This window comes from Natrix helvetica, assembly GCF_964273705.1.
Source record: "Natrix helvetica genome assembly, chromosome: 2".
Classification (NCBI taxonomy): domain Eukaryota; kingdom Metazoa; phylum Chordata; class Lepidosauria; order Squamata; family Natricidae; genus Natrix; species Natrix helvetica.
In genome coordinates, this window is record NC_138552.1 from 184659146 (window position 1) to 184919426 (window position 260281).

The following is a 260281-nucleotide window of genomic DNA, read 5'->3' on the forward strand; positions in this document are numbered from 1 at the left end:
ATACAAGAATTTTCATACAGGGCAAAGCCAGGCTGCTGTATTAAAGTGATTTTCTCCAGTCCATGAGCCAGCAGAAAAGTAAAAGAAAAATAAAGCCTATTCTGACTCAGTACTTAAACCAGTCAATGCCCACATCCTTGCAATCTAAGGAAAGCATTTGGTGAATTCCCCTAGCTTTGTTTCCCTTTCCTCCAAGTATTTTATGTTGGCAGGAAAACCAGCTACAGCTGCTCCTTGATTTACAACTATTTGTTTAGTAACTGTTCAAAGTTACAATGGCATTGGAAAAAAAAGACTCATGACTTGCCCTTATAACTATCGTGGCATTGCCATGGTCACATCATCAAATTCAGAAGCTGGGCAGCTGGCATTTATTTACGATAGTTGCAATGAATGTCCTGGAGTTGTGTGATCACCATTTGTGACTTTCCCTCTGGCTTCTGACAAGCAAAGCCCATGGGCAATGGATTTGCTTAACAACTGGATGATTTACTTAACAACTGGATCCGCTTAACAACTGTGGCATAAAAGGTCGTAAAATCGGGCCATTTCACTTAAAAACTGCCTTGCTTACCAATGGAAATTCTGATCTCACTTATTGTTATAAGTCAAGGGATATCTTTGAATAGTGGGTTTGATTGATTGATTTACTAAATGCCATCAAGTCATTTGCAACCCCATTGTGACCACATAGATAGATTTCCTCCTTGATGTTATATCCCTAACTAACCTGTTGTTTCAAGTCTCCCAATGGTGCACTCATCATCACTGTAACTGAATCCATTCATCTTGCGACTGGTTGTTCTCTTCTTCCCTTCCATCTTTCCCAGCATTAGAGTCTTTTACAGAGAGTTGGGACTTCACATGAGGTGGGTACAAAGTAGGATAGCAAAAATAGTAGAACCATAGTGCATCACAGAAGGAGATACCTGTTCGTTCAAAAAGGTATTCTGACAGGGGAGATGTTCTATTGCTAACTATATCTGGAATGCATCAGCTTCAAAGAAGTTACTCTCTTGAATACTGGGGAAGGCTTTAAATGAAGTGAGATTGGACGCGTCCTCCATCAGAAAAGACAAGCCAACTTCATTCTTATCTCACTTTTCAGTCAGCGTGTCTTGAGACAACCAACCATGTTTTAAAACCACGAAACAAAACAAAATCAGATGAAAACATTAAAAGATAAAAGTCCGGAGGCAATAAAAACAAGACAAGTTAGCAGCAGCACAATAAATATCAGGTCCTACTAAAACCCAGAGAAAATAAAAATGCATTTAATGCACTCTGAACACCATCAAGATGAAAATAAACAGAAGTAGGGAATTACAAAAGCATCATAAATGTGTTTTAGAAAAATGGTTTGCAACCTGATCCATCTCCCCTTTTTTGTTTTGTTTTTGAAAAATCTGAGTACATATGTCTAAGCCTCTAGACCAGGTGTTGAAAACAAGTTACACTCCAGATGTTATACTCCAACTTAATAATTGCGCCAACAGTCAGGAACAAGAGATATGTATTTCAGCACCATCTCACAAGTCTGTGGTCAATCAATACAACACCCCCCCCCCCAAAAAAAACATATTTTGAATGTTGAACATTAAAAAAAATGAATACCTCAACAAAATATGCTGACTATCCAAGAGTGCACATCTAACTGGCTATGAAAAACACTACAGTAACTTCAATAACGTATTCTTTTATCATTGGAAGGGGAAATGTGTATATATTGATTTTATTAATTTATTATTTTCTTTTATTATTTTTATTTTTATATGATGTTTTTATATCCGTGTAAGCCGCCTTGAGTTGCCATGGGCAAGTAGGTAGGAATATGGAATTTCTAAAATAAATAAATATTATAAATAAACCAGTATGCTTAAAGTTCACAAACCAGGTAGTTCTGTAATTGTGATTAATCCTTTATATGACACTATTAAGGAGTTGAGTGTGCCAGTGCAGGGACAACCTTAGCTGTTCACAGCTGAAATCAACAGAATGGATATGATTTCACTTCTTCAGCAATCTTTTTATCAATTGCCATTACCCATCTCTTCTGGCTAAAGGTCATATCCTTCCAATATCAGATGAAGAAACAGAACAGGAAGAATATTGACGCTTTTGAACTTTTATGTTGGAGAAAACCATGGGTAGCCCCCCAAAAATGAACAAATTAATCACTGAATAAATCAACTTAAGAGTCCTCACTGAATCACAAATGACCAGGCTCAAACTATTCTATTTCAGATACTTTAGCTTTCTGGAGAAGGACCTCACAGTGAAGAGGAAAAAAAAAGAAGAAAACCAGCGTTGTTGTAGTGTAATCAATTCACCATTAGAAGCCTGAAGGGCCACCTTAGGAGTAGATTGTCCTGGAGGAAATCTACCTATATGATCACTAAAATAGCCACTGATTTGATGTCACATAATCAACCAATCTTAAAGAGGCAGATACCTTTGGCCTTCCAGATGTTCCCTCATCATATAGGGATGCTGGTTGAGAGCAGAGGTGAGTTCCTGCCAGTTCTAACCTCTTCTATAGAAGAGGTTCCATAAATCTACCGTGCCGTTTAGAACTGTTTCCAGCTCCCTCCCCCCGCACGCCCGCACGCTTGCCCCGTCTGCTGCTCACTGATTGGCTGGCTCACCAATCACCCCACCTGCCTCTAAGAGTCCTATCTAAACCTTAAAGTCTTAAAGCTGTCAAGTTTGAACATCCCTGGAGTTTTTTTCTAAAGGGTTTGAGGTGCAAGGGTCTTGTAACTTGACAGCTTTAAGACTTGCACACTTCAATGCCAGAGTTCCTGAGCCAACATGACTGGAGGAGGAATTCTGGGAGTTGAAGTCCACAAGTCTTAAAGCTGCCAAGTTTGAACACCCTTGGGGTTTTTTTTCCTAAAGGGTTAGGGGTGCAAGGGTCTTGTAACTTGACAGCTTTAAGACTTGCGTGCTTCAAATGCCAGAGTTTCTGAACCAACATTTTGGTTGCTAAGCAAGAGTGTTGTTAAGTGAGTTTCACCACATTTTACAAATTGGCCACGCCCATCCAGTCACATGACTGCCAAGCCACTACCACTCAGTCACATGGCTGGCAAGCCACTCCCACCCAATCACATGGCTGGCAAACCACTCCCACAAAGCAGGCCACACCTACAGAAGAGGTTCTAAAAAAATTTGAAACCCACCACTGGTTGAGAGTGATGGAAGTTGGGGGTCAAGTGTATCTGGAAGACCACAAATTCTCCAAACCTATTAACTTTGATGGTCTATTAAATTGACCTTTGTTCAGCTCTTCCTGTTCCCTCATAAGCCCTCCACTTGATGATTATGTGCTCAATCAATGAATGACTAGTTCCTATATAGACTGTGATTTACATCCGGCAACCATCAATTTAGATATGGTAACAGCCAGCCTTCCTAAATAGAAACTGGCTTTCTAGCCTGAAATAAAGTATGTTGATGAACTGACAGAGACATGTTGCCAAACATGATTCACGGTGATGTAATTATCAGTCTTATTATTCTCTGATGCAAGGTGTTCCTGCCAATGTTCAAGGACATGACAATTGCAAGAAAAACACTTTCATTCACTCCAGTGAATAAAGTTGCAGTCAGTTGCCAAACCCATTCTGAAGGAAGTTAATTAGCATGAGGCAGATTGTTTTCATCCTTAATAATACATTTGTATGCAGGTAAGGAAGGGTGTGGATATTTACAACAGCCACTGTTGTGCTAGAGTAATCACCTCATGGGTTTCACTATAAGTGCAGGTAATTTCCAGAATGTCTATTATTAGGTTCACAATGACCTAGTCATGGGTCTAATTGCACAATCTCAGAAGGCAGGCAGGCTATGACAAAGATCCTGGGCATGCTGTAAACAGAGGGAGCCTGGGCTCTCTTGTCCCAACAGGAGACAAGGCAGGCACCGTCTTCTGTGAACTTCTTTGTTGATGTTGCTCCATCTGTCTGGAGCAACTTTCCCTAACCTGCTGTGTTCCAGGTGTGTTGAATTTTCTTTCAGAATTCTCAGCTAACCTGGTCCTTGAATACTAAACCTTTCCCCTTGAGGGGTGGTCATAAGAGTAAGGATTATAACAGATGGAAACAAGGCTAACTTTTTCTATATGAGTCTATGTGATTCATAAATAAAGGCAAATATAGGTGTCCCAGGATAACGTTGCAGGATCCAATCAGGGTCATTCACCTGCACCAGAGGTTTAGTCTTCTGAGTTTTCAGAGTAGTTCTGGAGCCCATCCTCAGGAAACGTCTCTCACCAGAATGTGATTCCTATGTGATCCCTGTAATTATCTTATCCTTTTCATTGTTAAACTGGAGACAAAAGCTTTCAAAGTAGTTAGAAAGTTTGGAGGGGGGGGGGGAGACAGCTTTTCATCAGAAGCCCCAAAGGGGAAAACTTAATCTCCCCTGTAGCTGTAATCCTAATGGGACAATAAGTATTTTTCTTTCAAAATAAAAACAATGAAACACAATGTTTCACAATGTTTTGAATGTTAGTTGTTGGATCTTGTGCAATTCACAAACTGGACCAGATGGAGAATTTGTCATGTATATATTAAACAAAGAGATATTAAACCAAAGACATTCATTTGCTTTGTTGTTTCAGGTATTATTATCTTTCACCTAGTTACCACATGGAAAATGTTCCAAAGCTAATAGACAAGGTCAAAGCTACATCATCCCTTCCATTTTACACCTATACAAACAAACAAACACACACACACACACACACAATGGGTTTTTAAAGAAGAGTCTTTATACAATTCATCAGTACTAAAACCATAACCTCTTAGATAATTGTTTGGTTTAAAATGCAATAACATAATGGCATTTTACTTAATTTTATTATTATTTATAAAAATTATTGCCTGCCCATCTTACTATAGGTGAGTGGCTTACAGTCATAAAATATGTCTATGCCTATACAATTAAAACATAAATAATTAAAATGAAACATGAAAACCTAAAGACAGATGGGGTGAGCGGGGAGGGGGTGTGGGGGGAGGTGGGAACTGGTGTTACTCGATCAACCACCTCCACTGTGCTGATCCCACATTGAGGCACCAAGCCAACTGGTAGAGTGATGTCTTTAGGCCCTTACGAAAGGATAGAAGGCCAACCCTCCAATTCTTTATTGTTAAAAAATGGAGCTACTTGATTTCTTTCTCCACTTCACATCCCATACTGTGATGATCAGGTTGCTGTGACCTTAATGGAAGACAAAGGATGCAATTTTGACCTACTTTTTCATTTTTATGGGGGAGGGTTGTTTGTTTAACTAAGGAGATATATGAAATTTAGGCTTAAAAGACTTTTTTTCCTATAACTATTTTTCAAGAAATGGAAAAAGTCCTACAACCATAATTTAAAAGTTTGCTCCCAATTTTAACTGTATGGTTTGAGGGGGAGGGGGATCTGGGAAGGGCCCAAAGAGGGCTAAGAGCTGTGGAGGAAGAGATCCATTCAAGGCCACCTGAACGAAATGTGCATTGTGACTTCATAATGCAAGCTCCACCCAGCAGTTCAACCTAGCAGTTTCATATTTGTGTTCCAAATTGAACATAAGTGAGGTAGGGGGTTGTGTAGAGATACTGTGATTCAAACCTTGCCACTCTCCTCTCCCAGAGGACTTTCCTGAAATCCTACAGTGACCAATAAGATGGTTGCATCTTTCTGCGGACACTACCGATACCTTTTTGGCCTTTCTTTTTCTGCTTGTATTGCTATAGTGAAGAATAAAAAGCTGAGTTTTGCACACTCTGGCCTTAGGTAAGCAGTTTCTTTTTCTTTTGGCATCTCTCTTTTGTGACCCATGTTCTATTCCAGTTGACGAGGCTCTACTATATGCAAATGTATAACTTACACTAGAATGAGCAAGATTGCTGGCAATTTCCAATGTTGTTCCTTAAGTTGTTGTGCTGCCATTTCAACATAGTGTAATGAATGCTATCTGTCAATACTTAAAAGCAAAATTTCCCCCATTCTGCTATCAAGGTGTGTCGAGAATTGGAGTATCTCTTGCTTAAAAAGGGGGGGGAGATACTTTTGCAATCTTGCTCTACAGATGTGCAAATGGGATTGGGAAAACGAAAAGTGGAATAACAAAATCCTCAGAGAATGATTGTAGAAAAATATCCTTCAGCTTCCTTCATTCCTATCCACTGGATTCATGGAACTGAAGAGGAACGTTTTGTTGTTATGATGAAGGCTGGAACACCATACATAAAATACATTCTACTAAAAGTTGTTCACATCCGCATTCATCTACTTTGTTCATTGGTTACACTGAAGTCTCTGGGAATGACTAATGAAACTGCAAGAGTCAAGAATATCTGTCCTGCACCCTGTGCATACTTCCTGCTTAAATAATTATAAAAACAACCATATTAGCTTGGCAATTCCCATCTTCCTCAAGTTTCCTATGCTGGGGTATCCGATCAGAGCTGCCAAAGTCCGGATGACCATTAGATAGTAGCAAAGATATAACAACCATCTTAACTCTTGTCAGTCATCTAGCAATTGCCTGGATTTTTGTAAAAAAAACCAACCTCACTCATCTCCCATTTGCTGAAATCAAATGCAGCATAAATATGGTTCAGGAATCTCATTAAATGTTGCAAAAAAAATTAGGGAAGAGATGGGTGTGCAGACTCAGTGGATCTTTGAGGCTAGAAAAGCAAAAAGAATGCTTCAAAACATTCAAATTTCCTTAATGTTTGAAAAAAACAGATGAGTGGAAACTGGAGGCTAGCAAGTTAGATGCAGCCCATGTGTTCTGCCTGACCAGTTTGTACCATCCCTGAATCCCTTCCCAGTAACTAGTTTACAGGTTTTTCAGACTCTTTGCTGCATGCAATTGAAATAATAAATTTAGAGCTCTCCGGGCTGCAAACATTCAGAGAACCACTAGAAAGCAGCAGACAGATACAGAAACCTGGAATCACTTTCTGCAGCCCAAATTTAGTACCTGTCCTTTTACACTCCCATTTGTTACAACTCATCCTATATTCGAACAGTTAGAATTATAAGAAAAACAGTTTCCTGTGTGCACCACTATCTTTTTTCAAGTCTGTTTACTGAAAAGGGTCATCATTGTGCTGATGTATGCATGAAAATGTGTGACAATGTGGAAGCTTACTTCCTAATGAAATGAAGCAGCCTACAGAGTGGGATTTTTTTCCCTAGCCAGGGTTTTAGCTAGGATTTTTGCATCCCAAATTGAATAGTTCTACTTTGCCAGAATCCTCACTCCAGAGCCATCAGCATCGCTGCCCAGCACAAGTCCTGCCCTCATTTCTGTTATTGAACAGAAGCGTGCTTAGATGATTCTAGAAAATGGTATAAATCAGTGTAAGAACCCTGGTGGTGCAGTGGTTAGAATGCAGTATTGCAGGCTAATTCTGCTGATTGCCAGGAGTTCGATCCTCACTGGCTCAAGGTTGACTCAGCCTTCCATCCTTCAGAGGCTGGTAACAAGAGGATCTAGATTGTTGTGGCCAATATGCTGACTCTGTAAACAGCTCAGAGAGGTATGTAAAACACTATGGAGCAATATATAAGTGCTATTGCTATTGGTGATGAAACAGCTAATTATGGATACCACAGAATGTGGAATTTCCTGCTTTCTGTCATCTGCCCTTTTATTAATGGTTTTCTATTGCCAATTGATACTTCTTTGTTGAAGGGAACATTTGGCTTAATCTTGGCTTCCTCCTTGCTTTTAGATTTGGAGTGAAGTAAATGTGCCTATTTTCTTGCAATTCAAACTGATTGTCAGCATTCCAAATATCATGCAGAATTAAATCAAAGTCCAAGGCAGAGCTATCCTTAAAACTCCAATTTAATAAGACAGACATGTTGGCATTGTGCTATGAAATCCCAAATCTGATTTGCTTCCTGGGATTCCACCCAGTTGAAAGTTCATCTTTTTATCCCCACACCCATAATCCATCACATGGTCCAATCTCCTTCTTCCACACTGGCATCTACACCACTCTGCTTCCGGTCAGGTGTCGAGGTGCAGAGACAAAAGATGACCTTGAGCTTCTAGAAAGGAATGACAACAACACATTCCACAATTCTACTCCTTTCTATCCCCCCTCCCAACTACTACACTAATGAAACAGCATAGGAAATTATAAGAAAGTGTGGCGGGCCAAAGATCCTAAAAAGAACATAACTACAGGCCTGACACTGATTTTATTCTATTACTCTCCCAAGAAACTGAAACAGCTTTTCCTGTACGATTCTCCCTGGCTGTCATTTCATCATTGTAGCAATCTTGTAAAGTTAATTAAGAGATGATGCTGTTTCACATATTGAATCAAGCCACAAATAGTGTTTTGATAGTGGGTGGAGGTTAAGCCCTACCATCTACTCCAATCTTCATATCTGCAACTGGGACATCCGAAGGAAAACTATACTCACATTATTCTGCATAATCCTCCATATAATCTGGATCACGTTTCCCACTTTTCACACCCCAAGTAGTATAGAGATTCAAACAAAGATAAAACCAGCTCTTTTCAGACTTCCTGGTTGAATAGCTTGAGGTCAGACAGAATGGGTGCAAGCAAGGCTATTAGTATGGCATGTTCTATCCACTTTCAAATATTTACATGTCAGGTAAACTGGATGATATGTGTACATGAAATCATATAAGACATCTTGATGGCATAATAATATGCTGTCCTGCCTCTCATTCCTGTCTGTTAGTTAGCAAAATGGACATGGTCCAAATAAGTAGGGACAAATAAATATTAGGAGTGCTGATTGACCTTCAAGTAGCTATTTGCAGGAACTTTCCATGCTCATTTCTAAAGTGCAGACATACTTCAAGTGATCCAGCTAAACATGGACATTTATCAAAGACTACCAAAATTTGGCTGGTTTTGCAAATACAAGTCCCTGAAACCAACGGGGAAGCAGAATGAAGTGTACACAACATGGCTTCATGTGAGGTTATGGTGGAACGACAGTAACATTGGGATAAAAGGGACAGTAAAATTGGAATTGTCAAGGGTTCACCTGCTGGTGAAAATCATAAGAAAGGAAAGGCTACTCTTTAATCCCACTTGTAGGGCAGGGAATTAGAGAGGTTTTTGCCTGAACTGCTTCTGAATTTTATCTGGATCTTCTGAGCTACACAAAATGCTTTGGCCCCTTTTGTTTAGGTAACATTTCCTGCAAATTTTTATCAAGATAATGTTCCTTGCTTTCTACTCTCCAAGATTGGAGAGATACAAGACATTTTCTTGCTTACATACATTGCCGGGCTGGCTCTAGAAAAGAATCCTTATATTTGAAGCAATGGGAACTAGATTCATTTTGCTTTGTTTGGGTCGAAAGGGTTTTTGGAACCCAGTTGTCAAGGTTTGTAAATCTTGGATTATATCTGAACATATGTACACTTAGCAAGCACTCCTGAGTCGGATATGTGAATGCAGGTATTATGACTTCTCAGAACTGAAACTAAAAAATTCAGGAATTTGGATCAGGATAAGAATAATTTGGTGGGGCATTTTTCAAGAGAAACCATTTTTAAAAAAAACAAAAATCTTTACATCAAATATTTCATAAATCATGCATAACACCAGAAATGCTACCTTATCACCACACCTCTGTTTTGCCAAAGGAGACTTTGGCAAGCCTCAGAAAAATATTTTAGCCTGAACAAAAAGTATCTGCAAAAGTGAAACCAACAGACAAATCATCCTGTTTACTCATGTTGGATCTTCCCCCTTGACTAATTTCTCTGATAGTGGGAGTAATTAGATTTATTAGTAATAGTGAGTGGATTGTTATTACCTTTGGGCAAATACTACAGGAGGAGCCATTTACTGTCGGCTGTTGTACACAGTTACTTTTTGTTCTACTATTAAAAGTCTAACAAAATATTGCCTGGTTCATCTTTTCATTTTATTGCCACGGTGATTGTTGCTGTACATTATCCTTCATGTTTGACCACAGGAGTCTGGTTTACTTTTTGATCTTCACAATTCTGTATGCAATTGCTAGTACAAGGCTGCATGGAAGAAGGGATTTTAATGGAGTTGGCCACCAATACATTCAAATAAATAAATAATAGTGAGGCAACTGCATGATATTCTCTGTCTCTGTCTCTCTGTCTCTCTGTCTCTGCCTCTGTCTGTCTGTCTGTCTGTCTGTCTCTCTCTCTCTATCATGTGGGGTTTTGATGGAGTTGGCCACCAATACATTTAAATAAATAAATAATAGCAAGGCAATTAGATGATATTCTGTGGTGTGTGCATATGTGTGCCTGTGTGTGTGTGTGTGTGTGTGTGTGTGTGTGTACATGTATTAGAGCAGTGTTTCTTAAACTTGGCTGCTTTAAGGCATGTAGACTTAAACACGCTGGCTGGGGAATCCTGGGATTCGAAGTTCACAAGTCTTAAAGTTGCCAAGTTAGAGAAACACAATATTAGAGCTAAGTATTATAATTGGCAATGAAAATCCAGACAATTGCTAGCTGGCAGCAAAAACTAGAGAAATTCCCCACCTGTAGCTGCCTTTTGCATTTTAAGGGATCCAAGAGAAATTACTAAGGCTAAACTTGTTGCTGCAATCAGTCTAGTGAGTGGAACTTAAATGATGTACAAATCAGAATGCATAATAGAAGATGAAACCTGAATCAGTGAAACTTAGGGTGTTGCTAGTTTTCTCCAGAATTCCTCTTGCATTAGCTTTAGAGTGCATTTGCACAACATGTGACCTGATAACCAAATTAACCCATTTTCTGATTTTATCAAATGCACTAAACCACAAACCTACCAATAGGTTAGGAGGAGACGTGCAAACCTTCTAGTTTAATATTAATCCAAAGAATTCACAAGTCCTTGAACTGAACTGATTAAGAGTTAATGCGAAGAGGGCAGGACTGTGTCACACCATAGTATATATTTAGGATTTTCATGGAAGCGGGGATTTGAGAAATGGTGCAAATTGTTGTAAGGGTCCGAAGAGCTCATTTTGTATTTATATAAAATTACCGCCCTTGGTTCATTAATTTTGAGGCATGGCAGTACTTGGAAGGTACTGTTCAAAAATCTGGCTTAAAATTATTTGGTACGGAAAGGAGAGAGGAGACAATTATAACATTGGTATAAAAGGTAAAGGTAAAGATTCCCCCGCACATGTGTGCTGGTCATTTCCAGCTTTAGGGGGCAGTGCTCATCCCTGTTTCAAAGCCGAAGAGGCAGCGCTGTACAAAGACATCTCCATGACTAAACGCTGAAGGAACACGAAGCGCGGTTACCTTCCAAGCAAGGTGGTCCCTATTTTTCTACTTGCATTTTTACATGCTTTCGTACTGCTAGATTGGCAGAAGCTGGGACAAGTAGCGGGAGCTCACCCGTTACATGGCGCTAGGGATTCAAACTGCTGAACTGCCAACCTTCTGATCGACAAGCTCAGTGTCTTAGCCTCTGAGCCACCACTCAGTGGTATAGGAGTTAGTGGTATATACCACCAACATTGGTATAGTAAATGCTTTTTAGGGGTTTCAAGTGTTTGCAAGACATTTGACCTTGTTTAGGGTTTTTGAATATTTACAACTCCTTTCTCTCTTTTATTGCATCCTGCTGATTCAGGATCATGACTGCTTACAGTAGAGTGTTGCTTCCTGTATTGGAAGATGTGAAGTTTTAGCAGACCATAATTACTGGTTTTATTTTCACAATAATTAATGGATATTATCAACAGCCATATATTGCCATTTAAATAAATAAGCATCTCTCTCCCTGAACAAAGGAAGGTGAAATTGAGAATCAGCAGATCTATTTGAGATTCAAATAGGGGGTCAGGGGTCAGTGTAGAGAAAATAATGTGTACGTCATACTGTGATGCAAACCGAGTGGTTCATTGCTGCAGAGTTGTTGAAGTTTTGGGGTGCCACTTGCCTTTCCTCAAAGCTGTACAGGTTGTCCTATTTAAGATCCCCTTTGACATAGTGGTACACGGTGGCTCAGTGGCCAAGACACTAAGCTTGTCAATCAGAAAGGTTGGCAGTTCAGCAATTCGAATCCCTAGCACCGCTTAATGGAGTCAGTTCCCATTACTTGTCCCAGCTTCTGCCAACCTAGCAGTTCAAAAGCATGTAAAAATGCAAGTGGTAAATAGGGACCACCTTTGGTGGGAAAGTAACAGCATTCCGTGCACCTTTGGCATTTAGTCATGCCGTCCACATGGCCACAGAGATGTCTTTGGACAGCACTGCCTCTTCGGCTTTGAAAGGGAGATGAGCGCCGCCCCCTAGAGTCAGAAACGACTAGCACAGGGGTGTCCAAACTTGGGAACTTTAAGACTTGTGGACTTCAACTCCCAGAATTCCCCAGCCAGCTGGCTGGGGAATTCTGGGAGTTGAAGTCCACAAGTCTTAAAGTTCCCAAGTTTGGACACTCCTGGACATATGTGCGGGGGAATCTTTACCTTTACCTTTTGACATAGTAGCTTGGTAGTTATTCTCTTCCAGGGCATGTCTTTACCTGGAAACTAACCAAGGCATGTGAAAAGTACACCACCTGTGTACTTTCCTAGTGATGGGAAAAGGTAAAAATGAAATAATGTCTATTTATTTATATCCCACTTCTATTATTTTTATAAAAAACTCAAGGCAACGAACGTATCCAACACAACTTCCTCTTCCTCTTTTCCCCACAACAACCACCCTGTGAGATGGGTTGGGCCGAGAGAGAGTGTGACCATCCCAATGTCACCCAGCTGGTTTTCATGACTAAGGTTGGACTTGAACTCAGTCCAATACTAAGAATCACTAAATCTGACTTTAAAATGTTCCAGTTCACACATGGAAGTCACAGAAATGTGACCTGCGAGTTCTGATTGGCTACATGAATTAGTTGTTGGAACCTTTGCACTAGATCAGGGGTCTCAAACTTGCATATAAAGGGCCAGCTTATTTAAAATGCACCAATTGGTGGGATGCATTCATGTTAACATGTGACAGACTCACATGTTAACAAATGATCACATCACTTGGAGTCAAGGTCCTTCTCAGCTGCATACCTGAATGGATGTGTAATAACCATCCCATACCAGCACAGAAGCAGTCACGCCTGTGCGCAAGACTCAGCCTCCTGGCAAAGCTCCACAAGGATGAACAGACAACAGGAGAAGAGACAAGTCAATTAAGGAAGAGACCAGGTAAAAGTGATGGTGGGGACTTTTCACATTTTCACATGTATGGAAGACAACATCACTCGATTCTTCTTGATTAGTAAATCCCATCGAGGAAGAATTACCTAGCTAACATGATTTCACCACCATGTACTACAAAATTGATCTCCATCTCTTTATGTTACAAAGCCAACAGAATGCGATAATGTTCCCATTCTCATTTTGAAAGAGTAACCATTTTTGGTTTTTCCTGGGATATTTTCTAGAAATTGCTGTCATGTGACCAGAGTTACCTTGCGGACAGGCAATACATTTTATAAATAAATGTCACCTGTTCTGGGAAGGTCTTCCACTCTATAGTGCACATAATTTACTCAGACAATCCATGAAAGCTACGACTTTGTAAATTCTATCAGAGGTAAATCGCCAGGATTTGAGCCATTGTTTTTTCTTCTGTTCATTAGATTCTTTTTCTCTGCTTTCTTTTAATTTAAATTTAACAGAACTGGAAGGAATCTTGGAGGTCTTCTAATCCAACCCCCTGTTTAGGCAGGAACCCTACACCACTTCAAACAAATGGTTATCTAATCTCTTTTTAAAAACTTCTAGTGTTGGAGCATTCACAACTTCTGGAGGCAAGTTGTCCCATTGATTGATTGTTCTAATTGTCAGGAAATTTCTCCTCCGTTCCAAGTTGCTTCTCTCCTTGATTAGTTTTCTTGTCCCATTGCTTCTTGTCCTACCCTCAAGTGTTTTGGAGAATAGCTTGACTCTTTCTTCTTTGTGGCAACCCCTGAGATATTGGAACACTGCTATTATGTCACCCCTAAACCAGTCTCATAATCACCTTTGCTGCTCTTCTCTGCACTCTTTCTAGAGTCTCCACATCCTTTTTACATTGTGGCGACCAAAACTGAATGCAGTATTCCAAGTGTGGCCTTACCAAGGCTTTATAAAGTGGTACTAACACTTCACATGATCTTGATTCTATCCCTCTGTTGATGCAGCCTAGAACTGTGTTGGCTTTTTTGGCAGCTGCTGCACATTACTGGCTCATATTTAAATGGTTGTCTACTAGGACTCCAAGATCCCTCTCACAGTTACTACTCTTGAGCAAGGTACCATCTATACTGTACCTGTGCATTTTATTTTTCTTGCCTAAATGTAGAACCATACTTTCAAACTGAAAACATTAAACTGGTTTTTGTCATGTCAAGAGGTGGTAGCGTTTTGTTAAGATTACATTCCCCCATTAATATGGCACAGAATCCAGGAGCTGGATCTTTTAAGGATGGTGAAATATGCTTCAAGAATAAGGCCACGTACCTATTTGTGATTTCCAATTACAGTCTAGTCCCTGCAGTTATTTCCTTTAAATTTAATCAGGAAGACAAATTCAAATGTAATACCACTCAGATGAGGGTTATAGGAGGAAGAACCTGGATGTGAAGTAAAACTAACCTCCCTCCAAAAAACTCAAGGTGAAGGTAGTGAAATAAGTGAAAGCAACAAGGGAAGGGGTTGGTATAACATTTGATACTGTGCATCATCCAAGAGTCATTGCCCAGTTGCATTGTGTGTTCTATTTGTCTCAACAAGACTCACCCAAAACACTTGCAGTGGAAAAAACAACCAAGAAAATAACATCCCTGTTTAAACAGGCTGGTTTCCAAAGGCAACAATTGAGGGGAGCAATGCTACCTTCACTTTATACAAACCCACCTACACCATGATTCTAGAAATGGGGCAGGTATATTTTACAGGGTAGCCCTCAGTGATGAGGTTCAAGTGAACATCAGCAAAACAAAAGGGACAATTCTTTTAAACACAATTGTTTAAATTACAGTTCTTGTAATTTGAACAGCTTGAACAATGTCATGGATTTTAATGGACTAAAAAAAGGTGGGGAAGCCAGTACCAGCAGTAGTCTCTGTCTGTTGCCTTCAGTATTAAAAGAAACCCCCAATGATGGCCAAGAAAGCATATGAAAATAAAATAGAAGCCTTTTCCCCAAGGAGACAACTTTTGAAACGTTGCAAGGCAAATTGGCACAGCATTGGATTAGGCAAAGGTGGTATTCAGCAGGTTCTGACCAGTTCCGGAGAACCGGTAGCGGAAATTTTGAGTAGTTTGGAGAACTGGTAAATACCACCTCTGACTGGCCCTGCCCCCATCTATTCTCTGCCTCCCGAGTCCCAGCTGATCGGGAGGAAGTGCGGATTTTGCAGTAATCTTCACCTGGAATGGGGAGGGAATGGAGATTTTACAGTATCCTTCCCCTGCCATGCCCACCAAGCCACACCCACCAAGCCATGCCACACACACCAAGCCATGCACACAGAACTGGTGGTAAAAAAAATTTGAATCCCACCACTGGTTAGGAGGAATTCTCTAGGCAGTATGGAACATATTCATTGAACTTAAGAGTCTCTAGTTTAGATACCACCCATGAAGTTATTGCATGAATAACTGGCTGCCTGAACACTGGATTTCCCGTGTAAACAATAAGACATTCCCTTCCTCTCTCTCTCTCTTCCCCCTCCCTCCTTTAAGGGATATATATACCTCCAATCCTCTGATCAAAGAAAGGCTGCAACTTGAACACATGAATTTAAGTACCAACTCTCCATTTTTTTCTCAGTCACAAGAAAGGACTATCTGTGGTAGCTAATCTCCTGGCACACCATTCTACAAATAAAATACACATTCAGCTTTCTCAAACCCCTGTGATTCAGATGTGATTTCAAGCAGCTCGTGTGTTTGTAAGAAGTGGACCTAGGGTATCATCCTTTTGAAACTGCTAACGTATTTATCGCTGTTGTCCAAAAAAAGAGAGAAACTTGCATCCTGGAACCTGAGGATTCTCTTCTTTAAAAAATCTGCCATTCCAAATTGGTATCACTCCAAGTAATTTTTTTATATTTATAGAATATACCAGAAATCTTTACCAGTAATAAACACAGTTTATCCAGATGTGCAAAAGAAATCTCGCCTTTGGTTTTCAGAGTAAAATAGTAATTCTGTTTGGTTTGAAAGGCTTGATCATTAATATATTAATAGCCCCTTTGTAAAACTCTGGTTTCTTTTTCCTGGCTGCTGTTTCTCCCTTCTCACATAAATCAGCCCAGTCATTTCATGAGCAGGAGGAACCTTATTCCTACTAATTTATCCAATCTGTCTATGTAATAGGACCTTTGGTCGAGTAAGATGAATTAAAAGGGATAGCATGAACCAAATACGCAGGTAGTCCTTAAGTTACGACCACAATTGAGCCCAGAATTTATGTTGCAAAGTGAGAAATTTGTTAAGTGAGTTTTGCTCCATTTTACGACTTTTCTTGCCACATTCATTAAGTGAATCACTGCAGTTGTTAAATTAGTAACAGGGTTGTTGATTGAATCTGGCTTCCCCATTGATTTTCCTCATCAGAAGTTCACAAAAGGTGACCCCAGGACACTGCAACCGTCATAAATATGAACTAATTTTCAAGCCCCTGAATGTAAATCACATGACCATGAAGAAACTGCAGTGGTCGTAAGTGTGAAAAATGGTCATAAGTCTCTTTTTTTAACTGCTGTTGTAACTTCAAAGTTACAAATGATATAAATGAGCTGTTGCAAATGTTATAAATGAGCTGTTGTAGGTCCAGGATTACCTGTATATATATATAAAAAATAATGTTTCTCCAAAAACATTTTAATCAAGTGCAATTTTATTTACTTTTAAAATAATAAAATAACTTTCAGTATAGCTGGAAACCATGGCTGTAATTCCATGGCATGGAACAGGGAGACTTAACTCAAGAGTTAACAATTGCAAGACTTGTTGGCTTGATGATGATCTGAGAACAATGCAACCTTTTGAAGGCATACCTGTTGTTGATCTAAAATGGTCTCTCCCTTTGCCTGCCCTAATGGCATCAGTGTAGCAGAGGGAGAAAAGTGAGATGAAAGCTACAGTGGGATGCCAGATCTGATATACTGATGCCTTGAAGAATCAGCCAGAGAATGTTGGGGTATTGCCCCTTCTGGGCACACCCACAAAGCTGGGGTTAATTAATGTATGAACATCTGAAGCAATGTACTTTCTGCTCTGGATCAAGCTATAGTTTGCTTGACAATCAAAACGCTAATCTGCTTAATGAGCTTGTTTATCTTTCAAAAGCACTATTCATACACATGTTCAGTCTCCATAAACTGAAAAGGCTCTACAAGCCTCCATAATTTGTGACATTCGTGGCAATCCACTGGGGATTCAGGAAAGATATTTTGGCTTCCCCTGCTTTTCCAGTAGATTGCATTAAGGAAGTGAAATCACTGTAGTCGGTATCTTTATATACATTCCAGCTTCCTACACTCTTAAGATAAACCCTGCTGCAGGCGTGTGGAGTCACATGGAAACCTGCAAAAACCAGTTCAGTTACCATTCCTCATTCATCTGACAAGACACTTGGGGTGGCAAAAACATGGCTTCCTCTGGCAGAATCTGCGCCTGTGGAATGACTTCAGCTTTGATGCCTCACCAGTTTTAGGATGAGTCATGCAGCCATTAACTCTTCACCTCTCATGGTATCACCTTTTCTATAAGTCTACTGGGGCCTTCTGGTTTTCTTTGTGGTTTGCCATTTTTCTTAATTTTTCTTTCGTTATATTTTGTGTTTTATTCTGCATGTCATCCAAGAAAAATACTGCTTGTAAAAGATGCCTAAATAAATGATGGGTAGGTTCTTGCTTAATCAAAAATAAAAAATTCAACTTTCTAGAACTGAATTCAGAGAAACAAACTTGAGAGTTATCACGTCACCTTCTCTTTTTCTGCATGGGTGTTATCTAAATGAGGCAACGACCAGTTCTGATAACAACAACCAGTTCCACTCGAAACGTTCCTCCTCCAGTTTGGCCAGTATGGTGGACTGTCATCCTGTATCTCACCCAGAAGGGAACCAGACAAGCCTCATTCTTGAAATGCAACAGTGTGCACACCTACCACTGGAGGCCATGGCTGCAGTGTGGGCAGCCAATGCAGGCAATTGGCAGTGGGCGGGGTGTGGATAGGAACAAGCAGCAAGCATACAGGAGTGAATAGGGAAAACATGGGAAAAAGAAGGGTGGAACTGGTCCTGGGGATGTAAATTCTACCCTTAATCTGAGGCTGTTGGGCTATTGCAGGAAGATGGAGAATTTAATAATCAGTTTGTGAGCGCAGGACTCAGTCATTTAGGTAGCACCCTATCTTTCTTTTGCTTTTTCTTACTATCTTTCACTTTCTCAAATTTACACTTGGAATTCTTTGTTCCTTTCTCTGGCTTCATATTTTCATACTATAGCGCTTACATCAGAGGTGGTCAATGTAATGGATCTTGGATAGCCGGATACCTGCAACACAGTGGTGGGATCCACTTACCTTCTCTACCGGTTTGCAAGTGTGAGCGCGCTCGCATTTGCAGAAGGTCACGCATTACACTGGGGCGAGTGGGCAGAGCCTCCAGCAGCAGCCGCTACCAGTTCGCCCAAACTGGTAAGAACTGGATGCATGCCACCTCTGCTGCAACACTGATAAATGGGTCTCTGCAACTTCAAAGTATATTGAGATAGCTGACATCTTTCAAAATCACCAAATTTCATGAGATTGTAGTATTTTTGTGAACCACTCCGAGCTCATAATACTTTTTGTTCATCTTCAAAGATTTGGGCCCTTTTATTTTTAAGGATCATCTGCTCTAGATGAAGTGGTAACACCTAACTCACCTTGGTTGACCTTAGAATGCTAAGCAGTTTTGGACTTGATAGTACTAGAAATGGAGATTACCAGGAAACCCTAGGACTGTAATAAGAATGGGACCTTCACCCCACCCCACCGTCCCCAAAGAAACATTGCAGATAAATACATTGCCAGGGCAAACCATCTCTATATTGTTGCCAAGGAAACTACCTGGATGCACTTTGTTGCTACAAACATGACTTCAGTTGATTTTACTTTTTATTACCATATACAAAAGCACACACCCAACTTAATGTGCAGGTGTATATAATTTATGAAACTGCATATATATGACATTCATTAATTTATGGAATCCCTTAAAAGGATAGAATCCTATAGAGTAAGGCCAAAACTTTCACTTAAAAAAAACCCTTTCAATCTGAGAGTTTTTATAAAGTTGGATTCCGGATCTTTCTTCTAATTCATTTTTCTCTATATACACTATATCTCCTTAAATGCAAAATTTAATAACAAATCAGTAAAATGTTGACTTGATGTTCCTCATGAGCCTAATAAGAGAACAGCAGCATTGTGCAACTTCAGAAATATGATTCCCCCCCCCCCCATCTAGTTTAGCTGCAAAGCAGGCTAAGAGGGAGAAGGAAATTATGGAGATAAAAATCATATTGCCTCATTATTCTTAAACTGCTCAACTTAAATAACCCCACACTCCTTGTGCTAATAAATTCTGAAATGTTGCTTTGCAGCCCATATGATAGTAAATCCTCCTTCCTTTTCAGTTCTCCTTGTATAACCTTGATTGTACAAACTGCCTAGGAATGTATGGCAACACAAGAAAAAAAATCAGGCTTCAGTGTTTTTGTACAAATTGTGCAAGCTTCTTTTGAAGAACAAGTCTTCTTTCTTAGAACTGAAGGGATGTTGATTTAAAAAAAAATAATTCAAAAGTTTGTGCATTGAGTCATGGTGGCTCAGTGGTTAGAATGCAGTATTGCAGGCTGTTTCTGTCCACGGTCAGGAGTTTGAGCTTGATGGACTCAAAGTTGACTCTGCCTTCTATCCAGGGGTGAAATCCAGCAGGTTCTGACAGGTTCTGGAGAACTGGTAGCAGAAATTTTGAGTAGTTCGGAGAACCGGTAGCAGAAATTTTGAATAGTTTGGAGAACCGGTAGCAGAAATTTTGAGTAGTTCGGAGAACCGGCAAATGCCATCTCTGGCTGGCCCAAAGTGGGATGGGAATTAAGATTTTGCAGTATCCTTCCTCTGGAGTGGGATGGGAATGGAGACTTTGCAGTATCCTTCCCCTGGAATGGGGTGGGAATGGAGATTTTGCAGTATCCTTCCCCTAGGATGGGTGGGAATGGAGATTTTTGCAGTATCCTTCCCCTGGAATGGGGTGGGAATGGAGATTTTGCAGTATCCTTTTCCTGGAATGGGGTGGGAATGGAGATTTTGCAGTTTCCTTTCCCTGGAATGGGGTGGGAATGGAGATTTTGCAGTCTCCTTCCCCTGCCATGCCCACCGACACGCCCACCAAGACACACCACGCCCATCAAGACACAACCACCAATACATGCCCACAGAACCGGTAGTAAAAAAATTGAATTTCACTACTCCTTCTATCCTCCCAAAGTCAGTAAAATGAAGATCCAGATTGTTGGGGGCAATCAGGATTCCCATGTTGGGGGCAATATGCTGATATTGTAAACCACTTAGTGAGTACTGTGGAGCAGTATATAAGTGCTATTGCTATCAATTGCCTCAAATAATTTCTTTCAACAAGCATTTTATATGTAAGAGAGAAGGGATTCATTCTGATCCTAATCCAAAGTTTTATTTAAGTTATTAAGAACAATATGAACTATCTAGACCTATAATTCTTGTTGGCTGGCCCCATTCTTTCATATTAAATGGCCATAGGGAAAGCTATACCCCAGAGTGTCATTTGTGGTGAGTGATAGAACAGTAATAGAACAGTTCCCAATACCACTTCCTGAATTGGCAGAGATGGCTAAACTGACCATTTTGATCAAAGCAAAGAATATAAGTACTTTTGTTTCTACATAGACACCTCTTCTGGACTTTGTGCTTGAGGTGGGGGGGGGGAATGAAACTTTGATTTTGAGTTTTACTGATTAGATTGATTTGTTGTTATAGAAATGGCTACTTTATATTACTATGGAAAAGTAAAAAGTTGAGGTTCAATGTTAATGCTTTATTCTACTGTAACAGAGGGAGTCGGAAGTCAGTGTCTTCCCCCTTCTCCTCTTCTCTTTTCTTTCCCCTTTCCCTCCCCATCATGTCCTAGTATTTGCTTTTGTATTTTTGTATTTTATTCTATAATCTTATAAAACCTAATACCACTTCCTGAACTGAACAAGCAAAACCATAATTAGCACAGTGTCTAACACAGCCTGTGTTACCAACAACAATTGAGAGATCAAGTAGGATCCATCAAGATACATTCTTTGCAGGAGGCCATGAATTGGGGCGAACATGGTTGGTTCCATGTCCAAACCAGCTCTGACTCCACACTGACAAGGGTAATGATAAATGTTTCAAGAATATCTTCAGCTGCACAATCATAACACACTCAGGTATTATATCCAGCAGAGGTGGGTTCCTACCGGTTCCGACCAGTTCAGCTGAACCGGTAGTGGTTTGGCGGCTTGGGTCGCTGGAACTAGCAGCGAACCAGGCCTGCCACAACCCTGAACCGGTTCTCCTACGGAGCTGCCATCTTGATTTTCAGTTCTGCGAATGCACAGAACAATTGTAATTGCACAAATTTAATTCCCCCCCTTTTTAAAATGTTTTGCGCATGCCCAGATATTTTTTTTGCAAATGTGTATGCACACGGAACGCGCATCTGGAGTGCACATGAGCGAGCAAAATTTTTGCACACACCAAACTGGCAGTCATGCCAAGAGCTGATATCCAGTAAAGAGGGATTCGTGTCAGTCCAAAAGCTGAAAAAAACCTTCTAGATTTATTTTAAAATTGATATGCCATTCATTCATTTCAAAATGGCTCTGGGTTGCTCAGAAAAATTCAAAACCACACAGCAGGCATCGCTTCTACAATTGCACTGATAACCAATAATGATACCCCAGACAAAGCCATGTTCTTTTCTCTCTCTCTTTTTAATGGCCCATTTCCTATTTCTTTGCTTTGTTATTTTGCATTTGGGTTTGATGGCAAATGCACAAACAAGGGCAACTGAGAAAGTAATAAATCTATTGTAATGCAAACCTTTGTTGATTTCTCTGTATATCATTATGTGGCTTTCCTAAATAAGACTTCTGGCATATGCCTTTGCGAACTAGAATCTACTTCATCAAATTAAGGTTCTCAGGTGGTTGGAGGTAGGTTGTAAACAGTGGAGTCAAATGGAAACTGAAATAATACTTAAGAAAACTCATCGTTATTTGTTTAACTGTAGAATAATCCCTCTAGTCCAGTAGTTTAGAATCTCCTTCTTTATAGTTTGTGTTCTTATTTCTCAATTCCCAAAGTAGTATTGATGTAGCCTATGGTTTCACTGTGGAAAGCATGGTGAGAATAGACTTACAGTCCATGTAGCTAATCTATAATGGAGCAGTGACGTGCGGTGAGGTTTATGGCTGGTGAGGCTGATGATGTCATCAGTGTGAGCCACGGTCCCCTTCATGTTGACTCAGGAAGGCGGGGAATGGGACCACGTGTGCAGGAGGGAGGCTGAGGCTAGAGGAGACTCCTGCACACGTGGTCCCATTCCAAGACCACGTGTGCAGAAGGCTCCTCAGCGCCTTTTCCCTTTTCCCTTTTTTTTTATTTTCATGATGAGAGCGGTGAGGCTCTGCCTCCCCTGCCTCCCCTGACCGCACGTCCCTGTAATGGAGTAACCACCACCAGTCTCCTCCACTATCAACATATCTCTGCCTTACTGCATGACATCATGGAAAGGCAGAAAATAATTGCACTTCCTCGGCTGAGCAAAGGAGAGAGTCAAATGCGAGACTCTCGGAATGCAGCATCTTAAAATCATAAAGTCTGATGTTTTGAGATGCTAGCAAGTGAGCCAGCAGAAAATTAGCTCCACTACCCAAATAGGGCAGCATCATGCAAACATGATTATGTTGGTCAGGGAACAGCACCTACATCCAGGTAGAAGGTCTCCCGACAGACGTGAACATTAGAAACTCTGCATGTCATATGGTGGAAAGAGAACTGGAAACAGCAGAAAACTTTAAAGAACTTTGGATTCCAACTCCTCCGCAAGTTTTCTTTTTTAAAAAAATAGGTAGATTGCTCAGAGGCAACGCCATTGTTTTCCTGGCCTAGATTTTTAAAAATAAGTCATTATTAGTAAACTACGTACAGTTCCTAGTTGAGCAATCAGTCTGTACATGAAAAGTCATTGTGGAATTTAGGACTCAGCAATAGGTTTTGTTTCTTTCTCTTGTAGATACCCTGTAAAAAAATTTCTAGAACAGATTGCATCTGAATGTACATATGTACAGGTTTAAGCTCTCACAACTTGTATTTGGCAAGACTTGCTTTGAATTTTCCTTTTCTTTGACTTTATTTCTTCCTCTGTCTCATGTTCCTTCGGCCTGCACCTCTGAGTTTGTTAATGCCTTTTTTTAAATTGCCTTCTCAATAACCTGCCTTCCAAAAGAGATTCCAATAGGTTATATTAGTTCTTGAATTTCAAACTGACATGTACCCATATTGTTATTAAGCTGAAATTAGCTTCCTTGTGATAAGGCTTACAAGTTCCTTTTGTTTTCCTTTACTCATTGTGTTTCTTTTTCAGCCCATGCAACATTTTAGGACAGTGGCAATCTGTAGACATCACCCAGTTGGTCTTTACAGAAGCCAAATTAGAACAAATAGACAATAGCTTTGGGAATTGCCAAACTTTATAAGATTTTGATTCTTTTATCCAAAAACTTGGGAGAGTAGGAAATAACACCAAAGTCTTATGACAAATTTGGGGCACTCTATTTTTTTAAAAAAATATTTTAATTGATGTTCTCTGGAAATGCTATGGTGGAATCACACATACTTTGGTGCCTGAAGGTGCTCCATTGATGACTCTGGGACACAAAAGATTTAGGTGACAACATGGTTAGAGACTACTGAAGCTGCTTCCAAGTTCAGATGGCTAGTTTTTTCTAAGAATCATCATATCCCCATAACAAAACTTAGACAATGAAGACAAGGCTATCAGAAAAAAACATTTATAAAATGAATATAGAAAACGTCCACTCAGCAATATAAAAGAATTTCTTCACTAAGAGCCATGGAAGGAATTCAAATTGAGCAAATGATACTGGCCCCAATTGGACCCCCTTCTCAAAAGCATCCATTTGATTCCTAACCAGATGTTCATCAGTTGTGATAGGAGGAGGCAATTTTGGGCAAACTGCCACCCAGCTTGCCATCATTTTAGATTTTGTACATTACAAGGCAGAAAGAAATTGTACTACTGATTTTCAGAATTATAATCAGAAGATAAAGAAAGAAAAAAGTAAAGTAAACTTGAGTTGTCACTTATGATACTATGCCTCTATTGACTCTTCAAGGATAGAGAGCAGACTGTTCCAGATGGGTCCCTACACTTACTCTATGTCACACTAAAACTAAGCAGTGCTTGCATATGCAGCCCATACAAATATAAATCTCCTATCAATAGGAGCCTCAAAAACATAGGAACCCCAATGGTTGAACAACGGCAGCAATTTGTAAGACCTAGTGAAATCAATAATTTTCTCAGCCCTATTTTAAATATTTTTTCCCAAAAAAGGTGCAAGCACCTCTAAGCAATCACAATGCCAATCCGCAAATAAAGATGGGTTAATAAGAAAAACTGAAGGACAATATGAATAGAATCTGATTTTCTTCTGCCTTCTGTTTTCCAGGCAAAAAAATCATGAAAACTGAGTTTTGAGCAAAAGATACACTTTATATATCCTGGCAACTTTATACTCTGTCTAACTTAACTTAATACTCTTTATACTCTGGGGGGAGTAGAACTCACAATCTCCTGGTTTCTAGGCCAGCACCTTAACTACTACACCAAACTGACTCTCCTGTATTACCTAAGAATTTGTGACAATAGTCCCCATACAGAAAACAGAAGTTATTAAAACTGAAACCACATTTCTTACATTTCTGGAACATCACTCACCAAGGTTGATTAGCAGGAACCAGAGAGAGGAAATTTTCAGAGCTGGCACAGCAAACACAAGGGCTGTTGAGTTATGTGCAGGGCTGGGTATTGTTATGAAGTCATGGCCATAAGTGTATTCTAATTGGCACCCACTGTGCAATGTTTTCAGGATTCTACATGTGTGGCATCGGTATTTTTAGGTAAGCAATGATTTCTGCATCTCTTGTAATGAAGCTGATTCTGCCACGGGGCTGAATGTAAGACTGCATTAACTCTGTAACAATAGCCACTTAGCATATTAGGACCATATGGTTGCCCTGCCGATGAATTTACCAGTCTTTGTAAACTCCTATCTTGTTTGGTTCAGTTCTTTCTAGGAGAATTATGCAAGCCATGGTGATAAATGTTTGTATGTTTGTACACTACCTAGCATGGCCATCTTCCACTCAATGATAGCCTAGTAATCTTACATATTTATATGAATATAAATGGCACAGTAATTATAGGGTGTCATAAGTTTCACTTTAATTAATGTTTGGGATCATTTGGGGACAAAACATAACAACAGAAAGTTCTAGAGACCAAAATGCAAGGAAAGATATGCTAAAAGAGGGAGGAATTGCTGATATATATGCAGTGTAGGCAGAGATGATACTGCTTTGTCCTAGGGAAGGAAATGCTCACCCCTTGGGATCAGTGGTGGGATTCAAATTTTTTTGCTACCGGTTCTGTGGGCATGGCTTGGTGGGCGTGGCAGGGGAAGGATATCATGGCTGCTGTAAAAAGAAAATGGTAAATTTCATGTTTGGCCCATTGCAAATAAAAGACAGAGCAATGTCTTTGCATAAGTATCTGATGGGGCCCCATTTGGAGTACTCTATACAATTCTGATTATCACATCTGGAAAAGAAAATGATGAACAGTGGGAAAATGTACAAAAAATGGAAGGAAACAAATGATTAGGAGCTAGAGCAGATCCCCAAGGAGGAAAGTTTGATGGGTAAAAGGAAATATGGAAAAAGCAGAGGTGGGTTGCTCCCGGTTCGGCCCGGTTCGGCCGAACTGCTAGTGGCTGCAGTGGGAGGCTCCACCTACCCGCCCAGATGCTTCTGTGCATGCGCAGAAGTGTTGCATGCATGTGCCCGCGTGCACGCATGCACAAGCGAATTGGTAGTAAACCGGTTAGCAACCAACCACTGGAAAAAAGGTATATAAAATATTGGCCTTAGTGGTGGAAGAAGACAGGGGATGCATGAGGAAAGACAAGGAACAAAAATGGGTTGAAGCAAACCTCCCCATATATACTTGTATATCTCTCCGGGTGTAAGAATTTGAAGTTTTCTGTTAAAGCTACACATGGGGAAATTCAGGATAAATAAAATGCAATGCCTAGCTAGCAGTGGTGGCACAGTGGTTATAGTGCAGTACTGCAGGCTACTTCTCCTGATCACTGGCTGCCTGCAGTTTGGCTGATCAAATCTCAAGGTTGACTCAGGCTTCCATCCTTCCGAGGTGGGTAAAATGAGTACCCAGATTGTCGAGGACAATATGCTGACTCTGTAAACCACTTAGAGAGGATTGTAAAGCACTGTGAAGCAGTATATAAGTCTAAGTGCTATTGCTAAGCTCTAGACTGTGGAATTTACTGCCATCACATGTAGGAATGGCATAGCTTAGGTCAGTGATGGTGAACCTTTTTGATACTGAGTGCCAAAAAGGTGGTGTGGAAACATCGCGCGTGCGCTTGTCAAGGCTGCACTCCAGAAAAGCCAAACTTCCAGGTTCTAGCGTGCATGCCACCCAACTATTAGCTGGCTAGCACGCAGGCACACACCAGTTTTCAGCACTGCCATGCATGAGGATAGCTGATCTTTGCATGCGCTTGCACGCCAGAAAGCTGGAAAACAAACAGGCAAGGCCACGTATGCCGGGCGACATGGCTTTATGTGCCACTTTGGGCACGCATGACATAGGTTCGCCATCACGGGCTTAGGTTTTAAGACCAATCTGCACAAATTCATGAAGAATGATCCTATGGCTACCACTGTTGATGGTTGTCCAATGCCTCCAGAATCCCAGGCAGCTGGCTATCACTTTCTTGTCTCTGGTTATGAGATTCCTTGTATACTTTTGGGCCACAAAAATAGATAGGCCTGGCTTATTCAAGGGAAGTCATCTATTGCTCTTCTGTTAGAAAAATATGGTTGGCTCTTATTTCAAAAAATGTTTATTCAAGGTTATGCAGCTTGGAAATCTTTTCTTTTTCTTTTTTTAAAATTTCTTTTCCTGGTTTTTTTTTAATGTGGTTGGTAATTTGTGGTTCATGCAAATGCTTATGGTTCAAAAACCCAGCAATTTTAATAAGGTGCTTCCTGAAGGCAAATCATACAACATGGTGGTTTAATAAGCTATGGAACTTCAATTCCCATCAGCCTAGAGATCTTGGCCCACAAAGAGTCCACAAAGCAGACTTTTCCAGCACTGCATGTCAGGGATGGTTGCATAGGTGTTCGATTTATATTCCTGCAAATGTAATGTTCTGTCTAGGAGGCACTCAATAGCAAAGCACAAAACAGGAAGTTGGATCAACCAATCAGCATGGAGGAGTAGCATCTCTGCACAATGCACAGATGGGATTTGGAAGGTGTTTGTGTCAGCCTGTCTGCAGCCTTCTGCAACCTATACTTACCCATCAATCCTTTCGCAATGTAGGTGTGCGGGAATGTCCTATGTGCAGTTGTGCGCTACTTTAAATCAGTCTTCGGGAAGAGTATTGGGAGCTGTACTTGAGTCACACATAGATGGTCACAAAGTCCTTCTCCCTGCCTAAGGTGATTGACCATTGTTTTGTACACTTTTTGACACATAATTTTCTATAGAGGTAGTCCTCTATGACCACAATTGAGCCCAAGATTTCGGTGGTCAAGTGAGACAGTTGTTAAATGAATTTTGCCTTCTTTTATGACCTTTCTTGCCACAGTTAAGTGAGGCTGTTAAGTTAGTTATAGGGTTGTTAAATGAATCTGGCTTCCCCATTGACTTAGCTTGTCAGAAAGTCACAAAAGGTGAGCATATGACCTCGGGACATGCAACTGTCATATGTATAAGTCATTTGCCAAATGTCTGAATTTTGATCATGTGACTGTAGGGATGCAGCAATGGTCATAAGTGTGAAAACAGTCATAACTCACTTTTTAAGTGCTATTAAAACTTTGAACCGTTATTAAATGAACTGCTGTCAGTCACGGACTACCTGTGCTTCTCTAGCAATTCTCAGAAAGCTGACCTAATCTAGCACTTTTCCCATGCCTTATCCTTAAAAGATACTTCAGGGATAGAAAAATTAAAGCTCTTCTTTTTTGCATCCTATAATCCTGATAATTATCCACTTCCCCATGATTGCTGTGTCTCTTATCAAATATGCAAGTTAAATTCTAATACTTGTTTAACAGCACATCTGATTGGCCTTATTCCCTGGCGTTAGACTCATTTACATGTAAAAGTTGTTATAGATTTTTCATTCTATCATCCTTTTGCTAAGCATTTTTAGTGAAGTGGAGAAGGAGAAAGAAAGAAAAATGTGTCCATGCCCTAATATGCTAATGGCTTGCTTATGAAATGGAATATTCCTATTTACAAAGATACCAATCCTTTTACATCAAGGATGGTTTCAGCAGGTGACAATATCTAATTGATATCTATGCTTGGAAGCTATGCAGGGTAAAGCCTGATTAATATTTGGATGGATATTATAAGGAAACCTGAGAACTGTTGGTTAGACTGAGAAATCAAAGAAAAGAGATGTCAGGGGAGAAAACTGTAGTGATGAGATTCTGTAAGAGTTGAGCTGGACTTAATGGAAATATTTAACTTTTACCAAAACACTGCATCCAAGATTATTCAATTGTAATATACTGTAAAACACTAGCAATTTGGTTACACTTTTGTGCATTTAAGGAGGTAAGCAGTAATGTGCTGGTGAAAACCATATTATGGGCAGAGGTTACATTTTGGATTCAAGTATTGCTCTTTCTGTTGATTCATACTCAAAAATCACACTGACCTGTTTTGAAAAAAATGGTCATTATATAATACTTTCAACCAACTTACAATGGATCGGTATATAATACTTTCAACAAACTTACATAAGATATTGAAACAGTTGTTACCAAGAGTTCCCTGAGTCCTCTAAAATAATAATTTATTTTATTTTACAATTTATTTCCAACTTTGGGCTGGACAGGTAAGATATACTTAAGTTTCATCTACCTTGACTGTAGACTGTTCTGCTACATTGCTTTCACATGGTGTACTATGGTTACAGAAGTAGGAAATATTTTTCTTACACAGATTGCTTTCACAATCTTGCTCATGTTTCAACATTACATGCTTACATAATTGCAGGTTTTCATCTAAGAAAAAATATGATGGTGTGCAGTCCTGCACAAGAGGTTCACCAAGAAAAATTTTTCTAGGATTCACCAAGCTTGCCGGAATATAAAAATACATCAGGTCTAGAATGATTATCGCTGTGAGGAAATGATGACAGAATCGGAGAAACTATGAAACAGGTAGATAAGATGTCCTTGCGGATTGTCTTCGGCTATGTTCTGACCCAGACTTCCCGAGAACATGAAGCAGACTCCTGGTCACAACAAAAACCTCTTTATTAATTTACTGTGAATTCTGCTCATTCACATCCAGCAAAGTCTTTCAAGGAAGGATTTACAGTCACAGACCTTATCTGGCTTGGAGAGCTGACAGGCTGATATCTGCAGAACTTGGCAAGGAGTCTCGGAGAATCACGAACCAATTAAGCAAACTAATTGTCTCCTGCAAACTCCACTCCCCCTTCGCTCCTCTTTTATTTCCTCTAGGAGAGGCCATCCATTGTCCACCTGTGGCCTTACTCCCAAGTCAACCCATGTTCTTTAGCTGTTCCAGTGGTGGGTTTCTACGGGTTTGGATCGGTTCAGCCAACTGGTAGTGGTTTGGCGGCCTGGATCACTGGAACGGGCAGCAACCCAGGCCTGCCACACACCCAAACCAGTTCTTCGGGTGCCGCCATAAGTGCCACCATCTTGTTTTTTGCTTCTGTGCATGTGCAGAACAATTTTTATTGCATTGTGCATGTGCGTGCAGCATACATCAAGTGCAAGGCGCACATCAAGTGCACGGCGCACCCACAAACGAACCAGTAGTAGTGACTGCCTGAACCCACCCCTGAGCTGTTCCCTTCGTCTGGCAATTCTGCACATGTGCACACTGGAAACAGGCTCCAGCTGTTTGTCTGCCTCACTGATGTCTGAATCTGAAGGCAGCTGATAACTGGTATAAGGCTCTGTCTCCATCTCTGCCTCCGACACAGAGCCCTCATCAGAGCCTTCCCCAGACTCCAGGATTGGGCCATGTTCCTCCCCAACCTCCTCACTGTCTGAATCTGCTGCCAGCTCTGCAGGCCGCTGGTGGGCCACATCAGGCTAGTTGTAGCCAACTTTAGGGGGCATTGCTCATTTCCATTTCAGGTGGTGAAACAGTGGAATAAAAAGTTTCATCAGACCTTAGAAAGGAGTCCATTTATAATGGCATAGCTCTAATCAACTCTTTCAAATGAAAGGCTTAGTTCAAAGATAGGCACTATTTAAAATACTCCAACATTCCTTGTGGTTTTTGCCAAAACAGACTGACAAAGTTACTCTTTGTGATGCATACCATTTTCCAATTACTAGGGAGACATATTAATTAATAAAGAAGTAATTACACCCAAGATCCACTCAAGTTTTCACTGACACCACTCCCTGTTTGCCAGATTCTCCTTCCTGTCCCACAAGCAGGTCTGTTCTTTACACCTCCCATTAACTAAGCAGTGTTGAGGTTAAGGCATCAAAGGAAAGCCTTGACAATTAAAAAAAATCAGGCCACAGAACTGACCTAATTCTTCAGATGATGCTTATTTATTTGTGGGTGAAAAGAAATAGTTTACAGGGACATTAGAATAGCATGCTTGATTAAAATAAGGTTTACCTAGCATATCAGTGGCACTTCAGCTCACCATTGTAATATTTAATTCACTGAGCAATAGTCTATTGAACTCTGAGCACACAAAGCCACAAACTGGGAATTTTTTACTCTAGTTTATTATATGCAGTCAATCTATATCTAATCCTGAAATCTGTTGAAAGGCATGCCATGTGGGTATCTGTCCTTTCAGCACACTAATGTGAAATCAAATTCATGCCTCTGACCCACCATGATATCACTAATATTATTATATTCATAATAATTCATATGTATTTGTAATAATTTACATTTATATATATTTGTATTATTATTATTAATTTACTAAGTGTGTATGCTGCCTGGTTCCCAGCAACTGATTTTGTGGAAGTTGTCAGAAGCTGAGCTGCTTAGATGATCTCCTGGTTTACCTGCTCTTCCAGAGAAAGTGCATGAAAACAATTTTTCAGGGTGTCCTTGAAGCTACAAAGAATTACTGCCTGATCCTTCTGACTCTCAAGATTGCCTTCCTCATTTTTGAAGCCATAAAACAGTGGTGGGTTGCAGGCAGTTAGTGGGTACCGTTCCAGTGTGATGCTCCGGAGGATCCACTAGCCCGCCTGAGCTCCTTACCCACCCTTTAAAGCCTTCGGCAGTTCCGCCCATATGCATAGCGCATACAGTGCCTGCGCGATGCTCCGCCGAGCAGCTGGAGCATCACGGAGGCTTGCAGAAACGTTGCTGGCAGCTACAGTGCATGCGTCCATGTGGGTGATGACGGGCCTGTTCCAACCGGTTGGAACGGGATCCGGAACCCACCACTGCCATAAAACCTCCATTCTTTGGAAAAGTGGTTTTTCCATTTCCTTGATTAAGCTTTTTCTTTCTTTCCAGGAATTGGAAGTGCCCCAAAAGAGGGGTGGGGGGGAATGAATCTGCTGCTTTTCCTCTGTAAGTTAACAGAATAACAGAAAGGTTCGTTGGAGATCTTCTAGTCCAATCCCCTGCTTGAGCAGGATACCTTATACCCGTGATGGCGAACCTATGGTACACGTGCCACAGATGGCACACATAGCCCACTCTGTGGGAACATTAGCCATCGCCCCAGTCCAACTCTACCACACATACGCATGTACCTCCCCCCAGCCAGCTGGTCTTAGGGTCTCTGCCATGCATGTGTGGGGCATGGGGCACATGCAGGGAACATATGCATACATGCGTAGGGGTGGGGTGCATGCATGTGGGGCAGTCGCATTGCATTTTGTGGGCCGACACAGTGCCTCGTGTCCCGTTTTGGCCTCCAGGTTGGTGCAGGATGCCTTCCAAGCCCAAAACGGGGGGCGGGTGTCGCACGGGCCTTGCATTATGGGTGTGAACGCAACACACGTTTGGCACATGACCACAAAAAGGTTAGCCATCACTGCCCTATACCATTTCAGACAGGTGGCTGTCCATTCTCTTCTTAAAAGCCTCAGTGATGAAGAACCCACAATTTCTGAAGGCAAGATATTCAGGATGAATGCAGTAAACAACAATTCCCAATGTTCAGCTACCAGTGCAAGTGGTGAAAGTGAGAATTTAGCTCTTCCCTGTTCTCCTTAACTCTACTATGGGTGCGGGACCTTAGTTATAATAGCTCCACCCCCCCCCACTTAACTACTGTAAGGTCATTTTATTGTAGTCATTTTGATATAGTAGGTTTCAGTGCCCTGTTTAGCCATACAAGATAGACCTGCAAAATTTTATTTTCCTGCACAGCTATTCAAGTGTTTCTCATCCACTTTGTCCTCCTTCGTCATGAGTTGGGTCAAAAGTTGTTTGTAGCTTTTCCTTAAAACTGTCTTTTCTTGACCTGCATTACTGATGAAGAAAAGATGACTCTTGGTCATTTACAAATGTTTTGTTCTATAAGAGAAATGGTCCAGAGAAAATTAGGTAAAGAAGAAATGAGTTCTGAGCCACTATAAACAAAGGCAAATGGATATGAAAACTTTTTCTAAAGCCAGGAATGATCAAGTTTTAATTCTTTCTACTAGAGTTAGAAAAACCAGATAATGTACCTTATCACATGAATCCTTTTTATATGTTCCTTACAAATCAGCTTTAAAACATTTCTATAAATTTCAATTAACAATGAAGGCAGAATATAAATCAGTTCTAGTTTGAAGGCAATATAAAGAAAGCCCAAACATATTCAAACTATTATGTTTTCTGCTTTCATTTGAATTGCATTTTAGAATAAACATGAATTGAAGTCCTCCGTACCCAAGGTGTTATCCCTAGAGGACTTTTGTAATTGTGTTGTTGCATTTAACCTGTACCAGTTTTCAGTTAAGTATGAAAAGGTTAACCCTCTTAAGGGAAGGGAAGTAATAAACATCAGGCTCAATTATGCAGGATGAGGACTATCTGTGATCAAGGACTCCTATGTTTTGTTTAATAAAGTAATAATTACTTCAGCATATTATGATGGGGAAGGATTTAGTTCTTTCTCTCCATACTGCTTTCTTAATTAAAATCAGGAAACACCCTGATTCCTATTTGCCTTTGATCAGGGATTTCCTCCACTGGTCAAAAAAAGACAAGATGGCTGCCGTGATCGTCAGCTTCTCTTTTTAACTCCACTTCTGTCAACAATGACAACCCTAGCCAACCAACCAACCAACCCCGGCTTTGATGTAAAATGAAGGAGGGGAAATGGAATTAATCTTTTTTTTCCTTTCAAATACATCATTGTTGGGGGATGTAAAAAGAGAAGAATCATGATGATGATGATGATGATGATGATGATGTGTGTGCGCACGCATCTCTTTCTCCAATCCAGCAGGAAGAATTTCAGCATGAAAACAAGAATGTACAGGTGCGCACCCATAAATGTGCAACACCTGCACATGAAGACAGAGCCAGAGAGTATGTTGCCCATTGCTGTCCTACACAGCCTTGTTATTTTCAATGACCTTGAGAGTCAGGTGGCATATAATTTTAATTTTAAAATGACTAACTTCAAGAACTTTGCAACAGGGAAGCAGATACTGGAAAGCGCAACATAAGTGAAATGTAACCCCAGCCAACTTTCCTGAATACGTGCAACCAAGCCAAGCAAGCATTGCCAGAGGCAATTCCACTGTTCAATGCCAGGGCTTTTTTTATCATCATTATTATTATTATTAAACAGCTTCAAGGCTGGATTAGCATGTTAATTACACCAGTTGAGTGACAATGCATTTTTTTAAAAAGAAACCCAAGTTCCTTCTGTTCTGTTATGTGGCATCTTGTGAAAGGGTTAAGTTGCTTCCCACGTGAGTGCATAAATTCCCAGATTATCTAACCAAATGCCCCTCTCCACTATCCAGGCTTGGAAAGGTTTCTATTAGTGCCCCTGGGAGACATTTTCAAGCCTACCTGAAATGTGGGTATTGGAGGAATCCCATCAAGCAGGAAAATAGGAGAGGAGAGGGGCTTGACGGCTGCTATCAGTTCCAGGGTGCGAAAATCCAGACCAGTACTAGAGGGCAACAAAGCATTAGAATTGTCTGTATCTCTTTGCTGCTGATTTAGTGATCATCTGGATTTTTACAGCCGGATAGTAGACTGAGTAACTTCTAGCTGTGATCCAAAATAATCAGCCACCATTCTTCAAGTTAGCTTTTCACAAATGGGGAAAAAAAGTTTCTTTTCAAGCCAAACTATTACCAAGGGACCAAGGTAATGGCATAAACTGGTCAGGGAGCACACCCGGGTTGCAAATGAGAACCAGTTTGGTGTTGTGGTTAAGGTGCTGGCCTAGAAACCAGGAGATTAGAAGTACTAATCCTGCCTGAGGCATGAAAGACGGCTGGGTGACCTTAGGTCAGTCACTCTCTCAGCTCAACCCACTTTACAGGGTTGTTGTTGTGGGGAAAAACAGGAAGAGGAAGGAGTATTATTGTATGTTTGCTTCCTTGAGTTATTTATTTTTTAAAAAAAAATCTAATAAATCAATCAGGAATCAACTATTAGTTGACATGAAAGGAAAAATGGGGCATTGAATAGCATTTCTTACCTTTTCCCCCCCTTAACTTTGAAGGTGCCTTCGAGTCTGCACATCCATCTCTTCCTTAAAGTTTTTGCAACCCTGTCTTATTTTTGGGGAAACACAATATGTCCAGGAAAACCCCTTTTTAAATGCTGCATGCCTCAGCTCTTAGAAATCTCCAAAGAGCTAAAGCTGATATTCTTAACCTGAAGTCCATGGACTACCAGGAAGGGGCGGTGTTTATGGGCAGATTCCAAGGAGTCCATGAACTTGGATGGAAAAAAATACAGTTTTATTTCACTATTTTATTATATCAGTTGAAATTATGTTTCCTAGAAGAGGCCTGTAGGTTCACCTGATTCTTAAAGGGATTTATGGCACACAAAAAGTTAAGAACACCTGAGCTAAAGTGTCCAGGGCCCCTTTGTTTTTTCAGGAGCAGGAACAGATAAGCAATAATTTCTGCTCCTTCCATTTTCTAATCCAGCCAACTATGCTCCCCCATCATATCTCCAGCTTTCTCTTATTCTTTTTTGGACCTCCTTTGAGCCTTCTCTTCTCTGCTCCTGACCATTTTATTTTCCCAGCCATTGTACATTATACAAACATTGCCAGCTCCTATCCATAGTTGAAGATCCCAACATCCCATTTTTGTCTCTTCAGGTTGAGATCTAGGCCTCTTCTCCCCTTCCTCCTTGTCTTTCAATTTCACTTAGGTAGAGGAAGGCAACATATGATAAAATATCCATGATTCCATTATTGCCCACTTCTTGCTTTTCAACTGATAGCTTGAGACAGTCAAAAATGAATTGATAAAGTACTTCAGGAGAGTTTGGGACAGCCATGGTGGTGCAGTAGTTAGAATGCAGTTCAATTCTCACCGGCTCAAGGTTGACTCAGCCTTCCATCCTTCTGAGGTTGGCAAAATGAGGATTCAGATTGTTGAGGGCAATATGCTGACTCTGTAAATCACTTACAAAGGGCTGTAAAGCACTATGGAGCAGTACATAATTTTAAGTGCTATTATTATTCAAACACTAAGCATTCAGCAGCTTGGAGAGTGCAACATCAATTGGAGAAGAGAAGAATCTACACATGACCTATGGGTCAGATAATCCATAACTGTTCTAGAATTAACAGATATCAAGCATGCCTGAAACGAGATATATTTTGCACAACATGAAGTCTGGTGGCTAAATTTCTCATTTTGTGTTTCTTCTGCCCACCCTCATACTTTTTCAACTCTGTTGATTGTATCTCAGCTATAAACAGACACTGAGCCTCCATTTGTTTTGAGAGGCAGATACTATGTGGAAATAGCCAAAGGCTGTTGTTTTGGCAATAAAACCCCTTCAAGTACCTTCCAAACTGAAGAGTGTTGTGAAAGTTAAGAAACAAAATAAATATAATAGAGAGAGGAAAGTGTGAGCAAGAACAGATTTCACTAGAACAACAAAGAGACAATGGAAGGGTGTGTTCTTCAGGCTTCAAAAATCCTTCAAAGGATGTTAACTCTTCAGATGTTAGTGTCTCCCTTTAAGACACTTTAAATAAATCTTGTTTGTCAAGTTAACACCTAAGTCATAATCTGAAAATATTGCCTCAAATTGAAATGAACCATTTCAAGAAATCTTTGCATTCATAATCTCTATGATTCCCAACAGCATTGTATAAATTGAAATGCCTTATATCATCAAGATTATACAAATTAAAACCAAGAATCTTTTTATTGCCAAGAATCTTGAACAGAAAAGGCTGCAGCAGCAAAAAAAAAAAAAAGAATTACCTCATTTTAAAAAAACAACCACACAACTACAGATACGCAGTAAGACTGCAACATCAACAATTTCAGATTCCCAATTAAACAAAAGAATTGTTGTGATTCTGGACTGTTAAAAAGACAAGTGTTAAAAATCCTTGGCAACCCCATCTTTTAATTCTATATGCACTTATTTTACATCAATCACAACATGTCATTCAGATAAAAACAAAGAACTCTTATGTGGCGACCTTAAACACTCAAAGAGCCACAAAAGTCCTAACAGGAAGCCCCAGCATTCAATTCTGGAGCCACCCCACCATAGAGTCTCCTCCTAGCACGGTGTTCTTTTTCCTCTACCTGTCCTAACCAAAAGCCCTATCAATTGTGGAACTGAGCAGAAAAGCCATCCCTTGCCATAGTCTCCTCCTGGTGCACTGTGCCTTTCCCCCGGTGACAGGATGCCACAGCAGAGGGATGAAAGAGCCACATGTGACTCCAGAGCCACAGGTTGCTGACCCCAATCTATACCATCATGTTGGATATACAATATAACCACATTAACTAGGGCTGGAATGTCCATTGCTACGTGATGCAGTCATAAAGCATGACGTCATGTGACCCATCACTTAGCAACAGCAATACCAGCACGCCCCACTGCAATTGCTAAGAAAGGATAGTAGGTCATTAAGCAAGGGCTTCCTTGCAACTTCCTGCCAGCTTTCAGCAACCAAGATCATTGGAAGTTGCAAGGCTGGCAGGCAAGTAAATAACCACTGCTGGCAGGAGGTGCCGGTGTTTGCAGTGGTGTGCCAAGAACATTTTCAGTCCCAGGGTTGGCTGTTGCCAAATGGTGGAGATTTACCTGTGACTTGCAAGTTTCCCTGCCAGGTTCCATTAATTTTGCTGTAGGGAAAGCAGCAGGAAGGTCAGAAATAGTGGTAGTGTGGCAGCAGGGCACTACAATTGACATAAGTGTGAGCCAGTTGCCAAACACCTGGATTGCAGTCATATAACTGAGGAGGTATTGCAATGGTAAGAACTTTGAGGCCGGTCATAAGTGAAAAAATGAGAAATTTGCAGCAAATGCCTTAAGTAGGGTAATATCCAAAGAGGCAGTTTCAAAGAGAAAACAAACCATTTGCTAAAGATAAGCAACCAGGCAATTCTTCAAAATAAGAGTAGTACGGATGAAGAATTGAACAAAGAAAGTTAAAACAATGATAGCTAATTTGGAAGTTTATAGCATAAAAGGTGAAATAAAGCTAGTGATATGGCTCACATCAAAAATGATTTTATTTAAACATACAGATTCAAATTGACACTCTTCTCTATTGTGTCAACTCTTTCATAATGCAGTTCTAAATTGAGTTATCCTTAAGTTCACTGGATATTTTGGCTAATCTCAATGGGAATAATGTTTCAACAAAATTGACCTAATAAATTATTTATCTACAGATGGAATTTGAGGACAGTGCTGGAGCATTTCTCCCTATGAATATGTGTCTGCCCTGCTGTATTGGTAGAAAGGCTGTCCAGTGTTATTTAGATAGCATCATTGTCACGAGAGGAAATAATGAGCTGAATATGTTTGTTCTAGTTGTTAAGGCAGTAGGCTAGTAAGTGGTAGACAGTGAGTTCAAGTCGCACTTTAGCCATGAAATCCAGATGGGTCATCTTGGACCAGTCTGTTGAGGTCCACCAGTGGCCTGTGGAGCTGACAGCAGAGTTGGACAGTGAGGAGGTTGGAGAGGAACATGGGCCAGTCCTGGAGTCTGGGAAAGGCTCGGGTGAGGGCTCTGCATCAGAGGCAGAGAGGGGGACAGGGCCATCTGGTAGTTACGTGCTGCCTCCAGAGCTTCCGGAGTCTGACATAAGCAAGGCTGAGGAACACGGGGAGCCTGTTCCTAGTGCGCGCATGCACAGTGGTGCTGGAAAGCAAGAACAATTAAGAAAAAAGGGGTGACTCAAGAGTAAGGATTGGACCCTCCCATAAGACATAAAAGAGGAGCAAACGGACATGAGCCTTTGCAGGAAGCAATTAGTTCATTCTGGTTGGTTCAAACTCTGAGAAGTTCTGTTTGATTGTGCTCTGTTTGGCCTTGAAAAACTAATTTACAATTAGGTCACCTGCAGCGTTTCAGGGAGATAAAGGTGGGTGCTTATGAACATTCCCCTAGAAGACTTTGGCAACTCAAGCAGACATCTGTCGGACTCTTCACAGACTGTGTGTGAATCATTACGGGCTGTGTGTGAATGAACATAATTCACAGCCCTTTAACTAAAAGAGGGTTTTGGGGACTAAGAGCATGATTTATGCCCGGAAGCCCAGGTCAGACCACAGTCACTCTCTCTCAGCCCAACCAACCTCACAGGATTATTGTAGGGAAAATAGGAGGAAGACTGTCTTTGCCCCCTTGATTTATTTGTAAAAATAATAAAGGCAGTATACAAATAAATAAATAAAATATGTAAAATCTCAAATCTTTGTTACACAGATCAGAAGACTGTGGTCTCTGAGCACAGGGCAACTCTTCTGAGGTCTTTAAACCTAGCATTTCATTATGGTGCACTACAAAAATGTACAAAGTCCAAGCAGTTGTGAGTTCCCTGGGCCACAGGATATATCATGAACGATAGATTATAGATGACAGCTTCATCATTTTTTATAAAGTTGCTTGCCAGATGTAATCATCATGCTCTACTTCTTGAATGCTTTACTGCAAGTGGGAAGAGGGTGGCGGTGGACAAAATTGCAAATGGACTTTCATAAAAGCAGAGAAAATAGCAATATGCACTGATGATGTTATCTAGTTGGGTAAGAAAACGTCTGCAAGAAAACAACCAAGCACCAAGGAACCCACACTCAGAAGTGTATTATTACCCACACTTACCAGTAAAATTGATTTCTGATGCTTCACCATATAGCATCAGCACAGATCTGTCACAAATCATGAAAGATGGCAATGATGGCACTCTGTAGCTTTCAGATCACGCTCATTCACAGCTACAGAGAAAAGTAGAACACTGAACTGGGGAAATCTAATGTTTCAACCAGTGTCTGTCTCAAAAACAGCATAGCCTTTCACTGATTATCACATAGATACAAATGGATTAACTAAAAGGTTTGATTATAATGCCAAGAATCCTTTGCAATAATTTCTGAATAAAACATCCCACTGAATTAAAAACTTGCAAATATTTTATTTGCGCATGATAATGCGGTACGTGCAACAACAGATCAGACATCAGCAATGCTTTCAGATCTTATCTTATAAGATCAGTATTGTGGCAGGGATGGGTGCAGTATATTGCTCTTGGTTGTTTAAACACGCCTGTGACTTTCCATTGTTACTTGAATACCTTGGATTGCCTGTATATATTTAATTCTTGCAGATTCAAGGGAATTGGGGCTTCTGGAAGTTTCAGTAAACAAACAACAGAAAAACTTACTTAAGACTCTATTGTCTTTATTCAATAGGAAGGAAACAACATCCCATGCCCAGAGTTTACCTGACATGTCAATGTTAATTATGGGAGTAGAGCTTGACTAATGAAACTAAACAAAGCCTTTTCAGTTTATGTGGCTCAGAATCTAAGATCCTGATCCTAAGTTTCAGGTTTTGAAGCACAAATAGAGATTGGAATGACCTTATACAGTCTTGCATTAAGCCATTTTTTTTAAAAAAAACCCTACAGAATGGCATATACCACTGATGGTGAACCTTTTCAACACCAAGTCTCCAAACTGGAACACATTTGTGTGCTTGCACTCATATGTGCCAGAGCCCCGGAAACTCAAAGAGCAGCTGGCCAGTGCGCATGTGCGCGCTGGCCACTGGGGGGTCTGGTTTCTGGTATGCACATGTATGCTAGCCAGCTGGTCATCATGCCTCCAGAGCACCAGAAATCCAAAGACCAGGTGGCCAGCATGCGCATGCACACCAGTCAGCTGATCTTCAGGTTTCCAGGGCTCTGGCATGTGTGAAGGTCATTTGGCAAGCGCACATCGTAAACCAGACGAGCAGCTGGCGACAGCGCATGTGCCCACAGGGAGGGCTCTGTGTGACACCTCTGGCATGCGTGCTGTCATGGGTATATACTTTCAGAAATTATATTCTGTCTATAATTAGTAACAAGGAATATGCAAAATTCATAGTTATGAACTGAAACAATCTAGGCAACAGCTGAATGATCCATTTTTGTTACAGAATGCACTAAATAACCCACTTAGAGGTGTTGTAACAAATTGTAAACTGGCTAGGAGTTGCTGGGAGTTGAGTGACATGTAAATGTCATATAATATTAGTCACTATTATTACGGTTCATCCCACAGTCAACCAGATGTTTAGTTTGGATTTGACATTTTTCTCAATCTATCTCAGGGATGTCAAACTCGTGATGTCACAGTGGCGTCACATGATGAATCGCGACTTCCCCCCATTTGCTAAACTGGCCATGGGCGTGGCCAGCGCATGACGCATCTGGCCTGTGGGTCGCGAGTTTGACAGATCTCATCTATACAGTCTGTCCAAAGGACCTGTGATAGGCAAATGTGGATGTTTGATGACTTAAAGGTATTGTCACAAGATGTGAACAGCTCCAAGTAAAACTGCCTTTTACAATTGACTAATGGTGATTTTGTTGTTGCCTGTGGTATTCAAGAGATGCTCCACTTGGTTTGGGATTGCACTCAAGACATCTTCTACTATTTATACTAACTTTGCTTTCTTCGGCCTTCTATTTCAATTTGCAGGTCTTTGTTATGTGTATTTTGTGATTTTATCAGTTTCTTCTCTTCTGCTCTCTCCAGGTGCTGCCATATAAGCCTTAGAGATGATCAGGAAAAGGAAAAGAGGACATGAAAAGGAAGTGTAATGTTGAAAGGTTGCAAAGGGTTAGCAGAGCCACAAAGGAGAAGTAGAAGGAGAGCTTTAGAGAAAAAGCTATTAGTGGTTTGAAGCCACAGGCGGAAAAACAAGCACAGGTAAGTAACAAAGGATTTTGAGAAAGGAAGAATTTACAGAGGGGCAAATAGAGGATTAACTTGAAACAACAAGTGAAAAAAACAAGCGACAAGTCATTCCCCATTACTAAATTACAGTGCAGTCCAGTGAGTCCACCCATCTTAAGTTGGCACAAAATAATGCTGGCCTAAAACACCTTGTCTTCATTTCCTCTAATGCCCGTACTGAGTCAATGTCAAGGGGTGTTTTTCTGATGTGTAAACACATCACTCATTGCAGGCAAGGTGATTGGTTTTCTCTTTTAACTTTGCTGCTACTCTCCTTTGGTGCATCATCACCCAGAGAGGAAAACACTCATCAGTGAGGCAGTACTACACAACTGAGGTGGTAGATCTTACGTTTAGGGTTTTATTTGAAACTTTATCCACTCATCTTTGAATTGGCAGAAAACTATAGCAGCATCAAAACTTATCCCCCTACAGCAGGGGTGTCAAACTCAATTTCATTGAGGGCCGCATCAGGGTTGTGTTTGACCTTAGGGGGGCAGAGTGGGTGTGGCTGGGGTGGGTGTGGCCATGATAAGCATGGCCAACTCAATGTCACTTGTGTTGGGGGGCCCGAGCTCCATTTTTGCTGGGAGAGGCACAGCAGGCCGGTCCTTTGCTGTTTCCAGGGCATCCCTGTGGCCAGATCTAAGCCCCCTGTGGGCCGAATCGGACCCACGGGCCTTGAATTTGATACCCCTCTTGTACAGTATTCTGCTTCCTTACCTGAGATTCAAGTCACCGCAATCATCTGACTTTCTTCCAAGGTAATGGATGATTAAGTCTAACTGATTTGGAAGGTTTTAAAGATGTCTTTGGATGGTTTTGGAATGGAAGTGGATGATTTTCTATGTTCCCAAGGCCTCCTTATGTTATGGTTAACTGGAGTTAAGGAAAGTCCCATCATCTACATTTATGTGATACCCATGGTTTGTTGAATGCAAAATGGCTGGGCATATGGAGCCATCAACTAATACAGAGGCTGACTTCACATAACATCTGGGCTAAAATATGTTTAGTCTGTGGTTCAGTCAGCTGGGTAAACAGAGTCATTGGAAATATGAAGCAAGGCTAACACAATTCAAGGAGAATTTTAAATTTTCATTTAAGATTCATTTGAGCAGCAAACAATGGTGCCCAAACAAAACATTCTTTCTCTCCTCTCATTTTCCCATTTTTAAAAAAAAACGTCTAAAAAAATCACAATTATCATTTTTTAAAGCTAACTACATAAAACTAAGTATAAAAACTAAGTAGCAATATAATAAAATACTGCTTTTGTTTAATAAAATTTATAGTTTGTAATGCACATTTAATCTATTACAGCTAATAGCAGAAAAGAAAGCATACTTTGCAAGGCCCATATATACATAGCAGAAATTTCACAGGGCAGATTGATAATCTTTGCAATTATTCTGGGTGAGGATGTACTCCGCATTTATTGTGATGAGACAAGAGTACCTTCTCTCCCTCTCCCTCCCTCTCTTTCCCCCTTTCTCTATCTGTCTCTCTTGTCTCTTCCTACATGAGAGTCTAAAAGCAAGAATAGTCAAGTTTGTATAGATATATCAGTTTGGTTCTACCCATAATTTATCAGAGGTTCCATGTTGATTACACAGGGTCTTTTCAGGTCACCCTGGAGAATGTAATGGCTGATTCATGTTTTCATTTATCTTCAGGACAGCAGGAAGAAGGAAGTGCTAGGCTGAGGAAAGAGAAGGAACAAATAAAATGTTCTTGCTGAGTGATCATGGCCTTACTTGCTCATGTGTTTTCCTAACGAATAGCAGCACATTTAAAACAGGATTGAGTGACTGGGTAACCATCAGCTATAGAGGCAAGGAAAATGGCCTTGAGGGATAGGATGAAGAGCTGCTATAAAGGCAAGGGTCAGGTAAACGGGATTCGAAACTCCAAGCTAAGAAACTAATTTCAGCAAACATCTCAGACAAGCCCTGCCCTGGTTCATATGAAGATAAAGAGAGGTAAAGGGGAAGCATCTTTAGACATGAAAGATTCTTTACCTAGAGGTGTTACAATAAAGATAGTGAATGGTTTCTTAGTCTAGTCTACTTAGTAGGATGTACATTATGCAAAATCTCTATGGCTAGAACAGGGTCTATAAGACAGCCCTTCTGAAAAGGGGAAGGAAGCAATTGATGGCCCCTTCATTTATTTATCACACACACACACACACACACACACACACACACACACACACACACACACCATAAATAAATTAAAAGTGAATTGTATGTGGGGAAGGCAAGGGCAGAATGGAGGAGGTGGATCAACCACTTCTATTGTGCTGTTACCTCATTGGGGTCCCAGGCCAATGGGCAGAGGCAGTCTTTAGGCACTTAGAAGGTGGGGGCAACCTCACATGGGGGCTTAAGATGTTCAAGAGGGCAGGAGCAATAGCAGAAAAAGCCCTTCCTCTGGACCCTGTCCGTCAGAATAATCAGGTTGACAGGACCCACAGCATGTTCCCTCTGCCGAGAGGAGTGGAATGGGTCAATCCCAGTGGGATGAGATGAGGGGTGAGACAGTTCCCCACTTCCTAGTGTAGGAGGGTCATTTTCTCCTTTTCTTGCCCAGTTTTGTTGGCAACAAAGGAAACCAGATTTTCCAAATGGCTTCTTAGTCACTGAGTCTTCCTTTAGAACATAAAAAGACCTTTTTAATAGACCACTCAGGAAGAGCAGTCTATATAACTACTAAAGAAATTACAATTGAAAACATTTTATGCTGATTTTGTCACTGTCTTAGTCACTGGATTCCTTAAAATTAATATGGTATCTGTAACTCTCCTCAAATTTTAAAAATTGATTTGGGCGTCGCCTACATATTTTTAAGTAGGTAAGCAGTAGGTATTTTTAAGTAGTGGTGGGTTCCTACTGGTTTGGACCGGTTCAGCTGAACCGGTAGTGGTTTGGCGGCCTGAGTCACTGGAACCAGCAGTGACCCAGGCCTGCCACACCTCCAAACTGGTTCCCCAGGCTCCACTATTGGCGCCACTATCTTGTTTTTTTAATTTCTGCTCATGCGCAGAACAATTTGTATTGCATTGTGCATGCACGCGCAGCGTGCAAAGTGCGTACTGAAGCGAACTTGGAGTAGTGCCTGCTGGAACCCACCTGTGGTTTAAACATTATGTCTCGTCTACACAAACAACCCCAATTATAGATCGGTGTAAATAGCATGGACTGTACTTCTTGTGTTACGTCAGAATAATTTTTTAGAGATCAGTTTTGCACACAGTTCACCCCCAGGCCTTGGTGTCCCCAGCAATGTCCCTCACTTGCTGTGCTTGCCACCTATTGGCTGTAACAAACAAACAAAAAAAGTACAGACTTTTATCTCCCTCATTTGATGAGAGCTCCATTGCCTCTGCCATGACAGACTATCTTGTGTCTCATCTGCAGGATAACCCACTCCTTCCTTTCCAGGAATACCTATATTAAAGACATATTGTTCAGAACAGACTTTCTTATGCAAGCAACTTAATCAGGGCATTACCTGAGAAAAAGCAAGTTGCAAAATTGCAAAGAAATTTAGGTGTGGCAGAATCAGGAAATGCTGAAAAGTACTGTGCCTCCATGGATCTCCTGATAAGTTGCTCAAGATCTTCTCATCATGTATTGTTTTCCTTCAGCGATTTCTCTCACTCTCTCTCTCTTTCTCTGACACAGCTCTAAGCATGGTAAATTTAAAATTTTCCATAACTAATCTTGTTTTCCAGTCTTTCGCAGAAGAGGAAGAGGTAATTGGAATGTGAAATAGGTATTCTACATTGCTTGATGGAAGAAGTACAGGTAGTCCTCAACGTACAATCACAATTGAGGCCAAAGTTTCTGTTGCTAAGTGAGACCTTTGTTAAGTGAGTTTTGCCCCATTTTGGAATCTTTCTTGCCGCAGTTGTTAAGTGAATCACTATAGCTATTAAGTTAGTAACATGGCTGTCAATTGAATCTGGCTTCCCCAATGACTTTGCTTGTCAGAAGGTCGCAAAGGGAATCACTTGACCCCGGGACATGCAACCGTCATAAATATGAGTCAGTTGCCAAGCATCTGAATTTTGATCACATTACCATTGAGATGCTGCAATAGTCGTAAGTACAAAAAATGGTCACAAGTCACTTTTTTCAGGTTGTTTTAACTTTGAACCGTCACTAAATGAACTGTTGTAAGTTGAGGACTTCCTGTACTTTACAAATCTGAAGATGACCTCCCTCTAGCTGGCATATTCTAAAAGACCAAAGAGAATTGAAAAATATCTTGCAGACACATGATCTAAAAATAACCAAATAAAATATAATAGGAATAAATGTAAGAGCTTTCCTTGAGGGAAAAAAAAACCAACCTTGAATGTATAGATAATAGAAGACATGAAAACACTGACATTATGGTTAATCGTATCTGAGCCATGTAATGTCGCATGCCCAGGTGCAGGGCAAACAAAAATTTAGGCTGGATTAAGAAAAGCAAAATCAGATGTATTTTCTTAATTAATTTAAAGATTCACATGTGATTGGATCTGATTTACATAAACGTCTCTATTTTTCACCCATTGCATGCATGCATACAGTAAAATGTCAAATGTGAAATCCTGTGGAAAAATTACAAAGGCTTGTGGCTTCTCCGGGGTCATATACAGTATTGTATAAATATTGTATATACTGTATTTCTTTAATTCTGTAATTTTTCTTTGCGTAGATAGCAACCTACATGAGATAATCATTTGGCCATGGAATATAGAACAAACAATTTTTATGCAACTACCCTGTTTCCCTAAAAATAAGACCTCCCCGAAAATATTGCAATGCAGCAGCAGTTATGAGGTGACCCTGCTCACCGTCTCCTGCACCTCAAAAATAATACCTCCCCGAAAATGAGGCCAAGCATTTATTTCAGGGATCGAAAGAACATAAGACCCTGTCTTATTTTCAGGGAAACACAGGTATTTTGAAATGGTATATTTAAGTCTAGAGAAAAAAATCACATTCTAACAAAGTGGATATTATTTCATTATCAGTTAAAAGAACAATCATCTCACCACACAATAGCTAGGAGTAACAGGGGATGACAGTTCTCATCTTAGAAACCTGGAAGATAAAATCCAGTGTTTTGAGATTTTTGTAAAGTTAGCTTACTTTCAGCAAATATTTGTAAGATACTTTGGAGTAATCTTGCTTTCTGTGAAGGGATGGCAGCCAAAAAATTAAACTTGTGCAACAGTCAACAGATGTTTGATCCAAGCATTTAGTTTTTGGTGCAGAATGCTTTTTATATAGGAGAAATTAATCTAGAGCAAGTTTATACACAGAAATTTTAAAATAATGTCTCCCTGTCACTCTGTAGAAGAAACAAATAAACAGAAATATAGCAACATGACACTAAATATTATAACCTAAATAGCTTGACATGTTTAAATAACCATATTACATCCTAACTTTTACTAGAATGATTGTTGCTTCTGCCCTTTATATTTGCTATTGGAAATATTTCAAGGAGAATAAGACTCACAAACATATGAATGCAATTGTAATAATAATGTTAAGTATCATTTGAAAAAGCAATATTTTGCTGCCACTTTCCCACAAGAACCTGCCACAGAATTTCCCCTAAAATGTATGCAATGTAGGCTTGTGCTTCTATGACAACTGCACAATATATTTGCTCACTTTAAGTCACTTCCAGTTTTTCCCAAAAAGATTGATGTTTCATATATCAGAAACAGAATGCATCATCTTGCTGTTTTTCATTTAACAGGCATGTGTGACTTCTAGTTTTGGAAATGCAAAACAGAATGAAAGCCGACAATTGAATGAATGAATATGGCCTATATCTTTGAACTTTCTTTGATTAATATATCATTTGCCCAGATCCAATTCTCCACCCTCTACTCCTTACCACCAACCCCTGGTGATCAGAGTTCCAGCAAATGAAAAATTTTGTCCAACTTTTTTGTACAGTGATGTAGCATCACTTTCTCAACATTATGCCTTCCTGATTGATTTAATTATAATATTATAATCCACAACTAGTACTGGGAGTAACAGTTGTAGACCCATATGTCTGGAAAGCATCACACTGGAGGACACTAGTATAATGCTTAAAATGTCTCATCAAGATTGGGGAAAAGGCTTTCATTTTTTATCCATGTAGTTTTCTGAGTCATCTTCATGACTGAATATTCTAATCATTCTTTCTCAGGCTAATTCAGGCTAACAGACTGTTGTGAAGCTACAAAAGTGTTTGCAATACTCTCTCAGCTTCTTAGGCAAAAGATGGGACTCTAGAAAGAGTGCAGATATAGTTTACTTGGACTTCAGTAAGGCATTTGATAAGGTAGACCATAACCTACTACTAGATAAAGTAGAAGAATGTAGATTGGACAGCATTACCACCAGATGGACTCAAAACTGGCTGACCAACCGTACTCAACGTGTAGTCCTCAATGGAACTGCATCTACATGGAGGGAGGCATGCAGTGGAGTAACCCAAGGCTCTGTTTTGGGCCCCGTACTCTTCAACATCTTCATCAATGATTTGGATGAGGGAATTAATGAGGAACTCATCAAATTTGCAAATATGAGCCAGCAGTGTGCAGCAGCTGCCAAAAAAGCCAACACAGTTCTAGGCTGCATCAACAGAGGAATAGAATCAAGATCACATGAAATGTTAATACCACTTTATAATGCCTTGGTAAGGTCACACTTGGTATACTGCATTCAGTTTTGGTCACCACGATGTAGAAAAGATGTTGAGACTCTAGAAAGAGTGCAGAGAAGAGCAACAAAGATGATTAGGGGACTGGAGACTAAAACATATGAAGAACGGTTGCACGAACTGGGTATGTCTAGCTTAAGAGAAAGAAGGACTAGGGGAGACATGATAGCAGTGTTCCAATATCTCAGGGGTTGCCACAAAGAAGAGGGAGTCAAACTATTTTCCAAGGCATCTGTGTGTAGAACAAGAAGCAATGGGTGGAAACTAATCAAGGAGAGAAGCAACTTAGAACTGAAGAGAAACTTCCTGACAGTTAGAACAATTAATCAGTGGAACAGCTTGCCTCCAGAAGTTGTGAATGCCCCAACACTGGAAGTCTTTAAGAAGATGTTGGATAGCCATTTGTATGAAATAGTATAGGGTTTCCTGCCTAGGCAGGGGGTTGGACTAGAAGACCTCCAAGATCCCTTCCAACTCTGCTATTGTGTTGTATTGTATTGTATTGCATTGCATTGTATTGTATTGTATTGTATTGATTCTGTAATTGCAACAATAAAAATGGGTAACCCTATAATGCAACATATTCTGATAGATTAAGTATTAGGCATTCCAAGCATAAGCCAATATTAAGCATTATTTAGTCTTGTTGTGTCTGGTAGATACTTAATTTTTATGCTTAAAATAAAGGGTTTGGGAGTTGTTTAAATAATATTAAATATTATTATTTTCCTTGCACATAATAATAGAAGCTATACCTCAAATTTCCTTTGTGTTCCTTATTTGTAATGTCTCATATTTAACTTTGCTTTTACTATTTTAATCTTGCCAATTTCTGTTACTTCTTTCCTCCTTTTTTTATATGTGTAACAACAGCAAAACAAATCAAAGCCACTGGTGAAGAAAATAAAAACAAAATCACTGGTAAAATCAAGTTTGTGTTAAAAATTATACTAATTGCTCACTTCAATCATGTGTCTGGCCTAATCAGGTATATTTTGAAAGAAACTACACTATATAAAGATAATGAATAATAAAATGATTCTTAAATTGAGCTAAAGTAAAGGAAGAGGTTCCCCTCGCACATATGTGCTAGTCGTTCCCGAATCTAGGGTTGAGCTAGCCACAATTGAGCTAGGCATAGCTAAAATCAATAGTGATATATTTAATGGCAGAAACTACATACAAAGTAAAGTAGCTCTTAAAAGAGATTGTAAAGCACAAGATAAAATTAATGCATGCATGTGATTTACTCCTAACATACTAATTTCCTAATCAAAAGGGTCAGAGTGATCTTGAGACTGAGAATGCAATTAAAAAAAACATATAAGGGAAAATGTTATTGTAAATGGGAATTCTGGTGTTGACAACATGTAATATTTTTAGAGACTTCAATTATTGTGTCTTGGAATGGTTGATTGTGGTATATACAGAGGGGAAGATATTCTAGACATATCTTAATCCTAAATCATGTTCGGAATCTAGCACCAATCATCACTGTTTTCAATTAGCAAGTGGCTAGTATTGTTGAACCAACAACAAACAGTGTGATCTACATAGCCAGCAATTTTAATTTGTATATAAGTTAAAAATTTCCAAGAAAGTCTGACACAATCACATTTGCCTTCAAAAGAGGAAATTTGGGACGGAAAAATAATAATAATAATAACCAGAATGGAAAAGAGGAAGTTGAAATGGGCAGTTAAGAGTGTCCAGAATCTCTCAATTGCATGTGGCCTTTTCAAAACCTCAATAATTATAAGTACAATAAGTACAGAAAGCATAACTGACACCAATTACAAGAGGTTAAGGAAGACAAGTAGATAACTAGGGATTTTAAAAAATATTTTAATAATATTAGATGCAGCAACACAAAAATCTCAGAAAGAAAAAACAGGCTAAGGAGGTAATTAAGCTACTGAATGTGAAAAGTGAAAAAAGACTTCTGATGTAGAACAAGGCAACTGTGGGCAATAATTCATTGCATCTTTCTTCACTGAAGATATCACAAATTAAGCTCCACCTGATGAATGGAGGCAAGCTATAGTGAGAAGTGATGAAGATCTAGATTCCATTGACATGAAAACATGCAAAATGACAGATTCAGGTGGTATCCACCTGAGGGTTCTTGAAGAACTAAAAAAATGTGAAATTGCTTTTCTGAAATGTGAAATACTGAGGGACCAGGAAAGGGATCTTTGGAATATGGTAGATGTATATTTGTTTATGCACAATGTATACTCTGTCCAAAAATTTTATCCACTTACATGATATAAATACAACCATTAAAGTAAAAAAAACAATCAGTCAAAGATCAGATCAGTGAAAAGTAAATTTAAGAATTTAATATGAAGTGCATAAAACCAAAATGATTGAAATGAAAATTACCAGCAGCCTAGCAAAAACACTGAAAACAGACAGACTCTGTTTGTAGAAGATGGCCCTGTGGCTTACCAAGACCCAAACCATAAAAGGGCATTAGCCAATTCAGGTCCCACATTACAGAAGACTTTTCAAGAAGATGAGATTGTGATTGTCTCCTGTCAGCAGAGCTTCCTACTCTAAATAAATCCACCAATCTATGCTGAATAAAGGCTGCCCTGGGCAGAGCTTAATCAAGCTGAAATCATGAGATCACAAGAACCGTCAAATCACAGACCTTCTCGTTCAGTATGAGAGACCTCATCCAGAGCAGAGGTAGTATTCAGCCGGTTCGGACCGGTTCGGGTGAACAGATAGATCAGTTGGCCCTGCACACCCAGCCCTGCCCTATTCCCGTCCTTTATTTCCTGCTTTCTAGCTCATCTCAATCACATGCCACAGCTGATTCCTCCCCCCTGCTGTTCTACTTACTGTTGCTGACTTGGAAGGTAAGCAGCTGATCTTCTAAATGCTCATTTTCAGTGCTGCGTGCAAGCGCTTTAGGCGCACATGCTCACCAAATCAGTTGTTAAACCGGCAGCATCCCACCACTGAGCCAAGGCCAATAGTTTGGAAGAGCAGAGACTAGTATCGTTCCAGAGAGGACAAGGGCTCAACTGTTCATCTCCACTAATATTACCTGGAATTGTCCAATTAGAAAGGATGGAAAACACTATAAAACTGTGCCAGCCATTCCCAACACTTACAGTCAGGGTAGTAAGATTCCATGGTTGATGATATTGGAAACCACCGAAAGGCCTAAAACAACCAGAAAAGCAACTTATTTATTCATCTCTTTCAAAAGGCAACATATTTATTTATCAACTCATTATGCCCAATTCTTACATTCTAGAGAGAATAGGGATTGGAGAGATTATTTGATTTGTGTTACTTTAAAAAAAATATTTTTTGTATTTTTTGATTCACTAATGAAGAAAAAAAGAGGAGGAGAGAATAACTTGGGATGATTCCTCTGTTGATTTGGTGGTAAGGGAAGATCTCTATCTATATATTTCTATATTTCCAAGCCTGTGGTTGAATAGCAATTCAGAGAGAAAACTCATGAATCCTGAGAAGGATGCATTTCTATCCACTTGTAGCAGGTTCCAATCCAGATTGCAATTTTCTAAAGTTAAGAGCATGGGTCCTCAAACTGGGGCCCACCAAAGTCATTAATCCAGTCTGTACAGGACCATGAGGCTGCCCTGCCCACATCGCCCCACCCACCCTTTGGCTGAGCGCAGAACTTACCTTCGCGAGCCCCGCAGGCTGGAACTGAAAGGTAAGGCCAACAATTTTCTGCAGAGACGTTCTGGAGGTGGGGGTGAAAAACAGGGTGCACAGACACCCCAGGAAGCCCAAAAATGGGTGAAAATGGTCCATTTTTCATCTCTCTTGCCTCCAGAAGATAGATAAAGAGAGAGGGGGGGGTGAAAGAGAGAGAGAGAGGAAGAGAGAGAGAAAAAGAAAGAAAGAAAGAAAGAAAGAAAGAAAGAAAGAAAGAAAGAAAGAAAGAAAGAAAGAAGAAAGAGACAGACAGAGAGAGATTTCTCAAGCTCCTTGGGGCTGAGAAAAATTGCTGCAAAACTGAGTTTCCTGAAGTGGACCACTAGACTCCTAAATAACTAAAAAACAATCTAGTAAAAAGAAAAAGCAACCCAAAGAGCAACATGCAAAAAACAAAAAGAAATAAAACACCCCAGGAGAAAAACATTAAAGTTTAATTTGTGTGCATTGTTCAATGGACTGTTAAAGGTCATGTGACTATGTGGGCATGGCCACGCCCACCTAGTCACATGACCTTGCCAACACACACACACACAGAGAGTCACATGGTCACCTAGCCACACCCACCCAGCCAGTCTGGCCCCCCAACGTGAATTGGCCCCCTATTTAAAAAGTTTGGAGATCCCTGGTTATGAGGGTGGGCACGGGGGGAGGGGGGAGAGAGATTCAAGGGGTAGAGTATCCCATGCAGCTGGTTGCTTGATATTCACTCTTTTATTTATTTAATTTGCTATAGCTCTGACATTCTGACAGTACAGTTTACTAGTTGTTTAAGAGTTGCTTAAGGAAAGAACTTGATGCCTTTCTGAATTCACAAGGGCCTCTGTGGAAGGAATCTTATAATTTGTGAGATTCTCACTATAGAATATTACAGCCAGATGGATTTGTTGTCACATAAAGTAACATTGTACTGCAAAGTAGGCATACAAAACTTTTGCCAGACCAATTTTTGAATATATCTTGTCTGCCTGGAATCCACACTGTATTTCGGACATTGATGCAAATGAGCAAGTCCAGAGGTATTTCACATGAAGAGTTCTCCACTCCTCTGCATGCAATAGAATACTTTATGTCACCAGGCTTGAAATTTTGGGCTTGGACAAACTAGAACTACACCGACTAAGGTCTGACCTAAGTGTAGTACACAAAATTATCTGCTACAATGCCCTACGTGTCAATGACTACTTCAGCTTCAACCTCAATAATATGAGGGCAAACAATAGTTACAAACTCAAGGTAAACCATTCCAAATGCAATTGAAGAAAATATGACTTCAGCAACAAAGAGGTCAATGCCTAGAATGCACTACACGACACTGTTGGGGACTCTGTACCCATCCTCAAATGCCCATAACTTTAACCTTAAACTGTCTAGCATGGATCTCACCCCATTCCTAAGAGGTCTGTAAGGGGGCGTGCCGTGCATAAGTGCACCAGCGTGCCTACCATCCCTGTCCTATTGTCCCCATTTATTCGTACCTATTTCCTATGTTCATGTTCAGGGAGAGAGACAGAGAGGGAGATAACAGCATGATCAGTTGTAAGTTATCTTCTAATTAAGTCCTTCTTTGCTGAGCCACATTACAAATATTACTGATTATGGAAATTTGTTTGTCAAAATTCGTCTTAAGCATCATCTATGAGTGAGAACATTTTAGTCCACAGGCTTTATAATGTTAAGTCTTCTCTCCATGGTTTTATATTTAATTGCTCCAGTCTGTTCTTGGATTCTTTGTATGAAATACATGGCTTTTACCATGTTTACTATGTTCTAATATATCACTCGGATGGAGGCGACAAGTGTGTCTCTGAGTTTATTTTACAAAGAAATAGAGGATGTTTCCATCAAAGAATCTTAGATCTGGAAGGGAATCATTTTGTCCATCAAGTCCAACTTCCATGTCCAGTGCAGGAACCAAAATTAAAGCATCTTTGACAGACATCTGTCTAGCTTTCACTTGAACTCATTCAGTGAAAGAAGTCTCCCATTTCTTTGGAAAAAATATCTGATGAATTACTCTTAGTGTTAGGAAGTTTGACATAACATTAAAGAGAATCTACCTTTCTGTAATAAGCCTTTTATTGTGCATCCTCTACTATGGAATGATCTTCTATTGCATGGCATCAAATACTTTAAAAAATCTATTGTACCTCCTTTGGATTGTCTTTTCTCAGAACTAAACATTTTCTTTCCACAAAATTCTGTTTGCAGTTTCTTCTAAGTTGCCCCTCTCCATGCCTATTCCTGTCTAAATAATGTAGAGTTGGATCATTTAGCCTTCCACAAGCAGAAGGGTTCACTCTGTCCTTTAGACACAAAGAAAGAAGGGTATTTATTCTTTTTTTCTTTTTGCGTAGTACACAAAATTATCCGCTACAACGTCCTACCGATCAATGACTACTTCAGCTTCAACCGCAATAATACAAGAGCACACAACTGATACAAACTCAATGTAAACTGCTCCAAATTTGATTGCAGAAAATACGACTTCAGCAAGAGTGGTCAATGCCTGGAATGCACTACCTGACTCTGTTATTATATCTTCAAATCCCATAACTTTAACCTTAAACTGTCTACTATTGACCTCACCCCATTCCTAAGAAGTCTGTAAGGGAGCGTGCATAAGCGCACCATCATGCCTACAGTCCTTGCCTACTGTCCCCATTTATTTGTACCCATTTCATTCATACTCATGTTTATTCTTATACCTATTATCTTGTAAATGATTGACAAATCAAATAAATAAAAATAAACTAAATTTCCCTTTGCACCAGAAGATGTATGAGTCTCCTGAATGGAATTTCTCTGCAGAAAAACAGAGTCAGTCCATTCTATTACCACTTTTTTCATCACATAATTGTGAATGTCAAGATTCCGTTCTATACTGCAGTGTTCCATATGTGGCATATTCTCAGTACTTAGTATGGAAATTACCAATTTGGTCTTTGGTGTTCTTGAATGTGCTGCTTGCTATTCATGGATTCAGGATGATTAACTTGTTTGTGTAACTTACATTTGGCTGTCTGCACCTCACATGAGCCACAGGAGAGGAAAGAAAGCATCTGCTTCTATTTTAGAGGCAAATGAGACAAAATCACAAGGCACTGAGGAACGGGGAATGGGTGAAAAATAGTCAAACTTCCTTCAAGAATGAAAAACAAACCACAATTACCTTAGTGCTTTCATTGGAAAGCAGCAGGTGAACACAAAATGATATTAACACCTGCCATCCTTTTGCAGTTATATGGACATTGTCTAGATCAGTGTTTCTCAAACTTGGCGACTTTAAGTCCTGTGGACTTCAACTCCCAGAATCCCCCAGCCAGCATAGCTGGCTGGGGAATTCTGGGAGTTGAAGTCCACAGGACTTAAAGTTGCCAAGTTTGAGAAACACTGGCCTAGATGAAATAGACTAGGTTTCTCAGAGATGCCTATGACTAAGGTGGTACAATGAGATTGTTAGTTTTTTACATGCTGTCATGCTAAGAACATTTCTTAACTAGCAACTCTTTTGTTTTAAACTGTCTTCAAAATACAGACACCCACAACTTTGCAGAAGGCTATACTGTACTTACTAATCTATCCCAATTATCAGCACAAATTAATGTACATTTTTGTTTTGTGTTTCCTTGACATATAGAATAGAATGGAGTGGAGTGGAGTGGAGTGGAGTGGAATGGAGTGGAATAGAATGGAATAGAATGGAATAGAATGGAATAGAATGGAATAGAATGGAATAGAATGGAATAGAATGGAATAGAATGGAATAGAATGGAATAGAATAGAATAGAATAGAATTCTTTATTGGCCAAGTGTGATTGGACATACAAGGAATTTGTCTTTGGTGCATATGTTCTCAGTGTACATAAAAAGACAAGATACGTTTGCAAAGAATCATAAGGTACAATACTTAATGATAGTCATAGGGTACAAATAAGCAATCAAGAAACAATCATAAATCATAAGGATACAAGAAACAAGTTACAGTCCTGCAGTCATAAGTGGGAGGAGATGGGTGACAGGAACGATGAGAAGACTAATAGTAATAGTAATGCAGCCTTAGTGAATAGTTTGACAGTATTGAGGGAATTATTTCATTTCCTATACCAGTACTATATGCACTTACAAGAATGTTGGGTGAAAGTGTTGGAGAGAAAAATCTGTTTAGTTTTTCAAAAGCATAGGCAGTCCATATTTGGTGAACACAACTCTATATTTTCACCAGAGTTTCCATAATTGGCTTTATTTGAGAAATGCAAGGCCAGACCTCCTTGTCACCAATGCTTAAAATTTTGAAGGCAAGGCCTTTTGAAAAGCAGACAGAGGCTGCTCATGACAAAGAAACAAAGATGTCTAAATAGCCTCAAAAACTGTGCCAAGGACCAACTGATTGTGGAAACTTAGCGCCAACATTTCCAAACCATGTTGTGAATTACTAAATGCATTGGCTATTGCTGGGGACAAACTCTTCCAGCCTGAGCTACTCTAGCAGCAACCAGCATTCCTTTGCTTGCTGGGAAATTGGGAAACTGGGAAATTACAATCTAACACATCTGGATTTGCTAGACTGAGGAAGGTTACTTTAGTCTAAGAAGATTGTTTTTGCAGTGACTGTGCTCTAGTTGCTTTGAACAGAGTTGCAGAAAATCACCAAGTGATATTTTTACTGGTGTTTGCACAAGTCAAGAAAGACAATGTTGTAGGAGAGTGAAAATGAACATTCAGCCTGGCAGAAGAATAAAAGCATTAGCCGTCCCCCCTTCTTAAAATAATCAAAACATTTCCATCATCATAAGTCACCAGACTTATTTGCCAATGGAAAGAATGTGTTCCTACACAAATGAGAAAGAAATAGAGGAAGCTAAATGTAGGAAGAGACAGGGATTTCTGTCAAAAAAGTAATAAATCCAGGCTGCATCTGCATCTAACCATTGCCTGAAAATAAAAGAGCTTCCAAGTCACTCTACTGGCCTCTGACAAAAGAAATGGCATGATATCCAGATGTGAACCTTTCAAATTATGTCCTCTTTTTTCTGGTTTTCATTGCTTCCAGAACTGCAATATAGTGTCCACACAATTTGTTCTTTTAAAGTGCACATTGAAAAGAAACCTGATATTTACAGTCTGTACCAGAAGGCCAGATATCTGGTAATATATTTAGACTCCCATAGATTTATTTTGACCACATCAGTTGTCCTAGTCTACCTTTGCCACTTCCTTCCTCCTGAGGTAGCCATTTCTAGCCACTAATCATAAACCAGATCCCGGAATTTCAAAATTCTGCAAATACTGATTATTACCATATAATAAACTTGCCGAAACCTCCTAATATCTGAGATTTGTTAACAAAGAAATGCTATTTAATGCACAAAAATTTTAATAATGAGATGAGCTAAAACAGATAAAGGAATTGTCCTTAGAAATTATACTTTGAATTGTTATCTACTAGAAAATTGGCAATTACTTTATGCATCTTTTTTTCTCCTCAGAATCTAGGTTTGTTTTTGAGCAGTGCTCTCCATTTCAATGTGGCAGGCAACATCAGGTCCCTTTTCTGATGACAACTTTTTAGTGTCAGAAGTAAGGATCATACTACCTAACAGTTTCATAACATTAGCAATTTCTAGATGTTTCAGCTTCAAACTTCCAGAATTCTTAGCAGTCACCACTTGTCTGGGGAATTCTGGGAACTGAAGCCCACACATCTGAAGCATGACATGTTTATGGTATAATCAATGCTACTAATGTGCCAGGAACAGAACAAAAAATAAAATGTAAAACTTCATTCACTCAGATATGAGCAACATGAGGTCCAAGCTAGCTGTCCAACTGCTTTTTTAGGAGGAAAGCCTCTAGAGCCCACTCCAAATTTAATTACCATTAGCAGCCATTTTGAGGTAAGACACATAAAAAATATGTTTAACATAGCTTCCTAAAAATATCTTTATCCTAGTATTCATCCACACAAGTGACGCTTCCACCTATCATAACATAGTTTACTCCCAATTTAGCTAAAAGCTGAATATAAATCATTTGGATGCTTTATTTGCCTGTGAAATACTTTTTTTTTAATTAAAGGAAAGAATATGTTTCAGTCAGTCATTCACAACTATACAGGCAGTTCTTTTAATTCCAAATGGGGACCATAGAAGTATAGGATGGGAAGTAAAGGAAAGTTGTGGAATCAGTGGCAAGTGATCAGATCACAAAGTATTTGAAAAGTCAGTCATTTGAAAATCTGTTAAAAGGAGAGGTGTGTGCTTAGTGTACTTAGTCTGTACCCTTGCTATAAATGTATGGTGTGTTATATGCACAGAAATGGCAAATCCTTACAGTATCACTGTGTATTCAGACCAAGAAGCAAGAAATGGAAACTAATCATGGAGATAAGCAACCTAGAACTAAGGAGAAATTTCCTGGCAGTGAGGACAATTAATCAGTGGAATGACTTGTCACCAGACATTGTGAATGTTCCAACATTGCAGGTTTTTAAGAAGAGATTGGGCAACAATTTGTCTGAAATGGTATAGCGTCTCCAGCTTAGGCTGGGTGAAGGATTAGAAGTTCTCTAAGGCCCCTTCCAACTCTTTTATTCTGTTATTTCATTTGGAATGCTACTTCCTTCATCTCAGCAGTACAGACAAGTATGTATATATGTTCCCTTACTACAGAGTTCCCTAAAGTGATCAATATTAATCCCCAAGGATTCATATAGAGCATTCTGACTCAGCCTTAGCAGAAACAAGAAACAGACTCCTTGTCATGAAAAACACCTCTTTATTTATCTCCAGTGAATTAATGGCATTCACACAATGGAAAAGTCCAGGCAATAGTCCTTCAAAGAGCTAACTGCAGTAACAGACCTTATCAGTTCCTTACGACAGGCTGTGAGCTCCCAGCCTGCAAAGCTGCAAATTAAGTTCTGGCAAGCAGTCTCTGAGGCATGAAACGATGAGCCAAGTCTTCAGAAATCCAAACTCTTGTTTCCTACGACCACCACTCCCCTTTCCTTCTATTTATTCCCTAGCCGGGGGGGGGGGGGGATTCAGCATCTACATGTGCCTTGCTTCCCGAGTCGACTCCTTATCCTCAGTTGCTCTCCTTTCCTAACAGCTCTGTGCATACGTGCATTTGGAACAGGCCCTAGCTGTTCTTCCTCCCCACAGGTCTCAGCCTCCAAAGGCAGCTGGGAAATGTCAGTTGGCCCTGGCTCTGTCTCTGCATCTGAGACAGAGCATCCAGCAGAACCTTCCTCAGACTCCAGAGCTGGGCCAAGTTCCTCCGCAGCCTCCTCATTTTCCGAGTTTGCTGCCAGCGAAGCTGACAGACCTCAACATAGAGGTTGATTATTACTGTTGTTGTTTCTATTATTTATAGTACTGTTAATTTAGCATTTATTACATTATTTTCATATTGTAAATGTTGGGGGGGGATGTCGATGAACAATCTGAAATGTCATGAAGAGGTCAATAAGCTGAAGAGTTGGGGGACCCTGCCCCATTGGGAATAATAAAACAGGTTATTGTTCATAAGCCAGAAAAATACCAAGAGAATTTGCTTATTTTTTATTTGCTTGATGGTTTTGTGTCATAAATCAGAAAGTAATATTTTCCAGTAGATGGAGAAATCATTTCATGAGGTTGTCTATCAAGGGATTTTTTTTTCCTGAAACCAATATTTATTGGATCTCTTTAAACATCTTTTAGTTGCTATCTCGTATTGAGCTTGAAACTGTGAGAAACAATTTGAATGATCTTCACAGACATAATTAATAAGGAACTTAATGAGTCAGTGTCTCAAACTGCTTACTTGCATGCAAGCTTTTGTTGTTTTGAACTTCCTTTTTTTTCAAAATACATTTTTCTTAGAGTTTTTTCTCATGATCAAAGCAGTGCTGTCTCTGGGCCAGAACAAAATTGGCTGTTGGTGTCTGCCCCAAACACAAGGCCGACGAATGGTGCTGTTTCTGGTGTAGGGGGCACATTAAGAATATAGGTCTCTCCCATCATTAGTCAGTAGGAAAACATCTACTGATCTTGTCAATTGAGGATGGGGCTGGAAGAAAAAGAAAATCTGTCAGATAATTAGATTAGCACACCTAGGCATCTACACAGATGGCATAGGAAATGGCCTTGAAGGACAGGAGGTAAAGTCACTAACCGGGGAACATATTGATTGCATGGAAAAACAACCCACTCTTCACCCATAGTGAAGGATAAGAATGACTTTCTTGCAACAGTTCTGAAAAATAATTCATCTGAAAATCCATCCTTCCCTAGTTCCCAGGACTCCATGTATAACTGCAATTTTATAACTAAAACTGAATGAGTCACTATTATATTGTAGCTTTTCATTTTTTTTCTTTTATTTTCATGGTTTACTAAAAGATATTCTGAAAGAGATGAGTAAGTGATTGAAATATTTTCATCTACTTTTGAAAAAAATGAATTAGAAGATTTCAAACAGGTAGCAATATTACTTTCAAGTCTATAACATTTTAGACTGAAACACACAGTTCTGCAGTGTTCATGATATTCCAGATATCCAGAACAATTACCATAAAACACAGGGTAACTTTCCTATTCTCAATTATTCCATCTGAGATTAACTGTTAGAAAGAGACTGCATAGGATGCTATGTGATCATAAGCAATTTTAAGTACTATATAACTGAAAAGGAATGTTACAGATCAAAGAAATAAATAGGAATGTTACAAAAATTGGCACTCCCAACCTACTTCATAGAAAAAGGAAACTATTAATCTGGCTTCAGACAAATCAGTAAACTAACATCTGTTTGGCTTGGTATGCTATATGAGCCCAGCCAAAATAATTTATGGCCATTATATTCTAAATAGCCAAGTAATATGGTTAATATGGTAAACTATGAGTTAGCCAAGACAGCCTTAATGTGTTACCTAGTACATATGCATATAAATAAAATATATAACCTGCCTTAAACCTGAAGATTTCTGTCATACAACACATTAAAAATTAAATAGAGTACTAGAACAGAACATCTCAAACAAAATACAAGGAGTGTCTGCAAGCAAAACACAGTTTTAGCTATTTATGAAATCTGAAGCCTAGGCTGTATTATAATCCCACCAAGGAGCTAGTGTTCCATAAAGTGGCAGCTATCTGCTATTTTAACTGCTCCCAATGTACTCTTTGAGGAGAAGAAAATTCTTGGCAGATTCTCCCTAGATATCAAACCAGTTGGGCAACTTCAAATCTGACAAGACACTGCTCTATCCCTCAAAGAAGTATGGATTATCTCTTGGATCTAACTGTTCATGCCCCACCATTAAGAACATGTATAAAGCCTGCAGAGGGTAGTGTTCAAACCAGAGAAAACCTCATCCACTTTCTTGAGTTCCATCAGCTCAAATGAATCTGAGATGACCATACAAGATGCCACCTTGCTCATGGGCCATAATGGAACTATAATAATTGTCAATGCTATAATTCCTGGCCCAGAATCTTTGTAAATACTCTTGAGAGCAGTAATGTCTGACTTACTCTTAGTAACTTATAGTTTCCTATTAGAAAGACTTTAAAAATAAGATAGCTTTGTCTCCTATAATACAGTAGGATAATTGATTTAACCCACAGAGTGGATCCAGAACTATGTTGTTTCTAAATTCCTGCCTGGATAAAAGCTGAATTTGCATCACCCAATTTCCCTCTTCAATCTTGCATATCTGTTTTGGTTTTATCTCTGCTTCTGCCCAGTAAGCTTTCATTCTTTGTAAAATCATCCCTCTCTCAGCCCAGCTTGCCAAATGGAATCAAGATTTTTTTTTCAGGCATGTGTGCAGGGAAGGATGAGCTACCTGTCAACCCATTCGTGTCCTTGTAAAAATCCTTTATCCTGTTGGAACTCAGGTAAAATCTGCAGGACACTTAAAGCAAGTGGATGTGGTGGAGTCAATTGAAAGGAAAATTGGAGAGTCGTATCTCTTCAGCCCCAGTATAAACATGGGAATGTCCAGTAAACCAATAAGCAAGTACAGGATAAACTAAATCAACATGGAATTTCTGAGTTTTGTTACTTGGCTAGACAAAAATAAGTGTCTAGTTAGCATAGTTGTATATGTTTAAGTCTGCTTTATTTGCAGCCCCTATGTACATTCAGCCTATTTCATTAATCTGGGATGTCAGTACAAAAGAGTTCTTAACATCTTATAATTTCGTACCATCCTGAGATCTACCCAGGATCTTATATGGTCTGGTATGGTATGGTATTAGGAGTCCTTAGTATTTAAAGTTAAACCACTTGACCCTATTACAATTTCAAATCGCACTTCTGTAGAGTTTCTAGCCTCGCTTGACTATAATTTAAAAGCATATTTGAAAGGGTCCCTCTCAAACAATAAAGATATCATTGAGCAGATGGAACAGGAGATGATAGAATTCTTTTGCAAGGAAACATAGTTACATCATCTCTGCTTTGGGATATTGTAAAAGCCTCATTTCAAGGTTGTATTCTTGCACATGCTTCTTATAAAAAAAGCAACACTTACTTAAAGTTAAATCCCAGGGGTAGAATGTTGAAGAATTGTTAAGCCTTTTTGCATTCCATCCATCTTTAGAGTGATCTGCTAAATATGAATTCAACAAGCTTTACACTTCCAGAACAGAATTTCTGTCTCAGGCAATGATAATGTAACAGGAGGTCAGGTAAATCTAATGAGATCCTGGCTTTTAGGCAAGCAGAAGCAAACACTTGGTCTCCAAAGGTGTTAAGGATGTCGTGAACATTATTCTCCCCATGTCTCTTAAGCATCCAGGACAGGATTTGAAAATAAAAACTCTTTGGAACCTCAGGAGTCCAAACAAGGATTCAAAGTAAAATGCCAAATCAGAAAGGTAAACTGCTCTAGCCAATAGCCTCAGCCGTGAATATGGAAGCAACCTCTTACTTGTATGGGCTCTGGATCCCTTTCTTCATCCTGAGGAAGACTTTCCAACTTGAGGAACCAGCATTCTTGTCTGCATAGGGGTATTGTGTCAAACCCAAGGCTGGAGGATCTGGCTAAGGATCTGGCTTATGGGGTGCTTAGATCTGGCCTACAGAGTCACCCTGGAAAGTGCAAAGGACTGGCCCACAGTGACTCTGCCAGAGAAAACAGAGCTCAAGAGGCCATGGGTGACCCTCGCGAGCTCTGTTTTCACTGGCAGAGGGTTGCAGGAGGCCGTTGCAGCCGAAAACAGAGCTCGGGAGTCCGTTTTCTCTGGCAGAGCACTGAGGCCACCACAGGTGCCCCCGACACGACTGACATCAAGGTGGCCATGTCCACCTGCCCACGACCACCCCAGTCCCCCAAGGTCAAACATAACCCTGATGCAGCCTCAGTGAAATTGAGTTTGACACCACTGGCCTAGGCAATGAGTGAAAGCATAAAAGAATGGCGGAGTTTATTTGTACAGATTTGATTTGTGTGCATTCTTTATAAGTTTCTTATTGTTGTCTTCTGGCATCTACTGCTCCTTCATCCTACTCCAACTCATGCTTGCTCCTTCATCAGAGCAGCTTCAGCATCAGTGAAGCTTCTTTCACATGAATAGCTTTTTCTGATTAAGATTTTCGTTAGGTAAATTACAACTCTCATTGGGAAATTTAATGGAATTCTTAACAATTTTCAGACAAGTATAGAGATGCTTGTATGTTTGGGGGGGAAATTCAGATTATGAATAAGTTTTACTCCTGATACATCTTAACCAGAAGGACCACACTATTGCTCCCAAATACAACCCATATTGCCAGCTGGTACAAAAGTGTATCATAATCAAGCTGCTGAGAGATCCAGTGGAGTCCAAAAACTTCTGACATTGCTTCAACTAAGGTGCCCCAAAGCAGTCTCACTAACCTATTCTAGTTAAAAGTCTGATTGAAAAGAATCCAATATATTTGTTCTTGCAATATTGTGCAATAACATAATTTACTATACTATTATAATAATACTATATAATAATATCCTTTAAGTATTTTGTAATAATTGTTTTAAAAAACAGCTATAAAAACTTTAAAACTGAGTTTGATTTATCTAAATAATGATTTATTATTTTATTTAGCATATGGCATATCATACATGGTCTAGCAAGATGTATATGAACATTTCACCTTGATTAGTAAAACACAATAAAATCTAGAATAGAACAGAACAGAACAGAATAGAATAACAGAGTTGGAAGGGACCTTGGAGGTCTTCTAGTCCAATCCCCTGCCTAGACAGGAAACCCTATGCCATTTCAGACAAATGGGTATCCAACATCTTCTTAAAAACTTCTGGTGTTGGAGCATTCACAACTTCTGGAGGTAAATTGTTCCACTGTAATTGTTCTAACTGTTAGGAAATTTCTCCTCACTACCGTTGCTTCTCCACTTCACGTGATCTTGATCTAGATGTTAAAAATATCTCTATTCAAATACCAATGTCTAAGCCATCTAACCATTGAAGCACAGCATTGTTTATACTTAAAAAAAATCAGATACTGAACTGGTATCTTCCTTCAGCTTATAATCAATCACAATCTACAGTCTGATCTACAGTTTGACATGTGATCCTGCAGTCACATTGAGGGAAAGATGCTATGCCACATTTATACAGAATCTCAGCACATACTGAGTGAAGTGCGAATCGTATTCACAATTGTTGATTGCTGATGTGGTAGTTCAAAGCCTGGCGTCTTTTTTGTTGGGTCATTTATATGTTTTTCTATAACTGGGCATTCAGCCACCCATTTGGCTTTCCATTGGGAATTGATGTTAAAGTTGTTGGGCAGATGTTGCACAAGTGCCAGTGGGGGCTTTCTGGATTTGAGTTTTCCAGCTAGTAAATGAGGAAGGTCGACATGAGCTGGTAGGAGTGAGTTGTTCATAATTTTTCTGTATTCTCTCATTAGTATATCTTGCCTTCAATAAGCTGGTAATGCTATATGGCTCAGAACAGGAATCCAGCAAGTTGGAATGGTTTTATTACATCTGCTTATAATCCTCATGGTGTCATTGAGTCTGGCATCTAACTTAGTACTTGTTGTGGCCCGCCAGCAGAACTGGCAGCAGATTCGGACAGTGAGGAGTTTGGGGAGGAACAAGGCCAGTCCTGGAGTCTGGGGAAGGCTCTGATGAGGGCTCTGTGTCAGAGGCAGAGATGGGGCCAGAGTTATATGCCAGTTATCAGATGCCTTCAGAGTCAGACATCAGTGAGGCAGATGAACAACTGGAACCTATTCCCAGTGTGCGCATGTGCAGAGTTGCCAGATGAAGAGAACAGCTAAGGAACAAGGATTGACTTGGGAGTAAGGCCACAAGTGGACAATGAATGGCCCCTCCCAAAGGAAATAAAATAGGAGCGAAAGGGGAGTGGAGTTTGCAGGAGACAATTAGTTCTCTTAATTGGCTTGTGACTCTTCGAGACTCCTTGCCAAGTTTTGCAGATATCGGCCTAGCAGCTCTCTACGCCAGATAAGGTCTATGACTGTAAATCCTCCCTTGAAAAACGTTGCTGTATGTGAATGAGCAGAATTCACAGTAAATTAATAAAAGGGGTTTTTGTCGGGATCAGGAGTTTGCTTCATGCTCTTGGGAAGCATAGGTCAGAAAAGTACTATGGCAGCTGTTGAGCCTTACAGGGGCACAGTATTCTACTGCAGAGTAGACCAACTGTAGTGCCGATGACCTGAGGTTGGTAGCTGAAGCTCCACATTTAGTTCCACATAATTTCTGGAGTATGTTGTTCATATTGTAGTATTGATTTTTGCCACAGTGTTCTCTAGAGGTACCTTATAGGAGAGTTAGTCCTTGATACTTCATGCAGCTTAGGCTTGATTAAGTGGAATATTGCATGCTGGTGCTGTTACTAAAGCATTTACATTTGCTAGAAAGTTGAAGGTTCCTAAGCTCTTTTAGAAAAAGCTGGAAGTAGCTGATGAATCTGAAATTAGTTATTTATGCAATTTTTGGAACAGCGTGCTTGAATGTCCCATTCTTGTAAACCACTGGAAGATACTTTAAAGAAGTGAAAATGATTTGTTTTCACTTTATGAGGCAGAATTTATTATTTCAAGGATATAAGACATTTAGAAAATGTTTGATAAGCATTGTTTGGAAACACCATATGACTGGAGATGCAATTCAGAAGCTGAAATATCAACTCGCAACTGGATCGTCTTACTACTTTTATGAGTCTTAGTTTTAATTAATTTAGTTTTAGTATAGTTTTGAGTTAAAAATTACAGCACAATTAACTTCATTCTAGAGGAATCACTATAGCACATATGCATACAGTATATTCTGCTTGATTATATATCAGAACTGATAAAATACCAAGAACGGGATCAGAGGAATTATTACATGACATTGAAAAGGGAATCAATACTTGATTTCCAGCAGTTAATGAGTTTCATACAATAAAGTAACTTTATTTAAAGTAACCAGGAGACAAAACCCCAAGAAGCCAGGAAAAATCCTTATAAATTTTCTCCTAAAAAACTGTAAAATTAGGTTTTTTTTCTCTCTTTCTCATCTTTTTCATACCCTTCCTTGATACTTTTTCTTGTGGCTTTCTTAGAAGAAAACATGTCCATGCATGATCACCCATATGCAGACTCTTAAGTGACCTGAGGTTAGATAGGTCCTAAATCCACACGTGAATTTGATGAGGCCACTTGGCAAGAAAAGAAAAGGCTTGGTTTCCTATCTTCTCAAAGCAGTGTCCTCTGATAATTAAGGAACAAATAATATTTGCCTTTGGCTAGAAGGGATGGGACAATTTTCTCAGGCAAATTCTGGCACTTCTTCAAATGGTTGCACCATAATCATAATAGCAAGAAAGAAGTATGCAGTTTTCTGTTCCGGCTGATATTTTCTTGCAACTGAATGGAGAAAAATGATTTCTGTACGACAATCCTAGTCCACTATCCACCTGGCTGAAGGTTGCAATTAGTCAGTGTAAACAGAGAGGGATGGAAAGGGCCTTGGAGGTCTTCAAGTCCAAACTCCAAACTCCTGCCCAGGCGGGGAGCCTTACACTCTCCCAGGAAAATGGCTATCCATCTTCCTTTGAGAACTTCCCGTGATGGAGTGTTCAAACTTTCAAAGACAGGCTGTTCCACTGCTTAGTAACTCTCACAGTTGGGGAATTCCTCTTCCCTATGACAACCATTCAAGTACTGAAGAGAATTGTCTCTCTTCTTTAGATTAAATGTATCCATTTCCTTTCACTATATGTCATAGGATTGAGTCTCCAAGTATTTTTGGCACTCTTCTCTTCACTGTTTCCAGTTCCTCAATGTACGTTTTGTATTAAACCAGAAATAGACACAGTAGTCTAGGTGTGGTTGGACTAGAGCAGCAGAGAGTGAAAATGTCATTTCCCATGATCTCAGCATTAGACCTTTGTTGATGCCCAAGGCCATTTTAGAGCTTTGGGGGGGGGGGGGCAGCTGTAGCACACTGCTGGTTCATGCTTAATCAGTGATCTATTAGGATACCTAGATCCTTCTCACAAGTACTATAACTGAACCGTCTTTCTTCTATTTAGGTATCTTCCACCACCACACCTTAGTGCAGAAACCAACATTTCTGCATTTTCAATGTTCAAATCTATCAGGATCCTACCCTACAATGCTGCCAGTTACCCTCACACACAAGGAGCTTCTGATAATGAACTTGAGATATTTATTGCAATTTTAAATCTTTCACCAAAGTAATACAAAGTGTGCTGCAAACTCAAAGGTTTTTTATATAGGAACATGGTTTTGCTTTGGCAAAAGATTGGAAATTGAAAATCTCAAATTCCAAAAGATCCAAGTACAGTCCATTTCCAATCCAAGGATCCCATTAATCCAACATCTGCATACAGATAGAATCATAGGTAGGAAATTAGAATTTGATTTACAACAAAGATTCATCAGTGACTGGGAACAGAGACAATAGAGGCAAGATAAGGATCTGCTATGCAGACAACAAACCTCACAAAGGTAGCTTTCTGCTAACACAAGGATGTGTGGACAATAGTGAGAAAAGGTGCTTAATTTAGTTGGAATTTAACCCTTTCTCCTGCAATCCCCATACATAAAATGATGCCAAAATGTGTTTAAAGTGTTTAAAATTAAAAACTTTTAAGAGAAATCTTGATTGATCTTATTAGAAAGCTTCTTGATTGTTGGTACTTGAAGACTCAATGGTAACATTTTGTGTTAATTGGAATGTGTGTATAAACTTCCCTAATGCAGATAGGGATTGTGTGAAATATTGGGACCTCATGCCTATTCTTTAGCAATGCCTTTTTATTAAACATGTAAACAAGAACATAAAAATTAATTCAGACTAGTATAAAGTAAAGAAGAAAAAAGAAAGCAAACAAAAAGTACAAATAAAAAGAAAAGATATAAGAAAGCAAAAGATATAAAGAAGTAGTTTCTGATATTCTTCACAGTGGTTATAAGTTAACTATATTTCAATATCTCTAAAATTACATCAAGTTGCTCTTCTTTCTGTCATATTCTTTGGCAATGGCTTACTGATGCTTTCAGTCTGAATTTTTAATGTCTCCAGGGTTTTGGAGATAGTATCATGGAATGATTAATGGTGTGGAATACAATCACCAAAGAATGGAAATTCCCTAAAGCTGTGTAGTAACTTTCATTAGTGCACTGGATTTTATGCTATCTTCAGAAATGCAGTTATGAATCATTGATATGAAAAGCTAACCATTTCAAACTCAGTACTAATCTTCAGCCAGTTTAAAATCCTCCATAGGATTTTCCACTCTTGATTAAGTGTTTTGATCTTTGCAGCCAAGTTTCATTGACCTAATCTACAAGCCTTTAGGCTCATTTCCAGCACCAAACCATCCCAAAGATACTCCAATTCAGTATAATCCAAAGTAGACAATTTGGTAATAGTGGTAGCGATACAGCTGTTTTTTATCATCTGTCCCCCCTATAGAAAAGCATGGTGATTATGTTAGCCTTTAAATGTACAACTCTGAGGAGTTTTAAAATCAACTTGGCTAATTATTAGAGATATTGGAAGGAGAGTTTTTCTATCCTTATCTAGGGCATCAGCAAGCCACATTTGAATACTGATGAATATGCTTGGCAAACAGAACAGATGGTATCAGCAGCTTCACAACTTTCCCCTCCCTTACACAGGAACTAACATAGCCTAAAGTTCCTACTATGAAAACCTGTGAAGGCTAAATAGCTCTCACTCACCACTTATCTTTTTCTGTATTTGCAGATGCCTAATCTGTGCACTTTAGCCTCTTTCTGAAATTCCACCAAGGACTTAAGTGGTACAATTAAAATGCAAAGGGGCAGAGTCTACCTCAACTTCAAATGTTAAAGTTTAAAGGAGCACTGCCAGATATTATGAGCCTTAGGTTTTATTTATTCTATTTAAGAAAAAAAACATGACTTCAGCTTCTTACATTGTTTAAAAAGGCCATATTTTCCTGGTGTTGTAGTCAACATCCCATGTGCACCTTGTTGAGAAAGATATTTAAATATGTTTGTATTGTTTTCTGTGGGCTGGCAGATTTGTTTAACCAATTATCCAAGATTAGGCAATGGGTAACTTCCATTATCACTTACTCAGATGCTCAGTAAGATTCTCCAGACATGAGAAATTCTGTATAGCTTTCATGGAAGGGAACAGAAACACAAAATTGGCTGAATTGAAGAACTTTTTAAAGTTCTTTCAGTTCTTTAGAGCAACATTTCTTGTGTTTTGAGTTGGAAAAGTAAATATATTTTCCAGTAAGGTAGGCTATGGTGTTTGATTCTAAACCAGGGGTAGTCAACCTTTTTATACCTACCGCCCACTTTTGTATCTCTGTTAATAGTAAAATTTTCTAACTGCCCACCGGTTCCATAGTAATGATGATTTATAAAGTAGGGAAGTAACTTTATAAAATTTACAAAGCAGAGTTACAGCAAACCCCTACCACCCACCATGAAAGCTGGAACACCCACTAGTGGACGGTAGGGGCCCGGTTGACTACCACTGTTCTAAACCAAAGAACGTCCACACTGAAAACTTAAAGTGTTGATAGGCAATATTGTTACCACCAAAAGTGATCACAGGCACCGAATGATGTAGAGGTTATCACCTCCACATCATTCAGCATTGTGGCATCATGAGATAACTTCTGACTGTTTTCTATGGCCATTGTGATGTTACAGGCAGATGCAAGAGGAGCATTGCTTGTGGTGTAACACCACAGCGTTATTTTCATGATTCTGATTAGGGCAGGAAGACCCTGTAGATACTCTTCCTTTTGGATGATGAGGGCCCATCAAGACCCTTTTGGATCTCCCACTTTGATTCCCCATCCATGTAAAAATAGTTGAAATCCCCCATGATCAGGTGGCATGTTTCTTGGATATCTCACCCATGTGGTTTGTGAAGATTTCGTCCATATTTTCTGCTTGGTTGGGTGGCCTGAATCATACACCCACAACAATGTCATTTTTGGTTCTTCTTCTTTGAATATACATTACATCTTCCCATCACACCAGATCTACTATAGAGAGCATACTGCAGATTCCATCATTTAGGGAGGTACAAATGGAGCTACATTTGGTGGGCCTTCCTGATTGTGGGGCCCCTACTGTGAAATATCCTTCCCCCTGAAGTTATGCTGGCACCATCACTCCTGATTCCAAGACCTGGTTGTACCATCAGACCTGGGTATTTTCAAACTAGTTAAATAGCTTTGTTATTATTAATATCCCTTCACTCATTATTATTATTTTGCTGCATTTTATATTTTTAAATCTTTAATCACCATGATAATAATTGTTGTTTGTGAACTATTGCCTTTTAACTTCATTGTATGCCTCCCAGAGTCACTTGTTTTTTGAGATGGGCAACTATATAAATTTGAAAAATAAATAAATAAATATTCATCCACACACTTTTAGCAAGCTTTTCATTTCTTGGGTCATGGATTTCCATTCATTTGTAGTCATTCTTCACATAGAATTTAATTCCATCTCCCTTTTTTTGCATCTGTTTGTTTTCAACATTTTTCAGTATCATATTCCCATAGGATTTAGGTCAAAGGTTTAATGTGCCAAACTTTATATTAAATTTAGAAATCTAAAGTATGAATTATTAGGGATAAAAGGGACCAAAGCAGGTAGGAAAAAGAAAAATCCATGAGCTTCTATAATGTAACACTTATTGTCAAGTAACCATCAAACCTGATAATAATTTTGATTATATTTTATGACAAGCCTAGATGTGTTTTGTTTAATCTAATTTAATAAACCCAGAGAAAAAAGAAACAAACTTTTATGAACTATCCACATTAGCTTTATTCCTGAAAAATATCTGATGGTTACACCTGTCTTGTAAAGCCAATTATGGCACTAGGGGAAAATGTCATGGGAATGGAAGTTTGGCTGGAACTATATTACAAAATCCTTTAGACTTCCCGAAAGCATTCTGCTCCACCTAATTCATAACAGATTTCAAGATTTACAGGAAACATACTTCTAAAACACATCAGATTGCAATATTTTCCATGTCAACTATTCAGTGTATTCTCAAAGGAACATTTTCTTTGCCCAGTGCCTCTTCTTTCACCTTCTTCTCCCACTTGCTCATGGGATTCCATTATAATTGGAGCTACTCTGTCTTTTCTGTCAAACCATTTTGCCTCTAGCATTGTAGAAGCCTCATATGAAAGGTTTCTGTGAACTGACCAAATGGAATTTGATCTGCCATGGTATGCCTGAATTTTCCTAATACATTCTAGTAAAGTAAGTGACTGTGTCATTACAAACCGGTAGTCAATTCAAAGAGATTTTCTCAGCCCTACTTTACACATTGAGACTTCCTGAAAAAGCACAGGGCAAGTTTCATGGACACTACAGGCCACCATATCCCTTAAAGTCTTGTTCCTTTCATAATTTCATAATAGAATTAAAAACAGTTGGCTAAACAGGCAGCTGTTGGCAATTAGAGAAAGCATGATATTCAGTCTCTTAGCTGCCCAATCTGACAAATATACAACATGTAGAATCAAGCATTATTTCTCATAGCATGTTATCTTTTCTTAAAAGTACAGGTAGTCCTCAACTTACAACCACAATTGAGCCCAAAATTTATGTTGCTAAGGGAGAAGTTTGTTAAGTAAGTGAGTGGGTGAGTAACATTTGCCACATTTTATGACTTTTCTTGTCACATTTGTTAAGTGAATCACTGCAGCTGTTAAATTAGTAACACGGTTGTTAAGTGAATCTGGCTTCCCCATTGACTTTGCTTGTCAGAAGGTTGCAAGAGGTGATCACATGACCCTGGGTACACTGCAACCATCATAAATGTGAATCAGTTGTTAAGCACCTGAATGTAAATTACGTGACCATGGGGATGCTGCAATGGCCATAAGTGTGAAAAATGGTCCTAAGTCACTTTTTTCAGTGCTGTTGTAACTTCAAATGGTCTCTAAGTGAACCATTGTAAGTCGAGGATTACCTGTATAGGTTACACGTCCTTCCAATTTGCAGAGGAATTTCTGCATTACTGGGGTAATTCTATTAACATCAACAAGTCTATAAACTAGTCCTTCAATGTGCTACAACATCCCTCCCTAACTTTCTAGTTCACCATTCATTTCATGTGCAAACATCCCCACAGGTCTTATTGCTACCATGTCTTTGCCCCTCCCTCATTGTTCTCACATTGCTTGATACCCAAACATAATTTTAGTTTGTCAATTCTGGGGTTCACTGAGCGTCCCTTCAGTCAATCATAGATCAACCCATATCAGTCAGTAGTACAAAACAGGATATTGCAGTCCGTCCAGAGGTGGGTTGCTCCCGGTTTGGCCCAGGTCGGGCAAACCAGTAGTAGTGGTGGTGGGAGGCTCCACCCACCCACCCGGATGCTTCTGTGAATGCGCAGAAGCATTGCGCATGTGCATGCATGAGAGAACCAGTAGTAAAAAAAAATTGGGAACCCACCACTGAGCCCATCCGACTTAAGAGCACAGCCAATTGGTGCTTGCTACACTCTAACCTGTTAATATCTGAGTTTATAGTTAACCCAAACACAATTTCCAGATTTCTGTGCAATCCTAAACAACAACAAAAATGTTTAAAAAGAGATAAAAGCATTCACCTCCCTGCACACAGAGACAATTATTTGTGTTCTTGTGTCTGTTGGTTTATAGATCATCCACAGGATGACTGTTTCAGGCAATTCGTTTTGATGAATAATAATAAATGTTGAGAAGCGAACCACAATGTCTTCTCTTCACTGTAGAAAATCAGCATTGTATTTTCTCTATTAATCTTGCAAGTGTTGCATAATTAGTTTTCATGCTAGAATAACACTGTTTAAGAGCTTATCTTTAGGCTTGGTAGCCTAAAGATAAGCTGGGTTGGGAGAAACATGAACTAGAAGGCAGTGAATGTGGTGGAATCTGATAGATCTGAAAATAATAACCACAGACACCAAGGACTGAATTCTGCAGAGTAAAAGAAGAGGGGGAAGAAAAATCCTTATTGTTACAGGTGCCCAACAAGTCTAATGCTTAATATGTTACAACAGGGTAAATGCTAGCCAACATTACTTGAACTTAGAAAGTTAAGCAGAGTTGGAGCTGGTTAATAACTGAATAAAAGACTATTGAAAAATACCAGATACAGAATGTTATATTTGAGCTATTTTGGATATTATTGTTCATGAGGAGCATCGGTGGTGATTGATGAGGTGGCTCAATGAAGTTGAAGTGGCAAGTGTGACTCAAAGCTGAGACCTTTTCAGTAAGCATTGTGTATCTTGTATTCATGTAAAAAGGAGCAAAGGTCTGATTACTTGGCCATACCCAACATGTCGATGCCCAATGATTGTGAGAAGGCTGTTGCTCATACAGGTTTGTTTTGCAAGTTAGTGTAATCACTTGGACTTAAGCTCTTGAGATTTTATATCTACTGCTTTCCAGATTCATAACTGATGAGTGTCAAAGAGAAAGGCTACTCCTTGCACGTGGTAACCTAGTGTCCCTCAGAAAGCTGTACTTAGTTCCCATAAGTCCTCAGACAGTATGGATTCTGGGAACAGAATCTCAAATAGCGGGAAGATACCAAATTGTGTAAGAAATTCATACATTCAGATGAAAACAATCCATTTGTGCAGCCCCAAATACCATATTATTGACCTTATGAGACAATCCTAAGCAGTGGTAATTCTTAGAAATATGTAGAAATTTATAAGTTCATGAATCATATGGACCACATGGGAATCCTTTTATCAAGTAACTGGTTTATGAATTGGTAGCTATAGTTTTCATAAGGTCTATGTGATATCTAGCTTCTGTGAAGTAAGGAGGCATCCCTTCATTTCAAAATTTAAGTATAAGATTAACAAACCATGGTTTGGTGCTAATTCTACTGTAAAAGAACATAGTAGATTTGGACTTCTGCTGAATAATGTAACTCCTGGGACATAATGTTAAAGGAACAATGGCACAGCATCATATCTGAAGAGAAAGAGTTAATTTGCCTAAAGTGTTATAGGTTTCCTGCCTGAACAGGGAGTTGATTAGAAGACCTCCAAGGTCCCTTCCAACTCTCTTATTCTGTTATTCTGTTAAGGGTTAATAAACTTCAGTAGCTTTTAAATATATGAGATTATCCAGAATATTATGTACTACCTAGCAACCAGCTGGAGAGCAGAACTGGCTCAACATGTTGCATATTCCATGAGCCAATGGTATGTGCTTTTCTCCTCTAGTCAGCTCTAGCAGAGAAATCTCTTTTTAAAAACTGCTCCCATTGCTTTATTTCAGAAATATTTTTTTTAATGTGTGGCTTCTTTGTTGTTATCTATTAAAGTATTTGATTTCCATCTTATATTTCTGTTCATTTGGGTACTCAAAGTGGCTTAACAAAAACTAGAAGGCAAAATATATGCTACCGTACTAAGGAAATTATGATTTAATAGCCCGCTGCAAGATACATCTTCGTACCATTCTGAAAACAGAGAGAGGGAGGACACAGCCACAAAGTTTTAAAGAGGCCATTTCGTAGGCTGAGCTTGCAAAGGAGAAGGCTCTGCCTCAGTGCCAGAACCTAGACAAATCCTTAATCAAATAAGTGTCTGACTGTGAAGATACAGCGTGAAGGGCCTTTTCTGCAGGTCTTAATTGGCCAGACAGTTTCATACAAGGGAAGTTCGTTCGTCAGTTCAGACTGCTAAGCAAAACTTTACTTGCTTACACAAAACACACCAGGCAACAGTTAGAACTGCAAATGTATCGTCCTCGTGTCATATTAGTCACTACATAGTCATTACTCTACCCATAGAAGTTCTGGAAGACTTGCCTGGGTAACAGCCCTTTTGCTCAGTTGCTGAACTGCATAACCAAAGATGTTCCTCCTGCATCTGCCTCACCTTATTTATTGAAATGCTTTAATTTCATAAATATCTTATTCAATTTAGTACTCTACGAGTTTTCAAAAATATTAAGTGTATCTATTCGAATGTTATTTATTTATGTATTTACTTGGGCTTCTGTGTCACGCCAATTTGTTTAAAAACCCAATTGCTTACAAGGCCAGCAAACCATTGTGTTAAAATATAAATCAATAAAATCAAACGCGCTCTTAGCCTTTCTAAAAAGATATCTGTCTGGCAAAACAAACCTCATCGCAGAATATTGTCAATGCTCAAGTTGCCTTTTTCATCTTTAATACTACAGAATATTTCCCAGGCAAAGCCCTTTTCAGTTAATATAGCTTTCATCTTCCACTGTTGGTTGTTGTTGTTTTTTAAAGAAAGTGCTGATTGCCTAAGTTTCATTTCACACAGTGAAAAACCACTTTCCTTTAAGGGTGGAGTGGAGTATGAAAAAAAAATTCAAAGGGATTTGTCAGACACCAGTAAAAATCTGGGCTTGTTGCAGCCTTGGTATACTTAAGCTGTACACTTCCCTAATTCAAACAAAACCACAAGATGCTATCAGCAAAGTCATAATGCAAGCAACTGCTCAACTGTTCAAAACTCATCCATTGAGTCAAAAGGGCAAACTGCAGTGCCACTCCTAAGGTTTGTCTTGTCTTTTCTTTGTTCTAAACTTTGCAGGCTCACGTACAAAGTTGTGATGTATACGGTGATCATTATGGGATACATTTTGTTGGGCATAGCTGTCTTGTCAGGGGCATGAATTGTTGGTTGCATATATGTACAGCAGAGATGGTATTCAGACTGTTCTCTCCGGTTCAGGGGAACTGGTAGTGGTGGCTGCGGGAGGCTCTGCCCACTCGCAGTGATGTAATGTGTGAGCACTGCGCATGCACAGAAGGAGTTGCGCATGCACAGATGAGGCACTGGCATTTGCAAATCGGTAGGGAAGGTAAGTGAATCCTCTTGTGTCCAGTGGAAGAACTGTAAACACTATAAAATGCCAGTTTTGTCTGACATTTTGGGGCAAATTGCATGAGATGAATTCAGTCATCTCTAGAACTAAAAGTTACGACTGGAAATGCAGTCTTATAGAAATTAATCTCCAGCCCTGGAGAATCATGTGGTCTTCTTGAGTTTGCCAACAGTCTTGCCACCTGGCACATATTATTTGTTGTATTTGTCACTCTGTTGTATTATTAATCACGCTATTGACCACAATGGGCCTCAGTTCAATCCCATGGGCATTGAGTTTATTAGAAAGAGCAGCAGCTGTCTCAGCCATCATTGTAATGGAGATCATTGGGTAGAATAACTGATCTAGCCGTCTGGATCCACCAAGACAGAAAGGCTTCCAACCTTCCAGGATGGGCTAGCTAAAGAAGCAGAAGAGAAAGAGGTAGAGGTATTTCTTCACTTAATGCACAGCAGCAGGGCATGCCATGCCTATCCCGGTCTTTTGGCTAGTGCTTTTTCTCTTTTGGAAGTTTTCCCAGTATATTGCATGAACATTTGGTTTATTTGTATTTAACAAAAACTAGGGGTGCAGAAAACATCTCTCGCATGATTCATTCCATGCATAGAGCTGGAAGTTAGTTTGAGCTGGAGTGCGCACAAATAAAAAATATGCAGTTTGGCGCAGACTCAAGCCATTTCACGAGAAGAGTACTCCACTCCACTGCTCACGATAGAATACTTTATGCCACCAAGCTTGAAATTCTGGGCTTGGACAACCTAGAACTATGCTGATTAAGGTCTGACCTAAGTGTAATACACAAAATGGTCTGCTACAATGCCCTATCTGTCAATGACTACTTCAGTTTTAACCACAGTAATACATGGGCAAACAAGAGATAAAAACTCAAGGTAAACCTCTCCAAACTCAATTGCAGAAAATATGACTTTGGCAACAGAGTGGACAATGCCTGGAATGCTCTACCCGACTCTGTTGTTACATCCTCAAACCTCCATAACTTTAACCTTAAACTGTGTAACATGGACCTCACCCCTTTCCTAAGAGGTCTGTAAGGGGAGGTGCATAAGTGCACCAGCGTGCCTACCGTCCCTGTCCTATTGTCCCCATTTATTCGTACCCATTTCCTGTGTTCATGTCCATGTTTATACTTATACCTGTTATCTCGTACATGTTTGACAAACTAAAAAATAAAACAAAACAAAATTCTGATGTTCCAGACAGAGATATTTGCAGGGAGGGAAGAGCAGTAAAGCCAATATATATCCCCTACCCCAGCCCGATTTCCCAAGCACCTTCCTTATCCTGCTTCTTCATAGCTGTGGTTCCAAGGTCCTTGGCTTCAGAAATGGTATATCCCACTGACCGTGTCCTACCCACCCCCATGAATGTACCCTAAAGGAAGAGGGTAATTTGATCAGGAGGCAGGTACAGTCAGGAGCAGACCATGTTTGAAGCCAAAAACATTGGCAACAAAAGGTTGGCAATGCTCATGTGTTATAGGAAAGATAAAAATATGAAGCATAATAACTTTGCTCTACTATCCTGTTGAGACCTCTTTGGATTTTGCCTTGACTAGAACCTGGAACAATTAATGTTCTGTGTTCTAACTCTGGCACAACAGCAGTGCACTCCAGCAGCTTGGCAGAATTTATGAGTAAATGTGCTTGTGTGTATGGAACAAAACATGTTTCCTGTTTCATACATAATAAAAAAACTACACACACGTGTGTGTGTATGTATGCATATGTGTACGTATGTGTACACATATACATCTTGGCAGAATTTCTGAGTAAATGTGCTTATGTGTATGAAACAAAACACGTTTCCTGTTTCATGCATAATAAAAGAAAACTACACACACATGTGTGTACAGTATATGTGCATATACATATACACATATACACACATACTTATGCATGCATACATACATACATACATACATACATATATATTCTATTCAGGTAATTTGTATGACCTGTGTTCTGTTAATTGAATACTTTGAATATATGCATTGACTGTAATGGAAATATTTGCTGTACTTATTCTCATACTCACGTCAGGAGGAAAAATCCCCTTTATTTCTTTGTCACACAACTTTTTTTCTGTATTTGTACATGTTCTTACTAAAAAGACCAAAACAAGTCAATATTATATTTATCAAGTTAGATTATGTTTCATCATGATGAACAAAAATAAGTTTATCTGGATACTTTTTTCTGCCCCTTGTGTAAGTAAAATTACTACTTTGAATCACCCTATTGGGAGCCTGTACACAGAGAGATTTATAGCCTTTTCAAGAAAAGAGAAGCACAAATATCTTATTCAAAAGTTAGTCTAACTACGGTAACTGTGGCGTTAGACCAACCTCTAAAAAAAAAAACCATTTGCAAAATAGCCTTATTCCCTTATCTGTTCTTTGCATCGATCTATCTTTTACATTTCTGCCATACCCATTAACTAGCTCTCCTGCTTTTTAACAGTTTAACCAAAACTAGTCCACAAAATCTCAGCAGGACTTGCTCTCAAGCATGCGTTATATTTTATAACCCTTATCTCTTAAGGCACAAAACCCAGACTTTATATGATAAAAATCTATAACCATTTCCTCAGCAAGTTACAAGGTAACATTGTCAGATCATGGCTGGTATCTATGAGGTGCAATGGGATTAAAGTAGGCGAGATGGCAACGCAACGTCATGGATCAAGCTGTGCCAGTTTTGTATGTATACTGATGTCACATGAGCATCCAAGAGAGTGGGATTTAGAGTGCACTGCAGTGATAAGCATCTTGCCCGCTTCAATAAGTCTACCAGCACTTTTCTACAAATGCTTCTGAATGGTGCCATAACACCCTATGCTCTTTTCTTTGCAGTATTTCTCATTATCTTTCTATTTTTGGTTCTCATCCTTGGTTTTAAAGCATTCACAGACCACTCATACGTTTTGACTCTCTCATCTCTCTCTCGCTCTCGCTCTCTTTTATTTTTTTGAGAGAGAGAATTTAATCAACTCATTCCAACTACATTTTATAACATTTTCCTCTCAACTAGGAATGGGTTGCTGCTGGAATTACTGCGTGGGTGCTTCATCTGCATGTGCAGTTGCCTGTAAATAGGTCTGCACATGTGTGGAACATTAAAAATGCCCCAAAAAAACATGCCACGGTGACCGGAGAACCAGTTCAGGGGTGTGGCGAGCCTGCCACCCCTACCGGTTCGGGGACCCAGTTGCAATTTCCACTACTGTTCGCCCAAACCAGTGTGAATTGGTAGCAACCCATCTCTGCTCTCAACCCATTTCCTCTTCCTGCTGTGTAACTGGATATACATCCTTTTGGGGGGGAGGGGTACTGGTTACTCACTTTTGTATTCAATTCATATTCATTAAGCAGCTAAAGCATTCAGTATAATGAAACCAACGTTTAACCATTTTGGATATATGTTGTGGAGCTCATAGATATTTAGATGATAGATAGATAGATAGATAGATAGATAGATAGATAGATAGATAGATAGATAGATAGATAGATAGAGGTAGAAAGATAGAAAGAAAGAAAGAAAGAAAGAAAGAAAGAAAGAAAGAAAGAAAGAAAGAAAGAAGAAAGATAGATAGATAGATAGAAAGAAAGATAGAAAGAAAGAAAGAAAGAAAGAAAGAAAGATATAGATGATAGATAGATAGATAGATGATAGATAGATGATAGATAGATAGATAGATAGATAGATAGATAGATAGATAGATAGATAGATGATAGATGATAGATGATAGATAGATAGATAGATAGATAGATAGATAGATAGATAGGATAATTAGTTTATCATCTTATCCTGATGCTTAAAAAAATGAAAGCCAATGGTAAAAAAGAGACCAATAGAAAACCAATAGTTGCAATAATTTCCAATAATCTGTTATCCACAAGATAATCGTTGACAGTTTTCAGGGCCTATTTGCTCTCTTTCTTTGGAAAAAATGTATTTTATCTTTAAATAGTCTTAAACCTTTAAATAGAAGATATCAGCAATGGTAAAATATAAGACTTAAACTTGACAACCTTTAAATAGAAGATATTAGCAATGGTAAAATATAAATTGCTGGAGAAGATTAATATGAAAATGTCCTTATTTTCATCTTATCTCCCATCTGGAACAGCATATTGCAGACATTCATATGGCTCCCATCATAATAGTGCTTAAGAAGACCTTGAAAACTTAGCTCTTTCCAATGCTGTGCATTTCAAGCCCTTACCAATTGTTGTTATTCAATGGTCCAAAACTATTAGCTTCCCCATTTTTAAAAAAAACATTATAATTGTTGGTATTACTGAAAGACTGAGTACAGTTGTCTTTTTCTGGGGTTGGACACTGGAATACAGTTGGTTAATAGAAACATTTAAGATATTAGAAAATATTTTATAACTGGGGACAGAAAATAATGGATTTTCTGAAAGCTCATTATACACCAGATTCTCTGGTACATGACAAAATGAATAGTATTTTGCTACAATTTTTATTTGGTATCATTAGAGAAAATCCTTTTTTTGGGGGGGGTAAGAAATTATCAATGCAATCCTGATCAAGAACTTGATTTGATCCACAAGCAAATTATTTCATTCACTTTCACAGATTAGCCGCTCTTTTTGAACCAGAATAGCTAGTGAGTCTTACAACCACCATCTCATGGAAAGTCAGCAAAAACGAATGAGATCCTTGTTAATTAGAGGCCTATAATAAGTGTACACGCTGTTATGGGGAAAAAAGAAATTAACAACCATCTGCTTTTTCTTTTTCACTCCTAAAAATGATTTTTTGGGACCTAATGAAAGTTATTTAGGAATGTACATAAATCAAATTCTCAGTCCCTGCCAAATCTCTTGAAGTTCACTTTTCCCAGCAAAATATGACTCATTGTTTGCTTTTCATTTAACAATAAGTGTTCAGTATACAACTGGGTTTCTGCTCAGGAATGTGTTCCAACAAAATGTTACATGTTTGGTCAAGAATTTTGAAGAGCAAATATACTATCTAAAATGTGTAGAAAAGTTAAAAAACAAATGAGTCAAGAAAACATTTAGCTTTGACAATAAACTCATCTATTATATTAAGCCATGAAGCTCTCAGCTATGAAAGTGCCCACAATCAAGTATAACTCATGAGCAATCTCTAGATTGGTAAAATGAGCTGAGTTTAGTAGAAATCTGAGTTAATCCACCCTAAGGACACCAGAAAATGAAAGTCTGGCTTGTTTTCAGATTGTTCATGGATTGGCCTCGGTTTCTTTATAACAAAATGATAGATAATGTGTTAGTTGCATATTTGCACCTGGACATATTTACTGCTAAACCATCTGGCAGTTTAATACAAAATATGAACTGAGACATTGTGATTGGGTCATTATAACTCTTGCTACATGGCCCTGCCCTTGAAGCTGGTCAAAATGCAGATACTCAAGTAGTTAAAGGGACCCCTCAATTTAACTGAGTACCACCATTACTGCAAGAGCTGTGTACCACCATTACTGACAGTTGACCTACTGGTGCCAATCAAGGTGCTAGCTATAATCTTTAAAACCCTACATCACTCAAGACTTGACATTGTGATGTAGGCTATACTAACCCCATCTACTTAATTGTTGACATTTTTTTTCATACAAAACTGTAGAGGAGGGACCAATGGCTATCTTATTTTCCATCTCTATTTGACTATTGTTATATACATAAAAGTGTTAAAGCTGGAATAACCAAAGGCCACCCACTCTGGGCCTATCCAAGATAATTACCCTCAGCATTGTTTCCTGTAGCTCTGGAAAGTGCTGTGCCTCTTCAGTAACAGATGAAGATAGATGTTTCCACGTTTTTCTGATGTTTAATTAGCATCAAGCCATAGTTTGGTTAACTGACCCTGTGCATCTGGTCTGGATACAGGGATTGAGTAGCAATGTGCTAAATGCAAATTAAGCTAAAGGTTATCCACAGTATTTTCCAGCATGTAAGACTATCTTCTCTAATGGGCTCTTCCCATCCAGGAAGATACAATAAGTATGGAATGCAATATTTAAGTCCCATTCTTACCATCATCAGACATCAAAAGAGTGTAGCTTTTCTTCAGGTGCCTCTCTCCTTGGAAGAATGCTGTAGCTCAAGTTATTCTTATTTGTACAATATTTTATATGTTGTGTGCTGCCCAAAGTCACTACAGTAAAACAGATGCCCACAATCAAGCAACCAATCAATTTGGTCTAATAATTAAGGCACCAGGTTGGAAAGTAGAAGACATTGAGTTCTAGTCCCATTGGAGGCATGAAAGCCAGTTGGATGACCTGTTCCAGCCTCTCTCTCTTAGCCCAACTCACAGGATTGTTGTTGTTGTGGAGAAAATAGGAGGAGGAGAGTGTGTTGGATATATTCGCTGCCTGACTTATTCATAAAAATAATACAAGGTGGTAAACAAACAAACAAACAAATATCATTAGATAAATAAGGTCATAAGCCATATTTCTTTTTCAGATAGAATGACAAATACAATAGTGGGTATCCTATAGCTACATTACAGGACCGAATTGCTATTCTGTTGAGATTTTAGGTTGTGGGATTTGCTAGAGACTTGATGGATTCTTCACCCTTGGAAGCAGAAGGAAGACCAATATGCTTAATTTGATTACAGTATTCAGCGGGATCCAACTTTGAAATGCATGTAATAAACTTCCAGCTTCATTCCATTTGTAAAGCTAGAGTTTGGGGAAAAAAAATATTTTCAATTATAGTTTTTGTATAAAACAGAATGATGAGCTTGTCCTTCTCCATCAAGGTTTTCTTCCCTTCTCTGTAAAAATTGGTTTTCACTGGGTTTGGGGTTTGGGTTATTTCTGGCCTTTTTATTTTCTTTCTTTTAATTTTGCTTTATTGTAAGCCACTTTTTAAAAAGTATTTAAAAATACTTTTAAAATCCCAAAGTATTATTCACAATTAAAATTAAGTTTTCCAGGGAATTAATGGAAGCATTTATGTCTGGCTTGGCCCAGCCATTTTTTTTTCTGTTTCATATTTGCATATCTATCCTTTATGAGATATTTTGTTTAAATTATGTTACACGTCATACGTTGATTCTCATATGTGGGATATGAGATGTGGGACATCTCATAGGGCAAAACTATGTAAAATAAATCCATTGACTATCTGAATTATGTTAGATTATGTTAGTTTAGTCAAGAATTTGTATTCAATAGGTCTCCCCTCCCCAAGAGAACTGTTAATCAATGCAAACTCTGTGAATGTTTCCACAGAGTTATATCTCTTTAATTCTATTTCAATGGTGCTTAGTGACCACTGAGCATTTATTAAGATGTTTTAATAGCATCACCCATTTAAATATTACTATTTTAAAATATAGATAACTCCTAGTATCATAATCTTGCTGATGAAATTACTAGGTATCTTCAAAAGTATCGCCCAAGATACTTTTTCTGGACATCCAGTAATTTTATCAAAACATTTTAAAGCCAGTATTCTTTGGGCCCATCACAAAAGGTGAAATGCTATTATAACATATCAATAACATTTGACATACTATTATGATACAATGTCAAAATTTATTTTGCTAATACATTCTGAAATAATATTCACAATAATTGAAATTTAGTTGATCAGGGGCTGACTATTAACCAGAACTATTTCTGATATCTTAATATAGGCCTCCCTCCACTGCTTCTTCCATAAAGTAGTAGAGAACAAGTTCTGAACTGCTTTAATGGTACCAGAAAGTTTTCTGATAGTAAAAATAATGTATTGGTTTACACAATGTGACATCAATGTTTAAAAACTGAATTTGTAAAGAAACTTAGACATGCCAAGAGTTTAACATGTCAAATTGCAAGTGACCTGGGAACCTGCTTATTAATTTGTCACCTTGGAAAACAAAAGCCAAGCACTTTGGGGTGAAAAGGACTGATCAATGTTTGCCTTAAGGGAGACCCTCCTTTGCAGCAAGATCACTTCCAGGGCCTTCTAGGGAAGCTATCTTTATCTCTTGACAGCCCAAAACACTTTACCTGCAAATTGACTCCTGTACAAAAGGAAGCCATCATTCATGCTAATGGACCCCCATCCGCTTTGCTTTCACTATACTCTGATACCACACAACAGAAACCTGACACTTTTTAAGCCCAGGGCTTAATACAAGGTTTTAACATCTCTAAAATGCTTACCTTCCTTTGTATAAAGTAGATTTTTCCAAGCTCCTATGGAATTCACTCACTGCCTTACCCCTTGGCTTGTGCAAACTACTTTTAAAATGCATGTTACCAACCACAATTATGAACCAATCCAAAAGAGAGAGAGAGAGAATTCTAGCTTGTTTATGTTTTTTTCCAAAAATTAAAAGGTGTTTTCAGTGTCCATTGTTCTTTTGGATTAAAGAGGTAAGTAATTTCAACCCATCTACCCTCCTAAATATCCCATTCATCCTATTGCTTCCAAAGAAACAAAGAAACTACACAAACATAAGCCTGTTCTTACACATATTTTTAAAGAATTCTGCAAGGAAAACATATTTTCACTTTTTTTCTTATTAAATCGTACTCATAAATGCTAAGTTATATTTGCAAATCTGTCCTGCTGGATGCCAAAATGAGTTACTTTCGCTCTCACAGGATAGGAAATGTGCCACATGCACAAGGTAGCAAATTTATCTTCTCACTAATTTGCAAAATAGTTAAAAAAATTAAATTCGTTAGCAATGAAAATTATTAACCAAAACAATAAGCAAAAGTAAATAGGAATAAGCCCAAATCACCAAAATCAATTGAACTTAACGTCAAATACAGTAATAGCAATTAATGGAAGGGACCTTGGAGGTCATCTACTCCAACCCCCTGCTCACGCAGGCCACCTATACTAGGAATTCAAGCTGCCGAACTGCCGACCTTTATGATCGACAATATTCTTGTAATCCTTCTGCTTCATTGTCCAGGATTAGCTCTTTCATGAAACCGCTTCCAGACTTCCAACTCTGCAGAGTGTGATAGACAGGAGCATAAACATACAATCACACAGCTAGGAAGATGCTCCTGGAATCAGATTTATTTGGTCTTCCAGCTCAACATTACAAATATTCCTTTAAACTCAGAATTGAAATGTTCTTCTCATAGGTAGGATGTTCACTCCTGAAGAGCAGTCCTCGGTTTCTAAAACAATAATAGAAGAACCAGGAGGAAAAGATAAAAGAAAAGGAAGCAGAACCACCTTTGGTATTTAATGTTTGATCAGTGTCCTTGAACTAATCAATGTCCCTCTTTTATATGACAATCTGTAAAATAAACTATTAGGAGGAAACAATACTTTGTTGAAGATCACTAGTGAAAATTATAGAGCAGCAGGAATTTGAAAGCAGTAAATAGCAGCACTTATCCTACTCCAATGTGCTGGTTTAGCTGCAACTCAAAACAGCTCATGCGGTGTAAATCCAATTTTATCATCATGATAAAAAGTGAGAAAACATGTGCATTGTATACATTGATATAAATACATGTTTTTATCAATGCCTATGTTTTACTGTATTATATTTATGAGTGTGTGAATGTGTAATTGTTAGATTCTTGGCAAAATGTGATGCAAAGGTATTGGCCAAATAAAGAGAAATCATCATGTTATAAATTTAAAAAATACATTCCATACAAAAAATATAAATACTTATCAACCATTGCACAATTGTGTAAAATGTAATTACAATTTAATTATAATTCCAAATGGAAATACAACATAGGTTAATTCTCAGATATTTGGGAAAAACAGGAACATATGGTTGGATGTTAATGCTGGGATGAATCCTATTTAATATCTTTAGAAGCAGTTGCTATTGTAGTGACATCTGGAAGAAACCTTCAAATAGATTACTCTCTAACATGAATGATGATGGAGTCCCTTAGCATTTACAGACCCAAACACCAAAACATATTGTCTTCCCACAAACTGATATTTGTCAAATTAAGAAATACAAAACTAGAAAAATGTGAAGAAAGATAGATACTATAATATTTTATACCACCAACATTGATACCTCCTAGAAAGGATGATATCAAAATGAAATATACCATAAGTATTTGTTAAAGTTATTGCTTTTGGATATTAGCATTATTCCAGATGAATACGACAATAAATAAATGAGAGACAGACAGACAGACAGACAGACAGACAGACAGACAGACAGACAGACAGACGTAACTGTGGAAGACCAAGTTCTGATCATTCTCTTGTGTAATAAGAATATGTACTTATACATTCAAAAGAAAATTCCATTAATGGTGCTTGCCTCCATATCAATAGCATCTCAAATAGCCAACCGTGCAAATTTTGTTCCAATATAATTCGAAAAAGAAAGAAAAAACAAATTTTAAAATTTAAATAAAATAGGGCTTATTTGGAAAACAATATTCTGTCTGAATCGCTTCCATTTTACTCCTCTTGCCAACACACAGAGGTAACAACTTTTGATTACAGTTCTGATTTACAACTCTGTGTGAACCGTATCCAGGTGAAATAATTTTAAAAAGTTTGGAATTATCATTATAGCATTTATGACTCTGAAATAATGAAGGTGAAATATTTCTTCACTGGAAAATCTGAAGCTTACTTGTTGGACATTATTAATAGTCCAACAAACAAATATTTTTATGAATCTATTAAATGAATTCTAATTTGTATTTTTTTTATTTTTGCCTAACTCCATAGACATGACCTACAATTAGAGCATAATATTTATAATAACTCCAATTTGTTGTTTCACATAACTGTTGAGAGGATTTTAAAAAATGATGATACATGAGTCATAGACCAGAGATCAGTCCCAAATACTTGAGAAAGCAAGGAAAAATTAAATACACAATGGACTAATCGCCCCCTTAGCCACACCCATCTGGCAGAAGCAAATAAATATGGAAACTTTAGACCTGACCTTTCAAAACCAGACTCCAAAGTTCGGTATTTAAATAAATCTGATGATCTCTTTTAAGGAAAGCATCACAGATATTGCCTCTTGTAAGCCCAAATTCTTTCTTTAGCATTGGTGTGTACGTATTTGTCTTTCAAACATGAGCTCAGTCTTTTTAAATGGCATTCATAAATATGAACAATAATATAGAATTGTCTCTTTAGTGCAGGGATGTCAAACTCGCGGCCCGTAGGCTGGATGCATCACGTGTTGGCCATGCCCATGCCTGGTTTAGTGAATGGGAAAAAAGTTGAGATATTTCACATGCTACCATGACGACGCAAGTTTGACACCCTTCCTTTAGTGCCTTTCAATTTTTGCAGAAAAATAAATGAGAATGTTTGAGATAAGTAAAAAGGACATTTGTAAACAGTAATACTTTGGCTATTTTATTTCCACTATGTTTGCAGGATGCCTTTCATTCTTTAAATCACTAAGAAATGTATTTATATTTTCTGGAATTTGCACTCAAAATTTATGGGAGTTACTAGAATCATTAGAAACTATTTTTTATTTTTAGTTTGAATTTTTTTGTGAGAGAGATATGTTTGCCATTCGGCAAGTTGAACTGTATCCAAAGTCAATATTTTTTATTTTTAGTTTGAATTTTTTTGTGAGAGAGATACGTTTGCCATTCGGCAAGTTGAACTGTATCCAAAGTCAAGATTTGATTGTTTTGTGGAAGAGTTTATACTGTTAATTCTTTTCCTCAAAATGTCAATGGACACAATCCAACATAGAGCTTGTCCTCTCTCCCACTTAACAGGGATGCAAATGTGGCTAGCTTTTTTTTTTCTTATTGTAACCTGACAACACTTCTTTCCTCTCAGCATATAACTGAGGTATCTTTAAGTCATTCTGATATTTATCAGTAGTAATGGCATTCTCTCCTTTATTTTAACATTGCCTGAAAGTTGCCTCAACCATGTAAAATCTCTTTGGATTTGTCACCCATTACATTAAGTCAGATGGGTGACAAAGAGTAGAAACAGAGGCAGGATAGGGAACAGAACGGAAACTGTAAAAATATCATGCTGGCAGAATTTTCTATCAACTTAATGCTGAGCACTGAAGGAAAGCTGAGCAGTTGGAATGGTTTATACACTTGTTTAATTCCATGGATCCCAGTTGATTTAAATGTGTCTTGAAACTTTATTATTTTTAAATTTTTATTTATATCTCTCCCTTATTTTTATAAATAAGAAGCCAAACATATCTAATACTATTTTCTCCACTATAAGAACCCTGTGAGATGGATTGATCTGAGAAAGAGAGTGACTGGCCCAAAGTCACCCAGCTGCCTTTCATCCTTAAGGCAGGACTAGAACTCACATAACTTGCCTTTTAGCCTGGTGCCTTAACCTCTAGACCAAACCAGCTTTCATTTTTGCATGTATTAAAAACTACATTTTTTCAAAAGGAGAAAAATCCAGTGCAAACTAAGTTCATGTGGAATTTATATTTTCATTAGTAATTCTACATTAAACCAGGAGGGGTTCTAATTCTATATTATGTTATGTGTACTGCATATCACAAATGTGTTTTATTTTATGTGGGGCACCAAGTGAGACCAGAATGTATTATTTTCCCATGCAGTTTTAAGATTTGCTTCTCCCCTGGGCTTCTATTTGCTAGAGCAAATTTATGTGAGGAGACCAAGTCTAACTGATCAAAAACTACCTTACATTTTGAGCTACATAGGAAACATAGAAGAAGCTACAAGAGCTGTTTGCTTAATTAGTTTCATTATAGAATGCACACTAGGCTGTGAGGTAAATATTAGGCTGTTTCCATGTTTCAAATAGACAGATGTTAATAAGATTAAATCAAATGGTCTTTGCTCCCTTAAAGACTGTTAAATGCTCAAAGAAGCTCAACATTTCATTTTCTCTCAACATTCCCCGGTTTCTAAACATCCCTATAAATCTTTCTTACTCAAAGTTGAATTGTGACAGTCATCTCATTGACTTAAACGCCTCATTGGTCTTAGTCCAACAAACAGGATTTTGTCCCCCTTCTCTTGCTCTGAAATGTTTGTTTATCTACTTCCCTACTGAACACCCACCTGATTTTAATCCTAGCTGGAACAAACAATACAATCACATATCTGAGAAGATTGCTAAAAGAAATATAAACCATATGAATTTCAAAAATTGTTCTTTGCCTCCCTCCCTCTCCCTACAGCAAGATAAAATTAAGCAGACAAAACATTCATTAATTGTATATGTATTGTATATTTCCACTGTAATGTATTTAATAAAATAGCATCCTTTCTTCCCCAAACTGGTGATCTGCAAGTGTATTCTTTTCCATAATCCCCACTTAGCATCTATTGGTAGAAGACAGAAGTCCTGAAAGTATGAGTTGAAAAGACTGAGTGTAACTTAGTTGTTAGATTAAATAATGCAAACAATTTAATTCATGATCATTTAAACCAGTGTCCCCCCTACCTTTCCTGTTTGGTGGTCCTGTGCTGGGGAAGGAGAGGGTATGGCTTTGTAGTGGCAGGCATGTGCGCGAACACACACAGCTTCATTTGTGTGAGTGGCAGCGTGCGTGCATCCAGTGGGGTTGTACGTGTGAGTGCAAGCGTCTGCTGCTCATGTACTGTAAGTGGAGCTGGCTAGATATATTCTCATACTGAAGTGATGTCTGCAGTTTCAACTTGCCTTGCCATGAATGCCAACCATCCACTGTTTCTGGAAACCAAGGCAATATTGTCCTTACCTCATCCCTATCCCATTATGAATGTCACTTCCAATGTTTCTTCTAAGCTGTGCGGCTGCTGCGCAGCCGCGCACATGACAAGAAAACGCCGCGCATCAGTTTCCAATTGCCGGCAAGTTATTTTTAATGTAACAGCGTGATGTACATTTGATGGAAATCAAGCCGCTGGACTCTGGATTCTGGTGAGTGGAGACTAGATGTAGGTTAAGCGACATTAGGCGAGTGTCAAAAGACAAGCAGTAGGCGGGATGCTCCAGCACAGTCAGGGAGCAACTGAGCCGTGCCCACATCCTTCAAAGTTGATTAATTGCCTAGTTGCGATGCTGCTCAAAGCAGTGAGTCTGGCAGTGTGTTCTGCTAGTATCTGAGTCAGAGTATTTGTAGTGAGTACTGAGTAGGCCCTAACAGATAGGCCTCGTATTTTTCATTTATTTGTGTATTTGCTGTAAAGAACTGATGTCGAAACGTACAGCTAATGATAAGACTGGAATAAACATTGCTACGAAGAAAAAGTGCAGCTTGAAGTTTAAACCAGAATGGTTGAGAGAGTTAGTAGAGACTGAACTGCTGACTTCATCTAGAAAACAGTTAACAAAACTGGGCGACATCTTCACTTATCGTGAAAGTAGTGATGACGTTGTTTGCCAGATATGCCAAGAAGCTTGTACAGGCGGCGCATTCACCACTGAAAAATGATGGAACAATTGGAAAATTGATTATTTGAAGCGTCATATCAATCAGAAGATTCACCTGGATTCGGTCACTAAACTACGATGCCAGAAATCTGGAGGGCTGCAGAGGCTACTGACTGAAAGTGCAGAAGACAGAGTGAACAGAAAAGAAGTTTCACTGCGAAGAAATGCCAATGCTGATGAAGTCAAAGTTTTGATTGATAATGTGTTGCTGACTGTAAACATGAATGTGTCGATATTATCAGTCAAAGTCATACATGACCACATAGGCAAGTATGTGTCCATTCTGGACAGCTGGTGCAGCAAAAATTATGGCTTTGAGTTCGTGGAGTGCATCAACGCAGTTGTTCAGAAAGAAGTCATGCATGATCTATGTAATGCCAGTTGTCATACTCTTATTGCTGATGAAAGCACCGATGTATCAGTCACCAAAATGTTGATTTTGTATGCGAAATTCCGCCCATCAAATGGCGCAATTTATAAGACCGTGTTTGCAGGAATTTTACAGTTGCCAACTTGCGACAGCACAGCAATCACAGCAGCCATAAAAGAGTTCTATGCTACGAACAACATCGACATTCAAAATGTCACTGCGTTAATTGTTTGCTAGCCGAACTGAATAGTTACTGAAGACTTATTGCGCAGGTCATAAGCCTTTATTAGCAAGTGATGTACTGTGCCTGCTCACACACATTCCAGAGACTTCTTTCCTTTTGATCTTCTGTTCGTCTGCCAAAGAAGGTGGACGAGAATTGCTTCTGCCAAAATGTAACAATTAGATAGATTTGTTTTATTTCTATTTTCATTTTATTTTCATATTAAAGTTTGTTTTCATTAAAATATGTTCTCGGGTTTTTTTAATTTTCGCTTCTTGAAGATATGTGTTTTGGAAAAGCCTTCGATTTCTAGACCTCATTAGTTCAGGGTGAAATTTTTCCCCTGACACAAAAGATGGTCATGTTTACGTCAGATGGTGCATCTGTGATGCTGGGTAAGAATAATGGTGTGGCTGCTCAGCTTCGTCGAGATGTATCCCATTTGCTTGAACAGCACTGTGTGGCACATCGAGAAGACCTGGGGATTGATGAGGCCTGTAAGCACGTCTCACTGATGAAGGACATCGAGACTTTACTACAAACTGTCTACACTCTGTTCTGCCGCTCTTCTGTGAAGAAAACAGCATTTGCAGAACTAGCAGAAGTTCTCGAGTGTGAATCGGTAGCCTTCAGACCGTTGAATGAAGTACGATGGCTTATCAGACATTTTGCATTGCTAGCATTGATGAGAAACATTATAGTTTTGGTTGAGTGCTGTACAGAGCAAGCAGAAACACACAGTGACCCGGTCTGCAAATATTGTTACAGAAAGTTGACGGATCCACAGGTTCGTGTTGCATTGATCGTGTTTTACGACGTTGTTCGTGAATTAGCCTGAGTTGAGCAAGCTGTTGCAAAGAAGCAACCTGACACCAATCGAAGCCGTTCAGTTTGTGAAGGCCAGAATAACCAAGCTTCGCCTGCAGTATTTAGGCGAAACGGCTTACTGGAAAGACGAAGCTCGCAAATATATGCAGAGCAATCCAGACATTGACACGGCTCCCATACTCAGATTTATTGAACGTTTGTACTTGCATCTTGACAGTCGTTTTCCAGACAACAAGCTGACAGATTGGAATATATTCGAAACGGCTGCTCTGTCGAATGTGATCTCTTTTAATTTGGGGGAAACTGAGATTGCAACTCTGGTTGGAAAATACCAGCATTTCTTTGACAATTTGGATGAAGTCAGCATCACATCAGCTGTACAGTCACAGTATTGTGACTTCAGATTTCTGATGTCGGAGAAATTCAAGTCTGGATTAATGCACTCATTCAACGATGTAGTTCAGTTTGTACTAAGAGAACAACAGTTTGGATTGCTGTCACGTCTGCTGGACATTTGCGCAGCATTCCAAGGGTCAAGCGCCGTTTCAGCCTGATGAATGCCATCAAGACCAAAGCTCTCAATCGGCTGCAAACTGAGCACTTGGATATGCTGATGCGAATTCGATCTTACCAGACTTCAGCGGCGCAGATTGATCTTGACAAAGTGTACTCGGAATGGTCATTAAAGAAAGACAGACATGAGAAACTGTAAGATGAGACAGACCTTCAGTGAATAACAGTGTACATTACCGTAAACACTATACAAGTATTTTAATATTGCAGACTTGCAGTATTATAAGTGATACTGATATTATATAACACTTTTAATTAAGCGGGTACCTTGAATGAACATAACTTTGAGTTTCAAATAATACTGATTTCGTTGTTGTCTTGGGTGACATCTGTGAAAAAAGTTCAGGTGCTCAGGCATGAAAATGTGCCGCTCAAACAATATACTTTTCCGCGCGCACGGAAAAAGAATTAGAGGGAACATTGGTCACCTCCACCTGGGTGTTCATGGTCTAGGCTTAAAATAGTATTTTCTAGCTTCTGGTGGTTTCAGAATTGCTGTCTAGTTCAACTTTCTTTTAGACAGGTCCTTGTGCTTTGATTGGCTACTGAGTGCAGTGGCACGAATGCCTCCCCAACAGGATCGATGGTTCATAATGTGTATGCATTTGATGTGGTGGCTTTATATACATATCCTTAATTTAACTTGATTTACACATTGACAATTGCTTTTCTGGCACATAATACTTCAAGGGTACCTCAGTAAGGAAACTATCCATTGGGGGCCACAGTAGTCATCCATCAAGACTGAACACCTCTCAAGTTGCTTCTGAAGCTTTCTAAGATGAACAATTTTTTGAAGCAAGATCTAGCCAGCATCTGCACAAGACAGGAGCAGCTTACGGCTGCACTGCAGATATGTTCCAAGAAATGAAGCCAATGAAACATAGTGAGAACTAATCAAACATGCAAAGAATTTATTTTTGTTTTTAAGGTGCAATGCCACATTCAGTTTAGAAGGTCCAAGAAATATAATGAAACTTAACCCTGAACAAATTTGTGTAGAATTATAAAGCATAAGACTTACTAAATAAATATGTTCCTACTACATATATTATGTGGGGGGGGGGGGACTTGGAGATTGGCTGCCTTTTGATGGGCAGAAGACACTGGAGAAGGTGGTAGCATGGGTATCAAGGTCATAATCCATGTAGGGCTTTAAAGGTGATAGCCAGAATTTTGAATTGTACCTGAAAGCAAAGTAGTAACTAGGGCCGGTATCACAGTAGCAATTAAAATGAAATTAAAGTTTATTAATAATAATTGTAATAAATCAATGACATAGCTCAACATGCTGTAGGTATCTCTCATTAAAATTAGGACAGTGACAGATAAAGAGCCATGGTTAAGCATAGTTGAATGGGAAGTTTAACCTCATCTTATAAAAACCCAAGTGTTATTGTTACTGCTCTCAGTTGCAGCATAAAGAAGATGCTTAGCAGGAGATATTTTTTTCCCACAGATCCTTTCTATAGTTGTTTTCAGTATAAGCCGTCCTCAACTTACAACTGTAATGATGCCTGCCTATTATGAGCCTAAGTTGTCATAAAGTAGCTCATCCATGTGGCTAATTTTACAACCCTTTTCTATAGCAGTTGTTAAGCAAACACTACAGTTGTTAAGTAAAGCCATTGTTTTTATAGGACACTTTTGCCAAAAACCAGTAGTAGTTTTCCGCTAAAAACACCATAAATCACCATAAATCATGGCCATATGACAGGGGTGCTGCAAATGGCCATAAATGAGGGCCAGTAGCCGAGCTCCTGAAATGCAATCATGTAACCATAGTGGGCCTGGAACTTTGGGGGAATCTGTCGTGACTTTGAACTGCCACTAACTGACCTGACATAAGTCGAGGACTTCCTGTATTCAGGCTTTCTGCACTCTTACTCCCTGTCCATCTCCAATAGAAAGCCAATAATCTACAATTGGGGTATTCTAAATGGAAAAGTTCCAGTAAGTTCATAGGGAAGCTGTTTCTCCAGATACTTATCCAAACAATTAGAATAACATGGTCTATTAATTTTGTATTTTTTATTTGAGATTGAACTGTCTCCCAATTATATGTTACTGCATACCTTCCTAACTCATTTGCATAACCCATCACCTGTGCACAGTGACGGGTTTATATTCAAAGCTAAGGTGGATTGAACAGCAATATGCAAGTTTATGGTTTATGCTCATAGAGAACATTTTTTACCTGAAAGCAACAAATACAATGCCTGTCTTTCAGGGAGTAAGTAGAGATTACCGTTTTACAGAGGATTATGTTAAAGAAGGATCAAAGAAGACACTATACATGACAGCTGTTGGCAAGAGATACCATATTGTAAATCTACTTTCTTCCAATGTAGCATTTAGTAGATTTTCCATGTTTTGCTTTATCACACAGGGACCCTGAAGCAATGTTCTCTGTTGTTGCATGACTATAATAGCTCAAGAGAGGAAAATTAAGATGGTCACAGATTATTTTCAAAATGCTTTGGAGGGATTAGCATATGGAGATGATTTTAGGAATAAAAGATATGGGATATCCATCCCACCTTCCCATCTATTATAATGTTAGAATATCTATGTGAAGGATACAAAAACATTTACTTCATTTCTGAAAATTAGGTAAGAAGCAGCTGATAAATGTAGTCTTTGAAAATTGTGCTATGATAGATATGCTAGTTTTAAGATGAACTAAGAATTATTTCTATCTTTTCTAAATGCAAGTTTGATATTCTGAGTACCAAGAGTAACATTATTTATATTATGGGCTACTTGCCATTACAACATGAATATTTGCATTTTATCTTCTAGAAAATCTAAAATAGTTGCTGAATGATTTGAGTTTCCTTAAATGATTAAACAGGAAGGTGTTTTTTTTTTACCTTTTAGCTCACATTAAAAGTGAAGATAAATATTCTACTCTCATTAGCATAGTTTTTAGCAGATGATTTTTTACTTGATGAATTGCTATATTTGAATTTCAAGTATACGTCATTCGTCTCTGCTTGACAGTATCAGTAGGAAATAACTTGAATCTTTTTCTTGGGAAAGTTTTTATACAATTAATAAAATTCCAGAATAATATAATAAAACTCAAATAAATAAAACTATTTATTAGAGAAGGAATAAAGATCGGGATGGTCATAGGCTGAAAGAAATATAGCAGGAAGACACTCTTGAACATTTGAGAGATGTCCAATGTCCATGCTTATTTCAGGAGCCAGAGGTCCTGGGATCTGGTTGGTGCTTTTTAATATTGACATTAAATCTTTCATGATTAATCTCACTGGGACCGGAATGGAAGAAGTGGCACGGCACTTGTCTTACCTCTGCAGATAATCAGATTTGCTCCAATGTGAAATCTTACTCCTGAAGCTGAGGGGACACGCTGGATTGCTTATTGTGCCATTCTGTCCTATTGCATTGCAGTGTCACTTATCTTGGAGTTGGTGATGGAGTAGTAGGACTTCAAATCCTTTTCCTTGAGGCAAGGATTAGATACAGCTAAAATGTCTGTAGCTACTATGACAACAATGGGATTGTGCCTTATCATCAGGAAACTGAGTCATGTAGAAGGCCATGCAGAAAGATGCCTAGAGGGCTGCTGACCATTTTGTTTAAAAAAAAACACCTCAGCAAAATCAGTATAAGACAAGTCATTTTCAAGCCTCATCATGATAATAAGAGCAATAAAATGATAATATTTCTTCACCCTTATCACATCTTCAGAGTCAGAATGGATAGCCCTATTTAAAGTTACCTAGATCATATTAAGGAACAATGAATTGAAAGACTATTTATAGGCCACTGTGAAGAATTTGCAGATAATCCGGGGAATAGAATCACTCAGATTGCCTCAGACTTTGATGCTAGCTGGATAGGAATTATGAGATGAGTAAAGTTACATCTCTGAAGATTATCTGGGATGAGTTGGCACATATTGGTCCTGCAGAGGTGGGTATAGTCTTCTGGAATAGCTGCTACAACACTTGATACCAGGGGTGGGATCCTACCAGTTTAACAACCGGTTCGCTGAGCGTGTGGTCCGCTGACATGCCTGACGCGTGCTGCACGTGCGTGCACAGTTCACAGGAAAACAGCTGAGGTGCGGCAATCCACTCTGCCACGCCTATCAGCTGGGCTAAAAAACAAGGAAATATAGGTGAGTATAACACAGGGGTGGGCTGGTGGGCCCACCTGAAGGTCAGAGCAAACCAGTTCACTCGCAGCTGATCTTCAGAGCCAGCGTGCACCCTAACCGGTAGAATCCCACCCCTGCTTGATATCCTGGTTTCCTTCCCTTCTTGGTTAATTAAAGCCTCCAGAAAGATGACGGAAGTTTGGCTATAAGTGCGGTTGAGCATTTTTGAGGAATGAAGTGATACCAATTGTCTGAGAAGGTCGTGATGTGTCCCCTCAGTATGTCATTGCTCTACTTGGCATTTTAGATAAGGCCACAACCAGTTTTCCCTAGTGGTGGGGCTGTATGAAAAGTTCTGGGGAAACAGATTGATAAGGGAAAGGAAGCCCTTCTGGAGTAGCTTAAGCTCTCTATGACCTTGACAAACATCATATATTCAAATCTATGCTTATGGGGCAGTGTGTTGCAAAGACTCTCCTTCTTGAATGGGTGGTTCCTTCAGAAGGGCCTTTCATTATGGGGATCTTTTGCATATCTACATCTTATGTGTCATGCTTTGATTAATTCCTATCTGGCAGTTTCCTTTTTCTAAAAAGTAGTTTTATTAAAAGAATTAATAGAACATTCAAAGAAAATGCTTAGTAAATGCGAAAGAGAAAAGAAAAGAAAAGGAAGGTTAAAAGAGTAAAGAGAAAGAAAGAAAGAAGAAAGAAAGAAGAAAGAAAGAAAGAAAGAAAGAAAGAAAGAAACAGAAAACATGAAAAGAAATAGAAAAACATGACTTTTTTATTTTAAATGTATTGTTTTATCATAGAAAACAGAATACAAAACAGTAGAACAAACAAACAAAATTTTGTTTAGAAAAAAACTGACATCTTTTTCTTGGCAGTTCTACCTACAATTCTAATCAAATCTCTCTAAAATTATCTGTAATTTTATATAACCTGTTCTAGAACTTATTCTTTCTAATCATTAAAACCCTAAATCACAAATTCATTTTCTTTTTTATGCAAAAAGTCCAGACAGGATTTTCAATCATTGTTGAATGTCCAAAATTAGCTTTCTCTAATCAAAGAAGTTGATTTGGCTATTTCAAAAAGTTCGGTCAATTTCATCAACCATATCCCCATGATGAGTGTTGCCAAATACTTTCTAACTTTGTGCATATAGTCTCACCATAGTAATCATATACTGAAATAATATTTCATTCCAGTTTTCTAATTGTGCATCTACCAGCCCTAAAAGGAAAGGATCTGCTTTAATCAAATATTAATCTATAAAATCATCTGTATCAACATAGGTATTTGAATCCAATATTGTTTCAGACAACACATATTTCAGACAATACCTGATTTGGCAACTGATGTACCATTCAAACAATGGCAAAAAGATATGTCTAATTTTGTATGCCAAGGAAAAGAAATATGTGTTAAATAAAAAGTTTTACAAGATGAAAAGAGAAGAGGAAGATTGAATTTCCTGGACTTGCAGCTTGTCGTTTGGTTTGGTTTGGTTTGGTCTGGTCTGGTCTGGTCTGGTCTGGTCTGGTCTGGTCTGGTTTGAATGAAAGAATAGGTGTTGCTGAGAAACAAAAGATTTTAGAATTAGAAGAACAAAATAGGTTTGGATAGCATGTATATTTATGATTTTAAAAAATAAAATTAATGTGGATTATAAAAAAAAAACATTTTATTAGACCTATCTGTACTGCATCCATGTGTTCTCTATGTGACTTCCTTAAAGGTCACTCAGAAGCTCCATTCAGTCCAAAATACAACAAATCAAGCATTTCTGAACCCCAATTGATTGGCCCATGAAAACTTTGCTTTGAGAGCTGCATTAGTTACTAGTGTGCTTTAGCATACAATTCAAAGTGTTAGCCGTCACTTTAAAGGCTGTTTATAGGTCAAGACGGTATTTTTTTTTCAAAATCACTTACACCCAGTGTTTGCACATCCATTAAGAAAAAAGGGCTTTCTCTGGGACTATCCCTTAAGGAATGTCATCTTCTGTGATTTTGAAGCAAGCCTTTTGCATCATTATCCCACTTCTTGGAAATATGTGTTATCTGAAATCAGAGAAAGACCAGTTCACCTGCCCTTTGCAAAGTTGTTAAGATCTGCTTTTTCAACAGGCTTAGGGTTCTGAGCAGAGGTGGGTTCCTACCGGTTCGGCCTGATTTGGCCCAGTAGATAGTAACTCGGCCTGCCACGCCCCTGAACCAGTTCTAGTGGCAGAGGCGCCATCTTGGTTTTCGGTTCTGCGCAAGCGCAGAACAAAACATTTTTCCATGCCAAACTGGCAGTAATGTTGGCAGCAACCCACCCCTGGTTCTGAAGTATTTGTCTTGCCCTCTTCTGGTAAATCACCATTTATATGTGGGTAAGCCCTCATTGTTGTTACTACTATTGCAAGATTCCTGTACATAGTTATAGTTCTATGAGCAATTCAGGATTAGACCAGAGTAGCGTGTAAGTATGGTTAGTAAATAAATGTACAATCATTTATTGATTCCCTTATTGGCCCATTATTGATCCTTATTTTTGGTTAAAATAACCAATAATTAACTAGCAACTACTATTAAAGACAAAAAGCAAGAAGAAATACTAATACAACAAACAATCACTTTCACTTAGGCAGGAAAATAAATCAGTTGAGATTCTTTTGTACTGTTTAATGTTAGCATCCAAATACACATATATACTTACATGATCTGTCATTCTGAATCCTATAATAAGATTCGCTACAAAGAGTTTTCAAAAAAATTATGTCCAAGCTCATTTCAAATAAGCCATAATGTCTTTGGAATGAGTAGTTAAGCTGCTGTCTAGCAGAATGTATAGTGCGGTGACCATCAGGTTTTGTTAAATGATTAATGCTATTAAATGATTAAATCATTTGAAGTTCTCATTCCGGCTGAGTATAAACAGAAGGTAAAACACTTTTAAATCAATTACCTGATGATGGTCAAATAATCTTCTTATATTAATAAAAGTAATTATTACATGTCAGGGCTACTCATTTTAAAGGTTTCAAGATCAGGCCATATATTACATTGAACCACTATTTGCATATTTCACATTATGACTAAAAAGGATTAACTGTATATAAAGAATTGTAAACATGTATTGAACATTGCACCTACCTATTAGAATAATTCTCCAGAATCCCCAAAACTGCAAAATTAGTGACAAAAGAGGATTTTAACATATGGCCATGCAAGCCGCCCCCACCCACAAGCCCTTAGAAAGATCAATTCCGAAACTTGAAGGGATTTTCATAGCCTTTTGAACGTGACACATGGTGCACTAACTGGTGCACTAAAAAGAATGCAGTGCAAATATATGCACTACAATTACTCCTGTTTCTACCACTTATGAACAGCTAACACTAAAATGTAAACCATGTTCAATAAATATAACTCAACTACAACAGACAGACGGGAGGATCAAAAATAATAAGCAGCTTTGGCCATAGATAAATATTACATCATTTTTTTTTTCAACTCTCAGGTTGACTAACAGAATCAGTTAATGCCGTTAATTCAATTTATTGTTAAGAAAGGAGAAAAAAAACTTCCTGGTAATAAGTTGTTGATTAGGTTACTTGTAGTGGGAGTCACAAGCCAAATTAACACACTGCTGGTACTGTTTTTCAGAACTATTCATAATGACTCAATGCGTAAAAAAAAAATAGCATTGAATCCTGACAGTATTGGAAAGGTTTCAATTCTTACAATAACTTATTGGTTACTGGGTTTTCCTGTACTAGTTCTTTCTTTTTGCTTGAAATATCTGATTTTTAAAAAAATACAAATTAGTCCAGAATATATTCCCCCCCAAAAAAGATGTGAAGGAATGTGGGAATGGACATATACTTCCAAGTCCTTCAGTTTCTCCTCTTTTTGTTCTTTTTTTGCTGAGCTCTAGCATTAAATTCTCAGATCCAAAAAGTTTTGGCCTCCTGCAGATGTATAAGCAATTGGTGAGGATATAATATGGGTATATTACATTTGTAGATGCAGCTGTCAACCCTCAGTTAATAACTCAAAACCTAATTCGTTTGGCAAGAAAAAAAAAAGTGCAAGACTGTTGAAATAAATGGAATAGTAGATTGCTGCATGACAGTCACTGGCAGGCAAAAAACGTGTTGACAAACAAAAGAACAGAACCCCATCTCAAGCATTTGATCCAGTGAACAAATCATAACCTTACTCACTTTCCTTAATGGCTGAATGATAAAGACACAGATTTGTTATCACTACTTTGTGTCATTGTATAAAAAGGATTAGATTTTTGGCAAGAAAAAGTGAATTCAAAAGCCTTAGCATGAGGTTAAGTTACCAGATTCTTTTGGCCACACCAAAACCTAAGAGTTTTTCCTAACCTATTTTTTTTCTTAACCATCAAGAGAGCATCAATAGTAGAGTCAGAAAACCACCCCAAGGTACAACCTAGGTCAGAGTCCCCCTAACCTTTCTGGTTTGCAGACCGGTGGGAGTGGGGAGAGGGGATGGTTCTGTGTGAGCGGTAGGCAAGCACACGCACATCTCCGTTTGCGGAAGCGGTGGGCATGCACGTCTAGCTGTTTGCACAAACGAAGTGTGCATGTGCACACGCTTGCCTGCTGCTCGTGCAAGTGGGGGTGCTCATGCCGCAGTCACTTGCCACTTTGGGTGACCCAGTTCTGAGCAGTTCACAGCAGTAGTAGGTCTGGATGTATTATGGAACAGGTATAAATCAATATACGAATTATGTAAATACCAGTAAATGGGGATTTAGAATAAGTCGTTTTAAAAAAAATATGCAAAGGCCCTGCAGAGCTTTAAAAAAAAATCTAGTGTCATAATGACTCCCTCTTTGAAAATGTGACTCTCCTTGGCTATTCATATGATTCCAGATTTTCAGCCCTTCTGTTGCCTAATGAAATGAGGTGATCCCCAATCAGAAAACCCTCCGACCTGGTGTCTCTATTATATAGTATCACTAGCAATAGCTGAAAGTGTAAGCATTTACAACATTTACTAGGATCTTTTACCACTAGCAATTATTTACAGCCCAGCACCTGAAAAGAGAAGTAGGGAGCAAGAGACCCAGTAACCTTTCACCTGTAATACTCTCTAGTCTATCCCCCTGCCCTGAACTATTAGCCTTCCACAAAACAAAGGGGGCAGACAGCATTCTTCTGGATAGATTAATCATAAGCAAGAAGAATTCTCCTGTGAATAAGGGGCAATCTATGCTTCTTTTTTTCTTTTACTTACTCTAGCCATAGGAACCTTTGAAGCAGGGAGGAGATTATAGAGCAATAAAAAGGAGGTGTGAGAATTTCTGTATGACTGTTTCGAAAAGTAGGTTTTCCCATTTTCAGTCTTCTGCCCAGGTTCAGCATTTCAAGATTTCTGTTTAAACTGCCAGCAGCTTCTCAGCTGTTCCCTCTTAAAAATAACTCTTACCTTTGTCTTTTCTCCCTGGTTTGCCAAAAAAATTATTCCGGAGTGTGCTTATTCTCTAACAGTTACATTTGGGTTTTTAATTTTTGATTCTGCTGATGGAACAGTATGATCTGCTAGATAAATGTATTCCCTGGTGAAATGTGAGCTTGAAGACCTGACAGTCTTCAAGACCCTAAATCTGTAATCTCCTGGGCTCTTGGGCAGATGTGGCATTTTGAGAATGTGACATGAGTACCAGTGGGATACTGGGTGAGATTTACTTACCTTCCCTACCAGTTTGCAAATGTGAGTGCACATGTCGCGTCTGTACATGCACACCGCTTTCTGCGGATGCGCAGTACTTGAAGTTGGGGTGGGTGGGTGGAGCCTCCCACAGCCGCTGCTACTGGTTTGCCTGAACCGGAGAGAACCAGCTGAATACTACCTCTGATGAGCTCTCAGAAAGAAGAAATGTGAATGTATGGCTGGTTACAAAACAATTTTGCCCAGAAAATAAGAAAGAGTTTCCTTCCCATTATATGGGAATGGTCTGTATTATCTCAACTTACCTTTGAATTTTTACTTGGTGGATTAGGGGAACAAACAAAATACTGGATTGCATCCATGCACCATTTTTGTTTTCTAAAAAATGCCTCCAGGATCTACATGCAGTTCAGAGGCATCCTTAGACATGGAGATGATGACTGAAGCTAGCATATTGCATTGTAATATGTTTGCTTATCACAGGGGTGGGGAACCATGGCTCTTTCATGACTTCTGGACTTCAACTCCCAGAATTCCTGGACCAGCCAGGAGTCATAAAAAGAACCACGGCTCCCCACCCCAACTTATCATTTTTTTAAATTGTGGACCATAGAGCTTAGTGGGCACTTGAAAGAGATTCGGTGGATATAACTTTGCAGATACAGATTTTATTATCATGAGCCCAGTTGATGTATGCTTCAGTATGTTAACTACTTGGAGGGGATTGGTGGTTTTTTTCATTATTTATTTATTTATTGTCATGAAAATTCAAATATATTCCCACTAATTATTTCAGTGTTTTGGATTCCCCCCCCCCTTTTCTCAGGCCAAATACCTACATCTATATATATGCCATAAGAATAAAGAGTGTCATTATAGCAAATGAGTGTTCTGAAAATGAAACTATCAGTTGAAAATTTTCAACTGACAGTTCCATGGCTGTGGGTGGATACTTTTAAAAACAAGTGGAAGGTTTACTCTCAGGTATTGGAAATGTGTAGTACTGTCTAACATTCTGCTCTATTTCTTCTTTTGCCCACACATCAGTTAAAATATTTTTTTATATTTTATCCGTGTTTTTTTTGACTAGGTGCCATCCATCTCAGTGTACTCTTCAAAGCCAGGCAAATATGCATCCAGCATTCAATCAGACCACTGGATTTTTTAAAAGTTTAATGCTAGGTGACAAAAATTGCAAGTGAAACAACATGCTTTAATTTTATCTGGAAATTCTTTGACGTAATTACATCTTACAGAAAGGGTATAGTGGACTTTCTTTTAAAAAATGTCATTCAATTAATAATGAATAAGGTATTAGACAATGTTTCTCAGAATGAAATGTCACAATTTCCCCTGATTCTATAATTTTCACGCATAGAAATATATCCTTGAGATGAGACTGTAGCAAGACAATTCACTGAAAATTGCAGACATGTACCATTTTATTATTAAAATAAAAGATATGGAGAAGTGTGTGGTTTCCGAGGTTGGTGAATTCTTACATTTTTTTTTTCCTTTTCCTTTTCTTCAGAATGAACATCGAATATACACTAATCAGCAATGTGCTGAGTGATAACTTACCATGATATGCTTTTTACCACAAAGGAATCAATAATCTGTCTTGGGGGAGAGGGGACAAGATAAAGGCTTGAGATATGGTCAAGACTGTATTTCTGGTCTGTGTAAAGTAGACAATTTTTTTTCTTGCCAAAAAATAATAATAATCTTACTCTGCACCTGACTAAACTCCAAAAGAAACAGGAAAGGGAATAAGGAAACATTCTGCCCCTGCTTTGGTAGAGCACTTGTGTTCATTGTTAAGCAGTGTGTGTGTGTGGAGTATATCAGTATGTGATATATATATATAATATATATATATATATATATATATATATATATATATATATATATATATATATATATATATATATATATATATATATATATATATATATATATATATATATATACACACACACACACACACACACACACACACACACACACACACACATATATATATATATATATATATATATATATATATATATATATATATATATATATATATATATATATACATACACACATATATATATGTGATAAATTATATATATATATATAATTTCACCATCTGGAAAACAAGCTGTTTATTTCATGTATATATGAATTGATATCCTGTCTTCTAAGGTATGTGAATTACTTAGTACAACACACAATGAAAAGTACATCCTAATAAAAGAATACAGTCATTGTGCAACATTACAAGGCTGTCATCCAGCAGGCCAATACACAATATTATGTTTGTTCATGGCTTGCCTTGATTTATCCTGCAAGGCCTCCTTCTACCCAGTAATACATATACTGTTTTTGAAACAGATGTAGTCTGAGTAGGCTGTCTGGACATCCTCTCTTCCTTCTTCTCCCTACAATTTATGATGCACTCATCAACCTTTTGATATCAGATTAATTTGTCATTTAGCCCAGGTAGGGCTATGGATTACTCAGGCGACTATAGGTTGGTGTGGGTCCTCCTATCCTTTTTTCCATATTTAGTTTCTCACATGGGTTTGCTCCGTTAGGGAACAATTACTAAACAGGATCACGCAGTTGCCAAGTGTTCCTGGGAGAATTTTAAACAAAGAAAAATCAGTCAGGATTTCTGCAAAGAAGCAAAAAACTAAAAGTTGCTCGAACCGATTCCGGTCCACCTGTTTAAAAGTTGTCTCGGGGTCTTTCTTTCAGTGTTAGGAGCTTTAGATCAAAAGCCTCCTTAGAAGTCCCCTGGCCAACAATGGGGAAGTGTCTTGCCAATCTATGCACTTGCAATGAAGTAGGTGTTTGGAGTTGATCTCCCACCCATGTGCTACCTAAGATCTGGCCTCCTCTTTCCATCTCGGGCGGGTCAGTTCAGTTGTATTATCGAGCACTTGATTTTCCGGGAGGACAGGATCCCTTCGCTTCTTGATGAAGTGTTCCTCTTTCCTAGTTCTGGGAATTACCGCTGGAGGAGTTTTATCACTTGCGGAAAAATTCCATCAGAGGGTTAGATCCCGCAGGAAGGAGGAGACAAATAATTTCAAACGGAAAGCACGAATCATTTCCAAGCCAATCAATATGAGTTCAACTAAAGTCATTTCACGATTTAAAAGCTCTTCGTGTGTTTTTTAAAATTACTTTTAAGCTAATCTATAAGATCTGATAAAACAGTTTAAGGCACGATTATCGTTTTGGGAAGCTTTTTTTAAAAAATCATGTTTAATTGAGCTTGCTTTGCTCCCAAAGGCTAGAAAGAATTTGCCTAAATACACAGCCTTGAGGATTGCCAGACACCTTGCCCAGGCTTAAGTGGTTTCTTGGGCAGCCACCAGACCAGTCGTGTGAAACGATGTAATTCCCCTCTATCATTCGATTACCGTGCTTTTCCAAGAGCCGAAAGCGGGGAAGGAAAGGGCACCTTCGCCCGGCAGACATGCAGAGTACTTAAGCCGGAGGATAATACGGGACGAAATCTGCCAGGGGACACCAGGCAATTTCCTTTGGACATGTGGACGGGGGGGGGGGACACAAAGGGAGGGTCAGTAGCCTGGGGGTGCCCGCTTTAGGGGCACTACACACCCACCCGCCCCCCCCGCGGGCTCCCATCCAGCCTGTTCCAGTTCTCAGTTGGCACGCCCTCCCGGGAGAAGGAGATTCCCCCCCCCCCCCGCGACTGGCCACCACCTCCTTCTTCTTCTGATCCCGAGGGATGGGGGAACGAGAGAAGGGGGACACAGTCGGGATGCTTCGGAGTTTACCTTCAGCTATTGACTGATCGACGGCCCCTGGTGGCATCTTTTGGGCCCTTTTCGTTGCCATTTCACTAGGCGCCACCGAATTGGTTCCGATGTCGCAGTCTCCGGTACCCCTGGAGATGAATCTTGGTTTGTGTTATGCTTCCCCCCCCCCCCCGAAAGAGTACGGACAATCAGTCATGCGGGAACGATCCATTTCCCCAAGTTAAGCGAGTTCCAGTCCGGTCGACTTTTCCGTTCGATCCTAAACAGGTGCTCGCTCGCCTGGGGCCGTGTAAGGCCCCGTGCTAATGTCCCTGGAAATGTTTGACGTTCAATTATTGACTCTTTTTGGAATGTCACTGACTACTGGGTAGATTTTATTCTCCTTTAGCCAGCTTGGAAGAGAGAGAGACAGAAACGTGTTCTCCGCCTGCTCAAGTGGGCTTTGGTTTGTTCGCTTTTCGCCGCAATAAATCTGTGTTGCGGGACAATCTCACGGCACTAGAAAAGGGCTTCCGTTCCTAACACCTTGGCCCGAATCGTGACCCTATTGCGATGATTATCATTATCATTTCCATTTTCATGTTGCCTTATTTTAGTTCTTTAAATGCATAGCACTCTTAAGCTCTGATCCATCTCGGATGGAGATGGAAGTTTCTTAAATATGAACAAAAATAAATATTCGCCATAACAAGCAATTCAAAGAAATCCTGCCCTTTGCTTGAGTCTCATTTTGTCTTTTGTGCCAGACGGTTGAAGTTTTAAAGCAACCCCCCACCCTCACCCCCTACCCCCAACCCCCACCCACTATTTGACAGCCATTGGGCCGTCTCCGATTGTTTTGGTCACAAAGCAAACCGAAGAATGGATGTTTGGAATTGATTACTATGCAAAACATTTTATCCTGGAACATAATAGTTCCTGTTGAGTATATGTATCCTATTCTCAAGTATGTATTTGAAAGGACTATTTGCAGTTATAGGCTATTTTATTTGGAAAACATTTGTTTTCCTCTGGAACTTTTCTACGTGTTTTCTTCTACATCGTCAGTTGTGCAATCAGGATGACTCGATTTCCGCTCCCCCCCTCCGCCCCCCACTTCGCTTGAAGCTCTCAGGTTCCGTCATAGATAGACCATCTTCGATAATATACAATTCAAGCCGGTTGCAAATACTCCATAAAACGACATCTTTTTATCCTTATTAGTAGAGGCCGCTGTCTTTCCAAATTCTTTCCAAAAATGTAATATTTATACCTCATTAGATTGCATTAATATGGTTTGTCGTTTGCGTGGACTTCTTTTCCTATAGTTTTACACTTGTGTAAAATACTGAGAAGATGGACCTAACAGGTGGGGATCTGCGAATTCTAGACCCTAAAAAAATTATGTTTACCAGTTTCCTGAAATTAAACCCTATTTAAATCCGTGGACTTAAATTTCTGAGTAAAGGTGGGTCAAAGCTCTTTGTAAGATGGTAAATGAATGCAGACTCGTTGCCTACTTCAATATTTCTACCTCTAATTCCATTTCTCCAATTCTTCCAGTGGTAACTACTTTGTCACTGCTGAAGAATTCCACATTTAATTCCTGAACACAAAGTTTTTTTAACATGTTGTTGTTCTGCAGCGATAGCTGGTATAGCCTGGCTGAATCCGAGAGAGATTAACGTCTAAGGCCATGCCAAGAATCTATTTCGAACTACAGCTGCCCTGGGATGCTATTGCAGATACATGCTAATATTCGTTCCACGAGTTACTCTGTGTGTGTGAGAGAGAGTGTGTCAAAGAGTGCAATGAACAACAGCATTGAGAGAGAAAATCAGGTGTGCGGGAATTTTCTGTGAATAGAAGAAGCAGCACGCATGCGCACGCAATATAAAGCGCGGGAGGGAAAGAACTCGGGCTTATATATCTATGGGAGGTTCTCAGCCATCCAGGTCGCGGTTGTCCCAAAGGTGCTTTTCAAACGGCAACTGGATTTTCTGGTTTTTCTTTGAAGACCTGAAGAAGCGTCTTGGGTGAAAAGCGATACGTCTTCAAAGAAAAACCAGAAAATCCAGTTGCCGTTTGAAAAGCACCTTTGGGACAACCGCGACCTGGATGGCTGAGAACCTCCCATAGAAAATCACCTTTGGATCAAGCTTATATACATTTTGGCTGAATCATTTGAATTGGGTGGGACGTGAGTTTCTTATAATGGAATTGCAGCAGCCCCCTTTACTTAGAAAGCGATCCTTTCTATATATATATTTTTCAGGGAGCAAAAGGAAACGCAGTTCGTTGCGGTTTAAAATCAAAAGTTAACCCGCGGAATGGGTTGTGGTTGTGTGTTCCCATCTCTTTTCCGGGCACAGGCTTATTATATAGGTCGGCGAGTTAGCTTCTGACAGGCCCCAGTTTCTCTTCGGCGAAACAGCGCGTGCGAGCAGGATGGCATGTGCGGCTCAAAGGGCGCTGCGCGCAAGGGTCGAAAGGCAGCCCCCCCCCCCTCACGAAAATTTAGCCCGATTATAACATTTGTATAGCTGCATTTACACCCACGGCTCCAAATAAGAAGGCAGAAAAAATAGGCACTCCGCCCGGAGTCCCCACTTCCGAAGTGAAGAGACCGCAGAAATCCTTCAAACATATATATTTTAAAAGCACACGTGTACAGGTGACGACACGCCAATTCCCCCAACCCCGAAATCTTGGCATTCCCCCTCACCCCTCTACTCACACCACACAGCCCACACTTCTAAAAACAACGATATTTGCGCTGTCCCAGGCCCGGGCTTCAGTCCCATTGAATAAAACAAGCCGATCCGACAGTAAATGGGCGGCCCACCTTGGAATAGACCGCAAGATAACGATGTGTTTAGCCTTGCCTCGCTAAATGGTTTGGATCGGATTCCGCGGCATCAGCCACAGCGCGATCCTAGCGCTGTAGCATTTACTCCAAATTTAGTCTAAAGCTATACCAGCATCCTGTCGATTCCTCAACGGTGCCTCAGAGAACCTGCAAATATATTGTATGGATCTGACAACTGGATGATCAGTGCCACAATCATGAATTCATTTGGTTGTTGAACTCCAGGGCATCTTTGCTGTTAGGTGGTTCAATTAAGAGCATACATTTGGTACAATTCATATTCCTTTGTGTGAAGCGCATTTATTGTGATTTAGCAAATCTGCAAAGAGAGGCACTGTAATACTGTAGAAGAGGATCAGAGTTTTTCTTATCATTCCTGATTTTCTCTTGGTTCTTTCCATTAAATCCTAAAGGAAATTTTAAAACAGTAAGTGTGATTCCTTAGACCTTCTGAGCAGATAAAAAGTACATGAAACCTGATAGGAGCAGAGGAACAATTGCTTAGAGTTGCAACAATTGGCTAGATACACTATTGGAGGGGGTTGAGTTGGGGAGAGAGAGAATAAAATGTATATAGCAGCTCAGCTCATCAAAAGTGCCTCTGGGTAGTACGCAACCATCAGATAAAATAGCAAATGTAAAAACAACATAAAAATATCAAAACCGTATTAATAAACATCATAAAAACCAGATACAAATCATACGCAAGGGATGGATAAAAATAACCACATCACCAAGGAACCACCTAAGCAAGTCTACGTATAATGTGTTATGTGCAAGCAATGTTCACCAAATTTCCTTACGAGAGCTTGCTAAAACACACTTTTTTTTCAGAAGACAACTTAAAGGTCTCTCTCTCTCTCTCTCTCACACACACACACACACACACATACACACACACTCCTAGAAAAGTCTAAAGAATATTTGTAGGACCTTTTTCTCTTTGATTAAAAAACATTTTATAACTATTTCAATTTTTGTTTTTTTCTGCTTCTGCTATATTGTTGCAACTTGTTCAATCTGAAAAACAACTTGGATAAACTTGATACTTTATAGGGAAAAACAAATTCTATTTGTCCCCTCTAATTCTTGCTACACAGCACAATTTACTGCCTGCCTTCTTCTTCATATTATTATAACTTAAAAATTTACAAGAAAAACTATTATTTTAAATCACAGTGTAGTTATAGTTCACTAATTGTTTATTAGGCAGCAAAGGATATGTTATTTTAACATCAGTTCAGGTGAAAAGTATTTCCTTAGCCTTTAATGTATCTAAATCTAGTAGACACGGAAGATGTTTTGAGTGCTAGTTAATGAAGTCCAAAAATATATATTGAAATCAGTGTGAATTATTGGATATTTAATTCCCAGTGTCAAGAGAAATGGGGAATGACAGCTATGCTTCTTTTAAAACACAAATAATGGCCGTGTAATTCAAGTGCCTGCAATATACTTATGAACAAATATTTGTCTTTATACCTATTTTTGTACATATCAAGAAATACTTGTCTTCTATATGTTTAGTAGAACTGCAGTGAAAACAGTTGGAATCTTTAGATTTGATAATGTTCAAATTATGCAGAGTGATATCAAAGGCAAACTCAAACTACTTTCTAGGTATTCTTTAATATAGTTTCAGACAAACCAGAACAGTCTAGAAGTGGGCAACTAGGAAAATTTGGCACTGGAGCTGTAGCCTTTCAGGGAAAGATTGAGGAAATATGTGGTTATTCTTAAGAGGAGATGAGTAAAGGGTGAGGATGTGACCGTAACTTTAATTAACTGAAGGTATGTTACACAGAAAGAGGACATGACCTGTTCCCAGAATCCAGGACACAAAATAATGTATTTTAATTACAGGAACCAAGATCTTTATTCAATTTTAGGGGGGGGGGGTCTAGTAATAGTAAAAGTAGTTCAACAGTCAAGCCAGTTATATGGGAAAATAGCTGGGCTCCCTTTTATCTGGGTGTGTTTAAGCAAAGACTGAACAGTGATTTCGCTCAGATATCCCAAATACTTCAAAAGGCCTTATTCAAAGACCAGTACCACACATGGTACAGTCTGCATGCATTGGAAGTTATTCAGATAACTTTAATAAGTGATTCGGGTCCTGTACAAGTTTGTATTGCTATTAAAGATAAAGCACCCTGTCTTTTTCTAAATTACTGCATCAAACTGAAAAAAAGGATGGAGGGCTCTACAAAAAAGTTAATGCAACTCTTAAAGCAGTCACTCCCCCCCACCTAATTCCATGAGTCAATTTCCAAGTGTGTGTGTGTGTGTGTGTGAGAGAGAGAGAGAGAGAGAGAGAGAGAGACAGAGACAGAGAGAGAGAGAGAGAGAGAGAGAGAGAGAGAGAGAGAGAGAGAGAGAGATTTGTAGATGGAACTTCAAATCAATGAGATTGCAAAACAACATGGTGCTATGAAAATGAGATCTGCCAAACTCAACCAATCTGAGGTTCATTGCATAAGTTCAAGAGCCAGTTTGGTGTGGTGGGTAATGTATCAGACTAAAAACCAGGAGACCAGGGTTTTCTTGTCCCTCAGGCACGAAGACAGTTGGAGCCAATCACTTTCACTCAGCCCCAAAAAAGAGGTAATGGCAAACCACTCCTGAAAAAACTTGCCAAGAACATTGCAGGCTTTTGTCTAGGCAATCCCAGAGAATTGGATATGGATGACTGGAAGAAGGAAAAAAATGGTTTCTGAGTGTGAGATTTGAAGTAATCATAAGTGAATTTAGGGGTTATGCTTCATTTAAAACAGTTAAATATATATGCAGTGTTGTTAATAATGAATTACATTGGGTAGTGTAATACATTGTAGGAATCTAGCCCTAAAGAAAGGACTTCTTAAAACCAAAATGAATATAGTTTTTTGGGTTTTTTATTTTTAATCCATGTAGGCCTTGGATTATTATACATAGGATTTTCTTTTAAAGCTGCAGTGGGAGTTCTGCATATGGGAAGAGTTAGTTTTTCTTTTCACAAATTGTAATGATGAGTGACTTTAAGAAGAACTGACACTTGATTAAAACAAAAGACTTGCATTATTTCACAATATTATGTATATATTTTACCACAATCAGCAACAGAACAGAACATTATACACTCTTCTGAAAAGCTGAGTAAAAAAAAGCTAACAGAATTAAACTTTTGTTGATAAATAAACTTACAGACTAATTTATTTATTAATCACCTTTATAGGCCATTTACATTTAATTGACTTTTATTCATTCTACTTAGGAAAACAGCACCAAACTAAATTGAAATATAGATCTTTCAGATTGCCTGATTCAATCCTGCCTTACAGTCTAGCCAACAAAACTTACATATGAATCAAAATATCCCACTGAGTTCCACAAAAATGCTGCCACGCAAATGTTTACAAAATTATAGTGTTTCTACTAGATATATGCTTTGTGTATAAATATTTTTTGAATTAATAAATATGCATTGGATAAGTTGCACAATGAATAGAAGATTTAAGGACTAGTGAAAATGTATGGAATTTATTGTCTAATGTTGTTTACTTAACTGGCCTACATTGTTCAATGGGGGTTTCCTTCCAGGATTATACCGTATGTATAGTATTGCTATTTTCAAAATGAATGATAATCAAATGTCTTAAGTATAACTTAAGTAAAGTAGCATATGCATTAGGCTCATTTCTAGAAATATAGGTTTATATCATTTTTTTAACTTACTCACTGAAGTGTTTGAATTTATCTCTACCTCCGAGATAAAATCATTTTGTAAAACTCTCTGGGGGAAAAGGAAACAGCTTGTTCAATTACTAGCATATACAAGGACTCCAGCAATCATTACATATGGAACCCACAAGTGCTATGGCTACTACCCAAATTAAACCTTCTTCTTACTACTAAGAGTCTTTCTATTTCTAAGTAATCCCTACTTCTCTATTCCTCTCAAAAGTTAGTTATCATTCTACTTTTTATAACATTCATTAGACCTAATGTACAACAAGCAGCCCTACTGGAAAAATATAAGATCAGTAAATTGGACAAAATCTTCATTTAGTAATGTCTTATTAGTTTCAAAGAGATCCCTTATTAGTTTCAAAGAGATCCCTTATATTATGAGTGCAACATACCACAGTAGAGCTTAGACAGCATCACTGGTTTCCAGACTGCTTTGTAAAAGTGAAAGCAGATTTTATCTTTATAGCTCTATCCTGTTTGGATCAGGATCCTATTTCTGAAAGTGCCACTAATGTGAGAGATAATGTGGTTGAACAGGGAGAAAGTCTGTCAGACTCTCTGTCCCATTTTAAGAATGACTTCCCTAGGAAGTCTTGCCTGGCATGTAACAAACTCTTTTAGAAATGTTGTACATCTTTTGTTTTCTCCTTGTGGTTATGATTTTCTGTATTTTTTATGATGCATATTATCCATGAAACATGAAGGTCTAGTTTCTCAATTACCACCTTGCTCACATGAAATTGGATAGGAAGAAGGTCAGTATCCCAGTTGGAATAGACATACTGTCATGTGGAACTTTCTGTTGCTGGAGAATTTGTTTTGTTTTGTTTTAGGTATTCCTGCTTGATGAAGATATTTTTAGAAAAAAATCAGGGTTCTTTTTACTAAGTAACCTCTTCTAAGATGCTTCTGATGCTTTGGGTACTTTTGCTTGTTTGGAATGTGAAGATATTTAACAATAATTAGAAATATGAAGAAAAATCTATTGACAAGCCACTGTTTCTTAAACTTTTTGCTCACACTTTTAAAAATTGTGGAGAACACTAAAAGAGTTTTTGTTTGTATGGGTTACATTTATTGGTATTTACCATCTTAAAAATTAAAATTGATGCATTTTATATTTTGTATTTATAAAAGATAAATATTACATTTATTAATTTTATTTTTAATCCCTTTTTATGACCCTCTAATCCCTTAATTAGGGGTAGAGTTGGGGTGATGGGATCATGTAAAATAATAGCATTAAACCGTTAGATAATAACACTTTTTTTTCACGAAAAAACATTTTTAAGAAATAAAATTAATAATGAGAAGGGTGACATTGTTTTATCTTTTTTGTAAAAATCCTCAATAACTGAAAATAATTTTGATTTCTTGGATCCCTGAGCATATCTTGGGAGACTTCCAACATTCATTGGACCACACTTTAAGAAACACTGCTATAAGCCATTTAGCAATTGTAATAGCACTTAGACTTATATACCACTTCATAGTGCTTTTACAGCCTTCTCCAAGCGGTCAGCCTATTTCTCCCAACAATCTGTTTCCTCATTTTACTGACTTTGGAAAGGTGGAAGGCTGAGTCAACCTTGAGCCAGTGAGAATTGAACTGCTGGCAGTCAGCAGAATTACCCTGCAATACTGCATTCTAATCACTGTGACTCTTAGGACTGTCTTTTTAACATGGAGGATACGTGTTAGATTTGGTTTCTCAAACCAAACACTGGATGAATCTTTCTTTTACGTAAGATAGGTGCTTACATATAAATAAAGATTGCTGGAATTAATGGACACATGGACAGGTTAAAGGAAATTCTTGTTAGTGCAAGAAACAATTATTGTGCCATGCTCCATTTGTCTATCAAAGCAGTGTAGCATTTTAAAAACCAAACATTTTAGTAGTTTCACCACAGCAATTTCAGTAACTTGAGGACATGACTAAAAGGTATCAAACTTAAGTGTCCTAGTTTTAAGCTGGTAAGAATAATGATTCTGAAATAAGACATTATGAAATATAATGCCGGATTGGATTTTTATTTATACCAGAAGCACTATTACTGACAATTATCCTAGAATGAAGGTCTTTAAAATTTAATTTTTCATGTAATGGAATTTAGCAATGTGTAATTCCCTAGTAAATTTCCCTAGAATTTATTTTGAAAGAAGGGAGAAAGACATGGGCTCCAGTTTCAGATGTATCACAGATTCCTTTTGCAATTAACATATGACATGGTTGGAAAGAAATGACACAGATTATGCTGAGTGTTTTATGAATAAGATTATCAGGGAATGTATATAACTATGTGTGATTGTATTAACAACACAAAAGTGAGCATACTGTATTGTTAAGACATTTGAACAGTTTAGCTGAAAGATTGAGCTGGAAATTAGAAAGCCATTCAAATCACTCTCAGTCAGACATTAGAAAGTGGCCTTAAGTAAGATTAAGATTTCTTTCCTGCAATATGGGAGCAATAGTAATGATTTCATCTTGGCCATGTGCTTTTAAATGAAACCTTTCAATTAGTTAGAAAATCACAACATGAACATGTTTAGTTACTTTCTATGCATTTATATTCTTTCTGAATACAGTATATTAAATGTAACTAATTATCACTTAATTTTTTATTAAGTCTAAATTATTTTAGTAATATTTTTAAAGAAATAAGAATAGAGTCTTATTTTATTTTCTTCCCAAGAATCTATGGTAGGAGTGGGGGTTAAGAAAGATTATGCTCTTCTTCATTCAGCCCTTATTTGTCTAGGAAGGCTGGTTTGGAATATCAAAATAAAACTTATTCAGTAGAATATGTCCTATTTTGTAGGGCTGCAATATGGGGAAAGCTATTAATATATTGGCATTTATTTCTTTTTAATAAAAATATTATTGAGAGTGTCTTCTTATTCCCTGCACTTGGCTATTTTTTTCTTTTATTGGTATCCTAGAGCTTTATAAAAATGATGTACATACTGGAGATCTAATTATATAAAACTGATCAATTACTTAGTTCACATGAATATCCACAACATTAAAATTGACAGTCAAATGGAAGGATGATCATACAAGTGGTTATATCCCTAAGTGATTCCTCTCACCATTTCAGCACAATCATTATCTCACAATTATGGAATCCAGGCCACACAGACAGTGTTTGGTATATTTCTTTTAAATGCACATGCTGGAAACATTTGTGTGCAATCCTGAAAATAGTGTTAGGCCAGATGGAACCTTACTTTAAATATGGGTTACATAATTTACTAGTAAGTATTTTGCAGTGTGTGCTGAAACATCTGTAGTAACTCTTTGCAAGGATGCAAAGAGCTTCCAAGAAAATAGGACAAATCATTGGGTGTCCTTAATGGAGAAAGCTGTGAATAAATAAATACTAATGAAGTATTTCAGCTCCAAATAACGTCTATCACATAAAGCCCAAAGGCATAGAGATAAACATCTCATCAAAATATAAAGGAAACTTTCCAGAAACTCTCCATTAATTTACTCTTCCAAGAACTAAACTTTCCTCAACTCATTCCCACTCCACCTCCATCTTCTCAAACCTGAATTTGCATGACTCATTATTCTATAAATAGCTGTTACTTCAGTCTGAAGGATTATTTTTCTATGTCTAGAGAAAGGAAAGTATCATGTTAGACTTGAAGGCACACTTTAAAAAAAATACTGCTTAGCAAGCATATGTTCCTATATCAATAAAATGAATATACAGTCCTAAAATAATAGCCTGAAGGAAGATTTTAGAAAAAAGATGCATGGAAATGTAAGTCTTCTTGAAAACGTTAACCCATAAAGAACAAGATGTACATATTTCATGATAGTAATAACCAACACTTCTTAAAATGAAACATAGATATCATGATAGTTCAAAAATGAACTGAAATTTGTCCTGACAATAATTTTTGTACTAATCAATATCCAAATAAATTGCAATTTTTTTGCACAGTATCTGATCCCATCCCAGTATGAAAGAAATCCAAGCCTCTCACAGCTCTATTTTTCTGACTTAACCAATACTGTACATTGAACCATAAACTAACCACTTAGGCTATTTTGCACAAGACAGACTATAAAGTTGGCTTATTGCAGATATGATGTCTAAGATGTTCACAAAGCAATATGGTAGCAACAAGAGCTGGGGAGCCTTTGGAGAAAAATGCCATGGAGTTAAGCAACATCAATAGTCATAATTTAAGAATGGCTTTAATACTTTATACCAGCATTTCTTGATCTTAATATCTAGTGGACTTCAATTCTCAAAATGCCAGCACATATCTTACATATCTTGTGAGATTTAGAAATGCTGATCTTTGTTGTACAACTACATTTAAATAACTATTAAATGTACATAGTTTCAGGAATTACAGGATACTGAGTTACTCCTCAGTGCAATATCACCATAATTTTCAACATGGCGGCACCTCTAGAATAGCATTCATGCTATTCACATGACATGGTTAAACTAGCAGCTTTTTCATTGAATCTTTGAATCCTTTTGTTTGGTTTTGTTTTAATCCTACCCTGAATTTACCCAAGCATAATTCCAGTTTTGAAGTGTATCCAGTTTTAACTCCAATTCCAGGTTTTTTAAAGTGCACATTCTCCTATTATTTTTTAAATCTCCCTGCTTCCAGTGGTAAATATTTTATTTTAGGAAAGACCTTTCAAGGCCAATATACAAGATTTCTTTTTAATGTAGCAATAATTGCCCTAGTTTATTTTACAGCTATAATATATGAAGGCTTGTTTAGATAGAGGATGACTATGACCACACCCACTCCTTTCCCAGGGAAGCTTCAGCATCATTCCTCCAGCCAAAACACAAATAAATAAATAAATAATAAATAAATAAATAAAAGTTCTTCCCTCACCACCTCCCTGGGCTGTAACCCTCCGCTCCCTCCTCCTCCCACCCCCTTCCATCGTCCCCTCAGGATGGAGCCTTCAGGAGCCGAAGTGAAAGTGAATGATTCACGACGCGGTTTTTTATTTTAAAAAAAACAGGAAGGGGGGAATTAAAGGGGGCACGTGACAGACGGGAAACTGCCCAATCGAAGGGGGCCGTGGGGGAAAAGAACGCGGACGGGGTTGCGTGCGTCCGTAGAGGGGAGAGTTTGATTACTTTTTATTTCTCTCCTGTCTCTTCCCCCCACCCCCACCCCTTTCCCAAATGGACTGACAGTGGCGGCGAAAGAAGGGGGTGGGCGAGCGCGGCATTGGGCGAGCTCGTCAGCGGAGGATCTCCGAGCGCTCCCCGTCCTTTCCCAGGCCCCCCCTCAAAAAAAACCATTCCCCCCTCGCGCGCACTAAAAAGGCAAAGTGGGGAGTGAAGCGCGCGCGTAGGTGTCTCCGGTCTTGGCTCCCTTTCCCTCAGGGAGTCACTCGCCACCCACGAGGCTTGGCGCTCGCAGGGGTCCCTGCCCGAAGAGACGGGAGTCTTGTGAGGGAAACTTCCTCGTTAAGAGAAAAAGACATGGGAGAAACTCTCTCGCGGGGCAGTTTCTGAGACCCGGCTCCTCTGGGCTTGTTTTTTTTTTTAACGCACGGCGCTGCCTGGGGACTGCGCCCTTCGCCCACCCGAGTTTGAGGTGGCGACTGCGCGCGTTGGAATACGCGGCGGCATTGGCTTTCTAAGGCATCCGCGGCCGCTTCGGGATTGGCTCCCCCTTTTTTTCACCCCCCCCCCCACTTTCAGAGCGACCTTGCGCACCTTCGTCTTCCTCCTCCTCCTCGCCGCCTGCGGGTTGTTGGTGTTTTGTTTTTGTTTTGTTTTTGCTCCGTTTGGCAAAGAGCGTTGGGTCTTCTCGTTTTCCACGTGCCGGGCGACGTCGCTCAGGAAGATGAAACAGAAGCCTTGCTACTCCTGCAATTCAGCCAAGTAAAAAAAAAAAAGGAAAAGAAAAGGTAAGTTGCTCCGGTGGGTTACTACAGAGATGCATGGGGAGGTGGGTGCGGGGGAGGAGGAGGATGAAGAGGGCGGAGGATTTTTACTTTTTAAAACCCGTGCTTGCTTGCAGGTCTCCTTAAATGCTACGATTGTGAAGTAGTGTGATTTTTTTTAATGTTCAGCGTGTCGCTCAACTTAACTGATAGCGAATCCTGCAGAAACTGGGTTCATTGATCGCATTTTACGTCCACGTTTCTGTGTCATTTTTTTAAAAAGATCAACGCCTATTCATAGCCCATTTTATTTTGTCCTCACCCAAAATCCACCCCAAAACAGGATTGCAGGAACTCGTTCCCCCCACCCCACCCCCATCATCATCTATCTGGGTTGCGGTTTTTTTGTTTCTAAGGTTTCTTCAATCTATTTTTTCCAACCTGACTGAAGGTATGTTTGTGTAACCAGACGCAGAGACTTGCTGTCTGATAGAGAATTATCTCAGCCTTTGAATTCAGGAGGTGTGTTTGTTTTTCAGGGTTCAAGCTGAATACTGAAGGAGAAGAAGGTAACAGAAGCCACCTGAAAAGGAGCAACTGAGAAGATTTTTTAAAAACTCCTTGCCTGGAATCCTATTAGATTTTGAAGCAGGTGGGACATGCAGGATTGAAGATGGGTATAAGGAATAAGCGGGAGTTGTGGAGGATTGTTTTGTCATAACAGGGTTTATTCTAATCTTCAGAAAATGCAGTGCGTAATCTTAAATCAATTATTCTTAATACCTGTCACCAAAGTTTGTTAGATCTGAAAGTTTTTGAGAAGTAGCCCCCGCCCCCCAAGATTAACTTCTCAAATGTGGCAAAGTTTAAGTAACTGCTGTTGCTCAATCTGTAAAAAAAATAGAAATGGTGGTAGTTTTATCTAGCTATGCAAAGAGCAAACAAAAGCATTTAATATCTTCAAGGGAATTCCCATTCTTGGGGGTAGGCTGGACCACATGGTAGAAATAAGCAGTTTAAGTATTAAATTTGATTATGAATTCATACATGTTTAAAGCTTTTGACAATGGTTATTTTGTTTGCTTTTTGCAGGATTTTGAAAGGTTAAGTTGTTGCTTTGTTTGCTTGAGCAAAAGTATTATGCGATGAAGATATTCCGGTCTATATAGTTCGAATCAGAGAATCTTAATTATTGCGGGCAGGAAAGATTAGGAAAGATTTTTGGATTCAAGTTGAACTCTATTCCATTAGGAATCTGTTTCCTTTCCCTTTAGATTATTCTTGAAAGCTTTAAAAGAAGATTTGGGAAAGGTAAGACATTGATTAAAATCAAGGTTATTTCCTGTGGCTATTTAGATGTTATTTCTTTAAACATTCTTATGCTTAAGGATATCTTGAAGAAGTTTATATATTAGGAAGGCAAAAACAATAGTTTTATTCTGCTATGGTTATTCAACAAACAAGCAGGATTATTTATTTCATAGTTATTTAAAATTTAAATACTTAAAATATATAATGTTAAAGTTTGTACCTTTATGCACAATGAATCTATACTCTCTATACATAAAATTGTAGCAAAATTAAGGTAAATAAAATACTGTAGCAGCTTCATTGTGTGGCAAAAGTGACATTTTCGGATGTGCTGTAAAGGTTATCTGTTACATTTTGTTCAGCTACAGTTAAGTCTCCTTCATTTATTACTTCTTCACATGGCTGGTTATGTCTGCCAGCAGCAAATGAACTCGCGTATTGAGGTAAAGAATGTGGGCATAATGCCAGTTTAAGCAATGTTAAATGCTATGAATAATATTAGCTATCTAGTCTTCAGCATGCAGTAATTGTGATGAAGCTGCAACCCTGTCTTACTTTCTTGGAAGTTGGCCTGTCAGCTTCGTACTTTGTATGTCTATATTCAGACTATGTATGATAAATCTCACTGACAAATCAATTTCAATCTGTTTGCACAAAAGATTAATGTTAATGCTGCAATTGGAGAGTGCCATCATGATTAAATAGTTTTACAATGATGTTCTCCAAACTGCTTATATGAAATTTTTGATGTATTCTCTCTTTCAATTTTAATACAGTATTTTACATTTATTTACTTTTGGGGGGAAATTGGGTTCCCCCACCCCAGATTAATATTAATAGAAAGTAGGCAATTATGTTGTTAAATAAAATAGTCTAATATGTAGTTGAATTACTGTCCATTTTACGCTTAGTTACTTGAGAGTGACCCCATTGAACTCTATAAAGTTGTTTATGTGATAACATCCATAGAATTTTTTTCATTCAATTCTAATACAGATAAAACATTATACAAAAAATATTTTCTCAACTGCCTGAAATTATGTATATATGGCAATAAATCAGTTTAGCTTCAGTATACCTGACTTAATCTCATAGTACCCACTTCGGCTCTGCAGATAAATTTAAGATGTTGCCTTTAACAATATTCACTGCTAATCTCAGTGGTTATTTTATTTACTAGAATTGCATTTAAGTATTTAATTGATCTCACATTCTACCATCATAACACTAAACACCTGTAATTTATCTCTAAAAATGTTATTAAAACCAATTCTTGTTCCCTATCACCTTAACACAGTTATGAAATGTATCAAGACAACACCAAAATGCATGGAAATTAAAAATACCAGGAGACTGAAAAGTTTAACATTTTAAAGTGAAAGTTAAGGAACTTATATTCACTTGGGCGAACAGTAATAATCTGCGTAGAAAAACTGCACGATCTTATATAGTGAAAGTATTTCACTTTCTGAGGGATAGTCTATCTGATTTCAACAGGAGCTTCTGTATAAAGCATACTGGAATAAATGGAATAATTGACAGCTTGTCTAAACAGTTGTCTGATATGACTATAAATATCTTTATACATTATTTGAGTGAAAGCACCATAAGTCAACTTCATTTTTTCATATTTATTGTTAAACAGTGCAACAACTATTTTCTGTTCACTTCTTAAGGTAAAGAAGTATAACTAATTTTTGTCTTTAAAAATTAAGCAATAATTTCCACTCTGTATGGATCACAATTTTCGGCTATTATCTCAGTTTCTTTGAACGTACTTTCCCCCCCCCCCTTAGAAAGTTAAATGTTTGCTTTTCATATTATTGCCTTTTCAATCCTCAAGGCATATGTTAAACATGAAAAAGGATAGATATTGCAATAATAAGATTTTTAACTATTCCCTTTACATGGAAGTAACTCAAAAGAATTTGTTTCCAACCAGGCATGTGATTGCTATTATAATTATTGTTCATTCTATACTTTAATAACAATTCTAAAAAAAAGATTTTAATCTATGCTGTGTTTGTTTGTTTGGTTGCAATGTAAAGAAGTTAACTACTGTATACTAATGTGTTTGGCTGGTTGGTTTGTGGGAAGTGGGGTCCTCTCTTTTGCGAAATTCCCTGGATTATGTTGTCATCAAAACTCAGATGCTCCACTGAGCAGATAACTAACAACTAATTTTGGAGCATCAAAAGATAAATGTGATACCTGTTTTGATTCATGTTCTTGACTTTTCTGTATGCATCATTTACCTGCCAACAATTTGTGGCTTACACACATGGTAGGATGTATTAATTAAATGAGAGGTATAGATTTGCTTAAACCAAGGGATCTGTTTAATACATTAGTATTATCATTTTGTAGTTTATAGCAAACTCTTACATTGAAAGTTGCAATGGAACATGTAGAAAAAGAGAGTAAATGCAGTACCTAATATTTGTCTCTTAGAAGTTAGGAAAAGATCCCTCCTCCCTTTTAATCCATTATTATATTGGCTGGGTTCTGTATAGAATTATATATACTTTATAGAAACCATGTATTTTATGCTTTATTAGTATTATATACCTAATTTTATTTCAAGCAATAGATGTAAAAAGACTAATATCAGAGCATGTCGGGTCTTCTGCTTGTTGTGGATTAAAGTGTTTTACAGTACTTTAATGTATTTGCCAATACATTAAAATTGTGCTGTGATCTTTTAATTCACATTCCAGAAATATATGTGAATAAAGGGTGGATCTTCTAGCTTCCCACACTCACCTCAGCTATGCAGTCTTTGGTTGGAATTTATTTCAGACCAAGACATGCGTTTTATTAATCATATCTTTCATAATCCCACTAAAAGCCATTCAAAGTTTTTGTCCTCCTTAAAGTCAGACATGGTTAATCACACCTAAATAGTAACTTCCATTTATTTATACATACTTCAACTCTGTCTCTGTAATCAGATGTAATATATTGGTTTCCTGCTGGTACCGTACTTGTGATTGAATATTTCTAAACACTCATTTTCACAACCCATTTATTATCAGGGTTTTTTATGTAAAAGAGTTTAAAATTGCCATGCATATAAGCAGATTTTTCTGCTTAATTAAGAAAAAAATCATTTTTTTAAAAAAAAATATCACACTTACCATGGATTGAAACCTTTATCTTTATTATGATGTAAGAAGAGCTAAAGTCACCATGAAAATGAGTGGCATTAATTTTTTATGATAATTTTTTAGCTTTTGCAAAGATCAAGTGGGTTTAGCAATTTAGGAATCACTTGCTTAGTTAATTCATACTGAGGGATCAAATGTATTAAAAGTGTTGCTATGAAGTCCAATGCATATAAAATTTCAGGTTCAGGGAAGTTTCCTCCAGATAATTATGTATCACCATGCAGTCTTGAACAAGAAAGTAAAATGTAACGTCAGAATTAATATAGTTTAAATAATAATTGTCTCAGAGGAGCAATATATTGCATATATTTTAAAATCCAGAAGCAAGTTTTTCTTTTTCAATCTACCTAATAATAAACAGGAACAGTTCATTTTCCAAAATTGATATTTCCTGCTGCTCTTGTTCTATAGCTTCTTCTACTACTTCCATAGGTATTTGATGTCCAGTTTAGATGTGCATTATCAAGACTTGATAAATTTAAAACTCCTGAAGTTGAGGGAAAGATTTAGGGAGTAGGGTTTAGTCATTGTTGAAAAGAGATCCTCAGAAAACAGCTTGTGCACATTTATTTTAAATGTTTATTTTTAAAAAATGCTTCCTAGGTAACATCAATGGTTGTATAACTAAAGCATGACATTTACTTTTCTGCATAAATGAACTGTTTCAGAAATAGCTGAAATAATTATGAAATTTCACAAAAGTTACAATCAATATAATCTGAAATAATACCATCCAAAACAATTACTTCTTGCTGCAATATAATGTTAAATCCATCAGGACTTAATCAAACATTCCTACTTAATATTTTTTCTATTTGCTCCGTGTATAACATTTACATTCTTCTGCTCTTGCTATATTAAAAATATATCTCTTCAGTGCCAAAAATATCCTTTCTTAATTTATAACTACTGGTGTGATATTTCAAAAGTGTAATGTATTAGTAATAAATTAGTATAAGAAAACTATAGGAATAAGCAGCTGGAAAGTGAGTGTTAAATTGAGTTTAGATTTCTGGCTCTAGTTTGTGACAAATGGTGCCTTATAAACCCTACCTATTTATTTAAATACTGTAAGTTGTGGCAGTTAAGAAGATGAAAACTGCAGTATTTTTATCCTAAAAGACTCCTGATGCAAACTCAATATTTTATGATGGTTTTCTTAGATGATGTTGCTCAAAATCTGTATGATAACTTTAATATCCATTCTTATTTAGATTTAAAAATTATATTTTATTGAGTTATGATTTACTACTTTTATTATATGTGAAACATAGCATTCAAAATGGAATTAATGTTATATTTATCATGGTAGAATTTTAAATTCTCAGCTAGAGATAGCACTATTTTTTGTAATAATGACCCCCCCCCCAATCTATACAATATTTTGTTTTGAGTATTGAAAAATCTGGAATTTCATAAGTAGCTTTGATGTGAGTTTATTCAGATAGAACTTCATATAGATATATAAGCCTGCCACTGTTGAACCTATAACAAATGAAAAACTTTGCCACATAATAACATGTAAATATGTATTAACAGTACAAATAGATATTTAAGAAATATTTTTCTCCCTGGTTCCAATCAAGGATAGGTGGATATAACTTGATTTTCATGAAATAGGAATGTCTGTTTGTTTTTTCTGTTGAAATAAATATGTGCACAGAATTCTCACCTAATGTTTTATGGAACGAGTGCATTCCACTAGATGTTTTTATTAAGGTGGCTATAATGTTCATTCAGTAAATGTAGTAAATATAAAAATGGCAAAGTGTATAAGAAATACTTATTGATCAGAGTCTTTAAAAGTCTGCTTGGTTTTTTTCTTTTTAATAGTAGCTTTCTTTTCTATCTATATGTTGTTGAGAGAACATCTTTCAGTTTTAATTGATACATATTTTTAGATTAGATGTTTTTCTCAAAAAATTAGACAGATATTAAGCCCAAATTCCAAAATCAGTTTCAAATTGTTATTATTTTTCTTAGATAGTAATATGAAGTGTGCTTCGATATATGCGCTGAATTCTTTTTCTCACATACTGGTAATAAATACATACTTAAACAAAGTAGGAAGTGTGTTTTTTGTATAGAAGGTTGCTATTAGGTGCAGTAATATTATTCACAAAGTAATGAATTCATGTTTTATATCCTCATATTTATTGTTTAAATAAATATTTATTTAATATATGAATATATCATCATAGCGGCATTTTATTTTGTGTTATTCTCTGCTTCTAAATTGAAACCTCTTTTGCTCACATTTTAAAAAGAAGGATGAGAACAATATCCAGTTGATAAGGTGTTTACAAAGCCTCTGTGATAGGGAAAAAATATATACTTTTTTAGTCTCTTATTTTTATTTCAAAACTCTATTGCCCAAAAGGGTAGTTTTGTTGAATGAATGTTGGAAAATGTGTTGTTCAATATCTTTTAATTTCCCTTTTTTAAATAATCCAAAGAATATGGAATTTTGCAACACAGTTTTCCTAAGGGAAGTGGATTCCAAATATATTTCCAGTTAAAGAAAACGGAAACTCCTTATATTACTATTATGTGACGACTTGCATTAAGTTGATTTCTCAAAAAAAAAATCCATTCATACATATGGCACACATAAGCCAATTGCTCATAGGTTACTATACTAGCAAAAATGTGTGGGTGTTAAGTTTAGTATTGTCTAGTTCTAAATACCACATACACTCACACTGCACATTTCCTGAGTAACAAAAATTACCAATGAGCAAGATGTAGTCATGTGATTTTTAAAAAATTGGACTAGGAGTGTGGGGCACATGAGTTCAAATGCCCATGAAGTCATGAAATATATAGGATGATTTTGGTTACTCTATTTCAATGTAGCCTAACCCATAGTTAAATGGCAAGATATGTATATTGCTTGGAGAAAAAACAGGATGCAAATGTAATAAATAATAGGAAACATTAGTAAGCAGGCCCAAAAGATAACATGTTTTTTGGATGAAGGATAAATAAGTGGGGGAAAGATTCTGAAACAGTATTCAGGGCAATCTGAATAGGATTATAATGGGAAATATATTTTCTTGAATAAGATAATAGGAGAAGGAGTGTTATGTGTGTTTCCTGAATTGAATTATTTATAAAATAATAAAGGCGGGGTATTTTTCAAGAGTCTCTACCCATCCAATTGCATTCAGCAGATTGGGCAGAATCTCCTCATTCAAAGAGTGTTGATTGGTAGACAGGTCTTCTCTGCTGTAGTCCCGGCTTTGCAAAATATTCATCTCTCCAAGATTAGTATGGTCCCAACCTTGTTGGCTTTCATAAAGCTTTAAAAACTTGGCTGTGTACCCAAGCCTGGGCCTGTCAATGTGTTAAGGACCCTGTTTCTTATTAGTTGGTTAAAACAATTGCTGTTTTTTAATTGTCTTAACTGTTTTATAGTTTTAGAATTGTAAGTCCCAGAGTAACCTGGCTGAGTTGGACAGCTATAGAAAATGAACAAACGAACGAACAAATAAATGAATGGACGAACAAACGAACGAATGAATGAATGAATGAATGAATGACACAAACCTTAAAGCAATCTTGAAAGACTGTAAGATACTTGGTATTATTATTCACTGTTTTCCAGATGGAAGGAATTGGGGTAACATGATTATTTTTTACAGCAATAACAGATCTTGGTGCAATATGACCATTTTAGGAATGAACATTGTGATCCTTAAAGAGAATTAGCTGTTTGCATATTTTAAATTGGCAAAGACAACCCCAGCAGGACTGGGAAATGAGCAAGGAAAAGTATCTTACTCACCTGACCTTTCAACCTTGCTCATCCTTAGCAAGTTTTTACTAAAAGGTAGCCATAGGCAGAAACTGCTTGTACAGTTCTCCTTTTTGTTCTGAGTTTTCTTTGTTCTCAAGAGTCTGTTATCTAGTGTATGTTTACTTATATCAGGATGTAACTGACTAAAGTACAAAGAAGGAAACTGGAAAGTAGCATGTTATAATAAAGTTTTGGAACTTCCTAATTTTACAGCATTTATAACATCCAAAATAATACTGAAAAGGGCAGAAGTTAATAAAATTATTAGTTTTAAAAAGTAGTTAATAAAAATGTAATTTCCCCCAAAAACTGATCCTCGTACCAAAATAACAAAACAAGCAGAAATAAATTACTTCTTTCTACTTTTTTTAAAATTAGCAAAACAGGATATTGTCAACATTGTGAGACTTTTTAAAAAAAATCAAGATGCTCAGTTAAGATTTGTTTAATATGAAATAGGACAGAAAGAGTGAAACAGAAGTTTCAACAGAAGTGCAATTCTAAAGTATATGAATTATGTAGTCTTTTAATTTTATATTTTCACAGAGATACGGGTCTGCTTTGCATAGCATTAAAATATATATTTAGAGTACTTAGAAATTAGAATTGTAGGGCATGTAAATTGATGTAGAACTACAAAAGTTATTGAGAGTGAATTATCCCCCAAAGGCAGCACTAACTTTCTCTTCCTTATTATAAGGACATTGTTCACCAAGATTTCTTTTTCACAAGTAATTTCCTGAATGCATTACCTTGAGGGTTATTTTAACATATGAACCTTCCCTAACCTTTGGTTGCTTTTCTGATTGTTATTGTACTGTTGCTGATGTTACGGCTTAAATAAATAATTTTTAAAAAGATATGCAGAACTTCAAAACAGAAGTATTTTCAGCTTAGGTTGAAGACATGCATAATATTGGTACATTTTATCATTAAAGTCTAAGAAAAATTAAGCATATAATGATGCAAGATGGCATTGGCCTATCAAGAATCTATTGTTGCCTTGATATGCAACATCAGAAAAAGAGTAATAGAATGTATTTTTTCCTCTGAACAACATTTTCTTTTAATGTGGGTAGTTTCAATTCAATCTGGACTGGTTTTCTTTTTTAAAGTTATTACATTGTCTCCAGACACATGAAAATTTTGTATGAGAGTTTCTTGAGTAAATGCACTTCTGTCTAAAAGACTGAACACTTTTAACCTTTTCAGTTCAAATTAACATTCAGTTTTACAAAATAGAATCACAAGTGCTTTCATTCCCTTATAATAATTTTTATATTCTTTAAAATTAAGCTCTAGCATTTATCTTGGTGTGGATGTGCATGTGGGTATATTTCTGTTATGATATATAAGCAATAAGAAATATAAATTATTCCATTTTCTGCCTTACCCCAACCAACATTAAGTATGAACCAACTTATGATTTCAGGTTAATTAGTGAACCTGATGAGAAAGAACACTATCTATTTTCAAATATAGAATGAATGTAGTTGAGTAAATTCATGTGTCTGAGTCCAAAGAGAACTCAGAATGTGTTGAGTATGGTCATTATATGGGTGGTTCAGAAATCAATAAGTTATGCTCAGCAACAGCTTGTGGAATTCACGTTTTGTCTGTCACCTTCATTCATTCATTTCTCAGTATATTCTTCATATATGTCTGTCAGCCTTTTCTCAGGCTTCCGCAAATTCTTTCCTCTTTGCCTTTTTATAATTATGTGTGACTTTTCTTCTACAGTGTAAGTGTAGTAATCTTTTTAGGAAACAGCAAGGAGTCTGTAATTTGCTGCGAGTCAAAATGCCCTTTAACAAAGTTATTAAAGATCAAGGGTTATCACATCCTTTTATCTTTGCAAATTAGATGATATCTTCTATTGGAACAACTGGTTTTTAAAATACTGGAAGTGAGCACTGTCTGTGCTCTGTCTTCTCTTTTAAGTATCTTTTTGCAAATAAAATTTTCATTTAAGCTCTATTTATGTATAGTGGGCTTTTTAGTTGTTTTCCATAATGTTACTTAACTTTCAAGATTAACTAGTTACATTCTATAATCCTAAAAATCTTAAATTTGTCCTTTACTGTTCATGATTAAAAGGTATATCTGGAAATCATTATTGACCTTTACCCCTCTCTCACTTACTGCAAATATGTTAATTTATATGTCAAGTATTTTTACCAGGAATAAAATATAATTGTGTGTGTGTGTGTGTGTGTGTGTGTGTGTGTGTACTTGCAAGCTAAGCAGATGGTGAAATTCCCAAAGGAAAATTAGTATTTAGTTTCAGCAATAGTTTAATTAGAACTACCTGATTAAAAGTTGATTTTTTTCTCAAATTGTTACCAAGTTTCAGTATTATTGGTAATAATTTTAAAATCTCTATGTACCTAAATATAAACAAACAATTTATTTTTAGCATATCTCCTTATCAAAACTCAGTTTTCCTGAATGATGCAACTTTACACTTGAAAATAGAGTTCAATTACCTTTGTGTTCACGTGCTAATGAAGCAGAAAGTTACTTGAGGGAGTCTCTTTTCACTGCAAATGCCTGTTTGGTTATGCACAAGCTGCTTTCTTAAGTTTCCTCTTGTATCTCTTTTCTACATTCAAATGATGGCTTTAATAGGTGCAACCAGTGGCAAATCTTCCTTCTTGGAAACCAGTCTTTTCGCCTTCTTCAGCTCAGCAGGAATAAGTAGTGGCCTATAATTAGTGGAGCCATCCATCTTAGCATTTGTCTTAAATCAATGTCTTTCCTTTCTATATTCCTCTTTTCCAGTTAACTAGCCTCACAGTATAATCATGGCCCAACAGTTGAATAACCAATGCATTATAAACTATGTAAATAAAAAAGATATTTCTAATATCTCACACATTATGACAAAATAATAAAGGAATGTTATTTGGAGTTTGTGGACAATTGTCCAAGCACAAAATATTCCTAGTTTAAGCCAACTAGGAGATGATTTCACAAAGGATAGCAAAAATTAGTTTAATTACTAATATGAATCTTCACACACACCCAAAATTATTAGTTCACAAGTTTGAAATCCTTTTTCAAAACATTATGAAAGAACTATGAATCACTAACTGGCTTCAGAAGAAGAAGCATTTGTGAATAAATTCACAGCTCTTACCCCAAAGGATGTGCATACTGGCTCCATATTAAGATAAAATGAGTAACAGTGATCAGAAATTGGCTAATGGTACCAAAGCAGTGTGATTAAACAGTAGCAAAGGTCTCCCAGGAGGGCATAAAAATGAAACATATTCTTTGTGTGAAACAGAAAAACTATTGGGACAAATCCCGCCCCCCCTTTTCATATATTTTCTGATGAAGTTTAAACTAATTGTGTTTAGGCAAGAAATAAATTATAGAGTTGTAGAGGATAAATCAGTGAAAATATTGATTTAATGCTTTATACAGTCTAATCCTTGCAAAATGAGATGTACAATAAAGCAGTTTTTAACTTAAATGAAAAGCAAGGGAAGGCAACAGAAATAATATTACAGTGGTATAGAAAATGTCGGTATGAATGTTATGAGAAAAGGGGAGGGCCTAAAGTCTTTAAGAAAACCTTATAAACCAAGGGTATCAAACTTGTGATAAAACGTGGTCACATGATGTATCACAACTTTTTCCCCTTCGCTAAACTGGGGTGGGCGTGGCCAGGGCGTGATGCACCCAGCCTTTGGGCTCCCAGTTGGACATCCTTATTATAAACAACAAGAAGAAGATTTTTGAATAGTGCATAAATCAGGTGTGGAATTCATTTCAGAATCTCCATAGGGTATCAACAGGCCCAATTATAAAGGGAACTTTGTTTTCTGTTTTCTCATCCTGCCAAAGATTTTCTACAAATCAAAAAGTTCATGTATATTCTCCAAAGTCATTCCAATATGCAGGGAATACAGTAAATTTGATGAAAATATATGGAGGAAAAAATTAAAGTAATGTGATGATTCAGAATTCAACTACACATTATTCAGAGAAAAAAACCACTCACAAAAATGTTTGTATATGAAAGGAGATATGATAAAAAATATAATTTTAGATTCACTACCTCTGGCATGGTAATAGTATCAATTTTTTCCCCATTCACAACTCCTGAGAGTTAAATTAAAAAATTGGAATATGAGAATGTGCTATTTCAGTTCTGGTCTCCAAACAACCCTTCTGAGTTCTCCAACTGTTGAAACAATTCTTGGCATTTTTTTGTATATTCTAACATAGGAGTCTCCAAACTTGGCAACTTTAAGACTTGTGGATTTCAACTCCCAGAATTCCTCAGCCGGCCATGCCTGTTCTAACATTAGATACATTGCTGTTTTGGGGCTTGAGATTGGACTGCTCTTTTCTTGTTTTTCACCAAATATTTTATAAGAACCAATCCTATTTCACTTTTATTTATTCTAGATGCATTGTTGAGAAAAAGCAAGCAGATATTTTGGGCAGAAGAAGGCTGCCCATAGTAGCATGTTTGCTGTTTTTAGAAAAGCGAGTGAGGGCTCGGTTGCCCAATAGTGGTTTATTGTGTTTAATGTGAGTATGTATGAAAATGTTTGTAGGAGTATGCTACTTTGATTCCAATACAAGATTTCCAATGCTGCTCAGGTACACATTTATCAAAATAATTAGTACTGTACACTGTTGACTTTTTGAACAGTGGGATGGATGCGTTTTGCTTATGCTCTTGCATCTTTTTGTATACAGAATATAGAGAATAACAGAATTGGAAAGGACATTGATATCTTCTGGTCCAACCCTATACTTTATACCATTCCAGAAAAATGGCTGCCCAATCTTTCCTTAAAAACCTCCAGTAATGGAACAACTTCTGAAGGCAATCTATTTCAGTGATCATTTGTTCTTCCTGATAGGAAATTTCTACTTAATTCTAGCTTGGATCTCTCTTTGTTATACTTTCATATGTTACTTCTTGTCTTGTCCTTGGGTGCTTTGGAGAATAGGTTGACCTCCATCTCTCTATGATAGCCTCTCAAATATTGGAAAACTGCTATCATGTCTCCACTAATCCTTCTCTTCCTTAGACTAGACATTCCAATTTCCCACAACCATTCTTCATACAGTTTAGTCTCTAGCCCTTAATCAACTTCATTGCTCCTCTCTGCATGCTTTCTAGAGTCTCAGCATCTTTTTTGTTTCTTGGTGACCAAAACTGGAGGCAATATTCCAAGTTCCTTCTGGATCTTGAGCCTATCTTCTAAAGTGTTGTCTACTTCCCTCATCTTGGTATCATCTACAAATTTGATGTTCCCCTTCTATTCCTTTATTTAAATTATTTACGAAGATGTTGAAGAGTACTGGCCTAAGAAATAAACTCGTAGTACCCCACTGTATGCTTCCCTCCATGTCAATTTAGTTCCATTGATGACTATATGTTGAGTGTGGTTAGTCAGCCAATTATGAATCTATCTGATGGTGATGCTGTCTATTCCATATTTTTCTATCTTACCAAAAAAAATAGGTTATGGTCTTTTTTGTTGAATGCCTTACTGAAGTCCAAGTCGTATAGCATTTTACTGATCCGCTAATTTAGTCAAAGAATTCAATAGGATTTGTCTGGCATGATCTGTTTTTGAAAAACTCACATTGGTTTCTAGTAATAGCTTTGCTTCTTTCTAAGTGTTCACAGATCTGTTGTTTGATTATCTTTTCCAAGATCTTCCAAAGTATTAATGTCAGACTGATTGGTCTCTAGTTTCCTGAGTCTGTTTGCCCCGCCCCCTTTTTTTTTTCCAAAAAAAAAAAGATTGGAACCATATCAGTTTTTTTTCCAGTCCTCTGGTAGTTCCCAGTTCTCCAGGACTTTTGAAAGATATGATTCAGTGGTTCCCAGATCATATTTGCCAGGTTCTTCAGAACCCTGAGATTAATCCATCTGGTTCTGGTGATATAAACTCCTTTAGAGTGATAGGTGTTGTCTTATCATTTTCTTGCCTATTTTGACTTGTATCCTTGATCTTTTATGGTACTATTCTTGTTAGGTTAGATCAGGGGTGTGAAAGTCAAGGTCCGCAGGCTAAATTCAGCCCATGGGGTGCTTAGATCTGGCCCATAGGGTCACCCTGGAAACAGTGAAGGACTGGCTCATGGTTCCTTGGCCACCAAAAACAGAGCTTGGGAGAACCATATGCAGCCCTCCCAAGCTCCGTTTTCACTGGAAGAGTGCTGCAGGAGGCCATCTCAGCCAAAAACGGAGCCTGGGAGGGGTGTCCTTGCTACAAGTGATGTTAAAATGGCCACGCCCACCCCAGCCCCCAAGGTCAAGCACAACTCTGATGTGGCCCTCAATGAAATCAAGTTTGACACCCCTCGGTTAGATTATTTTTTCCCTTTGTATAAAGACTGATACAAAGAATGAATTAAACAGTTCCACTTTCTCCTGATGCCAGCTTCCTCCTTGGCATTAGTGGACCAATCATTTCCTTAACATTTTTCTTGGTTTCTTTTTATATGTTGAAAGAAACGTTGTTGTTGTTATTATTTTTGACATTCATTGCAAATCTTAGGTTTTTTGAGACTTAGCTTCCCTAACTTCATCTTTGCAGATTTGGTCTATTAGCTGGTATTCTGCCTTAATTATGTATTCTCTTTCCATATTTTATACTTGTCATTTTTGTCTGTATCAATGAGTGCCTCAATGCAGCCATGCTGGTTTTACCTGGGGTCTCTTATTTTTCTTTCTCAGTGATATTGTGCTGTTATTTGTAAGGATAAGAAACACCTGCAATCTTTCCTTAACCCCCCCCCCCCTTGTGTGTGGAGGGGGCTTTTCACTTAGCTATGTGTCCTGTTGGAAAATTATTCTTGGTAATTTCCATTTTAGTTTGCACCTAGCACACTCCCAGTTAATCCCTAAATCCAGATTGGAACATACACACCTGCCTCTCAATTCAGCTAGCAAAAATACACTCTAATATCTGTTTAATAAAGACCAGTACACTATAAGACTTTTAACTGGCAAAACAGGACAAAAACAGGCACAAAACCCAGAAGAACAGGCGTGAATTTATATCTTTATATATCAAAAGGCACAGAATTTTCAAGAACCAATTAAAATAATCTTGGGGATAGTTAGTGTAGACAGCGCTAAAGACATTGGCTGTGGTTGTTCCAACTTTCATCCTCTTACTTGCATATTAAGCACGGTGGTGGGTTCCTACAGGTTTGGACTGGTTTAGCCAAACTGGTAATGGTTTGGCAGCCTGGGTCACTGGAACCAGCAGGGACCCAGTCCTGCCAAGCCCCTGAACTGATTTTCCTGCCAAGCCCCTGAACTGATTGTCCTGGCAGCGCCATAGGCGCTGGCATCTTGTTTTTGGCTTCTGCAAATGCACAGAACAATTTTTATTGTACTGCACATGCACATGCTGCACACACACGAGTGAACCGGTTAAGCAGCAAAACAGAGGTAGAAAGTAGAACATCAGGTGAGCCTTTTATCTCTTCAATATTGTGAAATAAATAATTTGGGGATCAGGGATGATGTATCCAATGCGTGCAACCAGCATCAGGAAGAAACAGCATAGTTGCTTTTGATTGGCCTGCATGGAGCAGACATGTTTCCAAAAAAAGCAATACACACAGAAAACCACACAAGAAGATTTTAAAACCCTTATTATGGAGATGTGCTAATTGAAAGGAATGTTTAAAAGACTTTAGCTACTCTGTCTATAATCTCTTGGCTGAGTGATCCAGAAGATTTATTTAGATGAATAGGAAAAAGTAGAATCTGTTCTTGAGGGAGGGACATTTTTGATAAAGTTCATTTAAACAGGGTTTTTTTCAGAGTAGCACTTATTTATTTATTTATTCAATTTATTTATTTATTACAATTATATGCTACCCATCTTGTGGTTCGAGGTTATTCTGTTTGTCTGGGTTGTTTTCCTCCCTATGGGCTTCATTTTAATATTTTCATTTTAAAAATCATATTCTTGGCTAAATTATCTGTAAATTAGGTGATGAGTAGCACTCAGTACCACCTTAGCTGCAGTTCCCCTAATCTACACTTGTGGCCAAGAATGAACAATAAGGCAGCAGCGAGTGATCTCAAATTCTCATAGATAAGAAGGCCTGAAGCTGGAATGTCAGGAACCAGCATTGCTCAGACCAGACAGAACTGTTATATAAACATAAATGAGATATGTTCCACTCTCATGTCTGGGGAAAGAATAGCCAAACCTCTGTTGATCAAAAAGTGAGGGGAAAGAGGCTTTAATATTTAACTCTATGTCTGACTTACATCATAGAATTTGATTTCTGTGTTTGAAAGTCCTTAAAATTTCAGCTTCATCTATTTTGTATGCAACCCCTCCAAGACGGAGTGGCTGTGGGTACCGGCTCCCCGGTTCAGCCAATTAATTCCATCATTGGCCATCGGGGGCATTCAACTTGCCCCCGTGGAGCGGGCGCGCAATTTGGGCGTCCTCCTGGATGCCCGGCTGTCCATGGATGACCATGTGACAGCCGTGGCAAGGGGGGCGTTCCACCAGGTTCGCCTGGTGCGCCAATTGCGCCCCCTACTGGACCGGGACGCCTTACGCATAGTCACTCATGCGCTGGTGACGTCTCGCTTGGACTACTGTAACGCTCTCTACATGGGGCTTCCCTTGAAATGCACCCGGAGGCTACAGTTGGTCCAGAACGCAGCCGGGCGGGTAATTATGGGGAGTACTAGGTACTCCCATGTGACACCATTCCTGCGCGAGCTGCACTGGCTTCCTGTGGTCTATCGGGTGCGTTTCAAGGTTTTGATAACAATCTTTAAAGCGCTCCATGGCTTAGGACCTAGTTACTTACGGGATCGTATTCTGCCCCATACATCCCTGCGACAAATCCGCTCGCACAGGGAGGGCCTCCTCCAGGTGCCGTCCACCAGACAGTGTCGAGGGGCGGCGCCTAGGAGTAGAGCCTTCTCTGTGGCGGGCCTAGCCCTGTGGAATGACCTCCCCCCGGATATTAGGAATACCTCTGACCTCCGCTCCTTTCGTGTAAAGCTCAAGACCCACCTTTTTCAAGTTGCTGGCCTGGCTCAACTTTGATCCAACTATATCGCTCCTGACGGGTTTTTTATTTGGGGTATTTTAATTGCATTCAATTTATTTAGGGGTTTTTAAACATTGTGTTTTTACTTGTTTTTATCTATCAGTTCACCTCCTCCTTGTATATGTCGTATATATGTCTTGGTATATGTTTTGTTATATGTATGTCGATATATTTATTTCCTATGTTTTGTTGTACGCCGCCCCGAGTCCTTCGGGAGAGGGTGCGGCTAAGAAATAAATATTTATTATTATTATTTACTAGCTGAGTACCCGCTTGAAAATTAATGAGTAGTTACAATCCCTCAGGCTTGCTTCACAGAAGCCTCTCCTCTCCTATCCCCCTTCTCTCCCTCAGGCTGACCCCATTGATCCTTACCTATCCCCTTATCTCCCTCAGGCTTGCCCCACAGAGGCCTCTCTTATCTTATCCCCTTTTCTCCCTCAGCTGACCACATTGATCCTCTCTAAACTCCCAGCCCACAGGCTGGTTGAGTCATACGCTGGTCACGCCCAAGTGGCAGTTGGAACAGAGTTCTTTTCAGGTTGGGAGTAGAACATCTAACTCCTTAACATCAGAATGTGTTAATAATAATATAAGAAATACTAATGATCTGATGGTCATTTTGAAAAATCCTTTCTTAGCGAGCAACTAGAAACCAAGAGGAACATATGTGCCAAATTTAAAGTTTGTAGGCTTTACGGTTCTGGAGATTTCATGATGCTGCATGAGTGCCATTTTGCTTTTATAGATATAGACATCCATCTTCCTGATGAGGGAACTCTTGATGAATTCCAAAATGTGACATTAAGTTTCTAGAACAATAGAGATTTATAACTAAGTCTGATGTCCGAATATGGTTTTGTTCCTATGTAACACAGAGCAATGAAACAACTTTTTTCTTCAGATGAATCATAGTCGACTCATCATGTTTTGAGTGGAACTATTTTGTTATAACTTTAAAAAAATATATTTTCTATTTGTGTACACATGGATATTAACACACTTTTCATAGGGAAATTCTCCAAGGCACCTGAGGGTAGAACAAGAAGCAATGGGTGGAAACTAATCAAGGAGAGAAGCAACTTAGAACTGAGGGGAAATTTCCTGACAGTTAGAACAATTAATCAGTGGAACAGCTTGCTTCCAGAAGTTGTGAATGCCCCAACACTGGAAGTCTTTAAGAAGATGTTGGATAGCCATTTGTCTGAGACGGTATAGGGTTTCCTGCCTAGGCAGGGGGTTGGACTAGAAGACCTCCAAAGTCCCTTCCAACTCTACTATTGTATTGTATTGTATTGTAAGTGCAGGTAATACAAATAACACAACTACACTCCAGATATCTAAAAGCATGGATCTTTGTTTGAAAGGGAAGATATTTACACATAATGAATTAAAACAGGAGAAAATAAGGCACAACCGATAGATAAACCTTCTATAACCAATAGAAGGTTTATCAGTATACAACATATATAAGCATTGATGAACTAAAGATTGGAATTGTTGCAACTGCCTTTTTAAAAATAATATGACATTATGAAACCCTAAGATTTGGAGGGTTTTAAGTCATCAAATCTAATCCTGGTGGGATCCATGCAGAAATCCAAATTGAAGCATACATGACAAATAATTTTCTAACCTTTAGTTGAAAGGCATCCATGAATGGGAGTCTTCTTATACATTGGTTTCACTATTAAATTACATTTATTTCTAAGTCTGTTTTTCTTAATATGGTATTTAACTGATGTCTTCCTTCCTGTAATTTAAACCCATTATTACATGCTCATTCTTTGGGATATCAGAGATTGTGCCTTCACTTTCTGTATGACATCCTTGCAAATATTAAAGAGTGATAACATATCATCAGTTTTCACTTTTCAGGGCTAAAGATATCCAGTTCATTTAGGCTCTTCTTATAATTTAGTCTTACTTCCCTAATCTTATAATTTAGTCTTACTTCCCTAATCATCCTCTTCTCCCGCCTCTGATGCTGTTCCACTTTGTCTAAATCCTTTTCAAAATATCTTTGTTCTTGCACTAGTAAACAAATATGAGGACTACAGTTTTCAACAAGTATTTAAGAAGTAGAAATACATTTGCTCAAGTTTGGGCCTGGAATATATGTTCAAAATTTTGAGAATACCTTGTGAGTTCTAATACAAAAAGGCTGGGAATCTTGCTGATTCATGAAATGCAGAATGCATTAATTTACCAGAACATTATCTTCTCCCTTATCCCTCCTCCCACATGACTTCCCATATTACTTCTGCTTACCTTTGTCCTGTTTCTGGCAGGCAGGTACACTTGCAAACGAAACTTTGGACTGCAATCACCTATCAGTTTTATTTTCTAAGAATGTATGTGGAGACCAGAACATTCTTGGAAATAAAGAGGATAATTCAGGGGGCTCTCTCCAGAGCTGAAAAATGGTTCACTTTTTGGATGAGAAGCGAAAACAGAAAGAAAAACAAGAAAAGTCTAGTTGCCTCTTGAAAAAAAGAACCTTTGGGATAATTCAGGGAGGTGCCACATATTGCATCTAGCAAACTTTCTATCTGAATTTATGTCACAATTTGTAGAACAAGGTAAAGCAATTTGACCAAGACGCTGTGTATTTGATGGCTTCATACTTAACTGAGCTGGAAGAAACAATTACCCACTTCTTACTTGTTATTATTTGTATAGAATTGGTTCTACGATCAGAATGTCTGATTTGGCACACTTTCAGGAAAAAGCAATGGTGGGTTGAGGATGTCTCCACTATTGCAGAGCTAATGACCTCAGTGAAAAGAGGAGCCATTGAATGGATTGCCTCCTGAGAAGTCCCCTCTGGATTAAGAAGAAAACAAGGATCACCCATAAGTTTTCTCCATACAAAATCTTTCTGTGAGATCATAAAAATATCTGGTAATTTGTGAGTTCTTGGGAGCTGCAGGAGTGGGCAGGGAAATCATATTGCCTAAGCCCCAGTTTGGTGTCTTCAAAAGGACACTGGGTTTACCTACTTCCTCTCTTAACTACTGTAGGAAACTGCTTTTTTTTTTTTTTTACTTTCTAGATGTTAAGAACCTTCTGAAGGGCAGGTTTTGTTATGCCACAAGTCTCTTTCTATTCTAAATGAAAGAAGTTCTATGTAAATTTAATGTTTTTCTTAAAACAGAAAAAACTAATTTTGGAAAACAGCAGAATGGGAACTAGAATTTTGATTTTGGAAATTTTAATATAAAAAAGAATATTTTATAAAAGAGTATATTAAGATTTTTAAATTAATTATAATAAAACTTCCCATGCAAAAGTCTTGTTGATTGGAAAATGAACATATAACAGGGACCTGGAAGTTGACTAGAGGGAACCATAGAGAACAAAAGATGACAGAGAAGAGATCCATTAATAAAGTGAATCGCTACTGTTTGACTGTAGAATAAATTAAGGATGTTTGGGAACAGTGTATTCAGAAAGTACCTACATGCTTATCTGATACTCTAACAGAGGATATAAAGAGCAACAGATTTTATTGGATGAAACAGAGATTGAGACTGATTAAATGTGGATTTGGCTTCTCAGAAAATACCAAATTGCAAAACTGATATAGAAAAAGATGCTGTGAATCTGAAAATGGATTGTAAAATGCAGAGTATAAGAGCCATATGGAAAAAGATGCCACAATGGATTTATAAATGAAACCAGCTGATGTCTTAATAATTAAGGGGGACATACAAGTAATAAATCAGAAAGATGACTTGGAAAGCCTTCTTATCTTGCATTTACAAAAGGGATGTGTTAAACTAATGAAGCTTAGTCTGTTACCTTCAGTCAAAACCGACATGAAGATGGAGAGGTCTGGGTCCGTCCCCCCCGCTTCTTATCCCCTTTAAAGGACATTTGAAAAGTATTTTAGCTGCCTTTGCTTCTGAAGCAGCTCTGATCTTATTTGTTTAGAATTTGCTTCAAATGAAGAAGTCCACTTTTTCCTCTTTCTGAACTTTTTTTTTCTTGGTCAGTGGAAGAAGTACTTGTTCCTTAGCTACTTCAAAGACAAAATATTTGAAGTGAAGTGTAAGATTTATTGAAACCAAAGCTATTAAAAAAACGCCCCCTGCCCTTTTTATGTGTGCATTTTCATTGGCTCTTTCTGGAATTCTGTAACAATTGTGACTTCATTGACCTCACCTTCTATCCATCCAACCCACCCTCAAGCAAAATGAATCATTTTAAGAAGTAGTCTATATTTAGCACAATAGCAAGTGTTTGCCACTTGGATTTTCTGCAAATGTCTTCACACAGTACAGTTATAAATACTGCGACAGCTCCATTTTAACCACTTTTGAATTTTGAAGGTCATTTGCAGAGAGAACCCTCTGTTCAAAACCAGACCCTGAAGGAATATTGATATTGTGATCAAAGAATTACCCTGCTAATTAACATAAATAACATTGTGGTCAAAGTATCCTAAGAGAAAAGTTACTAAATTTAAATATAAAGGAGTAGTGATGGAAGTTTATAAACTCCCTTAATTCTTCCCATTAAGGATGCTGATAAAGCTTGATATATATTTAAAGAGTTATTGTACATCATGGCTGGAGCTTTAAGAGTTTAGAACTGTGAGTTTAGACGTGTTCAAGAGTTTAGATGAATGGATTTCAACAACCATATGCTGACTGGGGAATTCTGGTAGTTGAAGTCCACATGACTATGAAAAACACTAGAGCAGTGATGGCTAACCTTTTTGTTGTTGGATGGCAAAAATGTGAGCATGTGCACGCGATAATGCATGTGTGCGCCGGCACCCATAATGCAAAGTGTGTCCCCACTTGCAAATGCATGCAAACTCACATACACCCTCCCCACTCCCATATGCGTGCCGCACTGCTTGCCTCCAAAATGAGCTTGGTATTTCCTCCGGGGAAGGCAGTTTTCGCCCTCCCCAGTCTCTGGAGGCTTTCCTGGTGCCTGGGGAGGGTGAAAATGGCCTCCCGGGCCCTCCAGAAGGCCAAAAATCAACTGGCCGGTGCACATATGAGTGCTTGAACTGATAGTTTGTGTGCTGGCAGATATGGCTCCACGTGCCAACTGTGGCATGCATGCCATAGGTTTGCCATAATGGCACTAGACTGACAATCTCAAATTTTGGGCAGGGAGACACACACACATACACACACACCGCATTTGCTCCTTCTTGTTTCAGCTTGAAAGTGGAAAGCACGATTCTGAGTAGAGTCTAAGCTTGCATTGAAGCTCTGAAGTCACTGTGTGGAGAAATGCATTACTGTAGCCATGGCAAGGAGAAACACTGTGAACTGATCCCAACTCTCAGTATGACAATAGATTGATGTGGGACGGGGAGTACTGTCCCCCTTTGACTTGGTTTGCTCCAATGGCCTTGTTTCCTCATTCTCCCTAGGCTGAGAAATCTTATATAGGAGGCATGGAATAATCAAGGAGGTGCAAGGTGCAATGTATGTCTGGCTCTGGTAGCAGTGCGACTTATTAGATTTTTGGTGCGTCATAGTTCAGTTCCAACAACAATCACAACCCCCTCACTGCACAACCACTACAGCCTACCGCAGTGATGACAAACCTTTTTGTAAAGATGTGCCAAAATTGTGTGCATGCACGCTATCGCATACATTCACATACACACACAATGCAATGTGTACCACTTACCTGCTCATGTGTGCACGACTCCCCCACTCATGCGTGCATGAGCCCCCCTGCATGAGGGAGTTTTCACCCTCCCAAGGCTCTGGAGGCTTTCCTGAAGCCTGGGGAGGGTGAAAACAGCGTCCCTCGAAGCCAGAAACCAATCATTTTTGAACTTCCAGTTGACCCGTTGGGCCCATTTTTTGCCTTCTCTAGGCACCAGAGGCTTTCCTGAAGCCTGGGAAGGGCGAAAAATGGGCTCCCCGGGCTCTCCTGATGGCCGGAGCCGACAGCTTGCATGCCAGCAAATATGGCTCCGCTTGCTACCTGTGGCACATGTGCCATAGGTTCGCCATCACGGGCCTACAGAGTAGTTTTATTTCACAGTGAATATGAAGGTGGTGATGATTTCATACACATTTTTGACCAAAAATAGAGCCAGCTTATTTGATTCAATTTAGTTTTGCAAGTTCCTCTTTAAAGAAGCCAAATGTTCTCTCTGAAAGTGAGTTTATGGCTTTTTAATGGCATTGTACTCTGTGTGATAAAACAAGCCAAGTTCTATAAATGTTTTACTTTTTTTCTGGCCTATTTTGTTTATACACCAGAATATCGCTTTCAAATAATAACTGAATTTCAACCACAAGGCTTCCACATCTATGCTGGAGCTTCTTCCTCTTTTTTATCTTACCATATCTTCCAAATCTGCAGAGGAATTATTGCAAAATTAGTAGCTGAAATGTTTACTCTAGTCTGGAGAAGACAACTTGGATTCTCCAGATATAATTGTTCCTGTCCACCTCCGCTAGGAAGGCTAACTGGAGGGTTTGTGTGCTTTTGAGTTGTTCAAAACAGGACTACTGATTGCTTATTCTAGAAATACGTGTAGCCCATCTGAATGCACTGTGGACTTCTGTTCTGTTCTGTTCTCTGTATCTTTCAACTGTACAGTTGTAAAAAATACTACATATTGCATAACGTTTTACCTCCTGTCAAAATATTCCTCTTGCTGAAGCCTTACAAATATGATAGAAGATGGAACCCTTTTCCTGTTTTTAATAGTGTTTCAGCATTCAGTGTGATTTTGTTGGAGGGGCTGCTTTCAAACAGAAAGGATTTTCAATCATCTGCTAGTAAAGAACCTGAAATCCAGTTGAGTATGTGTCAAAGCCACTGTCTTCTTCACCCAACAAGGAAGGGTGAATATGTTTGCTGTCTTCAGTTACTTGCAAAAATAATAAAGGCTGTATACAAATAAATAAAATAAATGTAAAATAATAGTTTTTGATAGTTATAATTACAGTGGTTTAAAAAGATTTTTAGACATGTTTACAGTTAATACTAATTTTAATATATATGAAATATAACACCTGATTTTTGTCACATGTACATAATGTACTATATGTGTGTTTAAAAGCACTATAGACAGCCCTCCTTATCCACAGTGACATCATCCATGCTTTCATGTGTTCACAGTTGGTAAATATAAACCAGACCCTCTTATCCACAGTACAGGATTTTGTTATTTGTGGCTTTTGTCATGTGGTTCTGTTTAAAGGATCTTTTGTGTTTCACACATGCACAAAATGGTGAATAGACTTTTGCACAGCTATAACATATGCTTTTTTTTCAAGATGTTGCTATCCATGGCCTCTTTACCTGAGAGTGTTAACTGGAATGGAACATTGGTGAATAATAGGGGCAGTGTGTACTTTCATTTGACTGAACTGGGCTATGTGTGCATCTGAATAGGTTCTTCTTTTGCTAAATAACAAGTCAGATTTGCAATCAGATAAAACTATATAGTATAGTATAAATATAAAAGTGCAGGAATGTCTGGATTTGTGTTCCACAGTGTTTTTTAAAATATTGTTTGTTCAAAATAATTAACATTAATGACAGTTGATATAGTAAAATAATGATTACCTGAGTATTATTAAAATGTTCCTCCATTAAACTAGATTATAATATAAAACTAGATTATAATTATGATTTTAGTTCTGTTGATTAGATAAATTGGTTTGACTTCTTTAAAAATTCAGTTTCATTTCATGTGTACTTTTAGTGTGATGAATTTTAGAGGTGATGGATTAGTTAATAGAGTGCAGACTTTATCTGCTTAAGTATGACTTCTAAACTGACTACTGATGCTGTGTTATATAACTTTATAGAAGTTATTTATAGAATTACTTGAAGATAAATGGGGAGAGAATTGCCATCTAATTAATTTTATGTGTAATCATTCTTACTATCTAAACTTTTAAAGTAGCAATGGGCATATACGTATGAAATGACATTTAGTGCTGTGATGATATTACTAGAAAAAGAAAGGCTCAAAATTTTCAGCGTGTTTTTTTTAAAATTATAATGGAAGTAGGAAGCATCTAGGAGTAGATGATTCTCATTGCAAGCCTTTTAAAGAAATTTAAACCCTTCAAAATCCTCTAAAGAAATTATAAAGCATCCGTATAATGCAGTCCATTTTAAGAGTAGATTTGGGAATGTTGTTCTTCTACAAGCTGCCTGCTGTCATTTTATCCTTTACATAAAAAGATGCCAAAAATTGGACTACTGAAAATGGGACCATTTCATGGCCAAATTGATATAGTACAATCTTTGTTTTTTTTAAGATAATCTTCAAGTCACTGGTTGTCCATCATTGACCTGAAAGTTACATTGCTGATATTTAAATAAAATCACTACTGGCTTCCTAAGTATTGTTTGTATCAGCGTTTCTGAATGAGTTTTCTCCAAAACTGGAGGACCACTGTTCTCATAACTCCAGTATATTTGGGGGAGACCCCATTTGAGAGAGACTAGTCTATATTGACTGGAAGGATGTACTGTATTTTTTGCACTATAAGATGCTCCAGACTATAAGATGCACATTAGCTTTAGAGGAGGAAAATGGGGAGGGGGGAATCTGCCTCTGCCTCTCAGCATCCATCTGGTATTCATCTGGCTAGCATCCTTGAAGCAAACAGCCTGCCTCTCTGTGTCTGCTGCGTCTGCCGGGAAACACTAGAGCTTTCACTGCCAAGCAGCTGATTGGAGGTTGGATTGGCCTCCCAGGATACCACCAATCAGCTGTTGAAGGTGGTGGGGATTACTGCCGCCCATTCGCCGCCAATTGCTGTTGCCATTTGCTACCGTGCATTTACGCCGATTGCCACTGCCCATTCACATGCCCATTTGCTTCCGCCAATCGGCAGTGATAGGCAGTGGCAAACGGGCAGCGATAGGTGGTGGCAGCAATCCCCACTGCCTAAAACAGCTAATCGGCAGTATTCTGGGAGGCCGATGCAATCGCAAATGGTACTTGGCAGCAAAGGTTCCAGGGTCCCCCAGTCCCAGTGCTGCACCAACCCCCCTCTGCCCCGCAATATTCGCTCTATAAGACACACAGACATTTCTACCCACTTTTTGGGAAGGGAATGTGTCTTACAGAGCAAAAAATACAGTAGTTAAAGTCTGAGAGAAATGACAATTGCATTTATTTAAATGGAAATATCCAGTATTTTAAATGTTTTCTGTTAATAAAAAGTCACCTATTAAAATATCACCACAATTCCCATTAAAGAAATAGTCCATTTAGTATCAAGATGCAGATTATAGAATAAAATAGGATTTGAGTCAGAATAAATAATTGTATTTATGCAATCATATATTAAACATTCTATTTTTTAAAGCCTTGGAAACAAAATTATTGAATTCTGAAAACTGTTTTATGAACAGTGTCCACATGTAAAATGAAATATGCTTTTGTGATCTGTTTCCTGGGAATACAGATTATCCTCAATTTACAACCACAATTGAACCTAGAATTTATGTTGCTAAGTGAGAAATTTGTTAAGTGAGTTTTGTTCCATCTTATGACTTTTCGTGCCACATTTGTTAAGTGAATCACTGCAGTTATCAAATTAGTGAATCTGTCTTCCCCATTGACTTTGCTTGTCATGACACGGCAAAATATGATTACAAGAACTTGGGACACCGCAAGCGTCATAAATGTGGTCAGTTGTCAAACAACCAAGTATAAATCACGTGATCATGGAGATGCTGCAATGATCATAAGTGTGAAAAATTGTCATGTCCCGTTGTAGCTTTGAGTGTTCATTAAGCGAACTGTTGTAAGTCGAGGACTACCCATAATGATTTAATTTAAAAACGTGTGGATAATTTCTTATGGAACCGGTGATGAAAATAGGATATAGTAACACTTCATGGCTATAAATAGAAGATTATTTTGAATTCCAGTTTGAAAAAAGACAAACCCACTCCCTTCAATAGATGTTCATTTACTGAAATAGAAATATATACCATTGTGAGTCACCTGTAATGAAGGCAAAATAAGGAATAACTAGACCAGCTAACTGAATGACGTAAAAGGTCAGTAATGACTGAATAAACATGCCATTTGCTACATCTACAAGAAAATCCAGGAATGTGAAAGCATAACCCTCACAGACTAATTAATCCAAACATTCCTTCAGTAAAAGGAATAACACAATGCTCATTGCAGATCTTTATCTCAGCTGAACAGCAAATTATTCAGAATCACGTCCATCATTTCCCAAATCTTATTTCAAACCTGAGGCCTGTGATGCCCCACCTCATGGAAGCTTCTTACAGTTGTTTCCATTCTCATTAAACTGATTTACTGGACTCCTTGTCTCTGTTCAGCTTCAGTTTATTCCTACTTTGTTTAAAATTCGGGAAGTGCTGGGAGGAGGGGACAGAACGTTAATGGCTGCACTTGTGCAAATGGAGTGACAGCTGATTTATTACAAAGGTTATAAAGGAAAAGTATTAAGTGTGTTCCATTCGACTTGGCAAAAGGCATCCTGCACAATGTCGAAGAAAACTCAAGAGAGTCCTGTTTGTTAAAGGGGGAGGAAAAAAAGGGGAAGAGACAAAGGGAGGGGGTGCTTAACCAAAGATGTGCTCTTCTTCTTTTGAGTAATAATGAAGATAGTAAATCACAGCAACATGAAACAACTGTATCCGACAGAAGGGGACGGTTCTGGGACTTTTGCTGTGCTTTTCCAATCATTCTGAATACCTACACTGAAGCACTAATGGGAGGGCAAACTTCAAAGAGAAATTTTGGCATGGTAGAAAAGGCCTGTGAGACCATTACATGGATAAAGCTGTAAAATAGACTCCTCCATGCAAATTGGGCAGGGAGGAGGATGGAAAGTTTGAAGGGTTTATGGTGACCCAGAGATTTTTCTCTCTTTAAAGCACGTAGCAAGTTTTGCATTAATTCTTTATGGTAATATAATCTGGAGCTACGTTTATTGGATGTTTGGGTAAAAAAAGAAAGGCAGAGACAACTGTATTAGTCACTTTTAAAAACAAGTTATTCATTGAAGTCACTTGATAAACATTTTATGTTTTATACAATCCAGATTACTTTGTATGGTGGTTCCATAATTGGTTTGCTAAAAAAAAAACCTGGTCTGTTCAAACAAGCTAAACTGGCTTATCTGTCATTAATTCAGAGGTAACTTGTTTTCCAGCTTGTCATGTTTTGAACGTTAAAACTAATCTTCCTTACTAGTCCTCTATAGCTTTTAATTCAAACCTTTGTTTCATTGTTTCAATGTAGGGAATCTTAAAAGAGAGAGAGAGAGAGAAGATTATGAAAACAAATAACTCTTTATAAATCTGGAATGATTTATGGTTACAGTATGGAATTTCTGTGTTGCTCACCATATGAACACACATATGCACAAAAGCACCCTGTGACAGCATAGTTGTGACTCCCACTGAGCGGTGTTTTGTAGTTGTAAAAAGCAATGGTCAACCACTCCTGTACTTTACCAAGAAAGCTACATAAAAAAACAATGCTTGAGAAGCCAGGTTGGGAACAGATCACCCTGGAGAAGGTCTGTCTGTATGTTAGCTGGGAATTGACATCAACCACAAAATCCTTTAGAAGTCTCAAAACTATACTCTCTAACAGGGTGCATTATTATGCTTAGGGTGCCTGAATTAAAGAAAAAGTTCATTTTAAGTCTAAGATTGAGTTGAGGAAAATTCCTTAGTTCTTGAAATGAATACGTATAAGGCTCAGCTGCTGTAAAGTACAGCAATTCTGAAATTCTCATATGCTGATTCTGTGCATTGTGGTTATTAGTATTTTTATCTATTACTTGGATTCTTTCTTTTTGATTAAATGGGTGTTTGTAATTATTTCTTATATTAATTTTAAAATGAACATTAACCTTAAAATGAATATAAGGCACCATAATTCATGCGATAGCAGTAGTGTAGAAATAAACTGGCCATGAACTTGCTGGGATTTTTTTTTCTCATCGGTCAATTTTGTGTGCTGAACTTTAATTGTGTACAAAATTATTTATGATTTTAAAAAGAATAGTATTCCTAATTTATCAGAACATATGCTAAACCTATGGTAAATGTATGACTTTAAAACTAAATTGTATGTTAATTTCCTTTGTCCTTACATTTTTGCAGATTTTAGGTAGAGACATTAAAATACCTTTATGTTATGATAAAATACCAAGTTATGATTCTATGTTTTCTCACACTAGTCAATTACTTTTAGTTTATAACTAAAGTTAGTAATATAGTAATTTATTTATTCTGGAATTTAATGAAATTAAATTCATTTAAATTACGTTCTCAAGTTAAGGGTGGTTTTGGAGTGACTTTGTGGAGATTTTCTTGAACACAGTGAATAATTGTGTATGAATTTTTGTCATTGTTTACATGATGTTTTTTCAGCTTCCAAGTTCAGCCTAGTGCCTTGGAATTCAGTGATCTCCGAACCAAAAACCAGCCAAGCTCGAATCTGTTTTGTGTCTGAGCCCAAACAAGATCAGCCAGGTACTACCACTTACATTAATTCATTTACATTCGGAGTACAAAAATTTCTTATTATAATAGAAATCAGGTAGGTATCATTTAGCAGCTGCCTTAGATAGTGACCATTAATAGATAGGGCAATGATGACAAAGTCACTTTGCAACCAATCATCACATTTACAACCTTCGCACATTTATAAAGCAATGGAAAGCTGAAGTGATATCATAACCATGATTTTGCTTAGCAGCACCTTCACTTAATGACTGAGTTGCCAGTCCCAATTGTGGTTGCTAAATGAGGATGACCTATATTTTTAATACAGAACACTATGATGGATGGTTGGTGTGTTCATAGTGCTTATACAGTATGATTTAAAGAAATATGACTTGATTCTGGCTGGTAATCACATTATCTTCATAGAGAAGCTACAAAAGGAAGAAAGGGAGAGGAGCAGGATTAGAAAGCAAGTATTAAACATGTGGCTTGGATCTATGACCTTCCTTACTTCTTCCCTAGATTGTAGAGATTAGTGCTAGTAATGAATGGCTCAATATTTGGTATCAATATTTCACTTCAAAAGAAGGTCTTGCCAGCAGCCTTAAATGACTGTTTCCTGGACTGCGTCTTCCTAGATAAAACAAAAATTACTGTTTGTCTAAGCTATTCTGTGATGGAGATCAGAGGTGCTATTCAGCAGGTTCTGACAGTTCTGGAGAACCGGTAGTGGAAATTTTGAATAGTTCGGAGAACCGGTAAATACCACCTTGGACTGGCCCTGCCCCCATCTATTCTCTGCCTCCTTAATCCCAGCTGATTGGGAGGAAATGGGGATTTTGCAATAACCTTCCTCTGGAGTGGGGAAGGAATGGAAATTTTATTGTATCCTTCCCCTGCCATGCGCACCAAGCAATGCCACACCCACCAAGCCATGCCAACAGAACGGGTAATAAAATTTTTTGAATCCCACCACTGATGGAGATGGTATTAGTCCTTAATGTGGATGAACTTTGCTGGGCCTGAGGAAGTTAGCATATCTCTTCTGTTCCTTTTAGATCTCTCAGCAGCTTTCATTACATTTTTTTTAATTTTCCTGTGCGCTGCTTGGAGAGTCCAAGTAAGGTTAAATTCTGTCCTTCTGCCCAATGGACTGGATTGAAATTTCTGACCACGCCTCCTGGTCTCTTGGGACATTCAGTTTTTCAATTCAGTCCATTGCCCATTAGGATGCTTTTTACAGTCTCTCCAGAGACTTTTTTCCTTTTATTACCTATATCCTTTAAAAATTTAGGTTTCTTTCTCTACATTTGTTTTCCCTTGCCTAGATATTCTAGCCAGCATTTGATTCGTTCCAGGTTTCATCAACCTCTTTGCATTACCCAACAGGGAGGTCTGGCTCTCCAGGCGTCCCAGGATTAGCCGGGCACTGGGAGCCGTTAGCCAGCTGTCTCTCTACTGCTGGGGTTGGTCCGTCAGGCGACCCGCGCGGTGAGACGCCAAATACTTCATCAGAGGCTATTTTTACCAACCGGAGCAGCAGCCGGCTTTTTCCTCCACAGCGAAAACAATGTGGTGCTTCTCTGGGCGCAGCCATTTTGTGCTGCCCCCTTCTGGTGGCCATTTTCGAGCACCAAAGTTTCCCGCCGTCTGCACAAATTGCCACGTCTTCTCGGTGGCGGCTTGGGAGAAGCAGGACTGTGATCGGAGCGCTCTCTCAAAGCAGAAAAATTAAAGGCAATTTCAGAGGCTTCTCTGGCTGCGGCCACCCTCTACATTTAGCCTTTTGATCCCTGGCGCATTTCAACTCGATCCTCCCCCCCAGCAGCGTTTTTTGTCCTTTTGGCGCACTCTTGCTCTGCTTCCTGATGGATTGCCAGCAATCAATCCACCTACCAGACCTCTGCCTGGCGAGTGCAGGAGCCAACTTACCACCATGGTGGATGAAATCTCCGTGGATCCCCTTCTGGCAGGCCAGTCCTCTAATCTGATGGGGCCCTTTCTTAGGAAGGCGGGCAGTGCTGCTAGGGAAGCCATTGGGGAGACCAGGGCTGGCAAGCCTTATTCCAAGAAGCCCACCAAGGCGCAGGAGAAGGATGCAACCAGATGCCAAAAGGCTCTGGAGAAGGAATTTGCAAAGGCCCAAAGGCAGATAGTGGCACAAGTCCACCACCAGATCAGCCAGGAAGTCCTATTGGTCAGGATCCAGTTGGGGCCCCTCCCCCTCCTTCTATCTTTGAGAGTGGGTTTTTTTCCAGAGATGTTTCCCTATCTGGGGGGTCCAGATCCCCTTTCCCCTCCTGGGGGATGTGCAGACCTATTTGAGTGCGAGTTGGTTTCTGATAGGGAGGGCTTTCTCGCTCCTGTTCCCCCAGTCAGGGCTTCCACTCTCAGGTCCACTGTGGCAGGGACCCGCCCAGTGGAAGACCTGGGCCCAGGCCTCTCAGCAGAAATGAGGAAGATCATTGCTACTGCAATCTCCCAGGGGATAGCTGAGGGTCTCCAAAGGTGCGAGGTGCAACCACAGATTCCACAGCCAGCACCTCCCATTCCTTATGCCTCTCCAGCTCCTCAGGCCCCTCTAGCTCAGGGCCCTGGAGAGCATCCTCGATCCCACAGGCCTTCCTCTCCACCCCCATCAGTTGCCAGTGCTGAATCAGTGTGGAACAATGAGGATGCTAGGGATCATGAGTTATCAGATGATGAGAACACCATCCTGGATAAACCAGCCTTTGCTGGATTGTTTCAACCATCCTTATTCAAGTCAATTCTGTTCAAGGCCAAGGTGTCCACTCACATGGAGGTGGCAGTGTCCCCGGATCAGGCAGCTGTGGATCCTTTGGATCACAGTAAAGGCCTATTCGATGAGAAGGTTCCCACCCAGGAATTGTCCCTTCTCCCAAACTCTTTAAAGATGTGGTCCAGCACCAGTGGGCCCAGCCTGGGACCCTGGCCACCCCAGGGGGAAACAACAAACACCTTTAGTCAGTGGATCCCACCATGGAGGAGCTTCTTAAGCTCCTTTCTGTTGATCCTTCAGTTCAAGCTCTTCAGTGCTCTCACCTTACCTTCTAGAGGGACTCAAGGCGGTGGTCAAAAGAGCTGAACGGGCTTGCCACAAGACACATCAAGCCATAACTTAGACCATTAAGGCGGCCGTATCCGCTTCATTCTTTAGTAGGGCCACAATAGCCTGGCTTCGCCAGTTATTCACTAGGCTCCCAGCAGGGGATGCCAGATTGCAGCACGACATAAACAAAATTGTAGCCGCGGTGGAATATTCTGCAGATGCCACCCTTAACACTGCGAAGTTCTACCACTGGAACACGGACATGTGCTCAAAATGGAAGCTTGCTTCTGCTCCCTTTAAAAGAGGCATGTTATTTGGGGAGGCCCTCGACTCAGTTTTGATTGAGAAAAAGGATAAGTGGAAAGTGATGCCTTCGGTTTCCTAGAAACCGGACCACAGGTCGACCTCCTTTTTCCACAGGCAGACTTCCCATCCAGCTGATCCTCCAAACAGCAATTCCTCCTTTCAGCGTTCCTATGCTCAGGGGACTGATCGAAATCAGGATAGGCAGCCATTTCAGGACAGGGCCTGTCAGCAGCCCTACGCCAGTCGTTCCTTTCGGGGAGGGTCTGGAAACAAGCCCTTCCGTCGAGTGACCACCATCCCAATCCTCCCATAGGATCAAGAGATCAAGGAGATCAGGGCCATAGAAACAGTTCCCCCGGGTCAAGAACGCAGGGGGTTCTATTCCATTCTATTTCTAGTACCCAAAAGTTTGGGGTGGGGTGTGGGTGGAGAGCGATCCTAGATCTGAAGATGTTGAATCAATATGTGGCCTACAAAAAGTTCAAAATTCAGTCCCTCCAATCCATCTTTGGCTGCATTTGACAGGGGGACTTCTTAACATTAATAGACTTGAAGGAGGCATACCTCCATGTCCCCGTCAGACCCGAGCACAGGTGCTACCTGAGATTCTTCTACGCTGGGTCCCACTTTCAGTACAGGGCTCTTCCATTCGGCCTGTTGTCAGCCCCAAGGACATTTACAAAGATCCTGTCTGCTGTCGCCACCCACTTAACAACGTGATCAATCTGCCTACAGTGCTACCTCCATGACATATTGATTCAGTCGTCATCACTGGTGCAAGCAGCATGAGATCTGCGCATCACCATGCAGACATTACAGAACTACGGGTTTATCATCAACCTTGAAAAGAACCACTTGGCTCCGGTCACCAGGATTCTGCACCTGGGGACCGAGATAGACACTTTGTCTTTCCAAGTTTTCCTGTCACCAGTCCGCGTCGAAAGTCTCCAAGAACTGGTCCAACGAGTCCGCATTTCCCCTCCGCACTCGTATCGTCACCTTGTTGCAGTTACTGGGGAAGATGATCTTGTGTCTCTCAATCATTGCTTGTGCAAGACTCCATACGAAAGATCTACAATGGTGTCTCCTGCCATTGCAGAGAGCGAAGACCAGCAATTCACCAGTCAAGGTACGTCTACCTGCCAAAGTCCTTCAGTCTCTCCAGTGGTGGCTGTCCCCAGCCCTCCTGAAAGGGTCTTGCTTCAAAGAACCACCCAGGCTGACCATCACAACCGACACCAGCCTCTTCGGCTGGGGAGCTCACCTGCACATCTTGGTGGCTCAAGGACAGTGGTCAGCTCACGACCTCTCTCACAACGTCAATTGGTTGGAGCTGAGGGCGGTCACACTAGCGCTTTGGAGGTTCCAGCAAAACATCCAGCATCACCATGTCCTTGTCCTCACTGACAATGTGGCAATGCAGGCACACATAAATTGCCAAGGGGGTACCAGGTCCCAGTCCCTCATGACGGAAGCGGAGGCAATTGTCCGGTGGGCAGAACGTCACCTACAATCCATTCGGACAGAGCACATCTCCGGGGTGAACAACGTCCAGGCAGATTGGCTGAGCCGCACCATCCTAGAAAACTCAGAGTGGCGCCTCCATCTGCGCCTCTTTCACCAATTGTCTCAGAGGTTCGGTCATCCCCTGGTCGACCTGATTGCCACTCCAGAGAACGCTCAGCTCCCCAGATTTTTCACCAGGTTCCAGTGTCACTGTGGAAGGGGTCGACACTCTCCAATGCCCCTGGCCCCCGGGACTACTTTACGCCTTCCCTCCATTGGTGCTCATTCCTGATCAGGAAGATTCTGGAGCAGCAGGCAGAATGGTGGCTCCATATTGGCCCCGGCGGACATGGTTTTCCAGTCTGACTTGCCTTTCCATCGCACATCCCTGGAGGATACCTCAGGAGTCAATCTCTCTCAGTCAGGTTGCGGTTACACATCTGGAGCCCCAGTGGCTCAGGCTAGCCATATGGCACTTGAGAGGGACCTCCTGAGAGAGCTAAGTGTTCCACCAAAGTCATCAACACCATACAAGCCTTCAGATAACCCTCCATCACTTGGATCTATGACGCCACCTGAGCCACCTTTGCTAGCTGGTGCACGAAACGTCGTCTTCAACCAATAGCCCCTTCCCTTCCTCAAACTCTGGAGCTTCTACAGGAGGGCCTTGATAGAGGGCTAGCCGCTAATACCCTACGACGCCAAGTAGCAGCTTTGTCCACTGTGCTCTCACATGGCAACAATCAACCGCTCAGCAGACACTAGGAGGTACGCAGTTTCCTGAGAGGAGCCTCAAACCTGAGTCCCCAGGTCATCCATCGTTACCCTTCCTGGGACCTTTCCACTGTGCTTAGAGCGCTTTCCTTCCCCCACTTTGAGCCACTACGTCATTCATCCTTATGATACCTGACTCTTAAAACTGCCTTCCTTGTTGCAATTACCTCAGCCCGTAGGGTCTCGGAAATTGCGGCCCTGTCGGTCCAAGACAATTTGTGTACCATTCAGACGGAGTTGTTCTCTGTCTCGATCCGTCATTCTTACCGAAGGTTAGTTCGTATATTCACCGAGCCCAGGAAGTTGTCCTTCCAGACTTTTGTCCATGCCCGAATCACCCAAGGGAGCATCGTTGGCACTCTCTCGATGTTCAGAGGGAAGTTAAGTGGTACATCAAACGCACAGCCTCCTTTCGTCGGTCGGAGGCCTTGTTCGTTGCTTTTCAACCGACCTCCTTGGGTCGAAAGGTCACCTCATCTACCATTGGAAGATGGATCAAGGCTTGCATCTCCCTTGCCTATGAACAGTAGGGCAGACCCGTTTCTTCTCGAGTGATTGCACAGTCCACAATGGAAAATGACCATTGGCTTACCTGAAGTGTCCTTTTCTGTGCGCTGTGGAAGAGTCCAAACCTACCCCGGGGTTACCTCACTTTCATTGATTTTGTTCTTTTCGTGTGTGGGCGTTTGGGACAGATGGAACATTGACATTGACTTACCTTTCACGGGACCATGCCTTCATTGAAAAACTGAATGTACCAAGAGGCGTGGTCAGAAATTTCAATCCAGTCCATTGGGCAGAAGGACAGAATTTAACCCTTGCTTGGACTCTCCCACAGCGCACAGAAAAGGACCCTTCAGGTAAGCCAATGGTCATTACCTGCAAAAGTGACTTCTGTTTTGCTCGGAGGGCCGTTTTAAGCATTCTGAAGGCTTCAGGGAAGCCTTCAGACGGTCCCTGAAGCCTCCGGAGGGCCTCCGGGGGGGCAGGGGAGGCTCTTTTCGCCCTCCCCAGGCTCCTATAAAGCCTCTGGAGCCTGGGGAGGGCGAAAAAAGCATGTAAAAATGGGGGGGTCATGCGTTGTGCACGCATGCGCACTGGGGGGTCGCGCATTGCATTATGGGTGCAGCACACCCGCACACGACCCCCCTGCACTCCCCCCCACTTGTGGTACGCGAGCCAAAAAAGGTTTGCCATCGCTGTCCTATATCATTTCAGATAAGTGTCTGTCCAGTCTCTTCTTAAAAGCCTCCCAGTTCCAAAGTGTTTTCTGTTGATTTATGCATAATACCTTGGGAAAGGGTATCTTTATCTGGATTTAATGTTGTTCTTAATCTAGTCAAGGGTCCAAGTGTGAAAAATAATTATCAGAATTACCTTCTGCACATGATCATCTGATGGACTAATGCCCTTGACCTATTCTGGCAGACATTCCAGAAGGATGCCATTCTTCATGGTACTCAAAACTGCTAAGAGATCTGGGGAAACTGGCAGGACTACATTCTTTTTACCTAATTTGTGACATAGGTCATCCATCAAGGTGACCAAAACAGTCTCAGTTTATATACTAGCCAAGTGATGAAATGACTCCAGATAGTATCGTACATACAGTAAGCATCTGGAGTTACAGAGCCACCACCTTTCCCAGGAAATTAAATGTTTGAAACTGACCTGTAATTATACTGATCTCCAGACATGTCATTAGTTTTACTTATATAATAATAAGGCCGTACTTTTGTTGCACTTTTACCTGTTTTCCCTTACTAATAATATGAACATTCAGGGAAGGAATGCTATTTCCTAAGTAATATAATGCTGGTGCTAAATGAATATGCAGATTGGATAGCATTGTGAGTAATAATAAAAGGATGTTGGTGGATTGATGGAAAGTATACCTTTACACAGGCTTGTTTCATTTTATGCTGAGTAAAAAATATGGTTTCCTTGTTTGTAACTTGGTATTTGAACCCAGCCAATGCTATTTGCAAAACATGGTTAATGTTTTAGTATTGCGCTCAGCCAATTTATTTCAGTAACTGCAGTTACACTAACTACATGTTAGAATGATGTATAGGTAGGATCATGTGGCTCTGTGTCTTTTTCCCTTCTACTTAAAGTACGTGCACACAACTCCCCCCCCCAGAAAACTGCTCATTTGAGCTCCCAACATATCCCCAGTAAAAGCTATCATATCAAAAATCCCTAAGAGACCCAGTATAAGCAGAGCAGCTGCATTCTACTTTTGTAGTTTTGCCAGAAGTAATCCATATCACCGATCAAAGTGGTCTCAGGATCTAGACTCAATAAATGTCTAGATCCAAAATACGATTGGAAGGGATGCAAATAATGCATTTCCTCCAGAGCTCTTCATGGGTACAGACCAACCACCTTTTCTACCGCCTTTCCTAAAAAGGGAAGATTAGAGACTGAACAATGATTATTCAAATTTGTTGGGTCAAGTGATGGCTTCTTGAGATGGAGAACATTACTATCCTCTTCAAAGCAGGGGACTCATTCTCCTATCAAGGATTGATTAGCCACCACTCTGATCCTGTTATTCCTCAAAAGATGTTTACCAGCTAGGAAAATAAGAATCAAAACCATAGTCAGATAGAGTAACATTCCAAAGGAACCTGTTTATATCATCAGAGTCCATAGGATCAGACTCCTCCCAGCTAACCTTGCAAGATGCAGCCTCCGTTATCTTATTTATGTGTTTGTCAAGATAACAAGTATAGGTATGAACATAAACATGAACAAAAAAGTAAATACAGATAAATGGGGACAGTAGGACAGGGATGGTAGGCATGCTAGTGTGCTTATGCATGACCCCTTTATGGACCTTTTAAGAATGGGGTGAGGTCCACTGTAGACAGTTAATGGCACCTGCCCATTGACAATCAAGTGAATGACTTAAGTGAAACTGTACCATTTTTATCCTATAGATATCTTGAAAACTCCTCATAGCAGCCCGATAGATGCTATTTCAGCTGCTTAGAAAGCCAGCTAAGACAGGGAATATGCCTATGTCAATCTGGGCAGGTGTTAGTTTAAAACTTAGGAAAAGCAATGCTTTCCTGTATAAACACCATGATGAGTGAAGTAGGAACATTTGCTATAGTAGATAATAGCATATCTATAGTAGATAATAGCATGATAAAGTAGAACAAATTAGACATTCTAGACCAGGGGTGTCAAGCCCACGGGCTGGATGCAGCACGTGCTGGCCAACCCCACCCCCATTTTAGCAAAGGGGGGAAAGTCATCACATGACAACATGACGCCATGAGTTTGACACCCATGTTCTAGACACTATAGAATGATACCATGGGTTTTCATTGTTGTAATCTATTTTCAGGAAACATAATAAGATTTTATTTAACCTGTTTTTAATGGCATTTAAGACTCTTTAATTTTCCTGAAAGAAGATTTGCAAGGAGATCCATTTGCTATACACAACATCTTTCATCCTGTTCCTTATCCCCTACCTTTGGTTTTCCTTATTTCATTGTCTTAACCTAAGGCATCTCAAGTGTTCTCTGTATGTTTAGACAGCAGCCCAGAGTGAAGAACAAATGATTAAATAACAGAATGTTTGAAATTCAACTAAATGCACCAATTATCATCTGCTTAGGACTTTCTTATCTTGCTCTATGTCAGTGATGGTGAACCTATGGCACGTGTCCAAAAGTGGCACACGGAGCCATTTGTCAGGGCACGCGAGACTTCATCTTTTTAAAAGCTATTTTTCGCCTTCCCCAGGCTCCAGAGGCTTTATAGGAGCCTGGGGAGGGTGAAAAGAGCCTCCCCCACCCTCCCCCAGAGGCTTCAGGGACCATCCGGAGGCTTCCCTGAAGCCTTCGGAGCGCTTAAAACGACCCTCCGAGCAACCCGGAAATCACTTCCGGTTTGCTCGGAGGGTGGTTTTAAGTGCTCTGAAGGCGTCAGGGAAGCCTCTGGACGGTCCTTGAAGCCTTTGGAATGCTTAAAACGACCCTCCGAGCAACCCGGAAGTCACTTCCGGTTTGCTCAGAGGGTGGTTTTAAGCATTCCGAAGGTTTCAGGGAAGCCTCCTGATGGAGCCTGGGGAGCGCAAAAAAGCATGTAAAAATGGGGGGTCACGCGTTGTGCGCGCATGCGCACTGGGGGGCACGCATTGCATTATGGGTGCGGCATGCCCACACACGACCCCCCTGCGCTCCCCCCATTGGTGGCACGCAAGCCAAAAAAGGTTCACCATCGTTGTCCTAGAATATCCTTTCTTTTTAATTAATATTGAGCTATATCTGCAAATAGTAAAAAAAAAAAAAAGGATGGCAGTAATGACCATACAAGGAAATCCCCACTCCTTTATACTTGCTGGCACCTCAAGTGCAAAAGAGTTGGAAATGTTATTGCATGTCCACAATTGCCATTCTGATTTTTTCCCCCACCTTCTGCAGATATTCCAATTTACTTTTTCCAATTCCCTCCCTGAAGCATAGATGCCAGTCAAGACAGGTGGACACCATTTATTCATTTAAATAAATAAATGTAACTATAAATAAATGGTTTATAATTTATTATTAATAATATGGTTATTATTGAATTTACTTAAAGCCCTACATAAAACAATTAAAAACTCAAAGTAATATTTATAGATACAAGTCAATCCATATGAGGATTGAATATCTCAAAATGTTAGACTTCTGAAGAATAAAATACAAGAAATACTACAATGCTATCTTTTTTATTCACCTTGTTACCTTGGCCTCAGTTATAAACCCGTGCAATTTTTCAATGTAGGCATGCTTGGCTACTGAAGTTTTTTGGACACCAATTTAGTTATTTAAGATTTACGGTAGCTTGAACTAACTGCAAATATTTTATAATGTAATCAATGTAGAAATACTAATTACATTTATCTTTTAGTTCACAGATAAGACAATGTATAAACTAAGTTATATTTAGCTTTATTTTTTTTTAAATGACATGCATTTTCTGGTTATGTGTATTTTCTTTTCACCTCTGTTGTGGCACCTATTCTCATCAGATGCATAGCATTGAAACATAAAAATTCCACAAACAGGAAAAAATCATAAGCTTTACTTGCTATATAGATCAAACCTCATATCTGCAGCTAATACAGGTGTGAATAAGTAGAGCCCACTTTTATAATAAGTTGGTTGCAAGTAAAGAGCCTTTATCCAATGAAACAGGCTGTATTTTGTTTTGCAGAATACTTATAAGTTTCTTCCATTCTTTTAACCGTTACCAGTAACACATAAACTTTTAATTATATATTAAAGATTCTCTCCTGGACTAGTTGCAAAAGGTTTGGAAAAAGGTGAAGTAAAATCAATTAATGTAAGGGCTCACCTTTCTGTCATCTATGAAATCAGACAAGGTGGGTTCATTTCTTCATTAATGTGTTTGAGCTAAGACAATGGATCTGCCATTAAGTATCACATAGAGCAGCGATGGCGAACCTTTTTTGGCTCGTGTGCCACAAGTGGGGGGAGCGCAGGGGGGCGTGTGCGGGCATGCCGCACCCATAATGCAATGCGTGCCCCCCCAGTGCGCATGCGTGCACAACGTGTGACCCCCCCCATTTTTACATGCTTTTTTTGCGCTCCCCAGGCTCCGGAGACTTTATAGGAGCCTGGGGAGGGCGAAAAGAGCCCCCCCGCTCCCCCAGAGGCCCTCCGGAGGCTTCAGGGACCATCCGGAGGCTTGCCTGAAACCTTCGGAACGCTTAAAACCACCCTCCGAGCAACCCGGAAGTGACTTCCGGGTTGCTCGGAGGGTCGTTTTAAGCATTCCAAAGGCTTCAGGGACCGTCCAGAGGCTTCCCTGACGCCTTCGGAGCACTTAAAACCACCCTCCGAGCAAACCGGAAGTGACTTCCGGGTTGCTCGGAGAGTCGTTTTAAGCGCTCCGAAGGCTTCAGGGAAGCCTCCGGATGGTCCCTGAAGCCTCCGGGGGAGGGTGGGGGAGGCTCTTTTCACCCTCCCCAGGCTCCTATAAAGCCTCTGGAGCCTGGGGAAGGCAAAAAAATAGCTTTTAAAAAGGTGAAGTCAGCTGGCCAGCGCGCGCATGCGCGCTGGCCAGCTGACAGGGCAGCGCCTCGCGTGCCCTGACAAATGGCTCTGCGTGCCACTTGTGGCACACGTGCCATAGGTTCGCCATCACTGCTATAGACAACTGGATTTGGGGGACAAAGTTCATCATCAAAGATTTTTGAATAAACTTAGTGTTATGGATAAGTGTAGTCATGTTTCATGAATTACTGTAAAGCAGAGAAAATGAGTAAATTTTCAATGGAGAGAAATAAATGGAGTCTTCAAGCAACTTTATTAGGACTGATATGTTTTATGCTGTTCATAAATTATAGCTTGAGTCAGAGGTCAGTAATGAACTTGCACCCTCTTAGTTAAAATTAGTTAGCTTTATGGAATTTAGGAGTACATGATGACAATGTTTATTTCTATAATTGTGTAAACTGCTTCAAATTAGAAGCATTTGTGATTTTTTTAAAAAAGTTCAGAAGCAATTATTTGTGACTTAGATGGATAACAACACTGAAGCCTGACAATACAAAAAAGAATGAAAATTGTGGCATTGAAAACTATGGGATATTTTTACCATCTGAAGTGTATGGGGTTATGTAGGAAGCACACCACAATAGTAATGGGAGATTTTAACTACCCTGACATCAACTGGGAAACAAACTCTGCACCAAGTGGAAGATCCAACAGGTTCCTAACAAACCTAGCAGACAACTTTGTTTTCCAAAAAGTAGAGAAGGAAACAAGGGGATCAGCCATACTGGACTTAATTCTCACTAACAGAGAGGAAATGATAGAAGGTGTTGAAGCCATAGGAACCCTGGGGGCAAGTGACCATGCAATATTGGAATTCAACATTATCCAAACACAAGTAGTAGAACAAAGTCAAACTAGGGTCTTGGACTTTAAGAAAGCTAATTTCAATAAACAGAGAGAGCTTGGGAAAAATTCCATGGATGAGAATCCTCGAGGGGAAAACAACTCAAGAAGCTTGGGAAATTTTGAAAAATGAGATTACAAAAGCCCAGTCTAACACAATACCAATGAAGAAGAAAAATAACAGCTCCCAAAAGAAACCAGCATGGCTGCATAAACAACTATCTGACAAACTGAAAGACAAAAAAAGTAAGTATAAAAAGTGGAAGGAGGGGGACATAACTAAGGCAGAATATCAGCAAATAGCCCTAGCCTGTAAAGATGAAGTAAGGAAAGCAAAGGCTCACAATGAAGAAAGGCTTGCCACAAAAGTAAAAATTAACAAAAAAAGCTTCTTCCAACATGTTAAAAACAAGAAAAAAGTTAAGGAAACAATTGGTCCATTGCTAGGAGAAAGTGGCAAGAAGGTGACAAGCAACAGGGAGAAAGCAGAACTATTTAACTCATGTTTTGCATCTGTCTTTACACAAAGGGATAAAACAGTCTAACCTATCAAAAGCAGCACCACAAAATTAGGAACACAAATTGAAATAGGGAAGAAAATGGTAAGTGAGCACCTGTCTACCCTAGACGAGTTCAAATCACCAGGACCGGATGGATTACACCCCAGAGTTCTGAAGGAACTAGCAGACGAGATCTCAGAACCACTGAATTATATCTTTCAGAGATCCTGGAACACCGGGGAACTACCAGAGGACTGGAAAAGAGCTGATGTGGTTCCCATCTTCAAAAAAGGGAAAAAATTAGATCCAGGAAACTACAGACCTATCAGCCTAACCTCAATACCAGGAAAGATTCTGGAAAAAATAATCAAGCAACGAATTTGCGAACACCTAGAAGCAAACAAAGTAATAGCCAAAAGCCAACATGGATTTGTCAAAAACAGATCATGCCAGACTAATCTTATTGCATTCTTTGATAATGTGACAAAATTAGTGGACCAGAGGAATGCCGTTGATATAGTTTACTTGGACTTCAGTAAGGCTTTTGATAAGGTAGACCATAACCTACTACTAGATAAAGTAGAAGAATGTGGGTTAGACAGCATCACCACCAGATGGATTCGTAACTGGCTGACCAACCGCACTCAACGTGTAGTCCTCAATGGAACTGCATCTACATGGAGGGAAGTATGCAGTGGAGTACCCCAAGGCTCTGTTTTAGGCCCAGTACTCTTCAACATCTTCATCAATGATTTGGATGAGGGAATAAATGGGGAACTCATCAAATTTGCAGATGATACCAAGCTGGCAGGAATAGCCAACACTCCAGAAGACAGGCTTAAAATACAGAAGGATCTTGACAAACTTGAACATTGGGCACTATCTAATAAAATGAAATTCAATGGTGAAAAGAGTAAGGTTCTACATTTAGGCAACAAAAACGGAATGCACAGGTACAGTATAGGTGATACCTTGCTCAGTAGTAGTAACTGTGAAAGAGATCTTGGAGTCCTAGTGGACAACCATTTAAATATGAGCCAGCAGTGTGCAGCAGCTGCCAAAAGAGCCAACACAGTTCTAGGCTGCATCAACAGAGGGATAGAATCAAGATCACGTGAAGTGTTAATACCACTTTATAAGGCCTTGGTAAGGCCACACTTGGAATACTGCATTCAGTTCTGGTCGCCACGATGTAAAAAAGATGTGGAGACTCTAGAAAGAGTGCAGAGAAGAGCAACAAAGATGATTAGGGGACTGGAGACTAAAACATATGAAGAACGGTTGCAGGAACTGGGTATGTTTAGCTTAAGAGAAAGAAGGACTAGGGGAGACATGATAGCATTGTTCCAATATCTCAGAGGTTGCCACAAAGAAGAGGGAGTCAAACTATTCTCCAAAGCACCTGAGGGTAGAACAAGAAGCAATGGGTGGAAACTAATCAAGGAGAGAAGCAACTTAGAACTGAGGAGAAATTTCCTGACAGTGAGAACAATTAATCAGTGGAACAGCTTGCCTCCAGAAGTTGTGAATGCCCCAACACTGGAAGTCTTTAAGAAGATGTTGGATAGCTATTTGTCTGAAACGGTATAGGGTTTCCTGCCTAGGCAGGGGGTTGGACTAGAAGACCTCCAAGGTCCCTTCCAACTCTACTATTGTATTGTATTGTATTGTATAAACTGCCTTAACTCACGTTAGCAAATCTATTTTCCTTTAGTGAGAAGTGATTCTGGGGAAGTCTTAAGAGAAGCTGTTAACATTTGTTTGTTTGCCATTTGGAATGAAAGGAAGATAGCACTAATCAAATCATGTGATAATTTGAAGGGAAAAGTGCTTTGGTGCCTCAACCCTCACAACTTCTTCATTTGTCCCAGTGTTGACTGTGAGTTAAATAAAAGTGTTGACACTTGAGATTACTTTTGAGTCTGGAAAATTTAATCAGCTAAGACCTTGGTAGCTATAAATTGCAGCAGAAGCCTCTAATTCATCTTATAATTCTGTGACAGGGGTTAAATTGTATTTGGCCAGATCACCTTAGCAGTTAATTAATTATAAAAAGGAATATGAAGGTCAAATGTGCCAGACTCTTTTTCAAGAACCTCTCTTTTTTTCTGACTTACACAGCTTCCATCAAATCATCCACTAGCCATGAATGGGAACATCATAGGTGCCACTAATTTTGCACATAGTTCTTCATTATGTTGCATTGCATCAGTCTCAGGTTGCTGATCAATCATGATTAATGAATAATCAAGAAATCTTCATATATATAAGTACTAATAGAAGTACTTTCCAATATTAAATGGATTCCTGAAACATACTTGATGCTTGTTTCGTATACTTGAATGTATTTTGTGGGTGGGTGTGATTTATCCACATTCTGGTGATTATAAACAAGCTAGCTTTCTGATCAGTTCATTGTCTAAATTCAAAATGGAGGTCGGAGTAAAATGAATTATGCAGGAATATTTATTCCCACTAACAGGAAAATGGATATTCTTATCCATGACACTAAGTTAATTCAAAAATCTTTGATAAACATTTCCCCCCAATAATGGCTCTGTTTTCTGTCATTAATGCAGCACTACAATGGTTTCATATGTTATATGGAAGTCATGACGATTTTGGAACAGAATCAGTATTATGTTGTTGCTAATCCATTATTATTTTCCTTACTTGCCCTTGAGTTAATAGGACAGCATCAGCAATCTGATGTAAGATGATTCATAGTATGTGTAAATTGATTTTTTTTTCTTGATAATATTGTAAAAACATTAAATTCATTTGTTATTGTCAGAGTTAGAAATCTGATAACTAGAAACTGGGAAACCATGTGTTTTAGTACTGCCTTAGACACAAAGTCAGATGGATGACCTTGGGCAGTTGGGTTTGCTTAGTCCTAAGAAGGAGGCAAGGGCAAAACAAGTCAAGAAGGCAAGGAATAGTCCAAGCAGTTGCAAGGAATACCCACAAAATGCTAAATAAATTAGGTTTAGAAATACATTCCATATGTTGTATACAGTAGGTTGTTTTCTTTGCTAAGTTAAAAATATAGTTGATTGAGTTAAATTTGTCTCCTGGTAATCACATTGACTCATCCATTAGAATGTAAAATAGTCCTTTTATACAAGGCCCATCTATCTGGTGGTAACATTGACTGTCAAGACTAGCAGCATTAGATAAACCAGCATTCTTTGAATTTGTCCTGTCCCCTGCTAAAGTCATTCATATGAGTGACAGATACCATGTACTGTGATAATTAATTATACAGATTGGTTATGGACTGTGTGAAGAAGCAAGCATGCACTTATGTGAAGAAGAGTATTCTGGTTATCATTCTGCTCAGTTTTGTGGAATGACTTTTGGTCCAAATAGCACTAGCAGCAATAGCACTTAGACTTACATAACGCTTCATAGTGCTTTTACTCTCTAAGCAGTTTACAGAGTCAGCGTATTGCCCCCAACAATCTGGCTCCTCATTTTACCGATCTCGGAAGGTTAGACGGCTGAGTCAACCTTGAGTCTGGTGAGATTCGATCTGCCAAACTGCTGGCAGCCAGTGATCAGAAGTAGTAGCCTGCAGTACTGCACTCTAACCACTGCGCCACCGCGGTTCATATACTACTTTGAGAAAAGGTAAAACTCATGATTTTTCAGATCTTCTTGATTAGTTGTTGGCAATTAAATCTCCATTTTACAGAAAACTCAAGACTTCATTACTGCATATGTCAAGTCCTTGATTTTATCCCAACATGCTTCACTTCCTTAAATTAACCACACTTGCCATTAGACAATTCATCAATATAGTTTTCTTGGCAGTACTGCTTTCTCAGATATAGTTTCAACTAGTGTAGCCTAAAGCTGATCAGTCATCCGAATATGATCCAGGGCTGACCCTGCTAAATTATTAAATCCTTAATAGATATGCTAAGCAATTGCTCTGACTTTTAGGAAATCATTCAAGAACAAGCATGCATTCACAGAAGAATAGATAAGCAAATAGATATAATGGGTTCTTTTTGATTGAGCTTTGAGATTGTCCTGTCCTACTGAATCATCAGTTGAAACTGCTGTGCTGTTAAAGAGAGGGAGGGCGTGCTGGATAAACTTTCTCAGAGCTTAGATAGCTGGGATAGAGATCAACATTTTTCATCAGTTTGCAACTTCCCTGCCTTAATCATTGGCCATGACCACTGACACACTGTCAAGAGAGAGAGACACACACACACAGAGAGAAGGATAAAGGGCCATGTCATGTGACCCTTTCTTATATTGCTATTGACACAGGAGACTTCAGGAACCATATTTTACAGTGTCTGGAGCAAGAGTGGCCCCTGTGCTGTGAAGAGAGAAAACATTTCTCAGCTGTGCAGTTCCCAATGAACTGAAGCTCAAATATTGTTTTGAAGCATTTTGTAGGGAGAAAAAGTAAGTATATGTGCATTTATTTAAAACTTATCCATCAGGGGGAAAGGAAGGAAGGAGAAAGAAATGTTATTTTTCTGTAACATTTGATAAAGCTTGTGAAAGACTCTTCGTATTGTCCAGGGTTTATCCAATACAGCACTTCAATATTTTATTCTCCCAGATGTTCGGCATCCCAACATGATAATAAAGACCATTAAATACAGTGGGATATAAAGGGAATAAAATTGTGCTATCACACTATTTTTGAAAGAAAGCAAATAACATTAAATCAGTAAATGCATACTCCAAAAATAATGTGTGGGTTTCTGCAGTAAAGTGAATTAAGAATACGTTTTATTTTAATTTCATTTTAATACTTTAATATTAAAATATTTTAATTTCCTTTAATACTTAGAATCATTTAAAAGAAATCATCTCTTTAAAGAATCGTTTTCTTGCTGTTGGTGCCAAAAAAATCAGTAATACAATTGGTATTTGCTACAGAAAGACACAAATAACATACAAAGAGTTTGAGCAGTTTTAAGTTCTTTTTCATTTTAATTGTGAACAGGGCACATGTCACTTGAAGTTACATTTTTAGTAGGAAATTACTGTTTTGTGAATATATTTAAAGTATAAAACTGAGCCAGCCAAGTCGCAAATGTTTGGAACATAGCCTTGGTATTTATTGTAAAGCTTTTTTTGTTTTATATTTACAAATAACTCATACATACAAATGTACCCGTTACGCTATTTGGGGAGTGGAGGGGGTAAGAAATTTCATTGCAACTCAGATATTGAAATATATTGTCAGTACAGATATATTCATTTCAACAATAAGTCTATTTTTCCTGTGGAACGGTTTAAATAAATTACATAGAAACTGATTGACCGATACCTGATAGTTCAATGCACATCATAGCCTTACATGATAGCCTTACCAAGTTACTAGCCTGCAGAAAAAAGTAGTAATAACTCCAATAGAAGATAACCGATAACTTGCATTTCTGTGCTTGTTCATCAAAACCACACCTCCTGTGTTCTATGTACAAATACCAGCTTTTATCATCTTGACAGACTATTGAAAATAAAAAAATAAAAAAGTTCCACAGAGAAAATCATTTAATTGCATGCATAAAATTTCTGGTTGCCTATGAGAACCAAGTAATTGGTTAAATGTATTAACCATTACATTAAATACATTAATGCTTTACAGGGGGGGGTGAGAGTGGGTGTTTGCAGTGGATAGATTTCCTAATACATTTCATATAAAGCAGAGGCTATTAGAATTATGAGATTTAATCAAGTAATTGACTTAATACACTTTTGATAACTTAAACAAAAGCTGTCAATAAAAGCTTCAAACTATTGTCAGTCACTAAGTTTTTAGTGGAAAGTGTTTTAAAAATTGAATAGACTCTGCAACTTAGAAGAAATTATTCTTTTGTATGTGAGGTAATGTTTTCAACATTATGATAAAAGAAAAAGAAGACGCTTCATTTGTGTTGTTGTATTTAACCTCCCAAATCTTCACAAGTGTTGGATTAGAATTCTCAGAAATTTTAGCTCCGGGAAAGGTTGCTTTATTCATATGCGATCTGTTTGAGTTAAATTAATCATTCTCATATACAATCTGTTTTAGTTAAATGAATCAGTCTGTCCAGATATCTGTACCTGTACTTAAGCAATCTTGAGGGGTGGGAGATTTTTTTCACTATTGTTTAGATTTTCAACATGCTTTTGAAAAATTATATTTTCATTGACACTAAAGACAAGAAAACTAATATGAGGATTGAAACTAGGCTATAGCATTTCCACCCAGGTTAACCAAGTTTTCTTTCATTATGTGATAGCCAAATAATTGTTCCTGTTTCATGTAAAATAGCTGCAAATAATAGATTAATTTTCGATACTGTAAGGAAACTCTATCTAATTTTATAGAGCCAATTTTATGTAGTGGTTACGGCAAGAGAAACCAAGAGACCATGAGTCCTAGTCACACAGGAGGCACGAAGCCAGCTGAGTGACCTTGAATCAATCACTCTCAGCCTCAGGAAGCAGGCAAAGGCAAGCCACATCTGAAAAATTTGCCAAGAAATTTGCAGTGACTTGTCAAAGCAGTTGCCAGGAATCACCACTGACTCAAAGGAAATTTTAAAACATGTGTATTTTAAAAAATGTGTGTTAATATGGAATTTTAGGTGCTATAGAAATGTTTTATAGAAGATGCTTATATTTGGATGTACCAGGGTTTTACAATTTCAGTCATTGAAAGTGAAGTTGCAATTATTATATGAATAATTGCAGTATTACGTACTTGCTATTGAAGTGGCCTTTAAAAGCAAGAAATGAATAATACATTAAATAAAGTTCATATCTATTCTTCTATGGGAAATCTAATATACTAATCCTAAATGACTTCTTTTTAAAGAAACCTAATTATGTTTGCCAAAGGACATAAACCTGTATATTAATTTTGCAATTTTGTAATTGCGTATGCTGCTGTGATTTCTAATTGTAACCATAGAATGTAAAAGCATTTGATACATGAACAGTCATGAAAATAACAAACATCTGAGTGAAAAATTAAGTTTCAGTTGAATTAATGGATCTCTCCCTTGCTCTCAATATCCAGTTGTAAGGTACTATTGGCAAAAGAAGACTATTTCTATATTTCATAGTCAGGGTTCCTATCTCCATCCTGGTTTACCAATTTTATGGTGGTTTCAGCTAAGCTGACAGAAACATCCTTGAAGTAGACAAGGTGTGTTATTGGAACAGTGAACCCAGCTGTAAGGAGGTGTGTTTGGTCAGCAGGAATTTTATCAGTAGAGAAACATGTTTTATTGAATGCATAAAGGCTTAGAAGGGTAAGGTCAGCAAAAAAAAATCCCTTAAAACTAATAAAGACTATGTTTAGGAGAGATTCTGAGGCTGTAGGTATAATAAATCTATTATATAAAGATTTACTTTGAATACTTGGGAATTTTTCTCTCTTGAATATTTTGATTTCTGCATATGAACTACCAAGTTTGAAACAATCAATTTTTTCATTTGTTAGGCAGTATTGTGCCCCTGTGTCACATAAAGCTTTTGGAATGGTGTGTGAATCATTTATGGGGCAGTTCATCTCAATTTGATGCACTACTGTTTCTTGAAAGCTAGCTATGACCACTGCAAAGACCATTGTCTTGAGTTTATTTGTGAATGCGCAAAAGGCACTTTCACTTTTTTGGGTAAAATCCTGCTGAAGTATACATACATAGCCAGATCTTTTTGACTATTACAAACATGCTTAGTGCAACCCATAAGAAGCCCTTGAAAAGAGAAACTCTGTGGAAATCAGTGGAACGTCATATTTCCCATGTATTTAATCTTTGTTAATTACCGTATTTTTCGGAGTATAAGACGCACCTTTTTTCTTCAAAAAAGAGGCTGAAAATCTGGGTGCATCTTATACATCGAATACAGCATTTTTTTGCCTCCCGAAGCCCCGCCCCTTCACAAAAACGGCCATGCACACCCTTATGGAGACTTTCAGACAGCCTCTAGGGGCTGGGGAGGGCAGAAATGAGCAAAAAGTGGGCCATTTTTTGCCCCCCCCCCAGCAGCACTCTATAAGCCTCCATAAGGCTATGCATGCAATTTTTTTGACAAAAAAAACGTGAAAAATGGGCCATTTTTTTGCTCATTTATGCCCTCCACCCCTTTCAGGAGCACTCTGCAAGCCCCCCCCCCCCCCCAGGCTATTCATGTCTTTTATTTGAAAAAAACGGGCCCATTTTTGCAAAAAACAGGCCATTTGGGAGATTTGCAGAGTGCAAAAAGGTTTTTTTTTTCCTTTTGGAAAGCTCTTTAACTGATTGATAAGAATTACATTGATCAAGTGCTGTGCCAGCAGAAACAAGTCTTAGGTGCTGCAGGTTGTCAGAGATTTCTTTCTCCAGCACATGGATAAATACACCTGGAAACATCTACCTGCCTACCTACTCTCTCTCTCCTTACCTACCTACTGTATTTCTCTCTCTCCCTACCTACTGTATTTCTCTCTCTATCCCTCTACCTACCTACCTACCTACCTACCTACCTACCTACCTACCTACTCTCTCTCTCTCCCTACCTACCTACTGTATCTCTCTCCTATCTACCTACCTACCTACTCTCTCTATCCCTTTATCTACCTACCTACCTACCTACCTACCTACCTAACTAACTAACTACTCTCTCTCCCTACCTACCTACTGTATTTCTCTCTCTTTCTCTCCCTCTCTATCCCTCTATTTACCTACCTACTTTTTTTTAATTTGCCGCTTCAAAACCTTGGTGCATCTTATACTCCGAAAAATACAATACATTAGAATTAGGCCCATTTTAACTTTACAAATAAAGTAATGCTCACAAGAATAAGTCCAACTATATTAAAATTTTTGCTGCTGACATTAACAGTATATAGTTCCTTCTTACTGATTTTAATCCTTTGGCATACAGTGAAATAGGATCACTCATCAGTATACCAAAGGTACCTAATGAAAGGGAAAGGATGAATAATTGGGGTCCCATTTTTGGCTTTGGTACAAAACGTCTAAGGCAATATCTCAAGGTCTTTTCCTCTTTTTTTTTCTCCAGAGGCAAAGCCAGATAACAAACTGGTTTGTATGCTAGATGATAGAGCAGCATTCATCAAATACTATCTATAGTATAAACTTGCTAACAGATGTGTATGATAATGATTTTTATTTTGCCCATTGAGTTAATCCTCATTTAGCAACTACCTCAGGCAGGAACCATTTGAAGTTAAGATGGTGATGAAAAAAGTAACTTTGCAACCAATCTTCTCATATTTGATTTTCACGGATCTATAAAGCGAAGAAAAGCTGAAGTGAAATCTTACACATAATCACAATTTCACTTAGTGACTGCTTCACTTAATGATCAAGTTGTCAGTCGCAATTGTGGTTGTTAAACAAGGACTTCATGTAAAAGAGGAGCCAGTTTGGTCTAGTGGTTAAGCACCAGGATACAAAGCAGGAGACCCTGAATTCAAGTCCTGCCTTAGCCATGAAAGTCAGCTGGGTGACATTGTGCCAGTCACATACACACACACACACTCAGCCCAACGTGACTCCCAGGGTTGCTGTTATGAGGAAAAAAAGAGAGGGAGGTGTGTTTGATATGTTCGCCGCCTTGAGTTATTTGTGAAAATAATAAAGGTGGGGGAGGGAGGAAGGGAGGGAGGGAGGGAGGGAGAGAGAGAGAGAGAGAGAGAGAGAGAGAGAGAGAGAGAGAGAGAGAGAGAGCACAATACTATTTATATTATACAATTGATTAAAGAACCAAATGCCATCTTCAGCATTGTTAGCCCAGGTAATGTGGTATGAAATGATTCTTGACGGATATCGTGAGTCTAATAGAACATAATATGTGTGTGTTTTCAGTTCATTTTGAACTCCCATTCCAGACCATTCAGTTTTTTCAGCAAACCTTTTTTGGAAGTGGTTTGCCATTGCCTTCTTCCTTAAACTAAGACAGAGGGACTGGCCTGATGGCTTTGTGCCTAAGAAAGAACTAGAATTCACAGACTCCAGTTTTTGAGATTGGTGCCTTAATCACCATATAAAAGTGGCTCTCATTTCATGTAACTTTCCAGGTTTCAGTTGCAATAAATGAGAAATCTGGAAGATGAAGACCAACACATCTGAAAGCAGTTCATTGGTGTATATCTTTCATATTATCTGTCCACATTTCACAATTCCAATGCTTTTATTAAACAACATGCCTTTTACACAACCTTAGTAAAGCTGAAAGCACAGTGTACAATCCTTTTTTAGCTCAGGCAATTTCTTCTCTGTTTCATTTTACTGTTGTCTAATTATTTCTTCACAATATCCATGTGTCCTACATAATATTTATAAAAAAAATCTGAAGTGACAAAAATAGATACTTTATTCTATTCATCTTCTCACTGAGATAAAAGGTTACCATCTCACCACTTAACTGATCCATACAGGAAAATGTATTTTACTTTCCCTGATCTTTTTCATTTGTTTAAGCTTTGTAAAATACTGCCTCAAAAATGGCAAGATTAGCTAAACTGGTGACAGATTTGCTGTTGATAGAATTGTTTATGGAAATTATAGCCTGCACATTAATACATTGACAGTATTGTATAAATATAATTTAATCTGAAGTAGTTTATGCTAAACAGCTTAGTTTAATTTTCATTTTATCTTATTTCATGCATTCTGTCTACAGGCTAAAAAAGTAACAAAAGTGAAATTGTAACAGTGAATCTGCACAGAGTTTAAAAACATGATGACATATATCATAAGAGAATTTTGACCACCCTGAGTTTGAGTTAACAATAATTCCTTTCTTTGAACCTGCATTCCTAAAGCAATGTAACTATTTGAAGTGAGCCTTATTGCCCCTTGCAGACAATGCAAGTTGAAAGAAAGGCTGTCATATTTTAAGGAAGAAAGGGAAACAGCAGCAATTATTCAGGGAGCCTTTCACTGTCTCTTCAAACACATACAGGAGGCATCAAGTTACTAAGACTTGCTATTTTCAAGTAACAAAAAAGAGACAGTGTGGTGGGGTCCCCTCTGCATATGTCTTGAAGTTCATAAGGGGAGCTGACCTGACTTATCCAGCTGTTGTTTTGCTTGTTTAATTGACTGCTGCCCGAGCAGGTGCTGATGCAGAATGAGGCTGTTTGAGATAACTTACATACTTTTTTTTTTCACAGTTCAAGGAGCAAAAAAGGGGGAAATGTTAGGTACATATTTTCTGTAGGCAGTCATGTAGATGTCAGGAGTGAAGGACAGCAGGGTGTTGGAATGCTACACTTTTTATAAAAATTTGACAACTTTGCACATTTCCAGAACACGATTAAAAGCCACTACTACATTGTCATTGTGAAAACTACTATTTATCTGGCATATTTGTTGCTTTGTTGTTAGTTAGTTAGTTAGTTAGTTAGTTAGTTAGTTAGTTGCAAAATTGTATCCGACCCATTGCAACCCCCATGGCCTTCCCCCAGGCCTTCCTGTCCTCTACTATCCTTTAGAGTCCATTTAAACTCATGCCTACTGCTTCAGTGACTCCATCCAGCCACCTCATTCACTCTCGTCCCCTTCTTCTTTTGCCCTCAATCTTTCCCAGCATTAGGTTCTTCTCCAGGGGCTCCTTCCTTCTCAGGTGGCCAAAGTATTTGAGTTTCATCTTCATGATCTGACCTTCTAACGAGCAGTCAGGGTTAATCTCCTCTAGAACTGACCGGTTTGATCGCCTTGCAGTCCAAGGGACTCGCAGTCTTTTCCAGCACCATAGTTCAAAGGCCTCAGTTCTTTGATGCTCAGCCTTTCTTATGGTCCAACTTTCACAGCTGAAAGCTGTGAAAGTATTTGCTGCTAATATTACTAAATGAAGATGAATTGAAGAAGCTTCTTGGATGAGAAGCAAAATGTTTTCAAAGAAAAAAAAACCCAGTTTTTGGAAAAGCAACATAGGGACAACCATGACCTGGATGATTGAGAATCTCCATAGACTAATATTTCTAAATGTACACACTAAAGATGATTAAAAAAGAATGTCTATTTTAAAATTGTCACATTTTGGTAATAAATGAACATCACAAGGATGGCTAATAAAATAGGAGATATAATAGGAACATTAAAAAGTAATAACAGAAGATATACAAACTAACCAATATTCAAAAAAATATTAAGATATTAGAAATATTAAAATTATCAGTGCTTCAAACCTGTGCACAGAAGTAGTTTTGGTGGAGGCTAAATAACAATAGCATTAAAGTTGCCATATAGCATTCTTTGAGGAAGAAAGAAAATAGCACAAAAAGGCTCAGTCCTTCCCTTTCCTCTTTCCCAAAACAACACTTCGAACAAATATTGATTCTTTCTAGAAATAAAGGTCATTTCATTCATTTTCACTTTTTAACATAAAGAGTGTTATGATATTATATAGCTTCACTAAAAGGTTGGATGAGAATAAACAAGATGAGATTCTGTTTGGTGACCATCAAGTCTGCCTTCTCTGGGGTAAAATTGTTGGCTCTTAAAAGAAGATGTTTTTGTTGTTACAGCAGGTGTTGTTTCTATTGGGGGGGTGTGCCTTTTATAGTTTGCCCTTGCCTGCAGAGGTTGAGAGAGTATGAATGGTCCAGTGTCATAGAGCTAGTTATGTGCCTAAGGTAGAACTGGAACTCATAATCTCCAGGTTTCTAATCTGGCGCCTTAACCATTATACCAAACTGACTGTCTGAGGTAATTCTTGCGGTCTACAAATCTGGTTTGTAATACTGGAAAGCTCCTTGGTTCTAATCCATTTCCAGGAACTTCAGGTGGTAGTCCCAGTAAGTAGTATGTTTACATAAATGTATTTTTTATGTTAGTACAATATTTTCTGAATCTAACAGTTTTGGTAATGTTTATAGCTTTGTCACATCATACTTAGACTATTGCTGTGTACTGTTTGCTATGTGTACACTTATTCCGTCAACTGTCAGAATATTCATCTGATGCAAAGTCACTTTACTCCTATATTGGCAGATTTACACTGATCAGTAATTGTTCATTTTAAGTTTAAAAACTGAAAAGGTCTGGGTCTTGTTATGAATCAACTCAAGGCTTCATATCTGCAGGAAATACACGTCTGAAAATGTCATGAATAGCCCTGTTTCTTAGGTACAGAAAAAAACCTTTTTCTTTGATGCTGTTCTCTAGCTGTAAAATAACCCCATCATAATCTTTGTCTGCTATTAGGAAATATGTTAACACCATTATTATTATTATTATTATTATTATTATTATTATTATTATTATTATTATTATTATTATTATTATTATTATTATTATTATTATGTCCTTATTCCTCTTTGCAATGTTTTAGGGTGCTTCTTTGGATAGGGTGTGGAATTTGTGCACATTGTACTTGTATATTTCTTTGGCATATGTGTGGGTTTGGTTTGGTTTGCAAAAAGACAATATAAAATATTTATAACAAATTCAATCAGCCTAGTCTTAAAATTAAATTACTTGATTAAGCACAATAAAATAAAGATTTCTTTGCAATTCATAGGATTTGTGTTTGGATCCCAAATATTCAGTCTGCAAAAAGAAGCAGAGCTTCTTTAATGTTGAAAATTTTATTGGATATTAAAAGGGTTCTTTTAGCACAATCTCTCCTACCTTTAGTAAAAACTATTTCTGTTGAGAGAAAACTTTTGTGGTAGGTGTTTGTCCCTCTAGTTTATAAAAATTCCCTATTCTTTTCCTGCAATAGAGAAAATTAAGCAGTATTTTAACTTTGTGGTCTAATGGCTGGCTCACAGCATTCACAACCAAGGCAGCCAAAAAGAGATGAACTTTTCCTACAAGGAGCTGTGGTGCAGTGGGTAGAATGCAATATTGCAGGCTAATTCAGGAATTTGACCCTCACTGGATGGTTCAAGATTGACCCATTCTTCCAGCCTTCCAAGGTTGATAAAATGAGGGCCCAGATTGTTGGGAGCAATAGCCTGATTCTATAAAACTGCTTAGAGGGCTGTGGAGTGGTATGTAAGTCTAAATTCTATTTACTACAATAAGAAGCCTCATTTGCCATCTCTAAAAATTTGGAGGCTTTTGAATGGTACTTAGAAATAGAAATAGAAAAACAGTAATAATCAGTGCCTTCTGTTTCTCTTAGAGATGATTTAATAGACAGGTCTGATTCTAGGCCACCCCTACCCCATCATTCTTCATTCTGTTCTACTAGCTCTCCAGGTTGCTCTCCAATCTCAAAATGCAACAAACTCTGCACCAACTGAGCCATCCGTTAGCTCACATCTTTCCCAGGTCTCTGCTCCTGCAAAGCAAGTAATCGAAGCAAAACTGTTTCCCCCAGAGGCCACAAACAGGCCCATTTCTGTACTGTCGTAACCTCTGGTAGGCCTGTTTCCCCCCTTTCCCTGAGCCTCTGCGTGGGCCCTGCACTTACCTGGCATGATGAACAAACCGTGTGGAGATTCCTGGGAAGGGAGGGATGGACTTGGCCAGCTAGGAGTGTTATTTGGGGGTTTGCTGAACTGGGCAGAATCCTAGCTAGTGGTTCTCTTCACTCAGTGTGGCCCAGGCAAGTCAAAAGTTTGGACATGCCAACTTAAGGTACCGTATTTTTCAGAGTATAAGATGCACCTATTTACCCCCCAAGAGAGGGTGAAAATCTGGGTGTGTCTTATACTCTGAATGTTGCATGAGCCATACCTAGGGGGAGGGGGGAGCAAGTTGGTGCAATGGCAACAATGGTGGCAACGGCGGCAATGGTAACAATGGATGGCAAAAGGCAGCTGATTGGTGGCATTCTGGAAGGCCGATCCAACTGCCAATCAGAAAAGTGAAATTCAAAAGATTCTGGGGAACCGTTTCATATAAATTGAGACAAACCGCCAGTTGAGGCTGCCACACCGGACTTCAATTTGTTGCCTCGCTCCTGGACCTGCTGTTGACCTGCTGCCTGGATGCCACCCGAGCACTCTGCCACTGCCCGGGGAGCCTTACTCACCTTCTCCCAGGCAAAGCTAAAGCCGCCGATGCTGCTGCCCACCACTGTCCGAGGAGCCTGCATCCACTACTCCCGGGCGAAGTTAAAGCTGACGCTCTGCCCCTGCCTGAGGAGCCTGCCTCGCCTGCTTCCAGGCGAAGTTACAGCTGCTGCTGCTGCCCTGCCACTGTCTGAGGAGCCTGCATCAGCTGCTCCCGGTCGAAGTTAAAGCCCCCACCGCTCCCCGAGGAGGCTGCTTTGCTTGCTCCTGGGCGAAGTTAAAGCCGCTGCCCCACCGCTGCCCGAGGAGCCTGTCTCACCTGCTTCTGGGTGAAGTTACAGCTGCCGCTGCTGCCCCGTCTCTGCCGAAGGAGCCCTGCTGCTGCCCAAGCAGCCTGCATCAGCTGCTCCCGGGTGAAGTTAAAGCCCCCGCTGCTGCCCAAGGAGCCTGCCTCACTTGCTCCCGGGCTGATGCCACAGCCGACGCTGCCCGGAGAAGCCTGCCACCTGCTCCTCAGCCACCTCACAAGTAAGCACTGGTTAGGGGTCACAAGGGTCTTCAAACAAGACAGCTTTAAGACTTGTGGACTTTAAGTTCCAGAATTCCTGAGATAACATAACTGGAGGAGGAATTCTGGGAGTTGAAGTCCACAGGTCTTAAAGCTGTCACATTTGAAGACCCTGGTTTAGGCTTAGAGTTAAGGTTAGCACATTTGCAATGGGTTAGGCTTAGGGTTAAGGTTAATTCTGCTATACTGGCACATTTGTAATGGAAGGCTTATTGCTGTTTGCAGGTTAGGGTTAGGGAGGAAAAGAATCATCAATGTCCTAAAAATGTCAGCTTGTTATGGTTACCGTAGTTTAGGACTAGGGTTAAAGTTAGGGTTAGGGGTGTAATGATCTAATGTGTGTGTATGAACGTGGTTTCAGTTACAGTGCACAGTGTTATAAAGGACACATTATTGTTCTTTCTTGCAGAAAAATATCAAAAAGGCAGGCATATAAAATCTCTTTCAAACTGGAAGTCATGAAATATGCTGAGGAACATGGAAACAGAGCAGTGGAGAAACATTTTGGACCATCTCCAACTGAAAAGATGATAAAGAGAGTGGAAGAGACAGGTGGATAAGCTGCAAAAGGTAAAAGATAAAAGCAAGCACAACTTTCGTGGGCTTCCTGCATAGTGGCTACAGTTAGAGGAGGAAATAAGAGACTGGATCCCAGGTCACCGAAACAGTGGCTTCGCAGTCACCACAAAAATGATGTTGTATGAAGCCAAACGCATTGCTACACGGAAAGGCATTCAGGATTTTACTGGATCACCATCGTGGTGCTTCAGATTTATGAGGGATATGGCCTTGCTCTGCGCACCAAAACTAGAATCGCTCAAAGAATGCCAAAAGAGTATGAGGATAAGATTTTGTCTTTTCATACTTTTGTGATAGATTCCAGGAGGAGAAATAATCTTGAGATTGGCCAGATTGGGAATATGGATGAAGTCCCTCTAACTTTTGATGTGCTATCAAACAGGACTGTTGATGTCAAAGGTGCCAAAAGCATAACGGTGAAAATTACAGGACATGAGAAAACACATTACACAGTTGTGTTGTTCTGCTGTGAAGATGGCACCAAATTGGCACCAATGTTAATATTTAAAAGGAAAACCTTCCCAAAAGAAGTGATTCCAAGAGGTGGTGTTGTGCATGTCCATGAAAAAGGATGGATGGATGGGCATGGCATGAAAGTATGGATTGAAAAAGTGTGGTCCAAACGTCCTGGAGGACTTCTGAAAAAAACCAGCTTTATTAGTGCTTGACCAGTTTAGAGCACATATTACTGACAACACTAAGAAAAGATTCAAAGAAGTGAAGACCAATCTAGCTGTAATTCCTGGGGGTCTTACCAGCCAGTTGCAACCTCTTGATGTTTCCATCAACAAGCCATTCAAAGTCTACATGCGAGAAGAGTGGAACAAATGGATGGCTGCTGGTAATCATGCTCTGACACCCTCTGGACTAACGAGGAGGCCCACTATCACTCAAGTTTGTGAATGGGTGAAAACATCATGGAACTCAGTGAAGGATGAAACTGTTGCACAATCCTTCAAAAAATGTGGCATTAGCAATGCCTTAGATGGAACTGAAGATGATATCATTTATGAAAGTACGGAAGGAAGTGATTGTGTTCAACTGAGCTTCCTAAACTCTGACACCAGTGATGATGATGAGTTCTTGGGGTTTCCAGAAAATTAGAGGAGTGCTTGAATCTTGAAGTCTCTCCTCATTTGTTAATGACAGTGATGATGGTTCTTAATACTACTGTTGACTTTACATGGTTGTAAAAAGTATACATGGTTATAAAAATTATGCTATACTGGCATTTTATTAAATAATATATTAATACACCATTTGGTTCAGAATACTTTTTTCCTTGTTTTCCTCCTCTAAAATCTAGGTGCGTCTTATACTCAGGTGCGTCTTATACTCCAAAAATGCGGTATATAGGTTTCTTAAGGTATTTGCTTCAGGGGATGTTTTCAGTAAACACTCAGGTATAGTGGATAGTACAAAAATCAAGAATTTAAAATGGAATGAAATTTAACATGGAATTTGAAGTGCGCATTTTAGTACAGAAGTCAGTAGCTTTGGAGGGGATGACATATTTATAATTTTGAGGACATGGTCAACAGTATGCTTACAAAATGGTTAGCTCTTGGTCTGTCTTCAAAAGTTTCTGCTCACCTAGTTATGTTTCAGAAGAGGGGGGTATATTATAAGTTTCTCTATAAAATATTGCCATCTTATGGGACCAAGGAAGTGAGGCTTCTCACTTGTAGCTTCACTGTCTGGAACAGCAGGTCCCTACCCCCCAAAAGAAACATTGATGGTGCCCACTCTCCTTGAGTTCCAGAAAGCCCTTAAGATCTAGGCATTTATTTTGTTTTGTCCTTTTAACTGTTTTTATTGTTCCCTTGAAATTTGTAATCTGCCCAGAATCTACCAGAATAGGTAGGCATAATAAATTTGCTTGATATTGATGCTGATGGTGTGGAGCAGAAGATTGCTCATTTCTGGAGCAGCTTCCAGTGTGGGCATTGGGAATCACCATTATCACTATCTATTTATCATAAAGCAAGCCAGTACAAATTCTTCTGGTCACTCAAGCTCCCAGAGGTGCTATATAGCATTCTTCTTTTCTCAAGCATTTTTAATAACATAGTTTTATGTTGTGTGCACATTACTAAAGTTTGTGTTGATATTTTCATTTTGTGGTATTTTTCATGCTGCTCACTGAAAAGTTTTCCTCTTTTTATATGTTATTATATTTATTTTTATTTACTTAATATTTTAATTCACCCAACATATTTATTTCGTGTATTAAAATTACAATAAATAAAATGTATTAATATTGCTGTAGGTTTTAAATTAAGGGAGATTGTTAATTAGGCTTTTTTTATTTAATTGTTGATTTGTTCCTATATGTCTTGTACATTCCTTCAGACATGAAACATTTACAGAAAAGAAGAATATAAAATAAGGAGAACCAAAAAGACATGGCCCAAATTCAGTAAGTGAATGGGTTGGATCTAGAGACAGACTAATAGAAAACTGTTCCAGTGAGAGGGTAGCCCCACCATTCCTCTGTCAGATTCTGTATTCCCAGGATTGTAAGTAAGCAGACTCAGATCAAGGCAGCTGAAGTGTCTTTCCTCTTGGGCAAGACATCTCTGGATCCAAGGCACTCTAGTGCATTGGTCTGTACATATCACTATCCAAAGATCTCCTTTAAGGCCATTGGAATTTCAAAATACCAACTTTTTGCTTTCAATACCACCTTGTGTAAGAATCATCTTTTGATTGCAAAGAGCAAAGTTTAGAATGACTTTGAAAACTGTTTCAGGTGAAAAGAAGTTTCTTTACTGACACTTTTATGAGAACTTTATCAGTTTCAGTGTATATCCAAATATTTACAATGGTTTGCCTGGGTGGAAAGTACACTTGAAATCTCAAACTTCTATAGCCATAGAATTAATGCTAAAGACTGTCTGGAGTACAAAGGTTATGAACTATGTATTTAAAAGTCTGCAGAATAGAAGGCCAGATGGCTTTAATACAAAGTTGTCAGATTCACTGTAGCATAAAACTATTATACCAATATTGATAATTTATATATGTTGTTTTATATATATATATATATAGAAGAGGATGTTTAACAGCCATATTAGTTCCCAGTGTAACAGGTTGTGCTGAGAGAGATTACACATGATTTTTTTTCCTTGCAAAAATGATTTTTCAAAAAAAAAAACAATCTATTATGAAGATAATATTTGCTAGTCTAAATTTATATGCGGCATTATTATAAATGGATCTCACTTTCTCACAACTGACTACAGAGTGAAGGGTTTCTGTGGCAAAAGTATTTGTGAGATAGCCCACATGAAAAGTTACTTTAGAACGGAAAACCCATGTGGGTTGGGGTTTTTTTCAGAAAAGAATCATTTTCCTGTTATCGTAGAGACAGCAGCCAGACTGGGTATGCTCCATCTATTAACCAGTCGGACTGTGTCTACACTTATGATGTCATCAGGCCCTTGTGGCTCCTCCCCAGTTTTCAGACTCAGTCCAACCTGGACTGGCTGTGAGAATTGATCTCTCCTCCAAATTATTTAATTATATCTTTAATTGGTGAATTTTCCCAAAAAAAATGTTCCTTTAAATTGGTTCCTTCAATAATTCTTTATTCTACAAATTAGAAGGAAATTCGAAACTGATCTCTGGCTGCCTCTCCTCAGCCGTCTGATTGCCTGCGGCCACGAGTTTGCTCAGGAAGCCTGCCTTGTAATCAGATCGGCCATCGCACGAGCTACGGCTCCACGGCTGTTTCCCTGTGGCACTCCTTGATTCTGGGCACTCAGAGGGACGTGCGACCGGCCGTTTCACGCGCAGCGGTTCCAGGCGAGTCTGGTGACCATTCTGCAGATTGCCTGGCCATACTTAGTATCGGCGGTCATTTTGCGGGTTGGAAAAGCCCATGAAGATAGCGGTGGCCATTTTGAGGCTCAGAAAAGCCTCAGAGAAAAAAAGTCGGCCATTTTGGATGCTTTAAAAAAAGGTGTGAATTCTACAGCAGCCATTTGGAGTGCCCGGCACCGCGGGATCACCTCAGGTGCACCAGATCAGGAGTGCCTGGTCAGCAAATGGGTGACACTGTTGCCTATCTTATTGGGGTGTTGATTTATGTTTGGGGAAATGGCTGATCCAGCTATGGATACGAATGCAGGACTAGAGGAGGTAGGGCCATCAGGGGCAAAGAGCAGCAGGAAGATGCAAGCCAAAGAGACCCCTCCCTCAGGAGTAAACCCCAAGGTCTCTAAAGCAACTACCAGGGCAGAAGAGAGCAGGCAGAAGGCCCTTGAGAAAGAATTTCAGAGGGCCCAAAAACAACAACATAGTCTAACTGCCCAGCCCTCCCTCCCTCTGAGGATCACCAAGTGGCGTCCCCAGCTCCACCTGTCTTGCCTCCCATGGGCCCTGACCCCACCCTGGCCTATTCAGAAGGGGAATTGTCTTCTTCAGAGTCCTCATCTTCGATGGAACCTGACAACAGAGGCAATTTCTTTGATGTCCCTCTCAATAGGGAGCGCACCTTTAAACAGGCTTCCCTCCCAGTTACAAATGGCTCTGGGGGGCCCCCACACCATGTACACCTCTCCTGCTGATATGGCAACCATCATTGCTGAAACCATTAAACAGGTCATGGCTGCTGGCCTACAACAGCAACCCCAACCTGCTCCATCACATGCCCATAAGCATAAATCTTCTGATGCGGCTCAGCAACCTGATCCCTCTTCCTCTACTTCTCAGGCCTCAATTGGCAGGGAGCAAGATAACCTGTGGGACACAGACCTGTCTGATGACAAGGTGGTCACCCCAGATACCCCTGCCTTTACCGGATTATTCAAAACTGATCATTACAAGTCCCTTCTACTTAAGGCCATTAAAGCTGCTAACTTACCATCTTCAGCTTCAGCTTCTACTTCACAGGATAAACCGGCAGAACTGGCTTCAACTGAGGGTCCCAGTACCCCATTCACCAAACCCACAGTGGAAAAAGAGATAATCCCTGTTCCCAAGATATTCCTGAACGTCATCCAGAGGCAGTGGGAGTCTCCAGGCACAGGCCGACAGCTGACCAACCTTGACAAACGTCTCTACAACATTTTACCAGACCTCACCAAGTTCTTTGAGACTCTCCCAGTGGATGCACCGGTTGCAGTCCTGTCTTCACCTACTGTGGTCTCTGAGGAGATTCTCAAGCCTGAGGAGAAAAGGTCAGATCAAACCTTAGTCAAAAACTATCAGGCTGGGGCCTGGGCTGTGTGGGCCTCTACGGCCACTTCCTTTTTCTCCAGGGCGGCCCTGATTTGAATTGAACAGCTTCAGGAGTGCATCTCTCCTAGTGACACTAGATCACATAGGGATCTCAACAAGATCAGGGCAGCGGTTGAATTTGTGGCTGATTCTTCCCTTAATGCTGCTAGATTGGCCACACCAGCCTTGGTATGCCGACCTAGTGACTCTGTCAATCTCCACCCCATGGCAAATCCCACGGTCTCTCCTGTCTCTACACCCAGGGTCACTTTGTCATCCCGACCCCCAGTGGCTGCAATTAACCACATGGCGATTGAGCGGCAAGCCTTAACAGCTGATAACATCTCCCTCAACATCATTGCTCCCATTCAGGCATCACGCAGAAGCTCTACTAACCGCATTTATGACGCCACGTGGCGTACTTTTCTTCTGTGGTCTTCCAACCAGACTGTTGACCCACTTAAGGCATCCATTCCGCAGATATTGGACTCCCTGCAGAGGGGGCTTGATCAGAAACTTACCCCTAACACGCTACGCCGACAGGTGGCCGCTCTGGCCTCTGTTCTGGATGGTCTGGTATCTGAACATCTACCTTCTTACCCCTTGATCCAGAAATTTTTCCATGGAGCGTCCAACCTATGTCCCCCTGCCATACATAGATATCCAACTTGGGACTTACCTCGTGTCCTAGAGGCTTTGACTTCCACACCCTTTGAACCTATGAGATCCACTTCTTTGAAACTGTTGTCCTTCAAAACATTGTTTTTGGTGGCTGTAACCTCAGCCAGACGTATTGCTGATTTGGCTGCTCTTTCAGTCAGGCATGACTTGTGCGTGTTCCATCCAGACCGAGTTGTCTTAACACTGGACCCGACATTCATACCAAAGGTCAATAGCTGTTTCCACCGAGGTCAGGAGTTGACCTTACCTGATTTCTGATCGTCTCCCCGTCATGAGAGGGAGTGAAAGTGGCACACTCTTGATGTACATCGTGCCCTCAAGATCTACATCGACCGCACCGCCTCGTTCCGCCACTCAGAAGTTCTCTTCATCTCCTTTTGCCAGTTCTCCTTGGGTACCAAGACTTCATCGTCCAGTCTGAGGCACTGGATAAGAGCCTGTATTAAATTGTCTTATGAACTTCAATCCATACAGATCCCTGCAAACATTACAGGTCACTCTACACACAGCGCTGTGACATCTGCGGCTTGGTCCACTCAAGCCACCTTAGAAGACGTTTGCCGGGCGGCCACCTGGGCGTCTCCCACAGTCTTCATACGTCATTACAAGTTAGACAAGTATGCGTCAGCTGATGTGGCCTTTGGTCACAGGGTACTGCAACAAGTGCTTGTGCCCTAACGGACCTTTTTTTACAATTTCCCACCCTAGTGGACAGCCCAGTCTTTGGTACATCCCAGTCTGGCTACTGTCTCTACAATAACAGGGAAATGGGCATTGGTCCTTACCTGATATGCTCATTTTCTGGTAGAGACAGCAGCCAGCCCTGCCCTGGTATGGGTCACGTGAGGGAACTTCTTGTGCAGAGGAGAGAGAGAGAGAGATACAGTGACTATGGACTTTCACTTTTTGCTCACAATTCTCACTTGAGTCTACAATTTTCCTTCATCTAAAACTGGGGAGGAGCTACAAGGGCCCAATGACCTCATAAGTGTAGACTCAGTCCGATTGGTTAATGGACGGAGCATACCCAGTCTGGCTGCTGTCTCTACTCTACCAGAAAATGAGCATATCAGGTAAGGACCAACGCCCATTCTCTTTTGAGAATGATATTCTAGTGCACTTTTGCTTTTAGTTTTGGTTAAAAGATCATTTTTTTCCCCACTCTCAAGTCCTAAGGAAACTAATGGCCAGCCAACCGATTCTTAAGGGGCCGCTTCATATCAGCTAGAGAATGCTGCCGATATTTGTTTGCCAAGTGACACAATAGTTTATTGATTAAACAGTTCACTCCAGGGTTTGGAGAAAACTGTGGACATTTAACCAATTGAACAATTTATTGCTGTAATTTAAGGGCTTAGCTGGTGTTTATTAACTATCATTTTAGCTGTGTTTATTAACCTGTCATAAGAATAACCCTTGGGCCCTGACTTTTAGTTTTTACATGTCCCATGAATGGTAGTGATACTTCAGTTGTTAGTAGCCAAGGTCATAGCTTTATTTAATCCTGTTTTTCAAATGCAGTATAATTGATGACCTCTTTTTCCATTCAAGACAAATATACAAATAGAATAACATACATGTACAATTCAAGAAAGACACCTTCCTCTTGACCAAGATCCCTTTGACAAGTAGTATAAACTATAATCTCTCACAGCACAATTGATATCAGGATAGTGGCATTTTGTTCTCTGCACAACAGGAGTCCAGTGAAATGTCTCAGCCGTGTTACTTCTAACACAAATCTATTCATTCACACAATGAGTGCTGGTAATAATGCTGTTATTTTGCCCCTTCCAAATGAACTAATTGGCAATTTTTGAAGTACATTTATCAGGAAAATTAATCTATCCTTGGCAGGTGTGAAAATTGTTTATTTCTAGTCCATTCAATAGGCACCAAATCTGAACATTAAGGAGCAATCTGTGGCATTTGTCCTTTTAAACTCACATGGCATTCAAAGCTGTACAGCCAATACTGGTCTTGATTGTTTATTCATAAGATCATTATATAAAAGGCTTCTTTGAATTTGATGATGTATCCTTGGGTTTCCTGCCTAAGTAAGGGGTTGGATTAGAAGACCTCCAAGGTCCCTTCTGTTCTATTCTATTCCATTCTATCTACCTTAGGATTTCCTGGTGCCTTTATATGCCAAAAACTAAATAGGTGATGAGGATTTTTTTTTAACCAATTTTGAAAAAAAAAACTTAAACCAGGCTAATTCTAGCCTAAACTGAAAACTCTGAAAAGATTTTGAGAATGGTGCCAGATGTTTCCAAGAAAATGGATGAATGTGTCCCTTTAGTCACTAACATAGTATACCTGAAAAGCAATCGAGATCATTGCTGCATTGTGTTTTTTACTGGCATTGTATTTTTTACTGAAACTACTGTATGCTGAGGAAGTAAGGTATCCACCAAGAAAGTAAAGGTAATAAAATGGTATTTATGTTCTTCCTAATTCAATTCCTATTTTGTGGAGGAAGATATGCCTTGTATGTATCTGTATGTTTGTGTGTGTACATTTGCATGTATCTTACCACCTTCCAATAAAGCATTCATCCCCCTTTGCAAATTAAGTAAAAAACCAAAAAAACTCTCAATGTAGTCTTTTGCTACATATTGCTAGGGAAATAAGTTAGCACGTTTTGATGTTTGGACCTTCCGGTGCTGGGAACCTTCTGTCAGTGCTGAATGAGTGACTCTGCCTCAGACAGACCAGGGACATCATCTGTAGATCCTCCTGGACTCATGGGTCCTGCTTGAAGGACAGATGGTAGCCACAGTTAGGAGGGCCCCTGCGTAACTTTGGGTTGTACCACTGGTCCTAAATGATGGTGGTTACTCAGTGCATGTAACATCACTACTCCATGAGCTACATTGGTTTCCAGTATGCTTCCAAATGCAACTCAAATGTGCTTGTTGTCATCTTTAGATCTTTGTGGTTTAGGACTGAGTTACTGGCCATACTTACCATCTCTGTCTAGTCTGTCAGGCTGGATGGGCATACTTTTGGTCCTATCAGCTAATGAATGCTGCTGGGGAGGGGTGGGCTAGAAGATATCCCTTTTCTGCCATACAGTCCAGCTTGAGGAACATTCTACCTCCAAAATTAACTTCATGTCCACATTCAGGCCCTAGATTGAAGCTCTTCTAAATGTGGGAATAAAAGTTCACTACAGAGCCTAGTTTCAATTGATTCAGGGGTTTGCTGAGTGCATTCTCTGAACATCAAGCTAGGATTAGGGACCTCAAATTTTGTAAACGTGAGACAAACTAAACTGTGATACAAGATTAGTAATTCTAATAAACTGTATTCAGTTAAGTACAGTTACTACTATTTGCCTTATTTGTGTTTTATCTCTTATTTCACATTAAAAATTATAATTTACTGGCTTCTAATTCATCTGCTTTTGATTTGTCTGACCCACTTGCTTAGGCAACATCAGAAAGTGTTCCATGTGAATAATGTTAAAAGTACACAGAGACAGTTTGTTTCTTACTATAGTTTTACCATCAAAATTTTATTGTTATTTTTCATGTTAATAAAATCATAGCAGGGTAAATCAACTAATAATTTCAAAAGAAATTTTTTTCTTATGTTTATATTTTGTAAATCATCTGCATGCTTGTCAACTGTTAGCTCTGATGTCTTTAATGCAAGTATTTAGATATAAGAAATTGCTTTAGAAATTTCATGCTGTCCTCTAGCCATGCCTCTGGATTCTCACCTGTACCATACTCTGCTCCCTTCTCTTGCCTTTGCATATTTTTACATTTATGTTATTACCAGATCCAAAGACATTAGCATTAGAGATAGAGTGTTTTCTCACGTGGTAATATCTGTACAGCAGTTATTTAATTACCGTCTCCCACATAGTAGCTTTTTTAAAAAATTTACAACTCAGTTGACATGTCAGTATTGTATTGTTTTTAGGTCTCTAACTAGACCATGATAACTCTTTGAAACATTGCTTTAACATACCACAGAATTTTAAGACTGATCATAACCTCTGAATTACATGATCCTTAGTTTCCAGCATTTTTCCCTTTCTTTCAATCATGTCTGATTTTTGGACTCTGCCTGCAATTTTCTTGGCAAGGTTTTTCAGAAGTGGTTTGCCATTATTGCCTTCCTAGGGCTGTGGAAAATGTGACTAGCCCAAGGTCATCCAGCTGCTTTTGTGCCTAAGGCAGACGAGAACTCACAGTCTCATGACTTGTAGGCTAATGTGTTAACCACTACTCCTTTTTTCCAGCATAGTTCAATACAAAGTCAATTTCAACGCTTGACATTCTTGAGCAATTGCTGAGGTCTGATTCCTTGGCAACTACCATCACTAACCAGTGGGCTGCTCCATTGCCCAATAAAAATATTGCTATATACTTTTGTTAACTCTCCCTGTTTTATATATAATATATTTCAATTGTCTTCTTTCTCTTCTGATTTTCCTGCTTTTTTTCCTTCTTGGGTTCTCTCAGTAATATGAGTGTTAGCGTTCAGAAATAGGCATAATTTTCAGTTTAGGTGAATTACTTAGTTTATTTTTAGTGCTTACACAATATAAGCACTGAATGTATAATACCCTCATATCATCACTTTTTGGGGGAGGGGAACCAGTTTGAACACAGACCCAATAATACTGCTGGGATCAGACAACTAGTTATATTGTGAAAGAGTGGCAATCAAATACACTATATTGCCAAAAGTATTCACTCACAACTGATTCTGATTATGTGGATGGGTGAGTAAATACTTTTGGCAATATAGTGTAGCTCAGGACATTGTAATATGATTACTTATGTATGTTTGTTTTTATTCATTTGTTCACAATACCTAACTATCCAATAGAACAGTGATGGCGAACCTTTTTTGGCTCACATGCCACAAGTGGGGGGAGCGCAGGGGGGTTGAGTGCGGGCGTGCCGCACCCATAATGCAACGCGTGACCCCCCCACAGTGCGCATGCACACACAATGTGCGACACCCCCATTTTTACATGCTTTTTTCGCCTTCCCCCGGCTCCAGAGGCTTTATAGGAGCCTGGGGAGGGCGAAAAGAGCCTCCCCGCCCCCCCCCGGAGGCTTCAGGGACCGTCTCTGAAGCCTCCGGGGGCGGGGGAGGCTCTTTTCACCCTCCCCAGGCTCCTATAAAGCCTCTGGAGCCTGGAGAAGGCGAAAAATGGCTTTTAAAAAGGTGAACTCAGCTGGCCAGCACGCGCATTGGCGCTGGCCAGCTGACAGGGCAGCGCCTCGCGTGCCCTGACAAATGGCTCCGCGTGCCACTTGTGGCACGCGTGCCATAGGTTCGCCATCACTGCAATAGAAGCTATTATGTTGATAGGTGAGAAAGGCTACAAGTCATAAAGGGCAGGAATCAAGTCAGTGAGCTCAATAATTGGAATTAAACAGATAACTAGTTGAGTTTTCTCAAAAAGCCAAACTGAATTGGACATTAATACATAGTTGGAATTTGGCAGGAAATAGCAGTTTTATAAACTGAACCAGTAAACCAAAAAACAACAAACAACATTTGTATTTTTCCAAAGTCAAGTAGACTTGAAAGAAAAATGTTGAAGTTACAATACAAGGCATTAAGATAAGCATAGAAATTTAAACCTAACCCTTTCTAAGAACATGCTTAATAAATTAGCTAATAATAATAATAATAATAATAATAATAATAATAATAATAATAATTTCCTAAAATATTTAACTCAAATAGAATTATATCTCAGCAATTACAACCATTCTTGTATGGAGCCATTAATAAAAAACAATACCCAAGCCCATTTTTAAGGCACTAAGCCATTTTTTACCCAGTCAACCCACTCATTCTTCAGGTGCTTTCTTATTTGCAAACCCTATATCCTAAAATGCTTCTGGGTCAAGTTATTACTATGAATTAATTAAATTTATATTCCATCCTTTCTCCAAGAAGAGCAGGAAACATTGGTTCTCTGTGTACTTAATCCTATGAAGCGGGTTAGAATAAGTATTAAAAACAGCTTTATAATACAAATAGCAGTTGCCAAGGAAACCAATAATGAATAATAATACTGCAGACAAACATACACATTTTTAAGCTTCTATCTCTGGTCTAGACTTCTTTGATGCTATTTGAATTGGCATGTTGGCTTTAATCATTGGTTACATGTTAAAATCTTGAGATTCTGTATCAGAAAATGCTAAACATGATGGTTTATAAATATCCCTATGATCCTATTACTACAAATTTTGGGATTTTATAATATAAAATACAGTATAGAACAATTTATAATAAAAAGGTGTTTGTACAACTAAAGGAAAGCTTGTCAATATCCTAAAATGAAGGAAAGTGGAGAAGAAATAATAACATCCTTCTGTCCTGGAATTGGAAAGTTAGAGGAAATGACAGCAAATGAAGATGGATGGAACCCTAAAAGGGTGAATGGGGTTCTCCTGAATAGAGACAGGATGGAATTTTGACTCCTGGGTCACTTTAGATGCTGCTGTCTTTCAAAGAATATTTTCAGAGGACACCACTTCCTGATGGAGATTGAGGCAGAGTTGAAGACCTTTAAAACTTAGCTTGTAGGTTATTTAGAGGTCAATGTAAATTGAACTCACCATTTTCGATTTGCAGTGGGAGGCAGAAAGCATTTGGGACTGTGTTTATTATGAATCATGCTGTTTTGCAAAATTAGTCAGGATACAATTGAAAAGCCTTTAATGGGTAGATAATTATCTCCAAGGGTTTGACTCCAAGGATTAAAGGAAACTGTACCACTTAGATCAATTAAAAGAAGCATAGTTACAGTCTTGTTTTCTGCAATTATGGTAGAATACAATATTTATTATTATTAATTACGGTACAGGCAGTAAGAAGATGGCATTAGGGGGGGATTATTGATGTAGGGGGAATCAAAACTCTAGGATTTTCTTTTCCATCTTTTGTAATTCACAGAAACAAGTATGGTCTTGAGCCATGTTCACTAGGACGTTGACAAATTGTTCTCCCAATGCTTCTAGGAGTCACTAAGGTTTCTTGAGACAAGCTCTCTGTTACTTGAAATATTCCCAAAGAGAAACATCTGTTTCATGTTAACACTTCTATTGTAAATATATTTACAGAGAAGTAAATTACACTTTTCACTAAGATATACATTCATTTCATATAATGAACGTACATCAAGATTCTGATTTAGATGTATAAAATTTATTGTGGCTTTCCCAGTGGGTTTTTTTTGTTCCAAAAAAGCTTGGTAATTGCTTATCTCTACATTACAAATATGAATTTGTATCATTATATGCAAAATGGGACATTTTGATGCCTCAGGATGACTCTTTGACAGTCCCATTATAATGAATATAACAAATTACCTTTAGCAATATTTGTTACAATGTGCCCTTTATCTGAACCAAAAGTTTTAGCAAGTAATATGGAACAGATTTTGTGTGCCTTGTCTCATTTACTCTTAGTTATCTCCCCCCCTCCCTCACATGATTGTGGAGGCGTGAAATTAAAATTTGTACTCTAAATATGCATGATAACTGTTCAGTGTGTTGGGTTGAATAGAATGTCACAGAATTGAAAGGACTTTAAAAACAGTATTTACCTCTGCCGGTGACTTGTCCAAAAAGAAAAAGTGTATGATTTTTTTCCCTCCGGAAGCTATGCCCAGGTGGTGAAAGTTAAGTATTGTTGTTCAGATAAGGTTTGAAAGCATTTTCCTGAATGTCGTCTTTGCCCTTCTGTTAAATGATCTGTATGAATGCAGACCTGCAGAAAGACATAGTCCAGGCCTATTGACAGCATTAGAGATGGAGTTGTAGGACTTGAGTCAGTGTTTTAGATACAAGTCATTTCACATCTCTCAGCAGACTCTGCAACTCACAATACACTGGCCAGAAGTGGCACGAATAAGGAGTTGCAACAGCACAACTGCTTTGTAGTGTATGTGAAAGGATGTGGTACCCTTGAATTTCTTTCAGTCTGTGTGAGCTATGAATATGTAGTGGAAAATGTCACATAGCCTTGGCTTTTAGTACAAATAATCACGTATCTGGCTGCTTATTTTTGTATTCATTTTGATTCAGCACTAATGTGCAAAAATGCCTTTTCCACTTTTACTATTTTCTTTTAGTAACTTTCACATGAAGAATTATCTTGCTCACATAAATTTTCTCTAACACCATTTAAATAATGATACAAATTTTGATTATTTTGAAATTGAAAAGAATGGAAGAATATATTCATCTGTAACCATAGAGAATTTTTGTACAGCTACACCAGTTCCAGGTCCAGCAAAAAAAAAAAAAACTTCTTTATAGCCCTGGAACAATTTTTTTAAGAGCTTTATAACAGTTTCAATGCTGCCCAAGATCATTTCCTTTCCACCTATACTATTCAGAGGCAGACTGAGTAACATATACACACACCTCTGTGATAGAATAAGGAAGGGTTAGTATCAGGAAAACACAAGAAAGAACTGAATTCCCGTTCTCTGTTACCTTCTAGTACAGGAGTGTACTCATGTCATCACAGTATCATCATGTGACATATCATGACTTTTTCCCCCTTTGCTAAATCCTGGCATGGGCATAGCCAGTGCGTGATGCATCCAGCCTGTGGCCCATGAGTTTGACAGCCCTGTTCTAGCATCAACCACAAGACCTAGATATCTGCCTAATGGTAGAGATACTGTAGCTTTGAGAAAGAGTTCCAATTTCAGTGACTTGCTATCCATTTGCACATTTGATAACCTTGTAAAATCTGCATTGAAAGTACCTCAGATTCTTCTTTTCAACTTCTGTGGAAGTTTTTATAGGTATACTTCAGTGGTTCCATCATTATATAAATTATGTCTTATTTCTGCTTTTTGTACGCATCTCTATTTATACATACCACATTAGCCAAAACATTAAAAAAGGCAAAAAGAATACCTCAATTGTTTAATATAAGTGTTTTTTTATATTCTAATAATATTACTCTATATTATCAACTGACAATATGATGATGATGATGTACCAGCAAGCTATTTTTGACTCCTAGCAGCCACATAGATAGATACTCTCTATTGGCAAAGATTATTACAAATAATTATAATATCATGTATGTTATATTTGTTATAATAAAAGGAGCTATTAAAACTTAATGCAAGAAGCTGAAAAAAGAGTCTCTTGATTCTGCATTTTTGAGCCTGGGTCTTCTACAGTCAAATGCTTGTCCCAATAATCCTAATAAGATTGACTTCCAAAATTCCTTGGATTTGTAATTTATAAATTCTGTTTTTCGCTGGAACTTGGCTGGATTCCTGCAAGTAGACTTTCAGGTTTATAAACTACAATATCCTGAGTCTCGGAGTAAACTTCCAGTGGGTGGCTTAATACATTATAGGAAGGGAACTGTTTACTTAAGAAAGTTCAGTGTATCAAATGCCAAGGGGACAAGGATGGAGAAGAGACCTTTCAATTAATAGGCTGTGTGGCCTGATTGAAAAACTGCCCTGTGGCTAACAAAGCTTTGTCTGTAGTATCAGCTTGCTCCTCATCCAGTAGAGCAAATAGAGGGATTCTCTAGTTGGTCATTAATGGCTTCGTCATCGGGTGGGGGGTTGTTCTTAAATGGGGGCTTTGTCTTATCCCTGCTGTTTAAGCCCCCTCCAAGCACTCCTCACCTGTCATATCTGTCATACATTTAATTCATCACGCTCCCTGGTCAAAAGCTACACTGATAGTATCAAAGGGAAAGGAGGGGGTTCTTATAACTTTAGCGATCAAAGGAGATTACCAAGCAAATAAGATTTTAATGAAGAAGCAGGTTTATAGAAAGACAATTTACAGCATTGTGATTCAGTAATGTCCATATTTTTAAACTCTCGACTTGCATCCCTAATGTTGTAAACTAAAACTTTTTTTTTTGTTGGACTTTTAGATGTGAAGAGTTTGTTCCTTTATACCTGACAGTTGCTTAAGGGAGTTGTGTGGGTTTTGTTTACAACTAAAAACACATTTCAAATCCTGGTTTGAAATAAAGTAAGTAATACTTATTTTACTTTATAAAGTAATAAAGTATTTATTTATTGAGTAAATAAATAACTCAATTAACTGTAAATGTATTAAACAAAAAGCATAACCTGAGATTTAATAATTATTAATATTACTATTCTCTGTTGCTGATGGATATGTCAGCAGGAGTACTGTATAGTTTTTTTTAAATCTAAAATTATGATTTTGATAAGAACAATGAGTGATTCAATTACTTGATTTGTTGAAAGAAAGCAAATTGAAGTTAGCATTTATTTTGCATTAAGAGAAAATAATGTTTTTTTAAATTATGTTTTTGCATCCTGTCTTTATTATTTTTACATCTAACTCAAGGCCGAAACTATATCCAGCATATCTTCCTTCTCCTATTTTCTCCATAACCACAATCCTGTGAAGTGAGTAGGGCTGAGAGTGAGTGAAAATAAAGCAGAATTAATATGAAATAACAATTTTAGATTCTGATACACTACAGTCATAATTTAAAATCATCTAAAGCTATGAATCAGGTTTTTCTAAATACCAGTATTGTTGACTTATATCTGTGTTGAATGTTTCAAATAGCCTTATTCTAAAGGATTTTTTAAAATGCAGAATCATGTATATCAGTGTTATTAGACGTATAGAAAATCTCCTCATTTTCATTAGTCATTTTTATTACCATAAATCACAAACAAATCACTGTGAGCTATTGCATGCAATGCTGCTGAAATACTTCAAAGCACTAAGTCCATTCTGAAATCCCCAGCAAGATTTCTGTAAGCACTTCCCTGATTACTGATATTTTTCTTGTAATGTAGACATAAAATAGGTTTAGAATAATGACATATAATGGCAATGGCAATAGCACTTAGACTTAAATACAGCTTCCTAGTGCTTTACAGCACTCTCTAAGCGGTTTACAGAGTCAGCATATTGCCCACAATTGCAATACTGCATTCTAACCACTGCACCACCACGGCTCATATAATATAATATGACATAATATATTAATGTAATAATATTCACTTCAAAAATAAAATCTGGTATATTGCTGTGACATCCCTGTTATACAGCATAAGAATTGTTGATTCACTGATACATTACCATCCTGCATTTTGCACACTATGTTGAGTCAATAAACAATTGTTGCTGTGATTTTATAATATGTACTTAAATCAAATTGGCATAATAGTTTAATAGTTTTGGACCACATGCAGACAAATATTCAGCAGCAGCATTGGTACATCTACATGCGATAATTTAAATAATGTTTACTAGTAATAGAAGCTATTTCAGCCATTCTAATATCCTTTTTTCTGCCTGGTATTCCAAGTGTATGCCCACCTTCTAACATTTAGTGACAAATGCAACCAATTCTATAAATGTTTTACTATACTTCTTATAATGGTTATGCTTTAGATAAAGTGATTCTTATTTCTTTTAGGGACCCATAGAACTCTGAATAAACATAAAAATGATCCATGCACTGTACTGAATTAAATGTAGCTGGTTAAGAGCTCCCCTTTTTAATGCTGTTGAAGCTTTCCTTTATCTTTGTAGATTTCTATTGTAACACCATCTGTTGAACCAAACATCACCCTGGCTTCTCAAATTAAGCTGTCATTGACAGTCCAGAGTGCTACAAAACCTAATAGTATTTCTTAAGCTATTTTCTTTTTGTAACTTGGCAATAGAAAGAGTCAAGAAATTAGAAATGGCATAAGAAGAAGCAGAACACACACTTAAGTCAACAGACAGGGTAGGGGGGGGGGAAATCACTAATTGTATAGAGTTAAGTTTATGATACAGCTATTTGGTGACGGTGTTCTTAAGTCTGGGTCAAGAGATTTTGCAGATGTTCAAAATCTCTTTTAAATATGTCCCCATAAAATAAAGTGCTGTTAAGCTATCCTGTGCTTTTCTAGTTGTAAAGACTTTTACTGTTTTTTTTCAAAAGAAATTAAAACATTGCCTGAAGTGCTTTTTCAATTAAAAAGCACCATGAACATATTGTAAATAGATTATTTAAATTTTCCTTATATGGAATAGTATTTCCATGCCAAAATAGAGCATTCCCAGCTCTTCTTATGAGTTCTGTTTCTTTTTCTGACAAAGCTGTTATTTGATAAAGGAGGGAGGGAGGAGGGATAGGGAGAAAGAAAGAAGAAGAAAAGGAAAGCAAAGCAAAAAAAAAAAACAACCCAAAAAACCACCCCAGACTTTTCTGTGACGCGTGCCAAACACGTGGAAGGCAAATCCTCTAATACGTTCTATTCTTCCAGAATTCCTTGGCTGGTAGCCAAGCTAAATATTTCTGCAGGATAAAAATGTACTGATGTACACAGCCCTCTGAGAGGAGTACTGGCTGTAGCTAAGGGGTTTCCCAAGAAGAACAGGAGCCAAAGTATGTGTTGTCTTATCTATTTATTTATATTATTGAAAAGGAGCTTTACAGGACATGATTAGATTAACAGTGAGTCCAGGAGGAAGAGAAAAAACAAACCAAGAAAGCATCACCATTCCTCCTTTTTTCATCTTCTTTTGGGATTTCCTGGCTGGATGCCACCTTGAGTCTATTGAATGTTCTTTAGGTAAATCAATTAAAAAGGTTTTAATATTTGGGAGACTGGAGCACAACATATGGGCCATGATGCTGGTATCGTGTAACGTTCATAGTTAATTAAAATGATTAATAGAGGTGTTATTTACCAATTGACAAAACTATAATTGAAAGCAGAGTCGGCTTTTATTTTAGCATGGTGTAATCCTTCTTGATCTCTGCACGTTTAAGTAACGATTTCCTAAAACTAATGCATGACAGAAGCCTTGAAAATTAATGTAGAATAATCAATCTTGTTTACCTAAAATGCCCAAAATAGATTTTTAAAATAACTAAAAGTAATGAGTAATGTTGTATAAATACGATGTTTAAATGAACTTTATAAACATGACCGTGGTCTGTTCAAATCACAGCACTTAATACAGGTAGTCCTCGACTTACAACCACAACTGAGCCCAAAATTTCCGTTGCTGAGACAGTTGTTGAATTTTGCCCCATTTTATGATCTTTGTTGCCACAGTCGTTAAGTGAATTGCTGCAGTTGTAATAAGTTAGTAACACGGTTGTTAAGTGAATCTGTCTTCCCCATTGACTTTGCTTGTTAGAAAGTTGTAAAAGGTGGATCATATAATCATGGAACACTGCAACCGTCATAAATATGAGTCAATTTCCAAGTGTTGGGATTTTGATCACGTGACCATGGGGATGTTGCAATGTTAAGTCCATTGTAACTTCAAACAGTCACTAAGTGAACTGTTGTAACTCCAGGACAACCTGGATTCACAATACTGAGATTTCTATACCAACTGGTACTAAGCTTGAGATTTGGTAACCTCCAGGATTGCATTACTTTCTAACAGCTGAATGGGTAGATTGGCATTTTGTGTTTTTGAGAAATTTACTAGGCTTCTTTCAAACCTTTAGGGAACCAAGATAAATGCTTAGTTCTCCTGGTGTTCTCAACCCAGATCTACTAATATAGCCAGCGAGGCTATTACTTCAAGTGCTGGGAACCGGTGGTGGCAGGAAATCAGTTGCTCTCTGGCTATTATAGGAGAAAGTTGTATAAATACTTCACCCTCTCCTGTTCCCTCCAATCCCCTTCCCATAATCTATGGCTATGATGGCGAACATATGGCACTCCAGAAATGGCACATGGAGCCATGTTGCCTGGCATGCACAGCCATCCATTCCTCTTCCAAGTTTCTGACGTGCATGTGCATGTGACAATCGCTGAGCTTTGTGCGTGTGGCAGTGCCAGAAACCGGAAGAGCTGGTCTTCCGTTTTCCAACATGAACATGTGCACTGACCAACTGATTGGCGCATGTGCAGCAGTAACCAGAAGGCTTGCTGGTGCGCCGGAAACTGGAAGTTCATTTTCCAGCACATGCATGCCCCCTGGGCAGCTCCTCTTCCTGGTCGCAGCCAAGATGAGCGTGCGTGTGCAAAGCGTGCGCGTCCACAAAGTGCTTCCTTTTCAGCACTTGCTGCCAAAAAGGTTTGTCATCACTGGCCTATGGTTTCTACTGTGGTAGTGAATACTTTTACATGTGTTGAAGTAAAATTCTGTCGCCACTTTTCTTCTATACATGAAATGGAATAAGAACACTGGAAGCAGCATAATATATTTAGCTAAACCCAATTTAGAATATCAGCTGATCTAAGCAAGTGCAGTTGGAACATATGCATATTGGCTCTGCCACTTGACTTGAAGCCTTGATGGATGTGCTTTATGCTGGAAGTGGCTAGTGAACTAAGTAGAAGATCCCACTCTCATCCGGTTTCTGTACTGGTTCTTAATTTTACCCAACCTCTGTTAATTTTAATGTTTTGATGATTTTCTTCTTTTTCCATGTCATTGTAAGCCTTCCAGTGTCACTCGATACTGGAGGGGTGCAGGGGTGGGTTCCTGCCAGTTCTAACCTCTTCTATAGAAGAGGTTCCACAAATCTACAGTGCCGTTTAGAACCAATTCCAGCTCCCTCCCCCCTCGCATCCGCACATCATCAAGATGAAGAGCAAGAGGAGGAATTCTGGGAGTTGAAGTCCACAAGTCTTAAAGCTGTTAAGTTTGAACACCCCTGGGGGTTTTTTTTCTAAAGGGTTACATGTGCAAGGGTCTTGTAACTTGACAGCTTTAAGACTTGCGTGCTTCAAATGCCAGAGTTTCTGAGCCAACATTTTGGTTGCTAAGCAAGAGTGTTGTTAAATGAGTTTCACCACATTTTACAAGTTGGCCACGCCCACCCAGTTACATGGCTGGCAAGCCACTCCCACCCGGTCACATGGCCAGCAAGCCACTCCCACAAAGCAAGCCATACCTACAGAAGAGGTTCTAAAAATTTTTGAAACCCACCACTGGATTGGTGGCATATAAATTTAATAATTAAATACTTCATGGTTCACAAGCACAAAATCCAGAGAACTATCTAGGCATGATTACTTGGCCAGATGAACATTTGACCAGTTGTGAAATAGCCTTTAAGACTTCTCACTATGGACTGGATTTTGCACTATACAAATGTAAGTATACTCAAGTTTCAAAACTGCTCAAGGACTCAACTTAGAATTCACAATATTCCTTCTATTTTTTTTCCTCTGTAACAGCCACCCGATGAGCTACATCCTACCAATTCCGGGGGGAAAAGGTTTTATATTCCATCCTTAATATCAAAGTTTCTAATCTAAAATTGTGAAAATTTGTAGGAAATTGAACTGTCATGTTTTCTGCACAGCTGTTATATGTATGTTCTGTAGGGGTGACATCCATCAACAAGGCAAAGGTTCTTGAATCTGTTCCTGATAAATCAGCTGTTATAGAATATTATAATAATGTTTGCCCACAAAAAACAGAGATGCTATAGATCAGTGATGAAGAACCTATGGCATGCATGCCACAGGTGGCACACGGAGCCATTTGTCAGGGCACGCGAGGCGCTGCCCTGTCAGCTGGCCAGCACACATGCACGCGCTGACCAGCTGAGTTCACCCTTTTTTAAAGCCATTTTTCGCCCTCCCCAGGCTCCAGAGGCTTTGTAGGAGCCTGGGGAGGGCAAAAAGAGCTTCCCCCATGCCCCCCCTGAGGCCCTCCGGAGGCTTCATGAGCTTCCCTGAAGCCTCCGGAGTGCAAAAAACCAGCCCTATGGGCAAACCAGAAGTTCGGGAACAGACTTCCAGTTTGCTCGGAGCTTCATTTTGACTGCTCCGTAGGCTTCAGGGAAGCGTCTTGAAGGTCCCTGAAGTCTTCGGAGAGCTCAAAACGACCATCCGAGCAAACCGGAAGTCACTTCTGGTTTGCTTGGAGGGTCATTTTGACTGCTCCGGAGGCTTCAGGGAAGCCTCCTAAAACTCCCTGAAGCCTTCGGAGCGCTCAAAACAACCTTCCGAGCAAACCGGAAGTCACTTCCAGTTTGTTCGGAGGGTAATTTTGACTGCTCCGGAGGCTTCAGGGAAGCCTCCTAAAGCTCCCTGAAGCCTCCGGAGGGCTTCCGGGGGCCAGGGGAGGCTGTTTTCACCCTCCCCGGGCTCCTATAAAGCCTCTGGAGCTTGGGGAGGGCGAAAAAAGCATTCAAAAAATGAGGGGGTCATGCCTGTAGTGGATAGCCCACTTAGCATAGACCAGGGCATGATGGTCAGTGATGACCCTGTGCTGATCTCCATCTTGCATGGAGAGCCCTCGATGACGACTGTGACCTTCAGCTTTTTTGGCCACCTAGTGCGGACTTGGCCAATTGAGGTGTGGTAGGTGACTCTGCCATCACCCTCTGAGTGCCGTAGTGGCTTCTGCCATGCCTCTTGGTTGGGCCTCTGCTGTCGGTTTGCTCGGCTTCTTGGCTGCCAGGTCATCGTGGGGTGCTCGCTTCTGCACACCTTGGCGATGTGCCCTTTTCGCTCGTAGCACTGGCAGGTAGCATCACAGAAATGGCAAGCTGATCGGGCAGGGTCTCCTCCACAGCTAGCGCAAGGCAGGAATTGTTGTTCAAATTTGCACGCTGGCTTGGTGTGACTACTGCACATGCGGCAGCTGTCATCTTCTTCGCTTTCAGAACTCTCGGCCTCTGCAGCCTCACAGTGAACGTGTGTATTCTCCCACGCGTCTTGCAGAGTGTTTTGACACTGCAGTGTCTCTGTGGACTTGACAGCCGATTCTGATGCCCTGGCCTCATCCAAGGCAATTGGTAGAGTGAGGTTAGACTTGGCAAATAACCTCCTCTGTAAATTAATGTCCTGCACACCGCAAATTATGCGGTCAAGAATGAGTTTGTCTAGGTCTCGGAACTCGCAGTACACTGCGGCCTTTTGTAGCGCCACAATGTACTCGTTGATTGATTCACCTTCCCACTGGTTATGAATGCTAAATTCATGCCGGCGAATGTGCTTAGGCAGCTTGGGAGCGTAGTGAGTCCTCAGTGTCTGCTGTAGCATGGACCAAGCAAATGATTGTAGCGGCGTTGGTTCTGACAGGTCTTTTGCAGTTTCGAACACTTCCTGTCCACAGTATCCGAGGAACATGTTCTTCTTGCGGCCTTCAGAAAGGCCCATGAGGTTGTTGACCTCAAGGAAACAGTCAAAACATAGCATATACAAGTCCCAGTGCTCGGTGACTGGGTCATATGGAGTCGGTGGGGCATGCATGGCCATTTTGTGTCCTGAGGGCGTTTTGAGTTTGCCGCTCAAAAATGGCTGCTCGAAGCTGCATTGAGCTTCCGGCTGGATGTACTTGCTGGATTGCTACACTCTTTTTGGTTCACCTAGTTGCCTTCCAATCCCACCTTCGTCTCCAGTGTTATATCAGGTAAGGGATAGGCATACACACAGGCTAATGGTAACAGCAGCTCTTAATAAAGTTGCTAACTCAGTAGCAACTATGTACAATCCAGCGAAGGTTGAGTCTGACAGCAGCCCTTTTATAGGGAGCTGTCAGACCCTTCGGCCAATGAGATTAAACCTCTGTTCCCCCCAGAACAGAAGACCTTGGTGGAAACCACTATAGTTGAAGCTAGTATATAACAAATGCCACTTATTTACAGACCATATTTTCATCTGTACAAACATAGCATATTTTTTTCAATTTTTATTTTTTGCAGTAACTACGGTATCAATGTGGATTTGCAGAACACCAATTACTATGCATAGTACTATTGTTGTAGCCCTATCAGGATAGCAAATGCTACTGATTTTGTCTCATAAATAGATATCTTTTTATTGAGGCATGCAACAGATAGTTGCCTTTAAAATCTCATTGGTAATTTGCCTTGTGTGATGTTGGCATTATTCTTTGGTGTGTTTTTTTAAAGTTCAACTGCTTGTATATTTATTTGTTTATAAAATGTATTGCCCTCCCATCTCACCACAAGGCAATTCTGGGAAGCTTGTTTTTAACATTATTACTCCTGTGAAAAAGAATTATCCCCTTTTTGTTGAATGACAGTTGCTTTCTATTGCACTAGTTCAATATTAGAATATTTGAAATTGTGCATTTCTTATCAGTGCCAAAATACATTGAGCTTATTGGTATTTTCTCAAATGCATTAATTGCAAACTATCAGACAGTTAAAAATTACTCCCTCTGTGTGTGTATGTCTGTGTGCATGTGAGTGTGTGTGTGTGATACTAGTTATACTTAAATAGAAAGCTAATTCACCTATTCTATTGTAAAATGAAAAGATAAAGAAAGAACATGAAAGATAGTTATACTTTGAAATGTTACATGATGTTAGTCTATTTACAAGTTATGGCATTCATATACATGAATATTTGAAAGGATACCTGCAGAAATTTCTTGCAGCATAATGTAAACGTGCTTTTTCTATACAGGCACAAAAGCAATATGTATAATATATATTAAAAACATGTCTTTAAAATGGAATGTGATTATTGTCAGGTCAAAAGCTACAACAAAAAAGTTTACAGTGACCAAGGTAGTCCATTCCATTCTGTTTACTCAGCAACATACAGTAGTTGGCATTTAGGTGGAATTGAAACTTTGTACAGAGCATCTGAGGTTTGATTTAACATCCATAATCTTGGAAGGGGAAAACTAAGTGGACTTAAGTTCTACGGGGTTAGGGATAAAGGAGGTAGGGCATGTCTTGCCCTTTGAAATAGTTGTAACTCAATAGATGTATTTGTCTAGGGTCCTAAGAACTCTGAATTCATATTTATGGTGTACAAGGATGCCAAAATGCTAGACTGCTTCTCCTTGCATATACTGGACTTTACTTTCCATAATACCCCAAGCCAAATGGCCATACTTTCTAGGCAGTATGGAAGTTGTTACTTAACATCATGAGATAAGAAAAGGCAAGGATATATCATGGTTACAGTATATAAAATATCTCCACCTAGGAACAATCAAACATTGGCTTAATATGATAGATGATGATAGATAGATAGATAGATAGATAGATAGATAGATAGATAGATAGATAGATAGATAGATAGATAGATAGATGGATGATAGATAGATAATAGATAGATAGATGATAGATGATAGATAGATAGATAGATAGATAGATAGATAGATAGATAGATAGATAGATAGATAGATAGATAGATAGATGATAGATAGATAGATAGATAGTCTAACTGGTAGTGTCAATGTCTCTTTCAAGGAGAATGTGCTTTTGGGCATCACACAATCAACCCAGGGCAAGCCATTGTTATGAAATTAAGACATGGGTCATGTGTTGGCTATGGGTGGAGAAAATATTGTTTCTGTTGCAGCCAGCAGAGACACAACCGGATACTCATTATTAAATTGGCTATTTTTATAAAGACTTTTCATCAATAGAGTTGGTACAGCAGAGAATTTTCATTCCTCTGTGCTCTAGATTTAAATTGGTGGGAGATGATTTGACCCTGCAGAGTACTCTTTGAGGAGGGTCTGGTGCTTCTATAAATAAAAGCTGTTTGTATGGTCTATCTTTTAGATGATAACATTCAATTTAAAAATAATACAATTTATTTGGTGGGGGTCAGCAAACAGTCTTGGAATTTTAAAAGTATTGTGTGTGCATCACCAAGTCCGGTTGTCTTTGTGTGGGAGCAGCTTATCCATTCATAAAATAGCTGCAGTAATGACTGTGACCATTGTCCAGAACACAAATTATGGAGGAAGTTTCCTATCATTTTCTCTTTAGGATTTCTTTTCTGCTTTCCAGCTTACCTTTTCTTTTTATTCAAGCTTGTTTTTCCTAAGAACATGAACCCCCTTGACTACAACGTATTTTTCTTTATTTTGTAAAAAAAATGTGTGTACACTTCAAAATAATTATGATTATACTATGAGATATTTCTACTCTGTTCTTCAGCTCTGTGCCAAATGTGCTTAATAAAGCAGAAGCAGGATGGGTGCCCTATTACCATCTGTTGGGCGTTCAGGATGGAAGAGGGCTTGTTTTATTTGTTTAGTTTTCCTTTCTCACAACAAATTATTTTCAGGAAAGACTGAAAAAAGTGCTATCTTTTAAAAGGATTTGTCTCAAGCCCATGAACAAATAACACTTATTTTCAATAATAGAAATATCACTAAAGAAAAAGGAACTATTTATTATATTGTGCAAATGCAAGCAATATGTTCTGTATTGGATTTCTTTGTATCCAAATATATTTTGCTCTGATCAGTTTGATACTATCCATGAGCTTATGCAACAACAGAGACATCAGCTTATGCTATTGTAATAAATTCTTGGGAAAGGGCATTTGGCTAAAATACATTATTATTGGTATCATTATCATTTATTAGAATTAACTGTCCACTCCTACAGACTCTGGGCAGCTTACAAATAGAAAAAAACATGATAAAAAATAATAATTTAAAACATATAACCCTACAGGCACCCCCAACTAAAACAAACAATAACAAATCAAATCAAATCAAACCTAACACATCAACCACAGCTCCATTAGCAATCAAGGTCAGGTCTTAAGTGCTTTCAAGAACCCAAGGAGGGCGGTTGCCATCCATATTTCTGGAGGGATACCATTCCAGAGGGCAGGGGCCACTACAGAGAAGGCATGCTTTCTTAGTCCCATAACATTACAACATTTAATAGAAAGAACCTGGAGCATACCCTTTCTGTCAGGCAGAAACAATTGGAGATTGGCAGTCCCTCAGCTATCCAGGCCCTATGCCATAAAGGGATTTACATGTAATGACCAGTACCTTTAAACGTACCTGCAGTCCAGTGGTGGGATTTGAATTTATTTTACTACCAGTTCTGTGGGCGTGGCTTGGTGGGCATGGCAGGGGAAGGATACTGTAAAATCTCCATTCCCAGTCTGCTCCGGGGGAAGCATACTGTAAAATCCCCATTCCCTTCCCACTCCAGGGGAAGGTTACTGCAAAATCCCCATTTCCTCCGGAGCAGCTGAGACTTGGGAAGCAGAGAATAGATGGAGGCGGGGCCAGTCACCTCTCCAGTTCTCCAAACTACTTAAAATTTCCGCTACCAGTTCTCCAGAACTGGTCAGAACCTGCTGAATACCACCTCTGCTGGGTCCCACTAGTTAATAAAAATTGTATAACAGTGCTGATACATGGCATTCCAGGAAGTGCCCTTTTACTGCTTGCACTGCTGCATTTTGTATCACCTATAGTTTCTGGGTTGTCTTCAAAGTAAGCCCACTAGAGAGTGCATTGTAGTAATCCAGTTGTGAGGTGACTACTGTCTGAAGGGTTTCCTGGTTGAGGAAGAGGTGCAACTGGTGCACAAGATGATAGTGTGCAAAGGCTCTCCAGGCCACAGTTGCCACCCACACATCAGAAGAAAGATCAAGTCAAGAAAGAAAGTCAAATGACAAAATCAGTCTAGAATGTGCTGTCCCGTCTCCAGCTATGGAACTGTCTCTGAGAGAGTAGTTCCAACACATTTATATAAATTAGTCCAACAGTAATATTTGCAAGTATGAACCAGTGTGAATATTTCTTTGTTTTTTTAAATTAGGTGTACTTGCCATTACATTTTTAAGATTAAATGCAATTGCTATTTAATCTCACAACTGAATCCATTGAGTAGTTCAACTGTACTTCAAATTTGATTCCATCAATTTATTTCTCTTTCTTTTTCCATTAAACGTATTTTAGAATACTATTGATCTAAGAAATGGTGTTTAAAATTTTAAAATATCTTTTTATGTTAACTAAAAATCACACATCTTTTTAATGATGAAAGATTTTTAAAAAAACAAACACACCCCTGGGTTTGAATGTTATCTTGTTTAGATAATAAAAGATTAAATCAGATGGTGGTGGTGGGTAATGTCTTTTTTTTTTTTTTTGCTTATTTTAAAGGTTAGTCAGAATTATCACCACTAACCTAAGCAGAGTTGATTTTGTTAATTGCTCCTGTTAAGCCTAATTACAGAATGGGGAGGAGTGGAAGGAAAGGGGAGGGAGGAGGGGACTCTCCCTGGGAGAAATTCTAAAATCCAAGTCACATTGTAGTCAGAGTTAGATGAGAGTTGGAGTGAGAAGTAGAAAGCATGTGTGTTGTGTGCTCTTGTATGCCCAAGTGTGTGTTGGGGGCAGGCTTATGGTGCATGGAGACTTATGGAAGATACACCTATGGACTAAAAACTAGCGCTTTGTGAATGAAGACTGGAAGCCTATTTTCTATGGCTAATCTAAGGTATTGCTAAACATCTCAAAACATTATTCTTACATTTTATGTATTAAATAATTGTCTTTGCATATGTACTTTTAGCATGATTCTGACATCTTTCACTGTCACTTGCTTTAAGGAACTAAAATACTTTAGGTAACTTACTAAAATGGATAGGTTTGCAAACATTGTGGGTTTTTTTTAAAAAAACACAGTAATGTCTACTTGATTTTACACTGATAAATTCATAGTCCATCATTATACAAGACCAGGTAGCCTTCCATTGCTTAAGATACTATTAAAATATTTTCCTCTGATGTGATTTACCAGGTTAAAATTGCACAACAGAGGTGGAAAGTTGTAAGCGTTCCATTGTATGTTTATGATTGGAAGATTTTATTATCTGGAAATAAAAATGAAAAGCATTTTTTATCTTTGCTTAATCGGTTATTTTCTGTGTCGTATGTAGCTGACAGTGCATTAAAAGGATACGATTATATGCAGTGTAGAAAATACTACTGTGCTGAAAATACTACAATGCTGTGACAAATGAATATATGGGTGGCACAGCCCAGACAGTTTCATGAATGGCTTTTCCTAGGGTAGTTCAAGATATTGCTGAGTAAATGTGTTTACTCCACCCTCCCCATTGTCAGTATTTATATTAGTTAATGTCTTCTACCAGATAATTCTGCTTCCTGAGTCCATCTTTTAGCTCACTCCTTTCCTTCCCCTTTGACAAATGGTTTGAGTTTTGACACAGTTTTATCAGCTGGGCCCCTGCTGGGTGCTGTTTGTTTTGGCTTTTATCATGGAAAGTAAATTATTTGCAATATTCCAACTTGCAGTTGGCAGTTCCAATTTAGTATAAATTGCCTTGTAGTCTTTTCTTTGCAAAGCCCAATTGTTATCCTAAATGAAAACAACAGATTGGGGGCATTCTTTATAGCAAGCTGTTACCTCTGCTCATTGAAAAGCACGTGGCGGTTCAATATGCTGAAATACAGGATGAGTTGTCATTTACAGAATCCTTATTGGCAGTCTCCTTTAAAAAATACTTTGTATGTGCTGCATCATAGTGCCTAGTTGGGAACGGGCTTGAAAGTCTATACTGTACAAGAAAAATTGGAACTGTAAAAATGTAGGATCTCAAATGAGATTCTAGTAAGCTGTTTTAAAAAGCAGCACTTGAAACAAATGGGAAATCAGTAGAATGTTAGAAGTGTTAGTTCCTATCAGACAGACAGTCTGACTCAGGAAACAAGCAAACAAAACTGGAAATGGAAAAAAAAGAACTGGAAATTAACTGGAGATCAAATAAATCATTTAGTCTGATCAGTTTAGTGGCTATATTCTAAATAAAGAAGTTCATGACTCTTGCAGTTCCTGATTTTAAAAAAATGAAAATATCATAAATATGTGGAATGAAATTACACATGTCTGAAAATAAAGGATTATCATGCTGGTTTGTCTTATTGTCATAATAGAGTATAAAAGTCTTATTGCAATTCTAATAAGTAGGAAATGACCCTGGTGTGAAATTTGCAGTAGTAACGTCCTTACACACATAATTTGATAGTTTTTTTCCTAGCAGAAAGCATTGCTACAATAATCTTTTCTGTTTTCCTCTGCTACCAACCCAAATATTCTGAAATTATTAATCAAGAATTACATATTCTGTTTTGCATCTAGAATACACAAATAGGTTATTCTCCTCCTTCCTTATATTAACAGATGTAAATAGTTACTACTCTTGTGAAAGCTATATGTAAGTAGTTGCACAGGTTTTGATTTGCTGACTTGCACATAGCACAATTCAAGAACTACTCCAATTGAATTATTTTTAAAAGAAAAGTATGATTTAAAATAATTAACATGAATGTATTTGGTATTCCATGTATATGGCTTATCAGAAAAAAAAAGCATGTACTCAAACTTATGTAGGGTTCTTTGAAATGCAGTGAGACTGTGAGGAAGAATGAGATTGCTCAAATGTATGCGTCTGTCTATGTCAAGTGAGGCATACTATGCCATTTTAGCATCCTCTTTTATATAATAATTTGACTCCTCACAGAGTTTCACTTGACTTTTTGAATACTGAATAATTTAACAATTGAAAAAAAATTGAATTTGATAATTTGCAGCTTGCTGATCATTATTTATTGTTTGGAGCTCAAGAAATATTGATCAACAAAATTCCTTTTTGAAGCTTTCTCTCTTTCCTTCATTCTAATTTTCTAATAGTGGTTCGGAGAAAGAGAACGGGAAAACATAGATCCAGATGGGAATAAAACAGGTCCTGAAAAGACCACAAGAGGAACTAGGTCAGGTACTTTGGAGATTAAAGAAGCATGGCTCATCCCTGTGTACAGGAGGCAGGGACAAGGAGCACATAATTACATGGAATTAGAACAGCAACAAGTAGTTCAGTTTTATCAGCTTTAATTGTCTATTGTCAGGACAGAGCTTCTCTTGTCGGTCAGGCTGCTGCCAATGCTTTAATACCTTTAATGGACTCTCCATTGTGGGATTATCACTTTCATGAAGCTTGGTCTTTCTTCAAAAGTTATTGATTCTGAAAATAAAATAGAACAAACCAGTTTCAGCTTCAGGTGATTCCAAAATAGGTCCATGCTACTCTTTGATTTATTGTCTTCCTAAGGAAGCAGTAAAAAAAAAAAGCAAAAAACCTCTAGGGTACTTTCTGTCAGCGAGTGGAACCGAGAAAAACCTATTTGAACATTAACCACCTTCTTCCATAAACCCTGTTGGGAAACAATAGCTTGTTGATACAGCCTGTTGATAAAGTCAGGGCGTATAGTTGTAAGAATGGAAGAAGGAATCTCTTGACTTGCATTGTTTTGTAAAGGTTTCATGGCTAACATTTTTAGGGTTCGGGAAAGAGGAGAAGACATGAGCTATTTAAGGAGACAAGAGGACTCTTTAGACTTACAGTTTCTTTAATTGAAAAAGGATACGGCCATCACTGATAGGTTTACAAGTGAAGATACCTCCAAAATGGCAGGTTATTTACCTATAATGTAAAAGTAAAGTGAAGGGTTTTCTGTGTAGCCTAGATAAGTTTCATTTGGTTTCAAGTTAATAATCACATTTTAGACTAAGCAATGTGTACAAATAGAATTCAATTTGGATTCTGTTTGGAAACTGTTTTGATAATTTGCAAGAGGCATGTCTGCACTTTGAAAACAAGAAAAGGGACTGCAATAAACCTTCCTGTCAAGGTCACCTTTTATTTTTCTCTCAAGATTACCTTCTATTTTTTCTTGAAATAGAATGCAGCCACTCCTCTTCAACCACCAGTTTATTTCTAGTTCTGAGAAGTTTTGACTTCTGTTTCACACATTCTAAATTTAATGCAAAACCCAGAAAATCAAATTAATTAAAAGTGCAACTGACTTATGCTTCGGTTAGAAAGTTGCTTGCCTTGTGCTGTGGACTATTAATGATGTTAATGAAGAACTCTTAGAACATTTTAGCTTCCTTTGCAGAAATACAGTTCCTCAAATCATCCTGGAAAGGATTTTAGCTTCATATATTTTATTTGTTTGTATGTTTTCCCCATTTCTGGATCACCGATCTCCCTCAAAGAGGGACTTATACATAATTTAGACCAGAGAAGATAGCTAGTAGTACATCTTCAGAACTTTCATCTATAGCTGATAGTTTAAAAGAGCACATTTGAATGCCAACTGTTACCACTATACCAAAGAGTTAAATCTTGGTGTAATAAAAAAAAACCTCACGCCTGATTCTGTTAGGTAGCATAATTGCTTTAAGAGCAAGTGATCACCAACCAGAGCCATCTAAAGTAATGAATTATTTGTCTTTTTTATTAGATTGGAATGTTACACCCATTGGTATATCAGGAAATATTGAACTCAGCAAAATCTGAACAGATGTGTGAGCGCTGGCATTTCTAGCTAATGTTTCTCTAATATCTAACCTCTTTAAAATCAGATGTTTAAAGAAAACCATAAGAATATGGATGAAAGACAATTTACACATATAGAATGGATGCTCAAACTTCAGTATATAGCAATGGCATAATTAAATATGGCATAAAGACCTTATTGGATTGATTATTTAATGTATATTTAAAAACAGCAAGCATGGGATCAATACCATGAGATTACTGATACATTTGCAGTTATTGTTCCAATTTTAAGGGTAGGCAATCTAATAATCTAGTATGCTCTATAAGTAAAGATAGAAGCACCTAGAAAATCTTGGCCAACTGAAAAAAGCATAGAAGGCTCAGATCTAATTAATACTTGGAGGGGACATTGTTAAGAAATCCAGAACTCAATGCTAAACTGGAAATATCTTGGAAAAATTTAATAACAAACCAAATTGCTGCCAATAAAACTGTGTAGATTGATCCATGTAAACACAGGAGTCCAACTACCCTGAAGGGCATCTACTTTTAATAAACGTTTAGAAAATTAATTGAAAAGCCTTCTAGCTAGGAAGCTTACCAAAGTTTTAGAGCTTTTAAAACATGAATTTGGAACCAATTTAAAATTTGTTTATTTTTATTCGACAGAGAATTTAACACATCAAAGGTATTTTGCAGTATTTATGTTATCAAGATTGTTGATAACACAGGATTTACTTTGGAATCCACGGGGTAATTTTTCCAAACTTTGTAGAATTTTTCAGAGACAATATTGCATTAGAAAAATTCATATAGCTGCATCTTCTCTTATATACTCTTTTGCTCTGCCGATTTTAAATTGATATAAAAGCCTTTTTTTACTTATAAAAAGCCTTCTCATATTTTTAATAATTAATAAAACCCTTCATAAGGTTTGTTTCTTTAAATATAAAAGATGTCTACAGTCAGATCATAACTTAGAACTATTCTCTGAACGTATAGTATAAAGCTGGAATCAGGTCTACAGAGAAGAACGGGAAACAAAAGGTTTTCTTCTTTCTATTGATGTGGTCAATTTGTTCCTAACCTTGTTTGTATAAAGAACAAAGAATATGAAAAAAAATCTGCTTTAGTTTCTGATCTATATTAATGCTCCTACAGCATCTTCAAGATCATCTGTTGAAGTCAGTTTTTCACACAATCATTGTGCTCTTCTGCCTGCTCATTCTTTTGGGTGGGGGGAGAATAGCCTTCAAGCAGTGGCATGCAGGAGAGGAAAAACAGTTTAAGTGACTTTTGAAGCTGGAGTAACATTCGCTTACTGCTGAGCTTCAGTGGCATGCGATGATAGCATCAGAGGAAGTGAAGCGGGTGAAGGTGAAGACAGAGCTTATGACATCATGATTTTTCTGAAAGAGAGAGAAAGAGAGAGAGAGAGAGAGAGAGAGAGAGAGAGAGAGAGAGAGAGAGAAGGTCTGAGAAATGCTGACTAATAAGGTAATTGAGGTTTTCTCTGAACAGAAAAGGAACAATAAAAGGATGATTAAAAAGTGTGTTTTCTGAAATGAACACCACTGAGTTTGCAAATTCCAGATGGTGTGAGAGAACTCTATGTAAAAACAACAAACTGCCAGTCAAATAATATATTTCTAAATATTAATATGGGGGGGGGGGAGCAGGAATCACAAATTGTGTGGAACACGTAAGAAGTCAAAATATACTATGATATATAAACAGTATACATGAGTCTTATTTCTTTTCATAATTCAATATACATATTATGGCTCTGTACATGTGCAATACACAGTAATATACTCTACATTATATGCCATGCTAAATAGGACTTTATCAAGCAGTAGCATATTTTGGATAAATATTGTTAGAAGCAGGCCCAGCTCAACATAATTTGCTGTCAAACACAGTTAGCAGTTTACTACCTATAGAAGTCAAAATGTGTAGTAGGGCACTCAAATCATTTTGGGACTTGAGGCATAAAATACCTCATACAAAATAGAATAATTGTGGATTAATTAATTAATCCAGTAATCCATTAATTCATGTGCTAATGGTTTGCAGAGGGCTATGTTCAATCCTAGCAACACTAAATACTTTCTGCTTTCTTGGGTTTACCATCTTTAATTCTGGATAGGACTGCACTCCCCCAAATAAAAATAGCATATACTTTGAAGGTCCTCCTGGATTCTTGGCTCCTGTCCTGTGAGAAGTAGCAACCATAGCCAGGCAGCCTTTCCCAGATACACCATATATGACGCTTTCTGGATCAGTTAGCTATTCTTGCAATCATTCATGCTCAAGACACCTCCTTCCAATACTGCATTGTGCTCTACATTGGACTACACTTGGCCAATCAGAATTTATAGCTGGTCTAAAATGCAGTAGTGTAAGTAGTTGGATACTACTACATTTTGCATATGTAATTCCTCTATTCTGCAAGTTGCACTAGTTACCAGTTATGGACACTGTTCAAAGTACAAATGATCCTCATTTAATGACCATTTGTTCCAGCAACAGTTAAAATTTAGGATAGGCTGAACAGTAGTTACAACTGGATCTTGAATTTATGACTGTTGTAACATCCCATAGTCACCTGATCACAGTTTGTGACCATCCTTGCTAACTTTTCACAAGCAAATTCAATGGGGAAATCAGCAGGAAGTTGTCATGGGAAGTCCTTGCTTAACAACTCTGGTGGTCCTTGTTTAACAACAACAACTAGGACTGCCAGAACTATTGTCACTAAGTAGTGTAGACACATGGTTTTTTGACTTACCACCATATTGCTCAATGATGGAGTTTCTTGTTAGTGTTGTTAAATGAGGACTGTTTTATTGAGTTACTTCTGAAAACAATTCAAGTATTGAAGATATTTAATTGTTCCATATAAAGATTTTAATTAATTAGGACCTGGGTACTGATGGAACCATCTTCCCCAGCTACTTCTGTCTATTCAGTAAGATCTGGCAAAAATTATTTGTTGGAGGTGCCTTCTGTAAAGCAATGTCATTTTGTGGGAATTAGGAAATAAACTTCTCTATTACTACACCTGCCTCACAGGCTATCATTCTCCCCACCCCCCAAGCCCATGTGGCCTTGCCCCATTATGCTTTTACAACAACCTGACTCTTTAAACAAGCCCTCAGGTAGAGTAGATTGTGATCCATTCCATGCACTGATTAATTTCATTTATTTAGAGGGCTTATGAGTTGCTCCATAAAACTAATGCATTATCTGAAAGAGTAGTCCCAACCACCAAGGCTTGATGGAATAACCAGGTTTTCACTATTTATTTTTCAAAACTAGAAGGAAGCCATTTGAATATCCTCCTATTCTAGAGGAGGAGAGCTGCAGCTGAAAAGACTTGTTTCCATGTCCATGTAGATGGCAGTCTCTAATTGAGCAGAGGCATTGAGGGCCTGCCTGCCAAAACGTAGCAAACAGGTATTATTAGAGGGGGAAAAATGTATGAGTTACTAGGTCTTGTTTTATTTTCCCGGTGTGCACAAAGTTTGCAATTTATTATTGTATTACTGTTTTTTAACCTTTTTATGTACCTCACTTGGAATTGCTTTCTCAATTAAGGCAGCCTGCAAATGGAATAATTTTTATTTATTCATTGTGCTGTTTTTCATGGTGTCCAATATTGCTAAGGAAACCGCTAGTCCTGATTAGAATACTTAATTGCCTTTGGAACAGTCACCATGTGTCATTCAGTCCTTAAAGCCACCATGTCCTTTTTTCAGCTGGGGTGAGCATTCCAAAGCTCTGGAGGAAAAGGTCTTGTAAGGTCTGTCCTTTTCCCTGTTTTTGTCAAGATTTGAAACCTTCTGTGCCATTTGGGTTTACCCAGCTGTTTGGAATCACATCAGTGGTGAAATTCAATTTTTTTAAAACTATTGGTTCTGTGGGCGTGGCTTGGTGGGCGTGGCAGGGGAAGAATACTGCAAAATCTCCATTCCCACCCCACTCTGGGCCAACCAGAGGTGACATTTGCCAGTTCTCTGAATTAGTCAAAATTTCCGCTACCGGTTCTCCAGAACCTGCTGGATTTCACGCCTGGATCACATCCTTCTGACATTATAAGTATATTCAGAGGCAATTTCCTAATCTTTTTCAAGTTTCATTACAGTCCCAACATTTCTCTTAGTGTTCTCTTTTTTTGGAATCCATCCTGCAAATTCTAAATTAAGCATTGACACACAGATTAATGTATAATGTATGCAACCATGTATAACCCATTCTTATTTTTACTTGCTTATTTACCCAAAACCAATATGTACCCAAAGAGAAAGAGAAAGAACCCAGTTCAGCTGAAGGAAGTAGCAAGAAGCAAAGAAAAGCTGAAGTAAAATTATAAGCACAGTTGTAGTTGCATGATTTTAACTAAGCGACTACTTTATTTAACAACCAAATTGCCAGAACCATTTGTGGTTGCTACATGAAGTTTATCCGTGTACTCTTTAATATACTCTGTATAATAAAGTGAGTCAGGTCATTCGCGTTAGAAAGAACATGTGTGAGTTGGGAAGCATAGCTATTTCCTACACCAAAGCAGTTTCAGATTATGCTGTTCCATTGGGATCTGTAATGCTTCCATGGGAAGTCATATTGGCCACACATGATCCATACCTGTTAGTAGAGCGGTGTGCAGCAGTAGCCCTCTTGCTTGTGCTGTTCCACAAGATTAGAATCAAATAATCACATTGACCATTTATATTTATTATGGTAATATGGAAAAGAGATTATCTGTAGCTTCTGTTTGGTTTATCCAGTTTTCACACATCCACAGATTTTGGAGTATAGTAGTCCTCGACTTACGACCACAATCGAACCCCCAAACTTAGGTTGCTGAGTGAGAGATTTGTTAAGTGAGTTTTGTCCCATTTTAGTAACACAGTTGTTAAGTGAATCTGGTTGACTTTGCTTGTCAGAAGTTTGCATGACCCCCACGGCAGCTATCATAAATATGAATCAGTTGTCTAGCATCCAAATATAAATCACATGACCATGGAGATGCTGCAATGGTCAAAAGTGTGGAAAACGATCATGTCACTTTTTTCAGTGCTGTTATAACTTCGTACGGTCACTAAATGAACTGTTGAAGTGTTAATGTGACGAATGCTTGTAGTTACAGGAAAGTAGTAAGGCGCAGGTTATCTCCTATATAGAAGCCACAGTTTTATATTTCAATAACAAATACTGAGTTAGTAGCAATCTTCTGATTCATCATCAATTATCAAAATTAAGATGGCCATAGTCTTTTGTTTTGAATGTTTGTTTCTATTGCATATTCTATAATTTGCATAACTTCTGTAAATTCTTTTGTTGACTTATCAAGTACTTGTCTGATACTATGTCTTGGTAATGCCCAGTGATCTGTGAATATTTGATTAGAATATATCGCAGGTCTTTACACAAATAAATGCTACTTTCTGTACTGTGTCATCTAGACCAGCGATGGCAAACCTTTTTTGGCTTGCGTGCCACAAGTGGGGGGAGCGCAGGGGGGGTTGTGTGCGGGCATGCCACACCCATAATGCAATGTGCGCCCCCCCGGTGCGCATGTGCGCACAACAGGCGTGAGCCCCCCATTTTTACATGTTTTTTTCACCCTCCCCAGGCTCCAGAGGCTTTATAGGAGCCTGGGGAGGGTGAAAAGAGCCTCCCCCACCCTCCTGGAGACCCTCCGAAGGCTTCAGGGACCGTCCGGAGGCTTCCCTGAAGCCTTTGGAACGCTCAAAACGACCCTCCGAGTAAACCGGAAGTGACTTCCGGTTTGCTCGGAGGGTCGTTTTGAGCGCTTTGAAGGCGTCAGGGAAGCCTCTGGATGGTCCCTGAAGCCTCCGGAAGGCCTCCGGGGGGTGGGGGAGGCTCTTTTCGCCCTCCCCAGGCTCCTATAAAGCCTCTGGAGCCTGGGGAGGGCGAAAAAATGGCTTTTAAAAATAGTGAACTCAGCTGGCCAGTGCGTGCATGCGTGCTGGCCAGCTGACAGGGCAGCGCCTCGCGTGCCTTGACAAATGGCTCCGCATGCCATAGTTCGCCATCACTGATCTAGACAAACAAATAATCCCGTTCATCTTCAGAAATTCAAGACTTCAAGAAATCCGCAGTATAGCCTGTATGTTAGAACAAAATCAGAGATTGATTCTCTGAATAATAAAAATCCTCACATATATACACTCACTTGTATTTTTAAAACAAGTCAAAACAGGTTCCTTCCTACGCAAGAGGAAAGGCACAGTAAAATAAACATGTCTGAAGATGCGAGGTAAAAAGGAAAAGTAGGAGACTTGTCCTTTGTTGAACTGACTTGGTATTTTTGATATTATGTGTGACTGTGCATGGAGCTATGCAACCTAAGAATTGTTGTGAGCTGAAGGATTCCACATTGAAGGGCCAGGACCACTAAAGGAAGTTATGCATCTGGTTTGTTTGGTAATGAGAAATAGGAATGTGAGGTTTAATGTACTTCATAATAGACAAACAGGACATTGTATGCCATCATCACAGGATGTCCTTCCTTCAAGGCAGCACATTAATATGGAAAGAAGGAAAAGAAATGGCAAGAACACATGCCTGTGTAATTATCACACACAAATACTTATTTCATTAGTGGCACGCTCTTTAAGTGATTGTGTCTATTACAAATTTTAATAATGCAGATTTTCTTTCTGGACTAAGTTAGCAGTTGAACTACTCTCTACAAAAACACCTGCAGGGCAATGCTGTGTTGTTTCTTCTTTAACTGATGCTATTTTAAAATAGTACAAAGGTAAGGCTGCAGTCCTGCGCTCACTTTCCCTTGAGTAAAAGTTATATTAATCTTAATAAGGGATGTAAAAAAAAGAGGGGGGGATATGTATGGTGTACAGAAATTTTGGGTGTTGTTTTTAATTTTAAAGCTTATGGCGGATCAAGTTGCATAACAACATTTTTTTTCTCTTTCGTTCATCTCTTGTAAAGTCATCGACAGAAATTTAATTGGGTTTCTGATGTTCCTGAAAAGTTTAGTTTAGACATAGAAGTAAGGAACAGAGAAACAATGTTCTGTTTTACATCTAATTCTTCATACTGGGTTCCTACACAGTGTATAACCGCCTTATATTATTTTTCACCATCAAATATTTCCCCTTCCCTTGGAAGATAATTCCAGTGCCACCAGACTATTAATCAGCTTACGTGTTAATTGGAAAATCTGCATTGCTGTGATTTTCAGAAAGGAAAAATTCCTTCTGACTGACTTGGATAATCAGGTGTAGCCCCACCCCCTTCGCTTGACAGCTCTGAGTGTAAATCAGAAATGACTGGCTCATTGGAAACTTGTAGCAGGGAGGAGAAAGGAAGAGTCTGTTTCGCTAGCAGAGACTGAAACACTCAGCTCTCCAGTCTTTCAAAGAAGTTAAAGCCTAAGAACAGCAGCACCTGTGACAGGGAGAGAAAACTCGTGAGCGAGAGGCCAGCCCAAGCAACAAGAGTTAAATCTCGAGGCATGAGTCAGTCTTACTTCCACGGGCCAAGTGGAAGGCAGAGGAAATGTTTACTCTTTAGATATGTGTGAGACTTACCTGAAACGCCAGGCTGCCAGCTGGAAGTATTTGTGGACTGTACCTTGGTAAGCAACTTTTTTTTTCAGATGGCTACAGAGGGCTTTTTGAATGAAACATAGTGAGAAGCAGAGTGACAATGGCAAGCCTTTTTTTTTCTTGAAAGTGCTCTTTCTAAGGTGCCTTAAAGTTCAAGGGATCTTTGTTTTTATGATGATTAATTCTTTCACTGCTACTAGCAACTGTCAGTTGAGTTTCACTATTACTTCGCTCTTCTAGCGTGTAAAGTGTGAAGCTTTTTTTTTTTCATACTGCGCTAGAGTCTCTGGAATCTGTGCTATCAGCATTTATCTGAAGAACTATTAAACCTGCCAGAGTTGAATTCTGTGAGAAAATACAGAATGAAGCAGGTTTGGTTTTTTTTTGCCTTTTTCAAAATATTTCTTTGAATTGGGAATATGACCTACTTGATCTCAGTCCAGAGGATTAGTAGTATAATTCTGGAGCTTCAGGTTTTTCTTATGGAAAAGCTATAGTCTAATCCATTGTCTTTTTACTTGGGGGAAACAGAATGGTAAGTTAACTTGTTTTTAATATGCAAATTAGTTTGCTACTTCTACTATAGGGATTGTTTTGTAAAGCTAAATGTTACAATTGTATTATTATATCTCTCTAATAATATATTCTACAATAATAATAATACTCTCTTGTGTTTAAAGTGTAATACTTTTTCTAAAGAAAAGCAGACAAACAATGCTTTATGCAATAATAATATTCAAACATTGTAAGGTAGCCTTTAATGTTGTACCTGTACCATAGATGTGGAACTGAGATGAAAGACTATATCTGGCCTTTGAATTTTGTGACTCTGTAGCCCCTATTTGAAATAGAAGCATTTTGGTCCATCTTGTTAGCCATGAATTTTTTTCAGTTTTGTTTTACACACTTTTTGGAGTATGTAAGAATATGCTAATTGAGTAGTATTTCTAGTTACTTTGGATTGTTTCTGGAGTGGTAGCGACAGGATGCAGCCTTCTTTCAGCTTTCTATACCAGAGGATAAGAGGAAGTCAATACAGGGTAGGGAGGGGGATGTTGTTTTTAAAAGTTGTTCATATGTTGGAAGTTGTGGGAAAGTTCAGTCTTCCTCATTTGGAAAAAGCAAGCCAGGTTCCGCTCTTCCAGCCTGCACTTTCCATTTTTAGCTCTTTCAGACGCAGACAGCAGCAGTTCCTTCCTTTTCCTTTCCTTGTTTATGACACTTACTTAGTGCTGTTTTCCAACAAGCTGTGTTGTGCACAGGTTTTTGGCTTTCAGATCACCATTCCCCCCCCCCATTCAGATAATAAAGAAATAATCTGAAAGAGATGTGGAAGGTGTTCCCCCCCCCCGCCCCCAACACTAGCTTTAGCTATTGAACATAGTGTGTCAAGGAAGGCAGCCCCAAAGTGCAACTTTTAGCTCATGTTCTCAGTGTGTTCCCAGATAGCCATTCAGATCTATTTGCCAGCAGTACTAAAAAGAGAATGACAAATGTGTGTGTATATATATATATTTTCCAGGCTGCCGCACACTGTAGCCCATATATTGTGAATTCCAAGGGACAAAGCAAAGGGACAATATTGATAATGAAAATGGACATGAAGGATGCTGATATGACTCTATGGACAGAAGCTGAATTTGAAGACAAGTGTACCTACATTGTAAATGATCATCCAACAGAACCCAGCTCTGCAGAAGATTGCACCATAACTCAGGCCGAATCATCTTTGCCAAGGAACTTGATTTTCAAATATGCAGGAAATTGCAAAGAGGTAAGAACAAGTTTACCAGGAATGATTACAACAACCTGAAATGCCCTTTTGATTTCTTGTTTGTTTTTGAAATAGGCATTACCAATTTTTCTTTTCTTAAAGCACAGAAAAGGTTTGAAGAAATGTCTCCCTTTTAATATCATTGTATCATTCCTATTTTACTGCATCAAAAAGAACAAACACTTCCTGACCTGTATTTCAATGTATTCTATATGTGTTGATTGTATGTATATATATATATATATATATATATATATATATATATATATATATATATATATATATATATATATATATATATATATATATATATATACACACACACACACACACACACACACACACACACACACATATGCAATTTCTGTGTAAGATGCTGTTTATCAGACTAGCGACAATTCCAAGCTTGTCACCCTGACCAGTTTAGAATTAGTTGTTTTGCATAGTTGTAAAACACATACACATCTGTAAAACACAGGATATAACATTGCTTATAAGTGACCCTTTTATTCTGAAACAATAAAATTATGTCAGATAAGTGAAATCATTTAAATACCCTATGTTTAAATGACTTGTTTATCTAGGGCAGGAACTTTGTTGGTAGCTGGACATACAGGTATATTTTAGTCCATGTCTCTGGAGTGGGTGCATTTTTTGTTGTTGTTTCAGAAGGGCAGAGAAAAAAAATCAGCCTAGATGAGCAATTGGTTGCCTGTTTATTCTTTCATATAGAGTAGCTATTATAGTTAGGCGTGATGTTCAGCTGGCTAATAATGGTAGGGCCAGCCCATCTTTTTTTTTTTGTCCCTCTCCTGTGACTTGTGGTGGAACAGCTATAACCTGTGTTGCTACTGTGGCTAAATAAACTGACCACAGAGCTCAGGGAAGGGTGTACATTCATTCCTTTCTAGTTATTAAAAAGATTCTTCTTAAAACAAACAGCATGGAAACCCTTGTGTTCTAAAACAGGGACAAAACATGAACTGATATAAATTGTGATTTATTAACATTATTCAGAAATTGGGCGGCAGCCTATTATCTCTATGGTTTAATTCTTGGTGCTGCCCTTCTCTTATCTGAACTGAATGATGAGCTGGAATAACTGAAGTTTTCGGTGTTCCCTTTATATATTATATTCAGTTAGGTAATAAAGTTGTAATTATTGGCCTGAAACCAACTAGCTAATATCCATTGTAAAACCCATTTTGTAGTCTTAATCTTCTTGTTTCATTGCAGGCAGTCTAAAATTCTTGTTATAGGCTGGCAAACATTCATATATTTGTGAATCATTTTTAAACCATTATATTGAATAATAGTTTAGGAAAGTACAAAATTTGTAGTTGTTTTTCGTAAAATATAATTCCATGGCTCTTTACAGAGAAGGATTTTTTTCATTCTAGTTTCCTTTGCTATCTGAAAAATAGAGAGAAATCGCACTATTGTACCCAGTCCCATATACCATTTAAGATACAATATCTGTATGTTGTTCATAATATGCTAACTTAGCTGGCTTTGTAATTGTTATATCAGCTCTGTGGTCAATTTGGCAGAATATCAGGTTAATTGGTATTAGAGTTTATTAATAATTTGGTGGCAGAGGGGAGAGAACCAGAGCGCAGAACCCAAATATCTTGGTGTTCTAGATCTTGAACTATTTAGACGAATTCACAAACACAAATGCAATGAGAACATATTTATTATCATAGCATAGTACGTTCATTGATAAACTTGGTTTTAGGGCATACTGCAAAAGATTGTATGCAAAAAAATAATAATCTAAAGCAACTGGATCTTATATGTAGGCTTGAGCTTGTAGCTTTTGGCAGACAAACGCCTTGCTATTTTTCAGGGATAGATTACTCAGACATGATCACATACAATGATGCAAGAAGTGAGCTGTTTTTATGGAGAAAAATATGCTTATGAAATGTTAATGCTGTCATTAAGGAACTGTATTTAGAGTAATATTCCTAGAGCCTACAGATACTCCTGTGTTTTGTACGTGCACCTGTGTGTGTCTTGTTTTTGTTTATTTCTCATTGCTTTACTAATCCTGGAACTCCACCTTTTATTGAAAAGGCAAGACGTGTCATATGGTTAACCTTTGTTGGGGATTACTTTATGGAGCTGTTTTTCATTGTATGGTTTCCATTAGTAAGCATATGGGCACCTTAAAGCAACTTTAGTTTTTGACGTTCAAAGATGTATCATTTATCTATAGACATTCATGATGCAGTATTTTCTATTTTTTTCAGTATGGACAAGTAGAGTTTTCTTTTTGGATGGACACTCCTTTTAAATGAAATCTTCAAATTGGGCTCCTTTAAAATAATAGGACACACACACACACACACACACACACACACACACACAATCAGATTATTGAAAAAACTCAAATATAAACATATAAATGGACACAAATAGAATACATATTGGCCAGATAGAAAGGCAGTGTCCATTCTAGTGCACCCGATCACAGCAGAGAAGACCATATCAAGCTCCTATCCACTGCAGACTTTAATTTCTATATAGGCTTGTGGGAAGGAAAACGTGCTTTTATGATAGCATTGTCTCACCTTTTTAGAGATTATAGATCAAAGAATTTTGATTTCAGAAAATAATATGGTTGTGTTCCATAGGACTGATTCCAAGAAGTAATCCAGGTGCTGTATTTTTGTACTGATTGGTATTTAGACCCACAAAAGATACTGCTCTTTATTAGCTGCACTTGAAGAGAATTATACTTCAGTATTTATTTGTTTGCTCTTTTATAATTAAGCCACCCTTCCAGCCAGTAAGAAGATTATGGCATTTCGCAGAAAAATCAAACTAAACATTTAACGAAATTGTAAACTAACCCATTAAATAGATATTTATCACTTGAATATCTTGCAAATGTTGTTGCTATGTTCGTGTAAGAAGGAAACAACAGGCAAACATTATCTCTCACTCCACCCTTTTAAAAAAGAATAAATTATAGGATGTAAGCCCTCTTCAGTGCATTATTCTCCCAGTGTTGTTGAAAACAAAAGAAATTGGGTATTTTTCCAGACAAAAGCTTAAATGAACAAGACATCATGGAAGTAGGGAAGTGGAGGTTAAGGTAACAGGCATTTCTAATAATTATTTCCTTGGAGGTCAATCCAGGTTCAGTTGATTTTTTTATTTATTATTACTTTGGAAGTTGTGGGTGCTCCATCACTAAGAAGAGACTAGATAGCCACTTGTCTGGAAAGGTACAGGTTGCTTGAGCAGAGAGTTGGACTAGAAGACCTCCAAGATCCCTTCCAACTCTGTTATTCGGTTGCTGTTGTTGTTGTTCTTTGATTAAGTTATATGTGCTAGTGGTATTAGTTAGTGCCCATTAAAAGAAATAATAGCCTGTATACTTTATCTACATTCAGCCTGTATCTTATGAAGGGTCATTTTAATAAGTTAATAATAAGGATTAGAGAAAGATATACAGTACTGGTACTTACATAAAATCTGCATGGGCTGTATCAAGTGACAGACAAATAAAATGTTACACAGAAAAGGTGCAGATGCACAGAAATGATCAAAAGAAGTAGCTTCTATATACAGATAAAACATGAAATGGGAAAGATATTTCATTAAAAATGTTTATATAAGTAATACAGTGGCTTGGTTCCAACAATTGGTGACCTTTTTCTTTAAAAAAGAGTTGCCTTTTAATTTATTTTTATTTAATTAAGGAAGGCTAATAGCCCGTTCAGGATATCACTAATCTTCAGGAGAATTAATAGGACTAAGTTCCCTCAGTCAAATTCTAGTGTGCATTCCTATGAAGAAAAACAAAGTTGCTTCCATGAGAAAGAACTGATTGTAAGACGATCAACAGGGTTCAGCCCAAAATCTGAAGTTTAAGGATCACACCAGAGTAGCATAATATAGAAGCAATTCTGTAACTTTATACCTAAAGCATTAGTAACACATTGCAATTGTATTTCAATGAATAAGAATGTATTGTATTCCTTGTACTCTTGCTTTTTTAAAAAATAATGTAGAAAGAGGCACTTTCCTTTGTCTCGTTTTCCAACAGTTCGATTTCAGTAGGCCAATTTCAGGATTTTATATGAACAAGAAGCAGAAGGGTCTTATCCTTCAGTGACACATAACTATACTTTATATTCCATAAGTAATAACCATATACTAATAGCAGAACTAGTACAGTAATTTTGGGAATTAAATACTTTCTATAATTTTTAGAACTTAAGAGAGGAGGAAGTCCGTCTAACAATTGTACTTATCATAGCACCAGGCGAAACTTTTCTATTCCGTTTTAAAACACAGGCATTATATTCCACAGTTTCTTTGTCAGAGATGCCTTTTTACTGTTCAGAAAGTCTGTTGTCTTTCCCATTAGTTAGTGGAGAATTTGTGGTGTTGATAACAGCATTATTCCAAAGCAGATGTGCTTAAGGACACCTAGTGGACAAATCTGAAACATCACTTTGTGTCTCTCAAAAGTCAACAAGGCTTAATTTACATTCCTTTTTGATTTGTGGTTGTATTTTTTTAAAATTGCTCATATTTTAATATTATGGTCATTTTAAAAAAATGCTATGCTACCAGTTCATAATGATACATCTTCTTTATGAAAGTATAATGAAACTCAATTTCCTTATTTGTGGCTCAAGGCTGGATTTCTATAGTTTCCCATAATATATCATATTATCTGGGGACATACGTTATAGTTAAATCCTGAAAATATAACTTTTGTGCAACCATTCTACAATAAATAATTATTGGTAACTTAGCATAGTATCTCATTCACACTTTCAGAAAATTAATGTGCTCTTTAGAATAAATGTAAATGTAACACATAACACTAAGAAAATAGCCACTAAGATCCTTTCTATGGAGGATATTAATTCAACAATGGCTATTATATGTATGAGGAAGCCTAAATAACTGCAATTCCGGTGTGTGTATTCTCAACCCTGTTTGCACTTACCTTTTCCTACTCAAAGAATGTGATACTTCCAGTGTATCCAATGCTTGATAATAGCTATAATTTATTCAGGATGATACTTCATACATCTAATGAGGTGTATATGAAAACTTTGGCATCCATTTATTTTTAAAGGTGCCAGAAGGCTCTGTTTTGTTTTGTTTTTCTGTCATGGACTAACGTGGAAGATTTTACAGAAATGTAATGTTGGAATGAAGACCTGAGAGTTGCTAATTATAATAGACAATAGCAAGCAGTATATGCCAGCTTTGCTCTCTCATTCTCCCCTTTTCTCTTCTGATAGTAACTTGCAAATTGTAGAACTTTCATGAGGTGTTTAAAAAATATCTGGGAACGCTGTGCAATTTTTTTAACCATTATCTGAATATGAAACTTAGCCGAATGAAATTGCTGGAATTAACAAATATTAGTCTACAGCTTGGTTAAATATTGCAAACATTCCTCTTTGTTGTTTTCATTCCTTGTACTATTAAACCCATTCCACTCTTCCCCCCCCCCTATACCCAGCCCATCCATATACACACATAATGAGAATAACTAACATATCATACTAAATTCTTTCTAAAGACCTTGCTCAAAATATTGTTTGGGCATGCTTTGAATTATTGTACAAAAATCCCCAAACTGTTTTCATTTGACAAATGCCAACTGCTTTGAAAACTTCAACATATGTTTAAATTAAAAGGTAAGGGAGAGTGCATCTCTTATAACTATGAAAAGCAAAAACAGCCAGACTTCAGTATAATTCAGATACTGGCTATAAACTTCTCCTGAAAGCTGTAACAGAATGTAAATTAAGTCAGATGGGGAAAAGCCAGAAGAACATCTGCCTTTTTCACCTCTATGAAAAATGCTTAAGAGTGGTAAAAATAAACACTGCCATTAGGCATGTCCCTATTTGTTTCTACTTGTTTTTAAAAGATACACAACTGGTTTGAATTTGTTAAAGTTTAGGGGGAAATGTCAAGAATTGCTTCAGACTCATAAAAAAAAATCATACCAAATCAAATCCTAGATATTTGTGCTACTACTTTGTCAGTATTTTTTTTCCTCCTCTTGCAGATTTAAACTCGTTTAGCATCCATTCCTTTATGCTTCAAATAATACTTGAAATTGTAGTTTCTGTGAAGTTTCAACACATTACAAAACTGCAACTCCTAGGAATCATTGAGAGTAGTCATGGCAAGCTTTATTTGGTATAGTAGGGGCTTTCAAACTTTTTCGCACTGTGGAACCTACCATTTTCGATAAAACAAAATCCTGAAACTGGTCAAGAGATAAAGCTGTAGTGATGAGAAAATTGGCTGTGTTCAAGTGAACCTTTCTCTCTCTCTTAGTTTCTAAAATCTTATTCTAGAACCGTGATGGCAAGCCTATGACACACATGCCGGAAGTGGCACACAGAGCCATCTCTCTGGGCACGCCAGCCATTGGCCATTGCTCTTCCGGTTTCCAGTGCTCCTGAATGTGCGCCCCATTGAGCTGCTCTTCTGCTTTCCAGCATTCCCGCATGCACTGAACTAGAGCATTTAATTTTCATTATGTCAGTATTGAGAAACTGCTCTATTCAGGACTGATAAAATCTGATCGATTCAGAAGTGTTCATTGTAGACCCCACTAGCTAGATACATTTTTAAAAATCTTCCAGACGCGACATAGATGGAATGCTCATATGCGTTTCTTCTAAAAGATGGAGAGAAAAAAATCAAATGTTTATAATGATGGAAATAAAAGCTGAATCTCACTCATACCCTAACTTGAATCAATAATCCCTCCCCTATTAAACACAAGTAGTATTATAGTCATCATTAATGAAGTTCTACAAGATATATAAACTTAAGAAAAGGGAGGTGGTACTGTGGTGCTTTGGGTTAAGTATTATCCTTATTTTCAAAGTTAAGTGCAGGCGATCCATAATGCAGTATATCATTTTATTATTTTATTAGGTATAATGAAACTAGTCAATAGTGTGAGAATAGCATGACTCAATAGCTTGAACATGAATGTTTACTAAGTCTGTGGAACAAATGACTTCTTTTCATCCCCCACTTTCCATTTAAGTTACAGACATCAGTTTCAAAAAGTCCTTATTCATGGTTCCTAGTTTACAAAGTTACTCTGTTGTTTATATAATATTCAAAGCAAATTAAAATTTAGCGGACTTAGTGGAGGAGGCAAGAGGAAGGGAGGAAATCCCCAGTATGTAACGAGATACTCAAATAGTCCATGATATAATTAGTGGTGAAGAGGAACTTGAACAGCCAATATATTTTACACTGTAAAGTTGTGGGTCCTAGGTTAAATCCACAATAAGCATATGAGAGATTTTACAAGTGGTTTTCCCTTAATAAGCCCTGTTTCAGATTATAATATACATCTTTTCTCCTGTGTAGGATAGTAAAATACAATGATTCTAATGTAAGCTAGTAAGGTACAAATAGTCTCAACTTACAAGCATCCATTTAGCAACCATTCAAAGTCACAACAGCACTGAAAAAAAGTGACTTACACTTAAGATCATCCCTGCATCCTCACAGGCACATGATCAAAATTTGTATGCTTGGCATGTATTTATGACTGCTGCAGCAACATGGGGTCATGCGAACCCCCTTTGCAACCCAGCAAGTAAAGTCTAAGGGGGGGAGCAGGATTCATTTAATGACTGCATGATTCACTTAACAACTGAATGTTGACCAGATGACTGTGGGGATGTTGCAACGGTTGTAAGTGTGAAAAATGTTCAAAAGTCTTTTTTCCCCCCAATGTTACTGTTACTTTGAACAATAACTAAATGGATGATTGTAAGTTGAGGAGAGCCTGTAGAAGCCTCGCTCTAAATATATTGTCCTCAAATTGTGGCTTTCATGGCATGTGTATTTCTGTCCAACACCTCTGGAAGCCCACCCCAAATGCCATCTGCTGTCCAAACTTATCTGGCCAATTGCGTGATTTCTCCCTTCAGTGAAGTCAGGACACAACATCGTACCTTCAAGCAGTCACTCAATGATGTTCATTAAGCAAGAACTAGAACTCACGACTTCTCAGTTTCTAGACTGCTAGACCAAACTGGCTTTACAGTGCATTTTTCAAAGTGAATTTATTGTAATTTAGTTATGTGATATGAATTACAACTAAATTGAATCTATACAGCTATATCTAAATATTTCCACAACTACAGAGCAAATTAATCTTTATGAATATTATTCATATTTTAAGTACTTCCTTCTACAACAGTGTCAACTCATTGCTGAAATATGTTATTCTAAATACAGAAGAAGGGAACATATGTGGTTCATAGTAATACAGTGAATAGGCAAACAATATGTATAATTTCTATTTGAATCACATTTTAAACTATGCATTTTTCAATGCATTTATTCTTAACATAATCCAACTCCTTTTCTTTTAGGTTATTGGAGTTATTAGCAAAGATACTATCCCCAAAGGAACACGCTTTGGACCATTGGTTGGTGAAATCTATACCAGTGATACCGTTCCTAAGGATGCAAATAGAAAATATTTCTGGAGGGTAAGCTATATAAAAGTATTACAAAATATTAAAGATGTTATCAATGAAACAAATATTGTCATTATTTGAACTGCATGAGCTAAATTGATGAATTAGTATAGTTCTATTTAGTAATCATGTGACTATAGTCCCATACTTAGGAGAATAGAACAGCCAATAGTAAGCCTTTTGCGTCTTGGTTATTCCAACCCATCAACTTTCAGGAGGAAAGACTAAAGTTGGGATACATATGATAGAGCAGTTTCTCTCAGACGTCCTCCTCTAAAACGTGATAGTTACTGCCAAAATCAGGAGATTAATCTCACAAATGTGATGCTATTTCTTCTGCTCACAGGATGAAGATAAATACTTAAATTAGTGTTTATAGTAACTGAGTTACTACAGTGTTAACTAACAAAATAAAGACAACATATCTTTTTGATTAGTCATTTTACAAGGCATGTACATGATTTTTTTTAAAAAAAATAGGTTGTTGATATGAGAATTTTTGCTAGTTGATCATTTTTTGCTGAATCCTGTATGTCTTATGCATACGTGTACCATAATAAAACTCTCATAGCTTCAATTCTTCATTTGAGAAACCAATGTGATTCTTCCCCATATGGTTGCTATAAGAGAACACACAATTAATATGATATAGTATTTGGTTTTTTTCTAATGCTATGCTAATGAGAGATCCAGTTTGGTCTAGTGGTCAAGGCACCAGGCTAGAAACTAAGAGACCATGCATCCTACTCCCACCTTACCACCATCCAATAATTTAAGCTAAATAAATTTCTTGCACCCTAATCCTGAAGTAGAAATATTGGATGAGATCAAATGAACTGCATTTGTCATAAAGTATGAGATTTGGAAGGAAGAAGACTTTGTTACTTGGGCATGATACATTGTATCATTGACTTTTTTCTTCTTCCCCAATTTCAATTATATCTTGACCACTAGACCAAACTGGATCTCTAATTAGCATAGCATTAGAAAAAAACAAATCCTTTATGATATGAATTGTGTGTTCTCTTACAGCAACCATATGGGAAGAATCAATTTTTGTTTCTCAAATGAAGAACTGAAGCTGTGAGATTTCATCTTGCCTAAGTTTTATTATGGTACAGGTATGGATAAGACAGCTAGCTCAGGATTCAGCAAAAAATGAACAACTGTGGGTGTGCCTCTGTGACTGCTAGGCTTCATTGCAATGCTGCATTACAAAATAAAGAATAACAGAGATGGGAGCTTGCAACTTAAGGCCCTGTTGTCATTGCTTCCCTATGTAATTATGCATTTGGAAGACAAAGCAGAAACATCTGTTTTGACCATTTGTTCTTATTTTTAGTTGTCAATAAGGCAGATGTGTCATCAGTCTAGATATAATTTATTTTCTTAGTCGAATCTTTATATTGATTGTTTTTTAAATTCTCATCATGGAAGAAAAATAAACACGATCCTATTCAGATTAATTGTTAGGGAAGAGGACAACCTGGGCCCTCCTGATGTATCAGACTCCAATTTCTTTGATCCATTTTGGCTGGCAACAATGGGAACTTTAGTCTGACACATCTGCAGGGAAGCAGATTAGGAAAGCTTGCAGTTGAGCTCTGCAATTATTCAGCAACTCTTGGAAAAGAATTCTGACTACCTAACAGGATGTGACACAGCTACCATCACACACGTTACACACATTACAGTACTTGCATTTTGAAAAATCTTGATAAGTACCGGGGTTGAATCTTCTGATTCACAGTGCCTGGGATTCTTAGAAAAGGTTCTTTCCTCAGTGCCTGAAAACAGCCCTGTAGATGCAAAGGAAACTGGAAGATAATTTCCAGCAGGTCATGTAAAAAGACATGTCTGGCAGGAACAGAAAAATCTCATTTGGGTTCCATAAAGTTGATACCTTTTAGAAAGAAAAACAATGAATGTGCTGTGCAAGCGCCAAGGTGATGTCATTTCTTGTAATTGTGGCAGTATGACTCAGCACATTTTAACCTTGTTTGATTCATGACGATTAGATGAGGCAGCAGAATAAAGTTTTACAGCAGTCTCACTGCACAGCATGTGTGTAGTGATGAAGCATACAATAAATTGTGTTAACTTTGGAGTGTGACTGGAAGACCTTTCTTTTAAATTTGAAAAATGAGGTCTTCCCTCTAACATTGTTGCATACCAGTAGAACTCCTGAGTTCCTGGAAGTTTGCAAATCGGAGTTAACAAGCATTTTTTTTTGAGAGAGAGAGAGAGCATAATTCTTGAGTCTTTGTTCCATCTTTCTCATAACAAAAACACCGCAAAATCTCTCAGGCTTCTTTGATGAGGCCACATGTATTTCCTCAGCCTCAAATGACAGGAAGTAAGAAAGTGATTCTGGTGTTTATTGTGTGTTTTAAAAGGCCGACTTTGTTGCCACTTTTTTTTTAATGACTTCTCGGTATATTCTTACATCAAATAGCATTCAAACAAAAAATGCCTGTAAAAAAAGCACAGAAGGAACCAGAGCAGTTTTTACATTTTGACATGGACAAACCCAAACTCAAATCCTTTCTTAGCCATGACATTTCAACTGAGGGTCCTTTTGGAAATCACCTGATTAATTTACCTCAGGTCTAACAGTTGAGGTAAAAATGAAACCAGAAGTATATATTTGCCATTTGCCTATAGCCCATGGGAACAAGACAAAAAAGAGTGAAGTATTTCTTAATGGAAATATATAAAAACCTTTTTGGTTCCAGTTAATAACCTTCCCCCCCCCCCCAGTGGTAACTTTCAAATAATTACTTCAGAGAGCAGCAGTTATTCAGCGTATGGCTTAAGTTTCAACAGGAACTTTCTTTGCTCATTTTCATAATCTCACAGGCACTTTGAAAAGAAACGTGCCTCAAATCCCCTTATTTGTCCTGTCACCTGCTGTAGAATTATATTTTCCTAAACATTCTTATTTAGAGAAGAAAGCATTTCACTTAACAATTAGATCAGACTTGCCTCCAGATTTCCTTTCAGTTATATACCTAGTACTGTAGTATAATTCACTTTACTGCACTCGGTTTTTGTACAAAAGGACTGCCTTCTAAATATGATCTGATGCTATTTTAGGACTTGTTGGGGTCAGAGTGTATCTGAATAAATCTGGTGTTTCTTAAATCTGTGGTGATAGTGGGAAATCACAAAGAGAAAGGCAGAAAAGATACGAAAACTACACCTTTGCAACAGTGACTCGTATCATCTCTACAGAGATATAAAATTTTAAGTGAATACTTTTTTGACAAGACGAAGGTAGCATTTTAAATCAAAAACATTGAAAGTTTACAGAGTTTAATTGAAAACTCCACAACAAAACTAAGCAATAACTACAAAAGCCTTTAATTTGGACCAAATACTGTTGGTGTCAGGACAGTGATGGCAAACCTTTTAGACACACTGCATGCACGCATGCCCAAACTGAAAGGTGTGTGAGCATGCATGTAGGCATGTGCATGAGCATACACAGACATGCACGGGCATGCACATGTGCAGTGATGCAGCCACATGCGTGGACATGCATGCATGCATGCATGTGCAGCAGAGACCCAAACCCCAGCTGGTCGGTGGAAAGTGGGGCATCCCAACACGGGCAGCGTGGAAAGAGGTAAGATCTTTTCTTTCATAAGCTTCTGTTTCCTCATTTGCAGGGAAACAGAAGCTCATGAAAGAAACGCCATGGAGATCTGACCTGGGGCAACAGCGTGCGTGCCAACAGAGAGCGCTCTGCATGCCACCTCTGGCATGCGTGCCATGGATTTGCCATCACGGGTTTAGGGTCTTTTGTTTACTATATTTGTGATACTCTTATAGAAATAGGAAGAGGATTTTTTTAAATAAATAACATATTTAACTATCATTAGGGTTTTGTCATTTCTGTGTTCCATAAATATATATCCTTCCTTTCCTGTAGATCTATTCTGGTGGTGAATTTCTCCATTTCATTGATGGATTTAATGAAGAAAAAAGCAACTGGATGCGTTATGTGAATCCAGCCCACTCCGTTCAGGAGCAGAATTTGGCAGCATGTCAGAATGGCATGAACATCTATTTCTATACCATCAAGCCAATTCCTCCTGGCCAGGAGTTGCTTGTCTGGTATTGTCAAGACTTTGCAGATAGATTGCATTATCCATCCACCGGAGACTTGGTGATGTTGAATAGTAAGTAATTTAGATTTACTCCCTTGTAAAGAAGTATCTTTTGTCACTGGAATGTTGATCATGGGCTTGAATCATCATATGAATGATGAACCTCGGGGTTCAAATAGGATTGCAGGAGAAAACATCTTAAACAGGAAATGTTCTTTTCTTAATTAAAAACAACACAACTCAGCATAACCCCATTTAAGGAGACAAAAATGTAGCTATACTGTTGGCTGAACATCCTGTTATGAGGCTCTTATAGAGCTTAATCTGAACGTTCATGTTCTGTTGCTGAGATTATGTTTATGCTAATAATCTAACCTACCAAGTGGGAAAAGGAAAACCCAACTTTGTGATAAAGCCACAGGTGCAAAATGAGAAAGAAAAGAATGCCATTCCAAACTCTTGATGATAGGAATTCAAGTTTCTAGGGAGGCTTATATGCCTATCTTTACAAGACTGGTAGCTTTTCATAATTTTTGTGGTTTATTATTTGCTCACAAAATTCACCTAACGTTTGAAGGAGCTGACAGTGCTTTCACTTCACATAACTTTTTGTGAATTCTCCCGAATTCACATCCATTTACATTTTTATGTTATTATTGCTTTATATCGCAAAATTTTATGAATTGTAAATTCATAAAATTTACACCCAATATTTTCATGTATTAACAAAAATATTATTCACCACAATCTGAGGCAAAATAAATTCCACTGAATGTGGTAGGACTTAACTGCTGAGTAGACATGCATAGGATTGGTTAAATTTAATATCTAAATATTAATGGTTTCAAACTGCAGGTAGAATTTGGTTTCAATGCTGGTTCAGTGGAAATACTTTTACTTCCATTATTTAGCAACCATATCATTTAGCAACCAATTTGCCAGTTCTAACTATAGTCTCTAAGTGAGGACTTTCTATACAAGGAGATACAGGGGCTATAGAATAAACTAGGACCATGATGGCAAACCTATGGCACGCGTGTTACAGGTGGCACGCAGAGCCATTTCTGATGGCACGTGAGGCCCTGTTAGTTTCAGTGCACATGCGTGCGCTGGCCAGCTGATTTTTGGCCGTTTTTCACCCTCCAGACGCTTTCTAGGAGCCTGAGGAGAGTGAAAAACAGCCCAACGTGCAAACCAGAAGTTCGGGAATGGACGTCGGGTTTGCACATTTGGCTGTTTTTCACCCTTCAGAGGGAGAAAGACAGCCCAATGGGCAACCTGGAAATCCATTCCCGAACTTCCAGTTTGCATGTTGGACCGTTTTTCACCCTCTCCAGGCTCTTAGAAAGCCTCTGGAGGGCAAAAAATGGACCCAGCGGGCCTACCAGAAGTCAGAAAATGGCCCCTTTCCGGCTTCAGGGAGGCAGGGGCAGCAGTTTTTGCCCTTCCCTGTCTCCAAGAAAGCCGTGAATGCATGCAGGGGGGGGTCACACATGCATGCGCAGGGGTCACAACACGGGGGGGCATTAAATTATGGGGGTGGGCACATGAGGGTGCGCAATAGCACACATATGCTTTTGGCACCCAAGGTGAAAAAGGTTTGCCATCACTGTGCTAGAGGATGTGAATCACTCACAATCTGATTTTTGAGTCTGAGGTTTAAAGCAAAAGGTCGAGTTGACATTTTACTTTGAAAAAAGTTGATAAATTATATTTATTTATTTAATTCATCAGTTGATAAATGTATATACGGATATCCGTAAAAGTCAACATTTTAATTGATTCAACTTGACATGTTACACAGTCCTATTAATTGTGTCCACAAATAACGGAGAAAGTTCAAATTAATGCTGAAAAGTCCAGGTTCTTCAGTTACTTGCAATTAGAAGCCTTGTACTTATAATGCCTTTTATATAAATGTTTGATGTCAGAAACACTGGATTTCTGGCTGCTGTAGTGAAAAAAATTTGAGCTTGTCATGTATTCAAGAATGACTAGAGAAAATGATTAGGAGTTTGCTTCATCTTAATTTTGAGAAAGAATTAAAGTGACATGACATTTAGGAAAATAATCAGCTAAGTAAAGAGATACATATAGGTTTTCTTGGTATACTGTTTTCTTTGTTGTCTTCTGGGATATCTTTTTTTTCTTTTGACTTCTTGTAGCCCTGAGGTTATGAGGTACTTTGTCATCCAAGCTCAAACCAAGGCATACAGGTTTTGAGGAATCAGCTAAGGTTTGAGCAGAGGAAATATTACAGACATTTATAATAGTAAGCATGTTAACACACTAAATTCTGTAGCTTAAAATCTTTTTTTATAAACAGAACTTAAGTGAAACTGATGAAATTGATTAGCAGTAGATTTGGAATAAAAATCACATTTCATTATACAGTATAACATACAATTAATTTATAGAAATATTTGGCATAAAATGTGGTTGTCATTAACTTAGACTGATTTTAAAAGGATTTTATATATGTATTAATGGAGGAGCAACATATTTGTGAATCTATCATTTTCTGGGAAGGAACAGCAGAAACGTTTTTCATTCTCATGGCCTAATAATGATCTTCTCAATAATATGTGACATGTTTAGAAATAAAATTTGAACTAATTAATTTTAAATAATAGCTTTCATTCTAGCATCTGTTGGGGGGAAAGTAGAACTCCGAGGTTCTCTTCTGGCAAAACAACTATTTTATTTAGAACAAAAATGTGAATCAGCATTATTAAAATTAATCACTCAAAATGTTGATGAACATTTACTCTGGAAATGACACTATACACCCACAGCTATTTTTGAGATCTCAGGGGAAAGAATTAAAATGTCTCAGGCAGCTAATAGCATTACAAATGAGAAGGTTTTTGCAACTAGATTTGAGGAAAACATAATTCACTCTTTATTTGTATTTCTTTAGTCACTGACCAATGCATGGCTACACTGGTATCAATTTTTGTCACACTATTAGTAATTTACGTATATGTATAGTAGGTTAGTACAAGAAGTTGTCTTTGATTTCTGATGGAAATATAAATGGAATTTACTTAGTACATTTCTGCCGAGAAAATACCATTTACAAATATGATGATTTTAATACAGTATTTCTAATAACTTGTATTAGAGTTTATGTGCAAGGAGATGCTCGAATGAATTTTAGACTTATTTCCCCCCACAAAAATCAGAACTGGCATATGAATCTGATTTCCCAATCTGCTCACCATCAAAAGGAGAGCAAATAAGTTGTGTGAGTTGAAGTTATGTTCAGAGAGATAAAAATCAATAGGCCAAATAGAATGTGTAGTCTTTTCTACATGGAATCCATGAAGCAAACTTCTATATTTCAGTTTCTAAAAAAGTATGCAGACTAGGCCAGTAAGAGACCAGTAGTATTTTCCTCAACTTCCTATGATTTATCAAATAGCATTATCTATTCCTTTGCCATTAGTATTAGATCTACAAAAATAATAAAAGAGTAGAATAAAGTAATCTTTAGTTGTTCTCTACTTTATTTTTCCCACCATATTTTGTTTTGAATGAAAAGCCAATCAATTGAAAGAAACTATGAAAAGAAAGGAGCCTCTAGGGACGGACTATGTAAAGGACAACAGAAAAGGGATGCCAATCATTGAGCAGGTTTCTTCAGTTTCAGTTCCAACAATCAGCATGGTGAAGTAGTTGAGGTAATAGGCTAGGAATAAAGAGACACAGGTTCTTCTCTATCCTCAGCCATGGAAGGTCACTGGAATACTTTGGGCAAGTCACTTTCTCTTCCAGCCTAACAAAGCTCACAGCATTGCTGTTTGAAAAAAAGAAAATAGGAGGACGGTACCTCTTTATGTTATTTTGATCTCTGGTATAAAAAGTGAGGAACTTCTAAGGACAACAATCTTTGGAACAAAAGCCAGGAAACTTATAAATGAAGCATCCATTTTGGATCCCAAGACATTCAGAGAATTCTTAAATTGAATGTACTATTGAACCGGGGAACATTTCTCCTGGGTTTGGTGGCGAAACAATTTTTTTTTAAATGGAACTTTGATTTTATATGTGTCCATAGCAGCAAGACTTACATATGCCCAGAAATAGAAGAACTTACATATAGCCAGCCACAAGGGAAGAACGGATTATGACATTAATGGAGTTGGCAGGGATAGTGAAATTGACTGATTAAAGAAAAGACTTTCTACTTGGAAACCATTTTTGGATATTTTTTGTTTGAAACTGAAATAATTTAAATTTCAACCTTGGAATTTGATTATTAGATTTGTCTATGATGATAGAAGTAGCATTCATTATGGTTTACTCTATTCAAAGAGTAATGATTTTTAGATTTTTATCTGCATCAAAGAAATTCACTTTTTAAATAGTTTTCCCCCTTTGGCTTGCAACTCCCAATCTTGCTTTTTTCTTACTCCTTTTCCTTTCTTTTTCACTTTTTTTCTTTACCACTTTGTACTTTATACCTTTTTGAAATTTTAATAAAGTTTGGGAAAATGTTGTGCTAATTGAAAAGGCTTTTATTTTTGGTTTTAATTACAATACCGCATCCTTGGTGTATCTTTTCTTAAAGCTTAAAACTAGAAACCACTTCACACATCATAGCAAAAGCAAGTGTGTATTTAAAATGTTGAATATGAAGAGGCCTACATGTCTTCTTTTCTCACCACATACACACCACAGAAACACTTCAGGGAGCTGGGACCAGTCATCACATCCCTCAGTGTTTCAGCAATATATGTGTGGTAGGAAAAAATTATGTAGCTACCTGACACGACATGTGTGTACCCATATCTTCTGAAGCCACAGTTAAAATAGAGGGACGTTAAAAGTAGGGTTGCTATCTTGCTGTGCAAACCCTAACTGGAGAGAAAAAACAGAATTGCTATTTTCTTTTGATGAATTATTGAAAATTGTGTTCCTTTTATAATGAAGTCTCGTGTAACTGGGATGCTGAAAAAGCTTCAGAACTCTCTGGGAGAATAGCACATTGCCAAAAAAATTATGATATCCCCACTCAAAAGAATCACACAGAAACAGTATTTATGCAGTTGCTAAAAATTGACACTGACTTGATGGTACATAATCAGTTCCAAAAAGAAAATGTTTCCTTTGTAGAAACAACTTTCATGTCATTTCCTAAAAGTTATAATATTGGGGCAGAGGAAAATGCTTCCTTCCTACATTTTGACATGCAATTGAATTGTTTGAATGATGATCAAAAATTAGAATGAAGCTATGTAGATGTCAGGAATCGGAGGCTCAGGCTGTTGTCAAAAGAATTTTTTGAAAATTAGGTTTTAAAATGTTATTTGAATCATTTTTAAAAGGATTTCTTTACTAAAGCATTTAGCCCATATTAAAGAAAGAGATGAGTTGAGAACAAATGTAATAGGAAAGTACTGACAGATTTTCTACAATTTAATATACCGAAAGTAGTTAGTAGTTTTATTTCCTTGGGTTGAACCTAGTGCAATTCATTTTCAAAAACCCAAGACTGATTATTTTTTTTAAGATAGAAGTTAAAGCTCAAAGTGTTTTCAAAAAGTGTATGGTTGACAAGAGTTATCTGTCCTCACTTTGATAAGAGTGCAAAATGAATCCATCAAGTGCCTGTAAATGTCTTGAAATACTCATAAAACAAGCAAGTTCAGAGAGTACCAAGCACCCCAAACTCATTGCTTTGTTTTTTTCCTTGTATTTCAGCACAAAGCCACAATAGGCCAAAGCAACAAACCCGTGACAAAGATGAACTTTTTCAGAAAAATCTTCCTAGAAGAGAACATAGCGTGAAGGAAATCCTAAAAACTGACTCCAATCATCCTAGAGGAAGGAATTTGTGCTATAGCCATATTGCTCCACATACTCAAGAAAAAGACTTAGAGGTCCTAAGGAAAAATTGTAGTCCTGAAAGGAGGCCTTTCTACCCTCGAGCTGTCTACCCCATCAGACCTCACATTCCAGAAGATTACCTGAAGGTTCCCCTAGCTTATGGGATTGATAGACCCAGTTACCTTGCTCACTCACCTATCCAGCCATCTACTACCCCAAGTCCTTCAGCAAGAAGTAGCCCAGACCAAAGTTTAAAAGGTTCAAGCCCTCACAGCAGTCCAGGAGTTACAGTTTCACCCTTAGCTTCTGTGACTCAAGAGCACAGGGAGCCTTATCCTTACTTGAACGGACTGTATAACTCAGAAGGATTAGGGTCATATTCTGGATATGCCCCCTCAAGCCATCTTCCACAAACCTTTCCCTACCCCAAATTCCTATTACCATCATATGGCATGAGCATCAACAATTTCAACCTCTTCCCAAGGATGTATCCTTTTTATAGCAGCTTCTTCAGCGGTGGAAACCTTTCTCCTCATATCCTGAACTCATCTACCCTTCCGAGCTCCTTGCCATCAGATGGGAGCCGCCACCTCTTACAGCCAGATCATCCAAGGGACCTTCTGATTCCTGCACACAACAGTGCCTTCTCCATCACAGGAGCTGCTGCCAGCATGAAAGACAAGCCATGTAGCCCCACGAGTGGGTCACCCACTGCAGGCACTGCAGCCACTTCTGAACACATCATGCAACCAAAACCTACCTCGGCAGTATTGGCTGCCACTAGCAGTGAAGAAGCCATAAATCTCATAAAGAGCAAGCGGAATATGACTGGTTATAAAACCCTTCCCTATCCCTTGAAAAAACAGAATGGCAAAATAAAGTATGAATGCAATGTCTGCTCCAAAACCTTTGGCCAGCTCTCCAATCTGAAGGTAAGCTTTTAAAGAGAGACATAATGGCTAGGCAGATTTCTCTGACTACCATTTCCTCAAAAATAACTTTTTAGGAGGGCCTAAAAGAGGCTAACATGCTAAAGAGTGTTTTTCCCCTAGCAATTCATACATACATGCTGATATTATATTTATGCCTATGTTTTTACACTTGTAAATATTTGAAACTCACTTTTAAAGATTAACAATTATGCAGTAATCATTTCGTAATTGATTCATTAAAGTGGCTGCAATGCAAAGTGGATTTGACTTAGTCACTTTAATTCTGAGGGTTTCCTGCTGTGTGAAGTTTTAATAATTGAACTAAGAAAGTGAGTGCATCCAAGATATAAAGTATTGGGTGTGGGGAGAAATGATGATGATCCGTGTAAAAACTAGTGGTATCTAATAAGAAAAGTCTAAGAAAAACTAAAAAGGAGAATGAATTGTACTAGGACTCATTGCAGGAAGAGGCTGAGATTTCATCAAATGCTGGGCTGCCACTCATTTGCCTAGAGTCTAGTTGCACTGAGGTGATATCTGAATTTCTCAACAAACAGATATATAGTTCCTGATCTCTGCAGTCCAGTCATTTTTTTCCCCTTTATAGTATTTGAGGGAATGCGTTCTTAGCCATTATTGTTCCATATTCTTTTCTTACCCAACAATATTTAATGTCAATCTGGAAAGGAACATTCAGCCATGGATCAACCCTGTCAAAATAGTATATAGATTTTTAAAAAAATTAACTCCTTGATTTCTGAAGCTTCTGCTCACATTAGTTTTCTCTCTTTAAATATTGTCAAGTACATATTAAAATATTGCTAATCTTAGCTGGGAGCAGTATTTAAGTAGTAATGTACAAAACTGTTTCTATCTTCTTCCCTTTTCATAAATAATGCTTATAGAAAATGTAATAGCTAAACAATAATATTAATTCAATAAGAAAATCATTCTGAACGTGTTAACGGTTTCTTGAGACCTCACTAAGCATTCTGTTTCTTGAAAGGTTCATCTTCGAGTACATAGTGGAGAAAGACCATTCAAATGTACTACCTGTAATAAAGGATTCACTCAGTTGGCTCACCTCCAGAAGCACTATCTGGTACACACAGGAGAGAAGCCTCATGAGTGTCAGGTGCGTAGAGTTTGCAAGGAATGACTTTAGCAAAAGATGCAATCAAAGTAAAGATATCCTTGAGTCACGTTTGACTGCTGGCTACTTGATGAATATATATATATATGACTTGAGAGTGTGGGAAATGCAGATTTGCTTTGCAATAGTACGTAAATATTTTCTTGAAGGAGGTGTTCTTTTTTCAACTTCCTAGTCTAGCTTAAAGCACTGCGCTAGGCTGGAAGCTTCCCATCCAACCCTGAGTTGAATCCATTGAAGACACAACCAAAACATTATTTGATATCACCAGCCTGTTCTACCCATCCAGCCCAGTGAAAAGGAGAAACTTCTTTTTACTTCTAAAAAATAGTCAGAATTTCTTTTGCACCAGTTCCAAAACAAGTGTATATCCGTTCTGATTGCATGCTTTGGAGGGGGCAGATGCATGCTAGAAGAATGGAGGCATGGTTTTGCAAAGAGTGATTACACAAGATTCATCCTAGATAGGAAAATGTGGGATACGAGAGGTTGGAATTTATTTGTTTATGCTTTTATGTTAAAGTAGACCTAACTCCAATTTACTTTTTCCCAATTTTAGGTCTGTCATAAACGATTCAGTAGCACAAGCAACCTGAAGACCCATCTGCGGCTGCATTCAGGAGAAAAACCTTATCAATGTAAGCTGTGCACTGCTAAATTCACCCAGTTTGTGCACCTAAAGCTGCACAAACGACTCCACACCAGAGAGCGCCCACACAAGTGCATCCACTGCCATAAAAGTTACATCCACCTTTGTAGCCTCAAGGTCCACCTGAAGGGAAACTGCCCTGTAATTCATGCTCACAACCTTTCTACAGAGGACCTCAACCGGATCAATGAAGAGATTGAAAAATTTGACATTAGTGACAATGCGGACAGGTTGGATGAAGTCGAGGACAGTGCTGATGTAGCATCGGTGATAGGGAAAGAAATACTCGCCGTGCTTAGAAGCGAGATAGAAGGAGCCACGCTGAAAACATCATTACAGAGAAACCTGGGGAATGGGCTGGTCTCTGGATGTAACCTTTATGAAGCCTCAGATGTATCGGTTGTGAAGTTGCCTCATGTTCATCCACTACCTCAGGTACCCATCAAGGTCAAGCAAGAGACAGACGAACCAATGGACCCTTAAGTGTTGTGGGATGTACGTGTGCATTGTGTGTGAGAGTATATGTGTGCAGTTTAGTATGTGTGGCAAAGGAGTGATGTTTGTTTGTATTTTAATTTATGACCTGGCAAGTCAGGGTGCCTGTAGCAAATGCTTGTACAGTGTATTGTATCAATGCTGCAAAACCACCTCAGCTTACAGTAGCTTCTCCAGTTGAAAGAAGGAATTTCCACGTTGCATTCTCAGGGCATGAAAAGAGGCCAAGACTGTTCATTGCCTCTCCTGCTTCCAAAAAAGACTGTCTTAATATCCATAATCATTTTATAATAATAGTACTTCATAATTTATTATGCAATTTACCATTCAAAAAGCAATAGTTAGAATAATACTTACAATGACAAGAATATTCATTGTAAAAGGAATATGAGTGCTTTTTGTTGACGTGTGTTTGTTTGTCTCGTGGCTGTTCTCCATAGAATTGATTCCTGTACATCTGTTTAATAACTGCAAAATAATAGCAAAACCCATGATTGACTAGGCTGCAAGGGTGGACATGTTTTAACATGCCTATTTCAGACATGATGTTTTGTTTTGCCAAAGGTAAATCCTTAATAGTCATTCGGTTGTAACAGTGCTGTATAACTGAACAAAATAGATAAACATATAGAATTATTTATAGAAATATATGTACAGCAGAAGGGAGAAACTGGTGTGTCTAGAATGAGTGAAAAGGTAAAATATTAGGCAGAATGCATCAAACACAGTCCTCCCCACAAAGCCCTTAGTTTTACCTCATGGTTGTGAGCAGTACTCTTAGAAAAGAACATTTTCTTTCTCTTGCATACTGTTTATGTAAGTAGACAACTTAGGATACTCCAAAGATTCTCTCTGCAAAGAGGGGTATTGCAGAGGCGTTGACTGGCTACACCCCAAAGCTCCCATTGAGATTCTGGGAGAAATAGGACAACTTTCCCTAATCCCTTCATTCTCCATCCCCTTTCTTGGATAGAAATTGGGTGGTAAACTCTCTTCTTGGCATACCTAACTAGATGTGTTTTTTTTCTCCTCCCTGTATCATATGAGTCAAGTTTTCTCTCAGTATTTGTATTAGCACATTTTGTGGTTAATTTAATGAAAAATTAAAAGGGCATTGCAAAGTTGCTGAACAACAGTTACCTCATCGAGTGTGTCCAGTGATGCAGAAAATGCTGTCTGTCTTAATGCTTTGTCTTAATGCTTTGCTAATCCAGAAAACAAACCAAAACATGTAGAGAAGAGGGAATGCACATTCTTTTTTTTTTTCTCTAAATCTTTTGTTTTGCTGAACCCAAAGATAACATGTCATGATTAGGGCATAGCACATAATTGTATTTATAATTACTTATACCACTATCCTCTGTGTGCGCGCAAGCACATCGTTTTGTGAGCCAAACCTTATAATGAAATACTGATTTAAATAGATTGTTTCACTATCACAAAGGGTAAATTCTTAATATCAAAACCATAATACTGTAAACTTCCTTATGCATCATGAGGCGTGAATGTGCACATTTTTATTTGCTTCAAGAGATTCATCCACGTAGTCTTTTTTAAATTCTCCAAGTATTCTCTGAAGAATAACTGGCTTACTCTTGCATCCCCTCATATTATCATTGCAAACGTCTGCCTTGGGAGATGGGGAAAAAATAATCTAAACATGCTTGCTAAAACCCAAACAGGGCCCATTATTACTCATTTTTGAATGCTGCATGGATCGAAACATTAAGAAGAAGGATGAGTTCTTTAAAGCGCTCTGGAAGATCTGTCCCTTTTCTTACTTCTTAAAAAGTGACTTGATCACAGGTAAAAAGGGCAGTGTTACTTTTCATTCAGTATGTATATCTTTATATCTCATATTAATCTTAAGGGATTAGGCTGTTACAAGTATGACATTATTCTGCTGCCTTCTTATATAAAGCACAAAACATATCCATAATCTACAGATAGCCCAAGAAAAACTTTATATATGCCTTTTGAAGGAAGAGTTACAGTTCATAACATTTCTGTTCCCATAAATTGTGATGCAAATATAATTTAAATGTAGCAATGTTTCATAAACATAGCCATTAACTATTGGATAAACCAAAGTACCACTACTTCGATCACTGGACACACACATGCTTTTATTAATTGCCTATAGTGCTTTCTTGTATTTGATACGAATTTTACAAAGATTTATATGCATCAGCTTTAAAACTGCTTCTTTGTCTAATTGTCTCCCCTGTTTAAAAACTTTGAATGTAGCAACAATCAGTGTTTTCCCTCCCTCCTAAGAATAGGTTCTGACCAAAGTTAACAGGCTTTTTACTTTGCTACAACAAAATATCTTATGTTTACGTACTGGTTTACATTGTTATTTATGTGCAAAAATGTCAAAATGTAAATTAAATATAAAAACGTTCCTTGCTTTACCAATGGTGTCTTACGTTTTTTTAAATGTAAGCAGTGTTACTTTAGTTCCAACTTTCATTTACTGCCTGGGCCAAAAACACTTGATCTTTTTCTATAGAAATCTCTGGTTCTAAACTGATCTCCTCTCACTTGGCCTTTCTGAGGATGTTATGCCACAGCATGGCTAAATATTTCTGAAAAGTGCCAGGCTAGGAAAGGCTCTTCTTTTTTATACCTATTTAGAGGCCTGGTCTAGTTTCACCAGATGGGACCTGTAAAAAAAAGGCAGGTCATTGTGAATGTACTATATCTCTTCCCCCTCCCCCTCCCCAAATGAATCATGGTTGTTTTAGTGCACAAATTTACTTCCCCTTTATGTGCAAGGAAAAACAGCAGCAGGAAAGAATTATGGCCCAAAGTCTTATATACCGCTTTACAGTGCTTTACAGCCCTCTCTAAACGGTTTACAGAGTCAGCATCTTTCCCTCCAACAATCTGGGTCCTCATTTAACTCACCTTAGAAGGATGGAAGGCTGAGTCAACCTTGAGCCTGGTGAGATTTGAACTTTCAAATTGCAGTCAGCTGGAAGTCAGCAGAAGTAGCCTGCAGTACTGCACTCTAACCACTGCGCCACCGTGGCTCATTAGTTATGCACAACACAAGTATTAAGTGCTTCAACCCAAATCTAGTTTTCATTTCATAGCGAAAGTTCTTCTGCCATTCTTAAAAAATAAAGGATCTTTATTGTTGCAACCTCAGCAGACACAACCGATTTTAAGTACATGCACTCATGTTTCTACCAGTGCAACAGTTTTAGGAGGAAAGGTTGATATGGAAAAGGCCTGGATGTTCTGTGGTCTTCTCTGGAGTAAGCTACCACTCAAAATGAACAGCTGCCATGCAATCTTTTTCATTTCTACCCCAAAAGAAAAGGAGATCCAGCACCTTTATATCTCTCTTCAGTCTACTGTGTTCCTCAAATAATACAACAGCAAAAATTTGGAAAGAAGCCCTGCCATTCATGAAGAGATGCATAGTGTTCATTCACATCACACTGACAGCACTTAGGCAAGTTAGAGTTCCAGATGAGCGGGAAGTTCACACAAGGAGCCAATAATCTTTGGCATCTGGTAGGACTACAATTAGAAACAACTTCCAAGAAAATGAGAACACATTCACCTTTGATAGAGAAGCAGTTTGGTGTAGTGGTTAAGGTACCAAGCCAAAAGCCAGGAGACTCTGAGTTCATGTCCTGTCTTGGGCACAAAGCCAGCTGAGTTATCTTAGGCCATTCACTCTCTCTTAAGCCTAGGAAGGAGGCAGTGGCAAACCACTTCTGCAAATTGTTGCCAAAAATTGCAAGGACTTGTCCAAGCAGACACCAGAAGTCAAGAATAGTTTGAAAGACACCTTCTCCTCCCAAACCACATCCTTAACACGGTTTTATTATAGGCCCCATGAAGACGATGCTTCCTAATTTTCTATGTACATTTGCTTCTAATGAGCGTCTGATGCAAAATAAAAAGAACTGCATAACAATAAAGCTTACACCAATAAGAATGCAATTCTTACTGATTCCGTTTCTAAGTATAGGAACCATTGAATTAAATGAAGTGCAGTAATAAACATGATGCGCAGGCCAGCCTTATCACAAAATCTGTCAGGTCTTTCATACCATCGCCAAGTTAGTTTTCAGATTACATTGGAGAAATTCTGCAAATGTTGCATTGGCTTTGGCCTAGTTAAGACAGTTTTGTTTTCTAAATCATCTGCATATTTGAAACGGCTACATTTTTTTTTTTAAAAAAGGGAAAGCTGGAAGGTGAAATGCTAGGTGGTTAAGAGATTTGAAAATACTCTTTGAGCAAGGAGTCATCTGGAGAGCTCTTGCACGATCTTAAAAAACAACTGCAAAGCTGTTATTCTAATCTCTCTCACTAAATGAATACATGCTGTCTTTGTGGGTGTAAAATATTGTTTATTCTCCTATCAGAAAGTTTCATTTTTATTTACCTTTAAGGAGGATAAGCCGCCATTGATTTACTGGAACAGACTTTAACGGGATGATTTCATAATGGACCCATCAGGCAAAATCTATGGAGCCTTTTCACAAGAAATATTAAATAACCAAAAGATAAATTGGTTTCTCAGATATGCTTTTCTTCTTTCCATCCTTCCTTTTATGGAAGAATAAAGATAGAATGTTTTCTCCTCCAACAACTCAGAAGGTCCTGTATCCTCATTTTCCTGTATCCTTTTTTTGCTTCTAATTGCAAAATGCCAGTCAACCATTTCTCCAAAACAATTGATGCCTTTCTTTCTATAGCCTGTAAAGCTGCTATATTTGCTCAAGTTCATTCAAGTTCAGTATATGTGGGGCTCCACAGGATGGGAGACCAAGGGGAAGCCTCATTGCTTAATTGGGAATCCATTTGCTAGATGTTGGGAGGAGATCCATTTATTACTTTGCCCAAGGTGTGTTTCCTTACTTGTGATATTGTTTTAGACAATGAGAAGTTTGTAGGCAATAAGTCTCATTGGGACTTGTAGGCCAACCTGCTGCTTAATTCCCCACATCATGATTTCCAGAAAACTGGAAGCCCTAAGGAGAAAGTCATCAATTTCATTATATAGAGATATAATACTATAGATGGGAAATCAAACCCATGCAAGAAGTTAAGAAATCTCAAGCTTCAAGGAATGAATCATCTCCCTGCTAGGGTAGTTTTTAATATCATGGAGGGCTACCGTATTTGTTAAGGTTGCTTTTATTGTTGGAAATAATGTGACATTTTCTTTTACTGACCTATAAAGCATATCCAATATAACTTTAAGATCTGGTGTAGACCAGAATTGATTCTGTGTGAAATGGGAAAGGTGGAAACTTGGCATTGTTTTCTAGTATTCATTGGCCCAGACTTCAGCCCTTGGCTTAAAACACACACCAGACTTTCCTTCTCTGAAAGGACAGTTGCTAATCCAAAGCTAAAAATAGCTCCAAATGGAGATATGTTATTTTTCTTTTCTTAAACCGAATTACCTTCAACCACATTATCTGCTTTAAGAAGCAGTGGAAACTAAAAAGAAATAAGGTCACATAAGAAAGGAACACAGATTTGGAATTGGCAGAGAACCTGTTGTGTTAATGGGCACAGGTGACGTTGGATAGCTAAAACATTCTGCAGGAATTTTGAAAGAATAGGGCCAGAAGTGGTGTCTGCTACTACGGAAGGCACTAAACTGTCTAGTGCTGATGGAAATTCTTCTTCTTCAAAATTGATGGTTCTAGTTTAGAGCTTCAACAAAGCATTTTTTAATCTAGTGGTTTGCTGTGTCCCCTGTAGAACGTAATTCAAATTGGCAGTCAAGGGACTAAGAGTCAGGACAGACAAACATACATATCCTGCCAGTAGTTAGTATGTGGTCTAGTGATGGATTTCTGCCGGATCGCACCGGATCGCGCGATCCCGTTGGTCAATGAACCCGGAAGTAAGTTCCTGCCCCGCCCCTTTCACCGGACGTCGCTTGCCTGTGCTCCACCAGCTTAGGCGCGACTGGAGAAGTTTCTCTTCTCAGAAATGTCTTCAGTGGAGCGGTGGCAGCCTGCGTCTCTTTCAGGAGGTTCACTGAGGAAACTTCTCCGGTCGCGCCTGAGCTGGTGGAGCGCAGGCAAGTGCCGTCCCATCGCCAGGGAAACAGTGAGTGAGGTGAATCACGTGGTTGCTCAGATCACACGGGCGCAGCCCGAGAAGACATTTCTGAGAAGAGAAACTTATCCGGTCGCGCCTGAGCTGGTGAAGTGCTAGAAGGGGGTGGGGGGGAGGAGCAGAAAAGACAAAAATGAGAATGAAAGGGAGAAAGAGGAGGTGGGGGATAGTGGGATCCTTGCTGCTTTCTGAGCTTGGTGGTTTTCTTACAGACATTTCATTACCAAACTAGGTAACATCATCAGTGGAAGAAGGGAGTGGGGTTGTGGGGAAAGTAGGAGGAGGAGAAGTCGAAGGACAAAAAAGAAAAAGATAAGGAGGGAGAGGACTGTGGGGTCTTTTGGTGTTCTCTGAACTTGGCCGGCAAGCCACTCCCACCCGGTCACATGGCCGGCAAGCCACTCCCACAAAGGAGGCCACACCCACAGAGTAGGTTCCAAAAAATTTTGAAACCCACCACTGATGTGGTCCCATCAAGACAGGATTACAGAAGGCCTCCCTCCTCAAATTATGCCTGATCTTCTGCTTCTCCTTCATCCCTGACTTCTGGTTTGCTCTTTCATACTAATATCTGACTTGCAATTACTTCCACTCTTTCATTCTGGAGCAGAAAACTGGTTGCTAAACTACAGCTCTGGATTACGCTCCAAACCCATGTTTTTTTTCCCCCTTGTATGAATTGCCATATTGTACCATTCCCCATGTAGCAATAACATAACTGATGAAAGTTTAAAACTTGAAGTCAGAATCTGAGAAGGAATCAGAATGGTAATTTCACCAGCCCCAAATATCTATAGAGCAGGAGTGAAATTCAGCAGGTTCTGGAGAATCGGTAGCGGAAAATTTGAGTAGTTTGGAGAACTGGCAAATTCCACCTCTGGCTGGCCCCAGAGTGGGGAGGGAATGGGGATTTTGCAATATCCTTCCTCTGCTACGCCCACCAAGCCACAGCACAGAACTGGTAGTAAAAAAAAATTGAATTTCATCACTGCTATAGAGTCCTAGGCTACCCCGGATCTCAAAACTCTTGTTGTAATTACAAGGGAATGGAAGGGAGGATTCCTTGTGGTACTCCATTTCATCTGACCCATGCTTAGGCAAAGCATATGCCTTTGAATCCAGGAACCCAGAAGATGGACTTGAACAACAATCCAGAGTAAGAATGGAGAAGCAAAGATAGGGCTGAACTGCAATTCCGGTATGATTAGTACTGAGGATGTGGAATTGCAATTCCATTCCAGACGTAGTATATCGCCCATATTTATTTTGGTTTTTTGTTTCAGGATAAATGTTGTTTGATTAGTAATTCTGGGAAAACAAGGCCCTCTATTTAACCCTGTTGTACAAAAGACCCCCCCCCCCAAATATAACTCTTTAATATAAATTATGAAATGAATTGTGAGGGCAGTTTGATGTAGTGGTTAAGGCGTCAGGCTAGAAGCTAGGAGATGTGAGTTCTAGTCCTGCCTTAGGCACTAAGCCAGCTGAGTGACCATGGGCCAGTCACTCTCTCTCAGCCCTAGGAAGGAAATAATGGCAAACCACTCCTGAAAAACCTTGCCAAGAAAATTGTCCTGGCAATCTTTGAAAATTGGACATCACAGAACGGAATTTTTAAAAGTGGAATAAGTAAGGTTAAACAGAGTTTCTGGTAAAGACAATGTTTTCTACTTCTAGCCAAAAACAAAACAAAAAAGAAAGAAATAGTATAATTTCCTTTTAAGAAGCTAAATCAGCATTGAGTACTTAGATGTTATACAAATAACAACCCAATTCTACTACTCAAGTAAAAAAAATGAGACATGTTGCTCAGTAATGAATAACTGCTACTAGAAACTTTGAAACTCTTAATGCACTTTTAAAAAAGCAAATAGATATTAAAGCAAATTTAACGTTCACAGATGTCAATTATGGGAATTCTCACATAGCCTCTGGGTTATGTCCTAGACTAGACACTCATTTTTGCTCTTGTTTCAGATCTTGAAGCCAAAAGATCAGTTAAATTTTCTGTGGTGTCAGAGAATAGAGGAAAATTACTTCAGGAAATCTTGAAAGAAATCCTCTGCCTGCATTGCTTGAAAATGCCTGGAACTATTCAAATTTTCACCCCATTGTAATATATATGTGTGTGTGTGCGTGATGGCGAACCTATGGCACGCGTGCCACAAGTAGCATGCGGAGCCATTTGTCAGGGCACGCGAGGCGCTGCCCTGTCAGCTAAGTTCACCTTTTTTAAAGCTATTTTTCGCCTTCCCCACGCTCCAGAGGCTTTATAGGAGCCTGGGGAGGGCAAAAAGAGCCTCCCCCGCCCCCCCCCCCGGAGGCTTCAGGGACCGTCCATGAAGCCTTCGGAACGCTTAAAACCACCCTCCGAGCAAACCGGAAATGACTTCCGGGTTGCTCGGAGGGTCGTTTTAAGGCTTCAGGGACCGTCCGAGGCTTCCCTGACGCCTTTGCTCGGAGGGTGGTTTTAAGTGTTCCGAAGGCTTCAGGGACGGTCCCTGAAGCCTCCGGGGGGTCGGGGGAGGCTCTTTTCGCCCTCCCCAGGCTCCTATAAAGCCCCTGGAAAAAAGGGCGAAAAAAGCATGTAAAAATGGGGGGGTCGCGCATTGTGCGCGCATGTGCACTGGGGGGGTCGCACGTTGCATTATGGGTGCAGCACACCCACACTCAACCCCTCTGCACTCCCCGCACTTGTCGCATGCGAGCCAAAAAAGGTTCGCCATCACTGATATATATACTCTATATCTAGCTGTCTGTATTATCTATCTACTATCATAACCATTTATTTATATCCATGGTATATATCTATCATATTCTGATTACCACCTAACGAGATGAACCAAGCAAAAGAAGCATGAGAGATAATTCGGTTGGAAATACTTGTTCGCAACTATGGATTTTAGCTAAATTAGCTCCGATATAAAAGTTACAAAATTATGAAGAAGCAAAATGATGTAGCAGGGGTGGGCAACTAATAAAAATGGACTAAGTTGCCTAGAGAGACAATTTAGTGTAAAGTACTATGGTAGTTAAAGTGAGGGGCTATAAGTTCTACTTCAGTCTTAGGCATAGTTCCCTCTCTGAGCCTACGAAGAAAGTAAGGACACACCACTGCTGAAAGTCTTGTCAAGAAAACAGACTAATCCAGGTAGTCACTGCCAATCAAGAATGAGTTGAAGGCAAAGAAGAAAGGACGGAGGAGGAGGAGGAGGAGGAGGAGGAGGAGGAGGAGGAGGAGGAGGAGGAGGAGGAGGAGAAGAAGAGGGAGATAAATGGGCAAGGGAGGGGGGAGGAGAAGAAGAAAAGGAAAAGGAGAACATAAAGAGAAGAGAAAGAAGGAGAAAAAGGAGGGGAGCGGGGGATAAAGCATAGAGTCTGCAAGTCATAAAGTTGCCATAGTTGGCTACTCTCTGACCTAGACAAAAAACCTGGGGATAGATTACTCCTCTAAATCCAACCAAAGATCAAAATGTGTAGCATCAAATAGATACGTTTGCACTAAAACCATTAAAGCAAGCAACATGCAATAGAAAACTTTGTCACATGATACATTATGTGCCTGAACTATCTTTGTTTGGACATCCTGTTTTCTTTAGTTAAAGGGCCCATGGGAAACATAGAGCACAAAACTGGTTATGTCAGTGGACATTTCCTCACTGATATTAAATGTGGGAGCAAACATGCTCCACAACTGATCCAAAGGAGAGATCAGGCCTCATACCTAATTAGTCTCTTGAACTTGTCCTTTACGTAGAATAGAGTGGTCCTTCCAGTTCAGCCTGTTTCTTAGCACACCTTCTGACAAGGTAAGCCATATTAGTTTAATTGACCATGCTTAGGGAAGGCTGCAAGGTATCATTAACTTCACATTGAAGGTGTATTTAGCCTTGTGTCTTCAGCCACATTCTGCTACATGGTATTGTGCAACTGCCATCATTTTTTCCATCCCCACAATGATGCCTCTGCTCCACTTTTACTTCATCCACCCTGGTGTGGTAAACAGAACCTGTGACTGCTGTGAACCTTTCTAGTTTTCATGGAGGCCGTAATTGTTCTGATTGAACAATGACTAAGTTGTACCAAGGCAGTCCATCAATCAAATAGGTGTCCCTGTGAAGGACCATTCTTTTACTCCAGGGATGTCCTATCTTGTCATGGGCGGCTGGGCAATTTTCAGAGTTGAAGTCCACGTCTTAAAGTTGCCAGGTTGGACACGGTGTTATACTCAGTTTTATCAGTTCAAGTTGTGATACGTGGAAGATAAACAAGCTTCGGTATGAGTGTATTTTGAAGGTCCTAAAGTAAGTTTGCTAAAAAAATTTCCAATTTCAAGATTTCTTTTGTTATTTACTGCTTCTTGTTAAGACAACAGCAACGAAATGCTATTGATCTGGCTTCATCAATCAAGCAATATATGCGTGCACAGCACATGAGGTCACAGAGAAGTCAAGACTTTAGGTTCTAGTGCAATATATGAAGGCAAATTCATAATTTATTAATGGTAAGTTCTGAATTGCATAACCAGTACCTGTAACCATGGCTTGCTGATGGCTCAAACTATAGCATAGTGCTGTCTCCAAATGTAAATTCTTAGCTTGATGATAGTTAATATCTTCTAGATCTGGCAGAGAATGAAAATATCCCACTCATCATTTGGCTCCTCCAGAAAACAAAAGGCACAAGGAGAGGATGTCAGTTTGGGAGGGGGGACTCTGCATACCACTTTGAAGGTGGCAATGGTACACTCCTCCCGAAAAATCCCTCTGATAACTTGACAGATTTAAACAATTATCACCCAGTTTCCAGAGAGAGCAGTTAGATGGCAACTATAAAGACACAGGGAAGATTGATTACCTGGATCCCTTTCAATCAGTATTCATACCTGGCGATGAAAAATACACTGATCACCCTGGGAATTGATATTTTTCAGGGCATGGATGAGGAAGTCCCAACTCCTCGTCCTTTTGGACCCTTCAGTGGTTTTCGGCTAGCAACCATGGTGTTTATTTGAGTGGTTGCCAAATCAGGATTGGGGACCCACTACAGATAGTCCTCGACTTATGACGGTTCATTTAGTAACTGTTGCAATGGCATCGATAAAGTGACTTATGACTGCTTTTCACACTTACAACCATTGCAGTATCCCCGTAGTCATGTGATCAGAATTTGGATGCTTTGCAACTGACTCATGTTTATGACGGCTGCAGGATCCCGGGATAACGCGATCCCCTTTTGCGACCTTCTGACAAGCAAAGTCAATGGGGAAGCCAGATGCACTTAACAACCGTGTTCCTAACTTAAGAACTGCAATGATTCACTTAACAACTATTGCATCCTGTCCCAGCTGAATTCTAAGAGGGTAAGACACGGGCAAGAGACAAATTCTCATCATTTCCCACGGGCAAGAGACAAATTCTCATCATTTCCCATTGCTACCTGGTGGGAAAGGATCAAACCACTGAACATGATACCATGGTTCAACGTACAACAGCTGCATTGTCAGCTTCTTCTTCTCTAGGACTTTTTTCAGGGCATTTATCCAGTAAGGCTCTGCCTCTCCAAACTTACTCCATTTATAATTTGGTTTAATCGAAACATACTTTGGCCATTCCTGTGTGCAGTACTTAATCATGGTTATTTTATCTAATTTAGCAGTAAAAACTTTTAGCCAATCTTCGTTCCACTGAGCCAATAAATCCCCCAAGGGAGAAAAAGGGGAATAGGGGGGATCTCTTTGTCTTTTTTAGGAGCTCCCAAAAAAACTTTCTAACCCAGGATTGTTCCACATGCACTCTCAGAGTCAAAACTGTTCAGCTAAAAATATGTTTCCTTCCTTCACAGCTATGAAAAATCACTCAACTGCTTAACCTCTTGCTTTCCAGCTAGAAAGCCTTTTTACATTCAAAACACTCTTTCAAACAAAATTTCTGGCAGTCTAAACTTCTAATTGTGTATAGTTTACACTATATTCACCAGATCTGGTGCAAAAAACTTCAGGCCTGCTTCACAGCGTTTTGTTGTCCAAATCTCCATGGTCCAAATTGGCATGAGCGGACCCTCTGGAAAGCCTCTTCACTCCTCCGGATTGCAAAACAGCAGCGATGGTACCTCCTGGCTGGCTGGCGAAGATCCTCCCGGGGGGGGGGGGGGGACATATCTGCGCTGATCCCGGACGAGCCCCCAAATTGTGAGAAAAATATTGCTGATATATTTTCTATATACTAAGAAAAACCAAACAAGGAGATTATAGAAAACAAAAAGCTTTATTAATCAATAAGAAGAAGTCTTATTTATAATTCTCATGCGCATGAAAGGATTCTCAGAGGAGAATACTGAACAGTACAACAGGTGAGACTTAAATTCACAAGTTGAAGTCTCATGAGTATTATCAAAGTATTATCAAAGTGCGTCATAATACAATTACATAAATATTTTTGGCATAATCAATAACAATAGTTGGCAAAATTGACAATAGTTGGCAATAATTAATCTACAGCCCAAAGACAGATCTTCCATGTTCTTCCTTGTAAAGTTTCCCGTTCACATGCGTGTCAAGAACGTGTGATATTTTAAAATATATAAAATTCTCCCTCATTTCCTCAGTTAAACAATAACAAGATAATTACTGACTTCCCAAAAACATATCCGTAACAAGGGGGTTCCCATCTGGGCTATTCCTGGCTGAGTCAGAGTGACCCAAGTTGTCAGCAAAACATGAAATGCTGTTCCAGCCAATATTTTTCCAGCTTAAACAAGCAAAATATATATGTATTTATTCAAAATGGAATCTGTCAGGTTCATTCTTTTTACAAATAATTCAAATCTCATCCCAATTCTTACAACAACTGCGGCGTGAAAGATTGTAAAATGGGGGCAAAGCCACTTAACAAAGGTTTTGCTTAGCAACACAAATTTTGGGATGAATTGTGGCTGTACGTCAAGGACTACCTGTATATTGAAATTGTTGCTGGTGTTATTTTTACCTTTTGTTGCTGATGTGAAGCAGTGGGAGTTTTGGGGTAAATGGGTTCACTTCTCTGTCCTTGGGTGCAGGAGGTTGTGATCTTTGTGCTTTTAATAGGCTAAGGGAGGAACAGGAAGGGAGGTTGGACCTCCCAATCCCATCTATGTCTGCATCTATCTTCTTTGCACCACAAACTTGTCTAATAATTTTGGGGAGCTGCTGAGGAAAGATTAAGGAAGATGAAGGCGGCCAATTACAATTGGATTAAAACTCTCCTCAGACGGTTTAAGTATTAAGTACCAAAAACATTCCGGCCTTTCAGGAACTTTCTCACTTGATTGATTGAAGTTTATTCCAACTGATATGAACCCATGCTTAGAGAGATCGCCTACTCAATGTACTGGATAAGAATCAAGCCTTTTCCCAGCACACAGGAACAGATTAAGATGCAGAAATCAATGACTGGGCTGGTTGCAGTGATGTCATAGAATGCTCAGAGTGTAAATGAAAAGTCTCTGGGTAATCCATGTAAATATTTGAAGGAGGAGGATATTTCCAACAACACATTACTAAGTTCAAAATTCTGGGATTCTGTGGACATGCATTTTACCTTACAATCAGTTCAATGAGTAAATGTTGAGGTATATGATGTGTCATTATTATTTCTTTTAAGTTTCAGTATCTGATGTGTCATTTTAAAAACGTCTTAAGTATGGTAGGCAATTTTTATATAATTCCACACCCACTTTTATATTTTGGAATACTGCATTCCTAAATTGTATTTATCCTTCATATGTATCCTGACCTAGTGAATCATGTACTAAATTAAGCATATTGTGCAATAAAAATGCAGAGGAACAAGTGACATCTCATACTAAAATTGCTGCAGTGTCTTAAAACTTCCTGTTATTGGGTAAAAGAAAACTAGAATAAATAAAACCAGCATAAAACAGTTAGCATCCGATCTTCCATATTTACTCTATATTTTTTTCCTTCTTGGTATATGTAATAAAATCTATATAACATTTCAGGAAGGAAAACAAGAAAAAGAGCTCCATTATCCTAATTCAAAATGGAGTTCTTCATCATTTAAATTGATGCTTAAAATGTCTTTTATGGAGATCCAGCAAATGACCTCATCAGGTCTTCAGTAGAATAATGGAACATTCTATAGAAGAAAGGAATATGAATATAATGCATGCATATTCTCCTAAAAGAATATGGATACATTTATAGGAACATGTATAAAATATCTTTGTTATCCCTTTGGATGAAACTCAAATACTTTGGCCTCCTAATGAGAAGGAAGGACTCACTGGAGAAGAGCCTAATGCTGGGAACGATTGAGGGCACAAGAAGAAGGGGATGGCAGAGAATGAGGTGGCTGAATTGAGTCAGAAAAGCAGTAGGCATGAGCTTAAATGGACTCCAGAGGATGGTAGAGGACAGGAAGATCTGGAGAAATGTTGTTCATGGGATCATGATGGGTCGGACGTGGCTTTGCAACTAACAACAACAATCTCTTTGGAATCCTCTTGAAGCTGAGAGCTGTTAGTATAAAGACAAAGAGAGAACCTGAATTACACCCATAAGGCATTTAAACTGCAAACATATAGTTCTAGAGAAGGAGAGATGCAGGTATGGGCTCCCCCTGAAAGCTCCAAGTCTGGCTCTTTTTTGACATTGGGACTCCAAATGCCAGAAAAAGGAGAAAAAAGAGAACTTGTTGGTGGGTCAGAAAGCCTGTGGCCGAACAGCAGGCATTGTTCCCCTGCTTCTCTAGGCAAGTCTTGACTCCAAATCAAGCGTGAATCTGCTCTGGGACAGACAGAGATCAATCCTCTCCAGATCATATCTACTTTCTGGACCTTTTTGAGATTCTTCTCCTTACAGCGGTTGCTGATTAGAGATCACTTATGGTGAGACCAACTTAGGGGAATATCTAGGAAAGTTGCACATTTTAAGCTATGTCCATCGGAGGTCAAGGGGTATTCCTTTGGCTTGGACTTTTTTCTGTTTACCACGACAAAGCCTGACATTCTGTCTTTATTTCTACTCATCCCAGTGCAAAGTCTGTTTGTTGGGGCAGCCCCTAGTATTGTGATGGCAAACCTATGTCACGCGTGCCACAGATGACACAGAGAGCCATCTTTGCAGGCACGTGAGCCGTCACCCAGGTCAATTCCACTGCACATCCACATTCTCTCCAGCCGGCCAGCTGATTTGGGGGTCTGCTGGGAGACACGCTGCCATGTGCGGGGAGCTGTGGTGTGTGGCGTGCTCCCCAATTTTGGTGCTAGCAGGCCTCCCTGAAGTCTCCTGGGACCAAAATCGGGGGCTGGGGGTGGCACACCTTCCTCCACCCCCCATTTTTGGTCCCAGGAGGTTTCAGGGAGGCCTGCTAGCATCAAAATGGGGGGGCATGCCTGCATGGGGTGGGGTCTGCAGGGGACATTGGATTATGGGTGTCAGAAGGCGCACGTTGTTGCGCGTGCACTTTTGACACCCAAGGGAAAAAATGTTTGCCATCACAGCTCTAGTAGTTCACGTTAGGCATGATTCATGTACAGCATGTCTACCCCCTAATATTTATGACAGTGATGAAGTTGGCAGGCTTTCCCTCATCTGCAGTATTGTATAATTTCTCCTAATTTTTTTAAAGTTGTGGTTTAAGGCTGCCCGGCCAATAAAGGAAACCTCTCCTTTATTCCATGGAAGATGACTCATTAAAAATGAAAGACTTCATGGCTAAGGAAAAAGAACAAAAAGCACTACCATTATTTTGTTCTTTCTTTAGAAATTGGCAAAATTGGTTTTCTGTTTAAGGCTTAGCGTAATGTGGAATTCAGATTAGAGTTACCCCCCAAAAAACAATCCTATTTTCTTGTTACAGTTTACAACATTTTCAGCATAATAATTATGAAAGCTGTATCCATGCTGGGCAGAGAATAAATCAAAATAAAAGAGAACTGGCTGTATATTCCTTGTTGCTCAAGCCTTAAAGTCCTGCAATATAAGATTCTTTGGTCTTTCCAGAGAAAGATTTTAATTATTACCGGTGTTTAATTTTTAGGTATTACATAATCATGTCTCAGCTTCTCTGTTTTTCACTCAAGGGAACATTCACTCAAGGGAAACTTGACTCCTGATGACTTTTTGCTGCTTAGGAATGGGGAGGGCTGATTTCCTAGTCTATGCTCTTAAGAAACATTTCTTTTCAACATTAGCCCTGCTGGTTTTTCTCCAAATAGTTTACTCATCTGTTAACAAAAAGTCCAAACAAAGACCTTGGCACCAAATATATCCCATTTAACAGGAACAGTTATCGGTTTTAACCCTTCTGTGGCTCCTCTATATTCAGAAACATAAGGGTAAAGGTAAATGTTCCCCTCGCACATATGTGCTAGCCGTTTCCGCCTCTAGGGGGCGGTGCTCATCTCCATTTCAAAGCCAAAGAGTCAGTGCTGTCCGAAGACTTCTCTGTGGTCATGTGGCCAGCATGACTAAACGCCAAAGGTCCATGGAACGCTGTTACTTTCCCACCAAAGGGGTTCCTATTTTTCTACTTGCATTTTTACATGCTTTCAAACTGCTAGGTTGGCAGAAGCTGGGACAAGTAACGGGAGCTCACTCCGTTCTGGAAACATAGAACCTGGTTTTCTAACAGCCTTGTTTTACATTAGAATGCAAGTAGGTTGCGCTGAAGATGGGCTACAAAGATTATAGTAGCGCCTATTCAGCATGGACCTATATCAATTTCTATAACTGTTAGCTATTAAAATCCATCCAACGTTTAAAGAAGTAAATATTTGTAATTTGGTCTCTCTGTCTTTTAGAAAATATGCTTGAGCCATCCCATATCTTCCTTGTCCTAGACGGAGTCATGATCCCTGTCTAGCATGACACAGCTGTGGCAACCTACATAGAATACCCCACTATCAATATTTTTGTCATTGGGCTCTTACGTCTATTAGTTAGGAATCCAGTTATAATCCTATTTCTTATTCATTGGAAAGTCTGCTTTCTTTCTTTCTTTCTTTCTTTCTTTCTTTCTTTCTTTCTTTCTTTCTTTCTTTCTTTCTTTCTTTCTTTCTTTCTTTCTTCTTTGTCCACTAATGTAATCAAATTACTATGGTTCTTACCATTCTAGTTTTCTAACAACCAACTTTCAATGTACTAGAAACATGTTTAGAAACATAAACACGTAACAAAGTGTTGAGTTAAAAATGGGGAAGAGGGGAATGAAATGGCAAAGATTGTATTACAAACAGCAAAAAATAAGATTCGCACAAGATAGGCATACACAGAAGGAACATCTCAGTCAAGATGAATTGCACGCATTTTGGCACCAAATAAAATAACAGGCCCCACTAAGAAAACGGAAAACAATTATACTCCATCTGATTTTTGTGAATTGCAGCTGACATATATACATAAGTATGAAGTATTAGCAATAAAAACCAGACAAACGATCACATCACGATTCTAGGACCATTCAGTAAGGTGCTATTTCCTTCCCACCAATTAAAAAAGAACTTCTATCAACATACAAACTTGATAGCTTTCTAAAAGTTGTAATTAAATAATCCAGTTTCTTTTAGTCATGATCATGATCTAGTTTTCTTTGTATCATATCCTTTTCAACACGTGGACACACTCACAAAGAGACATTAATTCTTATTGCGTCAGCCACAAAAACCTGCAATCCAAGAAAGAAATTTAATAATGGATTCATGCATTCAGTATTGTATAATCAGACCACAGCATTCAAATCTATTCCCTTCAGACAAAATTTAGATGAGTGAAGGTGTATAGAGGGAGAACTATTATAGACAGAGGAAGCTTTCAGTCAATGGATGGATAAGCCTTCAAGATGGATGAAATGCACTTTCAGAAGACCTGAAAGACTACATTAGGGACAGTTTGTCATGGAGAAAATCTACCTATATGGCCACTAAGAGTCAATGTCAATGATGGCACATAATCAATCAAACAATCTAAAACAATTGAACTTAATGGGATATAATCCAAATATAAGATTGCGCTGTAAATCTCCCAATTTAATATAAATTCTGAAATTTTGTTTTCAGGTGAGAGGTAATTCAACCTATTCACATTTTGTTCCCTGGGGGGGGGGGGTGCATTTTAACATTTTCTTATATTCTCTCATTTCAGCCTAGTTGACTGGGATTGAGGACCCAGATTGTTGGCGACAATATGCTGATTCTGTAAACTGCCTAGAGAGGGCTGTAAAGCACTGTGAAGCGGTATATAAGTCTAAGTGCTATTGAAGGTAAAGCAAGATTAAGATCTGATGAGGAATTGAAAAGGAGACCACTAAACCATACTAGGTCTGTAATTAACAGGAATGTGGTCCTGAAATCAAGACATAATAGGTGACTGTAGCTAGGTAACCTCAACTAAAAAAACTCAGCATGTTTCTGTAGGAGCCAAGCTTATTTTTGAAATTTTGTGTTTATATTAATCGGGTGTAGCCTCAAATCTAACTAAAGATTTTGCATTGTTGAAATCTATAGATGAGTGATCTAGCTAACTTCTTTTGATGTAGGGTAATAAAGAATAGCATTAACATTTGGTGATATTGTCCTAGCTATTGTCCTCAAGCCTGATATTCATGGCCTCTCAGGTAGGTTGACTCAGACAGATCAAAAACTCCTCCTCTCTTGGGCATGGGCTTTTGCATCTAAGCAAAAGGTAGGTGTTCCCAATCTCTCTGTCCTACAGGAACATATGGGTTGGAACTCTAAGTATTCCGCAGCAGATTTCTGGGGCACAAAACTAGAAGGTCCAGTGCCTGAGTTCAAATGTACCATGACCTCACAGCTCTGATGAATGGCTGGAATTATCCAAAGCCAATGGAGGTCCTGGATCACAGAAGAAAGCAAATAAATCTTTATTTCAAGATTCAGTTGTGTCTGTTAACCACTCTTATCAGATGCTAAATCTAATTTTTCTCTCTCTATATATATATGTTACAAACATTATTGTCTCTTATTTATAATTCTGTGTTCAAATAGGTCATTCTGTGTACTT

At 38.6% G+C, this 260281-nt stretch overlaps 1 protein-coding gene across 6 annotated transcripts; it reads left to right on the top strand.

The window, feature by feature from the left end:
* Positions 1–119678: 119678 nt before the first annotated feature.
* On the top strand, positions 119679–243572 carry PRDM1 (PR/SET domain 1). Of its 6 annotated transcripts, XM_081940293.1 has the most exons (9): positions 119679–119793; positions 120416–120452; positions 193948–194048; positions 219224–219475; positions 227878–227997; positions 231920–232169; positions 237804–238861; positions 239868–239996; positions 240574–243572. In XM_081940293.1, the coding sequence occupies exons 4-9, from the start codon at positions 219290–219292 to the stop codon at positions 241144–241146; spliced, it is 2316 nt and encodes a 771-aa protein (XP_081796419.1). In that variant the 5' UTR covers positions 119679–119793; positions 120416–120452; positions 193948–194048; positions 219224–219289; the 3' UTR covers positions 241147–243572. The 6 variants fall into 6 exon arrangements, with proteins under 6 accessions (XP_081796419.1, XP_081796420.1, XP_081796422.1 ...); XM_081940294.1 differs by lacking the exon at positions 193948–194048; XM_081940296.1 differs by lacking the exons at positions 119679–119793; positions 120416–120452; positions 193948–194048 and adding an exon at positions 206092–206232.
* Positions 243573–260281: the final 16709 nt, after the last annotated feature.

What these genes read in the sequence shown, in the direction of transcription:
- PRDM1 (XM_081940291.1), top strand. An exon ending in ATGCAGGAAATTGCAAAGAG is followed by an intron (nt 219,476 to 227,877) that starts GTAAGAACAAGT and finishes CTTTTCTTTTAG; the next exon opens with GTTATTGGAGTTATTAGCAA. An exon ending in AGACTTGGTGATGTTGAATA is followed by an intron (nt 232,170 to 237,803) that starts GTAAGTAATTTA and finishes CTTGTATTTCAG; the next exon opens with CACAAAGCCACAATAGGCCA.